General features: G+C 40.0%; 2 protein-coding genes and 1 pseudogene across 3 annotated transcripts; 2 read left to right on the top strand and 1 right to left on the bottom strand.

Moving 5' to 3' along the window:
* Nucleotides 1-29134: 29134 nt before the first annotated feature.
* TPD52 (tumor protein D52) lies at nucleotides 29135-67383 on the top strand. Its single transcript, XM_088022795.1, has 8 exons — nucleotides 29135-29351; nucleotides 43486-43601; nucleotides 48861-49009; nucleotides 50547-50648; nucleotides 51722-51748; nucleotides 60192-60233; nucleotides 61713-61761; nucleotides 65725-67383. Exons 1-8 carry the CDS (start codon nucleotides 29135-29137, stop codon nucleotides 65836-65838), a joined length of 816 nt encoding a protein of 271 aa, XP_087878921.1. The 3' UTR covers nucleotides 65839-67383.
* A 4151-nt stretch (nucleotides 67384-71534) lies between these two features.
* Nucleotides 71535-181338, top strand: MRPS28 (mitochondrial ribosomal protein S28). 2 transcript variants are annotated; one of them, XM_028108705.2, is made up of 4 exons: nucleotides 71554-71792; nucleotides 94592-94773; nucleotides 157640-157695; nucleotides 181041-181124. In XM_028108705.2, exons 1-3 carry the CDS (start codon nucleotides 71577-71579, stop codon nucleotides 157692-157694), a joined length of 453 nt encoding a protein of 150 aa, XP_027964506.1. In that variant the 5' UTR covers nucleotides 71554-71576; the 3' UTR covers nucleotide 157695; nucleotides 181041-181124. The 2 variants fall into 2 exon arrangements, with proteins under 2 accessions (XP_027964497.1, XP_027964506.1); XM_028108696.2 differs by lacking the exon at nucleotides 157640-157695 and having other exon boundaries at nucleotides 71535-71792; nucleotides 181041-181338.
* Nucleotides 181339-229330: 47992 nt separating this feature from the next.
* On the bottom strand, nucleotides 229331-235988 carry LOC114213712 (uncharacterized; annotated as a pseudogene).
* Nucleotides 235989-288358: the final 52370 nt, after the last annotated feature.

The following is a 288358-nucleotide window of genomic DNA, read 5'->3' on the forward strand; positions in this document are numbered from 1 at the left end:
AGAATGCGGAAGTGTCAGGCAGGGATCTTATTTACACATTTTAATTACAAAAAATAAATGAAGGAACATATCAACCAAAATTTACTTGCTAGTTACAGGACACTCAAGGAAGCCTCAAAGGTTTGAAGTTTTATAAAGTGGACACCTGGGTGGTTAAGTTGGTTAAGCGTCTGCCTTTGGCTGAGGTCATGATCCCAGGGTCCTGGGATGGAGTCCCGCATTGGGCTCCTTGCTGAGCGGGGGTTCTGCTGCTGCTTCTCCCTCTGCCCCCTCCCCTCTGCTTTTGTGCTCTCTCTGGCAAATAAATAAAATCTTAAAAAAAAATGAAGTTTTATAAAGGTCCTATAATTTATATTTTTTATAGTTGGACTATAACACTACAAAGGATGAAATCATTCTGGTAGTGTTCTGTCCTCCCTGCCTCCCAAAAATCCAGATGGAAAAATGATCTGGAGAAATTTAGAAAACATTGAAGGATGAAAAGGTGAATGTTTTAAAAATTATTGCAAGTTTTGAGAGAAAAAATAAAACATTCAATAAGTTACTATCTATTCATGTAAAATAGAAGAATCGGAATGTTCTCCTAGTTCAAATATTTTATTTATTGAAAATGGAATTTATCATTTTAAGTCATATGTCTTTTCCTTCTTTGCATAAAGATAAGTATTAGAATATTAAAGGTAAAAATAAAGCTAAATGTAAAAAATTTCATTTTATGAATCTTAAAATTCATAAAAGATTTGCTTAAGCAAATATGTACAAAATGAAGAAATTTCAAGGGAAATAAAGGCTGAAATGTAGGGCGTTATAAATGAGATAACTGTTTCTTCTGTTTTTTTAAATTTTATTTATTTATTTGAGAGAGCATGTGAGCTCGTGTGCACAAGCGGGGGAGTGGCAGAGAGAGAGAGAGAGAATCTCAAGCTGACTCCACAATGCGTGCAGAGCCTGATGTGGGGCTCAGCCTCATGACGCTGAGATCATGACCTGGGCTGAAATCAAGAGTCCTGGAGCCCCTCTTCTGTTGCAACAGGGATATCAGGCAGTCTGTAATATTGTGGACAGGTGGCGTCTGTTTAAGATAACCTTTGACATTTCAACAGCTATCTGGTTTTCATGAACTGTTTTAATCAATGTAAAACAATAACAAAAGTCAAACAGCACAGAGAAGTATAAAGTGAAAAGCAAAAGCACCCTTATCTACTTCCCTGATCTTTAGTCCCACTTCTGAGAGAGAAAAAGTTTTAATATTTATCTTTATATTTTTATACAGTGTATTGGTGTGACCTGTTTGTCAGGTTACAGTTTACAAGCTAACTCCTGTAACAAGCTCAAATTTTAGCGGTTTCACATAATAAAATTTTAATTCTCACTCACAGAATGGTTCAATGTATGGTGTCTTTGGTTGGGTGGTACTCCTTGGCAGCTTTGTATTAAGTTGGAAACTTGGGAAGCCAGGCTTCTTTCATCTGGTATCTTTACTTGCACTGGTGGGGATATGAAAGAGCATCAGAAATCACAAGATCCCAGGACCCTGGGATCATGACCTGAGCTGAAGGCAGACGCTTAACCGACTGAGCCACCCACGTCCCCCCCTCCCCCGCTTTTTTTAAAGATAAAAACAAAAAGAAAAAAAAACTTTCCCTTTGGAAGAGAAGAATAAAACCTGAAATAATAATAAATTTGGCATTTTAGAGTGCTCTTTTCCTTCTGACATACTCACGGGACTGGGGGTGGTGGTTCTGAGAAAGGATTTGTTAACTCAACTCACAGAGCCTAGGGCCAGCAGTGGTTTTATGTAGGACTTTGCTGGATCACCTTAGAGACTGGTGATGTTTAACAGTTTATCTTGAAAAATTTTATACTTTGGTTGCTGATTGTCCTATTTCATATTTAAATTTCAATCATTAAGCAGTCTTTAGGACCTGAAACTCAAATTGCATGTGGTGTTGATGCTATTGGGATGAGGTAGCGGAAGTGAAAACTTAACGGAGCACCTTGGTGGTTTAGTTGGTTAAGCGTCTGCCTTTGGCTCAGGTCTTGATCCAGGGGTCCTGGGATTGATCCCTGCGTTGGGCTCCCTGCTCAGCGGGGAGTCTGCTTCTCCCTCTGCCGGCCGCTCCCCCTGCTCCTGATCTTTCTCTCGCTCACTCTCTCTCTCTCTCAAATAAATAAAATCTTTAAAAAGAAATGAACACTTAAAAAATACTGTATTTTATTGACTCTAAAATTGGAATATGTACCATAGTATCTGAGATTAGATGAAATGCAGTAATTTTTTTTAGACCAAAATTTCATAGAACTCTTGGCCTACTCATTAATAACCACTTGGATGGGGCACCTGGGTGGCTCAGTCGGTAAGAGTCTGCCTTCAACTCAGGTCATCATCTCAGGGTGCTGGGATTGAGCACCACATCGGGCTCCCTGCTCAACGGGAAGCCTGCTTCTCCCTCTCCCACTCCCCCTGCTTGTGTTCCCTCTCGCTGTGTCTCTTTCTGTCAAATAAATAAATAAAATCTTAAAAAAAAAAAAACCACTTGGAAAAAGAAACACTGATATATCTCCCTTCCAATTGTACTAGATTTGCATCTTCATCTCTACCTGGGACTCTGTAGATTCTTTTTCCACTTCAGCTCTTTCTTGAGTCTTTGTTCTTCCATTCTTCATAAACTGTTACCTCTGAGTCCAGTAGTTCTTTTTTTTTTTTTAAGATTTTATTTATCCGAGAGAGAGAATGAGTGCGAGTGGGGGGAGGGGCGGAGGGAGAGAGAGAATCTCATGCAGACTCTGCACAAATGTGGAACCCTACGTGGGTCTTGATCTCACAACCCTGACAGCATGACCTGAGCCGAAACTGAGAGTTGGACGCTCAACTGAATGAGCCCCCCAGGTACTCCATGAGTCCACTGGTTCTTAACACAGTTGCACATTAGGATCACCAGGGGAGCTTTTACAAATGAGTGACATTGAGAACCTTTGCCTTAGCCTGTGAAACACGCCTGTATCCCTTCTTTGCTCATAGGTTCCTCTCTAGGATTGTCTAGATGCCTCCCCATCTCCTGCATGATTGTCCAGAGTGGGCGTGTCTTGTAGTCTTCACTTCCTCACCTTTGGTCGTGTTCAGCCCATGTAATGAGGCTTCCTCCTTTCCCCCCTTCGCTGAAGTGCTGTTGCTGATGTCACCAGTCACCACCTGCCTGCCACTGATTTCTCCTTCCTTATTTTACTGGGTATTTCTGTTGCATTTTGGGTGCTGTTGTCCATTCCTTGTTGTGAAACTCTATTTCCCATTCTTTCCAGGTTTTGAAACTTCCCCATGTTCCTCCTTGTACCTCTTTGGCCAGTGCTTAAAAACTCTAGGTTCTCTGTCCATCTCTTAAAGGTGCCTGTTTCCCCAAAACAAATGAGCAAAGGGAAGAGAGAGGTAGTGGGTGGGGGAATGGGTTAAACAGATGATGGGGACTAAGGAGAGCACTTGTGGTGATTGAGCACTGGGTGATGTGTGGAAGCGTTGCATCACCATATTGTACACCTGAACTAATATTACACTGTACGTTAACTAACTGGAATTTAAATAACTTAAAAAAAATGTAACTGTTTCCCTGTCACTTTGCATATTCTTCCTCAGAGAACTTATGCGTCTTAAATGTTCAGCTTAATGTGCTAATGATTTCTTGGCTATTCCCATCAGTATCAGAATCTTGTTTCTGCCTTCCCAAACAGTATATCTACTTGGATAACCCATGAACTTGACCAAAATGGAATTTATTTTCCTTCAAAGCTGTTTAACCTCCCGTGTTCTCTTGGCGCCAACTATTTTCTCTGTTAGAAATCTGAGAGTCATCTTTTTTTCTTTCCCCCCCTCTTCATGCAGTCATCTAATAAGGGCTGCAAATTTTATGTCTTAATATTTCTCAGCATGTGTCTTTTTCTCTCTCACAGACCACCAGAGTACTCCCTAGCTCAGGGCCTCATCCTCATGCGGATGCTGCAGAGTCATTTCAAAACTATTGGTGCGGTCTCCCTATCTCTCGGCTTGTCCCTCTCAAACTTCTCCTCTGTAGTCACCAGGAGGACTCATCTAAGATGCAGATCTGAATTGTTACCTCTCTACCTGGACATCACCAGCATTGCTCTCCTTTCCCCTCGTCTCCTTTCCCCTCATCTCCTTTCTCCTCCTTTCCCCATCTGTGTCTGGAGTCTCAGCTGGTGCCCTCCTGCCCAGAAGACCTTACTAGTGTTCCCGACCACCCGACGTGCCTGCTTTCCTTTTAATCCTGTCCTCTGTTCTTGCTCTTCACTCGCCTTCGGCAAAAGTCCAAAGGTTCCCTAAACCTTACTTTCTGATCTAGCAAATTCACTTACTGTCCTTAGAGCTGTCATGTCCTTGTTTATTGCCGTTCATTCAGCCCCGACCCTGCTTCCGATTCAGTGCCTTATTCCCCTGTGTGCTCTAGCTTGGCTTAATCTTGTTTTCTGTTTCATTTTGAGATGCAGTGAGTTGCAGTTAGAGAAAGCCCTAGTCATGGTGCCAGACCTGATTCCTAGTTGGATGAGAGAACTCTCGTGAGATTTCAGCGAAGTAATTTATTTGATTTTCCGTTTTCCCATCTGTAAGATGGTAATGATGCTAAAACATCATTGGCTAGGGTTTTTTTTTTTTTTTTTGAAGTCTTACGTGAGATAGTGTATTAAAAGCACAAGGGGAATATGTAAAGTAGAAAATAACAACAATGTTAAACCTAATTCCTTTATTATTAATTACATAATTACTAATAATTTAAAAGAAAATCTTTCACTGTGTCTTATTACCCATAGCTCTGTGAACTCAGCTGGAAGCCAATGAAAATCTTCCAAATGAATAAAAATAAAAAGGATAAAGTCAGACTGGAACCTTGTCTGCAAACCAGGCTGCCTGTCTGAAAGGAGACAAAAAGTGATCAACCAGTGCACCCTTAGTGTCTTTAAGGCAGCGTGGTTAGGTCTGGGCTTGGTGTGTTTTGCAATTAAAATCAGGGATTTATACTGCAGATGTAATCCCTGTAGGAATTCCTTGCAACAAACATACAGAGTTGGGGGAGGGGGAGATTATTACAATTACATTTTTCCCTGTGGTTCCTGAAGTTTCAGGGGATTAGTTTGGCTGGTCTGTTTGGAGTTGGCTACTTATACAGTGTTTTTGTTAGTTTTTGCAGTAAGGTGTTTATGAGGATTAATGACTGCATTAAATAAGAATAAACCTAAGACTTTCTGAGAACTCATTATAAAAACGTTCAGTCAAAACCTCCACTCTGTGTGACTGTAATCTTTGAATTGAATAAGAGGAGAAGCTCTCTCTTGGGACTCCTGTCATGTCTTGCCTTTTCTGGGGCTGTGAAGGGTGGTAGTTTTTCTCTGTTCACTTTAAATAACACTTAGTATTCATTCATTCATTCATTCATTCATTCATTCATTCATTTATGAGAGAGAGAAAGAGAGGGAGAGCAGGAATCTCAAGCAGCCTCCATGCCAGTGTGGAGCCAGACTTGGGGCTCGATTTCACAACCCTGAGATCATGACCTGAGCTGAAACCAAGAGTCCGATGCTTAACCAACTGAACCGCTAAGGCGCCCCAAATAGCACTTGTTTTAAATTGATTATTTGTTTTTAGTGGGAAATAGAAGAGTGTTGATCTTAGTCATCTTGGTAATGATCTTGTACTTAGCTGGATATATTCATAAATTTGTGTGGATAGTGGAGGAGAAAACCAACACAAATTTGAATGTTTATTTTAGTGCAGATTTTTTTGTTTTTAATACCACATGAGAATATCTTTGTATTGTGAGGCATATGATAACTGAAGAAAACCTGCTTACTGAGAAATATTTCTCTTAGATTTTTTTTTAGCTGAAATGATTGTAATAAACATTGTTTTTATATTGCTCACTGAAGAGGGTCAGATGACTGTTGGTAAAAATACAAACCATTTTTAAGATTACAGCTGCACTTGTATACATATATTGTATTTAAGTCTCATCAATAACTTTAACAATGAACCTGTAGTTCAGCCCATCCATTTTGTTAAAATTTTTAATTAATTTTAATTTTATCATGTTAAGGTACCATCAGCTGAATTCTTATTATATGTATGTGCAAAGTATGTAAACTTCCATCTATTGTAAATATTTTCTTGCAGGCTATGACTTGTCTTTTAACTAATATTATCTTTTATCATAACAGAGTTTAAATTTGTATGTAACTAAATTTGAAGTCTTTTAGTAACTTTTGGATTTTGTATCTTAGAGAAGCCATCCCTTACTACTAAAGTAGTCTATAGTTACAGGGTAGAGTGTTCCCCCCCTACAGTTTTTCTAACATTTTTATTGGACATATTTCATCGGGAATTTCTGGCATAAGTTAAGGAACAGTTTATCTTTTTTCTGTTATACTCTTGTCCTATATTAAATTCCTTTGTGTATAGAGATATATTTCTGGACTTCAGTTTGTTTCATTGATCTGTTGATTCTTATGCCCATACTGTGTGGTTTTAAGTACAATACAAAACTCATACTCTTTTAATTTTAAAAAGTTTACATTTTCTTTTATATGGTGTAAAGCAAATTTTAAATGAACAGCAAGGGATAAAATGAAAATTGAAATTCTTCTTTCTTTAGTTCATTCATCATAGTCTCCCTTCCCATTGTTAATTATTGTTATATTTCTTGACTTTTTTCTCCAGAAAACGTCTATCCCTGTTCCAGCACACATACTTATTCATGGGTAAAAATGTATACAAATGGGGTCATACTATATGTACTATATATTATTCTTTATCTTGCTTTTTAAAAATAACAGCGTTGGGCGCCTGGGTGGCTCAGTTGGTTAAGTGACTGCCTTCGGCTCGGGTCACGATCCTGGAGTCCCGGGATTGAGTCCCGCATCGGGCTCCCTGCTCGGCGGGGAGTCTGCTTCTCCCTCTGACCCGCTTCCTTCTCGTGCTTTCTATCTCTCATTCTCTCTCTCTCTCAAATAAATAAATAAAATCTTTAAAAAAAAAAAACAGTAAAAATAACAGCGTTATTGGGATAAAATTCTCATACAACTGACTCATTTAGTATACAGTTCAGTGTTTTTTAGTATATACTTGTGCAGTCTCTAACACAATCAGTTTTAGAACATCAACCCACAATAGATCTCCTACCCAGTAGTAGTCACTCTGCACCCCTCCTGCCCCAGCCATAGGCAGACAGTAACCTACTTCCTACGGATTTGCCTGTTCTGGACATTTCATAAAAATGAATTTATACATATGTGGTCTTTTGTCGCTGGCCTCTTTCTCTTAGCTTGTTTTCAAGATGCATTCGTGGTATAGCATGTATCCGTACTGAATTTCTTTATTGTCAAATAATATTCCATTGTAAGGATATACCACATTTTATTTATCCATTCATCAGTTAATGAGTATTTGGGCTAGTTCCACTTTTGGCTGTTTTGAGTATTCCTGTATATTTATGTGAATGTATGTTTTCATTTCTTTTTGGGATATACCTAGGAGTGCAATTGCTGAGTCATCTGGTAACTCACTGTTTAACATTTGAGAAACTAGACTGTCTTCTTAAGTGACTGCACTATTTTACATTCCTGCCAGCAATGTATGAAGAATCTGGTTCTCCATATCTTCACCAACACTACTTAGTATTGTCTTTTTGATTATAGTCATTCTAGTAGGTTTGAAGTGGTATCTCACTGTGGTTTTAATATCCATTTCACTGATGGCTAATGATGTTGACTGCCTTTTTCTGCACTTATTGGCTATTTGTATATCTTCTTTGGAAAAATGTTTATTCATCTCTGTTGTCCGTTTTTTAAATTGGGTTGTCTTCTCATTGAGTTGTGAGAGATTTTTATATATTCTAGGTACAAATCCTTTATCAGATACATGATTTGCAAATATTTCTTCCCATTCTGTGGGTTGGATTTTCACTTACATAATAGTGTTCTTGAAGCATAAAAGTTTTTATTTTTTATTTGGGTTTATCTTTTCTTTTTTTACTTGCACTTCTGTGTCGTATCTAAGAAACCATTGCCTAATCCAAGGCCCTGTAGATTTATGTCTCTGTTTCTTCTAAGAGTTTTATAGTTTAAGCTCTTATATTTAAGTCTTTTATTCTAAGTGTGTTTTTTGAGGTAAAGCCCATCTTCATTCCTCTATATGTGGATATCTAGTAGTCCCAGTACCATTTGTTGAAAAGACTGTAAGATGCTCCTATCACCCCCATCACTCAGGAAATTACAAGGGTTTTTAGGAGCTCTGTGGCAAGAACTGAGTCTTTTAACTAATATTTCTTAGTATGTCACACAGCCTTAGCAGGCTAATACACTGTCCTTATGTCCATACACACTATCTTGATTACTGTAACTTTGTAGTAAGTTTTGAAATTGGAAAGTGTGAGTTTTCCAACTTATTCTTCTTTTTCAAGATTGTTTTGGCTGTTAAGGTGCCTTGCATTTCTCTATGATTTTGATAGGATTGTATGGAATCCGTAGATTGATTTGGGGGGCATATCACTCCCTTCACAATATTAAGTCTTTTGATCCATGAATATGGGCTATCTTCCCATTTATTTAGACTGGCTTTAATTTCTTTCAATAAATTTTTGTTCTTAGAGTATAAGTTCTTCATTTGTTAAATTTATTATTTCTGCTGATACTATTTTTTAAGTGGCATTCTTTTTTTTTAAGTTTATTTATTTTTGGGGGGTACCTGGGTGGCTCAGTTGGTCAAACGTCTGCCTTTGGATCAAGTCATGATCCCGGAGTCACAGGATCAAGCCCCATGTCATACACTCTGCTCAGCGGGGAGTCTGCTTCTCCCTCTCCTTCTGCCCCTTGCCCCGCTCCTTCTCTCTCTCTCTCTCAGATAAATAAATAAAATCTTTAAAAAATAGTTTTATTTTTTTTTTAGTGATCTCTACACCAACATGGGACTCAAAACTCACAAGCCCGAGAGAAAGAGTTGCATGCTCCTCTGACTGAGCCAGCCAGGTGCCCCTTTGCTGCTATAATTAAATGCAACTTTTTTTCTTAATTTCATTTTCAGATTATTCACTATAATTATATAAATGTGATAATTTTTGTATATTGATCTTGTGTCCTGCAAACTTACTGAACTCATTTAAGCATTTTTTTTGTTAAATATTTTATTTATTTATTTGACAGACACACAGCGAGAGAGGGAACACAAGCAGGGGGAGTGGGAGAGGGAGAAGCAGGCTTCCCGCTGAGCAGGGAGCCCGATGTGGGGCTCAATCCCAGGACCCTGGGACCATGACCTGAGCTGAAGGCAGACACTTAACGACTGAGCCACCCAGGTGCCCCTGAACTCACTTAAGCGTTTTAATAGTTTTATAGGCAGTTGTTTAGTTGAGATCATGTCATCTGTGAGTATAGATAGTTTTACTTCATTTTCAAGATGGATGTCCTTTATTTCATTTTCTTGCTTAAGTATCCTGGCCAGAACTTCCAGTAGAATTTTGAATAGAAGTAGTGAGAGTGGACATCCTATCTGGTTCCTGATCTTAGGGGGAAACCATTCAGTCTTTCACCAGTAAGTAAGATGTTAGCTGTGGTTTTTATTTATTTATTTATTTGTTTTTTTTTTTTTTTTTTAAGATTTTATTTATTCGACAGAGATATAGCGAGAGGGAACACAAGCAAGGGGAGTGGGGGAGGGAGCTGTGTTTTTTTCATAGGTACTCCTCATCAGGTTGACATTCTCTTACGTTCCTAGTGTTTTTTTTTATAAAAGGGTGATGAATCTTATCAAATGCTTTTTCTGTATTTCTTGTGTCTGTTGTGATGAATATATGTTTTTTAGGCTTTTTACTGTTGGCATAATAATATTATATTGATTTTTGGACGTTCAACCAACCTTGCATTCCTGGAATAAACCCCACTTGTTAATGTTAAATAATTCCTTTTGTATGTTGCTAGGTATGGTTGACTAGTATTTTATTGAGGATTTTTGTGTCATATTTATTCTAGAGATATTAATCTGTAATTTTTTTGTGATATCTTGTCTGATTTTGGTATTGGAGTAATACTGTCCTCATAGAATGAATTGGATAGTGTGTCTTCCTCTTCAGGTTTTTTTTTTTTTTAAGAAAAGTTTATAAAGAATTGGTATGAATTCTTTAAATATTTGGTACAATTCACCAGCTAAGCCATCTGGGCCTGGAGTTTTCCTTGGGGGTAGTATTTTATTTACAATTTAATCTCTTTACTTGTTAGAGTTCTTTTTCACATTTCCTATTTATTCTTAAATCAGTTTGAGGATTTGGAGTCTTTCCAGGTATTTGTTCATTTCATCTAAGTTCTCTAATTTGTTGGTATATAATTGTTCATAGTATCCTTTATAATCCTTTTTATTTTTATTGTTGGTAATAATGACCTTTCATTCCTCATTTTAGTTCTGCTTTGCTTTTTAAGCAAGCTTTTTAAAGCTTTATGTGTTAGAAATTTAAAATGATTGAGCTAATTTTTTTAACAACACATAGTATTCCATAATTAATTTATGACCAATAACATTTATAAATAATGCATCAAGTAGTAAATATATTTTTAAATATATTGGTATATTTTTGGTGATACTGTGTGTCTGAGGGGAAATTTTTAGTAGTTGATTTGCTAGGTAAAAAGGATGTCGTGTTTGTTATGATCAATATTAGTAGTTATTAACAAATCTCCCTGAGTTTACACCAGTGTGTATGAGAGTTGTTTTGAATCTTGCCAGCACTGAGAATAATGTAACTCTTTTATATTTGCCCCTATGATTTGTGAACATTTTTGTCTGACTTTGATTTACACTCATTAATGAGATTAAAGGTTTTTTTCATATATTGGCTATTTATATTTATCGAGAACTAATTTTATATCCATTACTCTTTTTTTATTGGGTTATTGATCTTAACAAATGTTTTGTTATATTAAGGAAATTAGACTTTGTCATATGTTTTCTAAATATGTTTTCCCTGTTTATGGTTTCTTTTAACCTCGTTGGATATTTTTGTTTTATAGAAGTTTTATGTTTTTATGTGGTTAGATTTGTCTACCTTTTCCTTTCTGGCTGTGGCTTGTATTGAGTTCATGTTCTTAACTACTGTCCATTGCTGCCTCCTGTGTTATTAGGCTCTGTTAGGCTTAAAGAAACATATATGCTTGGTTTACCTCAGTTGATGGCTTTTATTGTAAAAATCCATAGAGAATAGGAAAAATAGGATCAGCTAGATAATCAGGTTGTGGTGTTGGCACATAGAGTCTGATAATTAGTCCATAGGTCTCTTCTCTGCAGGTAGATTAATAGAATATCCAGAAATTGTCTCCTTGGAGTGGACCTTGTTATACCATGAATTCAGGGAAATATTTGAAAAAGACACCACTTCAGAAGTCTTGGAGAATGGTCGAAATACATGTGATGTTGATGGATGAAGGTGTTGTAGTATAGGGCTAGGCATTCCTGGAGGGAGGGGTATTTGAACAAAGACAACAAAAGAACAAAGACAAATGCTGATTCCCTGGATTTCTGGGTCTGATTTAAGAGGATTAAGGATGGGGAAAGGTCAGTTAGTGTCCAGGATTCTTGAGAGGATGCTTGGACTTTATTTGATAACCAGTGGGGAGCTACTGAAAGGTTTAGAGTTGGACATTCATTTAATAAATATTCATTTGTGTCAGGAACTGTTCTAGGCACTTAGGGATATAACATTATGCAAAATAAACCAAACAAGGAAAAAAAATTATTCCTCCTGTGTAACTTACGTTCTAGTGGAGAAAGATAATCAATAATCATTATGCATAGTACGTATTTTCTATAGTGTGTTAATGTTTGCTATTGAAACATCAAATAGAGCAGAATCAAGGAGAGTTGTTATGTGTGTGTGGGGAGGGGTGGGAAAGATCATAGTTGTGATTTTAAATGGGTAGTCAAGGTAGGCTTCAGTGAGAAGGTGGCACATGATAGAATCTGGTACTACATTAATGAGAACAGTCTAGGAAGTCAGGTTCTTTGGCACTGAATGGAGAGAGGGGGTGGAGAGTCTGGAGGCAGGAAGACCATCTGTATGAACTGATTCGATGCTTCAGTTGGAAGTGGGATTTCTTTTCCACTTGGTTAGCAAAGAAGTCCAGTAGTTAACTAGCCTGATAAGCTGTTATTATTACCAGTAGCCCAGTGTTTCTTTAAGTGTATTCATGAACTATCTATATCAGAATCACTTGGGATACAAGTTAAAAATGTAGATGGCCGGGCCCTGCCCTAGACTGATCTTGGAGGTAGAACGGGCTGGTAGTTAAGAACACAAGCTTGAGGCAGTCTGTTTGGGTTCAAATCTTAAATCTGTTTCTTACTTGGCGAGTGTTCTTGGGCAAGATATATAACCTTTCTGTGCCTCAGTTTCCTCATCTGTAAAATGGGAATAATGATCATGGTAATGATAGTATCTATTTCATAGTGCTGTGAGGATCAAATACATTAATTTATGTGAAGCATTTAGAACACTGTTTGTCACATTGTAAGCATTTAGTTTTAGATGCAATTGTTTTTGTTTTTACCGAATTGTAATCTCTGAAGGTGAGGCCAGTAATCTTCATTTTCAGTAGTCACCTTGTGTGGCTCATTTGCCCATGTTCTACAGGATATAATGTTAATACTTCCAAAGCTATAGTAATAATGTGTGGTGATTTTTGTTAGAATATGAGTCAATTAATGTTTTAATTTTCTAGATAGAGTGGTTTATTAGCAACAAATGCTGTTATTTACTGGGTGCTTATGCTAAGCATGTTCTAGGCTATTTGCAACATCCCTGTGGAGAGAGGTAGATGTTAGCCACTTTTACAAGCGAGAAAAACTGAGGCTTATGCTGATGAAGAAACTTGCCAAAGGTAAGACAGCCAGTGAGCCATGGAATTGTCACTGATGTCCCCACTCTGCCCGATTTCAGAGCACTTGCACATTCCATAACATCATCTTCTAGTTACTCAGCCTTTTTCTTTGCAAATGTATACTTTACACTCAGATGCATTTGTGCGCATACCTCCCTGCTGCCGTACTGGAGATAAACCTCACTGGGCGTGCTGTATTTGTGGTAGGTGAGTTGCATTATTCTACATGATTGAGAATTGAAGAAAATTTTGTCTTTACAAGATGTGCTAGAAGCTTTTCTGTTTGCAAGTTTCGCACGTCACAGCTCATGACTGAGGTGGTAAAACTAGCACGCCCTGTGTGGTAGCCAGCCTCCATGATGGTTCCAGTGAGCCTGGTATTCAATGTTTGTAAAGTCATCTCTCAGATGGTACCAGGTTTAGCATATGGCAGAAATGATGATATGTGATGTCCTTCTAAGATTTGGTTGTAAGAGACTGGCTTCTTTCTCTCTCTCTCTCTCAATCTTTCTCCATCTCTTGCTCTAGGGGCAGCTAGCTGCCATGTTGTGAGTGGCTCTGTAGAGGGGTCCATGTGGGACCCCCAGCAGCTGCGGGAGAGAGCTTGGAAGCATCTCCTCCAGCCCAGTAAGGACCTTGGAGTTTGTAGGCTGGCCGATGCCTTGCCCGCGATATTATGAGACACCCTGAGTTAGAAGCACCCAGCTAAGCTGCACCCTGATACCTGGCCTTCCCAAACTGTGACATAACGAATGGTTGATGTTTTAAGCTCTTGAATTTTGGAATAATTTGTTTAAAAAGCCTTAGATAATTTGTAGTCTGAAGTTCTGAGTTTTGCTCATTCATTCCCAACATCCTGGAGCCCCACAGCTGTCATACATACATTCACACACACATATTTCACTTGGTTGCCTAATTTACTTCTATTTTGTGTTGCTTTGTTATCTAGATCATCTCTGTTTTCTCCCTTTCTCCCCACTAAATATGTTGTTGACCAGCTTTCTGGTGCTAAGATATATAGAATAGAAAGTATATCACTGTGGTACTCAGCACAGCACTCAGTAGACCGCTGGCTAGCCGGCTGGAAGGAGGTGACTCCTACCCATTTTCAAGGTGCCGCATGGTGAACCGTCCTTTACCAAGAGGCCAGAAGGAGCCGTGATGCAGGTAGTTTCTCCATGAAGTGGCTTCTAGTTTCTGTTGTAAAAACTCCATTGGTTTTTAGCTGAAAGTGTTGAAGGCATCACATTGTCTTCTTGCTTTTCTCCTTCTGCTAGTTCTTTTTTTTTTTTTTTTTAAGATTTTATTTATTTTTTTGACAGAGAGAGACACAGCGAGAGAGGGAACACAAGCAGGGGGAGTGGGAGAAGGAAAGAGAGAAGCAGGCTCCCCCCTGAGCAGGGAGCCCGATGCGGGGCTCGATCCCAGGACACTGGGACCATGACCTGAGCCGAAGGCAGATGCTTACGACTGAGCCACGCAGGCGCGCCATCCCTCTGCTAGTTCTTAAGCAGCAGAGTAAACTCTCTAAAGAGAAGTCAGTTGGAACAGTGTTTCTGTTTTTGTTGAAAAGTAAGAGAATGTGGCAGAGAAAAATCGTTAGGGCTCGGATCAGCTTATTTAAAGCAATTATCTTCCTACGAAGACAAGGGTTACCATGGTGTCTGGTCTTTCTGAGCTTGTGTCATCATGCCCCTGTACAGTTCCTGCCTTTGATTTCTACTTCTCAAAATTCAGAGGCCAGATTTCTCCCGAGGATTATCGCTCTGAATCAAATCCTCTTATGGAGGAGAATCTAAATTTGAATTGCTCTCTGTTTTGATCAACATGCTGGTTAAATGTTTAGAACCCTACTTAATGGAGATACTGGGGCCTCGCTTGCCTCCCTGGAAACCCACAGAAAGCAACAAGGGCTGCCAATGTTAATTGTATCATTGGGCTGTGATGGGTCTGCCATCTTGCTAGGCTATTTTCACTGAATTTTGCCAAGAAAAAAAGACTCTGAGGATCAGGTATAGGCCTCAAACTTGGTGCCCTCCTTCTGTATTGAATAGATTGTCAGTTTCTGTTTAGTTTTAGAAAGATGTTAGACCACTAGCCAGTTTGTGAGCCACCTTCACCTGTGGTGGGGGATTCTTTGATGATGATGAAAGTACTCCATAAATTTGTTGCATCTTTGGCTAAGAAGCCGATATTCAAATCACTATGTTTTTGTTGTTGTTGTTTAAATACATGAGAGGAATTTAACTAGACTGCTCAGGTGATTGTTTACTTTGCATTAATAATGGAGCTTGTAAGTCATTTCTTTTATCATGAGCGCAGACTTGCCCTGGAAACTATATGTAAGTGTGCTTTGTGTGGTGGTCCTTCAGAGACTTACGAAGCCTTGATAACAGTCCAAGCAGGTGAGTTTCAGTGCTCTGGGTCTTTTCCCCTGGGCAGAATAACAGAGTAGGTGAAACATGTTTTTTTTAAATTTAAATTAATAGTGATTTTTTAGTGCAGTCGTAGGTTTACAGAAATTGAGCAGATAGTACAGAGAGTTCCCATATCCACCCTCCCTTCCCGTTTCCCTTATTTTTAACGTCTTGCATTTGTGTGGTGCATGTTCTAATTGATTAATCAATATTGGTACATTATAATGAACTAAATTCCCTAGTTTACATTAGGGCTCACTCTTTGTGTCGTACAGTTCAGCGGGTTTGGACAAATGCCTGAAGTCATGTACCCACCGTTACAGTATCGCGCAGAGCAGTTTCAGTGCCCTGCAAATCCTCCGTGCTCTGCCTGTTTACCCATGCCTCCTCCGGAACCCCTGGCAGCCACTGATCTTTTTAGCGCATCCCTAGTTCTGGCTTTTTCAGAACGTGATACAGTTGGAACCATACGGTAGGCAGTCTTCTTCAGACTGGATCTTTTCACTGAGCAATATGCCTTGAAGGTTCTTCCTCCATGTCTTCTCATGACTTAACAGCTCATTTATTTTTATTTTTAATTTTTGTTTAAGATTTTATTTATTTATTTGACAGAGAGAGAGCACAAGTAGGCAGAGGGAGAGGGAGAAGCAGGCTCTCTGCCGAGCAGGGAGCCGGACGTGGGGCTCGATCCCAGGACCCTGGGATCATGACCTGAGCCAAAGGCAGACGCTTAACCGACCGAGCCACCCAGGCGCCCCTCATTTCTTTTTAGTGCTGCGTAATATTCCAGTGTCTAGATGTACCACAGTTTATCCACTCACCTACTGATGGACATCTTGACTGCTTATGGTTTGGGGCCATTATGAGTAAAGCTTCTATAAACATCTGTGTGCAGGTTTTTGTGTGGACCTGTTTTCAACTCATCCAGGTAAATACCAGGGAACATGATTGCAGGGTCTGAAATAGGTCATTGGCCTGGCGGTGGTGCACTCTTGTTCCCTGGGGACTGTTCTCTCGCTGACCATGGCCTCCCTGCTGTGCCAGCCTAACCAGTTCACCTCTGCCAGGGGCTTCTTATTTTTCACTGGAAACATTTTCTGAACAAGTGTGGACACAGAGGTCTTGACTATGTTCTCAGGAAAGAATATTTGAAATGTTTAAGAGCAAATACTCCTCACTTGTGGTTGCTGTGTTCCTATCTCCCCCAGTTGCTCCAATTCAGACTTCTTATTTTAGTCTTTCTGGTAGTAATTTGAAGTGTGAATAACTGTCTCAACCCTTAAAATTATATGATCTTTTTCTTATTGTAAAATCTATGTCTAACACAAAATTTGTGATTTCTGTTAACCATTTTTTAAAAAGTATTTTTATTTATTTTTTCACGAGAGAGAGAGAGAGAATAAGGGGGGAGGGGCAGGGAGAGAAGCAGGCTCCCGCTGAGCAGGGAGCCCAACTCGGGACTCAATCCCAGGACCCTGGGATCATGACCTGAGCTGAAGGCAGATGCTTAACCAACCAAGCTACCCACGTGCCCTCTATTAACCATTTTTAAGTGTACAGTTCTACAGCACTAATTACATTCATATTGCTGTGCAACCATCACACTGTTTTCCAAAACTTTTTCGTCCAGGGATACAGTCATTTTTAAAAAGAGGAACTTCAAAAATCCATCTGAAGCTCTATTTGGCAAAGTATTTCTATCAGTCAGCTTCCTCTAAATTTTGCTGCAGTAAGGACCTCCAAATCTCGGTAGCTATCAACAATTTTATATCCTCCTCATATTAGATAAATACCATTTTTGTTTGGCTGGAGCTGAGTCACACGGCCACATCTAATGGTAGGGGAAGTTGGGAAATGTAGTCTATCTATGTGTGCAGGAATAAGGAAATTTGTTCAGTGATTAGTCAGCGGTCTTACCCGTATTAAGTACAATTATTGAATCAGACACGTAGGTCTTTATTTTGGATCTTTCAGGGACAATAGAACAGAAATTGCATGATTTCATAGTTCTGGATACTTCTCAGGAAAGCATTTTTCTACTCTATGCTCCTTTCCCATTGCACCTTGAATTACCCTATCCTTTTACCACTGAGACAGCTTATTGGAATAAATAAAACTATATGCTGTTTTGATAAATACCTGTTTGGTAATGACTTTTTCTAAAACCGAGAAAAGTCAGTAAGAAGCCTTAACAACAGTAAGTAAAATTGTTATTAAGTGAGATACTTAAAAAAAAAAAAAAAATCCCTGGTTGGCCCCCCAGTCTTGAATCAGAAGACCGGCTTGCTTTTAGAAGCCTTCCAGCTACTGATTTGCTTTTAAGATAATGGGCTCTCCTTGAATTTACTTGTAGCATTGGTATTCTACTGTTGTCTTTAAAAAAGGAAAGTACGTGAAATTTGTAAATAGAGATGGCTTTTCTTAACCAAAGTAGCAGGTTCAGATAGAAATGCTATACATTGGGGCACCTGGGTGGCTCAGTAGTTAAGCGTCTGCCTCCTTCGGCTCAGGCCATGATCCCAGGGTTCTGGGATTGAGCCCCATGTCGGGCTCCCTGCTCAGCGGGAGGCCTGCTTCTCCCTCTCCCACTCCCCCTGCTTGTGTTCCTGCTCTTGCTATCTCTCTGTCAAATAAATAAATAAAATCTTAAAAAAAAAAAGAAATGCTATACATTTTAGCATTAGACTATTTCTTAGTAAAATTTAGGAAAAAAATGGGCAGTATTTGTGCTGTGTGCTTCCCCCCCCCCCACCACCCCGGGTGCTTTTATAATGGTTGATCCATCGGATATACCTAATTAACCTATTATAGTTAGAAGCAAGCTCAGCTGCCTAAATGTCTGGCTTGGCGATAGGGTATTTTGAGCATGTTTGGTATGCCTCAGCTTGTGGATGATTGAAGTTCATACTCAGATATTAATTTTCAGTAAGTGCGTGCTGTTCTGAAGCAACTCTCATTCCCTTAAGGAGAAGTGTTTCATTTGAGCCTCTAGTTGCTGAAAATAGCCGTGTAGGCACTGTGGAAGTTTTTCCAAATTAAAATTTGATCTATCAGTTCATTTATTTCTTTTAGGGTTCTGACCGTCGGTTGTGTTTATAGACCCCTACAGAGCTCTCTTTAAACTCTGTCAGCAAATTGGAAACATTTAGCTTGGGTGCAAAACCTCTTTATCTTCCAATACTCTGACTATGGAGACCACTGTGCTCTTAAATACATCCTTAGTACTTACTCTTAGATGGAATGGCCTTTCCTTCCCTTATTATGGAGCCATTTTTCTAGTCTGGTTATACTATCGTAATTCCAGGCTTAAGAAGTAATTATCCTCTTGAAAAGGCCCGGCAGGTGTACACCCTGTCAGTGACATAGTCAATGCTGTCTTCTGTCTGGACCTGCTTGCTTTGTGCACTGGTAGAAGAGCAGGAAAACAGAAATCAACACCAAAAAGCAAAACTCCTTTGGCGACAAAATCTCTTATATTTCCAAAATGTATATTTGGAAGTGCTAGGGCCATGTAGAGTGACAAGTATTTAGAATTTGTCCAATCTTTTATTCTAAGGCCAACTTAGCAGCTGCTGTCTCAAGCAAGCTTCAGTAAACACCTGAGGTTGTCCTGAGGGCAGAGTCTCAGGCCCCACCCGGAACTCCTAAGTCAGAATCTACAGTTTAACATGCTCCCCAGGTAGTTTGTGAACATATTAAAGTTTGAGAGGCACTGGTTGGAGACCTTTTACCTGAGACCGTAATCAGAGACGCCACTCATCATTGTGAGGGACCATCAAACTTTAACTCAAACTATTTGTAAAGTGAAAAGTCTGCAATTAGAAATGAATTATCTGGGTACATGATGCATGTTGAGCTATTTTGTATTGTTTTCTGGTGTGTGCTAATCATGAAACCTCTTCAGTCTGAGAACAGTAGTGGCAGCGACACGTCCTGAATGGATGAGAGATGACCTCCTTGAAAGAGTGAGACCTTTTTGTACATTTTGGAGTCCAATTTCTGACTCCTTGATGATAGAAAATTCAGGCATTCTTGAGATTTCTCAACAGGTTGTGGTGTTCTCAGTGAAGGGCTCACCCAAAACATGTGTGGGAATAGGTGGAGAGAGGAAATGAAGTCTCACTGTCATTATAAGTGTAAGTCTTGCTCTTTAATATGTCAAAAATTTCTTAGGAACTAAAAAAGGTCCCTGCCTTGTCTGTTGGACATGAACTTCAATTTCAGTTATTTTGAGAGAGCAGAAAAATGTTCATCTAGAATATTAGCTCCTGCCACATGATAATTTCTTTGCAAGTCAGTGGGTCAAGTACATGGATTTGTACTTTATCGGAACTCGTTTATCACTTAGAGTATTTGCATTTAGGTCTCAATAATTTGAATATGTTTGCTAATTTATGCATTTTTATTCTGGAGATGGGATGCCACAGAGGATAGTGTTTTCTTGTACTGTGCTACAATGGACTTTTCTCCTCTTGGGGTAAAAAAGTAAAGTGGGGGGAGAGTAGTGGCATTTCCATAGTGGAGTATTTCCTAAAATTCTTTTGTGGTTTCTAATCTGAGGGCTGACACTGCCCCCCACCCCCCGCCCCGCCACAGGGCTAGCATTTGTAAAAGAAAGCCAGAATGATTCTGTTTAGAATTGAAGGCCCCTCCTTCTCTGGGGATGGGCCCCTGAGCTGCCTCCCATGTCTCCCCATCACAAACGCTACACACACACAGGCCCTCCCTTGTCTTCGCGGAGTTCTACCCTTCTTTTCCCTCCTCTGGCCTCTACTTTCCTTATCTGTCTGGCACCATCATTCTGGCTAAAATTTCCTTGAAAAATCACCAGGACACCAGGTCCAGTGGCTTCTTTGTAAGTTTCTGTAGCATTTGGTCTTGTCCACTTTGTTTCCTCCTGTTGTCTCTGTGATATTGGTCACTTGGGTTTTTCTTCCATGTATTTTGCTTTTACAGAGCATTTGAGCCAGACTACCCAAGTTCGAAACCAACCTTCACCATTGACTCGCTATGTGCCTGGGGGAGTTAATTAACTTCTGTGTGCCTTAGTTTTCTCATCTGTGAAATAGGAGTCAAGATAAAAACCCTGCATCATAGGGTTGGTATGAAGGGCAAAGAAGAATGACTGGCACATAGTAAAAGTTTTCTAGGGATGAGTCATAACTGTCGTTTCTGCCATCGTCATCATCACCATCACCACCATCATCATCATCACCATCATCATCACCATCTCCATCATCACCATCATCATCACCATCTCCATCATTACCATCATCATCACCATCACCACCATCATCATCATCACCATCATCACCATCACCATCACCATCACTATCACCATCACCATCATCAAAGGGCATTTCTTGCCCTTTGCAGCCTCTTTGACCTGCTTTCTACTTGCAGGTGTTCTGGCCTTTTTTTCTTTCTTTCATAGGACTGCTCTTCTCTTTGGGCTTTTCCTTGACAGTCTTGGGAATTCCCACATGGATCTCTTTAGCCCTAACCTTTTTCTGAGCCCCAGAGTCTAATGGTTTACCTTCTGAAATCTGAGCATTATAAACCAAAGCTGCCAAAATGGAACTCATTCTCTGGTCAACTAGAGCCTCCCCACCCTCCTTCCATGGCTCCTCTTTTTTGTCATCCTCTTAATGTAACCCCCAACTTTCACAGCTCCTGCTGGGGAGTCACAGAGTTTGGTCTTGTCCCTTGCACCCCAGGCATCCAGTTGGATTGCAGGATCTGTTGATGATCCGTCTGTGGTGTCTTGCAATATATCTTTCCTTTTCTGTTCCCACTGTTGTTCCCTGGAACATACTCTTTGTATTTGTTCAGGCTGCCCAAGCAGATTACCTCCGACTGGGTGGCCTAAACAACAGAAATTTATTTTCTCACTAGAGACTGGAAGTCCAAGATGAAGGTGCCAGCAAAGTTGATTTCTGGTGAGGTCTCTCTCTTGGCCTCGCAGATGGCTGTCTTCTTGCTGTGGCCTTATATGGCCTTTCCTCTGTGCATATGAGCTTTCCTGGTGCCTTGGCCTCTTCTTATAAGGATACTTACTCTTCCTATTGGATTAGGGCCCTATATCTTCATTTAACCTTAATTAGTTCCTTAAAGCCTCTATATCCAAGATACAGTCACATTGGAGATTAGGGCTTGAACATAATGAAATTCGTGTGGGACACACTTCAGTTCCTAACACCCTTGGTGCTGCTGATGGTCTCAATGATTTCCCTTTTCCCCTCTGTAATCCATCTTCATATGGAGGCAGGAATGATCTTCCAAACTACAGCTCTGACCCTCTCCCTCCCATTGCTAATAACTTGAGATGGTTCCCCATTGCTTTGGTGCAGTATGAGGAGCATTACTGCTGGAGACTTTTGGGCACTGTCTTTCATTTCTCAGTTCCCTGCATTCCCTCATCTGGAAATGGGAGATCACCTACCCCATGTTGCTATAAGGATGAAATAAATGCAAATCGATAGTTTTATTGTTATAAAAAATCACGTTCACATTCCTCAGCCTGCCGTTTAAGGTCCTCCATCACTTTGTTACTCCGAATGTGGTCCTGGGCTCCTTTTGGGTTCTCAGACCCTATTCCAGTGTGTGTGGGTTAGGTTCCCCACACACAGCACCAAGCAGTTCTCAAACACACCAGCAGGGTATCCAAGAGTTCAAGTCAGTTCTGACGCTGTCTACCCAGAGATAGCTGTCACTCCAGTAACCACCCCCCCCCTTTAGATGCCAGTTGCAAGCCCCAGGCTGTTACCTGTGCTTCTGACCTGGCTACACATTGGAGGTTCCGTTTGCCTTCTCCTTAGGTTTGAGTAACGTGCTAGAGCAGCTTACAAAACATAGGGAAACACATTTACCAGTTTATTAAAGGATACAATATTAAAGGATACAATAAAGGATATGAATCACAGCTAGATGATGAGATAAATTAGGGTGAGGTATGTGAGAAGGGCATGGAGCTTCCACGCTGTCTCAGAATGTGGCACTGTCGGGGCGCCTTGGGTGGCTCAGTTGTTAAGCGTTTGCCTTCAGCTCAGGTCATGATCCCAGGGTCCTGGGTTCGAGCCCCATATCGGGGTCCCTGCTTGGTGGGAAGCCTGCTTCTCCCTCTCCCACTCCCCCTGCTTGTGTTCCCTCTCTCGCTGTGTCTCTGTCTGGCAAATAAATAAAATCTTTAAAAAAAAAAAAAATGTGGCACTGTCCTCAAATCCATGTGTTTACCAGCCTGGAAGCTTTCTGGGTTTTTATGGAGGCTTCTTTGCATATCAAGATTGGGTAAGGCTGCCCTATCTGATTCAACCTCCAGCTCCTCCGTACTCCCCAGTGGGCGTGGGTGGGGTGCGGGTGGCACTGAAAGTTCCAACCCTCTAATCCCATGGTTGGTCCTTTTGGCAACTAGCCAGCTCCCCTTGGGTGGCGTCCTAAGTTACCTTCCTTAATAACGAGAGATATCCATTGCACCTTTATGGCTCTGTCTAAAGCATTTTCAGGAACTGTGGCTGAAGACCAAATACACCTACCTGGTCATGTGAGCGACCAAATACATATTTCTCATAGCACATGTGCTAGCAGCCTCCGTCACCTGGAGCTTGTTAGTGACACAGACTTCTGCCTGGTAATTAGATCCTCAGGTCATTTGAATGCGATGTCCTGGCTCATCATCTGGTTCTTAACCAGCTTTCTCCTGCTACAGAAAGGACACAGGCTTTGGAAGCAGATCACCTGTTTCTCAATTCCAGCGACTTCATCAGGTAGTTTTATGTGGGTATGGATGTTTACAAAACTCTCTTTGCATTGTTTCCCATCAGAAAAATGGGCACACTCCATAACACCCACCTCACAGAGGTTTTGAGGCTTACTTGAGAAATTATGTAAATAATGGAACATCTACCCTTGTGATTTTAAATGGAGTTTTACATACAAAACTAAGGACTTTTTTTGTTCTTGGTTCGTGGTACTCTTTGTGAGTGTTTTGGGGTCCAGGTTTGCTTCGGTGGCGCTCGTGGGAGAACGAAGGTGGTGTTGTTCACTGACACTCCTTCCCCTCCCTGTGATCTCCCTCTTCCCAATCCTTACTGTGGAGCAAGGTCCTCCTGGCCTTCCTCAGGAAAGATGTGACCTACAGAGGATGCAACGGTGAGACTTCGTATTTCGTATTGCACGGGAGAGTATCCTTCCAGTTCTCCGAAGTGGCCAGAAACCAGGATGGGCCTGGATATGTAATCTGTGACCATAAGCAAGTCCCGTTATGCCACCTTCCCCTTACATGGTCCTGGGGAGGGTTCCGCTCCTTTCCGCTCCAGCCCCCTCAAGGCTGTTTAATCCTATGCAGAGTTCTTCTCAGTCATTAAAAAAATTTTTGTTTTCAAAGCTGCAGAAAGGTTGCAAGAATAAGAATGGTAAAAACAACACTTGTATGCTCTACCCATATTATTCATTCACTGCCAACATTTTACCCCATCTGCTTTATCATTCTTTTTGGTGTATTTGTGTAAATATGTGTACATACAATAATAGTTTCTAAATCATTTGAGAGGAAGTTTCATACATCATGGCCCCTTACGCCTAAGTCTTTTCGGTTTGTATTTCCTAAGAATAGAGATACTCTCTTACATAGCCCCAGGACAGTTTCAACTTCAGTAAATTTGATATTGATATAATGCTTTGATCTAACCTGCCTTTTTGTATTCCAGTTTTTCTAACTGACCCAGTAATGTCCTTCATAGAATTTCTTTTTTCCTTTTGGGGCAGGCCTTCAACAGACTGGATGAGGCACATCCATATTGGGGAGGGCAATCTGCTTTACTGTTTCTACCATCCACAAACACCCTTGCAAGATACACCTACAACAATGTTTAACCAAATCTCTGGGCATTTTGTGGCCCAGTCTGAATGACACACCAAGTTAAGCATCACATATGGGCTCCTGGATTCCTCTTTTCAGTGATTTATAATCTGCTATCCTTAATTCTATTGGTGATGAAATTGTTGTTTATTTGGCCAGGTGGAGCTCCTTCCACCTGTCTCCTGTGTCACTGTGACACGTCCACAGTGCCCGGTATCAGTGGCCTGCCTCTCCTGCCGGTAATGACATCATCTGTCTGTGTGCCCTTCAAGGCCCCTCCAAGTGAATTGTTGTATGTGTTGTGCAGCCTTTACGTCAGGCTCTCTCTTAACTATCTCTTAAAATTAGGGACAACCTACCCAGACATATTTGAGTGAAGTGTTAATAGGCAGGTAGAAACTTAATATTGTTTATAGTCATTTTTACTTACTCCATTTCTGTTTGCAATAACATGAGTCATCTAATGGGTTATTGTTCTGTAGCATGCATTTTACTGGCTGCACTAAATTAACTTCTGAGCCGCCCATGGGCTCCCTCTGCTGGTACTACAGCGCATAAACACTTTTCTGGGGTCGTAGGATAGGTTTCTTCCACTCATTTTCTTTCGGTTTTTTTTTTGTCTCTCTCCGATTATTACAGTTATGGACCATACAGTACAAACAGTTTTGGAACCTAATTTGTTTACTGAATGTATCAAAAATATCTTTTCTTATAAAATCTATACATTTCTACATCATCATGTTAATGTTTCGATAAGTTCCTATTATATGAATTAAATTTAGCATTTAAATAATTCAGTGTTAGTAGGCATTTGTATTTATTTTTTTCCCATTTTAGAGAGCACTAAAATGAACATTCCTCGTACATATACCACTCACATGTGACTTATAAGTTGAGCTTGATTAGTGGGTAGGAATTTGACAGGTATAAAAATATAGAGAAAAGACATTCTAGTTTGAGAAAATTGCCTAAAACAAGCTTGGGATGTTTTCCAGAAACAGGAAAACCAAATTCGGCTGAAACATGGTGGGGCCATGGTGGGAAATGGTTGGAAAGTAGGTATTGTGGGACTCTTCCCAAATCCAACCATAAGTGAAGCAGAATAGAAATGTGTTGGTTTCATGGGAACCCCAGGGTAACTGGGTCAGGGGGCTCAGATGCTGCTTCTCCATCCCTTGTTTCGTTTCTCCTTTCCTCTCTTCCCAGACTCGGCAGTGTTTCTCTCCCCTGTAGACACGAGGAGAGGAGACCCCGGGCCCCTCCCAACAGGCATCGGATAGCTCAGGTTACAGGAATTGTCACTTTTGTCCATTACTCATCCAGTCAACCTCAGGGAAGACCTGTTGTTGGCACTCTTTGGGTCAAATATCTACCCTTAGGCCAGTCCCTGTAAACAAGGGGCCAGGGTATCTGCCTGGGCCAGATCTGAAGCCCAAGCCCAAGCCTCAACCAGGGAGTAGGTGGGAATTATGGTAGACTGTCCACCATGGAGCAGGCGACATGAAATTCCTCAGGAGAAAGCGCTGCGGACGTCTTCCCCACAATGGTGGCTGGTCTCTACCAGAACACTCCAGGTAGGTCTGAAGAAGGGTGTGGTCGGTGAGAGAAGGAAAGAGGGAAAGCAGGAAAAAGGCAGACGGTGCAAGTTGGATGAATAGCTCCTGGCGGTGCCTCCTTATAGAACGGGAATACTTGGCAGTGATCCTGTGAGGTCAGGCCGAGGGACTTAGGATGGCGCATTTAGAGGTGAGAATGTGGTAAGGAAAACTGGTGAATTCAGTCTTAGGCTTGTTGATTTTGAAGTTCTTCTTGAATACCCAGTGGAAATATCCAGCAGGACAGAACCAAATCTCACCTGGCTTTTCCTTCCTTGGGCTAGTAGCCCCGGCAGGAAATGAAGAGTAGTCCCCGGTACAAAGGCTTCCCTCCTCCTCGTTCCCTCCTGTTCCAGTAGACGCTTTCTGAGTGCTCTCCTTTTCAGCCTCTACCTGCAGTGCGCCCTGTTCACCATTTCCAGAGTCATCTTTGTAAAACTTTTTACCCTGTCTCGACCTTGCTCACACACCCTCAGCGGGTTTTTTTTGCGTGTTCTATTAAGTATAAAAGTTGTCACTCAAGGTCTTTAATGGTTTGTCCTCAAGCTGCATTTCCATCTTTTATGTCTTACAACTTCCTTCTACTTAGTACATGAGTCTTGAGTCAACTGAATTTTTGCCATAGCGTTCACATAGCCCGTGCTTTCCCCCACCTCTCGTCTTCCATTCCCACGTCTCTTACATGCTAGAATGCCGTGACTGGGATCTGACTGGAGAACTCCAGCTGGCTCAGAGAGAAGGATGTACCAAGATTGTACCTAAGCGGGTAGGGTAAATTCACTTAAATTCTAAATCCTCATATTTAAAAATACAGTATGCAGCATCCGCATGAGCCATTATTGACTTTCTTCATTCCACATTGATGAGAGCCCAAACTTCAGCATAGGCATCACAATAGAAAATGCAGTGCCTGCCCTGAAGGGGACGATGTGGAGGCACAGGGGGACTGGCAAAGGGACATGTCACCTTCTGTGTGCTGCTGCTGGAACGAGTGCTGGGGAAGAGGGGCAGAAACTGGGAGGGCTTCTGAGAAAAGGTGGCATTTCTGCCTGAGTCTTGAAGGATGAACGACATTAGGCAGAAAAAAGGCAGCATCTCAGGCAGAGGGTGTAACATGAATGTGATCACTGAAGGTCAAGGACGTGGGGTTTTGGAGGGATAGTGAGAAGTGTGGAGGTGGCTGTGGCTTGCATTGTATGTGTGTCTGTATTAAATTTCTGTCTTAGTTTGGGCTGCAATAATCACTGTAGAGTGGTGGCTTATACCAGCAGACGTTGATTTCTCACAGTTCTGGAGACCGGGAAGTTCAAGATCAAGGTGCCAGTTGATTAGATTCCTAGTGAGAGCCCTTTTCCTGGTTGGCACGTGCTGTCATCTTATGTCCTCACTTGGTGGTTGAGAGAGAGCTGGAGCTAGCTCTCTTCTTACAAGGACACTAATCGCCTCCTGGGGCATCCTCCTCTTGGCCTCATCTGAAGCTAATCACTGCCCAAAGGTCCCACCTCCTACTACCTACCATCACTTGGGGTGAGGGGTTCAGCCCATGAACTTTGAGGAGACGCAAACATTCAGTCCCTAACGCTTTCTAACACTTGTGGCTCCAGGGAGAAGAATAAGCATTGAGAGAGAGAACTGTTTTTTCTACCAGTTACTTAGTGACAAATGCAGAGAGTATTGAGAGGGCCAGAGGCCCCATCACCCACACTCTTAGCCAGAGACGTGATGCCCATCCCATTGAGATAAGAAATACCTTGGATTTCAAGAAGCCAGACAATTCATTTTTTTAAAAATAATAATAAAGAAGCCATTATATTCTATTTCTAACTTAACAGCATTTATAGTTGCTCAAATTTTGGTAAATTTTAGAAGAAAAAGGCAAATTTTTGTTGTTGAAAGTAAACTTTTAAAAACTTAGATAAAGGCTTGCCAAAAATAGAGTATAACTTGAGAAAAAAATAGAAAATGAATCATAAATTGAGATGAATATAGACTATCCTGGTGCAAAGATGTATACACTAGACACAATTGTTTTTTTAATGTCTAAAATATTTTAGGCTTTATATTTGCTTCCAATCCAGGGGGATTATATACATATTTTTTGAAAGATTTTATTTATTTATTGGAGAGAGAGAGAGCGAGCATGTGTGTGAGCAGGGGAGCGTCAGGCAGAGGGAGAAGCACATCCCTTCTGAGCAAGGAGCCCGATGCGGGACTTGATCCCAGGATCCTGGGATCCTGACCTGAGCAGAAGTCGGATGCTTAACTGGCTGAGCCACCCAGGCATCCCAGGGAGAGTATATTTTTATCAGGTCAATTTGCAAAGGTAGAATACTGCCTTTTTTTGTCATGCGGTGGTAGACCATTGCCCACCTAGGAGAGGGGGTTGCCTTTATTTTTACCTCTTTAATAAATGAACCATTCATTCAACAGCAGCAGAACATTCCAGTGCTATCCCTTGAGCAAAGGCCATGGTTAACATAGAAAGGATCTGCTAATAGACTTGTGTCAAAGAAGGCAAATTTGGTGACTTAGAAATTTTGCTTCCGAGATCCCTGAGACCCAGGCACTCAGCAGGGCATGCTCTGCGAAGGGCGGTATGTTGCTCCTGCACGTTTGCAGGTTCCTTGCAGACCTGCAGGGGCATGGCCTTAAACGAGGAAGGGCAGAATCCGTGGGAGCTTTCCCTTCATGGTTGACTCGACTCTTGGCAGTATATGTCACTAAAACACCATCTTTCCAGGAAAGGAAAGGGAAAGAAAGAGAACAGGAGGGAGGGTGGGAGGACAGACTGAAATTTTTGTTACACTAAAGCCAGACCTTACTTTAGATAAAGTAATAATGGAAATACGGCTTTATTTCTATAGGAAGTTGTACTTACAAAGCTGATCGCTAAACCAGGAAGCTTGGCTTTTTAGGACTGTTGTAATCCGGGGTGGAAAAAAGTATCACCCAGATGGCTTTTGTAGGAGATTACTGACTGGTAATCCTTCCTTGTCCTAGAAGATTAAGTCCGCCCTGGTGTAGTTGTGGTCAGCTGACTGGTTTAAAAAAAAAAAATTGTGGTTTCTTGTAATTGTGCCAGCGTCTGACATTTGCTTGAACTGTTTGTACATCTGGGAGATACTGCAGAACCTGGTCCTCCTTTGTTTACCAAAGAGAGCTCCGCTCCCCTGCGTGGGTCGTTCCACTGTTGACGGAAATGGACAGCAGGTGGTGAATAGAGCCCTAGGGTTGCTCCAGATAAGTCATTTATTAAACAGCCTTGCTTGTCCTAAGGGTGTGAAGGCTCTGAGAAAGAAATATCACTCCTGGGCCAGGAAGCCAGGATCTTCAAGCCCTGGGGTTGCATGGGAATAAGACCAGAGCGGCACTCAACTGAAGGATACCAGACGGTTATAAAACGATGTGTCCTCCATTTGTCTGGAATGGACTGTAGAGAGATGGATTTTTATGAAGATTACCAGTCCCCATTTGATTTTGACACAGGAGTGAACAAAAACTATCTTTACTTGTCTCCTAGTGGAAATTCGTCTCCATCCGGATCACCTACTCTTCAGAAATGTGGTAACTATTAATTTTCTAAGGTTAAATTTGCTTTAACAAAACTTGGACACAAACCTGGGGTTTGCTTGGCTTTAAAATTATTAGTGTCACGGTGTTTCTGTGTTGAAACTAGTGAAACAAAGCTGTTGGCAGAATCCAAGCAGAGAGAGATGGCTCGTTCAATATTTAGAATATGTTTATTTATACATAAAACAGGAACTTTGATTTTAAAGGTGGTACTCTTGATATGAACACTAGAGTTCTGATCACTTTGAGTTCATTGAACTGATAAATCACAAAAAAGGGGGAATCTGAAGGTCTTTGCTTGTGGCCTTCTATGTGTAATTTATTAAGGCCCACCCCCCACCCCCCCAATTTTGTCTTTGTTAAAATGAGGCTTAGGCATCTAAAGCCCTGACGACATTTAAGGCCCTGCTAGTGTACGTCCTGGATTTTGTTCTGGAATCCTGAGCGTAGCAGACAGACAGAAATACTTAAGCAAGAGATTTTGTTTTTAAATAGAAGAACTCTATGCCTAGGTGGCTCAGTCGGTTGAGCAACTACCTTCAGCTCCTGTCATGATCCTGGAGTCTCAGGATGGAGTCCTGCATCCGTCTCCCTGCTCAGTGGGGAGTCTGCTTCTCCCTCTGACCCTACCCCCTCTCGTGCTCTCTTTCTCTCTCACTCTCTCTCAAATAAATAAATAGAATAAAAAAAAAAAAACAACAACTCAGTGTTGCTGCACCTTGGGAAGCAGTCATTCCTTCACAGGGCCCAGTATGACCTCCTTCTGAAGGCCGGGTACCGGCAGAGAGCGTCTTAGTTTCTCCGCACAAGGCAATAGGAGGCTGGAAGCAGCCTGAGCACATCGTCCAGGACCGTTCTCTCATTCTACAGCGAAAGCCTGGAGACCCCTAGATGACCTGCTCTGTAACTTGCCAGGAGTAAGCAGATTTTCCTAGAAGTTAACTTTTTCCTTATTAACGAAGAATAGGTCACAGTGTGTTCTTTTTAAGTTTACAAGGTGGGTAATTGAGAAGGAAGCAGTAAAGGATACAGCAGGAAACCTGCGTGTATTTTTGGTTGTATACTTGCTGACAGTAGAGAGTCTGCTGAAGCTACGTTCCTTTAACCTTTGGTTGCAGCCGTGGCAACCTTTGGGGTATAGTTTGGATTTCCAGGCAGGGAAAAATGTTGAAGATACCAGGTTAGAGCTGGTTTCTAGAAGTGGGGACTGGGAGGCAGCCGTTAGAGGTCTGCTGGGAAGGCCTGTCCCCTGCTGCCCTTCTCCTGTCCCCGGGTCCTACCTTGGACCTCTGTAATATAGGGGATCTCCCCTATGTCTGGCCCCTAAAAGGATGACATCATCCATTCTAACTTTTAAATCCTACATATAGAAAATGCCTTAAAAGCAACACACGGGGGGCGCCTGGCTGGCTCAGTCGGTTGAGGGGCTGTCTTTGGCTCAGGTCAGGATCCCAGGGTCCTGGGATCGAGTTCCCCATCGGGCTCCCTGCTCAGAGGGGAGCCTGCTTCTCCCTCTGCCTGCCGCTCCCCCTGCTTGTGTGTGCTCACGCGTTCTCTCTCTCTCTGAAATCAGTCTTAAAAAAAAACACACAGTAGGGAGTTGGAGCTGGATGACAGAGTAAAGCCCAGGTGACAAAGGACCATGGAAGCAGAGGCCGCAGTTCTGTCACTTCAGGTAGATCTTGGTGATCAGTGTGCGTGGGTTTGAGATTCATGGAAGGATTTACCTGCTTGTTCTAGTTCTCTTCTACTCTCCTTGTGTCTCTTTCCACCTCCTTTCACTTTTCCCAGCTGCAATAATTGCTGCCTTTGGATGTTTTCTGTTAAAAATAAAACAGTTGGGAAAGTTGAAGATGTCTCCAGGCAAATTTCAAACAATTGTCTTTCCAATTCCTAGTAGCAGTCTGTAGGAGTCTGGGCTCATGATATTAAAAACAAAATTATATAACAAAAAAAAAGGCAAGTGAATAACAAATACTAAAAACAAACTCATGTACCCACTAGTGCTCAAGTTTAGCAGTTTGCTTTAATTGGAAAAAAGGAGGGGGAGGGAGCATTAAACAGAAACCACTCAAAGCAGTCATTTAGTAAGAACATGGTGATTCTTAAAATAACCAAATAAAAGAGGATCTAGAACAGTAATCAGCAGGCTTTGTGCCCTGGACCCCTCAGGGCACAAGAAACCTGCAAATCTCTTTGAACATCAAGCATTGAGGTGTAGATGGAGGGAATACTATGTCTTGGGTGCATTTGTACTCTTTGTATTTCTAAGTAGGAGCTCTTAGGACAGATACATTATAAATACATTTAAAAGTTCATGTGGCTTTTGGTCACTATGCATTTTCTTTTTTCCTCTTTTTTTTTTTTTTTAAAGATTTATTTTAGAGCTAGCGAGCTGGGGTTGGAGGGAGCAGAGGGAGAGGGAGGGAGAATTCCATGCAGACTCTACACTGAGCGCAGAACTCTTTGCAGGGCTCCATCTCACGACCCTGAGATCATGATCTGAGCTGAAATCAAGAGTCGACTGCTAACGGACTGAGCTATCCAGCCACCCCACTGTTCATTTTCTTAATCAGCCGACAAGTGTTGCACAAAAGGGACTGATGTTAAAAGGAATCCTACTCAGAAGGGTTGGGAACACTGATTTGAAAAACATATTCTTTGATATTTATCCAGGCCATCATGGGGCAGATGAGAAAGTAATGAGATTTAATCTGTGGGCAGGATGTTCCTGCGAAGCAGTCTGAGTGAGAGAGAGGATGAGGGCCGGTGGCTGGGACAAAGAGAGGTCTTTTATTAGGGATTTTAAACTCTTTGATACAACCAACCCACATTCAGAGCCCCTGATACGTCTTGACCCACCCAAAACCCTCAGCAATACAAGTATCAATAACCGAAGCAGAATTCTGTGAGAACAGAACTTACCTTGCCTCTTTGTGATGGACTCTGATATCTTACACTATTCCATTTGTTCTTTTTAAAATGCTCATTTGGTACTGCTAAATGGATTTCACAGCCCGTGGTTTGAAAAACTGACTTAAAATTTTCAGAATCTGGGATATAAGTTCCCTTAGGGATGTTAGTCTTTTTTGATCACGGTTCTTCCCTACCACCGGGAAGAGTGCTTGACATCTGTGGCTCAACAAATACTTGATGAATGAAGGAGTGAGTGAGTGAATGAAATGAAACTGACAAGGACTAATTCACACTCTAGTTCGTTTTCCAGGTGTGAACATTGAGGCCAAGAGAGGTGCGGTGAAGCCCCCACATCACAAAGCTCAGTCAGCCCCCACTGGGTCTCACACTCATCCGTTGGTCCTCAAGCCAGCGTTTTTTTGTTTTTTGGTCACACTCTCTTGGCCTCTTTGGTGACGGGTATTACAGAACAGGTTCATCATTCTAGCTGTAATCTTTCCTCCATCACGGGCTTTACCGTGGGGAGTAGTGTGTGTGTATGGATTCTTAGACGTGTACGTCCATTCCGTCTTTGCACTTGCTGGTCATCACGCACAGATCTCTCAGCTAGTGTCCTTTGTCACGTTTTCTCTTCCCTTCGTGAGCACCTACAAAGATAATTTCCCAAGCCCTATTTATGTAGAACCACTCCTCCTCTTCACATTTTTTTTAATGTACGGAAAGATGCAGCCCTGTTGTATAAAACACCTTTGGTTATTTCTGGTGACTTCAGGAAATAGGAACAGGAGCCATTTAAAAATCTGACATTTTAGTTTTATGCTGTCATATTTGAAACTCTAAAAACACTGAAAAAAATCAAACTGGAGTTCTCTTAGCTCAGAGTCCTGCTTTTCATTCTGTTTTAGTACCCTTTTTGGTTTCTACTCTGTTGTCATTCTGATTTCTTTTTAGGGAGGTCATCATTACTTCTCGAAAGTCATGCGTAATTAATTATGAAGGTCTTAAATAGCAAACGTGTGGTTTACAAAATAAAAATCAGAGCAGAATCCAAGTTATGAAGAACTTCCTTATTCCTGCAGAGGAAATTTAAGAATGGAAGTGACTTCCTCCCTGGGGATCCCCAAATTTCTCCATGGCTGACCTTTGATCTCTCTTTTGTGGAGTGCCCTAGTTACTCATTTTACACTTGATTGGGGTTGGGAGGACAGATGGTTCTGAAGTTATCAACTGAAGGTCCTCCCCCCCGCTTTTTTTTTAAGATGGAAGAGATTTAAGGGTCAGTTTAGGAATTTCTGGAGGAGGTGAGTAAAGCATTTGAAAATACTGATGTGTTCTGCCTTTCCTTCCCCCTCCATTCTTTTTGATGACATTTTGAGAGGGTGACCTTTTTGGGTAGGAGGTTGACCTCTGTTCAGGGCCCTGCTTTCAGAGGTGAGCCTCCAGAGCACTCTAGGCCCATCTGGGTCCCAGTTCTCTTTCCCTTTTGGCCCTAGTGCTGCCCACCTACCCCCCTCAGCCTACTTCCATTCCTCTCCAGTGGCCCTGATGCTGCCCAGATCATCTCCTGGGTTCTGGTTCTTTCCCCAAATGGAGCGGGTCAAGTTTCCTCATCTTTTTGCTCCTTGCTGCCTTGATGGATGACAATTACTTGACTCCTTTTTTCTCTCCTACTGTTGTATTGTTATCACTACGGGTGAATATGGGAAAATTATATCCTTAAGAAATGTAAAGTTTTCATGGCCTGTGCTACTGCATCTCTTTCTTCTGAAGATAATCTGTGTCAAATAGCAGGTGTCAGATACTCCCTTGCCTTAAGTCAGTGGTTTTCAACCTAGGGCAGTTTTGCCCCCTGCAGGCATTCTGGCCACGGGTAGAGCCGAGCCGATTCATAGATGATTCTGGTTGGCACAATTGCAGTTGGCTTTGGGGAGGAAGGGGGGCGTGCTCCCATGCCACGTGGGATGATGCACAGGACAGCCCCCACCACAAAGAATTAACCTGCTCAGAATGCCCCTCATGCTGTGGTTGAGAAGCCCTGTGTTAAGTAGATCCTTTGTTTTTAGAATTTTTTTTTTTTTTAAGATTTTATCTATTTGAGAGAGCAAGAATGAGAGCGAGCGAGCCCATGAGAGGGGAGAGGGTCAGAGGGAGAAGCAGACTCCCTGCCCAGCAGGGAGCCCAATGCGGGACTCCATCCCGGGACTCCAGGATCATGACCTGAGACCTCAGTTGCTTAACCAACTGAGCCACCCAGGCGCCTGTTTTTAGAATGTCTTAAAAGAGAGAAGGGTCTCGCTTGTTTAGGATCTTACTTTGTTGTGGGGACCTCCAAATATTCCCCTGACTCTGCTGGCATTTTATTACATTCAGAAGCGAAGATCCAGAGAGTAGGAGCCCCAACCACAGACTTATACGAGGAAAAATATCTTTGTCTTCTGACCTTTTTGGTCAGTACCACTAAAGACATTTCGAACTATATGTTGTATCTCTTTTTGTGTCTCTAGGTTTAAAAAGGCACACATTTCCTCTTGCTTGTGCTTAAGTAGAACAATCCTTAGAGACTGAAGTTTCTTATTCCTACCCTGGTCCTAAAGCCATTGTTGCCTCTTTAAAGATTGTGTGAGAGAGGTGTATACAGTTTTATTTCCTAGAGAAGCTTCTAGGACTCAATTATACTCTACCAAATTCTCTATTTAAACTCAGTGTTAACTAAATGGTAGGTATCTTAGACTCCTCCTCTGCAACTTCTTCCCTCCTAACTGCATATCTTGGGAGCAGCTGACATCATATTCTTCCCTCTGTAATATCACTACTGCCCCCCCCATAACCCCCCCCATAAAAGAATGGTGCTTTGGGCTGTGAACACACTTTGTAACGTGAAGGTATATGACCTCCAAATGTAACAATCTTTGTGTAGATTATGTATGAGACAGAAGTTGTATTTCTTTAAAAAAAAGGTCATTTCATATATTTTATTTTTTTATTTTATTAAAAAAATTTTTTTTTTAAATTTTATGTTTTAAATAGAAAAACCTGTATAGATGAAAGCAGTGAAGTGAGAGTGAGATATAAAAAGCTCGAGATATAAGGTAGACAGTGAAGGGAGACCAAGTTCTTATCTCTCTAACTCAACTGTGTACCTTCCTGTAATTGATTTATTCGGAGAGTGCTAATGAGCATCTCTGTGTACCAGATACCTCGCTGGGCTGAAGTTGCGGGATCGGAACACAGTGCTAAGGTCAGATGTCACCCAGCCCAGCAGGCTGTGTTCTTTTTTTTTTTTTAAGATTTTATTTATTTATTTGACAGAGAGAGACACAGTGAGAGGGAACACAAGCAGGGGGAGTGGGAGAGGGAGAAGCTGGCTTCCTGTGGAGCAGGGAGCCCGATGTGGGGCTCCATTCCAGGACCCTGGGATCATGACCTGAGCCGAAGGCAGACGCTTAACGACTGAGCCACCCAGGTGCCCCCAGGCTGTGTACTAAGTACAGTAGACATTACAGAGTGTTATACCCAGAGCAGGGCCTGGGCACGGGGTCCAGGGAAAGCCTCCAAGAGCAGGAGACACTTAAAACTGATTTATTGAAATGAATGGGATTTGGAAATAAGCAGGGGGTTTCCGGAAGAGAAAATAACATGTGCAAAGACACTAAAAAAAAAAAACAACAAAAAAAACAAACATGATTTGGAAAGAGATGGTGGAGGTTGTTGTACAACATTGTGAATGTCATTCATACCACGGAATTGTATGCTTAAAAATGGGTTAGGATGGCAACTTTTATTTTTTAAATTTTATTTTAATGTGTTAATCACCATACATTACATCATTAGTTTTTGATGTAGTGTTCCATGATTCAGTGTTTGCATATAACACCCAGTGCTCCACACAGAAAGTGCCCTCTTTAATACCCATCACCAGGCTAACCCATCCCCCCACCCCCTCCCCTCTAGAACCCTCAGTTTGTTTCTCAGAGTCCATAGTCTCTCATGGTTCATCTCCCCCTCCAATTTTGCCCCCTTCATTTTTCCCTTCCTAATATCTTCTTCTTCTTCTTTTTCTTTTCTAACATATAATGTATTATTTGTTTCAGAGGTACAGGTCTGTGATTCATCAGTCTTACACAGCTCACAGCGCTCACCATAGCACATACCCTCCCCAATGTCAGGATGGCAACTTTTATGTTGTGTATTTAACAGAAAATAAAATGGGCAAAAAATGTATGGGGGGCGCTTTATTTTCCTTTTTGAATTAATACCTTACTTAAAAAAAAAACATGTCTTCGTAGGAACTGCAGGTTGGAAGATGTAGTGATTGTGTTGGGTGGGTAAGGGTAGTAGCAGGAGATGGAGTAGGTGGGCTCCAGATTGTCAAGAGCAAGAGCTTTACTGGGAAGTGGGAAGCCCTAGAAGGATTTAAGGCAAGGGAGTGCCGTGGTCAGAGTCATACCTTAGAAGTTCACTCTGGTGGCAGGGTAGTGAATGGATTGGAGGGACAGACACCATTAGGGAGCTTTAGGGGCAAGAATCTGAGCAAGAAATTGTAAGAGCCCGAATCAAGGCAGGAGTGGTGAGTTTGGAGGGGAGGCATGAAGTAGATGCCTGGGAGAGTGAGATGAAGTCGTATCTCAGGGGTAAGAAAAATCCGGGGAGGTATCACAGGAGAGGAGATTCCAGACCAGAGTTCAGTGCTGATGCCTTGGAGACGTCAAATGCCGTCATGATTGACAGCTGTCATGTTGGAGATGCAGAGGAGAGGCGGCTGCCAGGTAACCAGGGGTTGAAGAGAGACGGGAAATGAGGGGACCTGTGAGCCATGCTTCATGGAAGAGGAGACAGGAAGTAACTGGGCAGACTTGTAGCACATGGAAAAGTGGGGCAGTAGCACATCCTTACTGAACATCTGTCTGCCCACTCTCCATGTTCATAATCCTTTACACTGTTCTTACAAAAACCTGGAGAGCCCGGTGGTATTGCGTGGGTGTTGTTTTTTAAATATGTAATGGGTTTTTTTCGGGGGGGGGGCTAGTTTCCTAGGGCTGCCAAGACAAAGCGCTCCAAATTGAGTGACTTAAAACAACAGATATGTGTTCTATCTCTGTTCTGGAGGCTCGAAGTCCAAAATGAAGGTGTCAGCGGTGCTCTTTCTGTAGGGAAATCCTTCCTTGTCTCATCGTAGTTCCTGGTGGTTGCTGGCAATCCTGGCGTTCTGTGCCTTGCAGCTGTGTCCCTCCAGTCTGCGTCCGTTATCACGGGGAGTAGTCCCCGGGCCTCTGTGTGCCTGTATGTTTCTGTGTCTAAATTTCCTTCTCTTGTAAGGACACATTGAATTAGGACCCACCCTAATTTACTATGATTTCATCTTGACTATATTTGCAAAAGCCTGTTTCCAAGTGAAAACACATTTGCAGGTCCTGGGGGTTAGGAAATGAAATGTATCTTTTTAGGGGACACAAGTCAACCTACAGAGCCATCTGATTTCAAAGTTCATGCTTTATCGACTCTTTAAAAAAATCTCCGACCCCAATGTCCTCATCTTATTGAATAAAGTGTTTAAATAACACGATGCAAAATTTTTTCAGATCATTATGTGAAAATGGCTAAAAGGTTTTTAAATGATAGTTGTAGAAAGTCTTGAGGAGAAGCAGTTGGTCTTAATTGGGTACAAGGTCAAAGGTGAACCGAAGGGAAATGTTCGGGTGCCTGCTCCAGGGTGCAGTGGCATGGGCTGCATCCATAGCACCTGAGCAGAAAGGTACTCACTAAACTCAAAATCATGCCTTAATTTAATTTAATTTTTATTTTTTTGTTTTTTTAAGACTTTATTTGCGAGAGAGAGAACGAGAGTCAGAGAGCACGAGAGGGAAGAGGGTCAGAGGGAGAAGCAGACTCCCTGCTGAGCAGGGAGCCCGGTGTGGGACTCGATCCTGGGACTCCAGGATCATGACCTGAGCCGAAGGCAGTCGCTTAACCAACTGAGCTACCCAGGTACCCCAAAATCATGCCTTAATTTTAATCGTAGGTTCAAAATTTGTATTTAAAAAAGGCTTTTTTGCTGCTTTCTCTGCTTGAAATTTTTGGGAGTATATGTCGAATAGGTGGGTATGCGTGGGAAAGTAAAGAGGAACTTCATTTGAATAAATCTTTAACCAGTAAATCAGTTCAAATAAAGCATTAACATTTGCTCTGTTCTTGGCACCATGAGTACCGAGATGAAAAGACAAGGATGTTGACATCAGGACTTTATAGTCTGGACTTAGGGACATATTCAACACTGAAATCTTTTTCCATTCTTCCTTGTTCTTCCCCACCATGCTTGCTCATCACACACATTTCCACTGCAGCCAAAGACCCAAGCACTTCGTTTTCCTCATATTACTAACAAATTCTCAGAAGTGTGGAGTATTATATTTCATCTCTTCCAAGACACTATGGATTTTAGGATGTACCATTATAGTATTTAGGGGGAGAAATTGCTTCAAGTTAAAAGATTAAGAGACACTGCTTTAATTTTACTTAAAATTTTTTATGCTTATTAACATTATTTTCGGTTTACTCAGATGTATATGTTGACCATAACACTCCTGTGCATATTTTTTAGAGTAAACCAACTTACAGTTTTCCTGAAATACCTTCCTGTGCATTCCCTAACTTATTGGAATTGCTTTTCAACTGAGAATAATCCAGGTCTTGCTTTATTTTCCTCCCACACAATGTTGTGATGCAGACTTTCTTGAAAGAGAGGTCTGTGATGTTCTCAGTCCCTGACACCCATTTTGCAAATTTTGGAGCACGTTTACAGGTGACAAACAACTATGCCACAAGGACTGCTTAACCAATTGGCTGTTCAGTGCATCTCGAGTTCAAAGTTGTAAATATAAAGGAAAAAATTGTGTCTTAGGATTGATGGGGCGTGATACCCTGGTCTCTGTTCATCTTCCCTGTCACTCCCCTGGCAGTGGGACTATCATCCCCTGGGCACCTAGCCGTTTGCCTGTCAGTGGGCTCCAGGCTGTCTCTGCTACGTAACTCTTCAAAGGGGAGACAGGCAGACTCTTCGCACAACTACAGGAATTACGGAGGTGGCTAAAATAGGAACAACCAGAAGGAACAAATTATCCCCAATTTTCCGTCACTTGGGCTCTACAGTTGTATCCGTGACTTTCAGCCAGGAATCCACTCGGGTTCTTACACCCTCGGGGGATGTTGGAAGTCCCTGGGGAGAAGGCACCGGTCCTGCTTCCAGCTTGCCCTTTGTCCTCCCTGCTCGCTGGAATTTCTCTAAGAAAAAGTATTTGTGAAGGAGCAAGAGTTTGGAGTCCGAAAAACCTGCATTTTAATCTCACCTGTGATTCTGGGCAGATTACTAACCTCAGAGAGTCCCTCTTTCCTAGTGGAGATAAATTGTACTCCTTTCATCAGGTGTTGGCTGTAAGATGTTTTTTTCAGAATGAGATAAGGTGAATCTCCCTGGTTGGTGTATTAGATCTCAATAAATATTAATCATATGTTGTCCCTCTTTGCCATCTTTTATTTATTTATTTTTTTAAAGATTTTATTTATTTATTTGAGAGAGAGAGAATGAGAGATAGAGAGCACGAGAGGGAAGAGGGTCAGAGGGAGAAGCGGACTCCCCGCTGAGCAGGGAGCCCGATGCGGGACTCGATCCCGGGACTCCAGGATCATGACCTGAGCCGAAGGCAGTCGCTTAACCAACTGAGCCACCCAGGCACCCTTTGCCATCTTTTAAAAACAGTTTTTTATCGGATTCTGAGGAGAACTATTAAAATTAATGATCGAATAAGAATTTTTTTTGGCATATTTATGGTTTAAGTAATTATATGTTAAAATGCTCCTGCTTCCCAACTTGTGAATGAGAAGTTAATATTTTTTTTCCCCAAAGCCAGACTTTGTCTCTACAATAAATATTACACTCTTCCTGAACATAGGGGGAAATTGGATAATATCTAGAAAAACTTGTAGGGCTCCAAGTTTGGAGAAACTGTACATTTGGAAGTGAAGAGATTGCTTTTGACCTACTCTGCCAGTTCTTTTCCTTTGTACAGAGTCTTAATTACTGTTGCTTCTAGGTCTCTTACAAGTCTGAGCTTCAGCCCCTGCTCTTGTCTTCATTTGTCCTTTGGAAATCAATGATTTTAAGCATATACTTTCAGATCTAGCTGTCTGGGTTCAAAATTGTAACCCCACTATGCATTCAGGTGTGTTACTATGGGCAAGTTGCTTAACCTCTGTAAGCTTTGTTTCTTCCTCGAACTGGTAGATCTCTGCATCACAGAAGTGGTGTATGTAAATGATGTCATGTATTTGGACCACTTAGTTCTGATTTAAATATACATAGAATGCACTCTGTGGTGGTGGCTGTGGTTATTAATAATTTTCCTAAGTCGTGACTGTCATGTTTTGCCAGTGATTTTGATATCTGCCTTTCTCTTCTTCCTTTGTGTTCATTTTACATCCCCCACCCCTCCGTTTGATTACCCTTAAACAAACCACACCTTAAAATTTGAATGTTGATAATTTGCTGCCACCTACAGGCTAATATGGGAAAAGCAGAACCTGTAATTACTAAGTTACTAATGATTCTGAATATAAAATCTCAAGGTCATCTTGGAAGTCCTGAAGCCAACTGTGGACAACTACACGATCCCCTTTTCTGAGAAATTTATGTTCCCTGGTAGCCTAACTAAACACTTGAATAGTATCAGAATTCCCCTAGATTCTTTCTGGGATTGAGCAGCTGTGCATAAAGTGTTATTAGTAATTAGATATTATATTTTTCCCCTTAAGCAGATTCGCAAGCTAGTATTTATGAAAAAGCATGAAAGAGCCTTTGTATTTTAAGGCATGGTTTAGCACCAGAGTTTTGTTGGATTTTTTTTTTTTTTTTTTTTGAGTCCTGTTCTGGTTGGAGACTTGAGAAGTCTGAACAAAACTTTAAAAATAAAATAAAGAATGTTTATAATTAACTCTGTTGTGGTTCTTCCTATTATATTGTCTTATATGATTGCTCCCATGTACTCCTCGCCCATCCTCAGTCTCATGCTCTCTCGTCACATGATCTGGCATAGGGGATGCATTTGCAAGCATGCATGGGCCCTTCTCAGTGATTTCTGACAGTACATACCTTATCCACAGTTCGATTTGGCTGGGGTTGGAGTATGAGGGTTCCAGTGACAGATACTAGGGCCCAGTAAGGCCTGTGTGCTAAACGACGAGGTTGAATTTTGTCTGGAAAACAACAGGGAACCCACCACTAAAGGATTGTAAGCTGGAGAGTGACATGATCAGATTTCTGTTCTGTCTCTAAGACAGAAGTCTTACTTGGGGAGCCTGAAGATATTTTAGAGGGGGGCCTACAGAAGCAATTACTCCTGAGCTTTTCCAGCTACCGATTGTACCCGTCACATGCTGTCTGTGCATTAGAAGGCTTAATCATACTTTGTTTCCCACTCCAGTTTGTTTTTGAATTGTCTTATTTGTATTACTTTTATTCCTTTAACAGTTCTGTAAACACCTTTCAGGTAGGCACTGTTTTGGTACTGTTATCCTCATGTTGTTATAATTATCACATGCCATTAGCGGTTAATATGCGATAGACCCCGTAACAGGTGGCTTCGTACCTTTTACACGGTGGGCATATAGGTTGTGTCATTGATTCATATACTTCCTTTAGGTTTGCCGTGGTGCTGGCTGCTTGTTGAACAGCGTGGTTATTCTTCCTCCTGCCTTTCCACCTGCCTGTGAAGTCTGTCATCCGCTGCCTGGCATTTTGATCTGGGTGGGATGCCATGTCTCTGCTATGGCTGAACTAGCACTTCTCAGAAATGGACGTGGGGGTGGTGGGGGTCTGCGATTGCTGTAACGCCCACTGGCAGAAAGAGGCGAAGAGCAGGAAAAGGAGAGACCTTTCTCTGGTTCCTTATGCCAAAAATCTGTTGCCAGAGGAGACTGTGAAAACCCAGACCTCTGTGACAGGAGGATGCCTGGGCAGGACTATGACTAGGAGAAGGCAAGTGAGGCCAGCAGCCACCTGCCCGAGCTGTAAAATTTAAGGGGGCACCCAGATGCTCTGCAGTCAAGACCAATAGTATGTTAATGCAATTTTCAGAAAAATCAGAATGAAAGCATGATGAACAAAATACTAAACTTTTTAAAACAGAAACAAGATCGGGAATGGTACTGTGCAAAGCCATTTTGGAGCCTGAGGCAGAAGGAAAAGTCAGTGATACTGAGCCTATTTAAAATTTTGATATTTTGTTCATTATAGATTCTTTGAATTTGATTTTTTTCAAAAATATTGCATTCAAGTATTAAAATTATTTATATTGAGTTTTTGGTGCCACCTTAAATTTTGCACCCAAGGTTTGGGGGGGGGTGCTTGTTGACTTCACCCTAGCCTTGTACATGGGTGGTTAGGCAGAAGAGAGGAGAGAGTCATTGAGGGTCACATGCCTCCTTGGCCACGCGAGAAGTACCAAGTTCTTCAAGGTGAAGGACTCATAGTGGTTGGCTCTATTCCAGGGGAGTGGCTGTGCCTAGTTGATCTTAAATAATGTGGAAAATTTCTATGTTGCTGTTGGTCATTTCTGTATACATTACAACTTTTCAGGGTTATCCGGATGAGATATATAATTTTTTTTTTTTTTTAAGCTACGGGAGTTTCCTACTTCCACTAACAATGGAAAGAAATGTAATACAATTTCTTTTTTTTTTTTAAATAAGATTTCTGTAGGTATTGAGTTTGTTCAGCTCTTGACTGAGATTAAGTGCTGGATTTGATTAGCAGAGGAAGCTAGAGACATTTACAAACCCCTTTCCTTGTTAGTGTGAATTATTAGTCATGCTGATTTACTAGGGTAGCATTTAAAGCCTTGGCAAGACCCCACTCTTGGCCTCTTAACTCTTCTGCTTTGCAGTAACTATATTGTGACAGAGCAAAAGAACAAGCTACGTGAATGCTCTCTTTTCTAAATTCATATTTTGGCAGAGTATAATTGGGTGGTTTTTAGTGGTAGCTGAGACTTTTCTTTTGTTCTTTGCAGGAAGAGCCAGGTCATTTGAAGGTACAGAAAGTTGATGTGTGGGTCCAACCTGATTGGTTTTTATTCTCGCTGGGGTAGTGGAAGAGCCTAAAGGAGAATTTTACTTAGCTTTCGTACCTTACAGCCTTTTTTTTTTTTAAATCCTCAACAAGGTCTGCTGAGAACAGACCCAGTACCTGAGGAAGGAGAAGATGTTGCTGCCACGATCAGTGCCACAGAGACCCTATCAGAGGAGGAGCAAGAAGAGCTGAGAAGAGAACTTGCAAAGGTAAAGAAGCATTCCTTTTGGAACTTCATGCTTTGCGCGTACAGTGCCATTTGTGTTTCTAAAGCACGTGGTAACATCTCATCCTCTGTTCCAGGGGAGAGAAAGCAACATATATTTACTTGTCCTAGAGGTCTGGAGTGGGGGAGAAGAAATAGAAGAGCATGATAATCAGTTTGTTTTTATATGAAATAAGGTATCTAAGGGGTGAAGTGGGTCGAGAAGTAGGATGTGAAGGAGGAAACGGATGAGAGGAGCCCTAGTGAATATCACCTGAGGGGCTGCACTAGGTCTGATGCACTTGGCTTTTCAGTTGCATCAGTGGTTTGCCTCTCCTCTTTGCTGTGTTGTGCATATAGGTGGGCACTTGGAACCTTCTTTCCCTCTCTCCCTTTCTCTCTTTTTCTTGAGATTAACCATTTAAAAGTGCACAACTCCATGGCAGTGAGCACTTTCACAGTCTTCTGCTGCTGTCACCTCTGTGTAGTTTCCATCGCACCCAAGGGAGACCCACACTCATTAAACTGGCATCCTCATTCGCCCCTCCCTCATCCCCTGGCAGCAATAACCTACTTTATGCCTTGTCTCTTTGGATTTACTTACTCTGGATATTTTATTTAAGAGGAATCGTATATGTTACTTTTTGTACGTGGCCTCTTTCACTTGGTGTAGTGTTTTTGAGGTTCATTCTTATAGCATGATTCTTGTGTGTTGGTACTTTACTATGTTTTTTAAAGATTTTATTTATTTATTTATTTGAGAGGAGCACGTGTGCAAACATGATCTAGGGGGAGGGGCAGAAGGGGAGGGAGAGGGACAAGCAGACTCTGTGCTGCACGTGGAGCCCTACGCAGGACTTGATCCCACGACCCTGAGATCATGACCTGAGCCGAAATCAAAAGCTGGATGGATGCTCAACCGACCGAGCAACCCAGGCGCCCCTGGTACTTTTATTATTTCTTATGGTTGAATGATAGTCCATTATATGTGTCTACCATATTTTGTTTATCTGTTTGTGTGTTGATGGATGTTTGGGTGGTTTATACATTTTTACTATTGAGGATACTGAGCTAGGATCATTTGTATAAAAAAAGTATTTGTTTGAATACCTATTTTTAGTTCCTTTGGGTATATACCTAGAACTGGAATTGCATCAAGTGGTAATTCTGTGTTTAACTTTTCTGGGGAAATACCAAACTATTTCCCAGAGCAAGGACACCATTTTTCATCCCAGTCAGCAATTTCTCTACATATTTGTCAACATTTGTTATTTTCTTTCTGATTATGACCATCCTAGTGAGTGTTAAGTGGTATGTCATTATAGTTTTGATTTGTATTTCCCTAATGACCAGTGATATTTGAACCTTCACCTGCTTATTAGCCGTTTGTCTGTCTTCTTTGGAGAAATGTCTATTCAAATCCTTTGCCCAGTTTTTCTTTTAATTGCTTTTATTTTTTTTAAAGATTTTATTTATTTATTTTGACAGAGAGAGACAGTGAGAGAGGGAACAGAAGCAGGGGGAGTAGGAGAGGGAGAAGCAGCCTTCCCCCTGAGCAGAGAGCCCGGCATGGGCTCAATCCCAGGACCCTGGGATTATGATGTGAGCCGAAGGCAGACGCTTAACAACTGAGCCACCCAGGCACCCCTTCTTTTAATTGTTTTTGTTTCTTTTCTGTTGTTATTGTTCTTGTTGAGATACAAGAGCTCTTTACATATTCTGGATGTTAGACCCTTATCAGATATATGATTAGCAAATATTCTCTCCTATTCTATATGTTGTTTTTTTACTTTCTTCAGTGTCTTATTTCATGTAAGTTTTAAGTTTTGATGAAATCTAATTTTTCTTTAGTTGCTTGTGCTCTTGGTGTTATATCCAAGAATCCCATTTCCAAAGCTCAGAGCGTGAAGATTTACCCCTATGTTTTAATCTAAGATTTTTAGCTCTTATATTTAAGCCTTTGATCTGTTTCAAGTTAATTTTTATTTATGGTTTGTGGTAGAGGTCCACCTTTTTTCTTTTGCATGTAAATATTTAGTTTTCTCAGTGCCCTTTGTTGAAGATACTACCTTCAATGAATGCTCTTGGCATCCTTGTGAAAAATCAATTGCCATTGATGTAAAGGTTTATTTCTGGACCTTCAGTTCTATTACATTCATCTCTGTGTTTATCCTTCTGAGAGTAGCACACCATTTTGACTACTATAGCTTTGTAGTAAGTTTTGAAATTGGGGAGTATGGGTTCTTTACCTTTTTATTCTTTTCCAAAATTGTTATTTAGGGTCCTTTGCAGTTTCTTATGAATTTTGGAATCTACTTTTCTACCCACGAAATGTGCCCTTGGGATTTTGATAAGGCTTTTATTGAATCTGTAGGTTGATGTAGGGGAGTATTGGCATCTTAGCAATATGAGGTCTTCCAATCATTGAACATGGAATATCTTTCCATTTATTTAAGATGTCTTTAATTTTGCTTTTAGCTGTGTTTTGTAGTTTTCAGTGTACAAGTCTTATATTTCCTTACATTTATTCCTAAGTATTTTATCCATATGTTATAGATACTAGATCCTTATCAGATATATTCTTTGTGCTTTAAAGGTCATTCTTTTAATATATATATTTTTCCTATTTTTAAAATATGTGTATTTTGTATATATATAATATGTAATATATATGTTGAATTAAGGAATGATAGCTGTGCTGTGTTGAGCTAGGTATGTTGGCAGCACAATCTAACCAACAAAGGTGGGGAATGCACTGGGTCATGTATTGTCCAGTAAGATTTATAGTGGTCTTTCTCTTCAACTGTCATTAGGGAAAGGAAACTTCAGGGACGTGTCAAGGGGTATTTATCTTTTAAATCTGTTCTTTGGAGTATATGAAAAGTTGGAGTTGGGATAGAGATGGAGATATTGGAAAGCTAATAGTGTGCAAAGAGGATTAGCCAGTAAACTGAGAAGTGGAGCCTGAAGACCTGGGCTTGAAATTCTGGTTCCTACATTATTAGTTTGATGATTTAGGGCAAATCATTTAATTTACTTGATTTTGAACCTCATTCATTCATTGTTGCCTTTTTCTTTTCATATTCCACTTAAATGTGACTTCCAAAACTGGTACAGAATGAGAGGTCCTGGCTGACAAGCACAGAGGATTATTTTTGTTCTGGACCTACCTTCTAATTAATGCCCTCTTAAGAACTGTTTGTTGGGGTGCCTGGGTGGCTCAGTTGGTTAAGTGTCTGCCTTTGGCTCAGGTCATGATCCCAGGGTCCTGGAATCGGGCTCCACATCAGGCCCTGCATCAGGCCCCGCATCATCCAGTTCCCTGCTCAGCTGGGAACCTGCTTCTCCCTCTCCCTCTGCCCCTCCCCTCTGCTTGTGCACGCTCTCTCTCGTGCTCTCAAATAAATAAAAAAAAATCTTAAAAAAACAAACAAACTATGTTTTGCTAGCCACTTCCCATTTGATTTATTCTTCTCTCCTTTGGTTGAGTACTATTTTTCTTCATTTTGTGTAAAGATTTAATTAGCAGTGAAAATAGTTTATTTAACAATGCTATGTGTTTTTATTTATTTTATTTTTTTTAATTATTCGGGGAGGGGAGGAGCAGAGGGAGGGGGACAAGCAAACTCTTGTCAACGTGGGGCTCAATATCAGGACCCTGAGATCATGAATAACCTAAGCTGAAATGAAGAGTTGGACACTTAACCGACTGAGCCAGCCAGGCGGCCCCCACTGTTATTGTTTTCAAAGGCCATGCTGTCTTTGGAATCATAGAAGTGTGAGATCGAGGCTGAGAATATGGCTTTGCAACAAGCCAAGAGAAGCCATCTTTCATTAGGGTCTTGAATATTAATGACCATCCCACTTTTTCAACTTCCTGGGACAGAAGGTCTCTTCCGAGTGAGCTCTCTCTTTCTCCTGGTGGGTCTGCCTCTTGCCCTCTGTTTTTCTGACTCGGGCTTTTCTTCTGCTCTCTAAGTCATTTTCTATTCTTCCTAGCTTCCGCTTAGAGTTTTGGCCTCCTCAAATATTTTTAAGCTTCCATATCTCCTCATCTCACTGTGCCCTACCTGTACTTTAGGGCTTCTTTATCCAAGTCTTTCTAGCTTCTACTCCCAGTGTTATCTCAGTTTCTCAAACTGGATTCCTGAATGAGAGAGACCATGATTAGTGGAGCATCTTTTTACAGCAGGCACATCACTTGGTGGTAGCCACTCAATTAGTTAGCTGCCCTTGGGTCAGGGGCTTACCTCTCTAACCGTCCAGCTAAGGCTGGTTGGTCGGCATCAAGGGGTCCACACGGGACATCTGTGGGGCTCTCTAGGGGAGACAGTTTGATTTATTTATGGCTGTGGCTTTGGCAGGCCCTGGGACAGACATTTCCAGTATAAACTCAAATGAAATGTACAGGAAGGTTGGATTTCGATTTGGCTTGGCTGTGCATGTTTTAGTGGAGAGTGGAGAGTGGTTTGATTTGGTACACAAATAGGAGTTCTGTGGGCATTCAAGTGGAAGTGTCCATCTGGAAATGCAGACCAGGGGTCAGAAGAGTGGATGTTAGAATAATTTGAATATTATCTGTGTGGAGGTTTGAGCCCTAAGCTTCCATGAGATAGCAGAGTAAGGAAGTATAGAGAGAGAGGGAGAAGCCTGAGGACAACTCAAGATAGAAATATAAAGAAGAGAAAAGACTCTTGATTTCAGCTCAGGTAATGATCTCAGGGTCGTGAGATGGAGCCCCATGTCAGGCTCTGCACTGGGTATGGAGCCTGCTTGAGATTCTCTCTCTTCCTCTGCCCCTCTCCCCCTACTTGCATGCTCTCTCTCCAAAAAAATAAAATAAATAAATAAAAAAGACAGAAGAAAAGAGAAGCTCTATAGGAGAGATGGGCATGTAACCAGTTTACTTAACAACATGCTATATGTTGGGTTTTTTTTTTTTAAGATTTTATTTATTCATTTGAGAGACAGAAAGCACAAGTAGGGGGAGAGGGAGAGGGAGAAGCAGACCCTCTGCTGAGCTGGTAGCCTGACATGGGGCTCGATCCCAGGACCTGGAGATCATGACCTGAGCCGAAAGCAGACGCTTAGCCGTCTGAGCCACCCAGGAGCCCCCGCTCTATGTTGTTTTTAAAGAGACAGATAAATGAATCAAAAAATGGTTTTAAACGACTCTAGAAGTTTGAGTACAGTTTGGCATTAATAATCTTCACTTATTGAATGACTCTTGCTGTATTTTTACCCCACCCCCCCTTCCTCATAGGTAGAAGAAGAAATCCAGACTCTGTCTCAAGTGTTAGCAGCAAAAGAGAAGCATCTAGCAGAGATCAAACGGAAACTTGGGATCAATTCACTACAGGAACTAAAACAGAACATTGCTAAAGGCTGGCAGGATGTGACAGCAACATCTGCGTACGTTCCCTTGATCGTTACCTTTTTCTAGAGAATGTAAAGGACACTTCTGCTCCTTTTGTCTGGGCAGGAGAATTGAAAGGGGATGAGGGTGCTTCTGCAACTTTTCTTTGTACGACACAGGGCTCTCCCCGCCCAGTCCTCAAGTGTACCTGACTCTTCTCTAACTCTGGTCTTCCACACTGTTCTAGGGGATAGAAAGAAAACCCAGCCTCGTCTGTGAGTTGAAGTAATAACATTTAAGTGCCAACAGTGTTGTATATTGACTTGCCAAAAATGTGTCACGTAGTCCTCAAAATGACCGAATAGGGTGGGAGGTGAGGTAGCCTGAGATAAGGAAACAGGATCAGGTAAGGTTTGAGGTCACAAAACTCAAAAATGTGGGGGGCAGGATTTGAACTCAGGGTTGACCAAGTACAGAGCCAGGTCTTTCTTCATCTGCTCTATACATAGCATAAGACTCTTGGCTCATCGCCTCTCCTAGGTGCTGGTGGCAGAAGCCCCTTAATCTTCTTGTCTTTTTGATTACACAGATTTTGATATGGCATTATCACGATGCAGCTGTGTTTCCCAGCACCAGGAGGAGCAAGCTTCTAGGAACAGATTCTGATGTGTATTCTTTATCATCTGTGTCTTTAGTCCCTGGTGCTGACTGGTGACCAGCAGCAGTGAGGCTGACGGCATCCTGACAGGACAGCACTAGGGTGTCCATCCCCTTTGAGCCACTTTCTACCCACAGAAGTCCAGGAAACGATTCTTTGACTGTGTATCACCATAAACTTTTTGTTTTTAGTGTTTCACCTTGATGGGATAAGTAAAAATGCCTGAGCATTCCTTTGTATAACGTGAGGATCTTAACCTCTTCGTGGCTACCATATTCGTTTGTTTTTATTTTCCCTTCACTAATCCCTGGGTACATGGGGAGAGGGAGGTGGTAAATGCTAGCTTTATGTCCTAGCAGATGTACACTCAAGTCATTTTGAGTGTCGCACCTTATATGTACTCTGCCAAGAGTCTACAAGTCCTTATTTGGTAGCTCTGCAGACATGCCAAAAAAAAAAAATTCTTTATAGCCCATACAATTTATTTGAATAATAAAGTACACATGAGCCTTACCTTGCTTCTGGTCCCTTTTTAGGAGATAAAGTTATAAAAGGCATGTGAGGAATTTGGTTTCATTTTTGTTTTGTTTGGCTTCAGTGGAAAAGAATAAGAGGTATAATTTCTCTCAGCCTCTGGCTCATTTTCATCTTTTCTCCGTGACTGTTTTTGCCCTGTACCCTGATTTCCTTGGCCCTGCCTTTATAGGCATCTATGTGGCCATCATAGGGCACTGCTGAAGACAGCACCCGAATGAGGGGTGAGGAGCATGCGAGTTGATGATGCCCACCTGGTGATTGTGAAGGAGTTTGGATGTTCAAAAAAAAATTTTGTTTAATTTTTGAGAGCTTTCCAAGAGCTGGTGATTGTGCTTTAAATAACTGCTATTAGAAAAGGTTAGCTTAACTTTTCTTTGTTCTTTTATAATTCAATGTAGATACAAAAAGACATCTGAAACCTTATCTCAGGCTGGACAGAAGGCGTCAGCTGCTTTCTCATCTGTTGGATCAGTCATCACCAAAAAGCTGGAAGATGTAAAGTATGTCCTCATTTCTCCTTGCTCATTAAGTAGCTGAGGCAAATTAAAGTATGTTGTGGTTGCATTTATTTCCCGACTTGGGCTGTGGATAATGCTGGATTCTCCTCTTTTCTAGTGAGGGAGCCCGCTCCTTCAAACCAGACCTGAAATATTGCCTAAATTATTTTAGGTGTAGCCTTCCAACTTTTAGGCATAGCATTCAAAATAATCACCTTACGAATACATTTAAGGTTGTTGGAAAATTCTGGTTGTGTACTTTTGCCCTTTTGGTCCTTCCTGATCATGCAGGGTAAGTATGTCTCTCGTAGTTGCAAGTTTGTGGTTGTGGGCCGAGCCTGTTGTCCTGCTGGGGACGCGTCCAGGAGCACTGACTGCACGCTTGGACTGAGACCTGCCTTCAGTTCTGTGGGACATTGTTATACCGTGGTGTGATTATGACATGCTTATCTGTGTACTGATGTGTACTAATTTGTAAGCTCTCTACATCCACGCTTAGGCCCAGATCTTGTTATTGAGCTTTGCCTTTCATTTTGCATTTATATTGTAGATTAGTCTGCAGAATTTTTGTGGCAATTTCGATAAAACCACTTCACAGTGTTTTTGTGTGTCCCCCCCCCCCGCAGCCCCCCCCCATGTTGATTAGAATAGCTCTGAAAGTGACAAACATGGTTTAAATTTGCTGTGCTTCTGTTGGCATGAAAGTTTTTTTGTTTTACCAACAAAACCCTCAGATTGCATGACTTTGTGTTTTCGTTTGTGGGGAATGATTGGTTGAATAAGTTTGACAATCAATGTATTATTTACTCTGTACCAAAAAACCAAATGACTTGCTTATTATATCTGGACTGTCATCATTTTAAGCATTGTGTAATAAACATAGCTCACGGGGATTTTTTTGACAATTTATATACCTCTCGTTGATGCTCTCATTTCTTTTTATGCCAGCTTGATTGTATAGCACTTTAGAGTCCAAGTTAAAACCTTACACGACTTTTAAAAAAGTAGGTTATTTCATTGTTTTAGATTTACCAGAACTTCCTTTCTTTTTTAATGCTTACTGCGGCTTCTTGCAGATTGCAAGCCTTTTCACATTCCTTTAGGTAAGGAGAGCTTGAACCATTCCTGCAGCTTAGCCGGTGTCTAAGACAACAAGTGTGCTTAATTAGATTATTATGCCACGTTCGATGGTTGTGTTTGTCTACTACATTTTCTTGCATTTGGAATATCTTTTTCTCTAGTGCATACCTGTTTTTAAGGGAGGGTTTCTTGTATCCCATGGGTAACGGATAAATTAAAAGAATAATTTGACACTGTGGTTCAGGGATATGGAAATGATTTTGACATTTCTTACCTTTTTTTTTTTTTGGTAAAAAGAAGCAGCTTAACCATGGCATACAGAATTCCTCCCTTTTAATGTCTGACTTTGTTTGTTTTTGATGCTTTAATTTCTTTGGTGCTTTTGTAAGGATGTTGGAATTCTCCTTCACGTGGGTCCCGTTATGTATCTGTAATAGACTGCGTATGTACTGCCTCGTGATGTTAGTCTCCCGACTTACACAGGTTACTCTGAATATTATTTTTATTGTGGTAAAGTATACATAAGATAAAATACACAACTTTTCAATGCTTGTTTTACTAGCTTACAGTTTTTACTATTTTTTAATTTCTTTACACTAGTTCTATATACGTGTAAGGAAATTTCATGGCTGCAAAAGGAAAAATAATCTAGGCTAAAAAAAAGCCCATTAAAAAGATGTCAGCCCAAACCATGCTTTATAGAAGGAATCTTAGGGATGTTAAACAAAGCTCTTCTCTGTCTCCCATACAGACTGTTTTATCCAATTAATAGAGAAAACGAAGTTGGAGGAAGGACTTCAGGGTGTAAGCAGGAAAGGCAACACAGTAGTCTCCGGCTCTGTCCCCGCAAATGCGAGCTGTCTTCTCAAGCAGTCACTCGCTATAGTCTGTCCTCTTCAGGAAACGTGTACTTAGAACTGAGGTTTTTTCTATCCTAGTGACACTTGGCCCTGGAAGTCAGAGGAAATCAACTCTAAATGCTGAATTATTTAAAGTTAAAACTGTGCTTTAAAAAAATAAAACAAAATCAGCAACAGGAGGGGATTCTGTATCTTTGGTAGTCAATTAAAAATGTCCCATGTGCTCTAGGCAGCTGTTAAGACCATGTTATCTAAGGTTGTTTGAATTGAGTGAATAGGTATTCCGTCACGTAGTCCATCCTGCTCACGTTAGACTGCATTTTGTGGACAGGTGCAAAGAACATAACCATAAATCAGGTATGGTTCTTGTACAGAAAGACCTTAAAATCTTTGAGTGGATGCAGTGGGGAAAGAAAGTGGGGACCTGGAGTGGGTGAAGTTGGAAGAGCCCTGTTAACACTGGATTATGTAAAACAATGTTACATGTGATAGAAACAAAAATAGAAGAATATTTATGTAAGTGCTGTTGAGGAATGATTCATCAGTACGTGTCCCTGTTCTTGCTGTGTATCTTTAAGAAGATTAAGCAAAGGTACATAAGATGGCTCAATATGTGCTGTCTTATTAATTGACCGGAACAGGTTGAGTATTGCCGATCTTTTCTAGCTCCTTAGGCCATCACTTTTTCACTTCATTTAAAAAATAAAATTGAGGGGCACCTGGGCGGGTCAGTTGGTTAAGCGTCAGACTCTTGATTTTGGCTCAGGTCATGGATCCTGGGATTGAGCCCAAAGTTGGCTCCATGCTCAGTGGGGAGTCTGCTAGAGGATTCTCTCTGCCCTCCCCCCTCAAAATAAAGAAATAAATTTTTAAAAATATATATATGTATATATATATATACAGATATGTATAACTGAGATTATACTCTACCATTTTTAGTCCTGTTTCTTTCTCTCTTATTTTTTTAAAAGATTTTTAAAGATTTTATTTATTTATTTGACAGAGAGAGAGAGAAAGAGCATAAGCAGGGGGAGTGGCAGGCTCCTTGCTCCCAAGACCCTGGGATCATGACCTGAGCCGAAGGCAGGTCCTTAATTGACTGAGCCACCCAGGTGTCCCTGTAGTCCTGTTCTAATAATGTTTCAGGATTTCTTTTCCTTCAGTGCCCATGGTTCTTGGTCACGCCGCTTTGAAGAATGAAGAGGTAGACCAGATGAAGAGTGGTGGGCACCAAAGCAAAGTTTATTGAGTGATAGTTAAGTTTACTGAGGGATAGTACAAAGATCCCGAAGAATAGGGAGGGGACCTGAGAGGGTTGCTGTTGGCGTTTCTAAATCTAGGGGTTTTTATGAGATTGTTGGCGGGCTGTTTTAATCTGATTAACCCTCCCTGCACCTGTCACCCAATTAGGTTTTTGTCCATGTGCTCATCTACCTACCAGGGAGTTGTTCACATGGGAAAGGGTGTAGGGTTCCTTGCAGGGTTGTGTAGAATAATCCTCTTAGGACGGGGCCCCTTGCCCCTGCCTGCCTTTCTTCTGGCTATCCTCCATTAATAATATATTATGTATTGATACATGGAGGTTAAAGTAAGGCTTTTGATTAAAACCTGGAAATTCAGAGACATGAGATTATCTTCTGAAAGCTAAATTTTATAATTCTCACAGATTAAAAGTTGGCTAAAGACACTTAAATCATTTCTAGGTCAAGAAGCCCTGATCGTAATTTGATTTAATGTATTCATGTATCATACAAATATGTGAAAGCATAGATAATAGAAATACATAAAAACATACATAATAGAAAACCTATATAAAGAAAGACCACATCTTTTAGATCATTGAGTCAAGGGAGCAAATACTGGCCCCAGAAACAGTCCAAGGAGAGGGAGCTTGGGCAGTAGATTTTGAGGGTTTCAGTCCCAGCAAGGCCTTTGCTCCCATGGAGATGGATGCGAGAGGCTTCTTTTGCCAAGTGCTTGAAATAGTTGGTTAATCCTGTCAAATATCCTTTGTTTTGAGTCCATGCTTACCCAGCAAGCTTGAGGCAATGATTTCACTCTCTGACAGGATTGTGGATGATTTGCTGACGTGAATTACTAGACTCGGCAACAGTTTTTATGCCACCTTGTCAATTAATAAATTGGCACTTGGGATTTAGATATTTGTCTTACACCTCAAGTGGGTGTGTGAGGAGGAGGAAGCAGAGAAAACAAGAGAGACGGAGAGATCTGTTTTGAATGCCCTGAGAGTTAGGTGTCTGGGGGCCAGACATGGGTCAGCGTAATGAGAATATCCTGGGAGGCCCTTTGGGGACAGCCAGCTTCCCCCCCCCCCCCCGCCCCACCAGGTGGTCTGTTCATATCCACCCCTCTCCTGTTTGCTTATTTTCTACACATACATGCTGAGCATTGACTCATGCCTTTAATTTTGCGAGAGAAACTTTGAAAGAGCCTCCTCATTTTCCTTGGTGCCAGTGTTAAACCTCAGTTTTAGTGTTATAATTCAGCAGCCTCGTTAGTCGAGTACCTTTGATTTATTTAGGAGGAAGTGCTTATTAACTTTGCCTTTATTTCCAAAGGAAGTTTCTCCTCTTTATGTGTTTATTTCTTTATATAAACCTCTACATATTTTTTGTTTGTTTTGGGCTCATTAAAGTTACTCCAGACAATTCTGTTTTGCTGAAAATTTCTACCACTTAATGGGAAAAGAAATGACGTCTTCTCTTTCAGAGAGTACTTCTTGATTAGAATTTGGGAAGCTTTATTGAACTTTTCTACCTCTCATGCCCATATTTCCTAATTTTAGTTACCACAGTTGTTCAGTTATTCATTCTTTCATTCAGAAATATTTGTTTGAACGCTAACCACGTGCCAGCCTCTGGTCTGGGCTGTGTGGTTCAAGTTGCCACTGAAATAACAACAATGTGAAATGTGCGATGTGAAAGTTTTAAAGAATATAATCTAATGTGAAATAAATGTTAATGTGTGTTTCCATTAAAGTCATCTGTAGTAGTAGTAATAATGGTGAAAAATTAGGTTCCAGGCGAGGCTCTGTATAGTCCCTCTGAAGTAGGTGCTGTTAGTTTTTTTGATTGTCCCAGATGAAGAAACCGAGCCACAGAGAGATTAAGTGACGTCCCCAAGGTCACACAGCTAAGTGGCTGAAGGCTGAGATTTGAACCCAGGCAACACCCTAGTTCTGGAGCCTGCATTCTTCTTCTCTGTGTTGTTTTGCCTCCCCAAAGCAACGACAGTTGAAGAATATGCCTCTCTAGGCACTGCCCGGCGGTTACTTTGGTTTATCACTTTCAGTCAAGAAATTATTGTGAGGGCAAAACGGAATAATAATACACAGATAGAGCGCCTGGTACACAGTAAGCATGTTACCGTTCACCCTTCCCTTTCTTTCTGTGTGTCCCACCTGCTCCTTCCCTCCTCCTCCCTCCTTTTATGCCTCCTTTATAGCGATTAGGGGTGACGAGATCAAGTAACTGTGTAAGAAACAAGGAAAATGTAAAAAAATCCATTCAGCGTTTAAAAGGAGTAACTTTTCTAAAGTAAGAGGAAGTATAAAGTAGAGAAGCATTCAGTGAGTGGTTTCTTTTTTGGTCAGTGTTTTGAGGAATGCAGATTTACATTCCTACTTTTTTTTTTTAATTTTTTTTTTTAAAGATTTTATTTATTTATTTGAGAGAGAGAATGAGAGATAGAAAGCACGAGAAGGAAGAGGGTCAGAGGGAGAAGCAGACTCCCTGCTGAGCAGGGAGCCCGATGCGGGACTCGATCCCGGGACTCCAGGATCATGACCTGAGCCGAAGGCAGTCGCTTAACCAACTGAGCCACCCAGGCACCCTACATTCCTACTTTTGATACTCTATTTAAGGGTTACCAACCAAGCTGGAAAAATTCTAACAAAATTTGCTGTATGGTTTTAACTAATCCTCACAATATATCTCTTAGAGATGGTTCTGGTCCAACAGCAACATGGCTTTTTGCTTCTGAAGTTTTCTGTATTATATTTAAACTTTGGTGAAATTGGAGAAGTTAGGTAAGTTGAGGCAAGTTGAAGCTTTGTGTAACTTTCCATAGGGAAGCTAGAAGTGCAAGAACAGCCGCCCTATAGTTGAATTACAAACTAGTCACCAAAAAATGGAATTTCATCTACATATGGATTATAGAAAAGTTCACAAATAACTGAATGGACTTGAAATTGCTAGGAACCCCTTGTTCTCCCTACTAAAATGGCTACCTCAAATGCAGGGAGACCTGCACTTTGTATGCATCTGTATTAATTTGATTTCGTTCTCTGTTCAGTGAGTGTATTTTGAATCTTACTCTGAAGTATAAAACACATAGAAAAGTGCTCACAACCAAATTCAACTCAGTGTTTATCCCAAAATAAACAGCTTATTGTTACCACTTCCTTGCTTTTCCTTATGTATTCCCACGTAAACATTAAGTGTGTGTATTCTTCACTTTGTCTTTGCTGCTAATTGAAGTTCAGCACTAGCAAGTAGGACCCTAGAGTCCTTTACAAGAGATGCTACATTGTTTCTTAGACTTCTCAGAGTGATCATTTTTTTTTTTTTTAATTTGTCAGAGAGAGACAACACAAGCAGGGGGAGAGGCAGGCAGAGGGAGAAGCAGGCTCCCCGCTGAGCAAGGACCCCCCCCACCATGTGGGACTCGTTCCCAGGACCCTGGGATCATGACCTGAGCCGAAGGCAGCCACTTAACCGACTGAGCCACCCAGGCATCCCTCAGAGTGATCATTTTTAACATTCTTCTTTAAGTCACGTTGCAGGAATCATTGGGGCCTGTGAGGTGCTTAATGACTTAAGTGCCCCAAATTATCAACTTCTGACTTGGTTTTCTGTAAAATCAAACATCTAAAATATTATCTGTATTTCCAGTATTACTGTTTTCCCCTATTTGCCTTATTTGTCGGTTTCCCCTTTCTTCCTGACGTCTCCTTGCATTGATGTTCCACTACCATCTATCTCTTACCGAATCGGCGGAGACCCCTTGATTAAACTCATGCATAGCTCTCCACTGCCTTCTTGTTTCCATTCTTCATCCCCTGATAATTCCAGGTGATGTTTACAATTCCATTTTTCAACCTTTATGACCCCAGGGCTGATTTCTTCTGTAGGATAATCCTGAAGTAACTTGTGCCCTGGATGTTGAATTTCCTGTGGTCAACCTGATGCATTGAGAATGCATTTTATGATTATTTCTTCCACTTTGCCTTTGACCCGTTCCCTCTTAACTAGCTTGTATGCTGGTTCAGGGGGCACAGAGCTCCCCAAATGGCCATTGGAAGGAATGAGCTTTTACATGGGAGCTTAGGGACAGTGGCTAAAAATTAACCATGGATTTCTGAAATTTGCCCTTTCTCTACCTTTTTCTTCATTTTATTGATACTGTTGAATTCAGTCTGTGAGTCCCATGAAAAAGCAGTTTATCACACATTCAGCCATAACTCTTCTTCTTTTGCCAGAATTTGGTAATTTCTGCCAAAATGAATGTTCTAGAGAAGAGTCTTGGTTATGGGGAACAAAATATTGTGTAAATTAGCTGACCCAAGAAGGGGAATGTGGTGCACAGAAAGAGAGTTCTTTTGGAATCCAAGGAAGGGAAGGAAGCAAGCCCTGGATCCACCCAGACTCGCCCTGCTGATTGGAAAGCTGGTAGAAATCAAGGTTGCTTCCAGAAACCAAGAAAACCACTGTTCCTCTCCCACCCTGCCCCCCCCCCCCACTCCCCATGTGGTCATCTCTTCTTCCTTTCCTCTACCTCTCTCTGTGCTTCTATTTAGTCCTTTCTTTGGGAACTGGCTTCCTCTGCTTCCTTGCAACTTTGCCCTTCCTGGTCCCAAAAAAGGTCTTCCTCAACATTTAAGCCTACATAACTTTTTAAGCTCGTGTACTTAGCCACTAACTGACCAGTGGCTTAGCGTCCTAATTATAAAATCCCAGGATAAGAACCTTAATTGTCCTCTTTTTTTTTTTCTTTTTCTTTTCATTCAGTCCAAACAATTTATAGATGAGCAGGAGGTTAGTTGTGGTGGTTGGAGCTCTACTGATCCAGTTATTATCACTGATGATGATGAAAGCGGCTGTGGAAATGTGATTATGCAGACAGACTCTTTGGAAGGGTCTAAACTCTTGTAAACTACTGTAATTAATACAATTAGAATTGTAAACTAAGAAGGATGATTTTAATTTATCTCTAGCCTTCAAATATGGATCTGGCCCACTGCAGTAGATCAAGCAGGAAAAGAATTAGCAAATTCCTCCTAGAATAGTCTTATACCCAAGGTATCTACCACTCGTATGGTATACAGAGAATGGTGAGCAATATGGATCTTTGCATGTGTCATGCACGACTTTAAGTATGAAGATATCCAAATATTTTACCAGTTATTTTGACTATGTGAACTGCCAGCATATTTTGATTTATATCAAGATCATACTCCCATGTCATTACATATTAGTGCAAAACTAGATGGGGGAGCTTCTCTTGAAACACATTGTCATTTGTAACAACTGATTTTTTTTTTGAGAAAACTAAATCACACACGCAATACTCAAATATAATTGAGAATACCTTGGACTGTCCAGCCTAACCGAAGGAAAGATTTCCTACCAAAAACTCTCTGTCAGTCATCAGAATATTTCAAGGACAGCAACCATTATCATCAATTTACAGTGAAGTGACTTTGTGAGCCCCCAAATTAAAGTGCTTTCATCTTGTGAGGCGGTCTCTATGGGAGATGGCTGAGAGTAGATAGCCTTGAACCTGAATGGTTGGTGAACTGCATTGCCCTAGAGAAAGAAGTTGGTCCCAGTAAAACAAAGGGCCAAATGTTATTTGAATGAGCATTAAGAACATTTAGTTAATTGGGTTGAAGTACAAGTGTCTCTTATTAGAAAACTGATACTACTCCTAAGGTGTGATCTAAGAATCTCACTTGAAGTCGTCAAATAGGTGATTTATTTTGGTCTGATCACAAATCTGTGGGAGAAAGGCAGCTGCTGGAACCCTTCACTGGCCTCACTTGTGCGTGTGTTTGCCTGTGTGTGCTTTGTTTTTTGAGGGGAGGCGGTGAACATTGAATTAAGAGTCCCGAAGACCCAGGTTCCATTCTGGATTCTGCTGTGACCTTGGTTAATCGTTTAACTTCTGAGCCTTGGTGCTAGAAGCCCTATAGACACAGGGGAAAGTACTGTAGAGTTTTCAAAGTGCTATAAAATGCAAGGGTGAATTATTAGTTCTATTAACTATGTGGGTTAAATTGGCTCATGAAGGGGGTGCCTGGCTGGCTCAGTTGGTGGAGCATGTGACTCTTGATCTTGGGGTCACGAGTTCAAGCCCATGTTGGGTGTAGAGATTGTATAAATAAACAAACTAAAAAAAAAATTAAAAAAATTTTAAAATTGGCTCAAAATAAAAATAATGTTGGAATAACTTTGATCCCCTCCACCTCAAAAAGTAGACTAAGTCTTCATGGTACCCAAAGAATAAGCTCCTAGAAAGCAAGGTTTTGTAACATCTAATCACTGTACTAACTTCATGTCTATCTCTTTTTAATGCTGCCTCTTAGTATCCGCTCCATTCAACATTCAATTAGCATGCCTGCTATGAGGTAAAGTATATTTTTACAAAATGTAGTTGATCTTATGCTTTCTTATTCTTTATTTAGATGTTTAACTTGAACTGTTCTGAAGTAGGGACCTGGGGTTCTGCTCTAAGTAAGCTGCACATCCACACTGTGTCAGTATTCAGCCGCTCTTCCTATGATGTTAAGATGGGTGCAAGAGATCCATTAAAGATTTGTGATTAAAAAAAAAGAATTATCTCTATTGCATTTTGTAAACCCATAACATTGTTTCATATCTTTAATCTGCTTCATTGAAAAAGTGAACACGACTCATCTAATAAAGCTGCTTTTCCCCAGGTTGTGTAAAAGGTGTCCCACCACACCTGTCTGCATTAGCTTTAGTTGCTCCACTTTTCTTCCGTTTCTACTTCCCTCATCCCGTTGTGACATTTGGAGCCAACTGTGATTTAATTCCACAGTCCACTTTCATCAGGAAACACGTGCAAGTGGTGTATGTTATTACCGCACTTAACCTCTCTAGAGAGGCAGAGAATTTTTAACAATATATGCTTGGCTTAACCTTCAGTATACATCAGAACTACCTGGAGAGCTTGTTAAACTCCCTGCTCACTGGGCCCCACCTCTGGTTTCTGATTTCTGTAGGCCTGAGTTGGGACCTGAGAACTTGCATTGCCAACAGCTTCCCAGGAGCTACTGATGCATCTGGGGCCCCACCCCTTGTGACTGGCTGCCCATCACCACTGTGGGAGGGAGGAAACCCCTTGTTCCCTTCTTCACCTTTTTCATCTAGGTAATAGGAAGGATATTTGAGGTCAGGTGAATAGTCTAGAAGTTTTGGAAACCCAGATGTGAACAACAAAGGTGCTGTGATCCTCCTTAATTAATATGGATGGTTGTGAAGGCGTGGGAGAGGCTTCGCCTGGGCTCAGAGTGCTCTGTCGGCTGGGGCAGCTTTGTGATGCAGACAAAACCACCTTTCTTCGTGTCTCCCTTCCTTTTGGTGTCTCTTTCCTCAGCTCTAATGCTGCTCCGTGGGAACCAGGATCCCTGTTTATGGAACCTTACGTGGTCTGCTTGTCCTGTTTGGGATATGGGTTTGTGTAGGACTCTTGCCAGGCAACGTGGGAATTTAAACTTGACTTTTAGAGTATAGTACCTTCACCAAAATTAAAGTGGCATGACTAGATGGTTGAAGTGACAGAACTGATATTTTACCTGCCTTTGTTCTCTCTCCTCACACATGTACTTGACATTGTTATCCTGTATGTCTGAGACAGGCTGTTTGTGGAACTGAAAGCATTGTTGTAGAAATCTTAGACCAGAAATTGATCATCTTACTAATCAGATTTGTGTGTATGCCTGCACACATATGTACAGTTAAATATATCTGTCTCTTCATTGAGAATAATGGCGAAGAGGAATACAGTCAACTAATGATGTTTGCAAAACTGGTGAGTTTTTGTTAAGTGTTTGTAACATAACTCTTTTTCTTTCTCTCCATAGAAACTCCCCAACTTTCAAATCATTTGAAGAAAAGGTTGAAAACTTAAAGGCAAGTAGAGATGAATAGTGATGTCTTACTTAGTACCTTAAATTTTGTTGCTGTGGGTAAATTATTCTCATTACTCTTTCTTTCTAAAAGTATTTAAAGAGCTTTAATAACCTTATTCTCCACATTATTATGGGTGATATATTCTCTTTTAATCAATTTTTTGAGTGTATGTTGTAGCATGGCAGATGCTAAATGCTGAAAGGAAATGTATAATTTCAAAAGCAGTATAGTACTTGAGAACTTTGTGCGACTCAAATACTTTTATAACCAGATAAAATTTAATATAAAATTTATTGTCGAAAATTAACAAGAACGTTATAAAAGCACAAAAAATAACACACAGAAACATTGGTCCTACCACCTACAGTCAGTGATATGTATGTAGTAGGACTACACCTTTGTGCTTTAAGAAAGAACCAAATACAACATACACATTTTCCTATGCCATTAAATATTCTTCTTCAAAATTATATTTAATGGTTGCTTGCATGTACCCTATGACAGATATTGTTTGTTCAGTCCTTTAAGATGTTTGTTTAAACATTTAAGATGATGCCATGGTGATCATTATTGATGATTCATGGTTTTATTTTTTGATGGCTTTGATTTCAGTGAAGGTGGGCATTTTTCCATGACTAGCTTTATTAATTTGTACACTGTATTATTTTCAAGATTATACTCAAAATTATAAAATCATCAACTCTTAGGATCACAAGTGACCAGAAAGTTTGTCTAGTTCCCATCCACTGCCCAGCCTTCTCTACAGAGTTTGTGCAAAGCCAGTATTTTTCTTCTTCAACTAAATCTGATAAGTACTATAGATGTTTTTAAGGATTAAAGCATTATTTTAAAAGCTTTATATAAATCTGCTTAAAAACAAATATTCAGATTTAGTCTTTCAGAACTGTAACTGAGTCACTTATTTCTAAATGCATCTTTCTTAAATTGCAGAAGCAGGGGATGCTTATGGAAAGAAAGAAAACCAAACACTGTCCCATGACCTGGAGCTTTTTTCTTGCACAAACACGAATACACACCTTTTGTCTTAATACCTAAATGTATAAACATTTTTTCAGAAAGGAATCATACTGCACGCACAGTCCTATAACTTGTTCATTCAGACCCACTAGCATACGTGCTCAATGATCCCACAGACATGGGGACCCGTTCTTTTTACTCACTGATGCTTCTCAAGGGCCTAGAATAGTCCTTGGCACATTGAAGCTACTTAATACATATTTGATGAGCAAAAAATATATCTTAGTCATTCTTTTAGGTCAGTATGAGACCTGCTTTATTCTTTTTAATGCCTGGTCATGTATTTGAAAACAAACGGTACATTGTAGAAGTCAAGGCTTATTATAATTCAGTTCTCACTGTTTGAGGTCTGTCATAATCCTCTCCTTGAAGTCTGCCTTAAGCATTAGTTTTTGAAATGACTGGTTGGAAAACCAGACAGCTGTATTCTTTTGACACTGAAGATGAGGAGAAACATCCTGGTCATTTACTATATATTCTCCCTCTGAGTATAGAGTCTATAAATTGTGGTGAAACTTGGCTTGTGAAACATGATTAGGTGCCAATCAGATAAAAACTTGTAATTTTTTTTTTAAGATTTTATTTATTTACTTGACAGAGTGAGAGACAGCGAGAGAGGGAACACAAGCAGGGGGAGTGGGAGAGGGAGAAGCAGGCCCGCCGAGCAGGGAGCCCGATGCTGGGCTCGGTCCCAGGACCCTGGGGTCATGACCTGAGCTGAAGGCAGATGCTTAACGACTGAGCCACCCAGGTGCCCCAAAACTTATAATTTTTAAAAGTAAAGTTTATGGAACAGATATCCTCCCAAAGGGCTGTAAAATATAGTTGTGCACTTGGGATATACTTTTGCTAAATTACATTCATATTCAATTAAACATCAGGTCTACGTGTACTTTCAGGTTTAGATTTTGGATTGATTCATTGATCTGGTTATTGAGCATTTGCCATGTGCCAGGGGTAGGCCCTGGAGATACCACAGTGAGCAAGAGACAGAGACCCTTTATGCAAGATGTGTAGACAGTTTAATGGCCAATGAAAATAAAGTGAGGTAAGGTGCCATGACTGGGAAACTCTGGGATGCAGTGGGGAGCAGTACCAGGAATGTATGACCTAGCCTAGGATGGAAGGTAGGAGAGGGCTCCTCACAGGACACAGTAATATAAATGGAGGCCTTTAGGTTGAGGGAAATGTTTGGAGCTTTGGAGCTCTTTTGAGGAATACCAGGAACTTCGCTGTGCTATAGGGTAGTGAGCAGGAGATGAAGCTAGGGCAATGGGTAGGCCACACTAAAGAATTTGGACTTAGGGCAATGGGAAGCCTTTAAAGGATTTTAAACAATGTGGGTGGTTTATCCTGTGCATTTTAGAAAGATCACTGGTGCCCTGCAGATCTGAGGGGAGGAAGATTAAAGTCAGGAAGACTAGTTAGGAGGAAGGAGTTGTAATCCAGGCCAAAGATGGTGGTGGAATGAATTAAAGTAGTGCTGATGTGATGGGTTGAGAGAGATTTAGAATTTAGAAACGACAGCCCAAAAGTCAGTGATTGATTGAATGTGGCACAAGATGGGGAAGGATCAAGGATGACTCCCAGGTATCTGACTGGGCCAACTAGGTAGGTGCTACAGCCATTTAAAGTCTTAAAGAAGGGGTGCCTGGGTGGCTCAGTTGTTAAGCATCTGCCTTCGGCTCAGGTCATGATCCCAGGGTCGTGGGATCGAGCCCCACATCAGGCTCCCTGCTCGGTGGGAAGCCTGCTTCTCCCTCTCCCACTCCCCCTGCTTGTGTTAATGCTCTCGCTATTTTTTTCTGTCAAATAAATAAATAAAATCTTAAAAAAAAATAAAGTCTTAAGAATAGAGAAGGGACCAGTTGTGGGAAGAGTTCAATGTTAGACATGTTGAATTGCAAGACTTAATATTTTCCTCTAATTAAGACATGTGTTTTAATAAATTTAATAAATATACAGTAGACACAAGTCATGCAGATTTTCCAAATAATTCAAAGATTCGGATGGGAAACCAAAAGCGAGTGAGAAAAAATTTCAACTAAATTCCAACTGATAATGTGTCTGTGGCTAGTCAGTTAAGACTGAACTACGAGCAGGGTCAAGTTAAACCTACTGTGAGTTGCATTGTGGGTTACTGACTGGTTTCCTAATGTTAGCTCTCCTGTTGGTCAGTTAGGAGATGTAACAGAGAGAGCATAGGTATATTAAGGATTAAGTGACATAATAAGGGTTTTGAAAAGCATAAAGTATGATACAAATATAAGGCAGACCTATTCATGCAGACACGTTTATTGACAGAATTTCAGGCCAGATTTGGAGTAGTGCTTCACAAACTATACCTTGTCTAGGAAGCCCCGGGAGACCTCGGTAGATGGGCGTGGGGAAGTTGGTCTGATCCTACATGTCTAACAAACCTCCCAGGTGACGCTGAGTCCGTCTGGGGGTCCTTGCACCACACTTTAAGTAGCAGCGGGTTAAGAAATTTACACTGTAACTGGGAAAAACAGGTATCTTTCCTTTGTCGTATTCAATATTTCTTGAATGAGTGTAGCAGTGAACAATCTGATGGAATACAAAGTGTTATCCAAATATAAAGAGACTTCCAATAGATATTTTAGAATAATAGGTCTTAAGAAGTTTTTCGGACGGATTTTTCTGGGAAGAACTATGAGCAGATGGGAAAAAAGAGGAGGGGTAGAATCTACCAATCTGCATATTTCCGCAGAGGAGCCCACACGGTTTTCTATTAAACTGCACCAAACACTGCAACAGTACTGAATTCTGTACATGTATGATTGTCACTGGGCTATTAGGTTCTGGATCGATTTGTTCTTCAAAGTAAAATTTGAGTGACTATTTTGCAGAGTCAGCTGAGTTTATGTTTCATGATGTCTCGTCCTTTTTGAACTTTTTTTAAAGTCTAAAGTAGGGGGAACCAAGCCGGCTGGCGGGGATTTTGGAGAAGTCTTGAATTCAGCTGCAAATGCCAGTGCCCCGGAGCCTCTTCCAGAACAGACGCAGGGGAGCCCATGAGGTTCTTACCTTTGTTCTGCTACCCACTGCCAGATGCTGCAAGCAAGATCCAAGCACATCTTGTCAACAGTTGTTGCCATGAATTTCCACCAGATGTGCTTTTACTTAGCTTTACATATTCATTTGACCAAATAGTTTGTGGGTTGAACAAAATAAAAGTATGTTCACTTCTGTTCCTCGGAAACACCCTTTAATGTGCATTTAAGGGCCCTGATATAGGAAACACCATTATAAAAACACAGGTAATCCCTGGGGTTCCTCATTAGAATGATCTCAGGAGCTTCAGGTTATCATAATTGCTTTCCTCCTTTACAAAATTGCTCTGGATCTGGGATGCCACTTTGATCTTTTGTCTTCAATATGATTTTGTTTCCTTCTTGAACCTCTGTGTATTCGATTACTAACTAAAATTTTAATTTCCTGAATCCTGGTTATTAAAAGTTTTGGCATAATTTTCTTTACCTCTGAGGGAAGAACGACCAGCTACAAAAAATATTTTTGAATAAGCATTGTTCTGATAGAAGGTATATCTTTTGTGTCTGAAGACAGCAGACTAAATAAATCAGCTCTACATCCAATTTGTTACAGTTTGGTAAGTGACAACGTGTGTGGTGGTTCAAAGTCCTAGGTAACTTGAGAGTGGAACCCTCACATCCTCGTCACCATTTGTGACAGTAACCATTTCAGTATATTTATTATGCCACTTCTCTCAACTTACTTTTCATAAGACTGAATTTCTAGTTTCAGAGTAAGTTGCAAAATAACATTTTGAATCAGGCATATTGTAATTACCAGCAGGTTGAAATATGAACACTCTCATCACCTGTTCCATTCAAAAGCCTGAATGTTTTTTAGATCTCAGTAGCTGTAAAAATGCTAAAATCAATCACGTTAGGGGAGACGTTGCTGTCTTCATTTAATTCATTTCGCACCATTTTAAAAGAAGCACACGAAGTATGGCTAATGTAACTTGAAAAGATTTTATATTAAGGGATTGGTGGTAGGTAACTCCTGAGGATTTAATGCATTAATGAAAATCAACTCATTGTTTTCTACTTATTTGTTTTCAATGTGTTAGAAATTATAAAATGATACTGTATACGTTGCCCCCCTACTTTGAAAAAATGGCAGGGCTGAATGAACCAAAGCCTCTAGAAGTATCTGCATGGAGGCCAAGGTACTCTCTTCTAATAGCTACTTATTCATCACTGTTACCTTTTCATTATTCTGTGTATAGTTATGGCCTATAATGTTGTATTTGTTATTTATCAAGTTGTGATTGTTTTAGCATTGTTTATGCCAAATGTTAATTGCCAAGCTTGGAGTGACCTGAGGCATTTTTTTTTTTTTTTTAAAGCATGACTAGATTTAACTTCAGGATAAATTATCTTATGAAAACCAAATTTGAAAAGCCACAAGTGTTGATTGTTATGAGTAACATGCTGCCATTCTTGATTTGCTAGAGCTTTTGTTATAGCACTTTAGATGCAACTGAAAATATGCTCTATTAAATGTGAAAAGCCTAATAAATTCTGTCTATCAGTAGTATAGGTCTCAATATTTATTGTGAGACCAATGGTCTGGAAACAATTATTTAATTGTATTAAATAATCAACTGGTGTCTATGCAAAAAACTTTTTTTTTTTACTATCTGCTTTAAATCACTGCTTAATGGTGTCAGACTAACGTATAAATTATTTCCTTGAAGAGGCTTTAAGGCAGTTGCCCCAGTTGTTGAAGAGCTGTCCTGGAGGACTGGATCTGTAAAAATTTGTCTTTTTATAGAAATACTGTGGTTACTCATCATAACTGTTAAATTATTTTTTCCAACTAGTCTTTCATTTTTTTTTTTTAATCATCTTTTCATCACATTGTTTCTTGGGTGTCCTGCCCTGTTCCTGTCTTTCAACCATAGCTGAGTGAAATGTATTCAGATCTCTACTTTAAAATGAGAAATGATAGAATAAGGAGTGGAAAATGGGATGGGAGTATGTGGGTATTGGTGATGGTCGTGAAAGAAGTTGGGAGAATTGCTTTTCCAGATATCTACCTATACTTAATTTTAAATGATTTAATCTTTTGCAAAGTACTCTGCATCTTAAAAGTAGTAGTAAAAAATAGTGAGAGGTTGAATTTAGAAAAACAAACACATGGACTTAGAAATATTCAAAATAGTCTTTGTGGAAGATTCAATATGAATTCACAGATATTTAAGAAATTTGGAACATAGTAATTATTAAAAATACCAGAGAGTTCCTGGTCACTCTGTTGAATTTTGTGTTTGACACTGTAAGAAAACAGTAACTTGAGAGTGAAATCTCAGATGTTTAAGTGAACAAGAAGTGTGACAGAAGGAAATAATCCCTGAAATTAATCCCTTTTTACAAAGGATTGTCTTCAATTTATGGAGTTTGTGGAAAATAAAGCAAGAATTCTCATGCTTATGAGACCAAAGTAATCATTGGAAGAGAGAATTTACTGGATTATTCTTTTAGTAATTCAAAACTATGAAATAGAGAAGAAAAAAAACACCTTTAATTTGGAATCATGGTTTCTGGATCTGTTTATCATTAAGTGCGCACTGTATTTTTTTTTTTTTTGTATAGTATTTGAAAACAATAAAAATTATGTAATTTGGGTATGGGTTCTTTTGTATGTATTATGTGTCAAGGAAAGAGGTGAGTCCATTATTACAACTTCTCTCCAGACACTTCATATCCTAGATATGGAAAAACCCCCATAAGTAGCAATATGGAATTAGTGTATCAAAACTGAAAAAGTTAAATGTTGACTATAAGTGACTTTTTGCTTTATGTATTCTATATACATAAATATAGATTTATGTATGCTGCATACGGTCCTATGTCAACATTACATGTGTTTCTTTATAGCTCTGAAGACTCAGATGAAAAATCAGATTTTTTTGCCCAGAGCGAAGAAACATTTGGCGATTAATTTGGGACTGTCCCATTGTAATTGGATTAATTATAGAGACTGTTGGGTTAGAGTTAATATAAAGCAGTATCACTTTTAAGTAAACCTGCATACCTTATACAGATAATTTCCATATTATTCAGACTCTGAAATCAAAATGAACCAAAATCAGAATGAGCAGAAAGAACTCTTTGTTTATAAGCCTTCAGAGGGCAGGGCCTGCATGTACCTATCACCAGCCAGGATTTCATACTTATATAAATGCTACTTGGTGACTAAATTTCTTGCCAGCTCTCATAAACAATTTTGATTACGGAATAAGTTTAGTTGGTAGTGTGATTCTTTTAATTTGGTGGTTTTCCTAGCATACAGTAAAAACCTAACACAATTTTGTTGTTGGAATATTTGTTAAGTGGGTATGATCTTTTGCTTTAACACTCTCCATTTCAACATGCTTTGGTCTTCTTGGTTTCTCGGATCAATTCTCTATTCTTATTTTCCAGTTGGACTATTTTCTGATATTCTCTTCTTCCAACTCCTTAAATGTTACTGCCTGTCCCTATTGATCTTCCACACATGATCTCCTTAATGATCTTAGTCCTTTCAGCCATAGAGATGAGTATCTTTAGAGTAATACTATTATCTCCTCAGTGTATCCCTAGTCCTATTCTTTTTTCTAGGTTTTCATGTAAGCTTTAAAATAGGAATTTCTAATCACTTCCTGGTCACCTCCACACAGACATTAATAGCCACTATTTATTAAGCTTTCAGTAAGTGTTGGGCATTTTGACTCATTTCTCTTAAGTCTTTGCTCAAGGTTGTGGCAGTGTAACCATTTCATGAGATTAACAGCCACCAGAGGTGGTGCCAGGACTTGAACTATATTTCGTTCACTTTCCTTGCCATCCACCATTACTAATATTTTTACAAAGTGTACTAACAATTTGCAAGCTACAGGGGAAAAAGGACTGTATTTTTAATAAAACAAGAAGGAAGGTGTAGTGCAAGTAGAGCAGGATCAGAATCCCTAAGGTGCCATCAAGAGCTGATGGTTACAGTTGGTGTTCGTACAGGCTAGGACAAAGTGTAGATATCTCCTTGTTGATTTGCCCAGTCCTTTACAGTTCCTCTCATTTCATACTTCTAATGTTCTACCCAAGGGAAAGAACTAAGCAAACTTGAAATCAGTTGATACAAACTTTTATACATTAAAAACCTCAGGATTTGTCCCAAAATGTCCACTGTCATAATCCTCAAGGAATTTATCATTTGGCTAAGGTACAACATGAATATATCTATTTAATTTTAGAGCTGGGACTTTAGTAATCCCATTTGTTCTGTGGCTTTGATTTAGTTAAATTTACAAAGCACTTAAAATTTAGCAGGGGGGCTAATGGCTTGGCTTTACACGTGAGGAAGCCAAATCAACATTAAATTGGTTTGCATGAGATCAGGATTACAGTCAACTAGAACTAAGGGGTTCATGAAGTCACTGGCTAATGCTCTTTACAAATTTACCACTTTTTCCTGAGGGGAAGTATAAGTAGCCATAGCCACAGATAACAAGGCAAAAATGTCTCAGGTAAGATATCATTAATGGTTAAATGAAATAAACAGCGTAAGTGCCAAGAAAGAACACCCTGGAGTAGAATCTATCTTAAGCCCCCTACTGAATTTGTAACGATTACCCCACAGTTGGCTACTAGTAATAAATTGTATGTGATTCATTCAATTATGCACCATTCCAAGGTTAATGCACTTCTAGTTTTCTGTGTACTAACCATGCAATTGATGAGAACATCAGAAAGACTTAAAATCTGTAGTTAGATACTATTAGGGCTGTGGTCATACATAAAAATTCCTTCCATCAAAGTACTTGCAAATGAACTGTAAAGGGGCTTGCTGGGGAATTAATATAAAACTGATAGAAGATCAATGGACAGCTTAGTTTGTGAACATTTTTAAAGTATGATGTCAGGCTTGGTTTTGAAAGGGTGGGCGAATTCTGGGAATTAACGTTGATGAGGAAAAGGGAGAAAATAATGAGTGAGGGTGGGGGTCTCTGGTGGTGTCTGTTTAGGCACATTCCGAAATGTAATTACTTAGAAGGAACTGTAGCTATCTACAGGTGACAAAAACGTCTCAGAAAGATTAACTTTTGAACATCAGTGGACCGACCTCAGAAGAGGCGAAAAAACAAACTTGGATCCAGGATTTCACACACATTCATTGAACTCCACTGTGTGTCCGGTGTCAGGGATCCAACAGCAAGGAGTTTACAAATTCGGGAGAGCAGACGCAAAACAACATTAAACGTAAACTATATAGCAATATTGAGAATGCTAAATGGTACAAAGGAAACCCGGGGAGTCCGATAGTGTGGGGTTCCAATTCTAAATAAGGTACTCACGGAGAGCCTCATATCTGAGCAGAGACCCGAAAAACAAATCTTCGGGCCATCTGGGGTAAAACCCAGGCGGCGGGGCTAGCAAGTGTCGCATTACTAATATTTGCGGCAGGACAAGGGCCAAGCGATGCTCTGAGGAACGAAATTCCTGCAAGTCAAAAACCTAGCAGGTTTTCCACGAAAAACCTAGCAGATCGCTGCCTGTAGGTGACCCCTAGGCACCAACGATTTAATTCACCGATTTCAGTTTAACCATCCCTCCCTACCCCGTCCCCTGCACCGACTACATCGCACTCCGGGATCGCCAGCGCTCGGCAAGTGGGTGGACCATTCGTTGCTCCGCCCCGTGGCCTGCGCGCTTGCGGAGAGGTCCAAGGTCAGAGGTTGCGGAGCCGTCATGGCGGCGCTGTGCCGGACCCGTGCCGTAACTGTGGAGAGCCATCTCCTGCGAGTGTTTCTCTTCTCTCGGCCCTGTCGAGGCTCAGGCACTGAGAGTAGCTCCGGGAGTGAGAGTTCCGATTCCACAGAGCCTAAAATGCGCCAAGGCGGCTTCGCGAGCGCTTTGGAGCGGCATTCGAAGCTGTCCCGGAAGGCGGAGCTCGGGCTGAAGGCAGTGAGTGGCGGGAGCTCGCCAGGGACGCGATAGACGGGGCTGGGGTTTGAGGGGAGCCCCGGCGTGGTGGGTGGAGGTGGGGCGGAGCCTGGCCTGCGGGTGGGGCTAGGATCAGGGGTGTGTCTTGGCCTTGCAGCGGGCTAGTCCGCAGAGAGCTAGTGGTTGGTGTTTTTCTCCTTGTTGTACTTCTGTGCGGCATTTACGTGCTGGACTTGCTTTGTCCACACTCCTTTGCGCACGTCTTCCTGGGTGAGTGCTGGACGGGAAACCAGCAGGGAGCGCTGCCAGTGAGGCGGTCTAGGGCGACCCCTGGGTCTCAGAGAGGAATTGGACTTCCACCGGGAAAGGCTGGGCTCTCTGCCGTCTACTTCTTCATACACAGAAGTTCCAACGTGGAGCTTGGTGTCTGGCGTGCAGCGCTTTTTATAAATATTTGTTAATAACAGTGAATAGGTGAAAGAGAATTACTGTCTCTATGCACTTGAGCAAGCGTTTAACCTGTCAGTGCTTTGCTTTCCTTTTCTGGAAATGACAGAGTTTCCACATGTCTCAGGCAATACTTTGTAAAATAGGATAAAATTACTAGATAAGTGAAACGGAAGAGATAGACATAAATATGAGTCACATTTTTTTATTAGATTCAGCAGACATGAAATTGGATGTCTGGCAATGTTAAGTTATATAAAAATAAACGCTCTCAATTTCTGTACTTACTTCTTTGGAGACCAGCCCCCAACAGTTCACAGACTGGTAGTGTCCTGGATTATAGAAAACTACCTGGAATTTAATAAGTAATTGTTAATAGTTGTTATTGACAAAATTTTTCTAAAATCCAAGGATTAGAAGAAGCCTGCTGTATTAGGTTTCTGTTTGTTCCCATGATGAGTTACCACAAATTTACTGGTTTAAGACAACACAGATTTATTATATTTAGTGCCGTAGGTGAGAAGTCTGATTGATGTCTCACTGGGCTAAAATCAGGATGTTGGAACGGTTTTGTTCCTCTCTGTATGTTCTGGGTAGGATCTGTTTCTTTGCCTTTCCAGCTTGTAGAGGATGCCTGCATTCCTTGACTTACTGCCCCCCTTCTATCATTTTCAAAGCCCACAACAGTAGATTGAGTCCTTTTCACATCATATCACTCTAACCTCTCTTCAGTTGTAAGCCTCTTTTGATTACTTTGGACTCACCTAGATAATGCAGGGTAATCTCCCTGTTTGAAGGTTAACTGATTAGCAACCTTAATTCCATCTGCAATTTAATTTTCCTTTGCTATGGAAGGTAACATAATAACAAATTCCAGGGATTAGGATGTGGACATATTTGGGGGGGGCATTTTTGTCTACCTTACCTGGAGAAGTCATAAAGTCCTAAAAGGATGCTGGTGACTGACCTGAAACTGACTAATCCATCCTTGGTGGATGGCTTTGAGGATTAAGTGCGGTAAAGTAGGAAAAGTATAAATATAATTCACATTTCCCTTCCCCCAAATATTTTTATAGGTAAGGGATTTCCTTATTTCTCATCTTCCAACATGTCTCACTTATACTCCTTCCTGCATGCCTTATCACCACATTCCAAACACATTCAGAAACTACCAGAAAATAATTCTCATCTGCTGAGTTAATTGTGGCAAGTGTGAAATTATAACATCATAGGTAGAGTGTTTGAAATGCCATATGGTGATCATACTTGGGGGTTTCACGTGGTAAGCAATGTTTGTTTACTGAAGGAAACAACCAAGGTATTTGAGCCTGATCAGGATTCCATTGCCTTCCTTTCTCTTTGGCTTTTCCAAGAGGAGGCTGGAGTGTTTCTTGGAAGTCCCAGCGCATCTATTAAAATTGTTCAGTCCAGCTCACGCTGAATAGAGTCTCTCTGAGCAGTTGTTCTCTGCCTAACACAGTTTAGAAAACATTATTCTACTAGATGGAGGTTAAATGTGTTTGATTATGGGGTGCCTAGGTGGTTCAGTCTGCTGACTCTTGATCTCAGCTCAGGTCATGATCTCATTGTGAGTTTGAGCCCCAAGCTGGGCTCCTCGATGGGCGTGGAGCCTATTTTTAAAAAAATGTGGTTGTGACATGTGGTTCACATATTCAAAATTTTTCAATATTTCGGCTTAGTGGAAAGAAGGAAAATTCCCTGGAGAGGAGAGTATCAGGAGGCTGGGTTATAGTCTCCCTTCTGAGAGCTCTTAGCTTCGGAACATTTCCAGGTATGTGGATCCCTTTACTCATTGATGCCACTGACTCCCTGATCTAGGTCATTATACACAGTGGACAGAGTTATCTTCCTAAAGTTGGGCTCTGTAATCAGACTTAATGAGATGCTCTTTTTGCTTTGCTTGAGAATCTTGTAAGCCCTCCTTCACACTGCCTACAAGATTAAATACACATCTCTCCATCATCAGCCTGCCGCCATTCAGGACCCAGTCCAGTGCAGAGATGATAGAGTTTAGGTTTCGTTTCAGAAGGCCAGGATTCAGAGACTGGTGCAGCGATCTTACTAGTTAACTTTGGGCAAGTTACTTAGCCTATCTTAGTTTGCTTTCTTATCTCAAAGTGGGCATAATACTCTAACTGGGGTTATGGTGGAGTTTACATGAAATAATATATTTGAAATGCTCTCAGTCCGGTGACTGCTGCAGAGTAAGCTTTAACTTAGTACATTTTAGCTTTGTGTGGCCTCAGCCATTTCTCCTCCAACCTCCTGCCTTCTGAGAATAGTTTCACAGAGAGAGATGCTTCCAGGATTGCATAGTTCTTTGAATGAAATCCACTGCTTTCCTAAATAATTAATAATAATTAAACTTTAATTTAAAAAAACATGCACATGCCATTCTGTTTAATCCTAATTTAAGGTCATTTGTGATCATTAGTATGTTAGCTTGTGGTTTCAGAGTAACGTGTGCATACTTCAGAATAAAGCTTTTCCTGGCTTTTTTCCCCGCTAGAATATAAATTTCAGAGGATAGAGACCTTGTTTGTCTTGTTCTGTTATATCCCCAGCACCTAGCACAGTGCTTGATGTAATAAATGGGCACTAATAAATGTTTGCCAAATGGGTGAATGAATGAATAGTACACATAGTGCGTATTTGAACTTCATTATCCTGGGCTTTGTTTGTTTTCCTTCTAAATTTTTATTTAAATTCTAGTTAGCATGTTGCTTTCAGGAGTAGAATTTAGTGATTCATCACTTATAACAAGTGCCCTCTTTAATACCCATCACCCATTTAACCCATTCCCCACTCACCTCCCTCTATCAACCCTCAGTTCTCTATTGTCAAGAGTCTGTTAGGATTTGCCTTCCCCTCTCTCTTTTTTTCTTCCCTTCCCACATGTTCATCTGTTTGTTGCCTAAATTCCACATATGAGTGAAATCATATGGTATTTGTTTTTCTCTGACTGACTTCGCTTAGCGTAATACACTCTAGCTCCATTCATGTCCTTGCAAATGGCAAGATTTCATTGTTTTTGAATGCTGAGTAATATTCCATTGTATACATATACCACATCTTCTTTATCCATTCACCAGTCTGTGGATTTGGGCTCTTTCAGTGGCTTGGTTATAATTGATAATGCTGCTACAAACATGTACCCCTTCCAGTCTGTATTTTTGTATCCTTTGGGTAGACCTAGTAGTGCAATTGCTAGATCATAGGGTAGTTCTATTTTTAAGTTTTTGAGGAACCTCCATTCTGTTTTCCAGAGTGGCTGCACCAGTTTGCATCCCCACTAACAGTGTAAGAGGGTTCCTTTTTCTCCACATCCTCACCAACATTTGTTGTTTCCTGTGTTATTAATTTTGCCTGTGTTGTCTTTGAGTTGAGATCTGTGTGTTACTGCTCAAAAACAGTTGTATAGCTAAGAATAGTACAGGTTCAGGCATATCAGTTAGGTGTGCTTATCCAGAATAATAATTGAGCAAAAACAATTTTAAGGGTAATGAAACTGAAAATACCACATTAGTTTTAATTTTAGTGCTATTGGAAGTTTTTAGTGCTTTTCTGACATATTTATGATGAAGAATATGAGCAGTTGTGAGGTGTTAAAAGAGATTCAACTTTGTGAAGAAACCTCCACTTTTTGAAGTTTCTGGATCTAATTAATTGGAGAGTATCCTTAGTTTGCAAGATGAATCAAGTTCACTGTTGTATGGTCAAAATTTTTGAAAAAGTATAAAAAAAAATTTGCTTACTTTAAAAAGGAAATTCAAATAGCATTGAAGATTATAATGGGAAATGTAAAAGCCCCCCTTTCCTTTTCCTCGCTTTCCAGGCTGGAGAATGTGTATGTTTGATTTGGTTTTGGTTTTGGTTTTGTTTTGTTTTGTTTTGTTTGGAGTTGTTACACAAAAGAAACTTTATTTGCCTCAAATAAAGAGATCATAGGGAATAACTTGAGAGTGTATTTTTTGTTGGTGGTAGTGGTGATGGTTATTTTTTGTTTTTTGAGAGAGAAAGAGAGAGAAAACAGGGGAGGGGTAAAGGGAGAGGGAGAGAGAATTTAAGCAGGCTTTGCCCATTGCGGAGCCCAACATGGGGCAAGATCTCATGACCCAGAGATTATGACCTGAGCCAAAATCAAGAGTTGGACACTTAACTGACTGAGCCACCCAGGTGCCCCTAAAGATTTGATTTATTTTGTTATGATTTTTAAAGATTTTATTTATTTATTTGAGACAGAGAGAGAATGAGCAGAGGGAGGGACAGAGGAAGAGGGAGAAGCAGACTCCCTGCTGAGCAAGGAGCCCAATGCGGGACTCGATCCCAGGACCCTGAGATCATGACCTGAGCCAAAGTCAGACACTTAACCGAATGAGCCACCCAGGCACCCTGAAAGATTTTATTTTTAAGTAATCTCTACACCCAAACACAAATTGGTTGGTACTGTTTTGAATTATATTATTACTGTTCAAGTGTGTAAGCTCTGGATTCAGATAGTCTCAGTTTGAATCCTGGTTCTGTCATTTACTAGCTGTGTTTTCTTGGGAAATTACTTAATATCTGTATATCTTTGTTTCCTTTTTTGTAAAAATTCTTTGTCATGAAGTTATTATGAGATTAAATGAATTTATTATTTAAACACTTAGCACAAGTCCCTGATGCTTAATAAGCACTCAGTATAGTTTAGTTGCTGCTGCTGAAAATTGGTGTTTTCAGGTAAGTATAACTTTGAATATTTTTCCTCATTGCCTATGTATAATGCGTGTATACCTCATTGAAAAAAAATTGCTTGGTATTCCATGGTATGGGTGTAGCATAATTTATTTAACCAGGCCTTCATTAATGAACTTTAGGTTGTTTTCTGTTTTGTTCTTTTTTTTTTTTTTTTTAATACAGACAGTGCTACAGTGATCATTTACATATTTTTTGCATACTTATGGGATATATGCTGGGTCAAAGTGTACAGTTTGAGTTTTGATAGAGAAAACCTGTTTGTACCACACTCCCACTTGGAGTGCATGAGGTGTTTACTCACCTCTATCCATGTGGGATATTATTTTCCCCCCATGTGGGGTATTTCTTGATATTGAGCCCTCAAAACAAAATAGAGAAATTGGGAACTAGGGTTGTTATTCCGAAATTGGGACCTGGGGTTTTTATTCCTCACCGCTGATATCAACTTGTGCTTTTTATCAAAATAACTGCATGTTCACATTTTTTGACTTCATAATAAGTAAATGCTATCAATTTGAACCATAAAATAGACTTATCCTAACAAAATACTACAGTTATGTCATATATATTGGGGTTCTATGTAATTTTCATTTATATATGGTTTCTGCTCAAAAATTTTTCTGTGTGAAAATAAATATTTTGCTATTGCCCAAACAAATCCTTGTTTCTTTGTCTTTGCTTTTCCCCCTGGAATTAGCTTCTCTGCCTCCAAATTCCATTATAAAAATCACCTCTTCCATTGGTGTTTATCATCTCATCAACCAGACGAAACTCCTTTTGAAAGTCATGGAGCTTTGTTTTATATTCCCTTTATGGTACCCACACAACTCTTAAATTATACTGAAGTCATTTAAGAACTTGTTCTAGCCTGTTTTTTAGATTGTAGTTCCTGGAGATCAGGGGTCATTTTTTATTCACCCTTTACGTAAGTTAGGAGTTGAATATATATGTGTTGATTTATATTGGAATTAAACTTATACAGTTATAGTATCTTGGGTGGCTTATTATTAGATTTAACAATATGTATGTATGGTCAACAATATAGGTTGAAGTTTTACCCATTGATTTCATTCTTATCCTTAGAGTGCCAACTTTGTTATGTGTATGGGCACCTCAGAAGTAAGTGATACTCAGTAAGAGCTACGGAAGTTATCCTCAAAAGGAACCTTCCCCTGCAGACAGGAATTTTACCAAGGGCAGTTCATCATGAAATACTTATCCTAAGATTTCACTGAAGCTACTAGCTAAAGGGATCTCAAATTTAAATGACCTGAAATGCCATTGTTCGGTATGGGGGTTTGTAGGTGCCATACTCATCCCATGCTCACTTACCCATTTCGTTTTTCTTTGGTTTATTACCTTTAATACTGGTTTGTGCAGCTATCTCTTCAATTAGTTTTTTATTTGTTTGGTTTTTGAGGGTAGGGACCAATTCCTTTCATTTTAGTAGCCAACATAACATTCTTATGTATAGAGGACCAGGTAAATGTTTGCTAAGTATATTTTTTTAACTTAGATACTTTTTCCTCTTTTTTTTTTTAAAGAAGTACTTTAAAACCTCTGATGCTCTTACGTCTCTTAGACAATAGAGATTTGTAGAATCTGTTAAGCCAATCGGAAGCTCTGCAATAGCAGATGACCTATTTTATAGCCACAAGGTGGCAATAGTTGAGCAAATAATTGTTTTTCTGCTTTGTGACTAATACTGTTTCTTAACGGTAGAGGGTAGCATATGACTTGCAGCTCATTGAAAATTGGTTTGTAAGAGTTTTCGAGACCACACAGTAGAACATTTTATTCTTTTAAGGTAAAGAATAACATTTTACTATTTTAGTTTATGTAGAATACTGATGTTTATAGTTTTATTTTAGCAATATATTACGTTTCATGCAGATTTTTAAAAATGTTATTTTTCACTTTTTCATGAGTATTTCTTATTGATATTTTTTATTTCAAGATGCTGGATATAAATCAGATATTTTGTCCTTTCAGAATACTGGAAAAATCCAAAATATAACTTATTTAAAGGATTTGTCTTAATATCAAGGAAAAAATTCTTATTTTTAGTGTAAGTTTTAAGCCTAGTATATTCATATAGTAGCAATGTTCTGTATTTTATTTAAACTTATGTTTTCTCACTGTTTTATATTGACAACTTTAAGAATTATACCAATGTTTTAAAAATGAATTTTGTAAAGGAATGTTGAAAAATATTTATGGTTTTAGCTGTGGTGCCAGCTGGTTTTTACATTATGAAATTCTAGGTGAGTTATCCCTGAGTTAGTAAGAAAAATCTTTTGAAATGTTTAGTTCACAGTGGAGTCTAACATTTTCAAAGCATATTTAGAGAAAATTACCAGTTAATATAAAAACAATAGAGGAGTGAATTGAGGTAGGTATAAATCTCTAGGGAAAAGTCAACACCTGTAATATAATTAATACTATACATTTCCTAAAAGAAAAGATAAATATATTTTGAATATATCCTATATATAGTTTGTTTCATGGGTGGTCATATGATCTGATCATACCCTATGAGAGTCTTTTATGACTTCCCAAGTCAGCATTAACTTTGTATATCTTTATTAACTCTCACTTTTGCTCAGAAATCTCTATTCTTTTAAGGTGTTTGGGTTTTATTTTTCTTTTAAAGATTATATTAAAATTTGCTCTTTTAATTATATAATAATTTTTAAAAATGTTTTAAAGCATTTTTTTAAGACTTTTTTCTCCTTGGGCGCCTGGGTGGCTCAGTCCTTATTAAGCTTCTGCCTTTGGCTCAGGTCATGATCTCAGGGTCCTGGGATCGAGTCCCACATCGGGCTCCCTGCTCGGCAGGAAGCCTTCTTCTCCCTCTCCTACTCCCCCTGCTTGTGTTCCCTCTCTCGCTGTGTCTCTCTCTGTCAAACAAATAAAATCTTTAAAAAAAAAAAAAGACTTTTTTCCTCCTTTTTTTTTTTTTTTTTTTTTAAAGTAGCTCCACAGCCAGTGTAGAGCCCAATGTGGGGCTTGAACTCAGGACCCCGAGATTGAGACCTGAGCTGGGATCGAGAGTCGGACACTTAACCGACTGGGCCACCCAGTGCCCCAAAGAGTTTTTTTATTTTAAGTAATTTCTACACCCAACATGGGGCTGGAACTCACACCCCCAAGATCAAGTGTCACATGCTCTACCAACTGAGCCAGCCAGGCGCCCCTTTATTAATAATAATTTTTATAACATGATTATGTTCCCTTAAGTTTGTTTTTATCTGTTGGCATTAAATAATAAAAGAAATAAACTATCACAGTTGAGTGGAGCCTGGTTTGTAGGGATTTGGGAATAAAATTTAATAGTTGATTCATTTTGGGTTTTGCCTTGCTTTTTGTTTTTTTATTTTTTTAAGATTTTATTTATTTATTTGAGAGAGAGAGACAGAGATAGTGAAAGAGAGCACAAGCAGAGAGGAGAGGGAGAAGCAGGCTCCCTGCTGAGCAGGGAGCCCAACGCAGGGCTCCGTCCCAGGACCCGGGACCATGACCCAAGCCAAAGGCAGATGCCCAGCCAACTGAGCCACCCAGGTGCCCCTTGCCTTGCTTTTTAAAGCACTCTGCTCTTGGCCACCGGCGGCTGAGTGGTGGACTTCCATTCTTGGAGTCAGCAGTTCAGCAGCTCCTCTCTGGCCAGTTACCCAAATTGAGATGGTTGGGTTCTACCAAAAGAGATATGTGTACACAAGCTCACAGAGTATTTATCCCAGAGAGATGAAAACTCATGTTCATATAAAAACCTGTACATAAATGTCTATAGCAGCTTTATTTGTAATAGCCAAAAACTGGAAGCAGCCCAGATGTTCTTCAGCTATTGAATGATTAAAGCAAACTGTGGTACATCCATACCATGGAATATTACTTAGAAGTAAAAAGAAACAAACGATTGATACACATAACAACTTAAATGACTCTCAGGGGTGTTATGCTGAGTGAAAAAAGCCAGTTCCAAAGGATTATATAGTCTAAGTCTGTTTATGGCATTCTTGAAATGACAAAATTATTGAGATGGAGAAGAGATCAGTGGTTGCTAAGAGTTAGAGATAGGGGTGGTGGTTAGAAGAAAGATGGGGAGGTACAAAAGGGCAACACGAGGGATCCTTGCAGTGACGGAACTGTCCTGTTAACGTGACCATGGTGGTGAATACATGAGTCTTCACATATGATAAAATTATGTAGAACTAAATACACATACAAGTAATTGCATATAAAACTGGTAAAATTTGAATACTGTTGGTGGATTGCATCAGTTGTCAGTTTCTTGGTTGTGGTATCTTACCTGGTCTTAGATGTTAGCCTTGAGAGAACTGGGTAAAGGATGGAAGGGATCTCTGTGTATTATTTCTTTTAATTACATGGGAATTTACAATGATCTCAAATAGAAAGTTTATTTATTTTTAAAAAAGGATTATTTCACTAGTCTGTCAGGCCCAGCACTGGTAAGACCAGTGAATTCCATAAAGATGAGCCCATTATCACACATCATTTCCTGTAAAATGATTTCTTTGGTTAGAAGTGTGGAATACCATGACAATGAATAAGAGATTCTCTTAGTTTATGGTGGTTTTGAAAGAAGTTTTGTGGGTAGAAAGGCAAATCCATATTTAGAGTAAGTGTTTATTCTGGTGATACTGTATCACTTTCCTTTCTATATAGAATGGCCCAGTGTAACCTGCTAGCAGGTAGCCATATGATCATTTCAGGGAATGATACTATATTGGAAGCTTTTTTTTGGTCTCTGCTGTTGGCAGATTGGTCATTTAGCAGTGGCTGTGGCTAGATCAACGTGGGTGAGTAGAAGTCAATGTTTCTGAATCCATGCATAACCTCCATTCCGCAGAAATTCAGGGACCTGCCACCTTGGTGAAATTTTTTATTGGCTAACAGTCTGGGACATGCTGAGATACCCCTCCTACCACTAAGACAGCACATCCCTGCTGCTGTGGCAGCTTTGTTCTTGAACCCAGTTGTGGGGGACAGGAATAGCCGGCGAAAGAGGTTGACGTCCACAGGACTGGTTATCATCCTCTGATTATTAAGATTCCTTCTGCTAGAGAAATCATTTACATGTGACTGACTTATTTTCTCACTCTGCCTATTCAGAGAGGTCTATCCACATATCCCTTTCCCAGACCTTGTCTTGTCATCTGTTTCTCAATCATATGCCTTCAAATCCCTGACCATCCAGCAAAATCATTCGTCACTTTGCACAAATTAATATAGACCTGTACCTTAGGCTGTCTTTCCTTCCAGGCAAAGAGATCACATGCAGTACTCAAAGTTCTGCCCATCGGGAGGCTATTCTTTTACCACTGTCCTTCAGGACCACTCTAGCTCTGCATTATGATTCACCGAGAGAGGTTTGTTGAAGTCTCCATTCTACATTTTTTTCTGCTACAGATACTTGAAATACTACCACATCTGCCAGGTCATAAAGCCCAAGTGGTAGAGTAGCTTGCCTGGTAGTCTGGACCTGTTGCAGAGCTTTGTCTTATTCTGGGCCCTCCTCAAAACAGGCAGCTTTTTGGGTTACTTAAAGAGTTGGAGAAGAATGTCCAAATAAGGTATTTTATTGCCTCCAAAATTCAAAGAGACCCAGTAAGTACTATGCATTGTTCTTAGTGGAAAAAATGCGCATCTCGACATGTCCCAGACCACTGGCCTCCTAGGAATTTCACCAAGGCCCAGCATTTTTGTGAGATTTATTTCCCACCCTCTGGAATACATGTGTCTAGGGTAGTTGCAACTTTCTGCTTCTGGGGCCAATAAGTATGTGTAATAGACCAACATGATATCCTGTGGAATGAAATGGCAAAGTCCTTGTCGACCAGTTTATGACACACAACTGGTAAATTGGTATAACTCTGAGGTATATAGTCTTTACTAGCAGATCTAGAAAAAGAAAGCATTTGTCATATCAGTTAGCACATACCAGGTGCTGGGGGGTATTTGATTTGCTCCAGCCATGAAACCGCATCTGGAACAACAGCTGCAGTGGGACTTACCACCTGATTAAGTTTGTGATAAAAAAATTGTCATTATCTAGGATCCATTTGTTTTCTTTAGGGCCACATAGGCAAGTTAAGTGGGGATGTGGTAGAAATCACCACCCTGCATCTTCCAGGTCCTTGGCACTAATCGTTGCAGTGCCTCCAGGAATGTAGTATTGCCTTCAATTTACTTGTTCTGTAGGCAGGGGAAGTTCTAGTATTTTCCACTTCTCCTTTCCTACCTTAATAGCCCTCACTCCACAGATTAAGGAACTAAGGTGGGCATTCTGCCAGTTGCTAAGTAAATCTATTCCCATTATGCATTCTAGAACTGGAGAGATAACCACAGTGAGTTCAAGGGGTGGGCCTGAGCTAAAACTCCCATTAATCATGTGACCCCCACCATAAGCCTCTATTCTGACTAGAAGCAAATTGAGTCTGAAGAGTTATGTCAGTTCATGTAATCCTTGAAAAGTATCATTATTTCTCCTTCCCCAGTGGACACCCTGGTAAATAGTCATCACTCTCTTTAGGAAAGCTAGTAGGAAGATTGGCAATATAAATTTTTAGCTATGTGTTGTGAATTGTATAAGACTGATGAATCACAGACCTGTACCCGTGAAACAAATAATACATTATATGTTAATAAAAAATTAAAAAATAATTTTTAGCCATGTAGCATGATCCTTCCTCAATGTGACATGATCTTCTCTTCATTCGGAGGACTCAGTGTCTGGGAATTTGTTCAGGTTTGGGAATTTGCTGAGTGGCCCTGACAGTCAATTGTGATGATGTAGGCCAGACTTCTGTTCATTAGAACTATAGAGTTTTCCCATCTATTTCATTTCTGGGACACCTTAATCAATCAGCCAACACCAAAGAGCTCTTCAAGTCAGACTGTTTTGATTACTGTTTAGGCACTCTCGAATTATGATAACCATGCCCATCATATTATTGGCTGTTAAGTCCTGACCTGACTCCTGGAATACCATGATCTCATTATCGCCACTGAATTCAGAGAGCTGTTACTGGAAGCAGTTGCCACCAATCAGTCCTAGTGCGGAGAATAGTCACCACACAGCAATTCAGAAAAGCTGATGCTCCCCTCACCCCTTAGCTTCGGTGAACTGAGTATCTTATAGATCCTGCTAGGGACCACAGTAAGGGCTAGGTGAAAAGGTCATAAATGATAAATCCACTTCAACATTCTATTATTTTCTCCAAGCATTTGGATACCTTCCTCTGTGGTATACTAAGGAAGTTCTGGTATCTCAACTTCATATAGTGTAGTCTTTTTTTGGGTTCAGGTTTGATTTAGCCAACCAAGCAAACTATTAAAATGCCTAGCCTCTGAGGCTAACTTACTGTATCTGAATCTCTGCTGAATAAGCCCATACTAGTAAATTTGGTCCAAGGCAATACTAATACTGTCTTCCCTTCATTCTGACTCAGTACGCTTAGGATCCATTCCCCTACAGATCCTTAGTTTATATTGATATAAATTAACAAAATCATGCAGTTCTTTTGGTATGTACTGTACCTCTTCATGGACTATGCTTTGTATCTCACCCCTTGGGGTCTGCTGAGAGTTGAATTTGGTGATAGATCTAGTGCTATCCAATAGAATTTTCTGTAATGATGGAAATCTCCTATACTGTCTGGGCTGTTTGCATATGCCTTTTGAGCATTTGAAATGTGGCTAGTGCAATTTAGGAACTGAATTTTAAATTTTATTTAATTTTAATTAAATTTGAATAGCTACATGTGTTTAGTGAATACCATATCGAACAGTGCAGGTCTACAAGCAATGAGAAGTGGGAGAGATGGGTGCTTAGGAGGACCAATGAGCCCTTGCAACTACCTCAGGGTAGACCATTGCAGGTAATTCAGGAAAGGGAAGACTAACCTCCTCAGATTGGTATGGAAGGGCTTCTTCTACCAGCAAAGGATACTTGGCAGAGTTTAGGGGCTTAGGGTCTGCAGGTTCTTCAGCATCTGCCCATATTCCCATTCTGATTTTCAGGATTCACCACCACCTTCCTAATCAATGCCCCAATTTTAAAACTAGAGAGTCTGTGAAATTGGGAACTCAGTTTGCTTTGTCATTCAGCCATTGGCAGAATTAGACTTTGTGGGTTTTTTTTTTTTTTAAATCTCAGGCCTGAGGCTAAAGGAGATAAAGATTTCTTTTAGGACAGTTATAGATGCTTTCAGATCCCTTATGTTAACCTTTAGCTGGGAATTTAAAGCCCTGAAGTTATCATTTTCCAGTTCACTTAACAGCAAACTTTATACTTTTGTATTTTACCCTAATTGATATGAGGCAGAAGTTACTTCCCATGACAAAGCCTTGCCTTCTATAGGCACTTGGTTATAGGTGTCTACAGATATTAATATAAGAAACTGCTTTGCCAGTGTACACCATGGACGAACAGTGTCCCTTATTGTGGAAATGGGATCACTAATGCCTTTAGATTGAATCAAGAGAACCAACCCCAGATAGCTCAGAATTAATTTAGACAACTACAGTTGTATTCCTGTGGAACCATTTTGGTAGTCTCATCTCCTTGAGTTCACAGCCTTACCGTAGGGACTTTTTGAGTGCCTATTTATGAGCCAGTTCCTGTCCTGGGCAGTTCTTCTGGACGTTATTTATTTGTTGTCCCTGTGTTTTTGTTGCGCAGAGTTAGAATAAAAAGTGAAAGTAGATAGCAGTGCATTTTATAGCAGATCCCTGAAAACATGTTTTGACTACTGAGTTTGTTAAACATTAGAACTTGTGGAACAGAAAGGGATGGTGCCATGGATAATGAAGATTGATTTCAGAAGGTTCTTTTTAGAATAGTCAGGAAATACATCCATCCTATTTATTTGTCTTCCAGGAACTAAGATAATATACTTATGTAAACTTTTTTTAGTAGTAAACAAGACAGATATCTCCTTTTCCATCTTGAAGTATAGCAAAGAAGACAAACATTTAACTCTGATTTTAAATGTGATGACTGTTACTAAAGAAATTGCATAATACTAGAACTAGAAGATGTAATGCTAAGTGAAATAAGTCAGAGAAAGACAAATACCATATGATTTCACTCATATGGAGTTTAAGAAACAAAACAAATGAACAAAGAAAAAAAGAGACAAAAAACCCCCAAACAAACCCAGACTCTTAAATACAGAGAACAAACTGGTGGTTGCCAAAAGGGAAGTGGGTGGGGGTGGGGGAAATAGATATGTGGTATTAAGAGTGCACTTACCGTGATGAACACTGAGTAATGTATAGAACTGTCGAATCATTACATGGTGCACCTGAAACTAATATAGCACTGTATGTTAATTATACTTCAATTAAAAGAAAGAAACTGTATAATACTGTGTTATATAGGATCTTAGAAGATGGCATTTAATTCAGTTTTAGAAGTATCCCATATCCCAGAATGGTTGGAAGTACAGTTCCATGTGTATACTTGCATGCCTTATCTTTTGGTCAGACAACCTCTGTCTTACTAGAAACCTTTAAGTCATCCTTTGGTCCCAGGTTGTTTCTGTTTCTCCACTTCCCTCCCAGCATCTGTGAGGGTGTGGCTCAAGCTCATCTCAGAGAGAGGGACAGACAGACACTAACTGATTATCCAGCCTCCTCTTGTAATTCTGTTTCTCCCTATCTAGCATAATTATTCTCCTGCTACTATGATATACCTCTATTATAGAGATTTCTAAACTTTTTTTTCCTTATCATGCCCCTTCACTAAGAAATTGTTGAGCATATATGTTCCAATATTTACTAGGAAGTTGTCTTCCATTTATAATGTTTATTTATAAAATCCTTTTCACATTTTAGAATATTTAAGAATTCCTATTACTAAAATTTGTAGGTATCCAATCCAATTTTTTTCTTTTACAAATATGACAAATTTAAGACTTAAATGACTTACTCAAGATTTTTTAGCTATTTAATTGCAGAGTTGGTCATAGAACTGAGGTTTCCTGAGTATTTCTGTTTTTCTGCCATATGTTTCCTTCCTTTAAGTCTTAAAATAATGTTTCTATCTACTTTCCATCTTCTGAAGCAACTTGCATTTAAGAATCACTGTTTAAGTTGAAAATAGAGCTACCATACGATCCAGCAATTGCACTACTGGGTATTTACCACAAAGATACAAATGTAGGGATCCGAAGGGGTACGTGCACCCCAGTGTTTATAGCAGCAATGTCCACAATAGCCAAACTGTGGAAAGAGCCAAGATGTCCATCGACAGATGAATGGATAAAGAAGATGTGGTATATATGCACAATGGAATATTATGCAGCCATAGAAAGGAATGAGATCTTGCCATTTGCAACGACGTGGATGGAACTGGACGGTGTTATGCTGAGTGAAATAAGTCAGTCAGAGAAAGACATGTATCATATGACCTCACTGATATGAGGAATTCTTAATCTCAGGAAACAAACTGAGTGTTGCTGGAGTGGTGGGGGGTGGGAGGGATGGGGTGGCTGGGTGATAGACATTGGGGAGGGTATGTGCTATGGTGAGCGCTGTGAATTGTGCAAGACTGTTGAGTCGCAGATCTGTACTTCTGTGACAAATAATGCAACATATGTTAAGAAAAAAGAAAAAGAAGACAATAGCAGGAGGGGAAGAATGAGGGGGAGTAAGTCAGAGGGGGAGATGAACCGTGAGAGACGATGGACTGAGAAACAAACTGAGGGTTCTAGAGGGGAGGGGGCTGGGGGGATGAGTTAGCCCTGTGATGGGTATTAAAGAGGGCACGTTCTGCATGGAGCACTGGGTGTTATGCACAAACAATGACTCATGGAACACTACATCAAAAACTAATGATGTAATATATGGTGATTAACATAACAATAAAAAATTAAAATTAAAATGTAAAAAAAAAGAATCACTGTTTAGCCATATTATGTAGTTTTGAATAGCAGGTATGGTACTCACATGTAAAGTGAGGCAGTTGGACTAGTAGTTGATATTTCATGTTTCTTTTGGCACTAATAGCCTCTAATTCCAAGCTATATATTAAATGTCCTCATATGCATGAAAGTTATATATATTTAATATACATTGAAACTTTAAAGTAATACATAGACTTTGTTCTAGATTTTCTGTAATAAGTAATATAAAGAAAAATTAGTCCTATATAGAAATTACTGCAGTTAGCATCTGATATATTTATTTTGAAGAACTTGTATCTTTATATAATATCACTATAAACGTGTAAATTTATGTTAGTATGTATATAAATTGTGCAATTATTTCTTTTTTTTTAAGATTTATTTATTTATTTTGGCAGGGGAGGAAGGGCGCAGAAGGTCAGAGGGAGAGGGAGAGAATCTCAGGCAGACTCCCCACTGAGTAAGGAGCTGACACAGGGCTTGGGTCTCATGACCCTGAGATCATGACCTGACTGAAATCAAGAGTTGGACACTTAACCGACTGAGCCACTCAGGCACCCCTTTGCACGATTATTTTTAACTACCTACCAGAGAGCCAGTATTCCCTGAAATGTTATAGGTATCATAACCTATTACTCTCTTACTTTTACTGCACTCCTCTTACACCTCATTCATGGCTGCCCTTCTGCCTTACTTTCTGTAGCCAATTGGAGATCAAGTCTTTGCTGTACTATTTGGTAAATAGCTCTTTAAAAAAAAAAAGACTTTATTTGAGAGAGAGAGCATGAGAGAGGGGAGGGTTAAAGGGAAAAGCAGACTCCCTGCTGAGGAGGGAGCCTAATGCTGGCCTCGATCCTGGGACTCCAGGATCATGACCTGAGCCAACGGCCGTCACTTAATCACCTGAGCCACCCAGGCGCCCCAGTAAATAGCTCTTTATTCCTTCTGCTATATTTCTATGGCAACTGCTTCAGCATAAGCCCTTTATCATCTATGTCCTAGCTAATTGGAGGAGCCTCTCAACAGTTCTCTTTTCATTTTTTCCACTCTCTCTGGTCCATCTTGCATAGTGCTGTCAAAGTTTTGTTTTGTTTTTTTTTAAAAACAAGGAGCAAGTACTGTTACCCCATTAATGACACACCTCTTTTGAGTCTGATGCCATTTAGCCTATGGTACAAGACTCTTTATACCTTTGTGAGGGTAGCAGTTATTTACAGCAACTTTTTGGATTCTAATCTCTGTTGTCATGTTGGTTTAACTCTTTATTTCCCTACCATTTCACATATTTTTATATCAAGGTTCGACTAGAGCCTGGTACATGACAAGCACTCAATACTGAACACATTTGATAAATGAATAAATTAAAGTGATACTGTTCGCTATATATGTAATCCCTTCACCTTCCCGCATTCTACCTGGACAGTCCTGTTCAACTTTTAGGCCTCAAAGGGAAAAAATGGTACAGTAGAATAACAGGAATACTTAGGAAATCTGAGCCCTGTGACTAATTCTTAAAGGAAGCAGTCAACTCTAAGGTACCTGCTTTAGCTATGATAACTCTGTGAATGAGCTTTATAGAAACATTTTCAGTAACCAGGGTTGGACACTAAGCTCCAGCGGGTGACAGGGAGCCCACCGTCTCTGCTGTCTGCATCAGCATAAGAGGAGCTAAGAATGTTGTTGTCAAAGTGGGTTGAGGGAGTTGCTACAGTTATTGTTTTTAGAAGACACTGACAAGTAAATGATGAATTCAGAAATGGTTCTAGATTATGATTTTTGAAGGAGAGCTTTGTCTGATTACTTGACAAAGCTTCCAAACAGAATAGTAAGTGTACAGTTTAAAAGCAAATTCAGGTGTTAATCAGGGGTCTTATGCTTGTGGTAAAATTATTTCACTCACTGAAAATACATTGACTTCCATTGTAAAATGTAACAAAGTGTAGGCAAAAATAATGGAACAAAAAAACAATAGCATTCTATTACTATTTGAATTTAAAATCTCTTTTAAAATATAATTATTCATACCATGAATAGCCAAAGCAATCTTCAAAAAAAAGAACAAACCTGGAGACACCATAATCTCTGATTTCAAACTATATTACAAAGCTGTAGTAATCAAAACAGTATGTTATTGGCATAAAAACAGGCACATAGACCAATGGAACAGAATAGAAAGCTAGAAATAAATCCACACATACATATTCAGTTAATTTATGATAAGGAGCCAAGGATACACAAGGGGAAAGGATAGTCTCTTTAAGAAATGGTGATGGGAAAACTGTATAGCCACATACAAAAGAATGAAACTCGACCACTGTCTTTCAGCATACACAAAAAAGTAATTCAAAATGGATTAAAGACTTGAACATAAGACCTAAACCCATAAATCTCCTGGAAGAAAACATAGGTAGTAGGGACCTTGACATAGGTCTTGGTGATGATTTTTTTAATTTGACATCAAAAGCAAAAACAGCAAAAGCAAAAATAAACAAGGGAGACTACATCAAACTGAAAAGTTTCTTATAGCAAAGGAAGGAAACCATCAGCAAAATGAAAGGCATCCTACTGAATGGGAGAAAATATTTAAAAAGTCATATCTGATAAGAGGCTAATATTCAAAATATATAAAGAACTCATATAACTCAATAGCAAAAAAACCCAAAGATGGACAGCAATTCTAAATAGACATTTTTCTAAAGAAGACATATGGATGAGCCACAAGTATATAAAAGATGCTCAACATCATCAATTATAAGGGAAATACAGAGCAAAACCACAGTGAGATATCGCCTTACCTGTTAAAATAGCTATTATCAAAAAGACAAGAAATAACAAGTATTGGTGAGGATGTAGAGAAAAGGGAACCCGGTACATTGTTTGTGGAAATGTAAATTGCTACAGCCACTGTGGAAAACAGTACAGAGGTTTCGAAAAAAAATTAAGAATAGAACTACCATATGACTCAGCAATTCATTTCTGGTATTTATCTGAAGAAAATAAAAACATTAACTCAAAAAGATATATGCACCCCCATGTTCATAGCATGAACATTGTAATAGCCAAGCTATGGGAACAACCTAGATTTCCATTGATGGATGAATAAAGAAACTGTGATGTGTATATATACATACATATACATACATACATATATATATATATATATATATATATAAAACGGAGTATTGTTCAGTCATGAAAAAGAAGGAAATCTTGCCATTTGCAACAACATTGATGGACCTTGAGGGTATTATGCTAAGTGAAATAAGTCAGACAGAGGAGGACAAATACATGTAATCTCACTTATATGTGGAATCTGAACAAACAAAAAACAAAAACAAAGCTCGTAAGAAAAAAAGCTCACAGATACAGAGAACAGATTAGGGGTTGCCAGAGGTAGGATGGGGGTTGGGGGAGTGTATGTGGTCAGAAGCTACAAATTTACAAAGTAGATCAAGGGAATGCAGCATGGTGACTATAGTTAATAATATTGTGTTGTATATTTTAAAGTTGCTGAGAGACCAGATCTTTTTTTTTTTTTTAAAGATTTTTATTTATTTATTTAACAGACAGAGCATAAGTAGGCAGAGCGGCAGACAGAGGGAGAGGGAGAAGCAGGCTCTCCGCCGAGCAGGGCCAGATCTTAAAAGTTCTCATCACAAGAAAAAAAATTTTTTGTAAGTATATATGGTGATGGATGTTAACCAGGCTTATTGTGGTGATCATTTCACAGTGTATACAAATATCAAATCATTATGTTGTATACCTGAAATTGTTATAATATCATATTATAAGTTGATTGTACTTCAATATAAAAATAATTTCATAATTTTATGAAACTTACAAATATTTTACAACAGATTTACTAAAAAGTCTTAAGAGATCTTATTAAATAATTAGTTGCTAACAATTATTTCCTAAAACTTTGGAGGAAATACCTTTTACTGTCGTACTAATCTTAGCTAAACATCTCTTCACAGTTATAAAGGAGATTATGTTATTTTAGGAACAGGCCCTAGTGATGGCTAAGTTATTTTCAATAAATGTTTAACTATTATATTTACTACTGGATCTTCCTGTCATCTAAGGCTGTTTTAATTAGACCATGGCTTCAACTGAAAGTCTTCCAAATGTGGTGGGGGGAGAAGAGGAGGAGGAGAAGGAAGGAGAGAGAGGTAGGAGGAACTGTCAACCATAGGGGTGGGGTAATGGGAAAGCAGGTCCTAGGAAGAGGCGGGAAGGACCTTCTTTGACTGCAAGCAGGATGAGACCCAGAAGCTGATACTCTGCTTTGCCTTTGAGCGGTGCTCTTTTCAGCTGCTCTGGGGGCAGCTGTTATGAATGGAGTGTCACAGTAGCTGCTCTTGGCACCGCTGGGTTGGTCTGACTCTTTGCGCTACCTCTAGAGGGCAACTCGTATAGCCTGTGTCTGCATAAAGTGTGTTTCATCCTTGGCTCTCTACAAGAATGAACTATTTTTTCGAGGTGCTTGTTTAGGGACCTTTAATATTATACCCTGTGGAGTTATAAAACTAGTAGTATGGCTCAAAGCATAATATTCCTGGCTACCTTTTCAGCTCTATTTGGCATCTAGATCTACTGACTTGTTTTTGGTTTAAATGGACACTTAGGTGCTCAGGATTCCTTCCCAGTGTGTTTCAACTCACTGAAACAAATGCATCGCCATGCCCTCCTTCCTGCATCTAAGGGACTTGGCATCAGCCAAATGTTTTGACTTTCTTTACCTTGAGGCAAAGGTCATAAGCCTTTGGTCTTTGGGCCAAAGTGTATTTTACCAGACTGATAAAATAAAAGGCTTTTTTTTTTTTTAATAAACATGGAAAAATTGGGGATTTTATGTTAATACATGGATTTCTGGCTTTTCTTGGAGAATCAAAAGATGTGGCAACACTGGACTCGATTTGCAGCTGCAGCTGGAGCTGAGTAGTGGCTGTACCTTTTAGACTAGCACATATTCTTCTGCTCACCAATTCCCCACCCAGCCTGAGTTTGTAATCTGAGTTTATTCGGCATTTATTCGGCATATTATTACTCGGCATCTGAGTTTGTAATCCTTGAAGTACTGCATGTATTAAAAATGAGTCATAAATATGGTTTTATAGTTTGTAAAGTAAGCATACTATCAGACTCTTAATAATTCTCCCTGAAATAACAGATGTAAAACTTATTCCAAATACAGGATGTAGGTAGATTAAATTGTTAGTATTCTCCTGTAATTAGCTCTCACAAACAGAAACTTAGTACTTCCCTTAGTTTGACCCAAAGAATGCACATACCACACCAGACAAATTAAAGATGAGTAGAAGGTGCAAGTCTATACTCATGGATTTCTGAAAAAGTGTGTGTTTGGAAAAAAATTTGTAAGTTAAAAAAGAAAAGAAGTAAGGAGCCTGCATTTTATATTAAGTCATACCTCAAGTAAATTCAGTATGTAAAAAGACTCCTAGAAAATGAGCAGCACAAAACAAGAAAAAGAAGAAAATTATGACAAAACTGTTTAAAAATATTATATAACAAGAACTCATGTTCACCCTGGTAATTGAAGGATCCTTAATCACTTTTATTTTAATCTGTATTTAAATTAAAAAAAACCCTCTTATTGGGCTATTTTTTATTAAAGTATAATTAACATATAGTATTATATTAGTTCGGATATGTGATATGATTCAGCAATTCTATACATTAATGCTCATATGGTAAGTGTACTCTTAATCCCCTTTATCAATTTCACTCATTCCCCCTGCCCCCCACTTTTCCCTCTGGCAACCACCAGTTTGTTCTCTTTATTAGAGTCTATTTGTTCATTTGTCTCTTTTTTTATTTGTTCATTTGTTTTATTTCTTAGATTTCACATATGAGTGAAATCACTAAATTCCACATTTGCGTGAAGTCATCTAATAATTGTCTTTCTCCATCTGACTTATTTCATTTAGCATTATATGCTCTAGGTTCCAGCCATGTTGTTGCAAATGACAAGATCTCATTCTTTTTTGTGGCTGAATAATATTCCATTGTGTATTTATACCACATCTTCTTTATCCATTCATCTGTCACTGGACACTTGGGTTGCTTTCACACTTTGGCTCTTGTAAATAATGCTAGAGTAAACTTAGGGGTGCATGTATCTTTGCAAATTAGTTTTCATTTTCTTTGGTCAAATACCCAATAGTGGGATTACTGAATCATATGGTAATTCTATTTTTCATTTTTTGAGGAACCTCCATACTATTTAGTCACTCCCACTAAACTTGAATTTGAAGGCTTTCCCCCCCGCCCCCAGATGATCAGTATTAGGAATAAAGTTAATCACTTTCTTGGATGCCCTACTCACATGCTCAGACTCTGATCTCCCTCTGTCCCCATGGTAGGAGGTTTTGTCTAAGGATGCTCCTTACTTTGCTCACATTCCAGATTCTACTCTGAGCCACCACATCAGCATCACTAAGCACTGTTCTTAGTTTCCTCTTCAAGAAGGAAAGGGAGGAAGAGGAGGTTGAAGAGTATAATTTTTTAAAGCAAAATTCCATTTAAATTTTTTTCATATTGCCACAAAATATAAATATACAGCACATTCACTTTTAAAAATTTCCCCTGTAAAGTTTTATTGTATCTATCATATACCTTTATCTTGAATAATATACATATAAATCTCTCCTCTTTTTTTAGGGCTCTCCAAAAAATGTGGAATCCTTTGCATCTATGCTGAGACATTCTCCTCTTACACAGATGGGACCTGCCAAGGATAAACTCGTCATTGGACAAATCTTTCATATTGTGGAGAATGATCTTTATATAGATTTTGGTGGCAAGTTTCATTGTGTATGTAGAAGACCAGAAGTGGATGGAGAGTAAGTAGAATCATTTCCACATGTTTTAAGAGTGTTGATAAAAGTTGAGATACCTCAAAAGTACTATTGAACTTTAATTGGTGATTTGCTAAAAGACAAAATATGTTTTATTTCTCTTCATTATGCTAGTTAGGGAAGTTAGGTGGGATTCATGTCATGTCATTTTAGTCACATTAGGCTAGATTCATATCTTCTCAAAGCAGTGAGAGCGCTTTTGGGGAAGATTTTGATGTTCATCCTGGTAATAAACTATTCCCCAACATAAAATTAAAACCAGCTTTATAGTAGTGCATGCTGCTCAGGGCATTTTACATATAACCTTTTTTGCCTCTTTCTCTGTTCCACAGTCTTCTGCTTTTCAGAGAAGCCTCCCTTTCTACTTCTTCACGCTCCTGTCTTCTCCTGCTACCAAATTCCGACGCTTTATCATTTTCTTTTCTTATTTTGTATCTACTCTAGGGATTATAATTTTTTCTATTATAGAACAGAATTCATTCTGTTTATAGCTATAAATGAAGCTCTTTGTGACTATAAGTACGCACGGGGAAACCATTAAGGTGGGGGAGCTAGGAGTAGAATATCAAGAGTGAAAGGAGATTTGGAACTAAGATTCTGGGATTGGAAAACAATAGTAAGCAGTATAGAAATGATTTTTCCCCATCAGTTTTTAATGTGCCCATTTTAAAAATTTCAGTATTTCTGGTACCAGGACGTATCTTAGAGTTGATGTTATGTCGATTTAATTGGCCATGTTTTTTATTCTTAACAGTACCTAAAGTAATGGTGAATCTAGTACTCAGTGGCATCTTAGGATGAATTACGGTGATTAAGAAGTTTGTGATGTTTAAGAATGAGTCATATTGTAGAAATGAATAGCGAAAGAATCTGCTCTAGATCTAAGAGAGCAGTTATGAAAATGGGTTGCCTCTGTGCTGAGAGTTCTGGATATCTAAAGGTCCAGTTGATAACTGGACTCAAATGATTGGGAGACATAAACTCATTCTTCCTGAATCTGAATTGGACCCGACAAACTTAATACAAATTTCCTCAGATCAGTGGCATGTGAATATTTAATAACTAGTTCTCCAATAAAAAAGGCCCTGATTTGCCAATTTCTGTGGTCTAAAATACTCCCACCGTGGCCAATCTTAAGTCACCAGTGTAATGTCCCTGAATGCAGAGTTGGGAATATGTGTACACAGTCAGCTCCCTCAAGGTGGTGCAGTCTGGCTCCAGCACACCTCTACCTTGGATAATCACAAGCTAAACAGTGTCTTGCAAGGTAAGTGTCACGAACCAGGTCATACCTGGGGAAGAAAACGGGCTGCTTATGCTACCTGGCATTGAGAGGTAATGGCTCAAGATAGCCTGTCTTGATATATCGAATAACATACACGCTTAGTCAAAAATAGTAAGAACTCAAGAAATTTCTAAGTACAATAAGTCTGTCAATGCAGATATTAACACTGTCTATTGTGTAATGGGTCATTGAAGGGATTAAATCAGATACTGTATGTAAAGTTAAAGATTAGTGACTGGCATATAATAAACATGCTACTATTATTACTATTCTTGAAATCCTAGTGATTGGGATTTTTGTGAACTAATGATGATAGAAATCCTATCATCATAGAATTCCTCAAGAATTCCTATTGAGGAGGGTTTATGCAGGAGGCAAGTATGAAGATTTGTGGTCCTAGTTATCCTTCAAGAGAGGCATCCTAAGCTCTTGGATACTGTCAGTAGTGGCTGTGGCAGAACATTTTTCATTAATAGAAAAATATATAATTTTCTATATTTAAAAATGAAGTACTGTTTTATTTTATGCAAAGAAATCTTCTCATCTCTTCCTTGCAATGGATAAGCTTTTCATCATGCTCCCATGGGTGCTACCCAGGTGCAATGGCCGTCTTTATTTTTACAAGCTGACCTAACTTGCAGCCAGAACATCAGGTATTAACTTTACAAAAAATACATTTTACAGATAATTCTGCTCAATTATGAATGTTTCACCTGCTCAGTCAGATTTATTACAAGTTGCAAATGTAGTATACACGTTTCCTTACGTTTGTGGAAGGAATTTTATGATATTTATTTCATGGGTATTTATTTCTTTGTGGATATTCTTTTATGTATACTGTTCTTTTTTCCCATTTCATTACAATTTTAAAACATTAGTTTTGTCATTATGTTATATTTTTGAGCATAATATTACAGAATGCCTTAGAGACTAGAATGTCTGATTTGATTCTCAGGCCATACTTACTGCGTCACAGAATTTTAAGTACCAGTATTCGTGACTAGATATTTTCGTGACTAGATACTTCTCTAGTAAGTGCCGTAATACGGTTTGAATTTATTTTATGTACAGTATAGCTTTAAATGGTTAAATACTTGAATTTGTTGCAACGTTTATTGTCTTAATTTTTCATTGACAACTAATACCATAGAAGCACATGTTCTGTTACAGAAGTTACTATGTGCTTGAAGCCCTCACCTCCACATGCATTCCTGCCAGCAAAGCGATCTATTTAACAACTGTTTGTTTGGGGTCAGACGGATGGCTCATAATAATTTTGCAAGTAAATTGTCTAGCCTGTGGAGCAGTCACTGTATTAGAGTCTTTTTTTATGTACTTAGCAGAGTTAAATGCTTACATCTCTTTGTTCTGTAGTTACCTGCAACAGTTAACCTTTCCACTGCTGCTTCCCTCTAACTGCCTAGGATCCAATCACTCTCACCAGAGACTCCCACTTCACCTTCCAAATCACTCAGAATCAGTATATTCATGACTGAGGATCATGAAGAGGGGGCAGTCTTATGGTGCAGGAGTTGATTTGTTTGTTTGTTCATCCATTCATTGATTCATTCTGTAAATATTTACTGGACCTCTCAGTTTGGCAGGCACTGTTGTAGGGGCTGGTAAACTAGTCAGACTAGCTCTCTCTGCTCTCATGAAGCTGAGGCAACAACTTCTACTGGAGGGAAGGAGAATATATGGTAAAAAAGTACACAAAACAGTTTAAAAAATTGGTAATTACATGGGTAAAAAGGGATACTGTGGTGACAAAATGGCGGGTAGAAGATAATAGTAGTTAGGAAAGGGCTTTGACTTCTACTTGTATTGTTGAAAGTCTGAAATACCCTCAGAGTGCTTTTCTTTTTCTTTTTAATAATAAACGAGTCAAGGCTTAAGTTCTATTCATCTCTGGTCCTACAAGACTGGTTATGTTATTTCTAATGTGCTGAGGGGAGTAGTTCACTTTAGCCAAGAATTGAACTGAATAGTTTGGTGACTTTCAATCCCTTCTCTATGTGTATACATACCCTAATGGCTATGTAGGTAACAATTATAGCTCTATATCTGCATACATTGTTTTCTGGAGAGAAACTTTCTGTCTGAGCAAATCCTTTGTTGTCCAGTTTTTAATTCATCATGGAAAGGTTTATACTTTTCACAGAGCATTTATTAAATTTCTTGATTTCTATATGTAGAAATGCATAGGTTATTTCCCAAACCCTTCCCTAGGTCTCTTATAGCTACCTGTCACTTATGCTTTGAAAGTATTGAGGCGCCTGGGTGGGTCAGTTGGTTAAGTGTCTGACTTTTGATTTCGGCTCAGGTCATGATCTCAGGGTTGTGAGATTGAGCTCTGCATCGGGCTCCACACTGTGCATGGAGCCTGCTTTAGATTCTCTCTCCCTCTCCTTCTGCCCCTCCCCCTTCTCACTCCTGCCAAAATAAAAAAGGAAAGGATTATAGAAAAGTGTCAGATCAGCATAATTAGTGTTTCAGTTACTTTGCTTTTCTACCTGTATCCAGGACAAATGGTGGGTGGGAAATACTTTTATTTAGATCTTACCTGTTACCTTTCTAGGTGACAGAAAGATGATAATACTGAATGAGAAAGTAATGAGATCCAGCTAGGTCTCTGCTCATCCCCTTTTCATACTTACAAATTTGGATTATATGACTAGATAGAACAGCTTTTTGGGCTGGACACATTGCTCTCTACCTCTTTGATGTCAGGCTGCCTCTGAGTAGATTTTAGGAGGGTAACTGAATAATGGCAGAACTTCTTGCTTTGATACATTTACTTAAGAGACTACAAATAAGATGTAGATATTTACATAATTTGTTCGTCATTCATCAACCTGACCTGCTTTTTAAATCCCTTTTGAGAACCATTTTTTTTCTCTTCAGTTTTACTGTTGTGTCATTGAATCTCTTCTACTTTAGGACAGTTTAATTAAATGCAAAGAAAAATGACTCAAATTTAATAAAATACCCAGGTTAGCAAAATATTTTAATTTTTTCATTATTTTTAAGATTTTTTTATTAAGTTTTTAATTTTAATTCCAGTATAGTTAACATACAGTGTTATATTAGTTTTAGGTGTACAATATAGTGATTCAGTGATTCTCTGCAGTCCTCAGTGCTCATCACGGTAAGTGTAATCTTTAATCCCCATCACCTGTTTCACCCATCCCCCCACCTCCCCTCTGGTAACCATCCGTTTGTTCTCTATGGTGAAGAGTCTGTTTCTTGGTTTGTCTCTTCTCTCTCTTTTTTTCCTTTTGCTCGTTTGTTTCTTAAATTCCACGTGGGTCAAATCACGGTATTTGTCTTTCTCTGAGTGACTTATTTCACTTAACATTATACTCTCTAGCTCTATCCATGTTGTTGCAAATTGCAAGATTTCATTCTTTTTTATGGCTGAATAATACTCCACTGTATATGTATATACCACATCTTTATCCATTCATCTATCTTGGACTACTTCCATAATTTGGCTGTTGCAATACTGCAGTAAACATAGCGCTGCATATATCCCTTTGAATTAGTGTTTTTTGTGTTTGGGGGTAAATACCCAGTAGTGCAATTACTAGATCGTAGGGTAGTTTTATTTTGAACTTTTTGAGGAACCTCCATACTATCTTCCACAATGGCTGTACCAGTTTGCATTCCCTCCAACAGTGCACGAGGGTTCCTTTTTCTCCACATCCTCGCCAACACTTGTTGTTTCTTTCATTATTGCTTTTAATATAGTTGGTGGTATTTCAAACTTAGAGCAGCTGATAAGAATCAGAAATTATTTTGGTTAACTGAATATTCTAATTAGCTAAGTAATATCCTTTTAATAAGTTCTATAACTTTTTTGTTTATTTGTTTTTGATTATAGCTTGCTCTATGCCCAACATGGGGCCTGAACTCATGACCTTCAGATCAAGAGTCACATGCTCTACTGACTGAGCCAGCCAGGCATCCCTGATTATAGTTTAAAGGAACACTTTTCATCCTTTGTTCCAAGAAGCTCTAGAGTTCTGCAGAAAGGCTTCAGAGACTGTTCTGGGGGTAGCTGGGAAGTTAGAAGTTACTTTCAGAGTGGCTCTACCCTCATTATTTTATATAATATAATTCTGGGAACATTTTGTTTAAAGAGTCGGGGGGCACCTGGGTGGCTCAGTCAGTAAATGTCTGACTCTTGATTTTGGCTCAGGTCATGATCTCAGAGTCCTGAGATCTAGCCCCACCTCGGGCGCCATGCTCAGTCTGCTGGAGATTCTCTCTCTCCTTCCTCTCCCCCAGTCCACTCACACACTCGCGTGCTCCCTCTCTCAAAAAATAAATAAATCTTTAAAAATAAAGTGGGGGGGGGGAATGGTCGTATTTCTACCCCCAAAAAATAAAACGTTTGAAAAACACTTTTAAAGGAAAATTAATTCTAGAAAGACATTATATTAATAGTAACATTCAGAGTATAAGCTATGGTATTTAAGCATGAATAGTAGTATTGTGATCTACTTAGACTGAGTTGCAAAATAGAAATAAGTAAATTCAGAGATTTTGGAGGTGTGGGTGGGGCCTAATTCTAACAATACCAACCTTAAAAGTTTTAACCATTATATTGTTTTTCTTTCATGTCAGATTGTGACTTGAAATCAGAAATCAGATTATGACAAATTAGAATGAATGACTCAGGCATTGACTTCTTTGGCAATTATCATTGAATTAACTGACTTGATAAATTAATCAACATTCTGTTCTCTAAAACCCACTGACTGATACCAACATTAACTGGAAAATTAGAAATTGGTGGTCTTCTACTATATCTGGTACTTTTGCTTCTTCCAGTTCAGCTATATCTTTAGTTAAAGCTAGTTAGTTGTGTTTGTTCCAAAGTCTATTTATATTATTGGTAAGTAATTTTTTGATTATTGTATAAATGCATAAAATATGAGTATGGAGAGTGCTTTTGTTCTTAAGAAAGTTAATTTTAATATTTTGGAAAGACCTTCATAAAGAAGAGATTTTTGTTGTTGTTGTTAAAGAAACTACTATTGAATTAGTTTGGGCAAGTAAACCATAAAGATGGGGAGGGGTAATCATAAAAATCTGGAAGGAATTGCTTTCCAAATACCTTTCCGTTCCTGTTTGGCTTTAAAGTAAAGTGACTGATTCTGGTAATCCCAGACATTGTAGTAAGTGTATTGCTTATATAAAGAAATCAGTGCAGAGCTCCAGTGAGTGGACCTCTCCTCAGCGAGAAGGCCTGGACCTCTATCAGAGTATTTGCATTAATTGCTAAACTAATGTCTTCACAGTGTATATGTATGCTTTTTTAATGGGTTCTCACTTTAACCTACTTTTCCATGAGCCAACCTACAAGTCAGAGGCCTTCTACTGTGACTTAAAAATATAAAGCACTTTCCTATCATGTGAAACCTGCCTGCCCTTTCTTTAGACATTTTTCCTTCTGTTATTAACACAGCACATAATTTCACAAAATTTGTCCTAGTGTGAATTAAGATTGTTCCCTTTCCATATTCCCATCTGATAAACATAATAGCTAGTTTTTTGAAAACCTACATTGGCACTCTATACGTATTGTCTGATGACCACTCTGGAAAACAGTATGGAGTTTCCTCAGGAAGTTAAAAATAGAGTTACCCTATGACCCAGCAATTGTGCTAGGTATTTACCCCAAAGATACAAATGTGATCCAGTGCCCTTTAATGTTCATAGCAGCCGTGTCCACAGTAGCTGGATAAAGAAGATGTGGTATACACACACACACACGCACACACACACACACACACACACACACACACACACACACACTAGAATATTACACGGCCATCAAAAAGGATGAAATCTTACCATTTACATTGACATGGATGGAACTGGAGGGTATTATGCTGAGAGAATTAAGTCAATCAGAGAAAGACAATTATCATATGGTTTCACTCATATGTGGAAAATAATAGCGTAGAGGATCATAGGGGAAAGAAGGGAAAACAGAATAGGAAGAAATCAGAGAGGGAGACAAACCATGAGAGACTCTGGACTCCTGGAAACAAACTGAGGGTTGCTGAAGGGGAGGTGGGTGGGGGGATGGGGTAACTGGGTAACAGGCATTAAGGAGGGCACATGATGTGATGAGCACTGGGTGTTATATGCAACTGATAAATTACTGAACTCTGTATCAGAAACTAATGATGTACTGTATGTTGGCTAATTGAATTTAAATTAAAAGAAAAAAGGAGGAGATATTTTCTCCATTTTCTAAATGAAGAAAGTGAGTCTCCAAGCATAATGTGCTGCAGTGACACAACTGGTAATTAATAAGGCAGGGATTCAAACCTTAGGCTGTGTGTATTCGAACACAGCCCTGGAATGTTCTTTTCACTCTACTGTGCTGCCCTCTAGATCCCACAACATATAGTTACTAAGTATCATAGGACCCTCCTAAAATGGTCTCACATATGAGCCAGTTTTTATACCAGGGACCCTGAAGACAGTGTGGTGGGAAGGCTTGATGGAGGTCTGTTAAAGAATGGTAGGTGGCCTGTTATAATATCCTTGGTTGTGGTGTCCATGATCTAGTATGTTTGGATAGTGTCACCACTGATAAGCTAATGACCAGTGGGTCCAGGCTTTGTTTCAGAATGGATGTGTAACGTAATTATGGTGAGACCTGTAGTCACAGGAGCTGGTTAATGTTTGACAGTGATTTATAACTTAGAGTCACCTGGCTTGGGAATGCTTTATTTCAAAAAAGTTTATTCTTCAAATTGTAGAAAGTTGACTCTTTACATGTACTACTCAATTTTTAATTCTTTGATTCTTTTTATAAATACGTCATCTACTTTCCTTGAACCTTGTCAGACTTAAAGTAGTTTAACCTGTTTTTTTGGTCTTTGTTTTTGATGAACCAAGGTCATAATTATAAACATTAATTTCTGTGTTGTATCATAATTCAAATATATAGAATTACTGCTTTTTAGCTACACAACCCTCCAATTTTTGTAGTTTTTGTGTTTCGCCTTTAGATGTCATTATTCTTTCTCTGCTGTTGCACCTGTGTCTCCATTTTTAGCTTTTTTTGAACTTTTTAATTTTCTTCTTCTAATATTCTGATGCCCAGGAAATTGCCCACCAAATTCATTGTGCTTAAAATAAGAGCAGTTAGTATTTGAGTATGACCTCTCAGCCTCTTCTATAAGTAAAGTGTATGTACTTTCAGTACATGGACTTCAACATGTATTTTGGCAGCTCCTAAACTCCTCTGCTTAGTTCTCATTGAGTTCTGTGGAGACTTGATGTCACCAGATAAGTAACTTCCTGATAAATGAAGTGTAACTAGGTTGGGGTCTTGTCTTTGTTGATGGCCTGTTCACTGATGTCTTTGATGGGGATTGTCACATCTTGGGACAGTGTTTGTTGAACTAGTCAACATGCTGAGTGTCTTGGACATGAGTATTTATTGTGGTTGAGACTTTAACACCTCCAGTAGGAACATTAGTGAAAATAAGATGGGATTATTGGACCTCAAATACTGTTTGAGTGGTATCAATTCTTACAGTAAATTTGTAAGTAAATGGGTAAATTCCTTAAGAACATTATTAAACCCAAAGTATTGTTTTATATAGCATTGGTTAGTTTGATTGGCTTGGATTGTACCTGTAGTACATTTTATCAGTCTCAAGAATTAAGCTGTTGATTTTATAATTTTTTTAATTAAGTTTTTATTTTGATTCCAGTATAGTTAACATACAGTGATATGTTAGTTTCAGGTGTACAATATAATGATTCAGCAATTCCATACATCCCCCAGTGCTCATCACAAGTGCCCTCCTTCATCCCCATCACCTATTTCACCCATCTCCCACCCACCTCCCCTCTGGGAACCATCAGTTTGTTCTCTTTGGTTAAGAGTCTTGTTTCTTGGTTTCTTTCTCTCCCTCTCACTCTCTTTTTTTCCTTTGCTCACTTGTTACTTAAATTCCACATACCAGTGAAATCATATAGTGTTTGTCTTTCTCTGACTTATTTTGCTTATCATAATGCCCTTTTGCTCCATCTGTGTTGTTGCAAATGGCAAGATTTCATTCTTTGTTATGGCTGAATCATATTCCATATATCACATCTTCTGTATCAGTTCATTTTATTTTTAAATAAACTAGGTCATGGTGCAGTTTTTCACTGAGTCAGCAAACATTTAACGAGCAGCTATCATGTGTCACCTCTGTGTTTAATGCTGTTGATGTTCAGATTAAAGACAGTGCCTGCTTTCAGGGAGTTGATGATTCAGTCAGGGGGATATAGAAGTAAATCGATATATATTACACTGTGTAAGTTCTGTTTACTGTATCCTACAGGAATGGAGAAGAGGGGATCAATGATTCTGTTAGGTTGTCAGAGAAGGTTTCCCAGAGGAACTAGCAATCGGATTGAGTTGTAAAGGACGAGGGTCGGAGATACAAAGTGCAAAAAATGGCTGCACTTGGAAAAGTTTTAAGTGAGAGAGCCTGGCTTTTCTGGGAACTCAAGTGGATTAGTTGGCTTAAGTTGAGAAGTAATGAGAGAGTGGGGAGATGGGCAGGAGGCAGATCTTCAAGGGATTTATATATCATTTTAAAAAATTGGGGCTTTATTCTGAAAGTGGTAAAGAGCCATTAAAACATGGACTGGGGGGCGCCTGGGTGGCTCAGATGGTTAAGCATCTGCCTTCGGCTCAGGTCGTGATCCCAGAGTCCTGGGATCGAGTCCCGCATCGGGCTCCCTGCTCCTTGGGAGCCTGCTTCTCCCTCTGCTTCTCTCTCTCTCTCTTTCCCTCTGTCTCTCATGAATAAATAAATAAATAAAATCTTTAAAAAAAAAAAAACATGGACTGGGTTTGTGTTTCAATGAGATCATTCTGGCAGTGGTGTGGAACATATATTGGAAGAATGAAATGAGTTAGGCCAATAAAAAAGCTTCTGGAAGGAAGTGATGAGAATGTTAATTAAGTCTGAGGGTCAGAAGAGGAGACTTTCATTAGCAATTTAGGAGATAGAAGAAACAGGTCTTGATGACTAAGTATGGATAGTGAAGTAGAAGTTTTGAATGGTGTTTGATTTAAGTCATGAATGACTAGGTAGATAGTAAGTCTGGCTGTTTGGGGTAAGTAGAAGGGGAATGGATTATATTGATATTTTTGTCTGCTTGAAAAATAAAAATTAAAATGCCCAGATTTAGGTCAGTTTTGATTCTCTCATTCCCACTCATAGTCATACTTCTGATTAGTATCGGTTAAGGAACATTTCTCTTTTTATTGAAATATAAAATCCTTGTGGTTAAGCCATGCTTATATTTTTGGTTAAAGAGCCAAATTCTCTAAATCTTATTTCATTGTTATTTAATTTTGATTTTTGAAGAATTGTATATATTTCTGTAAAATCCTAAAGTCCAGTTTTACAAATGAAGTCTATTTATTTATTAATGTGTTAATGAAGATCACGTCTTTTAAAGCATTATTTCTACACTGGCATCCCTATCAAAACACACATGATTGACAGTTCTGAAAATTGAAGAGTTTCAAAACAAGCATGATTGGCAGTTCTAAGGTAACTAGCACGTGCACTGAATATTATTTGTACTTTTGTTTGACACTAAGGTGGAAAAAACGAGCTAATTTCCCAGTCTTTGTTTCTATTTCAGGTTGTATGATATATAGGGTCAAATAAAGAGTGGGATGGATATTGAATGTTTCAAAGACTGAAGTTTTCAAGATGTGTTGGTGGGGGAAAAGAGAAAATAAGATTTTGAGTTAAGTGGTTCTCTTTATTCCAGCGGACATGGTACACAATTAAAAAGTATGAACATTTTGATTGAAATAGATTTGTGATTGAAAATCATTCTATCATATTTTCTTAACAGAGCTCTGCTTATTTTTTTTTAGGATAAAAGAGCCATCTCTTATATTTAACTTTTTAGTAAGAAGCCTTAAGAATATGTGTAAATTATAAATTATGATCCCAGAAGTGTTCTAAGTTCATGAAACACATGTAGTCAGGCTTTTGAATAGCATTAGACTTAAAAACAACAGCAAAACCAAGCTGACAGATAAAGAGAACAGGTTTGCCAGAGGCAGGGGGTAGGGGGTGGGCAAAATGGGTGATGGGGGGTCAAAAGGTACAAATTTCAGTTATAAATAAGTCATGGGGATGTGATGTATTGCATGGTGACTATAGTTAATACTATTGTATTGCATATTTGAAAGTTGCTAAGAGTAGATCTTAAAAGTTCTCACCAAGGAAAAAAATGTCTTGCGTAACTATGTATGGTGACGACGTTAACTAGACTTACTGTGGTGATCATTTCACAGTATATACGAATATCAAATCATTATGTGTACACCTGAAATTGATATGTTATATATGTCAGTTATACCTCAGTTAAAAAAAAAATGTTTTTAATGAAGAGCATTAGAGGTTCTTTTTACCCCCCTCAGATATATGGCATAGCGGTGTTCTGTTGGATTGATTTGTTCTCTTAGATTCTATTTTGACTGATGTACAAAATTGATTTGCTTCGTATAGCATATTCACATATGAATAGCTGTATTAGTCTAGAGATTGTGTAAATTGAATGTCTAATAAGTTTGCCATATATGCTTCCCCAGGACTGTAAAGGTTAAAAGTGAATCTGGAAACTACTATGGTGGCTGCTTGTTAAGGAATGTAAGCAATTAAGTGTTCCCACAAAAGCTTTGAAGTTAATACTTTAATAGGATGAAGAGGAGAAAAAGTCAAGGCTGCACTCCCTACAATTGGTTCAGGCTGTAGTTCTATTGACTTAAGAATAGACTTTAGAAAAATTAAAAGCTATCTTAAATAGAAAGTGTGAATTCTACTTTAGTTTGTAGAATTTTGTATTAATTTAGATTGCCACTTTATAACATCTAGAAACTCTCAGGGACCCAGGATCTCAGTATGTATTCTGTAATTTGTGGTTAATAATAAGAGCAATAATAGCTAACATTTGTTAAGCACTCTGCTAGCACATTACTGAGTTTTGTATGTATTATTTTCTTTAATCTTTTTATTACTCTATGGTAGATATTATTAGAATCTTCATTTAAAAAACACTGAAGAAACAAAGGCTACAGAGATTTTAAGTCATTCCCCAAGGGTAGCAGCTAGTAAGTAAGCAGACCTGAGACAGTGTGGCTCCATACTGTTAACCACTACTTTATACTGATCAAATACACTTCCCGTGTGTGTGTGTGTGTGTGTGTGTATGATTTGTTAATTTTTTCAGCAAATATTTATCGAGTATCTTAATTACAGTGTGCTGAATGCAGTTTGAATGAACTGTACGATGTCTTTAGGAGGAAGGGTGCATAGAGCACGGTAACACAGAAATACAGGGATAAATGCCTACATGAATGATGTGGTCGAGCACAGAAATCAGAAGAGAAGCTGGAGAAATGAAAGTTGAAATGGTTTCATTAAATAAAGGGCCTCCTCAAAGAGAGGAAACTTTAGCTAGATTCTGAAGGATAGGGGAAGGGGTGTTAGGAGATGGATAGTAAAAGGACATCTGTGGGGGGAAAAGCATGAGTAATGGCATGGAATTGAGAATGAGCTTGGCGAGATCATGTTAGTTATATCTACCTGTGTAACATGTTACTCCAAAACTGAGTGGCTTAAAACAATAAAAATTTATTCCCTCACACAATTGCTGTGCGGTAGGAATCCAGAAGAGTTTTAGCTGAACAGTTGTGGCTCAGAGTTTCTTATGGAGTTCAGACAAGATACTGGCTAGTGCTGCAGTCCTCTGAAGGCTTGACTGAGGCTGGAGGATATGATTCCAAGGCGGCTCCCTCATGTGCCTGGCAAGTTAGTGCTGGCTGTGGGCAGGAGGCCTTAGTTTCTCATCCCATGGACCCCTCCATTGGGCTGCTTGAGTGTCTTCACAACATAGTAGTTAGCTTCCCCCAGAGTGAATAATTTAAGAAAGGTTGAGGTGGTTGTGATACCTCTTATAGCTTAGTCATGCATTGTCACTTCTACCTTATTCTGTTCTATTCTAAACCTAGCCCACACTCAAGGGGAAGGGAATTAGACTCCACCTTTTAGAGGGAATTGTGTACAAGATATGTGTACATATTTTAAAATCACCACAGTGGTCAGGAACCCATGGCTTGGTGAAGTTCTAGGAGGGTAATGAAATACTTGCTCTGCTACACAGGCAAGGATCCTTATAGAAAACTCTGGATTTCAGGCTAAGAATTTAGGACAATGGAAAGATAGCAGGGTGGCATTTGGGAAGTGGTATTTTTGTGTGATGACACCCACAGTGAGGTGCGAGATGGAATGGATGCAGCAAGGACAGTTCTAGACTGTCATGGTAGTCCAGGCAGGTGCTGGCCCAGAGTGAGGAGAGATGGGAAAGGAAAGCTAGGAGGAACTGTTCACAGAAATGACTGGTGCTTGAGGTTTCCAGCCTGCGGGACTAGACAAATAGAGGTCACAGCATAGGAAGTTGGGCAGTTGCTGTTCACAGGGCAGGATATGGAGCTCTGTTTTAAACATGTTGCGGGCTTTCTGTGGATATTTGGCCATGTGGGATTGGATTGATGAAAAACTAGGCTGTAGAGTAACAGTAGACCTGGAATTAGCAAGTTCATACTGGACAGTAAGTTTCTATATCTTCTGTTTTAATCAGCAAAAACGAAACAAAACAAAAAACCCCCAAAACAAAGGCAACAGCATCAGTGCAGATTTGTGTTTGTGCCACATTAAGGAAGAGGGACTGATGTGAAGAAACCTTGCGGTGTTCAGCTTCAGGCATCGTTTTAGAACTGAAACAGTTTTATTTCTGAAAGTGGAATACAGATTTAGCGGTAACAGATGAGTTCCTGGAGAAGTAGCATAACCTTGCCAGGTTAGAAGTTCATATTGTTCAACTTCGACCAGAGTTCTCAGAATTCTTCCACTCACTTTTAGAAGATTTCTCATTACTTCACCTTCTTCGCTCTTGGGCCTCTGGTTCCTCTCCCCTACCTCCCAGGCAGATAACCTTATCTCCTTCTTTATTGAGATCAGGTTCAGACATTAGTTTAATCCATATGAAATTACTGCTTTTTAAGTAAAAAAGTTGAATATCTGATTCAACTTAATATCCCTCGATTTCCTATTCTTTACCTTAAATCATCTTTTCTGGAGAATTTGATAAAATTTGGAACAGTTTTACCTTGTTTCCCCCCTCAGACTGTTGTTCTATTCCTCCCTGTCCCCGAGATGGCCCCTGTTTTCCAGACTTCCATTCATACCTCAGGTCAGCCCACCTGGCCTGCCTTTACCATCCTACTAACTGAAAACACCCTTTTAAATTTGGCAGTACCCCAGGCATCTCTCCAACAGTTTGCTCAAGCTCTCAGTCAACACCAGTGGCTCTTCCCTTTTCTGAAACTGTCATATACCTTCATATTCTTGGTGATCCTTCTGTTTCCCTGTTCTTTTTATACATTCCTCTAAAAGTGCTTCATAAAATTTTAGGGAAGAAAGATGGTAAGGAGGAGATAACAGTAGTTTGGGGCATGTCCAGGGAAGTTGAGCAGGGCAAATACCAGGAAGAACATAGGGATGGAGGGCAAGAGGCCGTGGTTCTAATTCTGTATCATCATTGAAAAACACTTTATATGCCTATGAGTGACCCTTATAAATGTCTCCATTTATGTGTATCCCTTTTTCTTTCATTTTAATTGTGAGTAAATTAGGAATTCAGGTTCAGCATAGACCCATACTTGAAAATACAACGCTTTTGTTTTTAGCTTGTTTTAATTCTTAAGGAAAGATATTTTCATAGATATACTACAGTTAAATTTCTTTTAAAGTTTTAATTCAGAACCTTAATTTTGGACCTAAAATAGAATACTTTGTGTTCTTTTTTAAAATGCAAATTAGTATTAAATAGGTATAATTAAATCCTTAATTAGTACTGATTGAGCACATTATAATGTTCATGTGGATTGTATGCTACTGACTGTGTCATTTTTGAATTTATTAAGCAACGACTCTTTCCTGGATGTATTTATTATCCTTTAAAGCATTTTTCTTTATGTACAGTACTTTTTTTTGAAAATGGAATTATCAGTTACTTGTTATGGCATGTAGTAGAGAGAACTATCCCTCTTTCAGTGTGGCATATAGGATTTGAAGTTATTTGACTTCAGGAATGTATTGCTATGAATGTATATATCTTGAGACTCAGCATTTTTGCTTGAGGTAACCTTACCTCAGAACTTTTGTTTTACTCACTGTCCATTTTGTTTTGGCCTTTACACTACATTTACTTTTTATTTACTGGGATGATACGATGTGCCAAACTGGTTTTGAAAGTTAACAGCTAAACATAAACTCTTTAAATCTCACAATCTAATCCAGAAACTAAATATATTTTCCTAATTGCAGTTGCAAATATTTTAGCCTGCCTGTTTCCTGAATGTAATTTATTTAGAAACTTTAATTTTGAATTTAGCTTGTTTTTCAAGTACTGTACCTCATCATGAATTTTTTAAGTTCTTTGTTTCATTTGTTTCAGTGAAGGAAACATCTGAAGTTTGAAGGAAAATGTTTCAGAATTAAAGCTTAGGATATGCTAATTTGTGATATAAGTTCTATATATGTTAGTAATGGTGATGATGGTGGTTATGGTGATGGCTGATTATAGTAGCAGCCACTTCCTAATTTTTAGAACTGTTACAGAATTCTCTCTCAAAGGAATCTTTAAGTCACTTTAACAAAACAAACATGCTATATCTTCTGGCAAAAATAATTTTTAAGTGTCTGGCAGAGTGCCCTGCAGATTATAAATTTGCCATAAATATTAAGCATTTAGCTAACAGAAGGGTGTTGCAATTATTGGTTGAGATGTACTGTTCTTAGTTTTCCACTGGTGTTACAAAGGAACAAAATTACATTCGTCAAGGAGGTTTAAGTATTCCTGTTTGAGTAAAATAACAAGAACTGTTAGGAAGAAAAATAAAACTAATGTTGAATTCAATGAGCATTTATTATTTTCCAGAATTAGAAATTAGTAGATATCTGTTCTTATCTTCATAGTTGTCTAATATTATCGTGATCATTTTAGCCAGTAATTATCAGCTGTTAGCTCTTGCCATGTTTAGGCACGTCTAAATGTCTTTGTGGTTTAAGCTCATTGGCCTTGAAATAAGAATTCCTGCATTTGAATCCTGGCCATATTACTTACTAATTGTGTGATCTTGGGCAAGTTGCTTAACTTTTGGAGTCTCAATTTTCGTGTCTTTAAAATGGATGAATGAATTGATAGGACGGACTTTCCTCAAATGGTTGGTATGAAAACTAAATGAAGTTGTCATCGTCTTCGTCATCATCATCATCCTCATCAGCAGCTGACATTGAACCTTCTCTACGTATCAGACAGATACTATACATACATAGCATTACACCTACATTACAGATGAGGAAAGTGAGCCTCAGAATTTAAGTGACTTTCCAAATCACTTGGACTTGTGTCAACTGCACATAGCAGAAAACCTGACAACCTGTGGCTTAAACATATAGAGACTTTTCTTGTGTAAGAATTCTGGGTGTTGATGGCTTTGGAGGTTGCCTCAGTGACTTGACCACATCGGCACTGCACGGGCTCCACACTTCCTGAATCACGGGTGCAGTAAGACTGCTGGATAACAGATCTGTATTCCAGAGAAGGAAGAGAATGGGGTGGGCCTGTTAGCTTCTCTTTTTTATCAGGAAAACAAAAGCTTTTTTAGAAATCTCTTCCAGACTTGAGCCAACCTTTCTTTGATCAGACCTGTATAAGTTGGCCCCTCCCTAGCTGCAGGGAAAGCTCTGAAAACAAGCATTTAATCTTTTCTTAGTGCAGTGCTGCCCGGGAGAAGCGGGGAGTAACTCTCCCGTTACCTAAGCCGGTGAGCTGGGCTCCTTTGCCTGAGCTCCAGCTGTTGAGCGGCAGAACTGAGCTACAGAGCTAGCTGTACTGCACTTCAGAGGCCTGTTTCCCCAATTCTGCCCCTCAAAAAAAATCAAGACACCCACATTACAAACATTTTGAATAAACATTATCCAACACCTATATAGGTACGGTTTTTCTTCGTAAACTTTTGTATTTTACAGAATAAAAATTATTTACCTCTTTAGGCTGGCTGAATTTTGAAGTTATAGGTTATGTGTTTCTCCCTATCTTCAGATAAAAATATAAAACAAAACAAAAATTAGTGACCGAATGCTTTGTGTATTAGAAATAACTACTAAGATGTTTGTTTCAGGGGATTTCTGATAACATTTTTCAACTTTTCTACAGTAAAAAGAAAAGCCATAGTACATAATTAAAGTAATAAGTTTTTGCCTCTTTCCGTTCTAATTATTATGTTTTAACTCATGGTAAATGAGTTTGTTCTATGCTCATTTCCTAAGGGGTGGTTATCCACTGATTTCATTTTCTGGAAAATAAAATTATGTCACAATTCTTGGAAACTGCATATTTATTTTTGTTTTGTTTTTTCAGAGATGGGGGAGGGGTAAAGAGTGGGTGAAATTAAGGTCATAATTCAGATTCTCTATTCAGTCCTCAGAGACATAACCATTGCTTACTCTTTTATTTTGTCTTGTTTATATTTGAGGTAAATTACACTGAATTTTGTAGAGGAAAAAGGGATAAGATAGAGTACCATTTTGAGCCAGGCAACATTATCTACATTTTGTAGGCAAGAGGACTGAGGCCTAGAGAGGTATGAAACTTAGGCAGAGTCAATAAGCAGGTACACAGCAGAGTTTGGATTGGAGCCGGACCTGTTCCAGAGCTCACTGTGAGCCTGAAATCTTGAACGGTCTCTACTTAAGACAGATCTTTCTGTTTCTTTTAAAATATTTAAATGACGTGTTTATCAAATGCAGTATACCTCTACGTATCGCTTTTTACATTTCAACAACTTTTTGTTGCAATAATCTTTTGTAAAATAATTAAGAAACATAATTAACTGTAAGTCATAGTTTATCTTAGGCCACAATTTTCTGATTTTTTTTCTACCAATCATCTTACCAGAGATGTTATCAGGTAATATTTATCTAAGTTAAGCTAAATTCAGCCACATCATTGTCGACCATGAACTGTCATTGACTAATAAAACAGATGGACTGTTACTTGTTTGACCTTTCTAGTCTGACTTTCAAATTTTTAACTAATGGCATGGTGATATGTCTGTCTACAATTCAGTGTGTAGAGCTTTATTTTCAGGTTCATTTTTTTAATTGGATAATTAACCAAGCAAAATATTTCTAGTTGCATTTTTATAAGAAAAAGGAAAGTTTAAAGAAGTATTTATACATTTATCATTATAAATATTAAATACAAATACTGTATTCTTTTACATTAAAATTTTATCTTACTGAAAAATCCATTTTAATTTGTGCAAGTTTTTGTTCTAATTTTACTGCATGCTCTTTTGTTTATTACAAAGATATACTATTGACCAAACCAAACCCAATTAATTCTATTGGTTTCTTCATTTTATTTTTAAGCAATCTCTGCACTGAACATGGGGCTTGAACTCACAACCCCGAGATCAAGAGCCTCACACTCCACCAACTGAGCCAGCCAGGCATCCCGTTTCTTAATTTTAGATTGAAACTTTAATTCACTTACTCTATATATTAATCAATACAGTGTCAAAGCTAATATTCTTCAGTGATCAAGCCAAATTGCTAAAATTATATTATGTTGGTATTTCTGTTACTAATTTTTTTTTGCTTCAACTTGTAAAAGTAACACAGTCTCATTAAACACACACACACACACACACACACACACACACACACACACACACACACACAATAAAAAAATCTGTGGGAAATCCCCTAAGTAAGATGATTTTAAAATTTCATAGGCCCAGTTTTTTATGTGTGGTGATGGGTGTTAACTAGACTTACTGTGATGATCATTTTGCAATATATAAATATTGAAACATTATGTTGTGCACCTGAAACGAATATGTTATATTTCAGTTATCTCAATCAAAAAAATACTGAAACTCTAAAACAAAAACCTTCATAGGTCCACCAATCCTTCCAGTCATTCCATGTAGATGTGGATTTTTATTTTGTTTGTATATGGTTTTAATCATACTCTCTCACAGAATTTTGAATCATGAGTTCCTCAATTTTATAGCCTGGCATTTTTCACTGGAAAGGATGCTTTTGTATCTCACTGAATAGAAGACAATTTCTTTAAGTGTTTCTGTTTATTAAATATTTAGGTTGTTTCTTCTCTTTTTATCTCTTATAAGTGACGTAGCTACGGACATCTTCATGGATAAGACTTCTAGGGTTATCTTTTTGTAAAAGATTTAAGTGGAATAACTGTGATTAAAGGTTATTGATATTTTTCAGTCTTATGCAAACAGATTGAACACTTTATATGTTTATTAACAGTATTTTTTTTAAATTGTCAGTTTCTTAGGTTATTTATCTGTTGGGATTATAGTGTCTTCCTGATAAATGTACATGAGCTTGATTTTTTTTTTAAGATTTTATTTATTTCTTTATTTGAGAGAGAGAGCAGAGGGGGAGGGAGAAAGGGAAAGAATCTCAAGCAGACTTCTTGCTGAGCATGGAGCCCACTCAGGACTCAGTCTCACAACTCTGAGATTGTGATCTGAGCCCAAATCAAGAGTCAGCAGCTTAACAGACTGAGCCACCCAGGCACCCCTCATCTTTTTATTTTAAAAATACTGTTTATTATAGAAGTAATTGACACTTCTTGCAAAATACAAATTAAGATAAACTAATGGAAGAAAACAAAGATCACCTTGTAAAAATATTTTAATATCTATGTAAAAAAGTTCATTAAAAAATCTTATTTTTTTAAAAGATTTTTTATTTATTTGAGAGAGAGAGACACAGCGAGAGAGGGAACACAAGCAGGGGGAGTGGGAGAGGGAGAAGCAGGCTTCCCGCAGAGCAGGGAGCCCGATGCGGGGCTCAATCCCAGGACCCTGGGATCATGACCCGAGCCGAAGGCAGATGCTTAATGACTTGAGCCACACAGCCGTCCCGAAAAATCTTAGTTTTGAATACCATTTTTTAACTACTTTCCCCCAATAGATCTGTAAATATGTCATAAAATTGTTAAAGACTACATAGGTTTCCATTACTATAAATTATTTAATTAGTCCCCTATCTATATATATTGATGTTGTTTTCAGTTTTTACTGTTTTCATAAACAATACTTCGGTGACAATTCTGTTCGTAAACCTTGGTATCATTATCTGATTTTTTTAAATTAAATTCTTTGGAATAGAGAACTAGAAAGGAAATACCTTATTTAAAAATCTATGCATATTTCCAGTTTGCCACCAAGTAACTATTTCTCCTTTTAATACTAGGCGTGCTACTTTATTTTTTATGTTTGTCAGTCTAATAGACAAAAATCTTATGTCATTGTTTTAATTTGCATTTTTGAGGCAATGATGAACGTCTTGCCATTTTTTTAGTGAATTGTATATTCTGGTTTCGTTAGCTCGTTCCAGTTGCTCATTAACCTTTTGGAATTATCACTTTATTAATTTATACCCCTTTTCGTAATGATTGAAATTATTTACTTTCAGTTTATTGTTGGTTACTTTTGCCATACAAAGTTTTTCTTTTATTATATAATTAATTTTATGTATTTTTTTTCCTTTTACAGTTTCTAGTTTGGTTGTCATACTTAGATCATTGCCTCCATGGGAATATTGGCATGTTTCCTTCTAGTATTTTATAGTTTTATATTGTAGTTTTAACTTATTTTAAACTATTTGAAATTTATTTTGTAGTAAGTCAATCTACCCCCCAGCCCATCATAATAATTGCAAATATTCACTGAACTCTTATTACCTTCTTTCATTGTTCCTAGGATACACATTTCTTTGCATGTTAATCTCTTGTCTCCTTGAAGTCACTGTTTGGCCAGGTGACACTTGTGACATAGTTGTCATTGCCTGCCGCTATGCAAAGTTAGTCTTGACTATATTACATGTTTCACCCTGCTATCTGAATGCAAATTGTTTCTTTGAAACCTTTTGTAAGCTAAGATGGCATTAAGTGAGGAAGCAATTACCATTTCATAAAACTGAAAATCTTCAGGTTTTTTTTTTTTTTAAGATTTCATTCATTCATTTGAGAGAGAGAGGGAGAGCACGAGCAGGGGGAGGGGCAGAGGGAGAAGCAGACTCCCCGCTGAGCAGGGAGCCCGATGCTGGACTTGATCCCAGGACTCCAGGATCATGACCTGAGCAGAAGGTAGACGCTTAATCGACCAAGCCACCCAGGTGCCCCTAAAATCTTCAGATTTCTTTTAGTTACTGAAAGCAGGTACTAATGTAGGTCTTGGTAAAAGTGAAATGGTGTAAGGCAAATTTTTGCATAGTGTAGTGGGGGGAAACCTTTTATCGTTTTGTTTTGTTTTGGGTTTTTTTTTTTTTTTTGAGATACTGTCCTTGATAAACTATGTATTGGGTCATTCACTGCTTTTTTTTTTTTTAGTAAAATAGATTAGGAAATATTAGAATGCACTATACAGAGCAAAACTATTGCTTTTGGGAAACTTATTTTAGTTGTGTGAATATGTGTGTGGAAAGGGATCTCTGTGAGGGAGCTGGGTTATGATACAAACTGTTTCTTACTTGGGTAGGTGCAGTTGTTCAGAGATTGTAATGGTGAGGCCAGAGGCAATTATGGAAGATTGTAACCACTGCTGACAAGAAAGGACAAAATGGCTGGAGTTGGAATGTGATGAAAGTTCAGATTTCTATGTACCAGCTGCCTGTATCTTCTGAGGATCTTCACCCTCTCTTTCTGCTCTGTCACCCTTCCTCTTCACCATTCATCTGCCTGCTGCCGTTACCAAAGTTCTGGTCTGTGCTTGGCAGAAACACCGATGGGGGTTAATGATGCTTGATCAAAGTATCCTCCAATCTGTGCTTCACACTTAGTACTCCTAGATGCTAACTTGCCCTAGCCTTCCTGAGGCACACCCAGGAGAGAGAAGCAAAGCCCCTTACTGTCCAGAATATATAGTTTACAGCATAGTTTATAAAGTTGTTGTTCCCAAATGGCTTACCACAAATCCATTGGGACAATAACTCTTTATTATCTATACAAAATAGTTGTAGAAGCTAGCTTTCATTTTCTTTTCCAAATCTGCGTATAGCATTTACTTTGCACTGTGGATCACCCATCAATCTTCCTTCTTAAATAGTTTTTTTCTTCTAATGAATGAAAGTATGTAGATATTACCTAATTAGATAAATTCTTATTTAGTTTTGAGAAAATTCAATCTGTTCTTTTTTATTCATGTTTAAGATTTTCCAATATTTTAGAATGTTTGCCATATATCTGTAGCCCATGTATAACATTTTCATATGGCTGAAATAATAAAGGGAATATTTACTACATGGTAACCCTTTTAAAGCTGTCTTTCTGTCTGAACTCTGCATCTGAATTTCATGTACTAATAGTGTGTGGTTTTTAAAAAACATTTATTTTTTTCTTCAGTTGCCTGTTAGCAGAAAACAAGGAGTTTGTATTTATGATCTGATTGTTATGATTTTTTTAAAGATTTTATTTTAAGTGATCTCTAGCCTCAGTGTGAGGCTCGAACTTAACAACCCCTACATGAAGCCTTGCATGCTCTACCAACTGAGCCAGCCAGGAGCCCGTGTTGTGGTTTTAAAACAAGAACCTTTTTTTTTTTTTTAAGATTTTATTTATTTGAGAGAGAGAGAATGAAAGATAGCACGAGAGGGAAGAAGGTCAGAGGGAGAAGCAGACTCCCCGCTGAGCAGGGAGCCCGATGTGGGACTCGATCCCGGGACTCCGGGATCATGACCTGAGCCGAAGGCAGTCGCTTAACCAACTGAGCCACCCAGGCGTGTGAAGTGGTTCAGCCACTATGGAAAATAGATCGGCAATTGCTTAAATACTTAGAGTTACCATATGACCTGGCAATTCCACTCCTAAGTATGTAACAAAAGAAACAAAACAAGGTTATTCGTAAGAGCCAAAAGGTGGAAACGACCCAGATGTCTACCAACTGATGAACTGATATATATGTATGGGTCCATAAAATGGAATAGTATTCAGTCATAAAAAGTAATGAAGTACTGATATATCACGATATAACATGCCTGAACCTTGAAAACATTATGCCAAGTGAAAGAAGCCAGTCACAAAAGATCACATATTGCATGATTCCACGTGTATGAAATGTCCCAGCATAGGCTAATTTTTAGAGGCAGAAAGTAGACCAGTTGGTTTCTTCGGAGTGGGAGGATGGGGAGAGGGACTTGAGGGAGTGCTGACTAAGAGATACCAACTTTTTTTGGAGCAATGAAAATGTTAAAAATTTCATTGTGATAATGGATGCACAGCTCTTTAGTGAGGGTACTTAAAGCCATTGAAGTGCTTACTTTAAGTAGGTGAATTTTATGGTATGTGAATTATATTTTAATTTTTAAAAGACTTTTGGGGGTGCCTGGCTGGCTCAGTTGGTAAAGCATGCAACTGTTGATCTTAGGGTCGTGAGTTCAAGCCCCACTTAGGTGTAGAGATTACTTAAAAAAACAAAACAAAACTGGAAGTAAAAGAAGAACTTTTCCGTGCAAGAATGGCAACATAAGGGAGTCAAAAGATGCAGTTTCTTTGTTCTGCTTTGTGAACTTGAGCAAGTCATGTACCCTCTGTGGTTCTCATCCTGTTGTCTTGTTGATTTTTAGAGGCTTCCCAACTCTAAAAGCTCTGATTTTAATTTGGAGGGAAATGATCTGATTATAGCTGTCAACAAATATGCACTTACACACACTGATTGCTTATTCAATGGTTACCCAAATTGCAGGCATGCTGGTTTAGTAGGACTGATCCTGCTGTCCTCCTCTCCCTTATCATGGCTTCTAAAGGAAAGTCCATTGTTTGTTTATATTAAAGGCAGCGTTTTCCCAACATTACTATACAGTGCAGTTTACCTCATTTTTTAGCCCAAACAATACATGTGGTGCCACTGAGTCTACTGTGTAATAGCTTTAGTTACTTCTTCATAAAACATGCTAAGAGTAGCCCTTGTAGCTGGGAGGTTAGTCAGAGTATCCCAGCAAATAACCAGACTTTATTTATAGCAATGTATGTTTTGGATTTATAACATTTTATCTGTTATAGACATAGTATATTATTTGCTTGGTTACTTTATAATTGTGATAGTTTCATGCCACCCACTATAGGTTGTTCTGCAATGGTTATTCTAACCACAAATTAAGGAGTTATTTTTCTGTGGTGCAGTTATACACAAGGATTATATTGCAAGAGTTGCTGGAGCCCAAGTTCTATAAACAATTTTTTTAGAAGAAGTCTTTGTCTAAGAGACTGACTAGATGGTTGGTACTCAAAACATTAAAGGGCAGGCTTTAGAGGAGCAAACACAACTTGTCAGTGGTAACTTTGTTGAACGTTGTGTGGCAAAATGTCAGAGGAGGAATTTGCCAAGTGTTCTTAGTGTTGGTATATGGCCGCAGCCTTTTCAATAGGACAGATTTTGGGAATTTTCCTACACCGAGAACTTATGTTTTTGCTCTTTTAGGTAATAGGCCCACTTGAGAGTGCACTGAGGCACATTGTCTGTCTAGGAAGATTTATAAATGTATGTCCATGCATACATTTTGCATTTAGTATTAGGGGATTCACAGATTCCCCCAACACACCACCCATTAACTGTTAGGGACCCATGAACCTACGTTAAAACCCATGATCTGAAGGTCTGGGAACAAGGTAGGTTTTCTCTTCTGGAGTCACTAATGGTGACTTATGGTAGTGTATAAGGTATGCAAAATGTTGCTGACCTTGTTGGAAGATAGTGGTTGTTCCCATGATAAGCAGCATAGGAATGCCTCACATGTGCCTGGCCCTTTTGTTTACTGCTGTATCCAAGCATGTGTAATAGTAGGTGCTCTGTAAATATTTATTGAAGGAAGGAATACGTTCTGCTTAAGAGCTAATTTCACTCTATTTTGTTTCTACCCTTTCTTAACTGGTATTTTAGAGGCAGAATAAGAAAAATAGATAGGAATGCATCTAGTAATGATGTAACATTACAGAAGATGCTCATTTTGCATTTGAGTACAAAATTAGCTTTGCTGTTTACTTCTCACCTTGCACAGCTGTAATTTGTTTTTCTTATTTGTAGACAACCAAATTTTTCTCTCATTCTGTTCTTTTCATGTCAAGTATTACTTTGGTAATTAAAGAAAAAGCAAGCTTCATAAATAGTTTTTATACTCTTGTTATTTTGAAAATTACAGGATTTCTTGAAATATGTTTTTGGCTAAAAGTTTGGCTTTTGGAAATTTTGTTCTGTAAGATTTCATTCCAGATTTTTCAGATCTTTTTCTATACATTTGGAAAATAATGGCCAAAAGCTAGTATCAATATTTCCTTTCTTTTTTGAAATTCAAATAGATATCTAAGATTCCCAAGTTGTTTCGGCTTCCCTAGTGAATGACTTCAAAAGATTTCCCATATAAAGGACTTTTTTTTTTCTTAAATAGGTTTAGTACATCATCCTTAGTCACCTTACGAGAAGTAAATGAAAAGAAGTTATATTGAAACTTATATATACATTACTTTTTTTCTTTTAGTTTTGTACCACAACCAAGAAAAAAAATTCTTAAATTGATTGGCTTAATATAAAAGCCTGGTTCATAGTCTTAAGAGATAGGAATAAGTTTTAAACAGGAAGCTAATATTTAATGACCAATGGCTACAATCCAGGCAACTGCTTTACATGAATTAACTCATTAACCCTCACAATTATGTTGGACACACACTGTTTTTATTCCTGTTTTACAGTGAGGGCAATCGAAGGCACACAGAGGTTGAATAACTTGTCTCAGGCCACATGTTTCTCACTTGCTCATTAGTAATTTGCAGAGCCTAGATTCAGACATTTGCAGTCTGGTTGTAGAGCCTGTACCGTTAACCATCACACTAGACTACCGCTTAACCCCAATAATCAAGAATGAGTAAATGTTAGAGGTAGTCAAGGAAGGCTTCGCGGAGGAGGTCACATTTGAGCTGATTCCTGAAAAATGAGTAGAAGTTCCCAAAGGAGAGAAGAGGAGAAGGTGGCAGATATATGGATAGCCAGCAGTGTGAAAGGGTTGTATTTTGAGAGAAAGGCCAGGAAGGGAGAATTGCAGGGGATGAGAAGAGAAGGGGATAGGTTGGAATCAGATTGTGAATTGACTTTTGTTCTATTCAGGGGCTGGACTTTATATTATAGAGCAGTTCCATAACACAAATCCCGAGATTGATGCTGGGCTGGTTCCCTCAGAACCAAGTGGGGAGTTCATTAAAAAGGCAAATTCCTAAGCCCCATTCTAGGAGACTCTGATTCAGAAAGTTTAGGATGAGGACTAGGAATCTGGGTTGCCCTGATGGACAGGCATGCCTAGGAGCTCTGCTATAGGCTGTGAGGAACCAGTAGAGACTTATAAACGGGTGTGACAAGGACAGGGTTTTGCTTTAAAATGGAAATTATCAAAGCTAGTAAAATGCATATTGGAAATTTAGAAGCAGGAAGATCAATTAGGAAGCTATACTAAAAATTCAGAAAAGATAGTAAGATCTTGACTTAAGATTATAGTATTGTTGATAAAATTAAGGGGACTGATTAAGAGGATGTTTCAGAGAAAGAAGTGATAGTGAAGCAGGAAGGAGATAGAAAAGAGATAACGGATAATGTTAGGATTTATAGGCTGAGCAAATGGGTGGATAATCATTCTTTACCTGAGAGATGAGCAAAATCATCTTGCCATACTAACTTTTGCTCATTTAAATCTGCACGGTCATGATATTGTAGATAGTATGTATCCCAAATTAAGTGAATTGAGGCAAAAGCACAATGTTTAGTATGGGAAATGAAAACTCAGGCTATTAGTAAAGGCTGCAGGGAGAAGAGGCTTATTAGCAGTTCTTTCAAAAGAATCTCTCTGTCCTAGCCAAATGTAGAGAAAGTAGAGAGGAAGAATTGGCAGCATCTTGGGGGTATAGCACCTGTTTCTTGCTCATCCTGAGTGCCTTTTGCAGTTTCCAGTATATAACAGCACCTTTAGCTACCTCCCGATCACCGAAGCAGTGGTCTGTGAGCAGCCATGTTGAAAACGATGCGGCCTTTTCCATCTGAATGAGACCAGAGTAGGTATTCCAAGCTGGAACCAATCCAAGTTTCTTCCTCTGGAGTTTGGAATTGGCAACAAGAGAAAGATAATTAGTCTCTTCACATGTGGGGCTTTACCATATAAAATCAAGGGCTTTGAGCAGCCGTACTATATGCCATGCAGACTGGAACACAGAGAAAGCTGGTTCAAAGAAAGAGAGAATTATGCAGACATAAGCCAAGAGAGGTGAGAATCAGGAGAGAGAGTGATCACTGTCCCAGTCTCTCATGGCTTCTCAGTTTCTGGGCCCAGCCCTTGTTGAATCTGCTTTAGGGTTTCTTAAAGCACTCATGTATGAAGGTCAGGCCTTCATATTATTAGTCCAGTTTAAGTGTTTGGATTGAACATTATCAGAATGAGCACTTTAGAGTGGGAAATGCATTGGTATGCATTCCAACACAAATTTTTAAATTCAGGTACATATCTGGTATGTCTCTAAAACTTAATTCAGCGTTCTGAATTTTACTGTTCTTTTCCTTTTTTAAAAATTTAATTTTTTTTTTTTTAATTTTAGGGGGGTGGGCAGAGGGAGAGGGAGAGAGAGAGAGAATCTTAAGCAGTCTCCATGCCCATCACAGAGCCTGACGAGTAGCTCGGTCTCAGGACCCTGAGATGATGACCTGAGCTGAAATCAAGAGTAGGACGCTTAATTGACTGAGCCACCCAGGCGCTCCTGTTCTTTTCCTTCTTATTTTCAAATGATTCTTGCCAAGTATTGTAGCCAGTTTGTGAATATAGAGAAATTGGAACTTACTCAGTATCTTAGTCCATTGGGACTGCTCTAACAAAAATACCACAGACTGTGTGGCTTAAATAAAACATTTATTTCTCACAGTTCTGGAGGCAGGGAAGTCCCGTGATCTAAGTGCTAGCAGATTTGGTATCTAGTGAGGGCCCGCCTCCTGGTTCAGAGACGGCTGTCTTTTGCTGTATATTCTCACATGGCTGAAGGGGCAAGGGAGCTCTTTGGGGTTTCTTTTATAAGGTCAGTAATCTCCTTCTTGAGGTTCTACACTATAACTAATCACCTCCCAAAGGCCCCACCTCCTATTGCCATCACCTTTGGGCGTTAGGATTTAACATATGAATTTTGAAGGGATAACATTCAGTCTGTAGCATTCAGGAATCAAGATTGCTTTTAAATGCATCTGTGTAATTGCTCAGCAATATTTAGAAAAGAGTATGTACATTGGAGTAAAAAAAATCATAAATGCATACCTTCAAGATAGAAAATTTTAAGATGCCAAACTTACACAAATTATACTTTGGGAGAGCCTAGTTGAAGAAGGTTCTTTTTTTAAAAAAAAGATTTTATATATTTATTTATTTGAGAGAGAGAGAGAGCACAAGCTAGGGGAGTGCAGGGGGAGAGGGAGAAGCAGACTCCTTGCTGAGCAGGCAGCCCGTCCAGGCTGGTCCTGGGATCATGACCCGAGCAGAAGGCAGATGCTTAACCGACTGGGCCACCCAGGTGCCCCGAGGAAGTTTCTTAATAAGTAGAAAGTGAGATAGAATAGAACATTGAACATTATATCAAAAACTAATGATGTACTATATGTTGGTGAATTGAATTTAAATTAAAAAAAAGAATAGAATTTATTATAATAAAAAATAATTGGTCACATTTTTATACATAGCATACATGATTATACTGTGCTAACCAAGTATTCTTTTTAGACAATAAGAGAACTAAAGCCAAACTGCAGGCTATTAAATAAGTCACAAGAATTCAAAGTGCTCTGCTAGTGTGTATTAGGCTGTTACATAGTACATTTGAGCTACTTTCCTAAGTTACGTATCTTTCATGTACTTTTTCATGCTATTTTCTAAATTCCATTATTTCTTCTTTGACTCATAGGTTATATAGAAACAGATATAAAATTTCCAAACAAGTGAGGTTTTTTTATTATTAATTTTCAGCATCATTATACTGTGATCACAGGAAGTAACACCGATTTGTGAAATTTGTTAAAAACTTCTTTTTTAAGTTGTGTCTGGTCAATTTCTGTAACTTATTCCATTTATAAAACAGTTTTGATGGTGGGTTTGTCTTGTCTTTCAATTTTTACTGTTTGTAATGAGGCTATCTCACCACTTTCATACAAGTTTAGGATTTCCCTATCTTCTGGGTAATTTTCTCCTTTTTTTGTCATGTAGTGACCCTTTGTACCAAAGAAATGTTGAAAGAATCTCACGTTTTATGAAACCTGACTTCAGTTGTCTGTTTATTCTTTGAGTTCCAGCTCTCTTTTCGTTTTCTGCCTTTCTATAATCAATTCTAAATTACCGACTCAATGATACAATTAAAGAAAATGTTTTTTGGTATTTAAACCACTATGTTTATTTCTTTTTAGCAGCTTTGGTCAGTTTACTTGATGTTACATACTGCTAGATATGGAAGTCTGTTACCTTTATTTGTAATTTAATTGTAATGGGGACCATTCACGAATATTTGTATATGTTTATAGGTTTCGATTTTAAGAATAAATTAAATCAGAGCCACATGGAATGAACTTTATTTAAATAGGCGCAAAATTTTACTTCAGCTTCTAAGTTCTTGCTTGGTATTGATGTTCCATTGACCAGTACCATGAGAGATTTAAACATGGGGAGGCATTCTAAATTTATTGGAACGGGGACTTTTTTTTTTTCCCTTTTAAGTAATCACTTATATGCTTAAAGCATCTACCCTCAAGGTAGTTTTTTTTTTCATTAATTAACTTCTTTGCATTCTCAGAATCACTGCAGATATAATTAACATATAAGATTAAATTCATAAGCATGAAACTAATTATGGTTGTGTGGTGATAAAGAATTATGAAAGCAATTAAACAAAGCATTTTACTTCTGACTCCTATTAGCCTGGCTGTGGTCAGCAACTGCCTGTTGTTCAGAAGTGATAAAAGATATATCTTAAGCATATTTTAATTTACAGCACATTATGAGGCTGTTGTGGATATACGGCTTGACTCTATGCCAGAACCTTCTAAGAAAGTGAGTTCTTTGCTAACTCTAAGAATGATAGTACTACTTAGCAAGTTGTTAGAGCTGGTGTCATAAGAATATTAATGAGACAGTGTAGTGTAGTGTTTATGAACACAAGATCAGAAGTCAAATTGCCTGGGTTTGCGTATTTAACAGTGTAATCTTAAGTGAGTTGCTTAATGCCGTGTCTTTCGGTTTTGTCACTGTAAAAATAATAGTGCCTTACGTAAATCACTTAGAAGAATATCTTGCCCCTGGAATAGCAAGCAGCTGTTTGCTGTTGTTTTCTCCTCTTATAATAATCATTGGGCTGTACACTGATGTAGATTTGGGGGAAAATTCTTATCGTCTACATTTTTAGAAGTTTTAATATTAATAGGTTTGTCCCATATGTGTTACATGTATAGCATCCAGAAAGCTTGAATTTATCTGTTTACTAGAGACAACTAAAAACAACCTCTGGGTAAAGGGGATAATGTCAGGGACTCAAGGATCAGTGATCTCAATCATCTGGTAAGAATTTTCATGTAGAGTTGTGAATGTAGCAGTTACCTCACTACGGGAGTGGTGTTGGTGTTTGCAGTGTTAGTAGTACTTGTAAAATTGTTGTAGTGGTGCTAATAGCAACTGGGGCTTATGCTCACTATAGGCAATATTCATCGAACGTTTACATGGTACCAGGTCCTCTTCTAGGTATCCTGCGTGTATTAACTTATTCTCTCTTCACAGCAACCGGTGAAATGGGTCCTGTTATCATCTCAATAATTATTTTTTGAGTAAAGAAATGGGTGGACATCCCATTTTACAGATGCAGATATTAAGATATCAAGGGGTAATAGAAAGTCACAAAGCAGTAATTGGCAGAACTAGAATTTGAACACACTGTAATTCCAAAGCATGTCCACTTAAATGCAGATGCAGTTCTGCCAACACGTTTTGGCTTAGGGCAATGACATTTCACTCAGCACTGGAGCTTGTCCCTTGCTTTAGCTAGCTAGGTTTTCTTGGCCAGTATCAAGCAGACCAGTCTTAAGCCTATGGAAGCTGTCTGTTCATGGTCTCCACTAAATTGTCTTAGAATTCTGTTTTATCCCTGGGTTTGGTTCTTTGTTGTTATACCCCCATTACCTTGGGAAGTAGGCATAAAGAGAGCTGTGTATCTACTTGGGACAATATGATATTTATATATACAAGGAGTGAAATGCCACTGCCAGTCTTGCTAATGCTGTGGACACCCTGCCTGGATCTCTCGCCTTTTCACCTGCTTTCTCGCCCTGTTCCAGTGGTCTCTGTTGAGTCCTGATCTGTATTACTTGAGTTCCCTACTTTAACCCAGTCCTGATGTCTCCTTGCACTTAATGAAGCCATTGAAAGATAAAAATGACAGAACAGAAAAAGCCAAGCAATAATTCGATCGATAACTATATTAGTATCAGACTAATGATGATTATTCTAGACACTCTAAATAATGCCTTCTTTGTATTTTAACTCAGAAATCACTTTACTCATGGAAGCTGGGATAGGAGGAGTTTTATCTAGTGACTTTCCAGTTCTCACTTGACCTGTCATGTGCATATGGATACAAGTGCTGGCCACAGGGAAGAGTGTGGAGCATTCTTCCGCCTTCACTTCCTCGGCTCTTTAGCCCCCATTGAGCTGTGAACAGTGGCTGAGGACAAAAGCTGTATACACTGTACAAACAGAGCACCAAAGCAGCAGTACACTGAGTCATTCTTCGCTCTGTGTGAGAACTGAGGGGGACTCTATTCATTTCCTTTGTGCTGGTGTCTGTCAACAGCGCTGTTTGAGGCAAGGCCTATTGTGCTGGCCAGTGTTTCTTATTGACCTAAGTCTGTGCTTGCTATGTTCCCAGGGTCGAAGTTGCGAGTGAGAGAATGTTTGAAAAGGGGTAATCATAGGCTAAATGCATTTTGCTGCATTGTCATCTGACCTATTAAATCTAAACTGTGGTCTCCGGTAATGCAAACAGGTAATTAGATAGTCACAGCTGCAGCTACTGACATCTGGTTACCGCCCCATAGGAAAGAAATATGCGTGTTTTTTTTGTCCTGTGCCTAGGTTCTTAGATGCTGGACATTAATGATTTTTAACTGAAAATAGATCATGGATTAGGAGGACTCGAAGATCAACAAGGTGATACTTTAAAATAGCCTCTGCCACAGTTGTTGGCATCTGTTTTCCTTTGATAACACAGTGCCTTCCCATGACTCCAGATTGGGTCATCTTGGTTCAGTTTTAGCTTTTAAGGCGTGTAAGTAAAGAAAATTTTTATGTCTCCATCCTACATGATCTCATCATCATACTAAGTCACCTTGAAAAGTTTCCCTCTCATAACTTCATTTTGCTTGCTCACCTGCCGATTTTACCCATTGTGTTTCATTGCTCTGCTCCCCCAGCCTGGGATGGTATTTGCAAGAGATTCACGGTCCCCAGTCATGACAAGTACACTGGAGTGAGTTGAGCCTTTGGCAATTGATTATGCTAATAAAGCCTATTCTTTCTAGTTTCAGTATTCTAATTTTTTTTAAAGATTTTATTTATTTATTTGACAGAGAGAGACACAGCGAGAGAGGGAACACAAGCAGGGGGAGTGGGAGAGGGAGAAGCAGGCTTCCCGCGGAGTAGGGAGCCCGATGTGGGGCTCGATCCCAGGACCCTGGGATCATGACCTGAGCCGAAGGCAGACACTTAATGACTGAGCCACCCAGGCGCCCCTAGTTTCAGTATTCTAAAGAGCAAAAGTTAGGAATAAATCAGTCCTGGAGAAGCACTACTTTTCTATTAGTAGAAGAACAAAATTCTTAGAAATATGTTCCCATCAGCCATGAAAATCCATTTACCACTAGAGCACGCTATTCATATATTTTCGTTCACCTCCACCCTTTGTTTTAACAAAATTTATTAAAATCCTGGTAGGTGATAGAGTCTGTGCTAGGTATTGGGTGCAGTTAAAAAATAAAGTCTGTTGCCTTATTTTTCTAATTCACTGTTACTAGTAGCATTATGAGGATATCAGGAGTGCATCTGATGCAGGAGATCAAGGAAAACAATTTAAGACCTTGTAACTTGAAGGTTTTTATGTTTTGGCACTTTCTATCTCTTCAGGTTTTGCTGCAGTAGCTCATTAAGTGGATAGTTACAAATCCAACTGGGACCTTGGTGAGCAATCATTCAGGATGCCCGAGTGCCCGGATCATGCCGAGTTTTGAGTCAGAGTCTGGTAAACTGGGCTCAGCTCATGCCTTCTTGCCATGTGCCACTCAGAGTTTGCTAGGGCTGGTTGCGCTGGGCTCTTTGTGAGCTTGTGGTATTATTCAGAGGACGACATGACAGTTCGTCATCACCTCCTGCATCCTAGGTCCTGGAGATACAATGATGAATGATAGAAAACCCTTACCCTCCGGGAACTCAGATTAAATGCCTTCTTTTTTTTACCATCCTCACCATGAGCACAATTTTGGGGGGGAAAAAGGCATAGTGATTAGATTTAAAGGAATAAGTAATATAATAAAAAATCAAATACTAAATATGTTTTACCTCCAATTAAAAAATGTTTTCTTTTAGTTTTCTAAGTAAATTCGGCATCTTCTACATGGAACCTTATGTGGAATTAAAATATTTACTAAAATGCATGCCAGTCATTGTCTTAACCCTTAGAAGTGAAAACTATTTCAAATTCTTTAATGAAATCTTTTTTACAAATAGGTTTTTTTTTCATTTTTTCATGCTGCTGTTTCATACACAGAATTATTTTAACAGATACCAAGTATAATCACTTCAAAAGGCTTTTCATATTTGTGAGAAATAACAAACCATATGCCATCTTGCAGAAGCCTTGATTTGGAAAGAATGTGGCTCTTGGCCAGCAATTAATTAAGCATCTCTTTTGTTTTGGCCATCCTGTGGTGTTGCACAGGTGTGAAATTTTCTGTCTCCATCAGATAGGAATATTCCTATGTATCCACCATAGTTATTGGGGAGAGCAGGCAACTTTGGTGTGGCTTCCTACAAAATAATAGGAATTGCAAGGACACGTAATCGAAGCACAAGAAGGGGGAAAAGCTATTGGGATAAAATGTGAATATGAATTTGGCACAGGATAGCTAAAATTGGTCCATTTAAAATTGTCTCACTGTTGACAGGAAGATGAAAGCAGAACATCTGTAGCAGATGTCTGTTGCTCGAGAATCTAGAATGAGAAAAAACTACTTAACTCTGTGTTGTATATATAGTGGATACCCTGTTGTCAAAGAGAGAAAATAATTAGCCTGACCAATCAGTTTCCTGTGTTTCTCCTAAATCCACTTTATAAATTCTTAAATTATCTTCAAATACAGGTCTTCCCTGATATCAGATCGTATGGGCTTAATTAGCTTACTTAGCGTTCCTCTTCTGTAACTTTACTTGCTTCTCACTAGAGCAAAATTAACTTTTTATTCAGGATATAGTAGTTAAACAGAGTTATGGGCCTTGGGTCTGAAGATTGCAATCAGGGAAGGCTGGCCTCAACAGAGAGCTTCCTTTCACCCATTTTGACCATTGTCACTGCTTCCCCTCATTCATCCTCTTTGCTGTTGATCTTAGCAAGAGACCCAGAGACACTATTGCTTTGCTTACAAATAAGGTTTTATGTTTGATCTTTTCATTTTGTAAAAAAGATAAAGCACCTACATCTTAAAAGGGTGCTTTCTTTTTTTAATGAACAGCAGTGGCTCTGGGAATTTCAAAAGCTCTAGAATGTTTTGTTCATATGGTAAAAAGGATTCACCACAGACATTGGGATCAAATACTTGGTTTCTTTTTCTTAATGGAAAATTATTTCCCTAAGATTAAACATGATTAAAATATAGAATTCTTTTGCACTTTATTCCAAACCCTAATAAATAAAACCAAAGTGCACATATATTTTGGAGCGGTTTTCTGAACGCTAGCTTCAGGTATTGGGTTTCTCATCTTTTACAGTACTGGTAGCAAGTCCTGGACTCTGGGTACCTGCATGCACACTCTCCTCCACATTGTACATTGGTACAGTCTGGTACATACCTTTATCTTTGGAAAAAGTGAAAGCATATCAGAGTGCTTTGCAAATAATTATAGGTGGGTGTAGTGCAGAGAGGGTTAACCATCCGGCATTTTCAGTGGCTTAATTAGGCTCTGGCAAAGAGCCAGGATCAGTAGAAAATGGGACAACCACAGAAACCAGTGGGTTTCAGCATCTTGGCAAGGTCTGGAGCATTCAGCAGCAGTCTGTGCTTGTGCCTACCTGTTGTGGGAAAGTGAGAGGCTGTCCAGACAAGGGACAAAGCAGCCAGGCATTTTCCCATCCAGCTTTCCTATTGTATTTGTCTCTTTAAAAAGGAGGCAGGAGTACCTGTCATCAAGCACTTCTGTAGTGATTCACTGCTCAATGCTTTGCTCCATTCAGGAAGGGCTAGTTTAAACCCACTGAGGAAAGCCCTGTCGTCTCTCTGAGACTGCACCGTGTGGAAAGCAGTGTTCCCTGTAAAGCAGGATGTTGTCAGGATCTGAAGTTTGGGAAGGATCCATGGGGAGATTTGGCAGTGTGGAGAAGTTTCAATCAGTCAACGTTTAGACTCCGTGTTTTTTCATGAAAGGAAAGTACTATGATTTTATTGTTGCTATTATCGATAATATTGGTCATAAGATTAGGAGCCTTTGAAATAAAACATGATAAATATATTCTTTTAAAAACATATATACACTAGTTTTGTGAAGTTTACAAATCCAGAAGGTCAAGGATTGTAATTCAATATTTTCTACGTGTCTTACTAGGTAAAATAAATCGATTTCCTATTTGGATGGCTCATAACTCAGGTTTTTAGGAATAAAGCTTCCATAGTAATCTGTAAACCAAAAACCAAACTGTATGCTGAGGGCTTGAATTTATATCTGCTGAAAAGTTTTTTGGATAAAATTATTTCAGATAGAGGAAACCATTTTGTATTAGAAACCTCCATCTGTCCCATTTATTTAGAGGTGTACTCTTTAATCTTTCAGGATGAAATCCAACTTTAAAGGACTATGTATATGCAACAAAATCTTGTAGTTCTTAGAAAAAGCTTCAGTAGTCTTTTTATTTAGAAAAGCCAATTTTCCCCATAACTCTTAAAAATAGGTGGAATATCTCCCTGAGAATAATAATTTTTTTCATGTTTTATAGCCTTTGTAGAACAAAGATTTCCAGCACTTATCCAGTGACCTGTTTTTTGAAGCATTACTTAATATAGTACTATTTCACTACCATAAGAAAATTAATAACAGTATTTTGGAGCTGATTTACTGCTACAATTAAAGTCAAGTTAACAATAGAATGTTCTTAGTTCAGTAAGCTTTGTTGCATTAAAATAACATGATCCTGTACATTCTGATGTTTTATATGCCTACATGTGAAAATAGAAAAGCATTTCATTTTAAAGTCTGTTTTATAGCTGCAGTTGCTAAGGTGCATACTGCTGTTGTTCATACCATGCATTTATTTTGGTACTCATTTGTAGACAGCCTTGTATTATTTCTTTAACTCACGTAAGTCTCCAAAACTAGATTGTAACCCCATGTTTATGCTGAAGGCAGTGTTGGTATTAAGACTCAGAGTGAACCCTTATTAACTTCGTTGTGTAATTTGCTTGAGTCAAGTGAGCTGAGCAAATCCAAACTAGTTTTGGTAGGCCCTTGGGGGTTAAATGTAACATTTCTTATAAGATCTAAGAAGAATTCACCTGATTCCATATACTAACAGAATCCAGTGTCTGTGGTGTAGAGCACACATGGCATTTGTTATTATGTTAGCTGTGTGGACAGAGTAGATAGAATAACAGGGCACCTGTCATTCTCTAAATCAGTTTGTGTTGATATATGCTCATCAGCAAAGTCTCCAGCCTCCCTTTTCTCATTCAAGAAAAACTCAACTGAATCAATTAGTGACTCTCAGTAAATGTCTTTTAAAAACTGTTTGGTGTAACAAGTAAAATTAGTTAGCAATACAAATTATTTTTATTAAACAATTTTGATTTTTATTGAAGTATTGTTAACATATAATATTGCATTAGTGTCAGATGTACAACAGGATTTGACAGTCATGTACATTACAAAATGCTCATCATGGTAAGTGTAGTCACCATCTGTCACCATACAAAGTTTTTATGGTGTTGACTACATTCTCCATCCTGTACTTTTTATTTCTAAGACTTATTTATTTTGTAACTAGGAGTTTGTACCTCTTAATCTCCTTCACCTATTTCACATATCTCCCTTACCGCCTCTCACAGCAACTACCAGTTTGTTCTCTGTATTTATGAGTCTGTTTCTATTTTGTTATTGTTAGTTTTACTTTTTAGATTCCACATGTAAGTGAAATCATTTGATATTTGCCTTTCTTTGTCTGACTTACTTCGTTTAGCATAATACCCTCTAGGTTTATCCATATTGTTACAAATGGCAAGATCTCATTCTTTTTTGTTGCTGACTAATATTCCATTGTGTATTTATACCACATCTTCTTTATCCATTCATCTATCACTGGACCCTTAGGTGGCTTCCGTATCTTGGCTATTGTAAATAATACTGCAGTAAACATAGGGGCATATATATCTTTTTAAATTAGTGTTTCTGTTGTTTTCAGGTAAACACCTAGAAGTGGAATTACTGGATTGTATGGTACTTCTATTTTTAGTTTTTAAGGAACCTCCATGCTGTTTTCCATAGTAGCTGTACCAATTTACATTTTTACCAACAGTAAAGCTGGTAACTTAACAACAAAATAAGGGTTTCCTTTTCTCCTCATCCTTGTCAACACTTGTTACTTACTGTCTTTGGTACTAGCCACTCTGACTGGTGTGAGGTAGTGTCTCTTTGTGGTTTTGATTTGCATTTCCCCCATGATTATTGATGTTGAACATCTTTTCATGTGTCTGTTGTACACATGTCTTCTGTATGTCTTCTTTGGAGAAATGTTTATTCAGGTCCTCTGCCCAGTTTTAATCAAATTACATGTTTTTTGGTGTTGAGTTGTTTGAGTTCTTTATATATTTTGGATATTAACCCCTTATCAGATAGATCATTTGCAAATATCTTTTCCCTTCATTAGGTTGCCTTTTTGTTTTGTTGATGGTTTCCTTTGCTGTGCAAAAGCCTTTTAGTTTACAGTAGTTCCAATTATTTATTTTTGTTTTTGTTTCCCTTGCCTGGGGAGACATATCCAGAAAAATATTGCTGAGGCTGACATCCATGAGTTTACTGCTTATGTTTTTGTTTAGAAATTTTATGGTTTCAGGTCTTACATTTAGGTCTTTATTTTTGCATTTGTCAAGAAAGTGATCGAGTTTTTTTTTTTTTCTAAGATTTTATTTTTAAGTAATCTCTGCACCCAACATGGGGCTCCTCAAACTCACACCCCTGAGATCAAGAGTTGCACATTCTGCCAACTGAGCCAGCCAGCAAGTCACCCCAAAAGTGGAAGTTTTTAAAAATTATTTTTAAAACAGTTCTTGAGTTCCTCTAAATCTCAAGATTTTCTCCTTCACTCAGGGATCTCTTTTCATATTATGCTAACTGGGGGAGATTTTCAAAAATGAAGATAACCTGTTTCTCTTCTAGCTCTTACTTTTGAAAACATTGCAAAAGATAAAGAAGTTGTAATACAACATGACTGAACCCTGAAAACATTATGCTAAATGAAAGAAGCCAGTCTTCAAGACTGTATATTATATGATTTCATTTTTATGAAATGTCCAGAATAGGCAAATTATAGAGACTGAAAATAGATTTGTCATTGCTAGGGGGCCAGCAAAGAGGGAAATGGGGAGAGACTGTTATGGGTACAGGGCTTCTCTTTGGGATGATGAAAATGTTCTAAAATTAGATTGTGGTAATAATGTTATAACTCTGTGAATATACTAAATCACTGAATTATATGTTTTAAATGGGTAAATTTCATGATATGTGAATTATATCTCAAGAGTTTTAAAAAGTTGTAGTAATGGGAAGAACTTTCAATTAATAATTTTTTAAAAATTATTAATATTCTATGCTTATAAACTTTTGTTTTGAAATTTGATTAGAATCATAGATTTGTAAACTATATGCTTGTTTTTGTTTTAAGCCGCCAAGTTTTGGAGTGGTTTCTTATACAGGTGACTGGCATAGATTTTAGTGCCTGAAAGTAGAATGCTGTTCTAAAAATATCCGCAAAATGTATAACCTCTCCCAAAGTGTACCCTACTTGAGAGTAGTAAATATGTTAAATATGTGAACTAAACCATTAACCTAGCTTGATTTTAATCTCTTATAATAGTACCCACAATATAACAGCATTAATCTGTATAGTCCTGAAAGTTGACTGTTTAATAGCCTTTGTGGCTTCTTGGGCTACATTTTTAAGAGAGTTAAAATGTATTTATTTAGCAAATATTTGTTGGTTTTCTAGTCTATGTCAGATACTATTCTAGATATTGAAGGTACAGAGATGACCAGAGTATAGTTCCTGCCCTCTAGTGTCTCATCATTAATAGAGGGGACAGACAAAAGCAAAAGCATGCCACAAAGTGTGGCAGTATCATACTTGATGTTGTAAAGGTATGGCTCTTCTTTTTATAGCTGACTAGCATTTGGGGGCTGGGGAAAGAAAGTGCTGTGCTCTACCTTAAGGTGTTTTTTTGAGATTCTTTGAGGACTTTGGTCTAAGTTGAAGGGAAAAGAGAATGTGCCAGAGAGAAAAGATCCTCTAGGTAGAGAGATGAATAGATTATGCCAAGACATAGGGGCCAGATGAAAACAAACAAAACAAGCCCAGACCGTTCAAGAATTGCAGGTAGCCCAGGTCACCTCTGAGCTCAGGATTCATGTGACAGGAGCTGTGGCAGGAGGGGAGCTGCCCAGGAAGGCAAGCACAGGCCCCATTACCAAGGGCCTTACAGGCTTTGCTAAATTCATTATGGAACAGCTGTGAGAACTGTTTAATTATTATTTAATCTAATGAATTTATAAGTACCAAATGTAAGCACAGAAATTAGGAATTATTCAGTACAGCATTTTATTTTTTAAATGACGAAACTAAATTTTGTCAAAAGTCAGATAATATGAGGTAAAACCAGGACTGAAATGTAGAACTCTTGAGTCCCATTCCAGCAGCATTGACCCTATGTTGCTTGCTTTTGGAAAACTGGAGGCTGAAAGGCTTAGCAGCACTCAGTAAATGTTAGCTACTCTTAATTTTCAGAAATATATTTTTAATACTGTCCAGTGATAACTAAGAAATACTAAAAAATTGTCATCCTTATTTATGGAATGTCAGCTTTACACATAAAACAAATATTTCAACCAAAACATTTGTTTTGAAATTTGATTGGAATCATAGGTTTATAAACTGTATGATTGTTTTTATTCTAAGCCACTAAGTTTTAGAGTGGTTTTTTATATAGCAATAGAACTGGCACAGATTTGAGTACCTGGAAGTGGAATGCCGCTATAAAAGTAACCTAGAAATATGGCTTTGGCTTTGGAACCAGGCAGTGGACAGAAGCTATAAGGACCTTGGTATGTTAGCAGAAGCCCAAAGGGCATCAGGAAGGCTTAAATGTTAATTGGAAGTTGAAGGGAAGGAGGAATTTGTTATACATAAGAGGAAAGCTTAGCAACATAATTACCTGCAATAATATGGAAAGTAGAAAATATACCTACTGAATCAGATGATCTTGCTAAGGAGATTTCCAGGCAGAGGTGACAAGTGCCACCTGGCTGCTTCTTCTACCCTATCTGTAATAAAATGAGGAGAGAAAAGAGATGAACTAAAAAAAGAAGTTGTTAAATATGAATCAGCTAGGACTTCCTGGGTTCAAATATAAATTTATTTTCTCATTCCAAGCCTCTCTGGATGGTAGATGATTCTAAAATTAAGAAATGGCTATGGGCAAAGATGAAATCCAAGGGTGCTCTCAGGAAAACATGGTCTAAAGATGAAGTTAAAGATGTCACTGTAAAACCCTTTGTCAAGACCTCAAAATGATTTAAGGTGGTGTCTTACAGACTTTTTCAAAAGGGCCATCTTAAAAATCTTAAGGGTGTGCCTCATAGATTGTCTTTCATTAGAGATTAAATAGAGCTTCTAATATTTTCAAGGACATTTTTCCATAGCAGTTGTAAAGGTAGAGAAGGGCTAATCTCAACAAGATTTGTGGGTGTTAACTTTGGTATAATGGAGTGAGCCCCTAAAATGACTCATAGAAAACTCACGGAGTTTTTAAGAGAATTGTACTGAAGAAGGCACTGTCAGTTTTGACTAAAAGGTACAGAAATAGTCTAAAATGAAGATGTATTTGGATCCCTGAATTTCTAAAGAGAGGAAGCATGCCGAGAGAACTGCTCAGCTGTAAATGCAGGCTACACTTTTTGAACAAGGAAGCATCATTCATAGGATGAAACCAAGAACTCCTAGGGCAGAGGAAAGCAGAGGAAAGCCCTAGAGAGTCATTCATTCCCAGACAGTAAGACCAAGTCCTAAGCAAGCAACTGGCAACATTGGCTGGATTTCAGAGTTGTTGTGGACTAGAATCTGCTATGTGCCTCCTGGTTCCCCCTTTGTAGAACAGAGTGTATTTGGCAGTTATCCTATGCCTGTCCCACCATTGCATGTTGGGCGTTTATGTATGCAGGCATATGGTTTTTTAGTTTATAGATCTTCATATCAAGAGGAATAGTAATAAAGGATCTATTCCCATGGAACTATACTCAGGAAGCCTCATCTGCACCTGGACTTGATTTAGATGATAAGGTCTTGGACCTTGAACCATAGTCTGGTGCCATCATTATAAATGAGACTTTGTGAAGATCTTGGAAGAGGGAATGAGTGCATTCTGCTTCTGAGAGGAATGTGAATAATTTGTGAGTGGCGTCAGACTGTGGTGATTTTAAAACATGTCCACAAATTCTCTGATGATCCTCCCATCTACAGGTGGAGTCTAATTTCCTTCCTTTTGAATATAGGCTTGCTTTACTCTTCAGAAACAGAATGCAGTGGAGGTGACTAAGGAAGTGACATGATTTCTGAGGCCAGGTCATAAGGCAGTGCAGCCTTCGCCTAGCTTTTTGTCTTTTGTGATTTAGCCACCATGCTGTGAGGAATCCCAGACCACGTGGAGAGGCCGAACAGAGGTGGGTGACAGCTCCAGCTGAGGGCCCAGCTAATATCCAGTATCACCTGCCATGCCTGTGTCAGAGGAAGCCTTTGAAATGACTTTAGGTCCAGCGACTGACTATTATCACCATGTAAGGAACCTGGAGTGAGAGCTGCTTGCTGGTTTTTCATTGATAAATTGCTTGTTCAGAGTAGTTATTAATTTTGGTTGGCACTTCTTCTTCTTCTTCTTCTTTTTTTCTTTTCTTGAACATTTTAATTGAAGAATATCATATATACAGAAAAGTGTACCAATCCTAAGTATCTAGCTTAACAAATTATCCCATAGTGAACACACATATGTTACCACCACCCGTTTAAAAAAATAGGAAATTACTCACATGACTTGCATGTGCCCCTCTCCCAGTCACTACCTCTTTTCTCCTTTGCAAAAATCTTTCTTATCCTGACATCTAATAACATAGATTAATTTGGCTAGTTTTTAACTTTATTTTTTTTAATTTTTTTATTGTTATGTTAATCACCATACATAGTTTTTAACTTTATTTAAGTGGAATCATATAGTAGGTATATTTTATATCTAGATTATTTTGCTAGCCTGTTGAGATGAGCCGTGTCGCTGTGCATGACAGTAGTATATTCATTTTTGTTACTGGATAATATACTAGTGTATGAATATACCATAACTTATTGATGAACATTTGGGTTATTTCTTATTTTGATTATTATTGCTGTTAAAGTTGTACATGGTCTTCAGTGTATCTGTGCACACACACATAGGAGTAAAATTGCTGCATCATAGGGTATGTATATATTCAACTTTAGAGGATAATGCCGAATGGTTTTTTTAAAAAGGCTATAACAGTTATACTCCTACCAGGAATGAATGTGAGTCCCAGTTACTTCACATAGTTGTTACCAGTCTTTAAAATTTTATCCACTCTGGTGGATGGTAGTGTTTTTTCATTTTAGTTTTAATTTGTATTTCCTCGAGGTTGAGAACTTTCCATATATTTATTGGCCATTTTGAAATTCTTTTTGTGTATATGTGTGTGACACTTAAGTCACTTGCCTATTTTCCTATAGGATTTTCTGTCATTTTGAAAAAATAATTTGTAGGATTTCTTTGTATATTCTGGATATCAGCGCTTTGTTGGTTATATAGGTTGAAAATATCTGTGGCTCTCCTGTTCACTCTTTTAACAGCATCTTGGTAAATAGAGGTAGTAGTTCAATGTATTCATCTTCTTTTTTTTTTTTTTTTTAAGATTTTATTTATTTATTTGACAGAGAGAGAGACAGCGAGAACAGGAACACAAGCAGGGGGAGTGGGAGAGGGAGAAGCAGGCCTCCCGCGGAGCGGGGAGCCCGATGTGGGACTCGATCCCAGGACCCTGGGATCATGACCTGAGCTGAAGACAGACGCTCAATGACTGAGGCACCCAGGCGCCCAATGTATTCATCTTCTGTATGTAGTAATCTTTGTTTTCAGTTTAAGAATCCTTCCTTACTCTGAAAGAGAAGATCCTATTATATAGTCTAGAAGTTTCCTTGTTTAACCATTTACATATAGCTCTAAAATCCACCTGGGATTGATTTTAGTATGGTGTGAGGTAGAAGTCAAATTTTATTTTTTTATATGATTACCCAGTTACCCAGAACCATTTTTTTTAAGTTTTTTTTTTTAAAATGTATTTATTTGACAAGAGAGAGACACAGCAAGAGAGGGAACACAAGCAGGGGGAGTGGGAGAGGGAGAAGCAGGCTTCCCGCTGAGCAGGGAGCCCGATGCGGGGCTCGATCCCAGGATCCGGGAATCATGACCCGAGCTGAAGGCAGGCGCTTAACGACTGAGCCACCCAGGCACCCCACCCCAGAATCATTTTTTTTTTTTAGGATTTTATTTATTTATTTGACAGAGAGAGACACAGCGAGAGAGGGAACACAAGCAGGGGGAGTGGGAGAGGGAGAAGCAGGCTTCCCGCGGAGCAGGGAGCCCGATGTGGGGCTCGATCCCAGGACCCTGGGATCATGACCTGAGCCAAAGGCAGACGCTGTTGACCCTGGGATCATGACCTGAGCCGAAGGCAGACGCTTAACAGCTGAGCCACCCAGGCGCCCCCCCAGAACATTTTTAAAACACTTTCCTTTCTCTAGTTCTGTGCATGTTGCCTTTTTCAGAAATTAAATGCTGTAGGTGAGTGGGTCTGTTTCTGGATTCTCTATTCTGTACTATTGGTCTGTTTATATGTCCTTGCACCATTACCCTAGTATATTAAATATTATAGTTGTATTGATTGAAATTTACTTTGTAGCCTAGCATGTGGTCAGCTTTGGAAAATGTCTCATGTACTTTTGAAAAATAGATGTGTATTCTTAACTCGTTGGGCACAGTGGCTTGCATATGTCAATTGGTAAAATACTGTTTATTGCGGTTAGATCTTCAAATCCTTAAAAAAAATCTTACTTAATTTTAAGTTGCTTGGTATGTTAGGTACTGATAAAATAGCTACTGTTTTTGTATATTTGCCCATTTCTCTTTCTATTTGTGTCATTGATTTACATAGTTTGAGGGTATATTATTAGGTGCCTAAAAATTTAGAACATTTTTACTGGTAGAATTGGTCTACTTGTCATTATGAAATATTTTTTTAATCTCTACGCATGCTTCATACCTTGCAGTCTATTTTGTCTTTTATCATTATGCTACACCAGCTTTATTTTAGTCAACATTCATGTGGTATATCATTTCCCATGCTTTTACTTTCAACCTTTCTGTGTCTTATATTTATTTAAAGTGTTATTCTTTTAGCGGCATTTCCTTGGGCTTTGTTTATCCAGTCTGCCAATCTCTGACTTTTAATTGTACCTTTTACATTTCATGTAATTACTCATATATTTCTGTTTAAATCATTTTACTATTTGCTTTTCCCTCCTCCTCTTCTATTTTTAAATATGCCCAGCAAAGAAAGTAGACCTTTCTAGTAACCCAGGAAATTCAGTTAAATGGGGCCCCATCCTTTAAGTTTTTGATATAATCAAGGTTTTGCTGCATATATCTTCCTGTTGTATTTTCAAGAAAGAAAAGTACCACACTTTGTGTGTGTGTATTTTTAAAAAATTAAAGTATAAAAAATATATACAGTTGACTCTTGAAACAGCCCAGGGGTAGGGGCACCAACCCCTATGCGGCTAAAAATCTGTGTGTAGCTTTTGACTCCCCAAAAACTTTACTAATCTATTGTTGACTGGAAGCCTTGCTGTAACATAAACAGTCAATTAACACATATTTTGCATGTTACATGTATTATATACTGTATTATTACAATAAAGTAAGCTAGAGAAAAACTAAGAAAATCGTAAAGAAGAGAAAAGACATATACAATACTATACTGTATTTATCAAAATAATCCACGTATAAGTGGACCCACACAATTTAAACTGGTGTTGTTCAAGGGGTCAAGTGTATATTATATATAACTATGTATATTTAGTATATAGTTAAAATTAAAAATATATATGATATATATTATATATTATTTTTATATATTTATATATAATTATATATAACATTTTTATTATTTAAATATGATCTATATTTTTATATATGATATATAATATTTATATATGTATATGTACCTATCATATGTATATGATATATACTTTTTAGCTTTAATTAGAATCAGATATAGCAAAGGATATGGAGGAAAAGGGAAAGGAAAGGCCCTTCTTCTCTGCAGTTTTCCAGCCAGGGGGAATCCAGCTGAGATGGCACAGTAAGTAAAGCTGCCGGTCAGGCATGAAAGGTTCCAACCTTCATCAAACCTTAGGATAGTGAACTTAGTCCCCATGAGACCAGAGCCTGTATGCCCCTGAGTCTCTTACAGCACCTGGAATCAGTATCCCAGCCCTGACAGGATACCCATCATAGATTGGAAATTTAGGTTGTCCACTCACAAAATAGAAGTTGGTGTTACCATCTCTATGAGTCAGGCTTCCTCAGAGAAAAAGAACCAATTGGAGATACAGATATAGCTATAGATGATTTATTTTAAGGAATTGGCCCACACAATTGTGGAGACTGGCATGTCTGTAATATGCAGAGCAGGTCAGCAGGCTGAAAACTGATGCAGGAGTTGATGCTGCAAAAGACATCATATATGTCTTTTCCTTATGATTTTCTTAATTACCTTTTTTTCTCTAGCTTACTTTATCTTGATCTTGAGGCAGAATTTCTTCTTCAGAAAACCTCAGGGTTTGCTCTTAAGATCTTCAGCTGATTAGATGAGGCCCACTCACATTTTTGAGGGTAATTATAAACTGGCGGCTAACCCAACCTCTACGCAATACTTTCACAGCAACACCTAGATTAGTGTTTGATTAAATAACTGGGTCCTAGAGCCTGGCCAGATTGACACATAAAACTAACCATCTACTATATGTAACACCAATCAGTGTAGAAGAAGTAAAGCCACAGGTATTTTTATTTTTATTTTTATTTTTTATTTTTTATTTTATTTTTTTTTAAAGAATTTTATTTATTTATTTGACAGAGACAGCAAGAGAGGGACATAAGCAGGGGGGGTGGGAGAGGGAGAAGCAGGCTTCGCGCTGAGCAGGGAGCCCGATGTGGGGCTCCATCCCAGGACCCTGGGATCATGGCCTGAGCTGAAGGCAGACGCTTAACAACTGAGCCACCCAGGCGCCCCTCCACAGGTATTTTTAATAGCATTATTGCCTACAAGACAAGAGAAATGACGACTTTGGGCGGGGGGCGCGGGTAGCAGTGAAACCACCCATGGAGCGGCCATTCTGGGTCAGGCATTGTAAAAGGTTTGTGTAGTTGTATCAAGAAGAATTCACAAGCATGTTAATTCCATTATTCTTCATCATGACTTTCTCACCTTCAACTGGCAGGTATAAAAGGGATGGATCAGAGAGAAACCATTGGAAATGTTGCCACTGGGGAGAATATACTCAACATATAGCACTGTTACACAAATGACCATCACAAAATGAAAAGGACGTATCAGCATGTCTCTGTCATGCTTCTCTAAATTGATGATATCTGTCTCTTTATATGTATCAGTCTGTCTGGCTCTCTATAGTATATGATTGACCTCTCCGTCAACCTTTTTTATTTCATTTCTTTCCTCAGTTGTCCTGAAAGGAATTTTAAAAGTCATTTTTGTTTCAGTTTGTAAGTGAGATCTAACCTGGGAAAGAATAGCTCTCTTACCTCTAACTACTCTATAGCTAGAACTGTATGCATCTGTACAGACAGATGCAGCTCCAAATCCTGAAGAGAGTCTGGTAGACACCCTGCCCTTGGGAGCAGTGTACTAATAGAATTGAAAACTCACTGTCCTCTGCAGCAGCGAGGACTGCGCAAACGCCTTGTATCATGAATCCACAACCAGAGGGACATTGTGTTTTTTACAAGGGAGGGAAATGGCTGCAGCCTGCGAGTGCAAGCAGCTGCTGTTTGTTGTCTTCTACTGTGAGAGCACCTTTCTGACAGGTTCTCAGGCTTGAATCTGAGGTCAGAACAGGCTTACAACAGGAACCCCCTTTGCACCAACAGCTGCTCTGTTAGTGCACTGACTTCAGCTCCGTGGCTTCTGAAGAATGTTTAATAATTTTCTCACTACCAAAAGTTATCTCCTAGAAAGCTGTAATCATGTGTTTTAACTGGTTTTGTTTTTTTGCAAGAGATTATAATGCCCCCTCCCAAATCCGATGAAATTTTTGTCCCTGGCTTGCTCCTGTGTGCTTTACCTAACAAATTTATCAATTTTATCTAATTGTAACTGTTACTATTCAGTCTTCTCTTTATTACTATCTGGGAATAGATAATTTGTCTTCCAGAACTAGTCAGCTCTCAAGAGAGGCCCAATCCTTGTATTGAACAGCTGGTTCTTATAGCAGAGAAACTCCCCATGGAGGAGGTAGGAAGAAATCCACTAGTGAGAACTGGGATGTCTTTGTTGGTGCACTTTCTGTGATGGTTATTTTGCCATGTGGTGATGAGGTTCCAGCCTATTTGGATCTTTTTTATTGTATTTTTTAAGGTTTTATTTATTTATTTTGTGAGAGAGAGATGGAGAACGTAGTTGTGCGAGGGAGGGGGAGAGAGAGAATCTCAAACACTCCTTGTGGAGTGCAGAACCCAACGCGGGGCTGGATCTCACAACCAGAGATTCTGACCTGAGCGGAAATCAAGAGTCAGGCACTCAACCAACTGAGCCATCCAGGTGCTCCCCAGCCCCTTTGAATCTTGACACCAGAATATTCCATAGGAAAAACATTTCTACCTCTACATGAAAACTATTAAATGTCATTCTCTTGCCAAGTAGAGTGTGGTGACATTTCTATTTCCAATGGAAATATGTTTGTTCCTATTCTCCATTTATATGGTATGTAGCTCATTGATGATGAGCTGGATATTAGAAGGCTGGGTAGGAAGAGAAAGAAAGTAGGCTTACTAGAAATGTAGTTTTCTTTCTAATATTCCATGTTAAGTCCATCATGATAATATATCCCAATTTGAATGAATAAAATTTTATCTGTGATCTTAGAAACTGCTGAAAATAATCTTAACACGTTTTGAAAGTGGGTATTTTTAAATGGTTTGATTTTAAAGTATGGGCTATGTAATATATAAAATTCACTTGGGGAAAGGGAGGCTGGGAACATGTCAAAGGGATGGACAGTTATTTTCCAAAGTTGGTAAGCTAGGTTCTTTTGAAATCTGTATTACTATTAAAAGTATATTATCATATGTATCAAGGTGTTTTCAGCATTTAGAATGCTTTCAGCTGCAATTAACAGAAAACCTCACTTTAACTATCTTAAACAATAAGGGAATTTATTAACCAACATAACAAAGAATCCAGAGGTGGGGCAGTAATTTAGTTGTGAAAAGAGCCCTAGGTCCTCCTCTTTGTAACTCTAGTCTAACCAGGCTGTCCTACACAGAGAGGTTATACTCAGGCTTGATCTCTTATGGTTACAAAGTAGCAGTGGATGTCAGGTATCACATCCAGAATTGACAACTTACAGATGCAGAAAAGCAGGCCTGTCTTTCTTGTGTCTTCTTTAAGAGTAAGAAAACTTTCCTAGAACTTCCCCTGCAGATATTTTTTCATATATTATGGCCAAATTTCATCACATGCCTAGGTATAAAACAGTCATGGACTGGGGGAGAGACCACCATGACTGATTCAGACACTATCTTCTAAGGCTCACTGCAAAATTAACAGGGTTCAGTGCAAACTGAAAATGTGGTGCCCAAGCCAGGGGGTAGGGAAATTAATCTACTTTTCCCTTGAGCCCACCACCCCAGTCCACAATGGAGAGCAACCACGAGGGATTGCTGCCTGCCTGCCAGGATGCACAGAGATACCTCTATTGTGCATGGATGGGAGGTGCTAGCCAGTTAACCCATGGGACATGGCACCATCAGCGTGAGGTAGGAATGACCACCTACTTTCCTTGCACCGAGATTCTTAAGAGTAGGTGTCCAATCTACGCATGTGCTCAGGCCCCCATTATGGACCGTGGGTGACAGTGAAACATGGGCTTTCCCCACCCGTCTTGGGATGGAAGAAGGTAGCTGAGGACCACATGTAAGCCAGGGCTCCAGTCCATGCACCATTGTTCCATCATATTTCACTTATAAAACACAAATGCAAAGATAAAGTTCTTAAGAATTTCAGGTCAGCGACCACAGAGCATTAAACCCCAAGCACAGGGCCTTTTGGTATATGAGGCCCTGAGTGACTGCACTGGTCATACTCTTACTAAACCAGTGCTAAGATCTCCTTGGGATTGGGACTATAGCCAGCCACCCTGACAAATACCAGGGTGGCTTCCTGAACAAAATGGGGCTTTGTCAGAAAGGAAGAAATGGAAGTGAGAGAGAAGAGTAGGTGTAAGTTGGGAATCAACAGTGTCTGCTGTAAGATGCCATGACCAGAGAAAATGTAGTGGTTTGGAATATTAGCCCCAAAGTACAACTCACAAGGGCAGATGTCTGAATTCACATTGGATACTCCAGGATGTTGTTTTTTGTTTTTTTTTTAAGATTTTATTTATTTATTTGAGAGAGAGAGAATGAGAGATAGGGGCACGAGAGGGAAGAGGGTCAGAGGGAGAAGCAGACTCCCCACTGAGCAGGGAGCCCGATGCGGGACTCGATCCAGGGACTCCAGGATCATGACCTGAGCCGAAGGCAGTCGCTTAACCAACTGAGCCACCCAGGCGCCCTACCCCAGGATGGTTAGCGGCAAAGATTTATTTATTGAACATTGGTTAACACTTGTCATTTAGTCTGATAAGGAAAAGACCCTACACTCAAAATTTTACTTCAGATAGCACAAGACATTTATTCTAACTATATTAGTAAAGATGCTTTTAGATTTTTGTGAAATTATTCTTATTTTCACTCATATATCTAAGACATTTAATAATTGTTACATATATTACAGTTTACAGATAAATCTTATTACTATATTACCTAGGTCATTTTGAAAGAATTATCAGGTAACTTTTTTCAGTAAAGGTTTTGCTAGAGAATTATGCCCTAATGTCCTAACACATTTTATATAATGAATTAACTTCTTATTCTTATCATCCTTGGGAGAATTGAGAAGAAAGTCATTGAAGTTATTTTCTGTAGGGCTTAATTCTCTGGTGAACCCCAGTTGAGAAAGGCTGCTAGAGAAATACGTTGAAGACCAGGGACTTTGTTTAATTCAAGCTACTTAAAAATAAAGATCACCACCAAAAAATTAAGTAAGCAAATGTTTATTGATAATATAAAAGTATTGTTTGAAAGAATGTATAAGTATGAAAACTTTTATAGTTGTACCCTTGGGGTAGAAGAATGAGATCAAGAAGATGAAATAAGGAAATGCGAATCAAATTTTATGATCATATCCAGTATTTTATTTTTAGTTGGTGATTCCATTAAGTCAGCCTCCCTCCCATCCCAGAGACTTGGTGTTTGTTGACAAATCATTTTCCCGTCAACAAAATGAGGGCCATAAAAAATGATTGTTTTGTCATTTGAGGAGAACAACAATTATGGTGAACTAGCCCTTATGTAAATATATTACGCCAACAACTATAATATACATATTATTATACTATATAATATCTGATCTTAAGAGATACCTGAGAAGGTAGAATTCAAGGATAATATTTCATAAAATATAATTGTGGTGACAGGATCTGTATTAAAATTTAGGGCTTTGTTTTTGCTTCCAGAGTTCAACCAAACTACTACTTTGTACTGATTCGTCGATGTAATTTTTTTACTGTGCTGCGGATTGTCAAGCACAAGCAAGCTTATCCTGTCCTGTCTGATTTCCCACTCTCTACCAGCTCGTAATGATACGAGAAAATAAGTATCGGCTACCAAAATCAGACAAAAGTGTCACCAAAAAAGAGAACTACAGGCTAATATCGCTCATGAACTTGGATGCAAAAACCCTTAACAAAATGCTAGCAATCCAAAAATAATTTTTTTTTAAAAACAAGTTCATTCCAGAGTCTGCTTGTTGGTTTTCATGGAGATCTTGTACGTGTTTTATGTTTATTCCCAGGTATTTTATATTTTTGTTGTTATTTTGCCAGTGGTGTCTTATTCTAATTTTTGTTTGCGTATTTTGAAGACTGCTTGATTTTGTGTTAATTTTGTATCTAATTGCCTTCCTAAATTTATAGTTTGTATTACTTATTGTTTTAATTATTTTGGATTTTCCAGGGCCACCATCATCTGTGAACAAAACATATCTCCCCCCCTTCCTAATTTTTATGCTTTTTGTTTTCTAAATACATTGGCCAGAATGGCACTTCTCATAATTAAAAAGCTTCTCTCTGTTGCTAAATGTGAAAAGAAATATAACAGCATGATTTTCATTACCTCCTCAAGTTACAGTGAAATTTATTTTTGAAATTTTAATTTGGGAAAAAGTATTTAGGAAGCAGTGAAGTTATGATGGAAATACATATGTTTTGGAGCTAGACAGACCTGGGTTCAAACCTGGTTCTGCCACTTACCAAGTTATTTCAGTTCAATTATTTAACTTCTCTGGACTGCTTAGCTCCTCTATAAAGTAGGGTTGATAATTCTTGCTTTTCAAACACATCAACATTTCTTGAGTTTCTTCAATGTGCCAAGCACTCTGTTATATGTGTTAAGTAGCTCTAAGTCTCAAAACAAGCCTGAGAAGTAAGGTAATAGAATATGGTTAAATCCCACTGGTAAGCATTTTATACAGATTACTTAAGTAACAGATCTAGTTGGTAATTTTCAGGTGGAAGAAGAATGAGATGAGCCCAAAAGAGAGGTAACAGATTATTGCCATTGTCAAGGTGTGATATTTGGATGATTTAGCTTTGAGCAGTGACATTGGGATGTAAAGGAAAGAATGAGTTCATGAAATATTTAGAAAATAGTAAGCAATGGAATTGGTGTTTAAAATGGAACAATTAGGGTCAAGGAGGGTTTTTAGATTTCCATCTTAAGAATCTTTAAGTGAAATTTGGTCTTGAAATTGTTAGACCCTTTTGGATTGGTCCCTAACACAAATTAGGTTTAGTAGTTTTAGGAAGATTTCTCATCTCCTGTCTTTCACTCTCATTGTAAAATGGGGCTTTACAGTAATGTACCTTGTGGAGTTGTTTTAAGGACTTAATGAGTTAATATTAAAAATATTGACAATAGCACTTGGCATATATTAAATGTTAGTTGTTTTTCTTCTAGTTTGCACAGGATTACATGCATGGACTTGCTTTTTCTTTTATTCTCTCATAGCTTTTTAGACCATATAGTTTCTTCTATGTTGTTTGGAAAAATGGTTAAGTCACTCATTATTTTAACAATTAATGTGGTTTTTACACTTATTCAAATAAACATGGAAGTAAAGGAGGAAAGCTCTGGAGCTACACATTTGCATTGAGTTGAATCCTTGACATGAAAGTGATATGTACAATCTGGGGGAAACTGGGGTAGCCACAGCAGAGAACGTAACTAACAGGAGTATGCCACCCTGGAAATGTAAACTGCAATAAAAATACAGTGTTCCTATAAAATATTAGAGGAATGGCCAACTCTTTTGAATCTTTCTTAATAAAGTTTCTTTTTAATTGCAGAACTACAGAAAGTAGTGTAACAGCTGCCTGAATGTCCACCACCTAGAATTAACAGACTCTGACCTTTTGGTGATGGTGGTGGTTGTGGTGGTGGTGGTGATTTTACTTCAGACTTCCTTTTAATCAAAGAAACAGATATCAGTAGGTTAAAAAAAATGGAAGTCCCCTTTTATATAGTTGGGTGAAGCTAAACTGAAACAAATCCCAGAATTCTACTGGCTTAACCACTATTTCTCACTCACATAATCACTGCCATGTAACTATTCCTGGTTGGTAGCTGGCATTTCATGTGGGGATATAAAGAGCCAGACTCTTTCCATTTTAGGACTCTACCACCTTCAGCACATGGTTCCCAAGGTCATAGTGCTCATGCGTAATAAGCAGATGGAAAAGTAAAGAGAGATTGTGGAAGGCACTCCCACTGTTTAAGGTCCTTGGTCTTCATGTGACATGCCTCATTTCTGTTCATATTTCATTAGTGAGGAAAAGTCACAGGACCCCATCTAGATGTAAGGGGGCTTGGAAATAAAATCCTTGGCCTCCTGGCAACAGCTTACGAAGAGAGCATACAAATCTTTGATGAACAGCTAGTTTTCTCTGGTATCTTTACTTTGTTCAGCTTCCCTGTACTATTTATATTTACCTTTCTCTCCAGAGGCGACTACCATCTTGAATATGTAGCATATACTTCAGGTTCTTATATTTTTGCTATGTGTATACATAACCATAAAGAATACATATTGCTTTATATGTGTTTTTGTTTGTGTTTAATTTTGTGTCACTTTGTAACATTTTGATCAACACGTCTTTGAACTCTAAGAATCTACATTGAGATCTAGTTCATTCATTTTAACTGCAATATAAATTCCATTCCATAAATATATCCCAGTTATTATTTATACTTTTCCCTATTGATGAACCTTTAGGTGGTTTCTAATCTTTAATTATTTATAAACATTATGAACATTAGCATTCTTTATACATGTCTCCAGGGACAAATGCATTTGTTGCCTATTATTACTTGGAAACTTAAACGTTGGGTTGAAGACTGTGTATACATATTCTATTTTATTAGATACTGCCAAATTGTGCTCTAATCTTTTTACTCCATTTTACACCCAGAGTTTATGGTGGTCCACATTTTCTCACGTACTCACCAAACTTGAGGAAATTTTTAGACTTTATTTTGACAGTCTAATGTGGGATATTTTGATCTGCTTTTTCCTAATCTCTATAAAGTGATATTAAACATCTTTTTCATATGTCTGTTGGCTATTGAGGTCCGTCTCCCATGAATTGACTGTTCATAGTCTTCATGCATTTTTTATTTGTTTACCTTTTTCTCACTGATTTATAGTTCTTTGTGTATTCTGCATATTAATTCTTCCCTACATGTGTTACAAATTCCCTCTTTTCAATTTATCTCATATTTTACCTTTTTCACAGTAACTTGTCATGCAAGGGTTTTAAATTTTGATATAGTCAGCTCTGCTATCTTTTCCTTTATGAGTTGCTGTGTAGTCTTAAAACATGGCCCCCAAACCCTTTGATATTCCTCACTGTGCCAGATGTGGGGGCCCAGGCTTTAAGAAACCGGCCTCTTCCACTTCCTGTCTCTTAGGATAGACTATAGCCATCATACTGTGAGGGAGCCCAAACCCTGCAGAAGGGTACACGTAGGCAATAACCAACAGCCAGTACTAACTTGCCATCTACATGAGTGAGCCACCTTGGAAATGGATCCTCTAGTTCCAGTCAGACCATCCTAGTGACATGGCATGGAGCAGAGGTGAGCTGTCCGTGCTGAGCCTTGCCCATATTTCAGATTCTTGAACAAAATTAATGATTGTTGTTCTTTGAAGTCACTGAGTTTTAGGGTAATTTTGTTATGCAGCTGGAATAATAGTATTTTGTGTCTTATCTGGAAAAGCCTTTCTTACCCTGAGGTCAAACAGATATTTCCCTTGTTTTTATTATATTCAAAGCTTGATTTTTCATTTTGTAATATATCTGCAACTTATTTTTCTTATTGTAATAAAAAATAGAATTTAACATTTTAATCATTGCAAAGTATACAATTTAGTGGCATTTAATATATTTACAGTGTTATGCAACCATTACCACTGTCTAATTCCAAAAGTTTTCATCACCCCAAAGGAAATCCTGTACCCCTTAGGTAACTTATTTTTATGTGTGGTTTGACATAGGGACCTAATTTTTTTTTCCAGATATATAGCCAATTTTCCTAGTATGATTTATTGAATAACCCATTCTTTCTTTCACAAATGTAAAATGCTTTCTCTGTTTTTTTTTTAAGATTTTATTTATTCATTCATTTAGAGAGAAGGGGAGAGTGTGAGTTGGGGGAGGAGCAGAGAGAGAGAGAGAATCTCAAGCAGACTCTGCTCTGAGCACGGAGCCTGACGCGGGGCCCGATCCCATGACCCTGAGCTCATGACCTGAGCTGAAATCAGTCAGATGCCCAACTGATTGAGCCACCCAGGTGCCCCAAAATGCTTTCTCTATTGTATACCAAGTTTCCTACATATAGTTAGGTGTTCTTTTAAGGGCTGTTTATTCTTCTCAGTTCTCTCTAATATTTATAAAATATATTGCTTTATTGGCCAGGCTTTATCATCTCTTTAGTTCTTCTGTGTGTGTGTGTGTGTGTGTGTGTGTGTGTGTGTGTGTGTGTGTGTATTCTTTTCCCTAATAAGCTATAACAGATCTCTGAATGACCTTCCACGTGACCAGGATGCTAGACTTTGCAAAATTATATACTGGCTTCATTGAAACTTACTGTGCTTTATACATTTTGGTGTAAAGTCATATGTTCTTATGCAGATCAATCTAACTATATTATTAATAAATGTGCTTTGATAGTAATAGTCATACGTTTATTTGAAATTTTGTGTTTGGCAAGATCGTGGCTTTAAATAGGGTTATTTTTAAGTGTTTAATACATATCTTACTACTGTTCCACACTGACCTAAGCCAGTGTGGTCATGCCCTGTTTTTAGCAAAATCTCAAGACAAATTCTAAAAGCAAGTATCAGACAAATTTTGTTGCACATACGGACACATATATAGAGATTTATTAGCTAAATATTAACAAGCAGGCACAAGGCAGTTTTTGGAACCTGAGGAAACCCCATCTCTGAGTCCTCAGAGAGGCTTTGACCAACATGGCAGAAAAGGGGTCACATGAGGGAAAATTCTGCCCTCTTCATACCAGCAGCTGGCAAATAGAATCCTCCACATTCATGGCTGGATAGAGAAGTATTTAATTTAAAGGGGGGCATCATCCATAAGGGAAAAGTATCCAGCTCCAGTGGATTCCTATGCTTTTTTTATGAAAGGCTGGGGCAAGTTGTTAAAATACTGTTTAGCCAGTCCATATTTCGCAGATGCTTTTTATTTAAAAAATGGGGCCCTATTTTTAATATTCATGCTAGTTACAGCCCAGTGTTTTCACCAATGAGACATTCTCTGAGATTTAACGTAGTAATTAGCCAGGGTTCAGTTGTCTACATAAATACAGACAACAGAGGCACTTATAGTAGCCACCCCTAGAATATGGATTTTTTATTATGACTACAATTGACCACCCTCTGAAATGTATATGTTTTAATATGTCAAAGTAAGTCGCAGACATCATGATCAAGTATAGTCAGTATTTTTTTAAGTAAAAATATTTCCTAAAAGAGAAGTACAAATATCATCTGCCTACAAACTTTATGTAGGCTTTTAATCCATTCTGAATGTATGGAAAGAGGTCCATTTTAATGAAACAAAACAGTCTTTCTTGGAAATGTTAGTTCCCACCAGATCATTGCCAGCCTCAAATTCTGTTATATCTTGGTATGATTCTCAGATTTTTGAAGCTTTATAACAATACTAATGTTAGAAAAATCAATTGCTGTTAGTAACTTAAAATTTTGGGTACAAATCTTCAAGATGCTTTATTGCTTAGTTTGTTAAAGTGGAAATTAGGACATATATAAGTGTTTATATATGGTAAGGTTTTGCTTCTGTGCATAGAATGCTGAGGAATCTAAAAATAAAATGGTCAAAAATAATGTAATATGCCATAAATAAAATAATTTGGAAATATGTGTTATCCATAAAAATTAGTTGTATTTATTCTTTTCTTCATTTCTTGTATCTGTTGTCACACAGCACACTCTTTAACAGTATGACGGGCACGCAGCTGCCTTCGCAGCCATTGCCAGTACTGGAGATTTTTCTAGGCCTTTAGCACTCTTCTTTCATCTGTAAGGACAGGCAAGGCAGCTGTCTTTATGTACTGGTGTAGTTTTGGCATGGTTTGCTAAGGCAGCTGCTCGTCTGACTTCACAGCTGGGGAAATAGCACTTGGTATTAGCAACAAAATTTAACAGAAGTATGAAAAAGACAATTGGCAGGGGGAAGTCTTTTAATCTTAGATCTTGGCCAGTTCAAATGAAATGGGGCTATTGATTCCTCCTAAAAATATAGATAATTAATGGAAGGATATTGAAGTAGTTTTAATTGAGTTTCCTGGTAGCCTTTTCTTTTTTTTTCTTTTCTTTCTTTCTCTTTCTCTTTCCTTTTCTTCTTTCTCTCTTTCTCTCTTTCTTTCTCTTTTTTTCAGAATCTCCCCTTCCTGACTAATTTAGGACAGGGACATACAACTGTGGGTTTTTTGTTTGTTTTATTCAAAGGTGGGCTACACAGTCAAACCTTTTATCTGTGGACAGCATATGAGGGGTTTTTCATATACTAACCATGGCTATAATAGCTTATTAGAAAACTTAAGAATATTTATTAATTGTTTAATATTTTAAAAGACCAATTTAATTAACTTTAAATGATAAAAGTGCACAAATACTGATCTAGTGTTGTCCGGAGATCAGTTTTGATGAAGCCCGGGAACACACTTGAGAACTGTTGGGTAAATTCACATTGACCTCGTAGCAGCTCTGACTCTAGGACTGGTCCTCTCAGCTTTGTTGACAGAAATTTCATGAGAGAAACTAGTGTTACAGAACCAGATGGATGCAGACATTGTGTGCAGTTGGTCGTTTAGCCAGAAATTTGGGGATAATTCTGGGATTTTGAGACTCGCCCTCATTCTCCAAATCCCAGAGATGTCAGTCACGTCTTTAATTTGAGCATAGGCAGGTCTGGAAACTGAGCTATCCCTGAGGTAAGCATAAAGCACTGTTCCTGCTATTGACAACTTGTGACTCTGGAAAATGGGACTTTATTTCCACCCTTTCCCACCACACTGCCTTGAGTGTGCAGCCTGGATCGGCCAGGGAGTCAGTGTGGACTCTGTTGCTATCTGTTTACCCACTTCCTGTGGAATTAAAATATAGTCCTTGAACCTCCTCAAGCAACTCTAATATGTTCTAGTTTTTACCCTGCAATTTTAAGTTCACTGTGCTCAGATATCTTGTCACCTCAGTAGGAAGCTGTGTGCACTAGTTGAGTCTTGGATCTCCAGGTGATTTATCCGATTTAGCTTACTTATTAACCTCCTTAACAAATTTCCTTGCCAGCTGACCACATTAAAATAAGTTAAATGCACATACTATGCTTTACCTTTTTAAAAATATTTATTTATTTATTTATTTATTTATTTATTTATTTATTTATAGAATGCATGCACACAGGGGAAGGGACAAAGGGAGAGAAAATTTCAAGCAGACTCCGCACTGAGAGCGTGGAGTCCATCCCACTCGGGGCTTGATCTCCCAACCCTGAGATCATGACCTGAGCCAAAACCAAGAGTTGGATGCTTAACCAACTGAGCCACCCAGGCGCCCCATATGCTTTGCCTTCTTCCATAGCAGCTGGTCAAAGTAATTAGCATCAGCATGAACATGAAAAATGTTTTTCATCTTAATCTCTTTCTCTCTATTTTATAATATTCAAGTCATAAATTATGCCGAATAATAAAATGGAAGATATATATATATCTACCTTCTCTTTAGGTCTGATTAAATTGTTGAAACAGTTTTCTCTTTCATTCCAAGTGACTTATCTTTGGTAATGAACTTAACTTTTTTTTTTTTTAAGATTTTATTTATTCACTTAGAGAGACAGAGAGAAAGCACGAGCAGAGGAGAGAGGCAGAGGGAGAAGCAGACTCCCTGCTGAACTGGGAGTCTGACATGGGACTCGATCCCAGAACCTGGGATCATGACCTGAGCTGAAGGCAGATGCTTAACCATCTGAGCCACCCAGGCTCCCCTGAACTTAACTTTTTAGCACTTAAAACCAAACCTTTCAAAATCATGCTAGCTAAATTTGACTTAAAAAGTTGAGTCTAAAATCTTGGAAGAGCTGTGTTTCATTATAAGCAGCATGTTGATTTAGGAGGACTAAGGGCAGGAGGTTTGACTAGGTGACTTATCAGAGAGCCTCAGGAATATAATTTTTATACTACATTTAGTTTGTTTTGTTCCACAGATGTCTTTCTTAACAGTTGTGTAGTGTGGGGAAGTGAATGTTGAAGATCTCTGGCTTTACGTTTATACAAACACAATGTGTTATATACAGAGACAATAGAATAGTAGTTACATCTTTGTACTATTTGAGCATCTTTTTTCAACTGGTGATCTGAAAGAATAGAGGGTGTAATGGATCAAGATGTTATACTGCCTCATTTGGTATTGAGGAAGGACTAGAAGATTTGAGGATTTTCATGTATTACTTTAAGATTTTATTTATTTATTTATTTAGTTAGTTAGTTAGTTTTAGTTAGTGTGTGCAGGGGAGCGGCAGAGGGAGAGAGAATCTCCAGCAATCTCTGTTCTGAGCATGGAGCCTGATATGGGGCTCGATCTCACAGCCCTGAGATCATGACCTGAGCTGAAATCAGTTGTCTGAGGCTCATCCGACTGAGCTACCCAGGCACCCCTTTCATGTATTTCTCTAAATGATTAACTTTATAAATTAACGGGGCACCTGGGTGGCTCAGTTGGTTAAGCGACTGCCTTCGGCTCAGGTCATGATCCTGGAGTCCCTGGGTCGAGTCCCGGCATCAGGCTTCCTGCTCAGCAGGGAGTCTGCTTCTCCCTCTGACCCTCCCCCCCCTCATGTGCTTTCTCTCTCTCATTCTCTCTCAAATAAATAAATAAAATCTTAAGAAAAATTTATAAATTAACAACCAAAGATTATATGTCTCACTTTTTCTCAAAGACATATTTTTTTCTAGCATCTTGGGACTAGCATCTCACTAATCTGATTTAAAATTTAAATTTTATTTTTAAGCATAGGTTTATATCACTGATTATTAGTAGGAAGAAGGGATTATACCTATTTACAAACGATGGCTTCATTTCAGGTATTTCAGTACTAGGTCCAAAAAATCATGAAATATAATCAATGTTGTGAGCTTCATTGCTTTTTCATGTGTGAGAAAACTCTTTTCAACAATTCTTTCTACCCAAGGGTACTGTAGATTGCTTGTACTGTCAATACTTTCCTCCATTTCTTTTGTCCAATACAATGCACCTCCTTGTCCCCTTTTTTTGAGAGTGGTGGTAGAATTTCACCTAGCATTTAAAACGTAGATGATGCATTGTTTGGAAAAGTTGGTTTTGAAAAAAGTAGTTTTAAATCTAAGTGAATTATCACCTAGGTTGTGTGTGTACCTAGACCAGCAATCCGATACTGTGGGAAAACTACACGCACCTTTGGAGATGGTGAAGAAAGAAAGGCTCTGCTGTGTCGTTGCTTTTGCTGTGAAATAAAGGCAGGGCTTCTTAATCACTTGTCTGTTGTTCTTTCAGAATTTTGTAGTATATAACCATCCTGCAAGACTGAGGTCAAAAGCATACTATATAAGAGAAACCTTAGAAGTAGTTTGTCTAGAATAAGACTCCTGTAATGACAGCTCTCCAAAACAGAGGAAAGAATCTGAAAATAATGTGGCGTTCTAAAAACAGTGGCCACAGAGCCTCTGAATTAGAACCTGGTATCTTCTTACCAGACATTTCTGCTTGATATGTAATCCATTAATCTCACTCCAAATGTAAAGAAACAGAGTATCTGCGGATGAGGCCCCAAAATCAGCCTTCAGTACATCCCCCAACTGCTTCAAGTACTTGCTAAAAATGAAGAATTGATGTTTCTGGCCCTTTTTATAAAGAGCTTCATCAACCCTCATTAACATGTATTTCTTAATAAGATTATTTGGTTTCCCAGCAAAGAGGAGTACTTCTAAAAACTATGGGAATCACAGACCTGTACCTCTGAAAAAATAATACATTTTATGTTAAAAAAAAAAGATAGCAGGAAGGGAAAAATGAAGGGGGGGAAATCGGAGGAGGAGACGACGAACCATGAGAGACTATGGACTCTGAGAAACAAACTGAGGGTTCTAGAGGGCAGGGTGTGGGGGGATGGGTTAGTCTGGTGATGGGTATTAAAGAGGGCACTACTGCATGGAGCACTGGGTGTTACATGCAAACAATGAATCACGGAACACTAAAAAAAAAAAAAGCCATATGGGAAATTGAGGCCCGTTCCAGCATGGCAGGAGGAATTGATAACATTGTGGAGAGACCAGAAAACTAAAAGGTGTCCTCCTTAAAAAGAATTTCCTTAAAAGAATACTTAGTAACAGTTTCTTAATGATGATGGAGCCTAAGCTGATTTTTTATTTTTATTACAAAAATAATTTATTGCATGCACAATAAATTTTTGCATGCAGTTATGGTCACAGCGATCTAAAAGGGCAAAAAGTAAGTATGTGTATCTCTGATTAGGTAAACTTTTTGTCTTAAAACCATCATGTAGGCAAAAGGATCAATAAAATAATGGGCTGATTGATGACATATGAAATGTTTGATTGCATGACTGCATCATGATGATACTTAAGTAATCAATATGTCTCTCAGCCAGCAAAAACTTTGTCAAAGGAGTGTGTCTGCTTCCAAATGTGTAAGGATGAGGTGTAACCACAAAAGTTTTTTTTTTTTTCAGTCTGAGCAAAATTTTCTTGAAGGGAAGGATGAAAGTCATTAGTGAAATCAGGTGAGGTAAGTGATCCATTCTTAGGAATTTGTAGAGAAACTCTGCCCTGATCTTTCAGTAAGTGTCTCTGAAACTGTGATTGCTAGTACATGTGGATAGAAACGGAAAGTCAAAGCAATAGTCAACACAGAACACCCCAGCACGCTCCTCCCCACTCTCATAAGCTGGCTCGGCATATCCAAAGAGTCCTCCACTCATAGATTTTATGTTAAATGTTGGCTTCACTTAATATTTGTACATGCATATAAACACTATTTTGTTTCTTTTAATTTATGTGTATGATTGTATCAGAGTTCCCCAAACAGAAAACCCATTTATATCACTGAACTGATAGTCCAGCTTCTCTAGAAATCAATTAGGTCATAACTTGACAGTCCAATTAATGTATCTTTTTGACAGATTTGCAAAAAAAAAAAAAAATTGTCCAGTTTCCTATCAATTCTCATTAAATTTTTATGAAAAAAAATTTTTAAGCTTATATTTAACTTCTACTTGGTTAACATACAGTGTAATACTGGCTTCAGGAGTAGAATTTAGTGATTCATCACTTACATACAATACCCAGTGCTCATCACAACCAGTGCCCTCCTTAATACCCATCACCCATTCAGCCCATCCCCCACTCACCTCCTTTCATCACCCCTCGGTAGAGTTTCTTACGGTTTGCCTCCCTCTCTCCCTCTCTCTCTCTCTCTTCTTTTTTTTCCCCCATTCCCCCCTACCAGTTTTCTTATGTCAAACACTTTAGTTTGGATTTAACTTGTCTGAACAAATGGACTTTACCAGTGTCTTTGGGGAGAAAGGAAACACTGGCATCAAATAGAGTATTTGTAATCTGGTGGCATTCACTGCTAAAACTTCAACCCATAACGTGTCACATAATGTTAGCATTCAATCATTTTACTTCTCTTGACCCAATAACATAGTGAAAAGAACACAGATTGGAATCAGAGAGATCAGGGTTTGAATCTTGAGCTGTACTATTTTTTTATCTGTATGACTTTGGGAAAGTTTTTTCACTTGGAGAATTGTGATAGTAACATCTATCTTTAAAGTTGTTTGTGTGAGATAAGTGAGATAGCATGTAAATAGTAGGAGTTAAATAAAGCTCCATTAAAAAAAAGTTCAATGTTCAGTGAAAGCATATGTATATCTATGGCATATCCCCCACCTGTGTCTTGGTAATATGGCATTACATTTCACTTGATAGACAAGCATTCCCCCACAGTACGTTTATTTAGTAATTAAATCAGAAGGAGTCTATACATTCTTAAAAGTTGTATTATTTGTTGACAGGTCTTCATTTGTCTAGTTTGCCTTCATTTATGAACATGATTTGGTGGTATACTACTGAATACAGAAAACAGATTAATTGGCTTCTATAATAAGAATACTTTAAAAATATAACATGAATAGGGGCACCTGGGTGGCTCAGTTGTTAAGCGTCTGCCTTTGGCTCAGGTCATGATCCCAGGGTCCTGGGATCAAGCCCCGCATCGGGCTCCCTGCTCCACGGGAAGCCTTCTTCTCCTTCTTCACTCCCCCTGCTTGTGTTCCCTCTCTCGTTGTGTCTCTCTCTGTCAAATAAATAAATAAAATCTTTTTAAAAAAATATAACACAAACTCTGCTTGTATACAGTGAGGAAAAATCCGGATCACAAACCAGGTACTTTTTTTTCATTGCTTTTTTGGTGATGGTCTTTAATTTTTTTTTTTTTCCTGAGAGAGAGTGCCAGTGGGGCAAGGGCAGAGGGAGAGGGAGAGAATCTCAAGCAGGCTCCCTGCTGAGCATGGAACCTGACAAGGGCTCTATCTCAGGACCCTGATATCATGAACTGAGCCAAAATCACAAGTCGGATGCTTAACTGACTGAACCACCCAGGCGTCCCTCTGGTGATGGTTTTTAAACACCATGTAGTAAATCAGTATCACTTAATAGAGTACAGCTCTGTCTCTCTCATTTATTTAACAGCTGCTTTGGAAACACTTTTTTTGGCCATTTAAAAAAAATTATTTTTTTCCAAAAGAAATACATGGACAGGTTAGCAGAATCACAAACAGCTATGTGGTTTAATACTAGTTTACAAAATGTGTCATGGAAAAAGAACAATATAAATCAAGTGATCAAGTCCACATTTTACATGGTTTCAGAACGCATTAGATTTTCTCTTTGTAGCTTCCTGGCTCCTATGCAAGATGTCAGAGGAGAGTAAGCATATTAAATGTAAAGTATTAGAGAATAGCTTTAAAAAAAAAAAAAGCGGAAAGTGATTTCCTTTCTAACCCAGTTTTATAGTGTAAGGCACTATCAAACTATGAAAGGCAAAAATACACTCTGTATTGTCTTTGATTTAAGAAATAAAAAATTTCATTATTTTCGACTTATTCCATTTCTATCAGTAATGACACACACAAATTATAGTTATCTGTTGATGTTTCAGTCTACTAAAACTGAGAGATGCACGTCACACAGACTGGTCTTTCAGGCTATGTAAAGGAGTGTGAGTCAGCTCTATCTTCATTAATGAAGAAAGTTTATCTTCATTAAACTTTCTGAACTATAATTGTGTGATTGTCCACTACTACTTAAAATGATAAACTATGAGATTTTTCCATTCCCAGTCCCTTAAGTACTAATTCCCTCTTCCTATTACTTTCATGTGAAGTTTTATATGATTTTCAGTGGAACAGGTTTTGAAAACACATAAGGTATCTTTTTAAAAAAAGATTTTGTTTATTTGAGAGAGAGAGAGTGCGCGCACGCACAAATTGGGGGAGGGGCAGAGGGAAGGGGATAAGCAGACTCCCCGCTGACCAGGGAGCCTGACACAGGGCTCCATCCCAGGACCCTGGGATTATGACCTGAGCTGAAGGCAGATGCTTAACCGACTGAGCCACCACCCCAGCGCCCCAAACATATAATATATCTTTAAGAAGAAATGAGTTACCCTTATTTTCATTATTATTAACGATAATAAATTACATTTTGGCATCATTTAAGAAGGCAGTAATTTAGGGGCTTTTCACTGGTTCTGAAACTAAGAGCATATTTATTACAAAATAGAGAAATTTGTCATATCACCATGGAATAATACTATTAGTAACATTTTAATTTTTTCTGGGCAAGGATATTATTTTTTAAAAGATTTTTTAATTAATTTATTTTTGTGAGTGAGGGGAGGGGCAGGGGAGAGGGAGAGAATCTCAAGCAGACTCCCTGCTGAGCATGGAACCTGATACGGGGCTCTGTCTTACGACCCCTGAGGTCATGACCTGAGCTGAAATTAAGAGTCAGATGCTTAACCGACTGAACCATCCAGGCGCCGTAGCAAGCATATTTTTTAAAAGGTGGGTTGCCATCATATCTCATATTTTATAACCTATTTTCATTTATTAACTATACAGTAAAAATACTTTTATCATATAGTCTCGGAAACTATATTTTTCTTGGTTGTATAGTATTCCTCGTAGAGATGTATCCTAATTTATTTAACAAATCTGCTTTGGTTAGATACTTGGCTTTTTCTAAATTGTTTGTTCTTAAGCTATAGTAAACATCTTGATGCCCATCTCTTCTCACTTGTTTTGGTTAAAATCCTAAAAGTAAAATTTCTGGGCCAACTGGTATAAACACTCATATTGCCAAATTGCTCTCTAGAAAGGTAGTAGTACTGGTTTAAAATCCCAGCTAGCCTGTTCCTTTGCAAACATAGGTATTCCGTTTTCAAATATTAATCATATCAATACAAAAAGTATCTAGATTTAATTTGCATCCATTTGATTATTAATAAAATTGAGCATTTTTTTTCTTTAGGGAGCAGATAGAAGTTGGGGGTCTAACATGTCCTTTATCTCTGGGAAATTCCCAATTATATTCTGTGTTCATTTATGTCTTGGTGTGCCTTAATTTTTTTTTTTTTTTTTACTTCTTTAAACCCAAATGTTGATTTGAGGTAAAGGTAAACATAACAGAAGTCTTTTGTGGTATAAAATACCAAAATGTAATATTCTTATGGAACTAACAGCTTATATTGTAAGTTTTCTATAGGGAATGTGTAGTTTACACGTTTTTTATTCTTGAGACTATATTGCTGTTCTTTCATATTTTATTTCAGTTTATGACTTTCTAAATATAAATAAAGTTCCTAGAATATTCTGAGAATTGAATGGCTTCTTTTTATTAGGGATCTCAGCTTTAAAGTCAGCAATTTTCAGAGGATCACAAGTCTTAAGATCAAATGAAATCAGAAAACAAATTAACTTTACTATGTGTTCAGGATTCGGACTCAAAGTAATAATAGATGGCAGATGTAGTTGTTTGCCTGTCATGTTAAACAAACAAACAAACAAATAAATAAAAGGAAGAGGAAAGGAATGAAAGACAATTTCCTTACCAAGCAATCACAAAGTTTATTGTCTAGGAAATAAAAAAGAAGAAAACAGAGGAAAAAAGAGCCAGCGCTGTGTGTACTGTGGAGCACACAGATGTTCCTCTTGGCAGCCATACAGTACTAGTCAGGACTGGGGTTTTTGCAGACATAGAATGTGAGCCTTCTTTGTTGGAGACAAAGTGTTGCCTGTGGTGGGAATTGCTGCAGTGATGGGAAAGTATCGTCATGTATTGTTGGATTGCTGTGATTTTCAATAGAGACAGTACATTAAAGTAGCTTTGTGGGCAGCGGATTGTTTCACCCAAGCCTGGCTAATAACACACTCCTCTTGGCAAACTCTATTTAAAAGGTAGAACTGGCATCGTTTTGTGGTCATGGAGCCTGTCCCATACTTAGACATCAGAATTACTTGTTGCTAGCACTAGTTTTTAACAACCAATTTATTTAATGTGATCTAACAAAGGAGTTTGCCACTATAAAGTTAGAACTGTAACCACTTTTCAAATGGAACTATTTCTTTTTTTTAATTTCTTTCATTTTTACAATTACTAAACTAGTCTATTTCAGAATTGTTGGAGAAAATACTTTTTAATTGAGTTGCTTCTTCTTAGCCCACTTGTTCGTTTAGGTAAGGTTTTGTTACAAAATAGAAAGTGCAAAACTTAAATGTTTTTACATTAGCGTTAGAGTATTTTTTTGTTTATATATAAATACTGTATTGTGAAATGTTTAAGTTTAAATCTAATCGCTAGAAAGCAAAAGTTAGTATTTTTTAATTTGCTTGCCGGTGTTACCTGTCCTAGTCTCTGTAACTTACTTGAAGTAGGACAATTAGCTGTGCTGTACTAGATGTGAACAAAGATTTTCACCGTACTTTAAGGTTCAAATTTAAACCCTAAGGATTGATCATTGAATTGTTCTTAGTTACCCTTTTATGTTAAATATAATATTGAATGAATTTTTATGGCCTTTTAGTTGTTATATAAAGTCTGAACAAGAAAGGAGACTATCAAAAGTAGTAGAGACTGGAACCTTTACAATCACCCCTAATTAGATGGGGTTGTTGAATAAGAGTTTGAACTAGTATGTTCGTGGAGGTTTAGAGCTTGTAAGAGCCAGGAAAAAGTGAGACCCAGAGAAATTAACCAGTAATATTCTCTTCATTTAGTGAGGAGTCAGAACCTAATTGACTGTGAAGCTCCGATTCTCACATTTAAGCTCTCTTCTGTATCCTTTAGTCTCATCAAATCAAAGCAACTTTTATTATCTAGGCTCCTACTCTGTTGAAGGATTCATCAGATATGATCCTTACCTTGAAGCAACCTACATTCTAGTTAGAAAACAAGGCATGCACTCATTCAAAGTTGTTGGTAATGAAAGATTTAAATATGTAAACAATAATTATTCTTGAAACTCAGTAAAAGGATATATATTTTCAGGCTAGGGAAGTCAGAGGGAGACCTTTTTCATAGAAATTGGGTTTTGAGGGCACTTGGGCGGCTCAGTCGGTTAAGTGACTGCCTTCGGCTCGGGTCATGATCCCAGGGTCCTGGGATGGAGTCCTGCATCAGGCTCCTAGCTTAGCGGGAAGCCTGCTTCTCCCTCTCCCTCTCCCCCTCCCTCCTGCTCATGCTCTCTCTCTCTCTCTCTCTCTCTCAAATAAATAAAAATCTTTGAAAAATAAAAAAGAAATTGGGTTTTGAGGTAGGTCTGGAATTTCTTGTCTGCTTCACTGGTGAATTTCCACTTACTCTATAAACTTTAATATAAATACCAGTTATTCTCCCTAGGCTCCCTGACATGTTTTCCTTAATAGAACTATTTGTATTTATATATACCTCTACTGTAGTATTCCATATTTTGTTGTAGTTGTTTGTCTCTCTTGCTAGTCTCCTAAACTCCTTAAGATCACACTTATTCTTCATATCCTGAGTATCTGTGTGGTACATAATTATAACAAATATATGTTTCAAATTGATATTTGCATGTACTCATACAAATAGGAATTCATATGACAATAACACATTGTTATGGACTGAATTGAGTTCCCCCAAAGTTTATATGTTGAAGCCTTAACCCTTAATGCGACTATATTTGGCAATAGGACCCATAAGGAAGTAATAAAGGGTAAGTGAGATCATTACGGTGAGATCATTACGGTGGGATCCTAATCCAACGGGATTGGTGTCCTTGTAAAAGGGGGAAGAGACTCGTGAGTGCTCTCTTGCTACGTGTGCACTGAGGAAGGGCCATGTGAGGACATAGTGAGAAGGCAGCAGTGTGCAAGCTGGGAGCACAGTCTCTTCCAGAAGCCAAATTAACCAGAACCTTGATCTTGGACTTCTAGCTTCCAGAACTGTGAGAAAATAAATTTCTGATGTTTAATAAGACACCCATCCTGTGGTATTTTCTTATAGCAGCCCAAGCAGACTAAGACACACATATATAAATGAGTAAGTGCAGGAGTAACTACTGCTTTAGAAAATTTTGAAAGTTCTGCATCCCTAGATCCCACTGCACATCTTTGAAAGCTGTCAACTGCTGTCTGTCTTCATAAGGATCCAACTCTATTGCCAAGTCAGTTGGCCTGCCCCCGAGAACCTTACAGCCAGGCCTATGCCAATTATGATAGGAAATAGATGGTTGTGCACCTGCCTAAAATGTTTGTTAAACTAAGAAGAATACAAGCAGTGTATTAAAGAATCAGCTCAGCTCTACCGTGGTCCTGAATGACTTATAGCCAAGACAGGCAGTATTATCAATAGAGCTGGATCTGGTTGTTGTAAGTCTGCAATTCGGTATGCCAGCACAGCCTACATCCCCCTGCAATGCATTTGCCCGTGGATAAGTTCCTGATTAGCCCTTGAGCCCTTCCCACCCAGCGTCTTTCCATCCCTGTCCCCTACAATTCATTTTCCCAAGAGCGGCCAGAGTGGTCTTAAAAAGAAATCTGATCACGCATTTCCCTTCTACTTGGGCTCTTCATGAGCATCTACAATAAACCCCAAACCTTTTACATTGGTATATGAAGCACTGTCTGGCCTCCCTCCTGCCTTCCTCTCTGCCTCTGGCTCCTACCCGTCTCCCTGTCACCCAGGGCTCTCCAGCCACGCTGGTTTTCTCTGCTGCTTCAATCATGCCAGCTTTGTCTTACCTGTGAGCCTTTGAACTAACTGTGCCTCTGCCTTTGCTCTACCCCCCTCTTCACACAGCTGACTTTCTTGTCATTCGGGGATCCATTTACATGTCACTTCTTCAGAGACCCCTTCCTTCACCACCCAGGCTGCTGTCACCCCTCTCGGTCATATCCCCTTGCTTTCATTTTCTGTACAGCACTTACTCCTATCTGGTTTGTTTATTGTCCTTTTCTCCCTACCACAGTGTAAACTCTCTGAGTGCTGGAACCCTGTCTCAAACACTACTCCAGCACCTAGAAGAGTACCTGCCACAGATGGGCTTTTAAGAAATACATGTTGAATGAATAAACCAGTGAAAAATTGACAGGTTGGAGCACCAGATCCAGAGCAAGCAGTCATGCCAGGCCCGTCTCCCTCAGCGCTCGTCCTCTGTTCCCATGTGCTTAGTCACATGGGTCCTGCTCTCAACAGAGAGGCCCTCTAGGGTCTAGAAACACACTTCCTCAAAAGTCCAGCTGCTATTGCCTATCTAGTAGATTAGCTGATTGACATCCATCAAAAGTTAAATCCAATTTCTATGAACAGGGCATCTTTGGAAACTTTTTGTCAACTGCTCTCCATCCCCAACAGGCATCAGCCCCCTGACACATCAGTTTGCCACCAGCCACAGTAAACCTTACAGCCAGGCCTACATTAATTGTGACAGAAAGTAGCTAGTTATACTTGCTCCGTGTGTACTGAGGAAGGGCCATGTGAGGACATATTCTCTTGTACAGTCTCACCAGAAATCCTAGTAGGGTAGGGTACTATGGTGATTCCCATTTCACAAAAGAAATAGCCTTGCCCAAGATTGCATAATGATCATAGAATTGTTCACATAAAATGAGAAAATTGGGAAACAGAATTGTTCTTAAACGCTGTCAGTTTGTTTTCCAAGGTTTTAGTTATCTAGTCAGGAAACCGATAAACTATGGCTTTCTTTAGCTATTAATATGACATGACATTTGTTCTCTGAACAGAATTTAGCCGCTCATTCACGTTTTCTTGGCAAGTTAAAAAGCTCCAGGATCTTGAGATTTTTTTTTTCTCCCATTTTGTAGGCACTGATTTACGAAGTGCATTTACATGGGCAAGGGAATCTAGATGCGGGTAAATAGAGTTTGAGAGGGGAACTGAGTACTTGTCAAAGTTAAGAATTTCTTTCTTTTTTCTTTTTTTTAAGATTTCATTTATTTGACAGAGAGAGAGGGAACACGAGCAGGGGGAGTGGGAGAGCTTGGAGAAGCAGGCTTTCCACCAAGCAGGGAGACTGATGTGGGCTCGATCCCAGGACTCTGGGATCATGACCTGAGCCAAAGGCAGATGCTTAACGACTGAGCCACCCAGACGCCCTGAAGTTAAGAATTTCTTATTAAGGACCACTAATCCCTTTTTATTGTAAAGGGAAAAATTAAGTCACTATTCTGTCTTGCTTTGCTTTACCTTAAAAGCATAAGAATTTATTTAAAGATACTTAATGTTAGTCAAAATGCTAACCTAACACTGTTCTTTTGAAAGTTCAGTATGTTTTGAACGTTGTATTCTGGGTAGTAAGAACTTCAAAATAATATCATTATCTAACCCCAAGGAAATAACCACAGCCTCCTACTAAATAAAAGCAAAAGCAAACAAAAAAGCTTTTATTTATAATTTTAATCATAAATAGGTGCTTTGATTTTGATTCAGAGACTCTGAAGTATGTAATATTTCTTTTTTTTTGCAGAATTCCATTCCAAGATTTTTGACTCGACAATATTTTACTCTGTTAGCATTTAGAGCAGAATCACTCTAGAGATACCAATGTTCTCAGAAACAATTTCTTAAATCAGAAGGAAAAAAATTCCCTGTGATTTCCTCCATTAATACACAAAACAACCGATTCTCTTTCCGGCCAACTCTGTTAGAAGTTCTTCCTCATGGTAAACTGAAGTGTGCTAAGTTGGCCATCCTATAATTTCTACCCATTTTTCTTATTTCTCTTTTTTGGAGGTACACAAAATAGATGCACGAAATAAATATTGTGACCTCTTTAATATTAAAGCTTTTCAGATTCTTCACTCATGTAATTAAGGTTCTCTTTCTATTCTTTTGTTTTCTTTTGTTCAACCTGCTACATGTTTTCCTTCCCTTAATTCATCATTCAACATAACATTATTTTACCTTCTTCTTCGGGATAGACCCCAAATAACAATGACCCTATGACTGTGTTGCCCAGATAGATGACAATTCTCTAGATATGGTCAGAGAAGTGAAAGGAGATTGTGATTATTATGTGGAATATATATTTGTACTAATTCTGCCGAAAATTCCATTAACTTTTGGGGGAAGCAGAGTCACGTTGTTGACTTTTATTGAGCTTGAACTTAATCTAAAACCACCTTATCACTTGAAATGCCTTTAAACTAAAGTTAGTTTTCTTTTTTATTTCCAATTCCAATTCCAAATTGGAATTCCAAATTCCAATTTCCAATTTTTTATTTCCAAGCTTCTGTGACCTCAGTTTTTAATTAAAGGGCACAAACTAGAGTGTTTAATAAATATGCCCAGATTTGGAGGTGTGAAGGGCAAATATCAACCAAGGCTTGTCAGTGTCAAGTCGACTGCAAGCTCTATTCCAAGTCTGAGGGTCTTTTTAAAACCAGCCTAACTTCAGTATTGGTCTGTGATAGGAGTTTTATGTCCCACCCCCTGTACCTTCCATCTTCTCTCCTCATTGACACTGGTTCTTGGCCTGCACTGGAGACTGTTTAAAAATTTAAAACACTCTGGATTGCGTGAAATCTGCAGTATGGGTCCAATTCTTGTATAAAAGATTTTCCTCTCTCACCCTTGCCAGCCCACATAAGCTACTGCAATAATCGTCTTTTAAGTATTTGGCTTTCCAGAAGGCATCTGATAGTCTCATCTCTTGTTGAAAGGGCACAGAAATCAGGACCAACCTGCTAAAGTAGTTCTATGTCCCGCCAAGGTGGAGTATAGCTCTTCACTCTGTTTTTGACTCTGTGGGTTGGGGGGGGAGACAGGATGGTTTCTCTCTCTCTTGTTGGTATCCCCTTACCTCATAAAGATGTTGAGTAGGTATTTGTTGAAAATTCAACAATACTTATTTAATAAGTAATTAATTTAGAGAGATAGAAGATTAAAAGAAAAAAGGAAACTCTGAAAATAGGTTGGAACAATGAATTTAGAAGTCTTCTGTTCTCTTAATGTAGTCAAAAGTGCAGAGAATTAGGAATCTGGAGACAAAGGTTCTACCAGTGGAGGAAATAATCAAAGATGTTTTAGAGCTGAGGTAATGAGGAGATAACATCTGCCATAAGGTAATTTTTGAGCTAAATTTACTCTTGTTGTATATGTTAGTAAGTGTTAGGTTTTCAAGCACTGTGGAAGTGATTTTGAAAATCTTTTGGTCATGAAAATACATCCTTAACTGCAGTAAATCTTATACAGCTAACATAAAATGATTCAGCCTTTGTTTAGATGAAAATACATATTAATCTCTTCAGTATTCATAATGGCAAAACAACTTTGCTCGTCTTATATTTGACATTTAAAAGTGCAGTTCTAATTTTGACCTTCTACATAATATCTGTACTGCATGCACTTGTTAGGAAATTAAAGCTTGAATTGGGCAAGATTCAGCTTGGCCCAGAAACTACCATGAACAATTCATTTGGAATTTGATTGAGACAAAGACTCAGAGAATCTAACTTAGGAACACATTAACCAATGCTTTTTGAACAAGGTCAGGGACCAAACACATTTTGAGGGGCTTTTTCCCAAATGTACATAAATCTCCAGCTCTACCCCATTGATTTTGATGGGGTAGGTCTGGGTTGGACCCCTGGCATAAGTATTTTTAAGAAAAGAAAAGAGAAGAAAAGGGAAAAAATTGTAAAAAGCTTCCAGGAGCAATTCTGTTATGCCTTCCAGTTCTGACTCCCGGTAGAGTCAACAAATCTGTCCCTGTAAATTGTAAAGTAATTTCTGGATTTTATTAGCCCCTTCCCTCAGCTCCAAATTCAAACTCAGAAGAATGCCTTCAATGAGTTTTATGTTCCTTTTGTTTCGTTTATATACATTGAAGATTGCTACTACACTTGTTCATTTGAACAGTGTTCTAGTGTCTTCTGTACATCAATATTTGACGTTACTATCCTTTCAGTTGTCTGAATGTGGTGAATTTCATAATGGCTAGTATTTATTGAGTATGTATTATGTGCCAGGCACATTCCATACCTTATAATGCATGAAGCTTCACATCAATCTTGCCAGGTGGTATATATTAGCCTCCTTTTACAGATAAATTAACAGTCCATTCAAGGTAAGTTTCCTGTACTCAGTCACAGTCAAACCTAGATCTTTCTGTGAAACTATGTGAAGCTCGTACTCCTTCCTCTGTTCTACACAGACAAAACTTTTCTCTGGCAATAAATACATATATTTGCTTAAAAATTATATACCCCAAAATATATCCCTTTTTGCTTCGATGTCATAGTACTTGCTCCAGGTTTGATCCCAGCGTGAGTCATCAGCATATCTCAGGTGTCTCAAATCTTGATACATCTTATTTTGTAGCTCTGAGAAAAGATTATTGATTCTCTATCTAATATATTACATTGTATGCATATTCCACATTAAAAAGTAAAGTTATTATAATTTAAAGATGTTTCATTTTCACATTGCATAAAATAAATCAATGCTTGAATGAGACAAAACTTCTGTTTATGGTGACACAGAATACTAGCTAGCATAGTAAAGGTTAAAAAGAACTTGGTTAAGGGGAAAAACAAAATCATACATTTATATTTGAATTACAGAAAAAAATGAAAATCCTTATGTAGGACGATTGCAACTGGAAGGAATGCAGTTTGGTATTAGGAACACTATCCATTGCTCGTGGCCACAATGGCAAGTAGGTTTCCAGTTGCCAATTGATTTGCATTGTTTATTTTGGCCTAGCAAGTAAGCACATTCGCTCTCTAGTTTTTTTTTTTTTTTTAAAGGGATAATCATTAGTTTTTTTTCAAAGGGCTTTGGCAATAATTCAGGTAGCAGAAGTTCTAGTTACAATAATTTTTGTTTCCCATTTACATCTTCTGATGACCTGGGATAATAAATTAGAACTTAAGATTTGTGCTGCGTTTAAAAAAATTTTTTTTTTTTTGACAGAGAGAGACACAGCAAGAGAGGGAACACAAGCAGGGGGAGTAGGAGAGGGAGAAGCAGGCTTCCCACTGAGCAGGGAGCCCGATGTGGGGCTCGATCTCAGGACCCTGGGATCATGACCTGAACCGAAGGCAGATGCTTAACGACTGAGCCACCAGGCGCTCCTGCATTTTAAATTTTAATGAGTGGAAATATTGGAGAGCTGTAGAACTTTATGAACACTTTCTACCTTCATTTTATTAACCATAGCTACTGTGCTTGATAATAACAGTGTGGATAATATGGTGGTGAGAAAATCATGAAGGACATCTGACAGATTGGACAGAAAGAAGCAATAGACCAGATAGGTCAGAGAAACATGGCAGATGGTACTTTGGAAAAGTGAGACAAATCCAGAATGCACCAAGTAGTTTGCATAGGGTTCACTTGTTAATTGAATATTTAAGGCTATAATAACATTTTATATATTTTACATAGCTAATAAAGATTATTAAAATCTTGCATTTTGTATGTATGTTTTGCACTTAGTCATTTTACACTATTATCAGTTTTCAAATACTTAACATTGTATAAAAGTAGAACAAAATCATAGAACTGCAAAAGATCTTAGATCTTTTCTAACACTGCTTTTCATTTTATTTATTTATTTATTTTAAAGATTTTTTTTTTACTTATTTATTTGATAGAGAGAGAGAGAGAGACGGCCAGAGAGGGAACACAAGCAGGGGGAATGGGAGAGGGAGAAGAGGGCTTCCCGCCAAGCAGGGAGCCTGATGTGGGGCTCGATCCCAGGACCCTCGGATCATGACCTGAGCCGAAGGCAGATGCTTAATGACTGAGCCACCCAGGCGCCCCATAACACTGTGCTTTTTAAAGATAGGAAATTGATGTCCACAAAGTTCATTTGAAGAACAAAGTACACACATTTCCACATGTGCTCTCTTTCTCTCTCTCTCTCTCTCTCTCTCTCTCACACACACACACACACACACACACGCACACGGACAAGTTGCTGGCTTCACATATAGATCAATGTTACTGTGAACATTTGTATAAATTAGAAAAAATCAAATAGGTATTAGTTGAACCAGTAGAAATATTTTAACTTTTTCTCTTCAAAAAGGAAAAGAAAAAATTTACTTCTAAAGTCTTAAAACTTTAAATGAAGAATTATATGAAAATCAGAAAAAGTTCTAAACTATTTTAACTCATTGGAATAAAAACATAGATGTCTAATGATTTCAAAAGAACTATTTTTAAAACCTCTGAGAATTATGATTACAGCAAGACAGCCAAATTGACTAGCAAAGTCAGAATTCCTCACAATATTCTCTTTAGATACTGAGGTTTAATCCAAGCCTTATATTTGTCAGCTTTGTATTATTAGTATATTTATGTCAAAGAACTAGTCACAGGGATCCTCTCTATTTTAAGTCTATGAGAACCATCACTAGCATGCACTGACAGATGTTAAAGAATGTCTATGGAAAGAATGTCAAAAACCTCTCCAAAGGAAAGTCTTTAAAGCATGTCCTTAATAAAGAAATGCAAAACCAGATTTAATTGCCCTTTTCCTAAACAGCTCAGCCATGCAGGCTCATTTACTACAGCATATGGTCTGAGAAAGCACACAGTGGAAGACAGCAGTCCTGGTGAAGGCTGGGATTGAATCCATTTAGGCTGGAGTTCACAAAGATCAGTCAGAGGCAAGCACTTGAAGTTAAAAGAAAGAAACACAACAAGCAGTAGAAAAACACAGGCTATTTTTATTTTGAATGTGCTCATTGGAGACATCCTATTTGCCTTTCAAGACCGCAGTATTATTCAGTGGTTTTATTATGAAATATAAGATTTCTGAAAAATAATATCTGGGATGTTTTTCCTAATTAAAAAAAAGGAAAAAAAAGAGACAAAATTGCATGAAGCCACAGATATTTCTTTCTTTTTTTTTTTTGACATTATTATTTGTTACCACTGAAAGTCATCATTTTTCTAATGGGGGAGAGGTCAAAATAATGAGTCAGATGACAACAGTGTGTTCTATGTTTTATTTAAAAGGGAGGACATTATAAGCTTATATGAAGTGGTAAATTCTTACCACCCCTAAAGGGATTAAGTTTATAGTTCTTGCCAGAAGTCACAGGTAATTGAGAACTTGAGAAAAGGAAGAGGAAAAAAAAAAATCTGTGAATCCTTTCATACCACTTTGTAGCATTAGGCAAGTGATTTTACTTCCATGTATCTTAATTTTATGCCTGTAATATGGGGGAAGCTATCTTTATGGAGAACTTAACTATAACCTCAAAATATCTAATAAGACAATTCAGCTCTCTATGGGTCTAGTACAATGTCACACGTGGAACTGAGGAAGAATACAAAAGGTAACAGAAAGGAGAGAAATGTTTGAGGGGTTAGTAATGGCAAACAGGTATCTGACTTTATTATTGCTGAATCTAATTACTGGTATTTATTATAACAGATTATTTTGGAATGCTATTTTTCCTGCAAAACTAGCCTTTCTGCCACAATGTGTATTTATAAATTGTGGGACAAGTATGCTTACTTGTCCATTTGAAATGGTCTAGAGCAGCACTGTGATGTGGCTTTTTAATTTAAATTTAAATTAATTAAGTATAATTTAAAATTTCAGTTCCTCACTCAACACTAGCATATTTCAAGTGCTCAAGCCTTATCTAAAGTGTTTCTGTTATCACAAAAAGTTATGTTGGGCTGTGGTGTTTGGTATTATTGATATTTTAGTTAAGTTTTTATCAGTCCATTTCAATGAAATATAAGAACATAAATCATGTATCTTAGATGGCAGGTATAGAGGGGACTGATCTACCAATGCAAAGAGTAGGCCAAAGGTTAAACTACAAAGAAGATACACTTACCACATGTAGCAAAAACACAAAAATGAAATGGCGGTGTTGTTTATGGTGATGTGATTTTTCTGAAACAGTGAACATTCTGAACAAAGTCAGTCTTCTCTTCGTTTACACAGTAATCACACTTCTGGAAATTTAGTGTACACTTAAACTTTGATTTAAAAAAAATAACTTGTTATCTTTAGCAGATATAGTTCTAGGCTTAGATAATTAAAAGGTTTTCCACCCACATCAGTGTCTAGCACAGATGCAGGACAGCTCTGTTGTGCAGAGAGTTCTGTATATTACAGAATGTCTGCATTCCACCCACCCTCTGCTAAATGTCAACCTGATCATTGTGACAACCAAAAAGTACCTCTAAGCATTTCCAACACATTTTAGAAAACCTGTGCTTTATGGTGGGCCCAATATTCAAGACAGTGGGTCCATCCAGCCTCTTAAGATAATCATCTTAAACCTGTTTTTTGTTGGATACTTTTTATTGATTTATCTTTCTTCTTCCATATTTTTAATTTGAAAACATAATGCTGTGCATCTAATTCTTCTTTTAACACCTGCCCTTATTCATTCCTAATTAGGGTAGACTTAATTAAGTGACCAAGAATAATAAAAGAAAATTTTTTCTTTACATTTATTATGGATTTTTTTTTAAGATTTTATTTATTTATTTGACAGAGAGAGACACAGCGAGAGAGGGAACACAAGCAGGGCCAGTGGGGGAGGGAGAAGCAGGCTTCCCACGGAGCAGGGAGCCCAATGTGGGGCTCCATCCCAGGACCCTGGGACCGTGACCTGAGCCGAAGGCAGACGCCTAATGACTGAGCCACCCAGGCGCCCCTATTATGGATTTGTATATCCATTAGAAAATAAATCTGTATGGCTTTGTATGGCTTTGAGCATTAGCTCCATGAGCTCATGCAGTAAAGTCCTGGGTTTCCTTACGAAGCACTTTGGAAATAAAACAGAAGTAATTATCACAGGGCCATGATGTGTCAATAAAATGAGAACCCATTTCTTTTCCTTCAAGAAAGATAAACACTTAAAATCTAGAGCGGGGCTGCTTAATCTTACAGGTCCATGGTTGGCCTTCAGGTAATCTGTGAACCCCTTTCACGTTGTAGCAAAATTTTATTATGGGTATCTGTGCAATTTATAGAAGAGTCCATTGATACAATCAAAGGAATGAGGAAGAAGTAGATAAAAGAATAGTAAAACTCCATTATAAAAAGAAGACAGGAGACAGATTCAGGTTTAGAAAAATCATGACAAGGGATGGTTGATTGACTTAGAAGTTAAGGCTACTATTGAATATAAAATGAAGCTAAAGATTGCTTCTTGGAGGAACAAATAATGAATCTATAGAAATTGTTGTCTTCCTCTTCTAAGAAATGGTATGTGCTAAAAATACAAATAGATTCATAAAAGGCTTAAGTCCACCCAAAGTTAATGAAGCAGAGAGATAGCAGAAAGGTAAAATGGGACACCTCTTGCTGCCCCTCCGTCCTCCTGAGCCCCTCCCGAAGGAAAGTACACGGGTAGATAAATCACTGTGACCCTGTTGTGACTGACAGTATATGTGGTTTTCTTGTTTTTAGTTATGTTGTGGTCAGTGCTGGGAAATGCGGACTGTTCAGGCTGTAGTTCTCTGAATTTTACTTGCTTTTGTTCAGAGCTATTTTGCCTCACATCCTTATTGGAAATTCAACATTCATTTCGAAAGAAATGGTTTTCATTTTTGTAGAACATTTTTGTTATATATTTTAAAAAGAAGAGTGCTTGTACCATTAAAATAAGTAAAATTTGAATCAAAGCAAATATGGGAAGAAAACCCACCTCCAAATTTCCCTTCTGTATGAATCTTTTATTGATTTCATTGTAACTGTGAAAGTGCTCTTGTACTCCGCATCACTCCAACATAGAGGATCAGTTTTTACTGGGTTTGTGTTGATGATGATGATGCTGGGAGTGGTGGTGAGTGATGGGGGATAGCTAACATTTATGAGCATTTATAAGGCTCAGCATGTGTTAATTTATTTCATGCTCACAAGAACCTAGGACATGGGTTCCCATTTTACAAATGAGGACACTGAAACAGATAAAGTAGCTCAGAGTTACATATTTATAAGTGATAAAACTGCACATGTCTAGTTCTCTGACTCCAGAGTCCATGTTCTCAGTCACTACATTGCCTTTTCTGGATTTTTATACATAGGCCAAAATCTTTGAATAAAGTGACCATTTAAAGTCTGCATAGGGGCACCTGGTGGCTCAGTCGTTAAGCGTCTGCCTTGGGCTCAGGTCATGATCCCAGGGTCCTGGGATGGAACCCCGAATCAGGCTCCCTGCTCAGCGGGGAGTCTGCTTCTCCCTCTCCCTCTCCCCCTGCTTGTGTTCCCTCTCTCACTGTGTCTCTGTCAAATAAATAAAAAAATTAAATAAAAAAGGCTGCATAAACAATCTGAGAAAAGAGTTTACTGGCATATTCATTTTATTTTTTGTTTATTTTTTAAAAGATTTTATTTATTTGAGAGAGAGAGAGAGAGAGAGAACACGAGCAGGCAGGAGGGGCATATAGGGAGAGGGAGAAGCAGGCTCCCTGACTAGAGGCTCGATCCCAGGACCTGGAGATCATGACCTGAGCCGAAGCCAGACGTTTAACAGACTGAGCCACCCAGGTGTCCCTGGCATATTCATTTTAAATCTTGCAATGTGGAACAATGGAAACCCAAATGGGAAGACTAAGTAATACTAGTGATTATCAAAGACTACAATACTGAAGGTTCACCTCGAATTACACTGGAAGAAATGGGAGTTCTCAGAAATACATTACTTTTTTTTTTTCTTTAAAAAGCGTTTCAAAGTTAAAGCAAGGATAAACTCCATATTAATTGTATGCTGCTATTTCTGTTGGAGAAGTATGCTGACCTTTCCATGTCCTGGATTTTCCAGAACGGACAGTCTTGAGTGCAGGGGTGGCAGCACCACTCCAGGCCGTCAGTGGGCTTCGTTCAGGGAACTCTTTTTAGGTGCATTTCTCCATTATACATTCCTGACTTTCTTTTTTTCTTTCTTTCTTTTCTTTTTTTTTTTTTTTAACCTATCTAAATTACCCTAGAAGACTGTCGCCACTTATGGAAAACATCTGTTACTCTTGAAGCTTGTTAATGGTGGCCACAAAGTTTTGTCACAGGTCCTCATTTTACTGGCCTTTTGTATTTATGTAGACTGTTCTGTTCTCCTGTACTTGACTGTATATAATAAACATCATTCTAGGCCAGATTTTTTTCAAGTGGTGACCAGAGGAGCCTGAGTCAGAATCACCTGAGAAGCTGGCTAAAAAGGTAAATTCCTAAGTTCCACCTCAGATTTGCCACCTCATACTCAGGGTTGCTTCCCTCTATTTGCATTTTTAACCAGTACCCCAGGTGTTCCCGATATACTGGTAAGTGTGAAAACCACTGTTCAGAAGGCTACATTATGTGAAATGTCATGGTACTGTAAGAGACAGATATGAAATCCCCACCCTTAAGGATCTTATCGTCTGATAAAGGAGATAACACATGGAATTAACTGTAAGAATACAGAGTAAAAATGAAGTACCATAAAAGTAGAAACAGCTACTCTAGATAGCATAAGAGAATCTTTTAAAGGTTTTGTTTTGTTCTGTTTTATGTAGTGCACAATGCGTATATTTGGATAATTCTTTCAACACACATAAAGGCCTGCAGTTTGCTTTTCATCTCCCATTTCCATCTCACTGGGTAATTCCCAGAATTTCCATATTTTTTAGAGATGAAGGCAAAGCATTAAAATCATTAAAAGCTACTGCATCTAGGTGGCACAGTTGGTTAAGTGTCGTCTCCTTGGTTTCAGCTCAGGCAGTGATCTCAGGGTCGTGAGATTGACCCCTGTATCGGGCTCTGTCCTCAGTGTGGAGTCTGCTTGAGATTCTCTCTCCCTCTCCCCCTCCCACTCGTTTTCTCTCTCTTTAAAAGAGGTAAACCTTAAAAAAAAAAAAAAAGGCCACCACATCTAAAGATGGGAACAAACTTTTGCCCTCCATAAATTACCAAGCATACTGGGCACTCATGGTGTTTCTGTTTTTATTTTAATTGGAGATTTTTATCATTTACAGACCACTTATACTGCAAACTTCTTCTTTACTATGACTTTGCCCAGAATTTTTTGTCTCTAGTGTTTGTGACATGTTCAGCTGTTTTTATAAAAAGTCACTGTTCATCTCCTCATGATTAGTTTATAATCTACTGATGAGTAATACTCCTAAAACTAAGTAAAAAGAAAGAAGCCAACAATTGAACAATGGAAGAAGAAAACTAACATTTATTAACCACTATATGCTAGGCACAGTGCCAGGCAAATTTCAGAGAGGTTAAGTAAAGGTACCAGTTCACATAGCTGCTAAAGCCAAGAAAATAGAAATTCTAGATCATTGGTGACCTGGTGGCTTTTATCATATTAATTTATTGACAGACATTTGAGTACCTGCTGCATCAGTACTGGAAGGATACAGAGATAAATAACAGTGCCAGATCTTGGGGGAGCATACAGACTAATGAGAAATCAGAGACTTATACAGATAACCAACACAAGTATGTGAGGGGCGCTGACATTTGCAGTCATATGCTAAGTGTTTTCAACATATTATCCCATTTAACCTTCACCTGCAAAGTAGTTGGAATCACTATCATCGTAGATGAGGAAATTGTGGTTCAGAGAAAGCAAGTTACCCAGGATTACCCAACTAGTAAGTAGCAGGGCTCAGATTTACATTAAGTCTATGACTGCAGAACCTCTTTCTTCCATGGGAATTCCAGTGACAGACTCTTCTTACGACAAGGAGAATATCAAGGTTCTCGGGAGCTGCATTTGATGTAACCAGTTCTGCCTAGAACTTAAGAATCAGTGGGATAGATGATAAGTTCAAGCAGTGCTGGCAATAGAAGCAACGGTACAGAGGGACAGAGGAATAGAAGTATGTGGGAGTGGACATTAGGCCAAGATATGGAACCCATCTTGAGAAGTGGGCTAGAAATGTGGGCTCTGAGAAGATCACATCAGACCTCAAGCTTCAGCTAAGGGGTGATGAGACTTGAAGGGTTAAGTTCAAGAAATATCTGTTAAAGAAATAAACTAAACTTGCTAACTGGATGTTGCAGGAAAGGAGGGGAGGAGGGGTCAACATGAATCAAAGCTGATTGGTTGAATTACTCTGAGTCATGCTGTAAGGACTAATGAAAGAATCTGTTAGAACATAGGGTATAGTTCCAAGTAATATAGAAAATAGTGTTCAGTCTTACCTTGTCTAGGCACTAACCTTATTTTCCCAGTGGTTAATTCATATAGAGTATGTCTTATAATTGCTGTTTTTTAAGAATATAAAGCTATGCCTCAATTAATATTCTAGGATATCTCTTCAAATTTTTAAACAAAGATAGAAAGTAAGATCTGTGCTGTCAAATACACACTCATGTATACATACATGTAAATATACATATAGAAGGACTCAAAAATATGACTGACTTCACTATTTTACAGTTTTACAAAAGAACGTTTGCTTCTACAATCAGAAAGAAAAATATGTTTTAAAAAAAACCAAGAAGCCTGGGGCACCTGGGTGGCTCAGTTGGTTAAGCATCTGCCTTTGGCTCACGTCATGATCCCAGGATCCTGGGATCGAGTCCTGCATCGGGCTCCCTGCTCAGTGGGGAGCCTGCTTCTCCCTCTGCCTGCAGATTCCGTTGCTTGGGCTCTCGCTCTCTCTGTCAAATAAATAAATAAAATCTTTAAAAAAAAAACTGAATAGCCTTCATGTTTACTTAATGGACCATTTATAAATTCCTTCAGAACGCCTAATCAAACATCGTGTGGAGACTACTCGTTATATGTTCTACAAAATTCCTTTTCCAGTGACTTTTTTGGAGAACTGTGTTTCTTTACTTTTCATTTATGTAAAATTATTTAATTTTTAAAATTAACTTAGAACAAAAGTGCACAGGCATACCTCAGAGATAATGCAGGCTGGGTTCCAGACCACCACAAGGAAGCAAATATTGCAATAAAGTGAGCCAAATGAATTTTTTCGTTTCCCAGTGCACATAAAAGTTATGTTTACACTATACTTTAGCCTACTAAGTATGCAATAATAGCATTGTGTCTAAAAAAGCAATGTACAATTCGCCCTTGAACGATGAAGTAGTTAGGGGCGCTAGCCCCCATTCAGTAGAAAATCTGTGTATAATTTTTGGACTCCCCAGAGACTTAACTACCAGTAGCCTACTGTTGACTGGAAGTCCTACGTCTTACTGATAATATAGTCAATTAACATGTATTTTGTATGTTATGTGTATTATATATCCTGTATTCTTATAATAAAATAAGCTGGAGAGAAGAAATTGTTATCGGGGGCACCTAGGTGGCTCAGTCAATTAAGTGTCTGTCTCTTGGTTTCAGGTCAGGTCATGATCTCAGGGTCGTGAGATCAAGCCCTGCCTCGGGCTCTGTTCTGGGTGTGGAGCCTGCTTAAGATTCTCTCTCTTCCTCTCCCTCTGCACCTCCCCTGCTTGCACTTACTCTTTCTCTCTAAAAAAAAAAAAAAAACACAAAACAAAATGTTACTGAGAAAAATCATAAGGAATAGAAAATATATTTATAGTACTGTACTGTATTTCTTGGAAAAAATCCACATATAAGTCGACCTGTGCGGTTCAAACCCTACTGAAAGGTTAGCTGCATATAATTTAATTAAAAAAATACTTTATTGCTAAAAACTGCAACTGTCTTCTGAGCTTTCAACCAGTTGTAATCACTGATCACAGATCACCACAACAAATATAATAATAGTGACAAAGTTTGAAATATTGTGCAAATTACCAAAATGCGACAAAGAGACACAAAGTGAGCAAATGCTTTTGAAAAAATGGCAGCAATACATTCACTTACACAGGGTTGCCACAAATCTTTGTAAAAATCGTAGTATCTGCAAAGTGCAAAGGGAAGCACATGAAACAAGGTATACCTGTATATTTAGATCTTTAAAGATTTTTGGATTCCAATCAGTAGCAATATTTTCATTCTCCTGCACCTTTTCGTAATGTTGGTATTATACTCTTAAAATACTTGATCAGGGAAGAAGGCAGATGAGTTTAGGTTTTCATTTGGTATCGTAAAATATGATTTTATTGACCAAAGTGAGCCATCGTGCATGTTATGGCTGTCATTACACTAATTACAGTGTGGTCAAGCCCCAGCGCTAAGCTTCACATTTTGACTTTTTCCCATTTTGCTTTTGTACAATTTCCTTTACTTTAAAAGAAGATTTTTAACTTTAGAAGAAAAAACTGTATCTGAAAATCTTTTTTTTCCCCTTGATTTCACTCTCTGGTTTTAAAAAATGAATGACATATTAAAATAAATGTCAATTTTGAGAATTGACTTGTTTGAATATTGGTTTGGACTGTGTTTTTCTTTTGCTTATAAAATCTTTAAAAGTCACCTTGAGATAAAAATTCTGATACATCTAAATTACTTTTCTGTCAAAAACAACTATTTCTCAGATACTGGTATAAAGTTTAAAAAAAAAAAAGAAAGATGTATTACCTCCTTTATTTTGAGCCACCACATTAAAATTAGAATTTGAGTTTTACCTTAAACTAGTTGTTCATATTGTGTATGCAGAATTCATGGAATTGTTTTTCTTACTATTTAGGAAATACCAGAAGGGAACCAGAGTCCGACTGCGGCTATTAGATCTTGAACTTACATCTAGATTCCTGGGAGCGACTGCAGATACAACTATACTAGAAGCGGATGCAATTCTCTTAGGAGTCCAGGAGAGTAAAGATGCAAAATCAAAAGAGGAACCTCGTGAATAAGAAACAAACTTTGCTTAGTGCATTCACTCCTTTTTTGTTAAACCCAGATACTCATCAAGAATGCAATTAGAAAATTGTGAATAAATGATTGAAAGAAGACATAATAAATGAAAGCTATAATTATAGCTCTTATTCATTAGAATTTTCTTTAGCTCTTTCTCGCCTCCTCCCCTCCCTTTTACACCCATTCTTCCCTTTGATTGGGGTAATATAAACTATTCTAAGAAATTCTGTCATTCAATAAATATGTTTTGAGTGCTTGCTATGTGCACGGCACTATTCAAAACAGCAGTAAACCTATTAGACAAGTTTGCTTGCTTTGTGGAGTTTCCCTTGGACTTTAGGGAAACAGAAAATAAATGGGTAAAATACATAGTGTGTTAGACAGTGATATGTGCTAAGGACAAAATACAGCAGGGAAGGGAGAGGACCTGAATAGACATTCTTCCAAAGAAGACAGTTGGCCAACAGGTACATGAGAAGATGCTCAACATCACTAATCATTAGAGAAATACAAATTAAACCACAGTGAGATCACCTCACACCTATTAAAATGTCTGTTATCATGAAGATAAGAAATAACCAGTGTTGGTGAGGATGTGGAGAAAAGGGAACCTTCTTGCACAATTGGTGGGAATGTAAATTGCTGCCACCACTGCGGAAAACAGTATGGAGTTTCCTCAGAAATTTACGAATGGAAATACCATATGATCTAGCAATTTCACTTTTGGGTATTTACCTGAAGAAAACAAAACACTAACTTGAAAAGATATCTGGACCCACATGTTCTTTGCAACACTATTTACAATAGCCAAGATGTGGAAGCAACATAAGTGTCTATCAATGGATGAATAGATAAAGAAAATGTGTGTGTATATAAAATTCAGCTATAAAAAAAGGAAATTTTGACATTTGTGACAACATGGATGGACCTTGGAGATACTATGCTAAATGAAACAAGAAGAAGAAAGATAAGATAGCATATTATCTCACATGTGGAGTCAGGAAAAAAAAAAAGAGCTCATGGATACAGAGAACAGACTAGTGGTTGCCAGAGGTGGGAGTGGGGTATGCAGAATGAAGGCGGTTAAAAAAATACATACTTCACACTTTCAGCTATAAAATAAATAAGTCATAGGATATAATATACAGCATGGTGACTATAGTTAATATCGTATATTTGAAAGTTGCTAAGAGAGTAGATCTCAAAAGTTTTCATCACAGACAAAAAATTTTGTAGCTATGTATGGTGATGATGTTAACTAGACTTATTGTAGTGATCATTCTGCAGGGAATATCTAATTATGTTATACACTTGAAACTAATACAATGTTATATGTTAATTATATCAATAAAAAAAGTAAAGCAGGGAATGGGGTTGTGAGGTGTCAGAGTGACAGATTGAAATTTAAGTGTAGTGTCAATGGAAATCCTCACAGAAGAATCTGCTTTTTTGTAATGTATAATTTTTATTTTTCCACTGATATTAGTATAATATATAATATAATAATAGTATTTAGAAAAATCTCTCCTTGGGGCGGCTGGGTGGTTCAGTTGGTTGGGCATCTGACTCTCTTGGTTTCAGCTCAGGTCGTGGTCTTGGGGTGCTGGGATCAAGCCCAGGCATTGGGCTCCATGCTCATCGGGAAGTCTGCTTGAGATTCTCTCTGTCTCCCTTTGCCCCACCCCATGCTTGCATGTGCGCTCTCTCTCTCTCTCTCTCTCTCTCTCTCAAATAAATAAGTAAATAAATAAAATCTTAAAAAAAACTCTTCTACGAACTTGTCTTTTTAATTGAGTATAATTAACACATAGCATTGTATCAGTTTCAGATGCACAACATATAATGATTTGATATTTGTGTATGTTGTGACATGATCACCACAATAAATCTAGTTAATATCTGTCACCATAGTTTCCAGGAATTCGCTTTTGAATAATATCTGAAGGAAATGAGGGAGCTAGCACATGAGTCTCTGGGGAAGAGTATTCTGACAGAGGAAATGGCTAGTGCAAAGGCCCTGAGGCAGGACTGTGCCTGCCCAGCTTAAGGAACAGGGAGCAAGCCATTAGTAGCTGAGAGTAAGAGGAGCAGGAGATGAACCTGGAGAGTAGGAGAGGCCTTGTAGGTCCTGGTATGGACTTTGGCCTTTACTCTGAGATGGAGGGTCTTTAAGGATTCTGAGTGGTGGAGGGATATAGTCTGACATTATAGCAGGATCCTTCTGAGTAGATTGAAGACAAACAGCAATAGCAAGACTTATGAGGAGACTTGCAGGTAATCCAGATGAGAGGTGATGGCAGCTTGGATGAGTGTCGTAGCAAGGCAGGCAGTGAAAAGTGGTTGCAATCTATTTTGAAGGTAGAGACAGTGGTATTTCCTAATATTGGATATGGGTTATGTGATAAAGAGAGCAGTGAAAATGCCTTTTCATCTCTTATGACACCAATCTAAAGGCTAGTTTTTAATCACTCAAGTTCCCAGCTATACTGGGTTGAATAGTGCCTCCCCCCAATTCATGTCCACTCAATCTGTGAAGGTGACCTTTTTTGAAAGAGTTTGCAGATGTAATCAAGATGAGGTCATGCTGGATTAAAGTGGGTCCTAAATGTAATATGACTGTTGTCCTTATAAGAAGGGGCAAATTTGGACACAGAGATACAGAAACACAGAAACACAGGGGGAATGTCATGTGACAACTGAGGCAGAGATTGTAGTTAGGCTATCACAAGCTAAGGAATGCCAGGAATTGCTGGCAACCACTAGAAACTGGGAGAAAGTTCTAGAACAGATTCTCCACATCTGCGGTCCCAAAAAGGGAACAACCCAATGACACCTTGATTTCAGACTTCTGGCCTCCCAAACAGTGAGAGAATGATTTTTTGTTGTTTAAAGTTACCCAATTTGTGGCAATGTGTTACGGCAGCCCTAGAAAACGGATACACCAGACATATATGAGAAGTCTGATGTCAGGCACTGATTTATTTCCCAGCCCAACTTAGGCAAAGCTATACATCACTCCTATGCTTTGACCCCACCATCCTACTGGCAGCCTGTATTGTATCTCTAGTTTCCTCTGCGTGTAATATTCTTTCTTGCTTCACTTCTTTATATGGCATGTCTTCCTTTTGCAGCCTTGATGAAAACCTCCATCAGGGTCTTAATCTAGAGAATCAGTCCCCCCAAACATCAGTCACCTAATTAAAATCACCCAGGTTGAGATTTCCAAGAAAATCGGTTTTCAGTGAACAATCTTTATTCCTTTACTATTAAAGTAAGGTAAATATTTGAATCAAGTCAATACTCCTTTTACAAGTCAACTAATCATGCCAAACAAATGAACAGTGATGATCTCAGCGTTTGTGTCCACTCCGGTCCTCTGGGAAGCAAAGGCCAAAAGTAGGAAGTGCAACTGTGGGAGAAGGGTCTGTGAGGGATAAAGGGTAAAGGGGCAAGGTTTTATAGATTTTCAGGCAAGATTTGGTTGTGTAGCTACTTATATATTCCTGAGCAGCTGAAATATGATTAATCAAGAGTTTATGTCTTTGATCAATAAAACGTTAAAAGAATTTTCTCTAGTAAATATCGACCATGGTACAACCTTAGAAAAATAGATTATGTTTTCTGTATGTCCCTGAAATTCTTTCTAAATACTAAACCTGGCCTATACTGGGGAAAGCATTTTGTGTAGAATCTATATAGATGGAGAGGTGCTAGGGAGAAAGGAGACAGCAATAGGAACGGTATGCAGAATATGTGGTGACTTGGACATTCGCAAACGCTAGTATGAACTGACTGCACAGAGATTTTGTGGTGGAAGGGGGAGGCGAGACACCACCGGTGAGGCCACGGGGTTTGGAGAACATAAGATAATGACCCCATGCCTCTATATAATCTCTCTGCAACAGAGGTGAAGATTACTGTTTTCTCCCAAAATGCAAATCCTGCTCAGACCCTAGGACAGGCCCTGTCTTTCATGTGGAGGGAGATGGCATTGGAATAGGAAATCAGCCCTACAAACGGGACCTTACAGAGGGGAGAGAGAACACCCAACTTTCTCTGGACCTTGACTTGGAGCCATTTAGAGATGCTTGAGAGAACACTGATGAAAGCAGAAGCTGATCTCTGTCTTGAGGCAGGAGGGCAGAAACAAAGCCAACACAGAACCTAGGGTCCTATAAGGATGAGCAAGCCTTATCTAATTAGCTACAGCTCTTTGTTAGAGGTGAGCTCTGTGTCTGTAGACACGTGTATCTGTGTCTGTAAGAACCATGGAAACTGTAGAGTCTTCCTTGCCCATTACAGCCTTTTCTCAGGTGGTCTATAAGCATCCATGACAGGTGACTTCCTACCTCCCTGAGGCAGGCTTAGAGAATTATTCATAAGATATCCATTGTAATGTTAATTCACCTCGCGTGAGTAAGTCTTTAATTTCTGGTTTACCAGAGAATTGAACTTTATAATCACTCTCCTTTTTGCTTTTTGTGGAATGTCTTTTCTGGTTTTTCTAGTTCTTGCTCTACACCTATCAAGTAACATTTAAGTTAGATTGTGTGGAGGCTGATTATAATATCCATTTGATAGATTTTCCAGGCCTTTTTTTGGTCCATTAGTCATTTCAAATTTCATTAACACCTGCACCAGAGGGTGAAAGGGAAAGGGAAAGGTGTTAAACAAAGATGGAAGTGACTAATGGACCAGACTTTTTTTTAAAAAAAACAAAATCATAGGCATGGAATTACCCTAAATTGTCATCCATTTTGTGGTTCTGTTTGGAAATTTACTAGTATATTAGGCATCACTAAATATATCTAAAAGATAGCAGGGCAGTAACATAACTCAGACATACCATTATTTCTGAGCAATGATGAGCTTGCAGCATTTACCCACAGTCCTTGTCTCAGCTGCCTGCCTGAGTGGCATTCCCACTCCTTTTGGTATGGTTTTGAGAGTTGGGACATCATCTTTATCTACTGGGTTCTGTGGTATTTACTGCATCTAAAATGAAAGATTTTGCATTTAAATGTTGCCTGGAAAAAACACAATATCTTGCTTTCTTTTATTCATTCATTTGAAGTAATTATTGCTGTCACGGCCTCATGTGCATTGTTTCCAAACCATAATGATTTGAGACTTATAGAGCATGGTAAAAGAGTTGGATTGTTTGTTCAAGCAGGCAATTTTGTGAAGCAAATGGTAGTAATCTGAGCCACTTTTTGGTTTCTAAAGATCCATCTGTCCACAGGATGATTTCAGGAGCCATACAGTTCCTTACCTGGAGGCTAAAATCCCATGTTTAAAATCCCGTTTTTCCATTTCCTACATGTAGAATGCGGGTGTGAGAATGTAAAATAAGTCATGTTCATTCACAGAATTTCCTACATCCCTTGGCTCAGAGCATCTCTGAGTTCTTTGTAACTAGTTTAAAAGACACATGGGGAAAAGTTACAGTCTTTTCAAATAAACTGCATGTTTCCCTTAGGAATTTATACTAAAATATGTATTTATTTTTAAAAACCAAATGATATGAATATAAGAAATGCAATACTGGGTCAGCCCAATGGTCTACCAGCCTGTGGTTTCAAAGTCTCATAGTATTCCATTAATGTTGGCTTCAGAAGTTTGGGGATTTGTTTCAAACTCCCTGGGTTGTTTTTTTTTTTAAATATGCAAATCTGGATTTACCATTCATAGATTAATCTAAACCTTTCCTGAATTTACTTATATCTTCAATGTACATCAACTAAATAAACCACGAGCTCCCCAGTGGCAAGGGTACTACACCTTATTCATCCTGAGATCATAGCAAGGGTTCTACTACAGGGCAGTGAAGAAATGAGTTAATCTCAGAGTTGTCCTATTGGTCATAACTATTTACATCCCTCCTGCATGCAAAACTCACTCACTCCCATCCCACAGCACTGCCTCCCACCCCCTAAAAGTTCATTTAATCATGATATCCGCCAAAAGTCCAGGATCTTGTTATGCTTATCAGTATAGGTCAGGTTATTTAAAAATAATTATAGGGCTATATGGAAAATATAATCTATTTTTCTAATGATATAGCACAGTCAATATTTATCAGAGAAAATTCTTTAAAAATTTTCTTGATCAAAAACATGGCAGGGGCGCCTGGGTGGCTCAGTCGTTAAGCGTCTGCCTTCGGCTCAGGTCATGATCCCAGGGTCCTGGGATTGAGCCCCGCATCGAGCCCCCTGCTCGGCGGGAAGCTTGCTTCTCCCTCTCCCTGCTGCTCCCCCTGCTTGTGTTCCCTCTCTCGCTGTGTGTCTCTCTCTGTCAAATAAATAAATAAAATCTTGAAAAAAAAACATTGCAGACTTGCATAATCAGAGAGATTTCAGCTGCTAAGGAATATGTAAATGTCTACCCAACCAAATCTTGCCTATAAAACTCTAAAACGTATTACTCAGTTGCCTGTCCCCAAAACATTTCCTGCTTTTTAAAATAGAGAATACCGAACAGGATTTAAAGCCTTCCTTGATGACTCAGGGCTACCATTATGGAAAACAATTTCATGATGATGTGATTTCCTAGGGATTTTTAAGGTGGGTAGAGCCACTAGCTCCTACTGAATGGCCCCAGAACTTGGCGCTCTTTGAATTTTTTATAACTTGTTACCTATTACCTCCCTTTTGCTTATCAGCTGATACTTTGTGCTCATGTTGGTATACCTGCTTCTAGTTCTTCCTTTGCGGCTCTTCATCGGTGTTAATCTAATTTGGGGTCATAGAGTAATTGACTCGCAACAACTATTCTTTTTTTAGTTCTTCTGTTGGCTTTAAACATTTTTGCCACCTCTTTTCTCTGCTGTCAGCTGCCACTTTTATTAGTGTCTGTGTGCTTTTCTGTGCCTAACTTAAAAGCTTGCCTTACAGTAGTCTGGAAGAAGATTGGGAGTAATTGTGTAAAATTGTAGATGTGTGCATAAATTTTGTGATATCTATTTTCTATTTAAGATTGGGAGTAATTGTGTAAAATTGTAGATGTGTGCATAAATTTTGTGATATCTATTTTCTATTTCGGAGCCTTTTGTCCATTATTTTCAGAACTATGGCTGTGTTTTAGATGTTAAAAGTTGTTTCAGGGGCACCTGGGTGGCTCAGTCGGTTAAGTGTCTGACTTTGGCGCAGGTCATGATCCTGGGGTCCTGGGATTGGGTCCGGTGTTGGGCTCCCTGCTCAGCGGGGGGCTGCTTCTCCCTCTCCTCCCTGATCTCGCTATCTCTTTCTCTCAAATAAATAAATAAAAAGATTTTTTTTTAAAGTTGTTTTCAGTTTATCACTGAAATGAAAGGCTTTAGGAAGAAAGAGAAAACAAGAAAATAGACTATTTTTAAAATCACTTTTAAGAGTGTCCTAATACAATTTCCTTGACCTTAAGTATATAAATAAAAAAGTAGATGAAAGGATGGTTGGAGTCATTGATTATTTCTACTTTGAAGCCAATTTGTACTCTGTAGATTTATCTGTTAGAGGGTCATTTATACTTTCCTGATCAATTGTAAATATCTCCAAGAAAAGAATTGCTTTTTACTCATTTTTTTAAAAAATCTTCTGTGCCCAACAGTGTCAAATACAGAGAAAATATTCATTAATATTTGTTGAGAGTAATTTGCTTGATCCAGTGGCCTTAATTGTACAAGATTATCTGTCAGTAAGAGGAAGATTAATTGTTTTGCAAATTCTTCTCCCTCAGGTAGGAAGCGGACATCTTTAGCAATGAGATGGCACAAATCTTCTAGATGACCTCCCATTTCTCTCTTCCTTTCTTCCAGTCTTCACACCCACTTCACTCCTCACCTCTGCTGCCACCCCATGATTTCTGAGTAAATGATGTTTCCCCACTTTGTTTTAGAGCTTTGAACAAAAATTAAAAGATGATGCTACATGAACAGATTTCATGCATACAGATTTCAAGTATCCATCTTAGTCCGGTTCATATCTCCTGGTAATTTTATAGCAAAAAGCCAATTGCTGGGCCTGTGTCTCCACGTTTAGCATTTTGCTGACCTACAGGGCAGGAACAGGAGGTGACTGTGTGTGTAACTCAAAAGGAGACCTCATTATTTTATGTTAACTGTGCTCTTTTATCTCTCTGTTCGTACAAACACTGGAGTATTCACTGCAGCCAGGAAAGAATTTCTTGAGTCTAAAGATTGTGGGAAGTTTGAGGAGACCAAAGAAGGGAAGGCATAGAATTCCATTTTCCTTTTTTAGCCTTCTGGTTCTTTCATGAACTGCATGCAGGTCTCACAGACTTTCAATGCCCACTGCTTTCCTGCCTCTGAGCTCTTTTCCTTCCATCACTCATAGATATTGTTTACGCAAGTGTTGACAGGCAGCTTTTTCCTCAAGGATGCTGGAAAGATGGTTACATTGAAGCTAAACATTTGGCTCCCTGTCTAGTACCACAGAAAGTGGACAAGGGGTGCCTCTTAATCAAATTTGTCCTCACAAAGAGATAATCTCTGCTCTTTGGTTTGAGAACCACTCACACACCCCCATTCTCATAGTAAGTGATGGCTTGTTAAACTTTTCTCCATGTATATACACAAAACAGTGTCACTCAAACAGAGTGAATAGTCACATTGTCCACACAGTAAAACTTCCATCACTTCCATCTGTTTCTTCTAGCCCAAGCCCCGCAGATTAAACTGTGACATAACAGGTGAAAGATTTCTATTTACCTAAAGATGAAAACACAAGCAATGGAAACTATGACAAAGGCCCAGCTAGACTCAATCATCTAACATTGGGCGCTAGCCCTCTTGCGTGTACTTTCATGGGAAAGTTCTAGGGATTTGTTCATTTAGTTACTTATTAGGACTTAAGAACAGAGAAGTAGATCTGCTCTCTGCGATGTTCATTCTAAGTTATAGTTAAAACAGCAACAGTGACTTAAAAAACATTTTCAACAGTCATATATACTTTATGAGCACCAGTGTAAGCTCTATGCTGGAAGCTACCCATTTTTCTGACCTCCAGTTCAGCTTTATGAGGCTGATTCCCCAAGGAATAGATAAGTGAAGGCACCAGTACACCTTGTTTTTGTGGACTTGAAAGTGATATTAATTATAAGTCATCACTTCCAGATGGATATTCTGGCCCCAAGATTTTTTTTTCCAGTAGAATAACATTCAAAGATAATATTTCTGTCTCTAGCAAAGTAACACCTTTTTTCTGGCTCTAAACCTACTACCCTTGTTATGGTGATACGGAAGGTACCAAAGTATGTAATTCTCTATCTTAGATTTATTAATTCCATGTTTCTGATATTTTCTAGTCAGTTCTTTTTTTAAAGTTTTTTTTAAAGATCATTTACTTATTTATTTATTTAGAGAGTGAGCATGAGTGGGGGAAGGTCAGAGAGAGAGGGGAGAGCATCTCAGTAACCTGGGGCTCAGCCTCACAACCCTGAGATCATGACTTGAGCCGAAACCAAGAGTCACATGCTTAACTGACTGCACCACCCAGGCGCCCCTGGTGAGTTATGATGGGTTGCCTCTGTGTTAGATAACTTAGTAGTAAACTTTCAAAGATCTTGTGTAGAAGGCATGGAAAAGTATTATGAATTTTAAAAATGACACTTTCTCACAGTACTTTTAGTGTATTGAGGTTATATTAAAAACCAGGAAAAAAAATATATATATGTAATAATTCCCTCCACCCTTAACGTGGATATCTCTCAAATAATGACTAAAGGATTAAGTTCATTTGTATCCTTTCTCAGTCTACTTTTATATTAATTTTATTTAGTAATTTAAAACATTAATTTTTAAGGATTTATATCCTAATTCCAATAGCAAATGAGTAACTTACAAAAACTGTACTTTCAATTAAATCTGCTGAGTCAGAGATATATTTGTGCAATAGAAACCCTTCTACCTGACCACTTTGGGACCTGAGTAATCTGGATATATAGGTACCCAGATATTACAGAACCCTTGTCTCCAGCTGACCTAATGTTACGGAGGCTGCAGAATCCCCCAGTGTAGCCTGTGCTTGGAAATGCCTCCAGCCAACCTTTCTCTAGCTCCCCATCTCTCTTATCCCACTTCCTGCCGCCATGTCATTCAAGCCCCAGACAGTCTGGCTTAACCAGCTTTCTGGGGAGGCAGGACTCACTATAGGCATTTCCACTGAAGCAAGTGCTTAAAGGAAACAAATAGAACAAGCAGCAAACGGTAATATATTTTACAAGCGGGTATTATATTTTCAAGTTTTCTTATGACTTGTTGGATTTCTTTCCAGTTTGTCCTGGTCTTTTCATTTTGGTTCGCGGCTGGTTTAATATTCTCAAAATAGCTTATCTTGAAATCTTGCCTTCCGTTTTGTATAGAACTCAGAAGGAGAATGGCGCCTTTCTGAGAAGCCAAATAACTTTGTGTCATATTGTAACAAACAGAACCTTTACTTGGGAGCAAAGTATCACCATAGTTAAATGCTCTCCAGATGCCTGCTTTGCCACCAGAGTGTAAACAGATATTTTCCAGTCTGTATTTACCTCTTCAAAATGCAGCCCTTAAAAAAAGAAAAAAAAAAAAAGCATTAAGAGTTTCTTGCCTCTAACTGTGGACAATTAGTATTTTCCTCCATTTAGGGCAACTAAGAAGGATTAGAACCTGGCCTATCATTCTGGAAACTCTATTGTTTGGCTTGACAGTGTGAAAGTTCGCCTGGACTGTGAGGGAGGAGGTTGCTATCCCTGGACCCATTCCTGCTCTCTAAAAAATGAGAAACAAGCAGAAAAGCTTAAGTGCTTAAATTAGCATAATCCAGTATGGGGATCATCTCTGATAATGTCTAAAAATTCTATAAGTCCTTAGAGCTCTCCACTATGGATTTTCCAGGGGCTTCTTGAAAGACACTGTGGACATAACATTTCATCTAGCACTATTCTGGGGATGAGGAGTACAAGGGGAACATGGCCCTGGTCTCCCTGAGCTTACACTTGAGTGGGGAAAGAGATAATTGTACACTTAGTCTCAAAAATAAATATATAAGCATAAATTTGGTAAGTTCCAGAAAGAAAAACTCAGTTTACATGGGAACGTAACTTGGTTTAGATTGGAGGAATCAGGGGAAATTGGGGATGGGACAGGGAGAGGGGAAATAGGGAATAGGAAGAGGGGTCAGATATCTAGATAGAAGCACTGCTATATGAGAAGACCCAGAAGCGTGTGATAACTTGTTGCAAGGACTGAAGAAAATGCTAATATGCAGAGGTGTCAGGACCATCATGGCGCTAAGTCAACAATGATGGTTTTACAAAGTTGATGACTTTGAAACTGCTTCTTTGAAGATAATGGAAAATTTGAAAATTTAACAATCAGTACAATAAAATTACCACTTGGTTAGGGATAAACCAAAAATATTTGTGTGAGCTGTATTCACTAGGGATTGAGTTCAACTGCAAGTAAGAGAAAAGCCAACAACAGTGGCTAAAGCCATGGAGTGGCTTCTTTTTCTCACACAAGTACAAAGCTAACCAGTGGCTGGCTATTGGTGGCCCAAGGTCTCCATGATTTTCTAGGCCTTTCCCTCATGACTACAAGGTGGCTACTTGGGCTCCAGTGTCAGTCACTATCTCAACTTTACAGGCAGGGGTAGGAGCAATGTGTGTATCAGGAAAGCAAAATCTTGGAACTCCAACAGACTTCACATGAATTGTATTGGTCAGAAGAGTGTCATATGGCCATTCCAAGTTGCCAGAGAAGAGGAAAAGTGTTTTTTAAGCAGGGCATCAAAATTGGTTTCTGTTAATAAGGAAAAAGAGAAGTATGGATATTGGATGGGCAATTAGTTGTCCTTGCAACTTAAGGTTTTTTTTAGCTTACTCTATGGTTGGAAATGCTTTTTTCTATATCCATGAAAATCATTTTGTTACATGTGTTTTATTTCTTTTTTATTTTTTTAAGATTTTTTTAAAGATTTATTTTAGAGAGACAGAGAGTACACAGGATCAGAAAGAGAGGGAGGAGAGAAACAGACTCCCTGCAGAACAGGGAGCCTGATGGAGGGCTCCATCCCACAGCCCATGAGATCATACCTGCACCAAAATCAAGAGTTGGACACTCAACCAAATGAGCCATCCAAGGGCCCCTTGTCACATGTGTTTTAATAAATCATGACTTTGGGGAATGTGTTCTTCCTCCCTTATAGTCCAAAGAAGTCTGTTGTAATATTAACTGCAATTAAACCAAAATGAATATTCTTGTGATGAATGCATTTGATTGACGTTTGTGTTTAACACAGATTAGTTTCACTTAGGGCTGTATCTTGTCCTGTTCCACAGAACTGGAGCATCTGATCTGTTCTGTTCCCCTGTTAAAAGGCAGACAGTCATGTGTTGGCTTCTGTAGCCTGTCTGTTGTGGCTTGGGGGTGAAAGACAACCAAGAAATAAACTTTTTAAATGATTTAATCAATCCAAGCTGTATACCATCTATTGTACTTGTGTTTTAGAACTCTAGATTAACTTTTCCCATCAGTATTTTCTGAAATCCTCATTTAATTGAACATCCTCCTGGGTTGAACTTGAGGAGCCAAGGGAATGATTGAGTATGAATGGTAAAAAGCATGAAGTAGGCACAGCTCAGCCAGGCATCTGGATTGCCATGACTTACATCTTCATGTATTATTGCAGCTGTTGTTGGGGTGGATGCTTCTGTATGGATTTTGGCACAATTTGTGCTGACAGTGCCCCTTAAGCACTTACCCACATATAGGTATATGATAGCCAGCCTATACGATAGCCCCCAGTTATCTCTACTTTCTTGTATTCCCATTCTCATATAGTCTCTCCCCACATTGTGTCAAGTTTGGTCTGTGTGACCAATAGCATAGATACTGTTGGCTAGGACAGAAAAGACATTGTGGCTTCTGCTTGCTCCCTTGGATCACTCATTCTGGGAGAAGCTGGCTGCCATGCTGTAAAGACACACGGGCACCTCTCCCCTATGGAGAGACCCATGTGATGAGTAAATAAAGCCTACTGGGAACAGCTAGCAAAGAACTGAGATGTTCTGCTATCAGCCATGTGAATGCACCATCTGGGAAGCAGATCCTCCATCCCCAGTCAAGCCATCAGATGACAGAAGCCCAGGTTGACATCTTGACTGAAACATCATGAGTGACCCTGAGCTAGAACTACCCAGCTGCTCCTATATCCCTGATGATTCACAGAAACTGTGAAATAATAATTGTTTGTGGTTTTAAGCCACTAATCTTTGGGGTTATCTATTATGCAGCAATAGATAATATATCACATATTTGTGCTTTCTACCCTGTGGCACCACAGATACTGATGAGTGTTGGCTTGGCCCAAGCATCTGGATAGATCAGGAAGTTAACACTCCTGAGGATGACGTTGACCAATAAGATGGGAGCCGATGGATATATGGACTTGCTTCCTAGGTTTCAAGAAGACAATTCTGGAAGGCATTTAGTGGGCTTCTCAGGTGGTCCTTGGGAGGAATCAAGCCCCTGCTTCCCACAGTAGGGTGTTTTCCACCTTTGCTGTCCTACTCTCCCTGATCTGTCTTCTCCTCCCTAGGATTAGCCAAATGATCTCATCTGCACACAAACCCTCATATCAGCCCTTCCTTCAGGGAAACCCAAGTTAAAACAGTGAGAGTGTGAATAAATACTCCATGCCCCAAGACTGATCCCCCTGCTTGTGTTCCCTCTCTCGCTGTGTCTCTGTCTGTCAAATAAATAAATAAAATCCCAAGACTGTTCCAAATGAGAATATGAACATTTAACTTAATAGATGAGAGCAACAGGCTCAGCCTAGCTCAAGTGGAATGTACAAATAAGAAGTTTGTTTTATTGGAGGACTTATTTAGCAGTATAATGCTAAATTCTTTTTTTCTTTTTCTTCTCTTTTAAAAAAAAATTGTGAGCATTTTAGATGATGTACGCTTTGAAAGTTTCCTAATTAGACGTTTACATGTCAAGGGCCCTTATAAGCCCTTTCTCTTGCCATTAATGAGGAATAAAATAGCTCCTGAAGAAAAAAGGTAAATTGTTCATATTGCATTCCTTGGTCCTCAGAAAAGAAAGTTCATTCACAATAGTCATGATTGCCAAGTTCAGGCACAGTTAAGGAGTTCCTTAGGGCTTTGGTGTTCACAAAGGAGGCACCCCCACCTGCCAGGCTGCATGATTGTCTCCCGAAAGAATGAGGGTTCATTGGAAAAGCATTTTCCTAAGGATGGGGAATTCAAACTTGTTTCACTGTATAGGGGTATCTTTCTTCGTCTCTGTCCACATATAGTCATTTTGTATATGGCATGTTTTGGGGTAGCAGTGGAATGAGTTCTTTGAATTTCACATCAGCCATTGAGCTCCAAGACAGTGAGAGAGAAAGGTAGCTCTTTTAATGGGTCTTTTAGTCCATTCATCTCTTTCTGATGAAAAGAATTGTTATTATGCAGTAGGAGTTCTCATGCATTAATCTGATTTCATCAACCATCTGAAATCTGAAGGAGTACCTTAAAGCCATTTGACTTCAAAAATTTAAGGAAGCAAAAAAATTACTCTGGATTCTTTTGGCCAAGACAGTGTTCTTCACCTGTGTGAGAGATGGTCAGCAAGAAGACAACAGAACTTCAGTCCAAGTCCAAGTCCATTTCCACCTGACTCAAACCCAGGCTTATGTAGCATCCATTTACTTTTCATAAACCCTAACCAACCTTACAAGTTCAAATTCAGAGCTGTATTAAAGCTAAAAGCTATTCTGGCCATGAGCAAAGTTTTGCTATAAATTTGGGTTTCCACATGAAGATGACAGAATGAGAGCCCATCAACTGGGAATGAGACAGAAATAAGGACCACAACAGAGGATAGTGGACTTTGGAATTACAGAAACTGAGACCTTACCGAAGGGCTATTGGTCATTCATTCAACATTTATGGAGTGCCATGAGGTGCCCAATGCTATGCTAACTACGTAAAGATGACAAAGGCACTATCCTCAAAAGCTTAGCCCAGCAAGAAATAGGACTTTGTTTTTTAGAAAAATAAATGATTCTTAGTTGGTATCAGTTTTGAGAATTTTTCAATGGGATATTTGTAGACAAGGATCCTCAGTAGACTTAGAGATTGATACCTTCCTATTCCATACTCCTTTTTCCTAGTAAAATAACTGCATAGGAGAATGTAACTGAAAGCTTTTTGGAAAGTGTCTGACAAATGTTAAGTCTCCACCAAGCTAGGTGCATATAATGGCTCCAGGTCTCCAATTCCAACTCAGTTATTTTCCCTCAAGACACAAAAGCCTAGTTTCCTAGGACTTGCTCTCTTCTTCTTATCATTTCAGTGTTTTTGTCATGACTCCCACCTTTACTTGTTTCTTCTGGCGGCAGGGGAGAGAGGGCTACACTGGAGCTTACCCGGGAACTGAGACCATTGAGAGCTGGATACTTTTGACCAAAGTATCAAAGCAATCCAGCTGCGGATTAAGGAAACAGAAGGCTCCGAAGCTTTGGTTTAAGAGTCAGGTCATTGAACTCTTTGAAGAGCTTGAGCTTTTGGAGAAAAAGTGCGAGGCAAGTTCCAAATGCACATTCATATTTAGATAGAAGACACAGAAATATAAAGTCAAGTGACAGATTCTTTAGCAAATATAACAACATCCATATCTTAATGAGCGGTATATCCTTTGATGCAAGTTTCCATGGTAGACAAATGCTTATTTCAGTTGCTCAAAGCAATTTCCTTTAGGAATTTCCTTGAAGGTTGGCAGAGCATTCTTTTGAATATCCTCAGTAGAAGAAATTTTATCCTTTAAGAGAGGACTTGATTTTTTGTTAAAGAGTCAAAAAGCCATTTAAAGCCAAATATGATGAAACACCCCCTCCCCCAAGTGATCAAGCAGAGTAATATTATTTGTGACTATAAAGTAATGAGGCTGGTTTGGGTGCATGGCCTCAAACTGATGCGGAGGCCATTCCATAAAAACCAAAATGGTTTTTTTTTGTAGCCAGTTGTGTTAGTTTGCTAAGGCTGCCATAACAAAATATCACAGGCTGGGTGGCTTAAACAACAGAAATTTATTTTCCCACACGTCTGGAGGTCAGGAGTCCGAGATCAAGGTGTTGGCAGGGTTGGTTTCTCCTGGAAACCTGTCCCTTGGCCTGCAGTTGGTCACCTTCTTGCTGTGTCCTCACGGGGCCTTTCCCCGGCACTTGCATCCCTGGTCGGAGACATCCCTGGAGTCTCTGTGAGTACAAGTTTTTTTACCCTTATGAGGACAGCAGTCAGATTAGATTAGGGCCCACCCTAACAGCCTCATTTTCACCTAATGAAAAGTTTAACCGCATGAAAAGTTCTAGCTCCAAATGCAGTCCCATTCTGAGGTACTTGGAGTCAGGGCTTCAACATATGAATTTTGAGGAAACACAATTTAGCTCGTAATACAAGTCATCTCTGAGTAAGTGTATAATCTTCCAAGTGCCCTATTCTGAAACGCAGTATCATTTTTACGAGTAAGTACTGGTGTGCTTGTTAGAAGGTAATTTACTTCCACCTATGGATGAATGGATAAACAAAATGTGGTATATAGGTACAATATTATGCAGTCTTAAAACAGGAAGGAAATTCTGACACAGGCTACAACGTGGATGAAACTTGAAGACATTGTGCCAAGTGAAATAAGCCGGACACAAAGAGACAATATTGTATTATTTCCCCTGAGATACCTGAAATAGTAAAATACATAGACACAGAAAGTAAACCAACGGTTACCAGAGGCCTGGGAAGAGGAGAATGAGGAGTTACTGTTTAAGTGGTACGAATTTCAGTTTGGGAGGATGAAGAAGTTCTGGAGGTGAATGGTGGGTGCTTGCTCAACAATATGAATGTGCTTAATGCCACTGAACTGTACACTTTAAAAATGGTTAAAATGCAAATTTTAGGATGTTATGTATATTTCACCACAATAAAAATATTTAAAAAAATTAATCTGTAGTTGCTGGTCAAGAACTAGAGCCTAAACTTCCCAGTAATAAATGTGGCTTGGGGCGCCTGGGTGGCTCAGTCGGTTAAGCGTCTGTCTTCGCCTCAGGTCATGATCCCAGGGGTCCTGGGATGGAGTCTCGCATCGGGCTCCCGGTTCAGCAGGGAGTCTGCTTCTCCCTCTGTTCTCTTTCAAATAAATAAATAAAATCTTTAAAAATAAATAAATAAATGTGGCTTAATAGGGCCTATCTACTGAGACAAAAGATAAATGTATAAACCTAGGGGTATAGATAGCCCAGAGACCCAGGAAGTGGAATTGTTATAATATAGTATGCAGAGTTTTAATTATTCCTGAGCAATATTTTTTCTCAGTCATGCATAGCAATAGCAGTTTAGTGACCTCTATTTCTGACTTGATAGTACTGTGGGCCACATGAACCTTCCTACCAAGAGTCGGCCACATCTCAGGTTTGTTGTATGAGATTGCTGCCCGCACCCAAGACCCAGTCTGGTTAGAGCAAATTAAATCTAGTTTCCAATTCCCTTTTTGTGCTCCTTATCCACCTGCTGAAATCTGATTTCCCCTTCCCACTGGGCACTAAATGCCTTCCAGTCCTGAAGTTTTCAAGCCCTAATCCTCTTGCCATCAATTCCCCACCCCACCCCCATGCTTGCTATCCAGGAAGCCTGGCACAATCAACCAGAATTATCCCTATTTTCACCTCTTGCTCTATCCCATCAAACCTTCCAGTGATCTAATGACCGTTTTCAGAGGGGCCCTGGATCGTGGAAAGAAACCCTCTCTACTATAGAACATATAGTGATTTGTAAATCCATCACTTAAAAGGAAAACAAATTCATACTAAGAAGTAAATGACCAAAGGATTTACTGGCAGAAGGAGGCGATTCCTTAGGCCAGTACTATCGTTGTCATTTCGTCTTGTGCATGACCACTCTGGGTCTAGTGCATCATTTTTCTTTTCAAGGCATGAAGGTCAAGAGAGGAATTTTATTTAAACTTGGCAGTCCTCAGTTCCTAGCTCTTCACCACAATTAACCAAACCCACACAAATGTTACTAGAAAGTGAATAGGAAATCATTGCTCTGTTGTCCTTATGTTTGACCAAGATAAGCCTTCTCAGTAGGATTATTCTTTCATATATGGAGAAAGGTAATCAAGTTCCTGATCAATCTGGACTCCCTGGACTTGTTTTTCAAATAAATGAAAACCATACCAAAACGGCATTCTTCTGATACATTGGCTTAAACAAAAATTGTTTAAAGAAATGATTTAACTTTGTAAAAATATTTGTGTAAGTTGCTTCTAGTTATGAGAGAAACTTTTTCAAATACAGTTCTCTATAAAGTAGATCTTCTTTGACTTTCCTGAAAGAAGTTCTAATTTTTGAAGTGTCCAAGGCATTGCGATACAATTCCATTCTGAAGATGGTCTCATGGTATCAGACCCAGAAGATGGCACCATGCCTCAATTCAGGTATATGCAAAATAATGAATATTGAGTCATGCATTCCAAAATATAAAATTATTCTATGGCAGCAACAAGGGCATGATTTTTGTTCTCTCCTTGTTACTCCTACCCCATTTCCATTAATATCAATGCATTAATCAATATCTAATTGTTTGTTGCTATTGAAGGTACCACAGTTGGGAACTATGCTGAATTTTTAGCCTTTCCAATATTACTAGTGCTATGGACTGAATTGTGTCTCCCCTCCGCCAATTTGTATGTTGAAGCCCTTACCCCCAGTGTGACTGTACCTAGAGATAGGGTCTTTAGAGGGTAATTAAGGTTAAATGAGGTCATAAGGGTGGGGTCCTAATCTGACAAGACTTTATGAGAAGAGGACGGCAGAGTTCTCTTTCTGCCTTTGTAAGGACACGAGGAGAAGAGAGAGATGTCAGTTAAGCCAGGAAGAGAGTTCTCACCAGAACCCAACGGTGCTGGCATACTGATCTGATTCTTCCAGGCTCCGTAGCTGTAAATTTCTGTTGTTTAAGCCACCCGGTCTATGGTATTTTGTTATGGCACTCAAGCTGACTAATACAACTAGTTTCACACTTTTCACCTAGCTTATCTGAGTCTTGGGTGAAAAATGAAAACAGGGATCCTCCCTGTTGAGTATTTAAGAAACAGAAGCGCCTCTGATGCCGGATAAAATCTCAAGTCTTTGAGAGAAATCCTTTAGAGGAAAAAGCTAATGCAGGGTTCTAGTGAGAATGTGAATATTGCTTCTACAAGGCTGCGTTTCTAAACTAATGTCTAACAAAAAATAAAATGTCCTCTCCCCTCTTGCTTCCCCTTCTGTCCTCTCTGCTGCTTTGCCACATCCAAGACTTATTCTACTTTATCCAGCCCAAGTCTGTGGAACCCTTTTGAGCACGGAGACAAACTTGACACCTACTAACTGCAGCTTGGGCAACCTTGTGAACCTCCAGAAGTTCGCTTTACCGTCCATAAAATAGACTGTTGTGAGGAATAAATGAGGTAATAAATGCACGTGGTGGGTACGAAGTAAGAGGTGTCGCCCTGTGCTTGTTATTAGGTGAAGCAGAGTCTGGGGCCTCAATTTGGGATGGGAGCCCCGATTCACTCAGGCCTACCAGCTGTGCCCTGTTGCCGAGGTCATCACCCAGGTTAGCAAGTCCAGATGCCACACAGCAATTAGTCGTGACCCCTTGCGCCCCAAAGAGTGAGTGACGTTGAGAGGTTCAAGGACCTCGTGTCTTTCCCAACAGTTCAAGCTCCCTGTCCTGAAGCGGAATGAGGGCAATGATGAAAGAAGCCATTTTGCTAGCGCGCAGATAGACTGGAAAGTCCTTGGCAATTCACTGATCCCTGAACTGGGAGCCACAGTCGAGGCGGGGCAGGCTTGAAGGTTGACCAGCGTGCTCCTGCTCGGCCAGTTTCCGATGGAATGATTCAGAGGAAGGGATGAGGATCTGAATGAATTGGGTGAACATTCCCCCCTCCAGGTGCACGTTATAAAGGGAAAATCTAATCACCTGCGACAATGAATGTTACTATCTCCCGAAGGCTGACTTAGACGCCTGGGTGGGGATCCCCTCTACGGTTCTCTCTCCGGGGTTCATCTTGGCCTCTGGGTTTCAGACAAGTTGCGCCCGGCCAAGTGACTGCAGGAGTCCGTGGCGTGGGTTGGGCGCCCCCGAGCACTGGGGAGGGGATCCGAGGCGGCGGGGGCGCGCCCCGAGGACGGGCACGGAGGCCCTCAGCGGCCGCGGGGTTCGCAGGCCCCGGGGCTGTGAAAGAGCAGCGGCGGCCGGCCAGCCTCGCGCCCCCGGCTCGGCAGCCGCCGCCGCCCCCCACACGCGGGATCACAGGGGAGCTGACGTTTCATTTACCGACTGAGCGACTCTGAAAAAGGCCCCTGTGCCCAATTACGGCGGCGCGCCGCCCGGGAAGGGTGCACAGGGAGGAGGCCCTTTCGGACGAGCTGCCGGCAACGGGAGCCCCGCGTGAGCCGCGGCCGCCGTGCGGCCGCCGCACAGCCGCGCCGTCACCTCGGCACCCCTGGCGCCGCAGGAAAGCGCCCGCCGCACGTCTCGCTGCGCCCGCGGAAGGGCAGTGTCTCCCTCCGCGCTCCCACGCTCCAGCGCCGGGCGTTTCGCAGGACTTTTGTCTTTTCCTTTTCCTTCCTTCCTTCTTTATTTTTTTTCTTTTTTCTTTCTTTCTTTCTTTCTTTTTCTCTCTCTCTTTCTCTCTCTCTTTCTTTCTTTCTTTCCTTTCTTTCTTTTCTTCCTTTTTTCTTTCTTTTTCTTTTCTTCCTTTTTTCTTCTTTTTCTTTCTTTCTCTTTCTTTTCTTCCTTTTTTCTTTCTTCTCTTTCTTTTCTTCTTTCCTTCCGTCCTTCCTTCCTTCCTTCCTTCCTTCCTTCCTTCCTTCCTTCCTTCCTTCCTTCCTTTCCTCCCTCCCTCTTTCCTTCCTTTTCTCCTTTCCTTTCCTTCCTTCCTTCCTTAAGGAATGTGCCAGGAGCATATGAGAGTACCAAAAATTTTTTTTCTTAACAAATGAGGCTTGGTTTTCTATTTCGGCCGGCGCCGGAGTCCCTGGCCTTGACTACGTCTTCCCCTCCCCAGGAGCTCAGCAGCCTCCCGGCGGGCTACCCACCGCCCCGTCTGCGTTTGGCCGGTTTTCTCCACTTGAAGACGATATCTGAACCCCTAGCTTCGTTGATTTGTACTTGAAAATTTATAAGGAAATGCAGCGTTCCACAGGTCACTGCGCGTAAGCAGAAGGCAGCTTAATCACCGGATCGGTTAACCTGTTTACCGGACACCTGACAGGAAGGTGGCGTGCTTGCGTGGAAGTGACAATGGCCTGTACGTCAAGAGCCCTGGGTTATGTTTCCAGCTTTACCACAGACTTAACCAGCTCTCCTCCCTGGGCCTCACTTTCTCCACTGAGAGAGCCTGGATAAAGCCGCTTTGAGAAAGCTCCGCCGAGGATTAGTGAGATAATATCTGTGTGGAGCTCTGCGGTTCTTGAAGGAAAATGCTGTGTAAATACAACTTGCTCAGCTTGTTGTAATCATCACCATTCTCGCGGCTATTAATCTTGACTTCCCTTCCTTGTCTGTTTCGGCATCATTATATAACCCGGTGTGTACATGCGTGTGCCTGCGGGCATGCGTGTGTGTTTGGGGACGTGCGGGTAGGATTTAGATTCAGAATAAACGTCAACCCCTTCCAAACTAGAAAAGCCAGGTAAATTCCAAGCTGGGAAACCCCTAAAGTTTGACAGATTAAAGTCTCAGTTTCAACTCGGCTGCCCCATATTTCACATTTGTTTCTATCTGTGCTACATTAATTTTAAGAAGACATGACTGAACAATCAAGAGCATCAGAGTGAAGATTAAGGGTGTTTTTTTTTTTTTCTTTGTCTTTGTGCTTGCTTGCCCATATCCAAATAAAGAGAGAAATAATTGCACTGAGCGAAGCTAACAGTTCACTGGACACCATTCCTAAAAGTTCACCGATTCTCTCTGTCCAATACTAAAAAGTTTTAGGGTGGGGCTGAGGACAATGAGGTCCTCTTATCCAGATAGCATTCCACTCAGCCTGGGAGAATCTCTGACAGGGCTCTCAGTCACCTTGCTTTCAGCTCCTTTTCTACTCCTGGAACCTAACGCTCCCAGTTCAGAGTGGTGAAGGGCAAGGAAGAAACTTCTGGGCTGATAATGTCTTTAGTGTATATTCCTGTTGTGGGCTATGTGGTTGGTGCTTGCATTAAAATACACACACACACACACACACACACACACACCCTGATAAATTTGTAATAATCTTACATTAATACTGCTTCATTTCTAATAAAAACTGTGTTCTAAAGATTTGGGCTGAAAGGGCTGTTGGAGGTGGAGGGATGGGGTAACTGGGTGATGGACATTGGGGAGGGTATGGGTTGTAATGAGCACTGGGTATTATATAAGACTGATGAATCACAGACCTGCACCCATGAAACAATACATTATATGTTAATTAATTGGATTTAAGTAAATAAATAAATAAAAGGGCTACTGGGGGTGCTTGGGCAGCTCAGTTGGTTAAGCCTCTGCTTTCAGCTCAGGTTATGATCTCGGGGTCCGGGGATCAAGCTCCCCGCTTCTCCTTCTCCCTCTGCCCCTCCCTCCCACCTTGTGCTCTCTCTTGCACTCACGTGTGCTCTCTGTCTCTCTCTCAAATGAATAAATAAAATCTCCTTGAAGATTTTATTAAAGTGAGAGAGAGAACATGAGCAGGGTGAGGGGCAGAGGGAGAAGCATAACCCCCGCCGAGCAGGGAGCCCGATGTGGGGCTCTATTCCTGGACTCCGGGATCGTGACCTGAGCCGAAGGCACACTCTTAACCTACTCGACTGAGCCACCCAGGAGCCCCTGAATAAATAAAATCTTTAAAAACAGTTTTTAAAAATAATAGGATTGTTGATTTTTGTGATGATTTTATCCTCCTAAAAATCAAATAAATCAACCTAATGCCTTCTATGTATCAGGTGAAGTTATAGGCAGCTGACAAGAAACATACCTCCTTTTACTTTATTACATATTCTTGAAGGCCACATGATTAGCAGTTAACTCTCACTTTTAAAAAAGTCTAAACTGGGTTCCGATCCCTAAATCCCAAGTGGCAGAAGCAGGCACCATGAGGCGTCCAGTCCATCGACTCGCCTGATAAAGCTCTACCCTCTCTTTTTTTGTAAAGCTTCCTTTAGCCTTTCCATTTATGAAAAGTAAACATTTAGGGAAATCACTAAATATAGCATTGTTATGACCAGGTACCATTCTATCCACAACATTTGACATACCAAAAATACTCAATTGAAATTTGAGGTGAGTCATATCAATTATTTTCAGTTTACTGAATTGATCAGAAAAGTTAAAAGATAAAATTTCTGTATCTAGCTCTGTCCCTAGTGTTTCCGGCCTTGTACAGATTTCTTCACTGGTCTGTTCCCAAAAATAAATGCAAGAAAGCAGGGCTTGTCAAAAAACTGGCTGGAGGTGATGAGGACTAAATACCTTGCATTCTTTTATAAGGAAATGCTCTGGTGCAGTAACACCTCATTCAAACAATGATGCCAACCTTAACTCTCAGACGCACAACTATCAAACTAGGAAGCATTAAAAAAAGAAGAAAAGCTCAAGAAGGCTATGCACTAAAGGTTACATACCTTATTATTAGGAGATTCACATAGGCTTCCACTCAGAGCCTATTTGCTTTTTCTTGAAGCACGATTCTAATGGTCTTGGTTTTTTGATTATCCACCACACAGTAAACAGAATGGGGATGATGGGGTACTGACTGTAACTGAATCCTGAAAGGAAGTTTCAGACCCAAAAAAGAAGTGATAAATAATTTAAAACACAAATACTCATCTGGATCCTTTGTGAGTGTGAGCAAACCTTTCAGCACAAAAGATCTGGAGTTCATATGTATCAATATAAATAACAACAATTATGAACTTTAATAAGATAAGGTGAAATGATGCCTATTGCACTCTATTTAGAAAGGCAGGGAAGTAGATCGTAATTTTCATGAAGATTTTGATATAAAATACAAAGTTTTAGCACTTAAAGGAATAAGCTTCAGTTGTTTGTGAAATACATTAGTAGAATTCCTCATTTTTCAAGAATGTTAGACAACAGAAGCATTGCAATATGAAAAACTAATAGTTACCTTAGGTTTACATGTTATTCCAGTGGATGCTCTCCAGATAAACTTCAGACTACATGGGGTGATTGGTTCAATGACGATTGTAGGGAATATTATCATCTACTAAATAATTCAGCTCACATCATTTTTCCTTCTGGTTCTCTATCCAAGAAGCATCAAAGCCCTGTTTTGCTTAGTTTGTGAGATCTCAATCCAGAGGAGGTTGGCTAAAGACCATGAGTTCTGGGCATGTTAAATGTGGGTCACCAAGTTGTCTGTGCAAGCCATTAAGGGTTGGGGAGGCAGTTCGATGAAACTACAGAATGCATCTGGGAAATGCAAATTAAGAACTAGCCACAAGAATTACCTGGAAAGTTACACGGGAGGGGCATAGAGCAGCACATCAGACCATGGTTGGTCGTGTTCCAACAAATATGAAAAAAGCATATCTGGGTTTCTCTAGAGAACACAACAATAAGGAGACAAGATCAGAAGAACTTGGTTATTCCTGAGCAATACAAAGAGGAAAAGATTTTCTGTGAATGGAAATATGGCTTCAGAAGTGAAATTTGAGATTAAGATTTCATTTGGATGAGTTCAGTTGCAAGGATAGCTGATGGATGTTTCTAAAATCGATTCTAATATTTGAATTTGGAAATACTGTTTTTGTTTTGTTTTGTTTTTACCTGATGTCTAATTTAGAAGGGAAAGAAAGCTCATAAGCTTGCCCTGGAGCGATAATCACAAAGCTATGTTAATAGATTTGCTAATGTCAAAGGTTTCCTTACTTTAAGAAAAGATAGATGCGAACCACAATATGTAGTCACTTGAAAAATTATTTTGTGCTTTCCCTTTAGCATGTGATGTCTATTTCAAAACACACTCAAAATATCTCCTTTCTCCAGCAACTATGGCTGAGTCTATTTCTCTGCCTTGCTAATGTAGTAAGGGTTGAACACCAGCCCTGTTATAGGTGCTCACCTGAGTTATCTTGGTTAATATTCATAATAATCCAGTGAGAAAGGTATTTATTATCTTTTTCTTTCTTTTTTTTTTTTTTAGACGAGAAAGCTAAAGCTTAAAGAGATAAGGTAACTTGCCCTCATTCACTTGGGTAGTGAAGTGTTGGAGTTAGTCTTCAAACTTAGGTCTGTGTTTTCCAAAGCCAGTGTTCCACCATCTACCTTACCATAAGAATGAGATTCCATTTGCTTGTACTGGCTTATTCATTCCAAGGTCTGGATGCATACCAGTCTTTAAGCATCTAAAATTTATGGAATATGTTTTGAGACTCTGAATTTCAGTGAAGTGTCAGAAATGTGGAATTCTTTTTTTCCTCCTTTTTCAGCGAAGATTCAAACTTTTCAAAGTAAAGATCAATCCAGAAATTAAGTCAGGTGTCTGCTTCTCATTTATTATTGCTAAGTTGCTTAAAATGCAGTTAGATTTGCCTGATGAACGTAAGTGCAAGTAAAGAAACGTGATTGTGTTCTTTCTGCAACTCCAAGAGGAATAGTCCCATGTAATTAGACTAGTGGTTGGTATTGTATTCTGACATAGAAAAAGGATTTGGAGTCTTTTGTAGTTGTGTACTTTCTACTCCTTTGTTTAGAGGTTTGAGAAATTCTGAGAGGTACAATAAGGTAATAACAAAGTTTAGGTTTGTGAAAAAGAAAATTAGGAAGCCCTTAACACATAGTATCAAATTTCCTTTTTTAAAAAACAAACAAAAAAAACCCCCTACATTCCCTCATGATTTCTTTCCAGATAATAGTGTTTGTTCTTCAGTGAGCTAACATTTTAACTATTCATACCTCAAAAATAAATAGGGCTCCTTTTCTTTCCACCTTTCTCTCCTTCCAGGGTGTGGTGGGAGAAAATAACTTACAAATTTTATTTAATATAATTTTTATATTTAAAAAAATGTCTCATGGTTAAAACTGCAAGAGTGAGGCATAAAACACTCATGAACAAATACATTTTAAAAGGCCTCCTTTGAAATAGAATTTCTTGTTTGGTTGGGAGCTTACTTTTGAGTAGGATTATCAATATCTATAATACTACATGAGGGAGATAAATACTAAAAAAACAAAAGTCATGACAATACATATAGCTCTTAGGGTAGAGTGGATAGAGAAAATATTTCCCATAACAATGGCCAAGAAAAGCTTTATGTGAGAACAGACATTTGAGATGAGCCTTGAAATATAGTGAGGATTTGACAGGTAGAGACAGATATTGGGATACAGAAAAGCTATTAGCTGAATTTGTGAAAGTCTATCATCCTTAGAAAGTTTTTCTTTGGTGGTGGTGGGGGGGCAGGAGTAGTTTTGTTATGTTTTAGCCATCTTTGCTTTATCCTAAGTTCAATTTGGCCACAAAGGGTTAGCTCTCCTGAAGAGGAAGCTTTTTAGTAAGAGAAGTAGGGTTATTTTCAATAACATTAAGTATAAAATAATTCTTGGGCAATCAAAAATTCAATTGCACAAATGCTTATGCAGTGCCTAATCTGTACAGGGCTCTGAACAGGGAAGTGAGAAGAGAAGGGTAAGTCCTCCAGGAGCCAGAAGATTACAGTTTGTTCTGAGAAAAGGAAGTCACCTTTTGTTGAGCAGCAAGGGTGCAAGACAAAGCAGTTAAGGTGCAAGGGAATGGTGTGGAGGGAGAGAAAGGCAGACTGGTTTTCCCAAGACCTATGTTGGTAAGGGGAGAAAATTGGTTTAAGACAAAGTAGTAGCCGGAGGAGTTAGCTGGCTTTATTGGGAGCATTTTCCTAGAAGCATTCTATCATCTATCTATTATCTATCTATCTATCTATCTATCTATCTATCTATCTATCTATCTATCTATCTATCTATCCATCCATCTGTCAAGATAGGAGAGGAAGGGAGAGTGAAGATGGGGGAATGGAAAATGCAATATCAGAGTATCTGGTCTTAGAGATTTTCTACATTCCCCTGAGGCTAATACAAGTCACTGCCAAGACCAGAGAGCAGACTGGAGAAGTGATAACATATGTCAGAAGCTACAGCTATGTAAGAATAGTTTTCATCCCTTCCCTGTGGAATCATCATCAGAACATGTTAAGACTAGAAGAGGTATTAGAGAACATCCATCTACTCCAGTCTCCTCCCCATAAATAGAGGAAATGGAGGGCGGAAGTAAAGCCAAATAGCCGACTTGCTGGAGTGGACTTGGGTCTCTGGCTTTAGTCTGCTGCTATTTCCCCTGCACTGTTCAACAAAAGCTGTAAGTCTCACTTCATATTTTTCAGTCATGATAGTTTTGCATTCTGTTTCATAACATATACATTTTTGTTCTAATATCAAAATATCCAGTAAAACTGATGTTCATAAAGATCCTGTGGTTTCACATGTTGCTGCTGCTTTGGACCCCAGTTTGAGAAGCCTAGCTCTACACCAAGACACTCCTTCCTGTTCTGCAACTGGAGTTGTTACTCAGACTCTTGTGCCATCCATGAAAATAAAGAATTTTCTTCTTGGTGAAATTTCAGTTTTCAGGAAGGCCTAACCTTGCCTCTGATGAGAGAAGGAAAGCCTCCTGTTCTCTCTGTATGGCGTTTGTTCCCAAACATTCACTCTTCCAGTCAACAAATGTTTATTGAGAAACTACTATGTGACAGGCACTGTGGAGTGGTGAACAAGACAGTCAGCGTCCCTGCTCTTGGGGAGTCTTCATCTTTGTCAAGAGAGAAATAATAAACTACAAGCAGACATCCCTGCCTTCTCATCTCATTCTGCATGAGCTCTGCATCATGAAAATTTTATGAATCCTTCTGTCTATGCAATTTGTTTGGAAAGCAAGAAGTGATCATAAAATGAAACCCTCAAAAGTAACACATTGATCTGGATGTAATTTTGACTGCCAAGACCATTAAAGCTTTGCGAACTTTGAGATAAACTTTGAGAGGAGACAGTACGCTCCATTTCATCCCATGTTTGGAAAGATGAGACAACCATGGCCAGCAACTTGTTCAAGGTCACTTGGCTTACCAGAACCAGGACTAGAACATGGGCAGAGTCTTCTCACTATATCTCCCCTTGGAATTCTATGGCCAACATTAGGTTTGGGGCACTTTAAGGACACAGCATTATCTGCATCTCAGGCTCGCAGTTGAGGCTATGCTGATTCTGTAGGTGGGGGCTGGCGAAGAGTTTGCCATTTGCCCTGACTTCTTCAAGTAACAGGAAGACTTCCTCCTTACGACTAGAATCTGAGCTGCTCCTCCTTTGAATCTTGAATCCCTGCCTTTTCCTTTTAACACTGTGTTAGGTGTCAAACCCATCGCCAAGAGTAAACAGCTACAGTAGGTGAAGAGGGATTAAGATAACCCAGGCAAATCCTGAAGCCAGCACTTTTCATGGCTGAACAGAAAAGTAGAAGGGAAAACACATTGCCTAATGCTGCGGGAGCTGCCTAATGCATTATCTATAGACTAGATGCTTATCTTTTCATCGAAGTGTGGACAGTAAGTGTCTCCAAGCCCAGAGTACAGCCTGTGCCTAGGCACTCAAAGGCTGGTTATTGTTGAGGATTATGTAAAATGGCTGTTGGGAGCTCAAAAAAAAAAAAAAAAATCAAATCACAGAGTCCTGTTTGTTCCTGTTGTCAGACTGAGATATGAGCCAGGGAAAGAAGGAAGGAAAAAAAGACTAACACCCTGCCAGGTAGCCCTTGAGTACACATATGAGCCAAACCGCTTGACCTTTTAATTACCGCAAACCCAGCTACTGTCAGTGTTCGTACCCGAGGAAGCAGGGTTCTCACTGTGCTGCGCAGGGCTGGGCTGGGGAACTGGGATACGATTTTCGGATTCATGCTTAGCTACTCCGTGGCTGGAGAAAGAGGCCCTCCCCCCGTGTTCCTGTGTGAGTTAATGGCCTGCTGTACACTCACTTGCCTCTTGATGACCGCTTCTCCCTCCTCTCCCCGTCGTGCCCATTATCTGATCCTGCCAGTCCCCCTGCCAAACCTCTCCCGAGCCCATCTGCTTCTCTCCATGTCCAGGGCCACAACCAGTCCAAGCCACCCTCATTGCTCATGCCCAGTTTCTACAACAGCCTCCCAACTGGTCTCCCGGCGTCGGATCCTGACTGCGTCTCAAATCCATTCTCCACTCTGCAGGCAGAGTTCCTTTTTCAAAGTGCAGTGTGATCTGTTCAAAGCCATCAGTGACTTTTCGCTGCTCTTAAGACAAAATCCAAACTCCTTAACGTGACTCACGGAGCCCCCATCAGGCCAGTCCTCGTCCTGCTGTCCTTGTCCTTGTTGTGGGGACGCCAGCTGCTCTGGTATCCGCTCGTTTTCTCAAATGCCCCGTTCTTTACTGCTTCGGAGCCTTCAGCATGCACTTCTCTCTGCCTGGGAGGTCTCTCTCACTATCTATCTGGCTTCAATAATTCCTTTATGGCCTTGAATTCCCGAGAAAGAATCTCTCTGACTGCCTCGCTAGGTCTGTTACATGCTTTCCTAGCACTCAACTTTTTCTTTCTGCATTTATGAGTTTATAATTAAATAACTGATCAGTATTTGCTTAATATATGTTTCATCTAAGAGATACACACTCACGGTGAGGGCACATACTATCTCTGTCTACAGCATCAAGGACCACATGCTTGGCATATCGTAGCATGCAGATTTTGTTGAATGAATAGAAAGAGATGTCTTCCAGTATGCCACCGGTAGTCTCTATAACTCAGGAACTATAGAGACTACCTTCTATCCTAGGCCACCACAGGACCTAGTGTATCAGAAGTGCTCGATAAATTTTCCTCAATGGATTTTAGGTCAGCAGGTTACTGATTGGGAAGAACGACTTCTAAAAGTTTCCCCGGGAGAGCTGCTTATATTTTAGAAATCTAACTTAGTAAGTGAAACTTCATAGTGACTTTTTCATAGTTACTGGTTCAACCTGAATCTATGGTTCTGGGTCTTAAAGTTGTCTCTTTGGCTAGTTTTGTTCTTTATTTGTGATTGCTTCGTTAATATGTCCTGGGGGAGTCCAGCTGAGAAAGGGCACAGGCAGGACCTCACAAGGTAACTTAACCTCTGCACGATCCTTCTCCGCTCCGCTGGCTGCTCCAAACCTCTCTCCCCCCTTAAGCCTTCTAGGACTCCCCTTGACTTTTCTACTTCCAGCAGAGACTGCTTATTAAGAAAGTATGCTAAGGTGAAGTTCTGATTTCCACTCAGTTGTATTTTCACTAATATTCTTTCTTCCTCTTCATTTCTTCATCTTCTCCTTCCTCCTACTATCTCAGAACAAGTGGCATTTTATTCTTTTCCAGAATTTACCCTCCAGCCATACCCTTAATCCCAGCTCCTCCTGTCTGGGTTAAGACTTTGATCTCTTCATTGTGACCTCTCTCTTTTATCTTCAGTCTCTCTCTCTCTGCTGGTCCCCCTTCATAGCCTACACACGTGCTCAGTCCTCAAAAATCCCTCAAGTCTTTACTTTTATCCAAATTCCATCCTCCACCTCTCTCTTCCACCTCCATTTTTTTTAAATGAGACTTTTTTTTAAAAGATTTTATTTATTTATTCGAGAGAGAGAGAATGAGAGATAGAGAGCACGAGAGGGAAGAGGGTCAGAGGGAGAAGCAGACTCCCCGCCGAGCAGGGAACCCGATGCCGGACTCGATCCCGGGACTCCAGGATCATGACCTGAGCCGAAGGCAGTCGCTTAACCAACTGAGCCACCCAGGCGCCCCCACCTCCATTTTTTTACAATCAAATTCCTCCAAAGAGGTGTCCTCCCCTTACCACTGCTACTTTCTTTACACCCGCTACTCTTCTACTCCTTTGGTTTATGCCTTATTATACCCACTAAATATTGTTTCTGACTTCTCTACTTTAATGAAAAGCAAAACAAAACAGAATATCCATGACGACCTCCAAAAAGATAAATTGAATGAATGGGTGTGTGTGTGTGTGGTTATCTATCGTAAACGCCATGTAAGGGATTGTATCGGGTATGCAATGGGGCAGAGACATCATTCCTGCTCTCCCGGAGCCCAGAGACAGAGGAGCAAATAAGCACCTACAATATAAGAAAACAATTGCTTTATGGAAGTACCCATGAAGTATGATGAAATCATGGGGAGTCTACCTAGAAGAGGTGATGTATGCTTCACTGAGAAGTCACTCCTTCAACTGAGAGTTGTGGGAAGAAAAGGTGATCGGTAAGGTTGAACATGCGAAGTGCTCTAAGAGAGTAGAGCACAAATGCAATGATAGAGGAAAGCCAGAGAACTTGCAAAAAGGTGGAGACAAAAGGGGCAGTCAAAGAATTCTTGAGCAAGGTGATACTGGATCAGGAATCCTGGCGCATGGATGGCATGTGGACATTTTGGAAGTCAGATGGCTAAAAATCTTGAAGGATTCCATCTCTAAAAGACTGAAATACGGAAGGCAAGAAGAGCACTGATCTCCCAGTGGGAAGGCCCCATTGGTTTTAAGGAATCAGGGTGGATGGTGTAACAGCACCCGCACAAATGGTGTTTCTAGGGGATTATCAATTAGGTTGTTGTCTACCTTTAATCACATGTGGTAAGTGTTTTTACTGAATAGGGAGCACGCACCAAAGGTTAGAGGGGAGATCTAAGTGTTGGCTCTTCCCCTGCAGACTCTCTCCATCGCTCCACGCGATTTAATCTGCCCTAAATGAGGGAGGAACAATGTAACCGAACAGGTCTTTTTCCCCCTCTCTCGTTTCTATGTATTTTATGCATAAAATGAACCATTTTATAAACCCTTTCCCTGCTCCATTTCTTAAGCTCTCCCTCTCCTCTCCCCTCTGGGTCTGTTGGCAGACAGAAAGGGAACAATATTCCATTTGTGAGTGAAAAGAGGACACCGATAGAATGGTTTAGAAATGGAAACAATGCCCCAAATAAAGGACTTGTTCTTGGCTTCTCCCTTTCTGCACCCCACAGAGTAGTTTTTGAACTATGTCAGGACACTTCCCTTCATCCACTGACCCAGGGAGCAGGAATGGTTTCTGTTGAGTGGTTTTTAAGTTTTGGCCAATGTCACTATGAATTAGAACATCACAAATTAAAAAGCAGGATCGCCCTAAGATACAAATACAGAAAGCTAACGTAAGACTGAAATTGAGAGAAGAGAAAAACTATTTGGATTTTTGCTTTCTGGCCCCAGGACGAAGAGTGTGGAGTGTTGGGGAGGGTTGCTGTTTTTATTAGCCATATTGTGACCACACTCGGATCAGTAGTGAAAACATTACCAAGTGTTGAGTGAGGGCTAATCCCCGTGGGGAGTACACAGAGGACAAGGGCCTGCCTTGGGCTGGCAGCCACAGATAAACAAGACAAAACAATAAACAGTAGAGGTGAACAAGGCCGGAGGAGGAAGAATTTAATAACCTAGGGCTCTTTTGCCCAGATAATGGCCCCCTTCACAGGCACCTGCCAAGTCCTTTTCAGTAAACCACAAGAACTAGTGGGAACGAAGGCCAAAAGAGGTTCTTTATGCATTAAAGCCTCATCCAGATCACACAGTTTCCTGGCTTCACAGGAAACATTTTGTTGTGTGTCATGCAACATGCTGTTTGAATGAACTAGGCTTCACAAATACGTTATAAATGTAATTTAATTTCTTTAATAATCTGAATGGGGCAATACCTTTTGTCCTCAGCACAGGTGCAAACTCTGTGAGGTCAGCGACTATCGCTTGGCCTTCTGTGTGAATGTATGTTTAGATGAGGTATGATTTAGCAGATATCAACACAGAGAGATCTTCAGTGATCGATCCTTTGAGTTTTGAACGTTGCGTACACTCATGTGACCACCACTCAAAACCAGACATAGAGCATTTCCATTATTCCAGAAGCTCCCCCTGTCTCTTTTCAGCCTTTCCCTATGCCCCCATTCCCAACAAAACCACCACTTTCTGACTTTTGCCACTACAGATCAATGTTGCCTGTTCATATAAATGGAATCAGATGGCATGCAGCCTTTGTATCTGGCTTCTTTCCCTTCATAGGATGTTTTTGAGATTCATCCACACTGTGTGTGTATCGGTAGTTTGTTCTTTTGTGAGTGGTGTTCCACTGTATGAATAAATCACAATTTATCCATTGTCCTGCCGATGGACGTTTGGGTTGATATGCCCATGATGAATAAAGCTCTTTTTTGTGGATATATGTTTTCATTTCTCTTGGGTAAATACCTAAGAGTGAAATTGCTAGTACATAAGGTAGATGTAACTTTAAAGTCATAAACTTCTAAACAGCTCTTCAAAGTGGCTGTAACATTTTGATTCCCACTAGCAATGCATGAGAGTTTCCAGTATTCTACCTCCTCAACTGCATGAATTGTCAGCCTGTTTTGTTTTGGCCTTTACTGGGTGTGAAATTTGCATTTCCCTGATGACTACTGACATGCACTTTTACTTGTGCTTATTGGACAATCATATCTCTTATTTTGTGACGTGTCTGTTCAAGTCTTTTACCCCTTTTCAGAGTAGATTGCTAATTTATAGGAGCTCATTATATATTCTAGATATGTCTTTTATCAGATATATGTGTACAGTTACTTTTGCTATTCTGTGGCTTGTCTTAATTTTCCTAATGGTGCAGAAAATTTTAATTTCAATGTAGCCTGATTTATCATTTTTTATAGTCAATGCTTTTTATATGCAGTCTAAGAAATCTTTGCCTACCTCGGAGTTGTAAAGAAAGTCCATGTTTTCTTCTAGATGCTTTATGTTTCTAGGTTTTATGGTTAGGTCTATTAAATTAATTTTTGTTTATGGAATGAAACAGATATTATTATTTTCCCTATGGATATTCAGCTATTCCAGCAACACTTATTAAAAAGACTTTCCCCATTGGATTAACTTGGCACCTTAATTTGGAAATCAATTGTCCATATCTATGTGGATCTATTTCAGGACTCTCTATTCAGGTGCCTTGATCTCTCTACCTATCCCTATGCTATTACCTGTATGTTTCTAAATTCAGAATTGCATTGCCTACACGCCAGACCCAAGCATATGATTATCAATAGTATTTTACATTTGTCTAGGGCTTGAGACTTTTCAAGGCCTTTAGTATACTTGCAATAGTATATTAGTAGCGGTAATAGTTATTAAATGCCTATTATGTGCTAGCATTGCTATCTGCTCCTTCTATACATTTTTTTTCCATTTAATCCCTACGAACCCTTTTACATAGGTATTATCTCTATTTTATTGATGAAGAAACTGAGGCATGGAGTAAACTGCTCTAACTTACCTAAGATCACATAGCCAGTAAATCTTAGAGCTGGATTTCAAACCAATGTTTCCATCTGTACTTTGGTAGAACCTTTGAATTAATGAGTAAAGACTATTAGGCATGAAGTCTAATTGCTTACTATGTAGCAAAGAAAAAACAGAGCAGCAAATGGGAATTGGTGAAAAAGCAGGAACTGTCCACATTTCTCACGAATCTCGCTGACGATGGAGAGCTTGAATAGTTTCTTAGGGGTGTCCTTGCTCAGCCTGGTTCAGGCCCTCTTTCCACTGCCCCACACTACCAGTATGTGTTTAGTGTGCCCAATAAAATGAGTAAATGCTTTGAGCTCCCCCTTGCTTTCTTGGGTTTACAAATGACTCTAGTAAGGTGGAAGGTGGGGCTCTTAATCATCTCTGCTTGGAGCCACCAACTCTCAAGTTTTAAAAAAATGAAATACAAATAGAGCACCAAAGGCACTTTCAAGAGAAGCCTTCCGTAGGTATGGAGTGTATTGTAATGAAGAGTTTGCCTCCTTGTGTTCTTTGTGAGTTTGGTTGCCTAGAGAAAGAGTGACCACCTTGGGGCTCATCGCTGGGAACAAACAGCAGCTAGGGTGGGATGGTGGGATTGCTCACACCTCTTAATCAGGTCCAGCAGCCAAGAAGGGCAGGGGTCAAGTGCACAGGAAGAGAAAAACCAACCTGGTCGAACTAGTTTGACTTTTTAAAGGAATCTGAATCATATGTTTCTTTTCACTTTGAAAATCATTTCTGGACTGTCATTTAAATGCCACCTTAGAGTGAGGAAAGTCTTCTGAGCTACCAGATTTAAAAAAAAAAAGGCTAGATACTGGTTGAGAATTTTTTTAGCAACAATCACAACAGTTGGATTTTCATTCATTCATTCATCCATTTATAATTCAACAGGATCTAATGAATAGTTTTGTGCTAAATGCTGTCCAGTAAGTAGTTATAAACTCTGTATTATTGTCCAAGTTATTTTCTTCTATTCTTAGGGAAATAACATTATCACCCTGAATGAAATTCAGTTGGGGGATGGAGGAAGGACAGATTGGTCGGGATGTTTTAACTGTAAAATATATCTAGAAAGCATAATACAATTCTTATGGTTCTATTTCAATGTTGAGCTACCTTAGAATAGTATCCCATAGACTTTGATGATATATTTGCTTTTATAACTCATCAACATTTTTTCATTAAATAGATTGTTACAGTACCTTTTGGCTATGTCTGAGTACATTATAATAATTTACTTCTCATGATATGGTGAGTAGCTGGGGTACTGCAAGGCCAATATTTACAGACACTTCATTTTTTTTTTTTTTAGTTTAAATATTAACAGTATTCCCGGGGCGACAGGGTGGCTCAGTCGGTTGAGCGTCCAACTCTTGATTTCAGCTCAGGTCATGATCTCAGGGTCGCGGCATCGAGCCACACCTTGGGCTCCCTGCTCAGCGGGGAGTCTGCTTCTCTTCTTCTCCCTCTACCCCCCTCCCCCTGCTTACACGCATGTGCTCTCTCTCTCTAAAATATTTATAAAATAAATATTTTAAAAAATAGTAACAATATTCTCAATTTTACAAGCTGGTCAACTGTGTGTGTGTGTGTGTGTATATATATATATATATATATATATATGACTATAAACCTGACTGGTAAACATCCCTGACTTCTTCTTGGTGGAGGTGGGGGGTGGGTGGGCAGGAGCAGTCTTAAAAAACTTCTGCCAAGTTTTCTCCTACGTTTCATCAAATAACAGGATGCCAGGTCTGTGGGTCAGCACTGCTGGTTTGTGGAACTGGCTCTACTCTTTCATATCAGCTCACAGTCATTTTCAAAAATACTTTTAGGTTTCTAGTTAAAGTACGGCTGCCATGCCAGGACCCTGAATTGTGGCAGATACCAGAGGCCGGGACCAAGGGACTGCCAAGGCTAGGCTGGGAATGGAATAAGGGAGAGCCAGACCCAGGAGCTGGCAAGACGTGGGAGTGCTTAGAAACTAGCGGTTACAGATGGAGCCTGGGGAACAGGGAAGAGTCGGTGAACACACAAATGTTAGAGGGGCCCCAGCCTGCGCCAATGGTCTGGAGAACAGTCTCAGAACTGGCTTGCCAGGAGCCGATGTCTTCCTCTGCCAGAAAGCGTTCCTGTGCTTCTCCCTGGGTCTGAGGCTATTCCCAGGTGCGCAGCTGGGGGGTGGGGGGGTGGTGGCCAGCCCGTGAACCCCTGGCAAAGGGACATGTATGAACCTGCCCGGGGCCACCAGGGCAGGCGTCAGGTGGACAGCAGCTTAAGTCCTTTTACTCCTGATTCTGGCTTCTTTCAATATGCCACGCTGCTGCATCTGACCTGGAAAGTAGTTCTGGTACAATGGTGCCCCTCATCTTCGTCCAACTCTAAGTAGATTAGTTAGTTACAAGGCAGGAAGTTGAATAGCTTCAGGCTTTAATCTCCTGGTTATTCTGGGGCTGTTTGATGTTAGCCCTTCCTTCAGACCGAGCTTTGAAAAGGGCTTATTCTTCTTCTGTGACAGAGAAGTGACCAAGACACCACCATATTTTAAGTTCCAAGGGCTCTCACGTCTGTTTGCTTCGCGCATTCTCTATACAAATATGCATGACGGTTTTTAAAGAACATGTCTCTCTTTATTCTCTCTCTCTTTAATGTATTTTTGTTTCTTACTCCTGTTCCCTCTGAGCTCATTTTTATTCCATTAGGATGTAAGTGGGCTGATACTTCAAGTGTGCTTACTCAGCCCGAGGGGTGAATATAGGATGAAGAACACAGGCAGAGCCTGACAGTCACATTCATTGTTTACTTATTTACTACTTAACACCCAGTATCAGTCTGCTTACTATACTCAGTAGCAACTGGCGTGATACCCTCTAGCCGCACTGTAAGACCTGACTGCCTCAGCCTACCTTGGGCAAATCCAGTCGCAATTGTAGAATCTTAAAAAAAAAAAAGTGCAAATTTAATGCTTTGAAGAGTATCCAACTAGAGTAATAAAATACTGTTTAGGACAAGTTCTTAGGGGATCTATTTTACTAAAAGGAGAACAAACTTCATAATCAGCATATCGATGGTACTTAAATGGCACATCAAAGAAGTTCACAGCATTGAGGATTTCATGCTTTTACTTGTCTTACAAATTCTCTGATCAGTTTTATATCATTCATTTGCTTAGTAAATTCTTTTTTCATCCGTAATACAAAAGTAAAATTCATTTCTATTTCTATGCACATCACACATAACTAGATTATAAACGTAATTGTGTCTTTAGTTCCTGTATGTGTGCTATACCCATCATCAATCAAGGTTTTCTTTACTAACATGATCTGTTTGTTTGTTTTTTTCCTAACATGATCTTTTTTGTGGACGGTCATACTCTTCCTAAATAATCAATTGAATCTTTGTATCATCCAACAAAGACAAATGCAGTTTTAGGACTTTAGCTTGGCTGAGTAGAAGTAATAGAATGTTTTGCTCATGGGCTTCTAAGTTTCAATTTGATACTAATTTTAAAAGAGATGACGGGTATATGGTTCTGGGCTTAATCGCCTCTATCTTGCAACATTTCCCTTAGATTGTCAGAGAGCTCCAATCTTTTTACAATGGGGGACCCAAAGGAATTTCAGCCTGTCAGTCTGGGGCTCAAATCTGAATAAGGTATTATAGAAGGAGAAGAAAGAAAAGTCGTACAAGGATGCAGATTCGGAAGAGGAGAAGTGACGTGTGAGTTGGGGGCATCATGCCTGCGTCAGTGTGTTTTAGGGCAACCCTGACAGTCCCACCTCAAAAGCATGCTTCCCCAAAGCCTCCAATTAAACCTCAAAGCACAATCAATTTCCCTCTTATCCAGAGAGAATATTATGTCTTTCTAAGGAGGCGGCATATGGGAGCTACTGGGAAGGCCGTCCAGTCCAATTAAAAGGCAGATAGATCAGAGAGCACAGGACTCCTGAAGCTGTCTGATCTTTTGCCTATGATTTGTCTCAAGTGCCATTGACAGCCCCAACTTGCAATTACAATGCAGAGGCTGGTATAGCTGGGGACTGGTCCAACAGGGAGGGAGGGTTTGACCATTTACATGCAGTTAATTATTAAGGGCTGTCAGATGTCAGAATGGGAATTGGTAATATTGTGGTTAAACGCCCACCACATGTCTAATTTGAGTTGTGACCACTACCTCCAGCACCAGTTCAAATTAAGTCCACATTAATGTCTGATGACTCACAGCTGTGCAGCACACAACTCTGTGCACTGTGGCGGGGGGGGCAGTGCAAGGGGGGATTTGCATATCAGTTAGTGCCAGATAACCATTATGAAAGACGTGCATTTCTCTTTGTTGGAATAGGCATCATATAAGCTAGAACCACAGTTCTTCTTACTATCTTTTAAAACCATCATCATGCCAAAGAAAATCTTGATCTAAGTTAGCTTCTTGGTGCACTTAATCCAGTTTTAAAAAGGCAGATCCTGGTGAAACAATATGCATGTTGTCCATGGGTCCTAAATAGGCCCTAAAGAGATCAGAATATGGCCAAATGAAAATTGAAGTAAAGCCTGTCTCTATAATCATTCTCTATTAAACTTGATGAGAGTTTGTATATTGGGCTGCCAAAATACTTTTTTTTTTTTAGGATTATGATTTTGAATATAGCGCTCCAAGTCAGCCCCTGGAGCGATGGCCTTGGTGCCCACCTGCCTACCATTTGGTTAAGGGAGTTCTCCGGGGGTCTTCCACTGTGCCAGTGATCTCGCAGCAGGCTTTTACCCGTCCAGACAGGCAGAGAGCAGGTGTCACTCGGCTTGGAGGGGCACGCTATGGTGTCCAGGGACTTCGGAAGCTTTGAGAGTGATGGCCGATTTCCAGCAATCCAGAGGGCTGTGCAGGGAACCCCTCATGCAGAAATATTTTGGGGTCTTGGGCGTACATATGGTTTTGGGATATGTGGTAAGCGGTAAGCAGAAGGAAATGGAAATTGGTGGTTGTGGTAGGGAGCCAGGTGGGCATATTGGCATTCTTGCCCGTGGCCATTCCATGGGCTGGCTTGTAAGAAACACCTCATTAAGAGCGAAGCTAGTGTTAGGCACTCTTTTTTAAGTTCTGAGAAGAACCAAAACATGAATCCTTTATTTGTAAAACGGATGGCATAGACTCTTTAATCAGAAATCATACAATCCCACCATTTATAAGCAAATTGTCATGACGTCATTCCATAGCAACAAAGCAAAGCTTTAAAAAAAAAATTCATGCTTGCTCTTGGCACTAGAGGTGTTTCATTTTACTGAAAGGAAAAAAAAAGATACTGTGAAAGAGAGACAGATGAAGGAAAAACAGGACTTTGATAAGATGTAAACATTTTTAACACTGACCGGAGAAGCATTTAGGAAACACAAGTGGATGTGAGTGTGTCACACACTTGGGTTTCTTGCTAACCAGATAGCAGGAGCAGTGGAATGGAGATCTCGCTTGGGGCCAAGAGACTATCAGACTGTTTCCATCAGCGTGCCTAAAAAAAGCCTACGTGGGGAGGCGGCCTCCAGCCAGGAGCAGGGGGCCAAGTGCAGGCCACAGCCTGGTCACTCTGGTTAGTGTTCTCTTTCTGTCCCCCAAGTGGGCGATTTGGAAGCCCAAACATAATGATCTGTTAAGGACAGAGATCACAGCTTCTGCGGTTTCCAGAAGCTGCTGCTGACATCACTTTGACAAGAGCCCCAGCTCAGGGGTCACTTGAGTTGGAGCTGTGGGCTTTGTGTCCTGAGAAAACTTCAGAGCCAGGGACCGTGAGGCAAAATGCAGAGTGTGAGGTTGCTTGCTTTCATCAGGTTTTTTGTGTCTGAGCTGGACTGGTGCTTCTCTATTCATCACTTATTGAAAGCAAAGTTATTTTGTGCCGGAGCCCAGAGACTCAGCCGTGAATGTGCAAACTGCAGTGCTCTCTAACTAATAACCAGGCGTAATGCCTGTACAGTAATCATTCGGCCATTGGGGGCTCGTCTGAAATCCACCATGTGTGGGATGACTAACACTCGGATGATGGTACATCTGTTGGCAAGGTCTTTTTTCTTTTCCGTCTATTCCTCTGATTTCCTGTTTCAGAAACATTGAATAGCTCTGCCTTTCTGCTTGGATAGCAATTTCTCTGCCTTTGGAAACCATAAGTTTGATGAGCTTTTCCTATATTCAATATCACATTTCTTAAAAGGCCTGGTAGTAAATGCGGTGGAAAGATTAAGAAAGAAATTACATTTGTGTTACAACGTCTACCAGGTCTTAGGAAAAGAGTCTCATGCCTGGGAAAGTGTACCTATTCTTCCAAAAATGAGACGAGCCAATAACTTTTACTAAGTGAGAAGGTAGTCCGCAGGAGCCTCAGAATGTTCCGGTCAGGTTGGCTCCGGTCCTATGCCCGGTGGGAACCAGTTCCCCAGTCCTGGAGAATGAAGTCCAAGGGTTTGCTGATGGGGTTGCCTTCCTGGCGGGTAGAGATGGAGGGATGGTGTCACATTCAGCCCAGGCCTTACCATTCCCCTCTAAAGAGGGCCGAGTCTCTGGGCTCTGGCCCAAAGTAAGTCTGAGTTATTTTTAACTCTCTAGCATCTCAGTAACTTCTTTGGCAAAATAGGGGAGATAGTGACACCCTCATAAGTTCGTTATGAGAAACCATTGACAGGGTACATGTAACACACTAGCCCAGTACGCCCAGTACCAGACATGCAGTGAGAACTCAACCCATGTGCCCTTCTTCCCTGTCTTTTCTCCATGACTTCATGTCAGAGATCTCTTAAGGCAATATCTTTCATTTCAGTTATTATGTATAGTTTCCAAACAGTTTCACTGCAGATGATTTTTGATACTGTACTTCCTAATTTTTTAGCACTTACTGCCCAGGACATTAATTGATTTGTTTTTTTTATATAACAATCTGTTTCACATCGGTCTTCTTAGAATATACTAGCTCTTCAAAGACAGGGGGCATGCCTGCCTTGTTCACTTCAGTATGCCTGGTGGCCCCCATCACCAGGCACAGAGGACACACTCAACATTTCTTGTATAAATAAGTTAGTCCTTATGAAAACCCGGACTCACATGTGATGGGGGAGAGGGAGTCCCCTTGGAGAGACAGGTAGTCGGTGGGCATATAACCAACTGTCCTTGTCTACTGTCCTGAGTCTTCCGATTGCTGCTCTCATACCTAATAACCATATTGCCTTCCCTGGCAGTTTCCCTGACATGGCCTTGTCCAGTACTTAGGTACCTATAGTAAAGCCCCACTGGATGAAAGAGATAGCAAGGATGAATAGTGAAATGTCCATTAAGCTAGATGCCTTACACTTTTTACTTGGAAAACCTTGGGATGAATTAACCATCAGCCTTAAATATCAGCCTACTCTAGGCTTCAACCCTGCTAAATTCTGTCCCACATCAGGTTTGCGGTACATGACATTTCCTTTATCTTTCCGATCACCTACCACCACACACTCCCTTCTGTGCCTTTCTACATCCTGGTTATTCAGATCTCAGCCTGGAGGTCACTTTCCATGCCACACAAATGTAGATTAGGTCCTCCTTCAGGTGAGATCTTGTATTTCGCCATACCTAACGTGGAGCGTGCTACACTGTAATTTCCTTACACTTTCTAAGAGCTTTCTGAGATCAAGAAATGTCTCTGTCTCATATGTCCAGAACTCAGCACAGTGCCTATCATTAAAAAAGGGTGCTCAAGGGGTGCCTGGGTGGCTCAGTCGGTTAAGTGTTGACTCTTGATATTGGCTCAGGTCATGATCTCAGGGTCTTAAGATAGAGTCCTGCATCAGGCTCTGTGCTGGGTATGGAACCCGCTTAAGATTCTCTCTCCCTCCCTCTGCCTCTGCCCCTGGCCCCACCTCCCACTCATGAGCATGTGCACATGCTCGCATGAACTCTAAGGAAAAAAAAGGTGCTCAAAACATGTTTGTTGACTGAAAGTAGAAAGTAGAAAGGGAAAGTGCTATATAAACCCCTCTCCCCTATTAGTAACCACTTTTATTATTGGCAAGGCAGATCCAGTCACCAACTTAAAGACAATATACCTGTGTGGGTCACTTACTATAGAGATATATGAATATTAGAGAAAATATTTTAAAACAATTTAAGGCAGCAGGCTTTTGAGTCCATGTTCTGACCTTCCCCACTGTGGACTGGCTTTTTGAAAGTGAGATGAATGAAGCCGGTTTGCCCTTCTTGAATCCCTTCTTGCACCTACCTTGGTTGTTTGGATTTCGCTTGACTCCGTCATTTTGGCTACATTTATGCAAGGCGGTAAGCCCCAGCCTCTGCGATTTCTTTGTCTTTCTCTGGTCTGTAGCACACAATACCGGCACTGGGTCTTAGAAAGTGTATTTAGGAACCTTTTGAGGTATGAGAACTTTCACAGTTTCTGGGATCTAAGCAACCAGGAACAATTCCCCACTGTTTTCAGCTAAGACAAACAGGAAAAAAAAAAAAAAAGAATCAGAGGGAGGAGAAGAAAACCCTGGTCTCTGATAAATAACCTTTCCATATGAAGTGCACATCAGTCTGACATAAGTAATTAGCTGTCAGGTGCAGGGCTTTGCTGTCAGAGGCCAATTTTCAGATTAGTGTTAATTGCAGGGGGGCCTGATAACCTTGGCTCCCACCCCCTCACCCCTTCAGTGGGTTCCCTTCCCCAGCTTGCTGCCAGTTTGACTGGAGCGCGGAGTAATGGAGCCGGCAGGGTGGAATCAATTACTGGCCAGTGAAGATTTTCCCACAGGTCTGCGCTTGGGAAAGGAGGGCTCTTCCTGCTGCCTAGACAGCTGGCCTGGCTGTCCACCGGGTTGGGAGCCTGCAGAAGCCGAGGGTGGGGCTGTGCTTGGTGACCCACTGCGGACAGCCCGTACATCACTGACAGGATTTGGCAGGGGCGCCCTTGCTGCTTCTTCTTGTCCTCTCTCCCCGTTTTCCGCCTGTACTGACTCCTGGTTTCTCCCTACATCGTGTTGTCCAAATGAAAGCACAGACAGACAAAATCCAAATCCAATTTGTTTGTGGGTCTCAATTTGAGAGGAAAAAGAGACATGAAGATGGCGTGGCACCATTATAGCCTAACACTTGGACGTACGTGCTCCTTGTTTGATTTTTTTTTAATTTGAAATTTTTATTTATTAGGGTTGTGCTCTGTATGATTTTGGTTCAGTTGTGATCACCACATATAATTCATGATGGCACCTGGATTTTATTGTCACTTCTGAAGTTTCACCCCATTTCAGGCTTTAGTCAACAGACACATTTTGAAAATCCATTCCCCACCTCCGCCCCTGAGGTTTTCTGCTCGGCAATAATAATAAAGTCTACATAAAGATGTTTTGCTCTCAATTACCTACTATGGTTTATACCTTTGTCTGAAATTTTGAGCAAGAATAACCATTTGAATGCTGGCAAACTATGCCTTATCTTTTTCCTTCTACTTATGGTTTTTTATTATGCGGGTTAATCAACCAAATAATCCAACACTGTTTTATCAGTACTATTGACTTTTTGAAAGCAAAGAATTCATATTAGATAATGTGCCAAAAATCCACTTGCCAATGATGTAAACATTCCAAAGAAGTTTTGGTGTTTGAAAGATGCGTTTAACAATTCAACTTTCCATAAAAAGGCATTAAAACAAGACAAGTGCCCTGGAAGAGGGATGTAGAAACGTGCCAAATTATACAAAATCAAAATATTTACACATGAAAATATTTTCTTAATAACCTCCTACTTATTTTTCGTTTTGTTGTTTTTCTTTTCCTTTTACGAAACTAACGTCCAGGCTTAATTCTTTCTGTGTGTGTGTGTGTGTGTGTGTGTGTGTGTTATGTAAAACTTATGTGGATTTTAGAGGGAGTTTAGCTGTATAATTAAAATAGTCTTGGGACTCCTGTGTGGCTCAGTCAGTTAAGCGTCTGCCTTCAGCTCAGGTCATGATCCCTGGGTCCTGGGATCGAGTCCCGCATTGGGCTCCTTGCTCAGCGGGGAGCCTGCTTCTCCCTCTGCTTGTGCTCTCTCTCTCTCTCTCTCTCTCTGACAAATAAATGAAATCTTAAAAAAAAAATAGTCTTTGGTGACTATGACTCAGTTTAAAATTTAAAAAGACGTGGACATTACAGTTCAAACAGGTCCATACCCACTGCGTGACAAGTTTCAGATACTAGGCCTCAAAGGTCTCTTGGAAACATAACATTTGGAGTGAGAAATACAAATCTGAGATCCACCTGGCCATACTTTGTGTAATCATGGGAGGACTCTCCTTTTTCCCCTCCTCTCTGCCCTAGAGGAAGGCTAGAGGCAGGGGCATAGGAGGTAGAGACAGGAATCACAAATCCTCTCTCCTATTCTCTACTTGGGGCTGGGGGGCAGCATGTGATTTCTTTCAAACCACACCTGTGACAATGTTAAAGGATTCTAAATTCCACAATGACTGGTTTGCGACCCAAGTCCTATTGTGAGTGTCATGGTTATCCTCTATGGAATCTTGAATCCCTGGTCACTGAAATTTAAAATAGTGTCAATACTCACTTTTTAAGGCCACTACCAAATTATTCTGCCAATATTTCTAGCATGGAGCAGTCTTGTATTAATTAGGGCACAGTAGTTCTCTGATGCGATTCACTAATCTAATTTCTGCGTCTAGAGCATTCACCAAGTTTGTCTTACGATTTTGTTGGCTGGAAAAATATTACTGTCTTTATTTTGAAGAATGGAGATAAAAGGCTGGGCTAAGGGGCTGCTCCGCTGTGCTGTTGTGGTGTCCTGACCCATCTACAAGAGCATTTATCACATTCTAAGTTCTTTTTCTTCTATGCCTCTGGTCTGTAAGGTCCTCAAGACCAGGGATTTCCTATTTTATTTTTACTTTCAAAATCTAGTACATAGAAGGCAATCAGTAAATGTTTGGCAAATTTTAAAAACAGAGGGAGGGAAGAATGGAGAGTGAAGACAAAATGACATTGAAAGGCAGAACTCACCTGCTCAACAATTATGGCATGTTACAATGCGTAGACCAAGTCATCACAAAGATTGAGTTTATTAATGGTCTTTGTACTCCTAGCATTGCCATTAGACATAGAATTTAAGCTTAGCTCAGAGAGATCCATCACAGATGCAGTGATTAAAAAAAAAAAAAACAATAAAGATGGGGCAGCTGGGTGGCTCAGTTGGTTGAGCTTCTGACTCTTGGTTTCGGCTCAGGTCATGATCTTGTGGGTCATAGAATCGAGCCCTGTGTCAGGCTCTGTGCTCACAGGGAGTCCACTTGAGATTCTCTTCCTCTGTCCCTCCCCCTGGCTGCACGCTCTCTCTCTTTTTCTAAAAATAAATAAATAAATCTTTAAGAAGACAACAATAACAACAAAACAATGAAGTTAACCATCAATTATATAATTAATTATGATTTGTTTCTATGACTTTGCAAGACTTCTCCTATAAATGTAATGGATAAAAACTGTTGCATGAACCTGAGAATCAAGAAATGTCACATTTATTTTTATAAATACATTAAATGACGTTTAGCCCTCAACAATCTAGTTGGACATACCTCCAGTTTCAGTTATTGTTTCAGGGTTCTCAATTCCTCTCTCCTGAGATCATACAAGTTTCTTAGAGCTTATACAAGCCAGGGAAGAAACAGGGAAGAGACTCCAGTCTGTAGCTTAACATGTTTGCTGAAGAAAAGTTCATTACTGAAGCCCCTTCATCTTCTCAAAGGAAGGTGACTCCTCTAGTGTGGGGCCAACTAAGAGTCTCAGATATTAACCACAGCCCCCAAAGCCAGGGAGCTCAGTGTTGGGTTCCCAGACATTCATCCACTCTATCAGAGGTGCTGCCCCTCCTGGGGGCACTGTTTGAGGTGGGCCCAGAGTCCATCAAACTATCCATTGGACAACTTTTCCTCTAAATTTCGAATGATGGTGTGATATTGGGGGACATTTCCCTTCCCTCCATTCCTGGGATGGGGATCAAGAGCTATTACCTCCAGGGCTCTTCTTTCAATAAGGAAGAAGGAGAAATTAACTTTCATTCACACATTAAAAAAAAAAATCCTTTGACATGCCAAGTACTTCAAACTTTGATTCAGATGATATGGTCCTGCACAGAGAGAAGCTAAGTGAAGGAAAGAGCTGATCTCCAGAAATACTGAGTAATTTTGATAACTTGGAAGCATTTTGAAGCAGAAACTGTTTCCAGTGGAGATTTATGTGGGTCATTTACAGTGTGGCCATTCAGCGCTGTGAACTCATCTACCTACAAGGGAAATATTTTTACAAATATTAAATTGACGCATCTCGATTTCCCTCTTTGCATTTCCCACTATCTGATAGCTTCCCAACCCTTTAGAAACCAAGCCAGGAAGGTAGATTAGGTGAATCCTCAACCCACACACTTTACAACCAAGAGGAAAGGAGGATTGTTCTAGGTTCTTCTATTAGGTTATCCAGAGAAACAAAAATGATCTGTTATAATCTATCTATTATCTATCTATCTATCTATCTATCTATCTATCTATCTATCTATCTATCTATCTATCATAAGGAATCGGCTCACACAATTATGGAGGCTTTAAGCCCCAGAATCTGCAAGGTGAGGCAGCAAGTGGGAGACCCAGGAGAGACAGTGGTTTAGTTCTAGTCCAAATCTGAAGGACCGAGAACCAGGAGAGCAGATGGTGTAGTCCCAGTTTGAAAGCCAGCAGCCTCAAGACCCAGGAAGAGTCAATGTTACAGTTCAAGTTCAAGCAGGAATACACCTGGGGTTCCAGTCCAAAAGCTGTAAGGCAGGAAGAATTCACTCTTACTTGGGAGAATTGGCCTTTTTGTTCTATGCAGGCCTTCAATGGATTAGATGAGGCCACCCGCTTTAAGTGCGGTTCTTGGCACCCATGTGCATCTTTTCAAACCATACTTAGTCTCCAAGTAAAGACAATACCATCATAACTCTGCCTAACATGACACAACTATCCTACGTACAACTGAAAATGTACCAACTTCTTCCTCAAAAGAGGTGGTAAAGTCCTTGAGTGATGTTTATTCTTCTCTTTAATATCCCATAACTTAAATACTATGACATAAAGTTGACGATACTTAAATACTATAATATAAAGTTAATACATCTTATGTTACATGGTAGGGGATAAAAGAGAGAGAAAAACCCCCAAAGATATTATTCATAACAACACAAGAAGGAAATACCCATGCAACCCAGTCCTCAATTTTGTAACTGGCCACAAAGCTGTAGCTGGTATTTACAACTATCTTCTTCTACTACCCATTCTATATTCTCTGCCTTCAGTAAGCACCTCAGTTAATCATAATTCTTTACGTGGTAGAATGACTCAAACCTTTATTCCTAAAGGCTCTAGGCCATTAGTAGTCCTGTGTGGATTGGATTATTATAGTTTTCCATTGACCTTAATCACAGGGCATGACAATACTAAGAGATTTCCCAGGAGATCTCTTGTATTCTAGACACATACTCTTCCTTTCCTCCAGTGTGTGGAATAGTGCTCCAATTTCCCCTTGGTGGTCAGGATCAATCACCCCAGCAGCACAGTGACTCCCTTCTTTGCCTGTTGTTCAGAGGCATGCAGAGTGCAAAGTGGTAGACAGCAGTCTTCACTTCCAGTTCAATAAAATCATTGCTCTGTTTCCTGGTGAAAGCCTTCTTCTCTTAGAACTAAAACTCTTAGGCCAGCAGAGCATAAGATTGTGGGAACAGGTAGCAAACATTTTGCTGGTGGGTCACTAGGGTAAGAGTAAGTGATACAACTGCCATTTCCACCCCTTTGTTCTTGGACACATGAACCCTGGCAATGGGACAGAACAGTATATTGGATGCTAATTCTGAGCATACCCTGCTGGGGAACCTTGCCCCAGGCCTGGAAGTTATTACCACCTAACAGGTGCTATGACTGAGACTTCAGAAGGCTGGTCCATTGTTCTGTCGGGTTAGATGCTGACAGGTGGGGAACATGATAAGAACAATGAATTCCATGAGCTTGGGCCATTGCCTCAATTCATTTCCTATGAAGTGGGTTCCTTGATCAGAAGTGATACTGGGTGGAATACCATAATGGTTGGTAAAGCATTTTGTAGGTCTACAGATGGTAGTTTTGGCAGAAGCATTGTGTGCAGGGAAGACAAATCCATATCTGGAATGTCTATTCCAGAAGGAACAAAATATTACCCTTCCATGACAGAGGTGGTCCAGTATAATCAACCTGCCACCAGCTAGCTGGCTGATCACCCCAGGGAATGGTGTCACATCAAGGACTTGGTGTTGGTCTCTGCTGCTAGCAAATTGGGCAGTCAGCAGTAGCTACAGCCAGACCAGCCTTGATGACAGAAGTCCATGCAGCGGAGCCATTGTATAACTTCCATCCCTTTCACCACGGCCACTTTGTTCATGAGCCCACTGGGCAATGACAGGAAGGTTGGGGAAAGAGGCTAACTGATATACACAGAATGTGTCATCCTGTCCACTTTATTATTGAAATTCTCCTCTACTGAGGTCACCATTAATGAAAATTCACATGGGACACAAACATCTTCATGTTTTGTTTGTTTTTTTCTTCATCCCGAGAGGTCTGTCCACATACCTCTTCCTCAAATTTCCTTGTCACAGATTTTCCACTCATGCTCCTTCCAAGTCTCTGACCATCCCCAGCCAAAGCATTGGCCACAGCCCACCAATCAGTATGTAACATCTGGTCATTTCTCCTTCCAAGCAAAGTGAACACCCGGGTGCACTGCTTGAAGTTCTGCCCACTGGGAGAATTTACTTTCACCACTGTCCTTCAAGGACGTCCCAGCAAAGGGCTGTGGCGCTATGGCAATCCACTTTTGGGTGGTGCCTACATATTACGCAGAATCATCTGTAAATTGGGCTGAGTCTTTTCTTCTGTCACTTCCCTGTGAACTGAATCCCCTATGAAACCACAGGTATAGGCTGGGAGAGAGAAGATAGTGTAACAGGAGTGGGGACTTAGGTATTTGAGCCACTTCATGTAACTTACTTGTGCTTTGCGGGCCTGCCCAGGCCATATATATATATATATCACTTCCATTTGATGATCAAGTGCTGCTGTGCGTGCCCAACTTTATGGCTTAATGGGTTAGATAACACCCACTTCATGATGAGCCGCTCAGGTTGCCTGGTAACCTTGCAGCCCATGGTTAAGTGTTCAGTCTCTATGTAGGCCCAGTAGCAGGCCAAGACCTGTTTCTCAAAAGAAGACTAATTATCTGTAGATGATGGCGGGGCTTTGCTGCAAAATCCTAAGGGCCTGCACCGAATTTCCTATGGGGGCCACCAAAGGCCCTACACAGCATCCCTATCTGCCACGGCCACTTGGTTCGGCTGGATCCTATGGCCCATGTAGCAGAGCAGCTGGTGCCGCAGTGCAGACCTTTTAGTGCCTTCCCTTGTTCTGGGCCCCACTCAAAACTAGCAGCCTTTTGGGTCACCCAGTAGATGGGCTGGAGTAAAACAACCAAATGAGGAAGATGGCCTACTAGGTGATTGTAAGATGGGCTCCATACAACAACTTATCCTTCATCTTAGAAGGGGTATCTTGACATGCCCCACACCACTGGACCCCTAGGAATTTCACCGAGGTAGAAGGCATCTGAACTTTTGTCTAATTTAATTCCCACCCTTTGACATGCAAATGTCTCTCCAAGAAGTCTAGCGTAGTTGTTACTACTTGCTCACTAGGTCCAATCAGCATAATTTCATCCATGTAGTGAACCAGTGTGGTATCCTGTGGAAAGGCAAGGCAATCAAGATCCCTGTGAACTAAATTATGGTATAGGGCTGGAGAGTTGATATACTCCTGAGGTAGGACGGTGAAGGTGTATTGCTGGCCTCGCCAGCTGAAAGCAAACTGCTTCTTGTGGGCCTTACAGACAGGTATGGAGAAAAAGACAATTGCCACCTCCATAGCTGCATACTAGAAAGTTTTTTAATGCGTTGATTTGCTCAAGTAGCTAAACCACATCCATTATAGCAGCTGCAGTTGGAGTCATCACCTGGTTAAGCTTATGATAATCAGTTGTTACTGTCCATGATCCATCCATCTTCTGCATAGGTCAGTGGGTGAGTTGAATGGGGATGTGGTGGGAGTCACTGCCTCTGTGTCTTTCAGATCCTTGCTGGCGGCACTAATCTCTATAATCCTTCCAGGAGTGTGGTGGTAGCTTTTGGTTTACTGTTTTCTTAGGTAGAGGCAGTTCTAACGGCTTCTGCTTGGCATTTCCCACAGTCCTCTTCACAGGTCAGGGGGCCAGTGTGGGGATTCTGCTAGCTGCCAAGTAAGTCTATTCCAGTTATATATTCCAGAACTCAGGAAATGACCCAGGATGGCTTCGGGGACCCACCGGGTCCACTGTGAGACAGACTCCATTGATCGTCTGACCTCCCTAAGCTTTTATTCTGACCAATAGACCATAGCAACATTTTGGGTCTCCTGGAACACTGTAAAGTTCAGAGCCAGCGTTCAGTAGTTTCTGGAAGTTCTGATTATTTCCTTTCCCTCAATGCACAGTAACCCTGGTAAAAGGCCATAGATCCCTTTGGGGAAGGCTGGGAGAAACATTAACGGTGTACATTTTTAGCAGTAGATTGGGGTCCTTTTTTAAGGGACCCTGACCTCTCCTTCATTCAAGGGACTTTGCATCTACATACTGGCTGCAAGTCTGGGGATTGATTGAGGGGCTGTGACTCTCTGTTTTTTTGATTCAGGTTAGACTTTTGTTTACTTGACCTAGAACTTTTCTGCTTTTCCAGATCAAGTTAAGATTTAGTAGGCTTCTGTGTGAGTCAAGGTTCTCCAGAGAAACAGAACTGATCAGGCAGTGTGGTTAGAATGTGCAGTACACCCTGGAGCTGCCCTTGGCTCGCACAGGACATGGATGTTGAGAGTCAGTGAGGCTACACCAGGCCTGCTATGAGAGGGTGAGGTGGCCTTGCAGCAAAGACTGGGTGGGGCTAGCGGCTGCAGGGCTCGAAGACCAGATGGAGGATGGGGCAGAAACTCAGAGGGGTCAATCACCAGTGAAAGCCAAGGGGAGGCCAAGTCAGCAGGGAGGGGGCCCCACACTCTGACTGAGCTGACAAAGAATAGACTGCAAGTTTATCAGCTGCAGGATGTTAGCAACAGACACCAGCTGAATGCTCAGGAACCACTCAAGCCAAAGATTCCCCGGCGGAGTTCAGAAGAGCCACTCTGCAGCTGGTCCAGAGAACAGCAGGCCAGTCCTAAGACCCAGTCATCCTGCTTCTGTGAGGTCATTGGGCCACTCGGAACACCGAGCTTGCCCTTCTGGAGAGGAGCGAGGGAGGAGAAATAGAAAGGGAGAGACTGAACATCTCCTGAAGACCTGTTTAAGTGCATGGCGTGGGATTAAAAGTTTAAAACAGAGATTTACTTACTGTCTCTCACTTCTTGGCTGATAGATCAGGCCAAATTAAATCAAATGCAGAGCAAAAAATGAACTAATTTTCTCTGCATAACTGAGTTGAGTGTGAGTACATCTGTGGTCCCTCTACGCCTATGATCGTTTTCTCTCAGTCCCTTCCATCCTCTAAGCTGGGATCAGGCACAGATACTGTGGTTGGAGAACGCAGAATCACTGCTGTGGGGATAAGGCCTCTGTTTGCTCATTTGTAAATGACAGCGGGGGTTGAGATGTTCTCTGTTTGTGCCAAGCCCCCCAAATTCCATAACTAAATAAGAAAAGGAAAACATGCTCATGGTACCCTATGGACTACGCTAGCACTTTTCAAATCTTTCCACCACAGTTTTCTAGTGGCAGAGAAGAGAAAGTTTGCACCTCCCAGGGTGGTGGTGGGTATGGCTTAAAGCATCCCACTGCAGGTGGGACAGTTCCGTATAGTCCTGGGCTTTATCTTTAAAAAATGCCCATAAATTTCATAATATGTTTCAGAATATATCTATGTTTGTTTTAATATAAAAACAATGCTTTAACTTACTTACCGTTGACTAAAACTGATGGACTGGAAGAGATTCTATGTTTCTTTTATGGCTTGAAGTACTCCCTACAATGCGGCTCCTACCCTGAGAAGCCCAGGATGGGCTTTACTTAGGCTGGCATCCTTTCCAGTAGAGAAGTTCAAATCCTAGACTTAGTAACCAGAAAGAAAATCCCACCTGCCTGCCCAATGAGGGCTTCAGCTTCCTCACATGAAATAGAGTGTCCTAATCAAAACCACAGAGATATCACCTCACACCCATCAGCATGACCACTATCAAAAAACCCCTCCAAAACAGAAAATTGGGGTGCCTGGGTAGCTCAGTCAGTTAAGCGTCCGACTCTTAATCTCAGCTCAGGTCTTGATCTCAGGGTCGTGAGTTCACGCCGAGTTGGGTGCCACGCTGGGCATGGAACCTGCTTAAAAAAAAAAAAAGAACAAGAAATAACAAGTGTTGATGAGGATGTGGAAAAGTTGGAATCCTCGTGCACTATTAGTGAGAGTATAAGATGCTGCAAACACTGTGGAAAATAGTATGGAGGTTCCACAAAAAAAATTAAAAATAGAATTACCATAAGATCCAGCAATCCCATTTCTGGCTATATATCCAGAAGAACTCAAAGCAGGATCTCAAAGAGATATTTACACACCTATGTTTATCACGGCATTATTCACAATAGCCAAGAGGTAGAAATAACCCAAATGCCCATTGATATATGATTGGATAAAGAATATGTAGTGTGTGTGTGTGTGTGTATATATATGTATATGTATATATATATATGTGTATATATATATATATAAAACAATGGAATGTTATATAGCCTTAAAAAAGATGGCCATCCTGTCACATGCTACAACATGGTTGGACATTATGCTAAGTGAAATAAGTCAGTCACAAAAGGGCAAATACTAAATGATTCCAATTACATGAGGTATCTAAAATAGTCAAAATCATAGAAAGAGAAGGAAGAAAGGCAGTTACCAAGGGCTATTTGGGGGGTCGGGGTGGGGATTAGTGTTTAGTGGGTTTTGGTGTCACAAATGATGAAATATTCTGGAAACCTGTTGCACTACAATGTGAATACACTTAACACTACTGAACTGTATACTTAAAAATAGTTAAGAGGGTAAATTTAAGTTATGTGTTTTTTACCACAGGGGAGGGAAAAGTGTCTTTCTTTAAGTGGTAGGGTTACCTTTGAAAAAGAACAAGCATGAGCAGAAGTCCTGGCCTACCAAATGACAAGGTGGAGTTTTCTCACGCCCAAACCTGTTTTCCTTCCCGGCAAACTGCCCCCCCCCCCCGCATCCTCATGAAGCCAGAGGACATGGTCTTCATCCCTTCGAATACTGTTAGCTCTCCAAAGGTTAGAAAGTATGTGTGTGTTGGCAAGGGAGGCTGGGTTAATGACTTGTGGAAATTTGCTGCCAATTTTGCTCTTGCATTTCACATTTTCCAATTCCTTATTTTTGTTGATCAAATTCCCATCACTTTAAAAGGTACTGAGGATGAATAAGAATGTATATAATTTTTCAGAATGATTTTAGGTAGTGTCAGTGCCTTTACTAAGGACGTTAGGGAATAAATGGGTGTATGCATCTGTGCGTGCGCGTGCACACACACACACACACACACCCTGACCCTCATATGCACTCTCATATGCCCTTACACCGCCCCAGTTGCACCCCACAGCAAACATGATGAATTCACATCCTGGGGGGGGGGGTTGTGTACCACCAACAAACTCCCACCGGAGGAAACAATTTCAATTCAATCAGAGGCCTCCTGCGGTTGGAGTTTACAAGGAGTGCTGCCAAATCCCACTCTCTTGGCGGACAAACTGTGCAGACTTCAAGCCTGTTGGGAGGGTGAGGCGAGTTTCTTACTTTCAAAAGAGGGTCGATCCAAGATGTTTGTATTATTTCAACAATGTTTTTCCTATGGAGCCAGGGGTTGGTGGGGTGGGGGTGGGAAGTTCTTTCCTTGTTCCTGATATTTTCCAGAGATCAAAATTAAAACACAATGCGCTAAGATTAATCAGCAAGGCTTCAGAAGAATTGCATGTACTTTTGATTTCTCTAACAACCCACACAACACGTCTTTAACCTTTAATTATGTGCAGAGGTACACAACGGAGCAGGGGGGTTTAGACCTCAGCACAGAGATCAGCTTCCTAATCCTCCCGCGTTTTTAGCAGATATTTTGTAGGCTCCTCCATACCAGTAAATGTTTTTCCTTCAGCCATTTGCCTCTGGTTCTCTACCAGACACAGTCCTGGGGAGTTAACAAAAGTCATTGCGTACTCTTTGAGAAGTTCTATGGGAGATTCACAACATGGACCCACACACACTTATGAGACATTTAAGTAGTCATGCATCCTTTTACTTAACTCAAGCAGCAAGTATTAGGCTCTGCTCTGGCCCGGGCACCGAGCCTCGGGCGAGGCACAGTGGATTACACCAGCAAATGGCGCCAGCAGCGAGCTTCCAGGCTGGAGGGGGAGAAGTAGGAGCGCGAAGGGCCGATGCGCGGCGGCAGGAGCTGGTTGTGCCTGTTAGGCTTTCTTCGGTAGCCAGGAACAGAGTGCCCCTCCAGTGTCTCATGTCAGGACCATAGGAATCCCACAGAGCAGGGCCAGCTTTCCCTGCCAGCCTCTGGGAAGTGGAGACACTGTGTAAATGTGGGGAAGAGGGCAGGATCCCCGAGAGCTTGCATAACCTCTCCACGCAGCTACAGCTGTTGGGGTGACTCAGTTCCTGTGTGCTTCTCCCACGTCTGCTCCGTAATCTCACGCTCCTCGTGTATCTTTTCTCTACCTCATGGCTCCTACTTACTCATCAAGGCCTCTTACCAATGACTTCCCAACTGCCTCAGGAGATCTAAATACTGTCTTCTCTCTTGTCTTCCAGCTTCTTCCCCTCATACCAAGTACCCAATCCGATGTTTCAATTGAGAGGATGCCATAGTCTAGTAAAGTTATTTTATTTCTATCACCTTATCAATCTCTACACTCGTATAGACCACCTAGAGATTGAATCTCCTTGGTCTGATGCTTCTGTGGTCTTGTTCGCTATGGCCAATGGGCAGGGCATCTGGCATGTCAAGCTTTGTGTGAGAGGCACCCAGGGAAACTCCCTCTAGGGGGCTCCCGGGCAGACAATCAGACGGGACTATTGTCAAGGCAATCACTGTGGACAAGGGATAAACACACAGGGTTCTGAGAACACAGAGGAGGACAACCAACTGAGCCAGCAGGCTCTAAAAAGACTTTACAGAGGAGGTTACCTTTAAGCAGAGCTTGAGGGAAGAGAGGAAGGTTCTCCAGAGGAGGCTCCTGGGGTGATGGGGATAGAGGTAGAATAACAGGATCCCAGACAGAGGAAACTTCAGTGTAAAGGTCACCAAGAGGGCTGTGTGTGTGTGGGGGGGGGGGGGGGGGTATGGTGTTATTATAGTTGTTGGATTATTTTGATTCAGTTTTAACTCAAGCTGGGAATCTCTTGTGAAATTAGTAACCTTGATTTATTATGGTACTGACACCTTTGGATTTATTCCTACCTATTATTCTGTAATTTCCATTTTAAGTCAATTTGGACATTTTCAGATATAATGGGGGAAAAAATCTGACTGTACTTTGTCTTTGTCCTTACCCTCATTTTGAAATGTGCCATCTTTTACTAGAAAACACCCTGGAACAAAACAAAGGTTATGACAAGCCATGATATAACTGGGGGAAATGCTGGGGTTAGTGTCCCTGGATATGTATGGCATTAAGAAATTAACTTGTAGGAGCGCCTGGGTGGCTCAGTCAGTTAAGCGGGTGACTCAGTCGGTTAAGCGTCTGCCTTCGGCTCAGGTCATGATCCCAGGGTCCTGGGGTCGAGCCCCACATTATCCCTGAGTTGAGCCCCACACTCAGCAGGGAGTCTGCTTGTCCCTCTGCCCCTTCCCATGCTTGTGCTCTCTCTCTCAAATAAATAAAATCTTAAAAAGAAATTACCTTGTAGTGTAGAAGTGAAAGACTTGGATGTTTGGTTTTGAAAGCGCGAACATTAAGCTTTTATTTTTATCAAAGTTATACATATGCATAGTTGAAAAGTCACCTAGATCTGCAAGGTTTGTTAAGTGAACACCAGCCCTCCCCCCCTCCCCCCTGCCCCTTCCACAAAGGCAGCCACTGCTCTCTTCCAGCCTCGACTTTCCGTGCTTGTCCCCCCATGTCCAAGTCACGTGACGGCAGAGCTACACCTCGATTCTCCCTTCAGTCTGAGGTATTATATGTGAACTTCCTATTACAGAAGATGAGAATTTAGTTCCCTTTTCTCCTCTCTACCCCATCCCACCCAGAAACACGTCCTATTGCCCTGGGGCACACCTCTTGAAATGGATATATTGCAATACAGTGACCCTGTATACCGTTCATAGTGCGAGCCTTTGAGATGAACTGTGATTACTTTTCAATAGAATTTCCTGTTTTCCCGGGTTGACAAATAGCTCATTTTTCTCCTTTGCTTCGTTTTTAATTTGCGGGGAATGGCTTTAGGAGTGCAACCCCAGAATCTCCATCATTTGTCTAGTTGCCTCCTAAAAATGTTCATTCACATTAGGTATTCTATGGAGTTCAGCTTCTCAAAGAAGTTTCTCCTGGACCTGATCTGTTCCCATCTGGACAGTGCCCTCTGTGTTTGGTACACAGTGATCACCTAGATCTCCTTCCTTCCAGAATCTTCGTTGCCTCTCTACACTGGGGCTCCTATTTCCTGACTGCTGTTTCTTCCTCTTCCTCATGTCTGCTCTCTTGCTTTGCTACAGCACATTTTCTAGTAGCTTCCAGAGAAAGGATGAGTGGGAGGTAAATTTTAGTGTTGTATTAGTCAGCTCGGGCTGCCCCAACAAAATACCACAGCCTGGCAGGCTTAAACAATAAAAATTTATTTCTCACAGTTTTGGAGGCTGCAAGTCTCATATCAAGGTGCCAGTCAATTCTGTTCCCGCTGAGAGTTCTCTTCCTGGTGTGTAGATAGCTGCCTTCTTGCTGTGTCCTCATATGCCTTTCCTCCTTGGGTGTGCAGAGTGCAAAGGAACTCTCCGGTGTCTCTTCTCATAAGGACACTAATCCTATCAGATAAGCGCCCCACCCTTTGACCTCATTTTGTCTTAATTACTTCCTTAGCGACCCCCTCTTCAAATATAGCTACTTTGGGAGTTAGGGCTTCAACATATAAATTTAAGTGTGGGAGGTATGATGGGTATATTTTTAAAAATCTGTATTCTATGTTCACATTTGGTTATTTGACGAGGTGGGAAGTAATTTAGAAGCCATCAATGTTTGAGGTTGCTCACGTGGTTGCTGTTGAGATGTCTGAAGTCATTCTGATTTGTGATCATTAGTACATGAACTATTCTTTCTCTTTTCTCTCTCTCACTCTCTTTCCCATTTGTAATATCCTTGTCTTCAGGCTAAATTTAAGTATGATATGCCTGTATGTGGGTTTCTTTTCATTCATTGTGCTGGACCCTTAGCAGAGCCTTTCTATCTAGAAACACGGGTAAAATTTTTTTTAATTCCTTTTTTTTTTAAAGATTTTAGTTATTTATTAGAGAGAGCACAAGCAGGGGGAGTAGCAGGCAGAGGGAGAGGGAAGGGAGAAGCAGACTCCGTGCTGAGCAGGCAGCCAGATGCGGGGCTCCATCCCAGGACCCTGGGATCATGCATGACCTGAGCTGAAGGCAGACGCTTAACCAACCGAGCCACCCAGGCGCCCCTCTTTGATAGTTTTCTATTTTCTATTTTTGGTGTTCTAGTCTAGAACTTCTGTTTTTCACATTATACCTCCTGAGTTGATCTTCTAATTGTCTACTTTTTTTCCTCTATTTTCCATTTCTTGATATTTTTGCACTACTGTCTGGGAGATTTGCACACTTTATCTCTTAAACTTTCTGTGGGGTTTTTCATTTTGCATTAAAAATTTTTTTAAAGCACACTTTTTAAAGCTTCTTTTTTATCATTCCCTTCCTGTTTCACAAATGTGATACCTTATTTTTTAATTCTTAGATTTATTTCATTGAAATGTAGTTGACATACAATATTATATTAGTTTCACGTCTACAACATTCTGATTCGACATTTATATACATTATGAAATGATCACCACGATAAGTCGTTATCATCTGTCACCATACAAAGTTATTAAAATATTATTGCTTATATTCCCTATGCTGTACTTTACATCCCATGACTTACTTGTTTTTCAGAAGATTTTCAGGATAATTTTTAAAGGTTGTTTCTGGTTTGTTTCCCTCTCTCCTTTTTTACTTTTCCCCCTTCCCATATGTTCATCTGTTTCCTTTCTTACATTCCACATATGATAGAGAACAAACTGAGGGTTGATGGAGGGAGGCGGGTGGGGGATGGGCTAGAAGGGGGATGGGTCTTAAGGAGGCACTTGTGATGAGCACTGGGTGTTGTATGGAAGTGATGAGTCACTGAATTCCACTCCTGCAACCAATATTGATTGCACTGGATGTTAAGTAACAAAATTTAAATACACAAGTAAAAGTTGTTTCTGAAACTTTTCTATAATCTTGAATTGCTTTATTATTATTACGAAATTTTTTAACTATAGTCTTGAATTGCTTTAAGTAATTGTTTTTCTGTTTGCAGACTCTCTGAAAGGATCTAGCCCTGGGTCCCCTTCCCTGCTTCCTTCTAGGGTTTGCAGACCACACTTTTAAACAGCTGACCTCATCACTGGTGATTTTAAGGAGGGAAATTTTAGTAGGATGAGGGGGCAGAAGGAAGCAAGGGGGCAGGGGAATGAGGACGAAATGGGAAGATGAAGGAGCGAAGGAAAGCAAGGCAGGTCTTTTAGGACACTTGTCTACAGCTGACAGAAATTGGCAACTAACATTATATAATTTCTAATTACAAATTATAACTGTTTATGAGCAAATAGCTCCATTTAGAACAGAGTATAAAGAAGAAGATACAATCTGCTATCTGCATGAAATCCAGCTATGAGTTAACCTTGCCTGCTCTAACTCTACCTTCATCTCAGACACAGAGTAAACAACCTTCCTGTGCCTTACAGGCATTCAGATATGCTGTGTGCGTTCTTGGCTCACTCTGAGTACTTTCCTTTTCTTTTTCATAAAGGAGCCTCTGTGTTTGGCTATATGATCTATGTCATGAAAAATTAGAAAGGAAAACTGCTCTGTGCTTGCTCTTTACATGCGATCTCACTTAGTCCTTATACAACTCTATGGGGTAAGTCTTATTACGTTTTCTTTTCTTTTTTTAAAAAACAAGGGAACTGAAACTCAGAGAGGTCAAATTAATTAAGATCATACAGCGAGTTGGTGCCATAACCAAGTGCGAAGCAGATCTGTTAGTCACAGGCACTTAATGCTCCTCCAGCGCATCTTCCTCCACACAGCTGGAAGGGATAAACTAGAACCGTCCCTATATGTTTATGTCCCTAATCCTTTTACCTCTTAGTTTTCCCCAGTCTCTTCTAAACTCTTCTGCTTTGAAACTTGATTTTATCTAGAAACTAAAGTTAAGTTGCTTAACCATAACCTTTAACCGTGTCAGGTAGGTTTTTAATATAGTGTTTTTCAAGCTGACGGTCATAACCCATTGGAGGGTAGTGACATAAATATAAAGGGTTGAAACTACATTTCAAAAACGACAAAATAGGGGCGTCTGGGTGGCTCAGTTGGTTAAGCGACTGCCTTTGGCTCAGGTCATGATCCTGGAGTCCCAGGATCGAGTCCCGCATCAGGCTCCCTGCTCAACAGGGAGTCTGCGTCTCCCTCTGACCCTCCCCTATCTCATGCTCTCTCTCTCTCAAATAAATGAATAAAATCTTTAAAAAAATCAAAAAGGATAAAGTAGGTAAATATTCTTACTCCTATAAATGTTTATATGCATATTCATTGCATGTAGAAAGGAATAAGCACTGTTATATGTGTATTTGTATAGTGGGTCATGAGGTAGAACGTTCTTCCTATTCTGGGTCATGGTCAGAAAAGGATTCCTGATTTATTACATGTTGTCTTTGATAAATAGTCTGAGCCATTTTTTAGCATATAACATTTTAAAACATATTTTAAACAAAATATAAAATTTGCGTGGGATGAAAAAACATCATGACCCACCCCCTGCCACCCTATATAGCCTTTTTTGTTGCCCATTCTGTCCATAAACATTTTATATTTAGCCATACCAAATTAACTTTACCAATCAACTTATTCACTTATATCGTATATCTAATAGAATGCACTCATTCTAAGTGCATAGCTTGATGTGTTTTTTATAGATTTTTTAACCACTCTCATAAATCAGTACATACAGCACTTCCATCATCCTAAGAAGTTCCCTTTTTCCCCCTACCCCTCAATCCCAGCTCCCGCAACCACTGAACTGCTTTCTATAACAATGAGGTAGTCTCGCTCTTTCTAACATTTCACATATATAACATACATAATCTTTGTGTCTGATTTTGTTCACTTAGCAAAATGCCTTTGAGACAATGTTCTTTTTTTAAAAAAGATTTATTTATTTATTATTTTAGAGAGAAAGAGACAGCGTGGTGGGGGAGGAACAGGGGGAAGGGAGGGAGAGAATCTCAAGCAGACTGCATGCCCAGCAGGGAGGCCGATGTGGGGCTCAATCTCAGGATGCTGAGATCATGACCTGAGCCGAAATCAAAAGTCCAACGCTTAACTGACTGAGACACCCAGGTATCCTGAGATGACAGGGTTCTTATATATATCTGTAGGCCATTCTTTTCATTGATGAGTAGTATTCTGTTGCATGAATATAGCACAACTTGTTTGTTTCTCCATCAGAAGGTCAGTGTTTGGTTTGTCTCCAGTTTTTGGTTATTATTAATGAACTGCTATGAACATTTGGGTAACTGTGTGATCATTTGCTGGAGGGGTGGTTAAATACCTCAGGGTGTAATTGCTACAGCGTATGATACATTCACATTTAACTATATAAGAAATTGGCAATCTGTTTTTCAAAGTGGTTATACTATCACAACGCTGAGCATTCTAGCTGCTCCATATCCTTGGTTGTGTCAAAATTCTAAATTTTAGCTATTCTAATAGCTGTATAGTGGTTGCTCATTGTGGTTTTAATTTGCATTTCTCTGACTACTAAGAATGTTGAGCATCTTTTCATGTACTTATTGGCCATTTGTTTATTTCGTTTTGTGAAGTGTCTGTTCAAATCTTTTGCCCTTCTTTTGTCTAGGGTATTTTGCCTTTTTGTTATTGAGTTGAGTTTTTATATTCTGAACAGAAATTCTTTGTTAGATACATGCATTGCAAATATTTCCTTATGGTCTTTGGTTGTCGATTCATTTTCTTGATGGCACATTTTGAAGAAATAACGTTTTGAACTTTAATGAAGACAATTGTGTGAATTTTTATGGTTAGTGTCTTTTGTATCCTCAGAAATCTTTTTTTTTAAATTGAGATATAGTTGACACACAATGTTACATTAGTTTCAGGTGTACAACACAGTGATTGGACAACTCTACAGTATACTATGCTCACCACAAGCTTAGCTACCACCTGTCGCCATATGAACACTATTCAAATACCATTGACTATATTCCCAAAGCTGTACCTTTTATCTCCGTATGTATTCTCAGAAATCTTGCCTATCCCAAGATCATGAAGGTTTTCTTGTATGCTTTTTTTTCTTTGACATTTTATAATTTTAGATACTACATTTAGGTCTCTGACCCATTTCAAGTTAATTTTTATATTTGACAAGGGTTATGAATTGATATACTTGCCCCCCGCCAATAAAGATATGTTCCAGAAAAATTCACTGCAAAGACTGTCTCTATCTCCATTGAATTACTTGTGCACCTTTGTCAAAAATCAATTGACCATATATATGTGGATCTATTTCTGGACTTTCTTTTCTATTTCAGGGATCTATATGTCTATCCTTACACTAATACCACACTATCCTGATTATTGTAGATTTAGAGTAAGGTTTCAAATCAGGTAGTATAAATTCCTAATTTTGTTGTTCTTTTTAAAATTTGTTTTGAACATTCTAGGTAGGATCTTTCCATTTCTATATAAATTTTACAATCTATTTGTCAATTTCTACTAAAAACTTGCTAGGATTCTAGTTAGGATAATTGACCTCAAGTCAATTAAGGGAAAATTGATATTTTATCCATATCGATTATTCAGTTCATGAACAGGGTATATCTCTTGATTAGTTTAGTACTCTCTCGTAGAAATATTTTCTGGTTTTCTGAATACAAATATTGTACAATACAAATATAGTGTACAGTAAAAATATTGTACTCACAAATGTACTAGATTTATCCCTAAATATCTCATTTTTTTCTTTACACTATTTTAGATAGTAACTTTAAAATTTTTCACTTCCTATTTTCAAAATAGACTTTATATTTTAGGGAACTTTTAAGTTTACAGCAAAATTGAGGGGAAGGTATGGAGATTTCCCATACATCTCATACCCCTACATTTGCTCAGCTTCCCTCACTATCAAAATCCAGTACCAGAGTGATAGTGTTGTTACAACAATAAACCTACACCATCATTACATCATTATCACCTCCCCCCCAGGCAATAGTTTACCTTATGTTTCACTCTTGGTGCTATACATTCTATAGGTTTTGACAAGTGTACAGTGATATATATTCACCATCATTGTATCATACAGAATAGCTAAAAATCCTTTGACCTTTCCTTATTTATTCCTGCCTCACTCCCTGGCAACCACAGATCTTTTTACTGTCTCCATAGTTTTGCCTTTTCCAAAAGGTCATGTAGTTGGAATCATATCAGCCATGTAGCCTTTCCTTTGTTTGGATATATGAAGTTAGGTTTCCTCCATATCTCTTCATGGCCTGATATTTCATTTCTTTTTAGTGTTGGATAATATTCCATTGTTTGAATGTGCCACAGTTTATCTACCTATTCATCTACTGAAGAACCTCTAAGTTGCTTCCATGTTTTCACAATTATCAATAAGGCTGCTATAAATATCCATGTGCAGGTTTTTGCGTAGGGATAAGTTTTCAACTTATTTAGGTAATACCAAGGTGTGTAATAGCTGGATCTTATGAGTATATTTAGTTCTGTAAGAAACAGCCCAGTTGTCTTCCGAAGTGGCTGTACCATTCCACATTCTACCAGCAGTGAATGAGAGTTCCAGTTGTTCCTCATTCTCATGAGCATTTGGTATTATTGGTGTTTTGGATTTTGGCCATTTTAATAGGTATGTAGTGGTAACTCATTGTTATTTTATTTTGCAATTCCCTAATGACATAGGATATTGAATATCTTTTTATATGCTTATTTGTCATCTATAGATCTTCTTTGGTGAGGTGTCCAGGTTTTGCCCATTTAAAAAAAAATCTCATTGTTCATTTTCTTATTATTGAGTTTTAAGTGTTCTTTACTCTTTTTGATAACAGTCTTCTATCATATATGTGCTCTGTAAATATTTTCTCCTAGTTTGTGGTTTGTTTTCTCATTCTCTTTAGAGTGCTTTTTTAATAGCAAAAGTTTTAAATTTTGATGAAGTCCAGCTTATCAGTTTTTCCTCAATGGATCATGCAATTGTTTTGTTTTGTTTTGTTTTTCTGCTAGTAAATAAAAATGCAATTGATTTAATATTGACTTTGTATCTTGTTATACTCATTTTTTAGTTCTTCTAAAATTTCTTTTATTAGTGATTTTTAAATAAACTCAGGGTTCTATACAACCACAATCATGTTATATAAAAATAGAGACAGTTTTCATTCTTCCTTTACAACTTGTATGCCTTTGATTTTTTTTTTCTTACCTTGTTGCACTGGCTAAAACCTATATTACAATATTGAGTGGAAATGGTGAAAGCAGCTATCTTTGCATTGTTCTGAATCTAAAAGAAAGGCATTCAGTCTTTCACTATAAAATATGATATTAGCTCTAGATTTTTGATAGACACCTGTATCAGGCTAAGGAAGTTCCCTTCTCTTCTAATTTTTTTGCGATTTTCTTTTTTATCATGAATGGGTATTGAATTTTTTCAAGTGATTATATTGTTTATCTCTCTTAGTTTGTTAATACAGTGGATCATACAGACTGATTTCCAAATGTCAAAGTATCCTGGAATTCCTAAAAAAAAAAAAAATCCCACTTGGTCATGATGTATTATCCTTTTTCTATGTTGCTAGATTCAATTTGCTAATATTTTGCTAAGGATTGTTTTGTCTATATTCATGAGAATATTGGTCTATAACTTTCTGTGTGTGATATCAGTCTAGTTTTGGTGTCAGGGTAATTGTGAACTCATAAAATGAGCTGTACAATGTTGCTTTCTCTATTATTTTCTGAAAGAGTTTGTACACAATGGGTATTATTTCTTTCTTAGATGTTTGGTAGAATTCACTGGTGGAGCCATCTGGACCTGGAGATTTATTTTTAAGGAAATTCTGAGATATTAATCTAATTTATTTAATAGATAAAGAGCTTTCAGATTACCTATTTCTTCTTCAAGAAGCTGTGGTAGTTTGTGTCCTTCAAGGACTTTGTCTATTTCTTTTCTTTTCTTTTCTTTTTTTAAAGATTTTATTTAGTTTTTGACAGAGAGAGAGACAGCGAGAGAAGGAACACAGCAGGGGGAGTGGGAGAGGGAGAAGCAGGCTTCCCGCAGAGCAGGGAGCCCGATGCGGGACTCGATCCCAGGACCCTGGGATCATGACCCAAGCGGGAGGCAGACGTTTAACGACTGAGCCACCCAGGTGCCCCAAGACTTTGTCTATTTCATCTAAATTGTGAAATTTATGGATCTGACATTATTCATAATTTCTGATATTATTCTTTTAACGTCTACAGGATCTATTCACACTTCCATTCCTGACGTTGGTAATTTGTGTTATCACCCTTCTTTCCTTGTTTTCAATTTTATTGGTCATTTCAAATAATTTGCTTTTGATTTGATTGATTTTCTCTATTGCTTTTGTATTTTATATTTCATCTAATTAATAGATCCAGCTATTATGCTCCTTGGTATTATCTAAATAAGTTGAAAACTTATCTCTACACAAAAACCTGCACATGGATATTTATAGCAGCCTTATTGATAATTGTGAAAACATGGAAGCAACTTAGAGGTTCTTCAGTAGATGAATAGGTAGATAAACTGTGGTACATTCAAACAATGGAATATTATATTTACCTTTACTATTTCCATCCCCTACATGATTTGGATTTATTTGCTGTTTTTCAAATTTCTTACAGTGGAAATTTCAGTCATTGACTTGAAACTTTTCTCTTTTTCTAATGGAAGCATTTAATGCTATAAATTTTCTTCTTGGCACTGCTTTAGCTACATTCTGCACTTTTGATATGTTATATGGTCATTTTCGTCCATTTACAAAATATTTTAAAATTTTGCTTATGATTTTTTTTTCCTTTGACCCAGGAGTTATCTTGAAGTATGCTGCTTAATTTCTAAATATTTGGTAGCTTTTATATAGCTTTTTATTACTGATTTCTAACTTAATTCCATTTTGGTTGGAAAAATATTTTTTAACTTATTTATCACTGCTTTATTTCTCTTTTAAAATAATTTTGCTTGAGGGGCGCCTGGGTGGCTCAGTTGGTTAGGTGTCTTGACTCTTGATTTTGGCTCAGGTCATGATTTCAGGGTTGTGGGACTGAGTCCAGCATGGGGCTCTGCCCTCAGCAGGGAGTCTGCTTGAGATTCTCTCTCTCTCTCTCTCCCTCTCCCCTTCACCCTGCTTGTGCTGTCTCTCTAAAATAAATAAATATTTTAAAAAATGATTTTGCTTAATTCTTCTCTTTTTCTCTCTTAACCGGCTTGCTCTACTTCAGAATGTTTATGGCATAAAAAGACTGCCCCAGCCCTGGCTCTGTATGACCCCCCACGCCAGGACCCACCACCAGGTAATTGCTGGGACCCAGTTCTAAATTCCTGGGAGAGCATCTGATTGGATCAGCCTGGGTCAGGTCCAGCTCGCGGTGGCAGAGCAGTTGCTGGCACATGGAATGAACAGGGCAGGCTAGTCGATCTCTTTAGCAGGACTATGGATGAAAACAGCATAGAAAAGATGGCCCACGGTCTGGATAGCACTCCAAAAGTTCTAGTATATATATTCAACAGAAACATTCCTCAGATTTGAGAGTTGATGGGGGGAAAAAGTTTAGAATAAGATTGGAAACCAAACCTTCAAAGAGCATAACTCTCTCAATGGTTCCCTTAATGGTTAAGTTTGATTTCTCTTACTGGAGTACGCAGTGGTGTTACAGGGTCTGTTAAGAATAAGAATCATAGAATAAACATGGTGCATCTTCTTGAAGTGTCAGTTTTCTTAGAAGTTGTAGGAGGATTTTATATTTTTTTAAAAACATGAATGTATGATGGAGTAGACGGAAAACTGTCAAGATTTTTTTCAAAAGATTTTTTTTTTTAATTTTATTTATTTGACAGAGAGAGACACAGCGAGAGAGGGAACACAAGCAGAGGGGGAGTGGGAGAGGGAGAAGCAGGCTTCCCGCCGAGCAGGGAGCCCGGGATCATGGGATCATGACCTGAACCGAAGGCAGACACTTAACAACTGAGCCACCCAGGCGCCCCTCCAGGGTTTCTTGAGTCATAGGCACAGAAGAAAGGATTAACCTCAGCATACTTATTGCATACCTATGACATGGTGGGTTAAATATGTATTCTGAATATACTTTCTTTTTCTTTTACCTTGCTAAGATAAATGGGAAGGAAGTGAGGAAAACAGGGATAAATAGAGGTAAATAGAAATGGCAAAACTATTTCCAATTCTTAAAGAAGAAAGGATGCGGATGTGAGGAGAGAGTGAGATCGTGTTCAAGAAACAGTGCTTACTACTAGGCATGCTGGGTCTCTTGCAATCTGATTAGGCTGCCCATGGGAAATGGCTTGACAGCAAGGTGAGTAAACACAGACATCTCCTGGGTCCAGCTCATGTCCATGACTTCACCCATACTGTTAGTCCCTCCTCCTGCTCAAACTTGTAGCTGAGCAATCATTAAATTGGCAACAAAATACGAAGAGCAACTGGAAAATGAAATACGATTTTCTTTTTTTTTCAAATAATGTAAATATTTATCAGTTGCCTACTACTTTGTCATAGTGGTTTTTTACTGCTTACTTTTGTGACACAACTGTGACCATAAAATGGTTGACCAATATCACTTGGAACTTGTACATCATTAAATATTATGCCTTGTCACCATCCATCATATCATCCATGAATCATCCATATAGGAATCAAGTTGAAATAAGAATTTCTTATTAGCCTCAATTTTCTCTGGGGGGGAATAATGTAGATTAGTGCACAGATAAGAAGAAGGCCCAGATTACATGATGAATTTCGTTATGACATGTAGACTGCACAGTAGTATGGTGTAGTTGCTTTAGGTGTTTTCCTCTCCAGCTCTGAAGGCATCAATAGTTCCTGGAGTTTAAGAGACAATGAAGCTCTGTATAAAGGTGAGACCTCTGTGATACTGAAAGAGATGCATTCTAGACTATGGATCCTCATGAATAGCTAGCCTGTAAACACATGCTCTGCTTTGTCATTGATTCCTGATACTCTACCCTTAGGGCTGGGTTAACTTGATTCCTTGAATGCTGTTGAAGTGTAACCATCTCTGGAAGGGATATCAATTTTTCTTCATCACTGTGTGGTTGTGAAAACAGGAAGGAATGTGAAGCACCCCAGATGATCTTGGTTCTAGCACAGCTCTGCCATTGGATTTCTGTGACCGAGGGCACAGCACCTCTTTGTATTTCCATGACCTCATCTGTATATAAAGGGGCTGGCCTACGAGATCTCCAATGTTCCTTTCAGGTTCCACTTTCTATGAGTCTATATGGAAAGACTCTGTGGGCAAGAACATTTTTAGAATAGGGATCTGAGTGAGCAGGTTTCTGCCTTTAGGGTGAAAGGCCCAGAATGAAGAGGCAGGCGATCAATGCCAAATTTCCCTTGTATCATGTTTTTGTCAAGGAAAAACCGCTGGGGCTGTATGCCTGAATGGCCGTAACGGTAATAAAAACTATTGTTAGTCCCTATTCTGTACTCCTGCTATCTTGTTATCTTTTATCTCAAGTACGGTTGACCTTTGGACAAAAAAGGGTTAAGGATGCCAACCCCCTGTGTAACTGAAAATCTATGTGCAGCTTTGACTCCCCCCAAACTTATCTGCCTACTATTGACCGGAAGCTTTACTGATAACATAAGCAGTCAATTGACACATATTTTATACGTTATATGTATTACACACTGTATTCTTACAATAAAGTAAGCTAGAAAAAAGACAGTTTTGTTAAGAAAATCATAAGGAAGAGAAAATACATTTACAGCACTGTACTATATTTATTGAAAAAAATCCACTTACTATAAGTGGACCTGTGCAGTTCGAACCTACGTTGTTCAAGGGTCCACTGTACTTCTGACTCAGGAGAGCTGTTGAAGTGGGACCATGGCACACACATCTCTGAGTCGGTCTGCACTGCTACCAGAGTGCTAAGAGAATCAGCCAAGGCCCATCTGGCTCCATAGTGTGGTGGGACAGATGTGTTTATGATTATCCAGCCTCCTGGTCTTACCCCATCTCAAGAACTTACCGGGAAGAAAAGGTGACAACAGACCTTCATTGGGAGGAAAGCAAATTCAAGTACAAAGAGTTGAGATATTATGGGGTACCAAGGTGGAGATGTCCAGTAGGCAGTTGGAAATATGGGGCCAGGGCTGAAGAGAGATCTGGGTTTAGGAGCTATTTATGTACAGGGGGTGGTTGATGGCCATGACCTCCCAGCTTGCTTTTAAAAAACTTAATAATTATGCATTTGTATTTCCTATAATCTATAGCATAAATCAGATAATGTGATACAGAACTAGAAAAAAAATTTTTTAAGGATTTCTGTGTTTCAGAGCTCTAACGTGACTACTTCTTGTCAAGCGGTTAAGGATACGGTAAGGGCTGAAATTGGGGTTAGTGTTCTGGTGAGAGTAGGTTTGATCCTGTGTTCCTTGTATACTTCTCCACCTCTAAAATAGGGACAGTTTGGTCTCATTCTCCTTTCAATTGAGACAGTCAGTAGGAGGTTTGGGGGGGTCAGTTTTCAGGGTCTATGGCACGCAGGCGCAGGGGTGGGAGGCAAGCAGGATGTGGGGATGCAGGGACCTGATGCCAATTTCTCTCCTTTCCCCAGGAAGGTTAGTGTTGGGAATCCTCCATATTCCTGGCCTTTCCCAGCCGGCACCAGTGAGCTCCAGGGTCTCCCTGCAAAAAGGCTGGAGCTCTCTGACTAGAGGCATCCTGCTGACTTAGAGACACGCGGAGCTAATTAACTGGTAGTTTCTGCCACGACCTGCTGACCCCTTATAGGAACCACTCGCTGTAAAGATAAAATGACTTACTGGCTTTTTTTCCTTAGTGTCTCTGGTGCCTGTAACTTTTATAGTAATCATGACATTGTGTGTTTATCATTCATATTCCAGCTGAAAGCATCCTCTTTTCTCCCCTCTTGTACCTGGCATGACTCATCTGCAGTTCAGTTATCACCTTTCTCAGAAAATGCTCTGTCAAGCCCCAACGTTGGCAAGTTTGACTGGGCCCCTTTCAGCACCCAGAGCATGTGCGCCGTGGCCTACTTCCGATTCCAGCTGTGGACTGAAGCCTCGGGGAGGATGGTTTTATGCCACAAATACCTCATTCGTCAGCACTGTCTTCTGATTCTCCCCCCTCATGTCCATTATCACAGACCTTGAATAATTGTTTTCATTCGACCATTAAGTACATGACTTTTTTGACCAGCAGGCTAAACCTGAGTATCTTCCTGACTCCTGTGCAGTCATTAGCATGCTTCTTGTCTAACTCAAAACAGCTGTTCCTCCTCCTGCCCCCTCAGTCCCTAATCGTTTCTCCTTAGGCAAACCCTGCTTATCCAGAAATTTGGGGAAAGAAGTATTTTTGAATAAGTGAAAGGATAAGGTTTTCCCACTTTCAGTACAGAAACTTCTTTCATTTTAACCATTTTCATGGAAATCTTTCCAAAATACATTGTTTAGTACTTTCTTAAACAGAGAAGATAGAATATAATTTAATTTTTTCTTGAGGTGTTGGGATCATTGCAGTGAACAAAGGTTTTGTACTCTGCTGCAACACACTGGAGCCCAGGGTGGGTGGTGTCTGGCGGGGGGCGGGCAAGGTATGAAGGGTCCTCGGTTTCTGTGATTCTGAAGTTATTTTGTAAACTTTTAAATAGAGAATATTCCTGCTTTTTATCAGGCTATTACCTACCACTTCTGGTTATCAATGGACCTATCTTCGAAAATTCTTCTACCCTAATTTTCTAATTCTCAGTGTTGACTGTGGGCGTCGAAAACCAATATGCACACACACACACACACACGTGCTCCTGTGTATATAAAGATGAAGTCGGACCTGAGGGTTTGCCTATGAGTAGACCGAATAGATTGAGAGGTTTTTGTGGGTTGTTTTTTGTTTTTGTTTTTTTGTGGGTTTTTTTTTTTTTTTTTTTGCTGATTTTAGAAATGGAAAGTTGCTAGACAAATGAGTTTAATATTGGTGAACAGTTACTCTCAGAGGGGCAGCTGGGTGACTCAGTTGATTAAGCATCTGGCTCTTGATTTCGGCTCAGGTCGTGATCTCAGTGTCCCGGGATCGATCCCCACGGCCGGGTCCACGCTCAGCGGGGAGTCTGCTTCTGCTTCTCCCTCTCCCTCTGCCTCTTCCCCCACTCTCAAATAAATAAATAATCTTAAAAAAAAAAAGACTTACCCTTAGATTTCTAGGAGCCACCTCTAGAAACTTCTTCCTCAGTTTCATTCTTTGTTTTCACTTAATTCTAGAGTAGGCACTGGTTCCTGAAAAGGGATTCTTTTTAGGAGAGGTCCTTCATTTCATTATCCCAACTTCACACGTGAGCTATGTCACTGATGATCTTTAGAAATATTATTATGATGTTCTCAAACTGTTATCATTAAAAAAAAAAAACCACAGGTGCAAAAACAAACTGCAAGCACAAGAGCTAAATCTCTCTCTCTCTCTCATTGTCCTCTTTTGTCACAGTTCTGTGGAAAGCTGAGTACATGAACAGGCCATTTGACAGAGTGTAACCCATACCAGCCCCATTGTGCAATGCCTTGAATGTAAGTCCTTTTCAACTAAACGGAGGTATATTTTCTTTTATATTGTTGACTTTGACCCTGCAGCTTAGCAAAGAACACTTGTGCAACATTTTCTGGATCAATTTATCATCTGCTCAGAGCAGACATGCATTTTTCTCATCATTAAAGGGAAACCAAACCCATCTACATAATCCCCCATTCTGCTTTGTTTTCTTCCCGTCCTTCATGTCGTAGATTCTGAAATATTAATGAAGGGATATGAAAGTAACATGCTCTCTTCTCACACCCAGGCCCAGTGGGAGCATGGGCCTGGTCAGAGAGTGGGAGAATGAGAAATGTCCCCATTTTGCAAAACGAAGTGCTTCTCAAAGTCGGGTTGCTGATCTGCCTTCCACTCTCCCAGGGGCTTTATTTAGAATGTAGATTCCTGGGCAGACTCTACACCCTCTGAATCAAAGTTTCTGGAGGATGGGGCTTTGTAATTTGCATTTTTAAATCAACTAGATTTAAGTTTTTTTTGCTTACTTACCAAATTCTACGTATCTGACTCTTATGTGAATACTAGTAATAGTTAAACTTAGTTAGATAACTTATAGAGTACTGATCATAGTTAAACCTTATTGTAAGAATAATACCTTTCATTTGTATAGCAGCATTTTTGCCCTTTCAGAGTGTTTTCCTAAATGTAACCCTCTGAGATGGGCAGGGGAGGGACAGGCATACCTCACTGTATTGTGCTTTGCTTTATTGCATTTCACAGATATTGTTTTTGTTTTTTACAAACGGAAGGTTTGTGGCGACCCTACATCAAACCAGTCTATTGATGACATTTTCCCAACAGCACTTCTTCACTTCATGTCTCTGTGTCACATTTTGGTAATTCTTGCAATATTTCAAGCTCTTTCATCATCATATTTGTTTTAGAGTTCTGTGGTCAGTGATTATGACTCACTGAAATCTCAAGTGATGTTAGCATTTTTTTTAGCAATGAAGTATTTTTAAATTAAGATATATATATATATATATATATATATATATATATAATTGTTTTGGACATAATGCTCTTGCACACTTAATAAATTTTGGTATAGTGTAAACATAACTTTTCCAGACACTGGGAAACCAAAAACTTCATTTGACGCACTTCATTATGATATTCGCTTTATAGAGGTGGTCTGAAACTGAACCCGCAATATCTCAGAGGTGTGCCTGTGTTATTACCTCCATTCCGGAGGTGTCATCGGGACCCTGCAGCTGACTGACTTGGACAAACTACCCTGTAACTTAGTAGCCAGAGTCAGGAGTGGCGGGCAGATCTTCTAGCCTCATTGGACGGCATGCTGGTTTCTAGGACCTGAGACACAAGAGCAAGCTTTATCAAAGTGGCCCTTAAAAACAGACCTGAGCTGAAATCAGTACCTTCCAAGCTACTCCACATGCTGTTGAGTGTGCTATGCATTTGCTCCCAAAAGATGAAAGCATAGATGGAGTCCTGGGCGTGGGGTGGGGGGTGGGGGGGTGGAAAGGGGAATCTTCAAAACAAAGGAAATCTCATTCCTCTTCTGCTCATCCCCTTCAATTTTCTGATCTTTTTCCTCCACTCCCTTTTTCTTGTAAAGACTCAAACTCTGAAATAATTATATGAAATTAAGTCGGTAAAAGCCAGGCTTGTTTCCTTAAGATTGATGTGTTAACATTTTGGGCAGTTTTCTCAGGACTCAGGGAGACTATTATTTCTGAGCTCGGCTGTAGGAATCTTCCTCTTCCCCAGGCAGGGGAGAATCTCCTCCCCCAACAGCACGTTTCTTGACTTCATGACACCTCCCTTCATGATACAGCCTGTGAGCAGAATAAGTTAAAAAAAAAATTGTTAATGCTCAAGATTTCTCTTACTCTGGTCATCTCTACCTACTTTCCCAAAAAAAGGATCAGGGAGAAATAGAGACCCTGGAGCCTCTAACCTCGCTCTGAAAGACTGAATTCCAATAGAGGGTTTCTCTTCCTAAGTTGGACATTCAGTTTTGATGTTCCAGCATAGCATGACCCTGACTCTAGGAGTCTGGAGGAGGTGAGGGAAACACTTTCCAGCTCCACCTGCTTGTTCTTATCAATATATAAAGATAAGCAAGCCGGTATGTGAATACCCAAAAGAAATATTTTCATGTAAATTGTATTGCTCTTTAAAAAATAGTACTAGTAAAATAAAGGTGTGACTTTGCCCGTCACTTTCCCTCCGTGTGCAGTAAGATGAATGAAAGATTGAATGGTCACTGGGCTTCTCTGTGTTGGAAAATGGCTTGGTTCCCCGGGGCTGAAGCCACGCTGAGTTTCCACTGTTCCCGAGGCAGCACATGAAGAGACGAGCAGGGTCAGGTTCAGGAGGTGCTTGCTTGCCTTGACACATCATTCCTAATTACAACGCCTTTATAAACCCCTTCTCTTTAGCTTCATAAGGCTTGTAAAAGGCGCCCACAAACTTCTGCCTTCCTGTGCCTCCCTGCCCTGCGGTAGAAATCCTCTTCTTGCAGGAAGTGCAAAGCAAAGTTCAAAGCCCTCTCCATCAAAAGAAAGTGCTCCTGATCCAGTATAATGTGATTACGTGACAACTAAGGGGGAAAAAAAATGCCAGGTCCACTGCATCACTGGCCAGTGCTGGTCCCTTGCAATCTCCACCTTTCTAAAAGATATTTATAATTTCCTTGCTCAGTATAAAGACGCACACGGAAACTGAACACCGTTTAGGGTCCAAGCCACTGGCAGCTTTGGGCTACCTGGGGATGGCATGTTATAAAGAAGTTGTAATGGAATGTCCCCACGAAATGCAGAGGCTAAGGGATCAGGCTTCAGGGAGAGAGGATAAAGAAAGGAAGGGACGGGTCCACAGACCCCAGGGCAGGCCCTGTCGCCCTGGTGATTTTCTGTATGACTGCCAGGCTTGTTTCCTTGCTATAAAACAAGCCCAGTTCAACCTATGGTAAAAGAGGGTTAAAAGGGCTCATAAATCTTTCTGGGCATTGAAGATCCACGGAAAACTCAGCCTGATGTCTTTCACATCTGTTTCGGGTTCTCAGCCTCATCGGGCTCAGCTGCCTTCTCTCCAGCGATAACTCACAAGCCCCGTTCAGGCCGCTGAGTGTCAGGTATAGGGTGTCTCCCCCCGGAGCACAGGGGATGAAGGGTGAGCGGCCGGGCAGCAGGCAAGTCACCAAGGCCGGCCCACTGACACCGCGAGTGTAGACGCAGGAGCTGGCGGAGGGGAGGTGGTGGGCCAGGCGGGGTCACCGGGCAGCACATCCCGCCTGCAGAGGGGAGCCCAGCGGCGGGTGGGAGAGCGCTGGCTGAGGTTGGTCACACGGAGATTGAATTTCAGCTGAATTAGATCAGAGCTGTGGGAAACAGCACCTCCTTCACACACGCGCAGCCGGTCTCCTAGGAAGATGTGGGAGGGCGGCCGGGGGGGACGGAGGCAGGCAGCTGCCACGAAATACCCAAGTCAGCTCCCAGCGGCCAAGGGCCAACTGAATGTCTACGCAGCGCGCCGCGGGGCTCGGCCGACTCCGGGCACTGGGTGGGGTGAGGGGGGCGGGCTGGCTCCCCGGGGGGTCAGGGCGAGATGGGGGCGGTCAGCATTGAAAACACACCCTGGCTGGCGAGTGAGTCTGCGCGTGTCCTTCAAGCAGGACAAGCATGCTTGTGAATAAAAGTATCGGAAAGGCACGGAACTTTGAGGTCCACAGCTGCAGAGCCATTTTGGTGGCTTTCGCTGCTACCTTTAGGGTTTGATGTTTTACAGCATGTCATTAACATGCAACGTGAGCTCTCGCGGCGCAGTGTCTGCCGTTAGGAACCGTTCCTCTCCTCTCCTTCCTGCCGCCATGGCAGTGACCCAGGATACCCGCTTTTCTTGGGGAGGCCCCGGAGGACTGGAGAACTGGGGGAGAGTTTTAGAAGCGAAACGGGAACACTTGCAGCCTATTAAAAAGGGCAAGAAGTCAGCTGCTTTGAAATCCAGCCCCTCAGCAGGGCTGGGGGAAGCCTTTCCAGGAGACAGTGGGAACACATTTGTTCCTAAGCTGGCACCAGAGGGGCTCTTCTCCGCGGCGGCGAGGGCCTGGCATTCTGTGCACGCCGTTTGAATCGGGGAGCCTTCAAATGATCCTTTTTTCTCTTCCTGTCACTCAGCAAGAGGCTGGAGGCAAAAATTCCTCCAGCCGCTTCCCTTGAACCAGACAGAAAACAACCCCGAAGCTGCCCAAGCGCGCCCTGATCTTTGGGTTTGCACATCCATTTTGAGAGGAGCGGGGACTGCTGTGACCAGAAAATGGCCTCAGGCAACTGCTCACGAAAGGTCCGCCTTGACCAAGAGGCAGTGTGCTTTCTGCACAACGCGCCATTTCTTGGATCCAGAAGCTTCTGGAGTTGGCACAATGGCTGGCCTGAGGAAACCAGCCAGGACGTCCCCAGTAGGATGAATTATCACCCCTCTGTAGAAGAGAGAGAGAGACACCCAGAACAGAGACTGTCTACCCCACAGGAGCCTACTCCCTGTTTGAATTCTTAGAGGCTCACCACTTTGGTGGATCTCTTGGAATTCACAAAAAAGAGACAGTTGGAACCCTGAGACCTCAGGTGCTATTTGGGATTCTCCTAGATGAGGCGGATACCCAAAAGGGGCTGTGGAAGGACTGCAGGGAGTCTGTGAAGCATCTCAAATGGTATTAAAAATTTCTATGTAAAAATGTTACATATTTTCCACAGCCCCAGGAAGAGAGTTCTAGGTATTCCACAGATTTTTGAGGGTCCAAGACTCCCCAAGATTTAAGAATTACTGTTTTAAAGATTTTCCAAAGGTGGTTTTATTGGGGGTTGAGGTGGGGAGGTACTTGGCTTCCCTCAACCACAGGCCCTGCAAAGTCTAATGCCATGTTTTCTGTCTACTGTGATGATAATGCACCCTGGGTGTTTGATTCATGCAGCTGAGTGCAAACAGGAACGCAGAGAGGACACACGGAAGCGGGGCGGGGGGTGCCCACACAGAGGTGCTTGCCTCGAGTACCGCAGTGCAGTAGGGATCTCCCTGGGGTGGGTCTAGCCGGTCCACACCCTGGTCCCAGAAGATATACTCCCAAGGCCCTGTTCTAGGAGAACGTATTAACAAAGAGAGAATGCATAAATGAGAACCTGAAGGAGCGGACAACCTAGTGCAGACTTCACAAACCACTTGGATAAGGAAGTTAGAAAGAGCAGGATTTGGATCCGTCACTTGGGAAGAGGGTGCACTGGCCTGCCACACTCCTTTCTGTAGGGCAGGGAAGGACTCTTGGGGGAGAGGGGGTTGTCTTAATACATCTTGAAAAATGACCACGTTGCCAGAATTAAACAGTCCTCCACTCTGGATTTGATGTTTCTTGCAAATTATAGGCATGTTTTGCCTTAAGAAAATTCCATTTTTTATAAATAAGCTGATTCCTCCAAAGCAGGTAATTTGGGTCTGGTGATTATCGACATTAAATAATAGATACTGTTGATGTCAGGCTCTTGTGCAAAACGCTTTACATACATCATCTCAAGTAATCTTACATCTCAGTGGGAGATGTACCATTTCTCCCATTTTCCGGATGAGGAACTTAAAGCTGAGAAAGCTTGAGCAGCTTTCTTGCCGTTACTGCTTTACGGAGTGGCAGAGAGAACTGGTGCGGAAAGCCAGATGAGGCTATTGCCAAAGAGCATGGTTTTATATTCTCCGTGAGACAGCTTCTCAGTGCAGTAAGATTCGATGCTTTGCCAGAAATGTCAACACCCCAAATTCATCTTAAACAGGACTTGAATTTCAAAGGTAGGGGAAAAAAAAAAAAGGATGTTTACAGAGTACCTACTATATTCTAGATACAATGCCACTGGATGCAAGTTTCTCATTTTGTCAAGAATTCAATTTTATAAAAAAAGTTCAATTCTTGTGAAATATTTTCAAAAGTACATTTTTCATTTAAAGTTAGGTACATACATGCAAATCATCTCCCACCAGGAAATCATCAACCAGTCAAAACGTTCCCAGGGCACAGGGCAGATTGTGCTTAGTGTTTTATCCCCTTTGCCTAGTTGAATGTCTGCCCTAGGCCAATAAATAATTACTGCATGAGTAAGTGAATATGAGAATGAACCTATTTTAAGGACAGTGATCAGAAAGTCTTATTCCTGAAAATGGAAACAGATCGCCTTGGGCAGCAGACATCAGGATATGGGTATAGCTCATTATATGCCCCAAGCGAGTTCACATGAGGGAGGAAAGGTGAGAGAGGAAAATAAGATATGGAGAGCTCCGTTTTGGAACTTGAAAAACTATACTTTGTTTTTCTAACATTTAATTGTTTCTATTCAGATTGGGGAAATTAAGAGCTCTTGCTAGTTGAAATTTCGACACCAATGAACACAATGCTTGCCCTTTTCAGAGATCTCAATGAGCGAGTCCTCGGTGCTTTTTGTTTTATTATAGATCTCCAGTCTATAGGATATTCAAACATAATATTTCCCCTCTGCCGTCTTGGCGTGTGAGTGTTTGGAAAATGTCGACGTGCCCGGGGTCTTTGGCATTGGAAAGTTATTTCATTTTTTGATTGGGAGTGCGAATAGTTAATCAAAATGTTGTGCTGTTGGTGAACCAGAGATTGAAAAGTGAACTAATTTTGAGGACAGCAATCATGGGCTTAAATTGCAGCTTAAGAAAGGTCATTTCTGTTGAGAAGTATCCTGAAGCAAGTGCTACCAAGGGGAACGGTGCACTTTCCAGACCTGAAAAAATCTATGGGTAACCATCCCTCTTGAGAAATGCAGGGATTCTTTGCTTAAAGACAGAGGCTTGGTGCAGATGCTATCTTAAGACTGCTTATAGGTCTCTGGTGTGGTCAGAGTTCATGGAGGGTAAAGTCATATAAAAAGTTAGTTGCTCCCTATGTTTTTAGCTCTATCTCTGGTTGCCCTTGTATCTTCACGCCAATGGCTGAACACTGTAGAGTCTGGAGGAGGCAATAATCATCAGGCTCAGGCCTTTTCAGTTTGCTTATCTCACCGCCTGCTCCACATGTTACAATTAAGTGTCCCAATTAGGTTGTTCTAGGCAGCCTCGCTCCCTCCCTTCCTTCCTTCGTTCCTTCGTTCGTTCCTTCATTCCTTCCTTCCTTTTCTCCATCAACTTACTCACTAATTCATGTGTTCATTTTACAAACATCGATCGAGTCTCTCCTATGGCTTCATAGCAGCCTCCATCTGGCGGGATGGAACACACAAGCACTTCAAGTCCGGTGTGCTTTGGAGAAGTAGAATTATGCACAGCTGTCTGTCGAGCAGAGCGGACGGGGGGCACCCAACTGCTGGTGGTCAGGGGTAAGGAGATTTTTCCCAGAGGAACTGAGCTTTAGTTGAGCCTTGAAGGATACAGGAAAATTTGCTGGGAACGAAAGACACACCAGGGTTACCAAGCCTGGTGGAATACCACATGTGCAAGCATGGAGGGGTTGTAGGGAGAGGGCAGGCAAGGGACATTGTGGCAGATGTCAAGAACGGAAGTCATCCTGCCTGAAGCCCAGGCTGCATGTGGAGCCCTGATGGGGGATGAGATCAGATAGGAATAACAATTGCCAGCATTTATTGAGCACCTGCTCTTTTCCAGGCACTGTTCTAACCGCTTTATGTGTTTTGACTTGATCATTACAGTTGCCCTATGAGGTGGGTATTGATACGGCTCTTATTTAACAGATTTACAGGGAGATCAAGTATCTTGCCAAAGAGCATACAACTAGACAGTGGAGGCCAATATTCAACCCAGACAGTTTGACTCCAGAGCTGGTGCTCTTAATGGTTATGGCAGGCTGCTTTGACAGCCTTCGATTGGCTTTGACAAGCGACAGCGTAGCATCTTTCCTACCTATGGGTCCAGTGGAAGGTGGAAGGTACCACGAGTGTGAAGATAGTTTTCTCATACCAGTGTCTCCTTCCTTAGACCAAAGGGAGTGAAGCTGCACATGCTGTTCTCATATCGGAACGCCAATGCTGAGGGTAGGGACCAAGTCTGTCCGACTCATTCACGCATGTTCAGTACAAGCACAGTGCATGGCGTACTGTAAGTGCTCACCAAATACTTACGGAATGAAGGATAAATGAATTTATTGATTTTTACTAGTTAATCTTATGAGAAAGCACACTCAGGCTTCTTCAGGGTTATGCATGTTTTCTCATTTGAGATGTAAATGAACTTAACACAAGCAGTACATTCCACTAAAACCTTGTCGCATATCTTATATATATTTGGAAATCTGAACCCTTCAACCCCAAGTCAAAATTTACAGAGATTAACTTCTTTTAAAATGGTTAATCATGGGTTGTGGAGTGTGAGTGGAAATCCATTTATATCATATATATTTGTTTTATCGACTATGGATATTCTTTAATTCACAGTTTGTTCAGACTTCTGTTTGTTAAATCGAAAGGAAGGCCCTGTGTGCCTATGATTTTCATAAAAATCTATGCTATTTCCTTTGAAGATGATGAAAAGTTGACTGTGTTAGACTTTGCAGCCCCTAAGAATTGCGTAAGCAATAAAATTAGGGTAGTGAGGTCCAGGGATGGAATTTGCCCCTTGACATTAATGCATTGATTGCTTCCTACTTCAGTGTCATAAATGACATTGCTCTTTCCTTGGCAAGAAGAGTAGAGCCCGGTAGAAATCCCGAGAAGTGTGTTTTCTGTTTGGTCAGCAAGGCAGGCAGGGCCTTATGTATTCTGTCCGTCAACACTGATAAGCTGTGGCACCAGGGGGCTGGGAGGGTCTCCAGCTGTTCCACCTACGCTGGGCCCCAGAGCACCATGGTCTCTTTCCCGAAGCCAAGGGAGCCCAAACAGAGAAAGATGAGTGCCATGAACACAAATAATCTTCTACTCAAAGGGAGTTTCATAAATTATTTGGGCATCCGTATATTTTGAACTGCAGGAAACCTTCATGTTCTGGATTTCCTCCTTGTTGCTCAAGAGCACGTGCGCTGGTGATCTCAGTTGGCGCAACTTCTCTAGAAAAGCTTTCCTCAAAAGGAGTAAGGCTTCTAACAAAACCAGTCAAAACTAGAACAAGATAACAATACTTGCTTTCTAAGAAATATTTTTCTTTGATCTCTTCAGGGTATTTGTGGTTTCAGTAGTATTCAATGTATTGTATTCAATTGTGAAGAAATTAATTATTATAATTAACAAGATTTATGTGCTTTACAGTTTATAAATATACAAATGTCTATTACAAGATTTATATTGTTCCTTAGGCTCTCATCAGCCCTCTCTGAAATGAGGAGAGATGTCATTATCCTCTTTTTATAGATGAGGAGACTGAAATTCAGGGAAGATGCCAGGCTAAGGGATTTGTCATTGAAAAGTAAAGCAGTCAGGACTTGAACCCAGTTCAGATTCTCTAGCCTGTCCGCCTCCTCTCTGTTCTGTGGCTGAGTCAGGTAGAGCAGGGAACTTGTTGCGACGTGTCCAGCGTGGGCTAGGTCATTTCGCACATACTATTTTTCGTTTACAAACTGCAGGGTAGGGAACTAGTATTAAAGATAAAGAAATTCAGGTTTGAAGAGGACCACTAACTTATTAGATGCCTAGTAAAGGGCTGAGCCCTGTCAGTGAGAAAGAATTAGATCACTCTGGGAAGAGACGTGTTGTCAGGTTACTGAGACTTCTTGAGGGTGCAAAACCAGGCAGAGTATCTCACAAAAGGAAGCTCATTTGTAAAAGGAGAGTTTGGGAGGCTTGTTTGCTATTCTGAGGAATATTTTCTTTTCCTTTTCAGCAAATCTTTATCACGAACCGAATCTTTGCCCTGCCACCTGCAAACAGACTTTAGAACAATGAAAACCACCCTCTGCAGGATATTGATTCTGATGGAGCAAATGTTGATTAAGCAGAATGGTGGCTTTTTTTAACTGGAGGAATTCCAGATCTTTCCTTAGGCCTGTCTCTCCAGGGAAATGAGCTCTATCCTCAAAAATCTACAAAAAACCTGAGTAAGAATGCAGATTTACGATGGGAGACGCTGGGCGGAAGGCGGCTATCTGGTAAGCTATCTAGAAGCTCATCTTTGTGTTATTGGAGAAACACTCTCTCTCTTGACAGGATATAGTCTGGTTATCACATAATCTTCTCAGGTTTCATTCCCATTCTGCTTACAAATGCCCCAAATATAAAGAGATGCATTTCATTAAGACAGCCTTTTAAGAGGCAGTTTATCCCAGCTGTTGCAGTCTGTCTTAAACACCTACCTTTTCACCCTAGTGTGGAGTTTACATGTCGATAAGGGATGTAAAAAAGGGAACTTTAGAAATCTCGGCACAGGAAAAACACCAAGGCTGCCTGTGGGAACTGGAGTCCGCGAAAGAGCCCCCAGGAAGCCTTAAGTTCCAGAACACCCCTCCTCCTCAGAGAGGAGACCTGGTATAATGCTTGCCTGCCTTGGGCTTTGGGCTGACCCTAAACACCAGGGACTGTAAACACTTTTGCCGTCACAGAAACGGAAGGATTCTGTGTCTGCTAGTTTGGCATTTTCCCAGCAGCAAAACAAGTGAAACGCACAGGTAGGAACATGACAAACAGACCCCTATGGTTTCTGCTGCCTCCGGGATTCTCTCTGCTGGCACTGCCCATTCCCATCAAGGATGAATTCTCCATACCTGATCTCACTACGGACATCTGCAGACCCCGTTGCCCTCCCGCCGGCTGCTGGCCCAGTGGGATTTGCTGGCAAGTGACCTGTGAATGTTCTCTCACTCCTGGGTCTGCAAACAGAGGCTCTTGGAGGCTACTGACAGGAGTCTGGAAGACTTTCCTGGAGGGAGGGGGCGAGGTTAGAATGAAGTGTGAAATGGGGAAAACAGGAGGGGTGGTCCCAAAGCCCAGCCGGGGTGGGGGGGGGCGGACGGAGCCCATTTTTCGGGATGCGCCCTGGGGCCGCGAGCAGGGAGGTACTCTTGTTGGAGAGGAAAGAAACCTGGGACTCCAGCCTGCCTCGTCCCGCAGGATGGGCTGCCTGTGTTTGAAGTCAAGACTGGCAGGGTTCCGGAAGCCGGCTGCATCAGGTTCCCATTAGCTCAGGCAGCGACACGGTGGGTTCGCACCACGACATGGTAACAATTAAGCCTTCTGCTACTGGTCCTTACCCGGGGTGAGGCTCTTTTCTTCCTTACCGATGTGACTTCAAGCCGCCCTGGTTTCCTTATGGCTCGATTTCCTGCGGATTCCCATTACTTCATGTCTAATCTTCTGAGACCGCTTATTAGACCACACAAATTGTGACAATTGTCTCCAGCGCACAGACCCCGGTCCAGACCCTCAGTAGACCCCGGTCCAGACCCCCAGTGTGCCTAGGAGAAATATAGTATCTGTATCTCTCTGAAATGTGAGAGCTACTTCCTATGTAAATCGTCGGATTACCAATAATCAGAGTCATAAATATTGGGGGAACATAAACTAATTATACATGTCTAGCCTGAGGCATGCTAAATTACTTTCTTTATTTAAAAAGGGTGGTTTAGAATAATTATCTCCAACTTCAATGCTGAGAGAGATAAGACACAAATGAATGGCTGTAATATGAAGCAGAAAACAAAAAAAGATAGAAAGTTACGGTTTTTCCAAGGAAGGAAAAATACTTACATACAGAGAAGGTTATCGAAAATGCCATTTAAACTGAATCATGAAAAATAGGTAGAATTTGGATACATGGAAGTTGGTGGGAAGAAGAAACGGGCATAAGCACAGACAGGTGCTAAAATAAATAAAATACGTAAAATAAGACATAGTTCCTCCCTTCAAGAGGCTTTCAGTTCAGTTGAAATGATAAAACTGATATGGGTCAGAAAAGATTTAGAAAACAATATAAGACACAGCATGCTCAAATCACATCGGATACAGCTAATACTTAATTGTGGTATGGAAACGTTAAATGCTATTTCAGGTAAGGAAGTTGCCAAAGTTTGATGAGATAGCTGGGCCAGACTTGAGGACTGGGATTTAAAGCACTAGCAGGAAGGAAAAATGAGTGGAGTGAACATCAGGTGGGCCTTGTGCTGAAGACGAGTGGTTCTCAAACTTCAGAGAGCATCAGAACCGTCCAGGGGACTTGTCACAATACATGTCCCTGGGTGCCTCGCCAGCATTTCTGATTTAGTAGGTCTAGTGTGAGGTGTGGCAAGCTGTATTTCTAGCAAGTTCCCTAGTGATGATGCTGATGCTCCTGGTCCGGGAAATCGCACTTTGAGAACTACGGCTGCAGTTCCATCAGCATGCCCAGAGCACTAGCATTTACTTGGGGAAACACTGGGAAGTCAGACTGGCCAGGGAAGGCTGCCGAGAAGTATTATAAATGAGCATACTGTTAACTGTCTTTGTTTTCCTCACCGAGGCGTCTCCATCTGAGTAGAACAATGAACATTCTTGGATTTGTTTTTTTTTTCTTCTATTCTCAAATGGCTTCCTGGTTTAGAATACATTATTGTGAAAGAAGAAAACAATGCTTTTATGACTCCAGTAGAAACTGCTATGGTTAAAGCTGGATATCATTTCAAGAGATAGGTTCTGTCGATCCCTTCTACAAGCACATTTCTTAATAGCTTTGCCCCTGCCATGTCTATGATGGGATTCATGTTATGGACTTTTGTGTAGTGGATGGCCACCATCACAGCCAACCCTCCTCAGAATCCACGTATTTAAAAACATTGACCAAAACTATTTTGCAAAATAATGTACTTTCTGATTGCTTTGATTCTCAAAGATCCACATCATTTATTGTCTCAAATGCTGTATCAACAGAAGTTATAATCTGATCTTTTTGCTTTTGCATAATGAAATGAAAACTTACCACCATGGGTTCCCTTCATTTTCACAGAAAATAATTAAATCCAGTTAATGTGAAAAAAGACCTCTACATTTAAAAATGTTTTAAAAATATCCTCATTCTGTCTGAAATGAAACAAATTGACAATGTTCTTTCTATTGCATGAGGTTATTTATGAGTTTCTCCTGGAGTTTGTAGTCTTGACTGAGGTGGGAATGGTTAGAAAGTAGAAAGTCTCTCCTACATATGTTCAAGATCAAGTTACATATGTTTAAAGATCAGGCTGTAGTGTGCTGGACTCTGCAGACAGAAACATGCAGTGTACTTTCCAAAATTCCTTTTAATCTTTTGACTTATTTAAGAGTGGTGTAGTATGCAAATGACAGTAATTAAACAACATTACAATACACAGAGTTAATAGCATGATTCATATTTATGAAGTACTAATTTTATATGAATACCAAAAACATAAACTGATTATACTTGTTCAAATTTTGAATTGAGCAGATAGACAAAAGAGCTAGGATGGGAGTTTATTTTATAACAGTGAACCACATTTATTATCATTTCTCATGATTTAATACATGAAGGATAACTAAGGTATGGAACTTTTAAGGTATTTCTTTATGTAGAAAGAAATGCCATACTTTCGTGTAATTAGGGGCTAAAGGTGCTCATTTCTTCCTAACGCTTAGGAAAGGGAATTTTGTAACACAGATAAGAGAGAGGCAAGCAGGGGCACCTGACTGGCTCAGTTGATGGAGCATGTGACTTGATCTGATCTGAGGGTTGTAAGTTCGAGCCCCACGTTGGGTATAGAGATTACTTAAAATATAAAATTAAAAAAAAGAGAGAGAGAGAGAGGTAAGGAAGTATTATGTGTATTAAGAGCTGAAGAGGGTCTTTGAGGGACCTGCCTAGGAATACACAATTCCTTCGTGAAAGGGAAAGACCAAAAATCTGGATTTGTCAAAATTCCTGACTCCTTGACCAGGACTCTCATCATACTGTGATAAGAAGGAGCTCCTTTTTAGTGGAGAAATATATATATATATATATATATTTTTTTTTACCTTAGACTCATTCCCTAAGCATTTATTTTCCTCTCCCCTGTACTCTAAGCAATTTAGTAAAAGAGTATCTTGAATGAAAATGAGTTGAATATAAGAAAGAACAGTTTATTTCTCAAATATTCAAGATGGAATTTTAAAGATTTCTTTTTCGTGGTCAGATGTACTTTTCTGTGAAGAATATTTGTTAAATTGAGATCATGTTTCATTCATTGCTGACATCTGGTACATATTCTCATTTGTGTATTACTGTGAGTGCATTTGTCCATTGTGTTTGTCGGCCATAGACACGGGCTTCTCCAGTGTAATACATGAAGTTGTCAATGCAACATGTCAGGTGTCCCTTTGAAGAAAAGAGACAAGATTTTTAAACAAGTCCATCAGTTAGTCTATTTAAATGAATGTTGTCTCTTCCTATACTCACCCGGGGAGAAGAGACTCCTATTTCATGTTGTCCTGCTCAGAACTGCTTCAGAATTCCTCCAGTAGTTGTCCTCAAATAGTTGGTGAGTCCTCACCGAGAATTTGGTCTCATTATTTTATTGTCGTTTTTGACCAAAAATACAATACTCCATTTGGTCGACTACCTCATCAAGCAAACAATGCTTAAAAGATTTTTGATAATTTCTAAAAAAGGAAAAGCACCCAAGTCAAATCTACATAGAATGATGGCAATGATGGCATGATACAGCTGAGGAGAGAGGACAGTGCAGAGAGAAGGAACCAGTACTGTGGGTAGCTGCAGCATCTAGCGCCAAGAGTGGCCCGCCAAGGAGACTCTTGACCGTATGAGTTCCCATGTCTTTGGAAAAACCGTGCACCCCCATCACACCTTGTACGGTCGGTGCCTGCACGTATTCTCAGCATGATCCAAGCACTGCAAAAGACCAAAATCCTGCCTGCGCTTCATTTGCCTGGAAGTCTCACTTTTAAGTATCTGTGTAAAACAATACAAGAGAAGTATGCCGTGAGTAATTGACAGGAGCTATTGGAATGGGATGTTTCTTAGTCCTAGAAACTCTCCTGTTTTTCTTATGCCATCACTTGCTTCCTTACTCTCCTCACTTCCCTAGCCTGGGTCCCTTGCTCCATCCCTTCCTTACTCAGTTCCCTGGTCCCCTTGACTTTGCCATCCCACCGGCCCCCACCCTCCCATGCTCTCCAGCCCTGCACCTCAGCTGGGAGCCCTCAGCACAGAGTCGTACTTCCTGTGGGTGGTTGACTGCTGTGCACCCTTTTTCTTGTCCTCAGCCTCTCTCCAATTCCCCTCGGCCCCCTTCCCCAAACTTCACAACTCCTCTTAGGTCTTTCCCTTCCAACCCCACCCCCCGCCACCTCCCCATACCTTGTGCCTCACAGAAAAAAAATAAAATAAAATACGTAATGAAAGAAATTTTTAAAAAAGGAAAGAAGGGCAGGAAGAAAGAAAAAGAAAAAAAGGCAGGCAGCAGGAAGGCAGGAAGGAAGGAAGGCAAACAGGCAGGAAGGCAGGCAGGCAGGAAGGCAGGCAGGCAGGAAGGCAGGCAAGCAGGCAGGCGGGCAGGAAGGCAGGCAAGCAGGCAGGCAGGCGGGCAGGCGGGCAGGCAACACCAGGGCCAGGGGCCATCAATCCTTTGCACTCCCATCTTCTAATCTCCTTCCTTTAGCTCTTTTTCACTTTCACTTCAGAGGAAACTGTGTCCCCTTTTTCTTTCCAAGGCTGGCCTCACTACCCCCGAACATCCCCACCCTGCACATGCACTTTATCTGAGGTTTCTGCTCTCCTTTCAGAACTTTCTTTGTTAACTACCTCCCTCCTATCTTCAGTATCTCCCTTCTGTCTTTTACTTACAGTTTCTAATCTTTCCTCTTCTCAAAAATAACAACTTCCTTCCGCTCTCTTTCTTTCTCAACCTTCTGCATTGCTCTGTCCTTTGGATTTCACATACATATCTCCAAAGAGAAATCTCCTTTTTCCCCCTGTGCATTCTCCACAGACTCCTTCTGCACTGACCCTGCTCCTTTAATGAACTTGGTCTCATTTACATGACCAACAAAGGGGGAGGACTGCTGGGTGTGCATTCGGCTCCCATTTCTGCTGGGTGTGCATTCGGCTCCCGTTTCCTACGTGTGTGGCCTTGGACAGGTTACTTCACCTCCCTGTGTCTCAGCTTCCTCCCTTGTAGAATGGGGGAAATAATACTTTGGCTCCTTCATGAACATAATAATACAGTAATGATAGGATGCTAATTTGAACCAAAACTGGTAAGAATAGCACATAAGGGGGACAGAGAGAGTGACCTAATGATAGAAGAAAACGATTCGTGCTGGACCATTTCCCTAGGATGCTTTGGAGTCCCCCATGATACCCACTCAATCCCTGTGAATCATTCTAATTCCATTTCCTAGTCTACCTCTTCTTCTGATCTTTATCTAACTGTCCACCCTGCTGATGGACATGGCCTCTTTGTCTTTGGTGCCCAGGAATTTAACCTTAGTGCTTCTAACTAGGTCCAGTCTTGCCCTGCGTTGCATGGTAGTTAGTGTGAACTTGCCCACCTCCAAAATGCTGCCAAGTCTTCCACACTAGCGGTATGTTTTACTTATTGTATCAGTGTGTGCTAGGGCTGCTATAATGAATACCACAGACCGGGTGGCTTTGACAACAGAAATTTATTTTCTCACAATTCTAGAGGCCAGACATCTGAGAGCAAGCTGCTGGTGGGGGCTGGTTTTTTCAGAGGCCTCTCTCCTTGGCTTGCAGATGGCCACCTTCTTGGTGTGTCTTCACATGGTCTCCCCTCTGTACCTGTCTGTGTCCTAATCTCTTCTTTTTTTGAAGATTTTATTTATTTTGAGAGAGAGAGAGTGAGAGAGCATGAGCCACCCCGGGGCGGGGGGGTGCAGAGGGAGAGGGAATCTCAAGCAGACTCCACACTGAGTATGGAGCCCAAAGTGGGGCTTGCTCTCACAACCCTGAGATCATGACCTGAACCGAAACCAAGAGTCAGACCATCAACTGAGCCACCTGGGCACCCCCCTAATCTCCTCTTCTAATAAGGACACCAGACATATTAGAGTTGGGCCATCCTAAAGACCTCATTTTAATTTAATTACCTCCTTAAAGTCCCTATCTCCAAATGCAATCATTTTCTGAGATACCGGGGTTTAGGACTTCAACCATATGAATTTTGAGGGGGCCACAATTCATCCCATAACGCTTATCTTTGATACCCTCAAAGGAGCTAACATGGAGCCTGTCACATTTGTGTCGTTGGTTAAACAACTTGGGAAGAAACCAGGGAAGGGGACACAAGGCAGGACGCAGAGAAAAACAATCCTCAGAACCTGTTTCTGATAGCATCTTGGGGAAATGGTGGAGAAAGCAAGGAAGGTTAGTCATCGCCTCTAATGTTTTCCTTTCAATAGCATGTCCTCACACCCCAGGATTATGTCACTAGAGTTGGGTTTCATTCTCCTTGCAAAATGATACCCCTGGGAAGGATGACATAATAGAACTACAAATTGGAGCAAGATAGATTCTACTTTTGTTACTCATGACTATGAAGCCTCTGGGGCCTGGCACATAGTAAGAACATGTTGGCTATTGTTGGTTTTATTTTTCTTCTTCTTCTTATTACTATAATCATCATCGACTCTAAGCTCTATGAAGACAGGGGCACTGTGTATCCTGTCCATAGCTATACTCCCTGGTCTCAGGTTGTGCTTAGCAAAAAGTAGAATCTCAACATATTTGTTCAATAAATAAAGATAGTTAACCTCAGAGGCTCTCTTTTTCTCATCTCTGGAAAGAACTATTTACTGAGGACTCACTATGTTTCACATGGATAATGACATTTTCCGCCTCACACCAATCATTTGAGGCAAGTACTGTTTTTATATGATGGGAGGCATAGAGAGCTCAGTAACTGGTCAAGATCACACAGCTAACCAACAGCAGAGCTCAGATTCTGTTGGACTGAACCTGAAGTACCAATCAATGTGCTCTTGTGCCTCCCTTGTGTCCATAAAGGGTGGGGGGGGGACAGCAACTTGACACGCTCATTGGGAGGATTAACTGGAATTTGTAAAGTGCCTAGTATGTAGTAGGTGCTCAATAAATAACACACCCGGCCACCTCACTCCATTTACCTAGCTGTCCAGACAGAATCTGTCTTCTAACCAACAACTCCTCCCAGATCCTCCATTGGCCCAAAGACCCTGTAGCCACTGCCCCCTTTCTCCACTTCCCTTCATGGCAGAACTACTCTGGACACAAGAGAGGTCTGTACCTTGTGTTCTCACCACCCATGTCATCTTGAATCCACTCAAGTCAGGCAGGAGTCTCTCCTCTCTTCTGAAACTATTAGCAAGATGACCAAATACATCTGATGAACGAGTCCAACAACCTCTTCTCTGTGTCACTTTCCCAGCCTCTTAACATCATTCAACAGAGCTAATGACTCTCCTTAAAACACCCTTTTCTCAGAGCTTCCTGGCTTTTGTTTCAGTCCCCTGGATGCTCCTTCTGGGTCCCCTTTGCTGGCTTACTCACCTCTATTCTGCATCTCAATGTGGACATATCCCAGGCTGAAACTTCCTTCTTTATCTGCCTTTTCTGGCCAGGAAATCACGTCCAGAGACATGACTTAAATGCCATCTGTATGTGGATGGTTCCAAATTTCTGACTCCAGCATTGACTTCTCCCTGGAGTTTCAGATCGTGGATCCAGCTTCCCATACAACATCACCACTTGCAATTCTAATGGGCATCTCTAACTGTCCTCCATACTGCATTCCCTTCCCTTTCTCCACCCAGACCTTTCACATTCTTCCCCACATAAGTGATGGTCCCACCTGATGTTCAGGATAAAAATCTAGGAGTCATCCTTAATTCCTTATTTTCTCTTATCCTACTTTGAATCTGTCTTCAAGTTCCGTGGAAGGCTTTACCTCCAAAATGTATATCAAACCCATCTATCTCAAATCCCTTTGGAATTAAAATAGAATTTTGACATGACTTACGAGGCTCTTTGTGGTCTAGCTCCTGCCCTCCTCTAAGACCTCCAGTATGGCCACAACCCCCCCTTGTTGTGGTGCTTTGGACACACTGAAATCTAGTCCTTGAACACAACAGACTCATTTCTGTCTCAGGACTTTTGCACTTGCTATTCCTTCTGAATGGATTTCTTTCTCTCAGATCTTCACATGACTGTCTCCTTCTTATCATTCAGGTCTCAACTAACATATCATCTTCGCAGAGATTTCCAGGAGCACCTTGCTTAAAAATATCTTCTCACCCACAATTCATGTCCCTCTGTTAGTTAGGAAAGTGGCTATGAATAAGAATAAACCCGGTAAAGGCCTGAACCAATAGATCTTTGTCTCACATATTAAGATATCCAGGGTAGTTAGGTCAAGGCTGTTTAAAGCTCAATGATGCCTTCAGGAACTCTGGGTCTTTCTCACTTTCTACTCTGCCAGCCTTAACATCTTTACTTTCTTCCTTGTAATTTCACTTCAAGGTCACAAGACAGCTGCTGCACCTCTGGGCATTATGTCTGTGTCCCAAACAAGGAGAAGGGAGAGTCCAAAGGATCAAAGTCTTTTCTTACGTGGCTCTGCATTTTATTGGACAGGCAAGGCCTCCTCAGGGTGTTCAACCTGGCGTCATGGACTTGGGTCACACAATTCCCAGGAGTAAGGGATGTTGGAGACACAAGCATTTTATCTTCCCAGCATGCATACTAGAGAATGCAGGGCAGAAGGGGGATGTAAATGATTTGGGGCAGCTAATCCCAATCACCTTTTATGCCATATTGTCCTGTTTACTTTCTTAATAGAACTTATGATTATTTGAGGTTCCCTTGTTATTTTTCTGTTTCCTTACTTACGGTGTGCTCTTATTTAGAGTAAGCGACTGGTGACATTTTATCTTTTGTTTAGGACCGTGACTAGAAGTGACTCTAGTCACAGTAGGCCGTCAATAACTAGTGGTTGATTATTGAATATGCCATCAAAAAATAGCTAAAATTTGCCTCTGTTACAAATAGATTTCTATAATGCATAAAACACAAAGCACTAGGTAATTAAAGTTTAATTTTAAGTGTCCTGTGCAAATTGACTGGCATGCTGTTGGGACACTGCTGAGTGAACAGTCCTGCTCTGAGGAGTAACAGTGGGTCTGTTCACAGCAGTTGCATGGATAGGATTGACGGTATCTTCCATTAGGTCCACACTTGCTCTCAAAGCTGTCTTTGTGATAGCTTAACTGGCAGAATGTCCACGGGTTAGAGAGAAGCTAAGTGTCCTCCCACAGGATCCAGCCACTGGTCATGTCATGTGGATTTGTGATGAGTCACCGAGCTTCCTGGCCACACACAAGCTCCAAATATTATATAAAGTATGAATGACATATACACAGGCCTGGTCAGGCTCAAGGTAAGTTTCTATGCCTGCCCAAGTTTCTATTTAAAAGAAGAGATTTAGTGGTGGCTCTCAATTTCAAGGTTGAACATGGTCACTGGAGTCTAGGTGTGCCTGGTAATGGCTGATGGGCTAACCAAGTGGTCCCTTTTGTAGGGGGCACTGAATAGCCTCCTGGGAATCCCTCACCCTAAAGAAGAGTTGGGCTTACAAGTTCAGCCCAATACCAAAGTCTCAAAGCTCTGCAGAGAGAAGAGATACTGAATACTGCCCCTTGCCTTCAGGTGAGCTCTTCACGGAGTCATGTCTGAATCCAGGGGAAATAAGGAGCTGTAGGAAGATATGGGAAGAAGAATTTTTTTTCTACAAATTCTCCAACTATACGGTACAAAACTACATTTCTTTGGTGTGTATCTAAAAGAGGTTACACAGGGGAAGAAGAGGTGTTCCTTCCCTTTCTTCATGGCTCACAGCCAGGCCCTGATGCATGGAAGGCACCAGAGAACACAGACCCCCTCCCCTCAGCTTGTTGAGGTCTTTAATGTGGTGGCCACACCTACAGCGACTTATTCCTGAGCACACTAAAGACAACTTCAGGAATGCTCAGAAACAAGCAGGAGAGAGTTGGTGGGGATAGAGATTTTGCAATGGTGGGTAGGAGTGAGCTGTCTGTTTCATTATTCGTAAGAAGAACTCATTTTATTTTATTTTATTGTGTATTTTATTTTATTTTGTTTCAGAAACTCACTTTAAACGTTAGTCCCAGCACCCACTTCAGCCTAAGGAAGCCCTGGGAAAATGGGCCTCATACATTTATTGAACCAATATTGACTGCCAGGTACCGTACTAGACGTTGAAGCGCAAGGGAACAAAATAGATCAAGTCCCTGCTTTCATAGAGCTTATTTCCTTGTAGAGGGAGAGATGGAGATGGAATTGATGGAAGGGCTAAATGTTGGATATAAAAAGAAAGATTAATTTAGAATATTGAACCAGACTCAAAAGAGAAATTTAGGGAAAATTACTCTTAGGGGGAAGACACCAACTACTCTCCATCTCCACCTCCAGCAGGTCATAAAACCAGCATCACCACGAGCCAAAACAGACCTCCGGGGGTCAACCCTTTTTGTCCCTTTCCTGTGCACCAAAAGTCCCATTGCCTTCCTTACACAAGTGACAGCCTGGCCTTGGGATTTATGAGCGTGACATCTCTGTGGCAGGGCTGTAAGCACCTGCGCCCCGGCTTCCGGAAAGCCTCATGCAAGGGTGAGCTCATTGCGGGGGCTTGAAAACTGTCTGTTGACCGTGTGACAGAGTGAATGAATGAAGGGGAGTCACGTTGCAACAGGTGAGCTTTAGGTCAGACATAAATGCTTCTTGTCAGGCTCATGAAATGCTCAAACAGCTGTGAGGGGGAGCGTGTGGTTTGCACCATGTCAGGCTTCAGCTCAGGGAGGATTAACCCATTGGCTGCAGCAAAGTTACTGCAAGTGGATCTGTTTCAGCCACAGCACATGCCGGAGGCCGGAGGGTCAGTCTGGCTATGGCCACAGAAGGCCTTTGCAAATATGCAGAGTTCTAGAAGTCTAAAAACAGTGGGAGCCACACTGCATGGGACTCATGAATCTCAGGCCAAATCCTAAAAACATTCTACTATTTGCTGCCTTGACCAGAAAAAGAAAAAAATGTGTGCGTGTGTGTGCGTGTGTATGTGTGTGTAATAAGTTTGTTAAGTTCTGCAAAATGTCTTGGAATCACCTCTTTAGGGCAGGGAAAATCCTGGCCAGGCAGGCAGAGATTGTTCGACAGTTTTGGGGAATATGAATGCAAGAGAATGAGAAGTGAAGCACACTGTTTATTCAGCGACACTGAAAAAACATTTAAAAATAGCAAAGTGGAGGGATGCCTGGGTGGCTCAGTCGGCTAAGCGTCTGCCTTTGGCTCAGGTCATGATGCCAGGGTCTTGGGAACGAGTCCCCGCATCAGGCTCAGCGGGGAGCCTGCTTCTCCCTCTGCCACTCCCCCTCTTTGCGCTTTCTCTGACAAGTAAATAAATAAAATCTTAAAAAAAAAAAATAGCGAAGTGGAAAAAGGGAGGACTAAATAGTGAAGAGATATGGATCCGGAGAACAGATTGGTGGTTTCCAGAGATGAGAGGTTAGGGGAGAGTGAACAAAAGGGGTTAAGAAGTACAAACTTCCAGTAATAAAATAAATAAGTCCTGGGGGGTATGATGCACGATAAGGGGACTATAGTTAATAATACTCTACTGTATATTCAAGAACTGCTAAGAGAGTAGATCTTGAAAGTTCTCATCATAAGCAAAAACCTTTATGTGTGGTGATGGATGTTAGCTATACTTATTGTGGTGATCATTATGCAATGCATGCAAATACTGAACCATTATGTTGTAGACCTGAAACTAAGATGATGTTCTCTGCCAATTATATCTTAATTCAAAAATCGTAACAGGCAACACCTTGCCCATCCTCTGTCCACTTTGACCAGGATTCTCAGTAGAAATGCATTCTACATTATGACCCAGCCCACAATAACAATGAATCACCTACCTACCTACCTATGTACCTATCTACCTACCTGAAACAAAAGTTTCACAAAACAATACTTAGCTTACTATGTGCAATGCACTATGGTATCACCCACTATATTCTTTTTCTTTTTTTAAAAAAATGCTGGTGAACCTCTGAAGTCCTGTGGCTTTGGCCATTAGTTTTGAAACCATGGCCCCAGGTAGCTTTGGACTGAGGGAGTTCTACGGTGGACTGGGGTGGAAACCGCCTCATGCTGTGCAGGCTGCCGGAACACGGCAGGGCCTAGGTCTTGCCGAGAATGTGGATGCCTGTCTCTGTGCTGCTCCAGGCCGGGTCAGCCTGCTAACCCTGTGCTCCCAAACCACGCGGAGTGAGGCGTCAGGAGATGGGGTGAGTGGTCACCCTCTGCAAGTCTCTCAGCCGTATGAGCCTCTGGCGTCCCCACCTACGAAACAAATTCGGCAAAGCTCATTGATTCAGACCCTGTGACAGAATGGAATTTGTTATAATTTAGTTAGGGGTGACTACAATTGCTGATCTGAGAAATGTGAATTTAATCAAGTGATGTTTTTTTGAGTCCTGCCCAGAAAATGTCAGTATCTTTCCATTATATGTTAAAATGCTGACAGAAGTCACCCCACCCCAACTGCCTACTCTTAGCCCCCTTTTGTCAGACAGATAATCTGAATCAAAAGGATTTCATTGGAGTGCCATTCTCTTGGTTATTTAGAGAGGTGACACTTGGCCTCAGGCTCACAGGAAGGAGCTTCTTGCACCTCCTTGTGTGGAAGGGCGAGCCTGGAGTCCTGCTAAATGGAAAAATACTGTACTGTCAGCATGTTATTAGAGAGTGTTATGCTGAGAAAAATGAATGCTTTTACTGTTGGATGTTAGTGTTCTTGAGTGGGAGATGGCCTTAAGGTTCACAAATGAGGAAAGGGGAGTTCTGGACCCCTCACTGGTGAGGCAGCTTAACCTCGAGTGGGAGGGGTCCTCTCACTGAGGCTCTGAGACGGGGCCAGACATGAGGTCTTTGTAATCACCGGTATCTGTCTAGAGCCCACAAGGGCCTGGCACATGGTAGAGGCTTAAAACGTAGTTGTGGGACAAGCAAATGACAAGGGACATGCTGGAGGGGACCTCTTCCTGGGAGGCCTGTGTGCCTTGAAGTTTTTTCTGCATTTGGCTGCAGGGCAGTTGACAAGAGCCAGCAAGCCCACTGCCCTCTTGTACTGTGATTCTCCTCAGACATGGTGTCAGCTCCTCGGTCATCAGCTTGGTGTGTGCACTGCTATGCCGTGTGGCAGGCGGGGGGCCCCGCTGGGACTGGTGGCCAGGCAAAGGGGTGGCTGTGTGCTCTGCCCCTTTCTTTCAGGCTCTCATGAGGATCCTGGCATGGAATCCCCTGGAGACCTCCTACTAGAGGCACAGAAGACAGGAGAGAAAGACTCAGCCCCTTGATGGCACAGCATCCAGCAAAGGCACCCCTTGGGAAGGAAAGCGGGGTGCATAGCACCTAGGTTGTGATAATGATGAGGTTTTGGAGAAATCCCAAAGAGATCGGCTCTCGGCTGTACGGTTATTTGGTTGGTTTTTACTTCTGGTCGGGTCTAAGAACCTTCAGGCACCCATTCATCGATTGCCTTAAAGGTAGAATAACTGCTGGAATTTCTTTTATAGCATTTCCATTCCTGCTGGCGTTCTTTTTCCCCCTCAAATGTGGGCTATGTTTTCAGAAAATTAGACTTTATTTAAAACCTCAACATGGTTAGTTGTTATGTTGGTGGAGACGCGATGTTTGCCACATATCTAGGAGATTGGCTGAGATTGCTGTGTCCTTATTTCATAAGATCAGTGGCAGCCGCCTGAAGTAAAAGCTCCTGGGGGTCAGGGCCATGCTTCTCCTTGTGAACTACATGAGGGTTAGCAAGTATACTCAACAAAACAGATGTGAACAGCAGGATAGACTGAGTCATCTTGCTAAAGGGGTAGGGTCACTATGATGCAGAAGAGCCTCATTTACTGCTAGAAATGATGTAATTACAAGGAATCTGAAATGAAACAGTTGTATGATGTTAGGGTAAAACAATTATATTGTCTCAATGGGAGAACACACCAAATGAGTTTTCCTGTTTTCTGCAGATTTAGAAAATCAGTAATAAGGCATCAGACCTAGACGAGTTTTAACAGTGTATTAACTCTATAAAGGATTTCAGTGCCGAACTGTTAACTATAAAGTTAAAGTGAAGTTTTCCCCTGGCTACGGTTATGGTTTGCCATTTTTCATCTCAATGCCACCCATTTTTCATCTCGCCATCCCTCAAAGCTTCATGAGTAGCTTTAAACATTTAGCAAATGAGCAAACTAGAATAGGAAGAGTTTAGAATTCAAGATGACTACCTTACATTTTTGGGCAGTTCAAAACATTTCCTCTTGTGCCATCTCATTTAATCATCACCACAATCCTAGAAGATGGTGCTCTTATTAACTATGGGTAGTTCTGCTGAGGTAGCAAAAGGTTGAGAGAAGGTAGAACCTCAACACTGTCCTGCCTCTGTTCCTAGAGATATATGTATGCTGAAGCCGAGTGAGGGCTAATTCAAAGCCTTTGTTCGTGCAAGGCTTTTGCCCCCAGTGCCAGTGCGCCCCCCAGGGAGCCAGGCTGGACTGCTTGGCGGGCTCCTTGTGACCAGGCCAAAGCAGCCATGTGACAAGTGCTTGACAAACAAGCTGCACTTAATTCTCAGCTCTCTGTTTTCCTGCTCTGAGTCTGAGGAGAGAATGGTCCACGAAAATGGGAGACAAGCGAAGGAGAGGATAAAGGAGACTCCTTTAAAGCCTAGAGCAGGCCTGGCCTATTTCACCTCATCAGAGCAGAACAGCTCCCAGTAGCTTCCGTGGCCTGGGACCTGTCCTGAGTCTCTGGCCCTGAGGGATTTGCAATTTAAAGACCGGTACTCTTTAGGAGTGGGACCTTGCCACTTAACACTCAGCCCAGGGACGAAACCTTGCTTCGCCCATATCTGCCCTCTTCTTCCTTGGAGAATAGGCGGGAAGGGATAAAGGAAGAGAATATGGTAGCCAAGAGCCTCCTTACGGGATGATAATCCTTCCTGTACTCTAGCTGACCATACTCAGACTCAGAAGGTTCAGTAGCTTGTCCTACATCATGCAGTGGGGCAGAGCTAGAACCAGGGCGAGAACTGCATCCCTCCACGCCTCCTGTTGGACACACATCCCCCCAGGCCCCACTCCCTGCTGAGACCGCACACATCAGCAGACTATACACAACAGCCGCTCATGAGCTGTGAAAGGCAATGGAGGGAACTGTGAGTCTGGCTCCTTCTAGGCAGAGGAGTTAAAAGTACTGAAATACGAAGGAAGATTTACAGGAACTAAATACATGGAACTGGGCTACTTGATGATTACGAAGGATGTGATATCAGGCTGCACATTTTTGAAGGATGGAAATGCCTGACATGATGAGCTAGTTAGCACAGACTATGATGAAGGAATGAACAGTATGAAGTCAAAACCTAAGTTGGATAATGGAACAATAACTAAGAACTCTCTTTTCCTTTGTCTTCTTTCTGTAGAGAGGAGAGGAATACACAGACTTTGGCACCCTGACGAACTTAAAAGTTATTTTTCCAGCACAGGCATCCACTGATTGCTGTAGAATGAAATAGAACAAATGAAGATTTCAATCCCAGAAGAATTTCCTAGCCTCTTTTAAGTAAACTTTGCATAAATGCCTCTTCTTTCACATCTTTCCCTATGTCCACTGTCAGTGCTGTAATTCTTGCTCCATTAAGGCTCACTGGGCCGCTAGCCATCTCTCTTCCTCGAGGTTCTCTAACCACTGTACCCTCCACATGGCCACAACGTGACCTTTCTAAACCACTTCCCAGAATAATACTGTAAAACCACATGACCTAACATGAAGACTTTATGAGTTAACCCTCTTTCTATTGCAAATAATAAAAAACCTGACTCAAGCTGCTTAGATAAAAAAATTTACCTTTTAGGTTCCTGTCATGGGAAGGTCCAGAGATGGCAGGACTGGCTATGGGATGGCTTAATCCTGAGGCTCAGCGATGTGATTCAAGACCGAGTATCTTTGTGTCTCCCTGCTGGCCTCCCATGGTGGTGCCGGCTTCATTCTGTACTGGCGTGGGCTGGCCCCGGCCTTGCAAGAAGAAGCCGACAGCTTGTAGGACTGCAAACTTCCCTGACTACTTTCAAAGAGAGAGTGCTGTCTCAGGATGCCGGGCAAGAATCCTGAGATTCGCTCGATTGGATAGGCTTAGGTCACCAGCCCAACCTGAACCCATCTTTGTGGCCAGAGGAATGGAAAGTGTTGGTTGGCTCAAGTAAATTAGGGACTACCCTGCACATGGGTATTGGGTAAACCTCACCTGAAGTACTTGGGTTGAATAGGGATGGGAGATTCCAGAATAAATGAGGAACTGAAACAGGAAGGACCAAATGCTGGGTGCACCACTAGAGACCCTCCACAACTGAGTTACCAACCATCTAATCCATCTCAGTTCTCACCATAGCAACCTCCTTTGCACCCCCTATACTCAGCCATGTGGGACTATTTGTTGTTCTTGGAATAGCCCCTGCAATCTCCACCTCCAAGTCTTTACTCATGCTGTTCTGTAATCTAGAATATACACCCCCCCCCCCACCACCAGTATGTTGAAGACCTACTCATCCCTGAAGAGCTAGCTCAAAAGCCATTTTTCCATGGGTGCTTTTTCAGAGTCCCAGCACAATTAATATTTCCCTTCTCTCTTCTCCAATTCGTCTTCTTCATGTTACCAGCTGTGTGATTCTGGGCAACTTTCCTGACCTGTGTGAGCTTCCGTTTCTTCCTGTGTAAAGTGTGGATAACACAAATGTCTGTGTCAAGAGTTGCTGTACGGATTAAATAAGTGAATACATGTCAGCTCTTAGAACATTGCCTGAGTCTTGCTGGACTCATCAGCATGGGTTATTATTTTCATTTTTGCATTTTATTTTTTTAAAGATTTTTATTTTATTTTATTTGAGAGAGAGAGAGAGAATGAGAGAGAGAGAAAGCACATGAGATGGGGGGTGGGTCAGAGGGAGAAGCAGACTCCCCGCCGAGCAGGGAGCCCAATGCGGGACTCCATCCAGGGACTCCAGGATCATGACCTGAGCCGAAGGCAGTCGCCCAACCAACGGAGCCACCCAGGCACCCCATTTTTGCATTTTATATACCAGTGAGCCTTGTGGTAGCCTGACTTTGGGTTTATCTCTCCAGTCAATTGTGAGCTGCTGGAGCGCAGACTAAAACATAGTCACCATTTTATCTTTCTTTGATTCACTTAAATATTTTTGAACACCACTCTGTGTCAAATAGTAGGATACAAAAAGCAGGACATGCTCCATCTCTGCCCTTTTAAGACCTAGCATGTGCCCAGCATGGAGATGGCACTCAAGAAGTGTTTGTAGAGTTGAACTGAAATTAGGACGGACAGAAATAAGTACGTTTCCTGGCTTGGTGGCCCCGGTGTTTACAAGTGAATATCCAAGTGAAGCCTGACCATAACAGCTGGTCCAGGTCCAAAGGCGGGCAAGAACCATAGCTTGGACTAGCTAAGGTTGTGACATTTGGAGTTATTGCCAAGGCAGCAGACAAACCACGGACAGAATATACCACAGATAAGGATATTAGTGAAGTGACAGGACCACAGGTAGGTGGTCTCGACATCCACTCAGCACAAGGCCCACAAGGTCAGAGGACCCCAGAATGGAGGGTTGCTTCCTTTTGTGCCTTTTGGGTTGGGCTGAGGCATGGCAGCCTTCAAAGATCCCCCTATGACCAGATGGGGAAATTCTTGCTGTGCCTGACATAGCTCAACCTTTCACATTCTTTTTCTTACTTTGCCTTTTGGCCTATTCAGATGAACCAAGGAATTTTGGTAAGAGGAGGCTTTGCAGTAATTCAGATGAGACGCCAGCGGTGGCCTGAACAGGATCATTATTAGAAATGGGGATGGGGGGGAGGTATGTGGGTTTTGAAATATTAAGGAAGGGGAACAGACTGGACTTGATGATTGTTTGGATGTGCAAAACAGATCAGTGGGTATGATTCCATCACAAGTAATTGACACCCTTTCTCATGCTGGGAAAAACAAAGGAAATGTATTCTCTCAACAGAAGACTTAAGGTTAGGACCCACTGTAGGGTGAGTTCAGCAGCCCAACATTCCTTGCCTTTCCACTCTGCCATTCACAGCATTGGCTTCCTATCACATCAACAGATGGCCACGCCTAGTGACAGGTTTTTGTTCATATGGGATGGGAGAAAAAAATTGGCTTCTCTTTCTGAGAAGTCTGAAACAAGCCTCTTCTGTTTCTTTGGTCTAGATTGACTTAGACCTGCCCACCCACAAACCAATCAGTCACTAGCATGGGGGGTAAGAGTTCCACAGTGGACTTGAGGGTGGGGTGGGTGAGATCAGGTGGAATGGATGCTGGTGGGGGGGCCAACCATGAGGTTGCTGAGGCCACTAGGTAATGGTAGTGCCATCTACTGATTAATGGGAGGAAGAATTGGTTTGGCAAGAAGATGATGAACTTATTTTTAGACTTGCATCCTCATGTTTGTTTTCATGTCATAGAGGAGTCCAAAGGATGCTTAGGTCACTGGAGAATTTCTGAGGACACATCCTTAATCAAGAAGAGTATGGGCCCAAGAAGCTATACCCTCTTTAAGGAGCCTTCTTCCATTGCCAGCTCAGACTCCATCCTAGCTCTGGTAGAGGTGGTCTTACCACACAGTGGCCAAACCACGTGTGAACATTTTTCTGCTTCCAAAGGGGAGCTCACTTCATTGCTCCTCACTAACTCATCTCTGTCATGTTCAAAGCTCAGATGAGATGGTGCATGAGTAGAGTGTTTGTGACATTTGTTGTCACCTGGTAATTTTAGGTTTGCTGATTAATCTTTAATGGGCTTTTTCACTTCCCAAGTGCTGCTTCTGCAAGTATTATGCTACCATGAGGAAGTAGGGATGTACTGCAGACAGTTGCTCCAAATGCAAGGACTAGCCTATGGTGTGTTTGGAATTCACAAGTAACTAGTAAAGCATAACTCGAACGAGATCTTGAGAAGTAGCATAGTATAGTGGTTGGGAATATAGATGATGAAGTCAGACTGTCTGGGTTCAAGTCCCAGCTGCACCACTACAAGATGTGTGACCCAAACATTCTTACTCTGTGCTTCAGTTTCCTCATCTACAAACTGAGGATGATTATGATGATACTAACAGAATCTACCCCAAAGGCTTGTTAATAAGTCAATATGTGAAATGGATAGAGAAGCCCTTGGCATATAGGAAATGCTCTTTATTTGCTTGGTTGTTGATTATATTTTTTAAATAAATTCTTTAAAAATTTTTAATTGTATACTTTTCTTCCTTTTATGAATAAATTCTAAACCAAATCGTACACTCAGATTTTGATTGAATGTTTCTTTGTGGCATAGTCTGAGTAACTTGATATGGAATCAAAAGCCCATCCCAGCTGACCTTAGGGCAGCTCAATGCCAAAGCTGTGGTCTCAGGGGCTCCTCAAGACTTGGCTCCATCGCAGCCACAGGTGGTCTATTACCTTGTTTAACCGATTACAGCCAATTAGAGGGAAGGTCTTAATTTGCCTTTCTAGCACTTATAATCAGCTAAAATATTCGACATCACTTCCTGATGCTAAGATCTCCTGCTTCCTCTTTCCCACACAAGAGCAGCAAAAAGAAAAGGATAGTCAAATGGAGGAGTTTTCCAAGTCTTTCTAAATTTTTACTGGATGATTATTTCTCCTTCCCTTTGGCTTTTGACACATTTATAAACCAGTTATGTAATAATCTATTGCAGCTTTGAACTAAATGCAAATCACTTCTTTTAAAGTTGAAGGAATCAGAAAATTTGGCAGAAAAATTAAGGAGATGGAATTTATATAGGTTAGTTTTAGTTTCCCATTATAAAAGAATATATGCTTAATATGGACATTTGGAAAATATAGAAAAGTATAAGGGAAAAAATCACCAATGGTTCCAATCAGAAATAGCTACTATAAACATTTTAGTATATTTTCCTCCAGGCTTTTATTCTGTGTATAGATTGTGTTTGACATAGTTGTGATCAAAGCACAAATATAATTTTGTGTCCCAAATTTTGTTTTATAAATATTTCCCATGTGGCTCTAAATTCTTAGTAAAAATGTATAACAGTTGTATGGTATTTTGCTGTGTTTGTTTTTCTATTACTAAACACTTCATTTAAAAATTACATCCAATATTTTCATATTTTCTTCCAGTATTGTTGGTTTCTTATTTATAACCGATTTCAGGCAGTAGAATATGTAGGTCATAGGGCATAAGCATTTTTAAGGCTCTTCATTCATATTGTCTATTCTAAAATGTCTATATTCCAACTTAACCTTCTCACCAACAATGGGAGAGAGTGCACTAGCAGAAGGTAAAAGGATTTTATCCTAGTGCTGTCCAAAGGAAGCTGGTAGGGTTGCTATCTCCTTTCCTCCTGAGTCCCTTTTTAAAAATTATTGTGATTTAAAAACACAATAAAATTTATCACCTTAGTCATTTTTAAGTGTACAGCTCAGTCGTGGTGAGTATATTCATAACGTTATGAAACAGATCTCTAGAACTTTTCATCTTGCAAATCTGAAACTCTATACTCACTAAAGGACAACTCCACTTTTCTCCCTCTGTCTCACCCCCCTACTAACCTCCAGCAACCACTGCCTACTTTCTATTTCTATGAATTTGATACTTTAGATACCTCATGTAAGTGGGATCATACAGTCCTCCAAAGTCCCTTTTGGAACAGTGTATCTAGAAACTACTTGCAGAGAAACTGTCAGTGAGTGAGAGGTAGACCGTGCTACCTTCCTCTCCCTTATCGCTACATTGTCCACCCCAGCCCCAGCCTATCCCCTTGGAGCTCCATAGTCTTATAACCATCTGCCTCTCAGATGTCACTACTTGGATACACCAGTCACTTCTCACACAACATGGCCAAGACCAAACTCATCACCTCATTCCATTTCAAGCCTGCTCTTTGTCCTCCGCGTTGCCTGTCCTGGGGGAATCCTGCCATCATTCACCCAGGCGTAAAAGACAGAAACTCAGAGCTGTCCTGACTCTTCCTAATTGCTTATGGCAAAGTAACACAGGTCTCCAGCTCTTCTGCCAATTCCACCTTCTAAATATCTCTTGAACCTGACCCATCTCCTCTTGCCTGTTCTTCATTTCAGTCTCTTACTGGGTTAGTCCCCAACCTCTTCTCCCTGCTTCTAGCCTGACTCCCTTCAGTCCATACTCCAAACTACTGCCCAAGTTATCTTCTTAAAGGACAAATCTGATGATCTTACTTTCTTGCTTAAAATCTTTCATGGTGTTTAGGGTAAAAGTCCAAAGTCCTCAAGGAGACTTTTCATGATCCACCCCCCGCCCCGGCTCATCCATGCCTACCCCTCCAGCCCGGTGCTGCAGCAGTGCACACCTGTTTGCAGAGCACCTCATACTCTGTCAAGACCCCTAGGCCTTTTGCACATGCTGTTACCTCTTTTTGGAATGCCTTTTTCTGTCTTCCTCTCTTGGCCATGTGTTATTCAGCCATTTAAGTGTCAGATGAGTCATCCCTTCTCCAGGAAGCCCTCCCAAATTCCCCAGCCTGGATCTGGTGCCCCTCCTCTGGCGCCCCTCCTCTGGCCCTCACAGTCCCTAATACAGACTTCCACTTTTGAGTCATCCTTAATTACTGGCTTACATACTTATCTGTCTCCTCAACTAGATTTGTAAGCTACTTAAAGACAGGTTCTGGATGTTTCATCTTTCCATCTCCAGCCCTAGCCCAATGCCTGGCACATATGAGATGCTAAAAAAGTATCCTTACTGAATGCATATTGAATGAAGTCACCCTTGATCTTATTCCTCCACCACACTGCTGCTTTCCAAGGAAAGGGCAGAACCTTCTCCCTGTTGCTACAGCATATATAAGGTTATACAATGGGTCCTTATAAAAGCCAGCCTTCCTCTCATTTATAGGGAAGAAATATGGATAATACTGTATTTTCAAAGTGGAGACTTCCATGTGAGAATCAAAGCATTACTAAATCTTGTGACCCCATGAAAAGCCAAGAAACATAGAAAGTACTTTTCTTTTAATAGAGCCCTTGTATTTTGTCCAGCGTACTACTGTCCTCTGTCAGTGGTGTCTAATACCTCCCTGCACCCCTTCTAAATGCTTAGTACCAAAGTGCAAAAAGCCCAGAAGTATGAGTCCAAGGACAGGTCACGGAGTCCAAAGTCACGACTCAATTGTATTTCACCCTTCTTTCCTATTGTACACTGATGCATGTGCTGGTTTTATTCAGTGTGGAAACTTTTTTTTTAAATGGATACACTGAAATACCTTTCGTCTATTACCCCATTCTGGAAAAGACTCGCTGAACAAAACTGCAAAAGTAATTTTGTAAAGCATTTCTTTTTTTTTTTAAAGATTTTATTTATTTATTTATTTATTTATTTATTTATTTATTTATTTATTTATTTATTTATTTGACGGGGGGGGGGTGGGAGAGGGAGAAGCAGGCCTCCCACTGAGCAGGGAGCCCGATGTGGGGCTCCATCCCAGGACCCTGGGATCATGACCTGAGCTGAAGGCAGACGCCCAACGACTGAGCCACCCAGGCGCCCCTGTAAAAGCATTTCTTAATCAGGTTAGAAGTCTAACGAGAATTTCTCCTTTAATCCTGCTTCACCCTCTACCCCCGCCCTTAGCTCCTCGCCGGCCGACCCTTTTGGTTGCTCTTGCAATTCAGTGGCATTTGCTCCACAATCAGCATTTCTTCCCCTTGCCTTCCCACTCCCACCGCCCTGGGAGGCAGGGAAGGAGGCCCATAGGAGAAGGAGAGAGAAAGAACCCCAGTACTATTCAGCCTGCCCGGCTCCCTACAGGAAGTGATCTTTCTGCTCTTAGGCCAGCCACACGCCTCCCAGCCAGCCAGCGGCTCTTACTAATTAGCACACGTGATGGGAATTGGAAACAAAGTCGCCAACAATAGGAGCGTGGGAACCAGGACTGCGGCGCAATTACAGCTCCCCTCCTCCACTACCCGCCGTCCCCCGCCCCGCCCAGAGCGGCGGGCGACGCGCTGGCCGCCCGGGGAGAGAGCCGGCGGGATCCCGGCGCCCGGGGCCTCCGTGTCCCCAGCGTCCCTCCAGTGGGTCCCGCCGCTCCTCCGCTCTGGGAGCGTACGCACACAATAGGGGGAAAGCGTGTTTAGGGAATCTCAGCTCTTGCCAGGTCACGGGGCAGGTCAGTTACCCTTTGTTGGGGAAGAGAGAGGGAAGAAAGACGGTCATCAGATAGCCTCCTTGCTTAGGGACCCTCCAGTTTAGGAGCGCAGGCCGCGCCCTGAGGGCCGGTCACCCCACTGACATCTGCGGGGCGGGGAGCTGCAGGCTCGGGGAGGAATGCACTTGGGTTATATTCTGTGCGCCACACGTGGCCCTGGCCTTTACCGCGTGCTGTTGCAAAAGGGCTGTGCCAGGGACCTGGGTGCACCGACAGCAAGGGCGCCAGGAGGGAGAGAGCCCGCACCTCCAAACCCGGCTTACCGGCTCACCGTAACTAGCGGTCAGCAGCTCTGCCTGCTTGCGCCCAGAGGTCTTGGTCCAAGTGATTTCAGAGATGGGTTGTTGGAAATATGCTTCTGACCTTACTCAGTACGTTGCATTCCATGTATTTTAGCTTTATTGAGATATAATTCACATACCATACAATTCACTCATTTAAAGTGGACAATTCAATGGTTTTTAGTATATTCACCAGAGTCCGTTTGAAAACATTTTCAGGGCACCTGGGTGCCTCAGTTGGCTAAACGTCTGTCCTGGCTCACGTCATGATCTCAGGGTCCTGGGGTTAAGCCCCGCCTCGGGCTTCCTGCTCAGCGGGGAGTCTGCTCTCCCCCCCTGCTAGTGTTCTCTCTCTCTTTCTCTCTTTAGAAAAAAAAAAAAAAAAAGGAGAGAACATTTTCATCCTCTTAAAAACAAAACCCCTGGGTCCTTTAGCTTTCACTCCGTCTGTATCTCTCCCTCCCCTACTCCCCAGTTCTAAGCAACCACTAATGTACTTTCTGTCTTCTATAGATTTCCCTATTCTAGAGATTTCATCTAAATGGAATCATATATCATCTTTTGTGACTGGTTTCTTTCACTTAGCATGTTTTTAAGGTTCATCCATGCTGTAATATATATCAAGACTTCCTTTTTATTGCTGAGTAATATCGCATGGGCTATAATCACATTTTGTTTATCCATTCATTTGGTTAATGCACATGAGTTGTTTCCACCTTTTGGCCATTATGAATAATGCTGCTATAAACATTCACATGCAAGTTTTTGTGTGAACATGCTTTCATTTCTCTTGGGTGAATACCTAGGAGCAGAATTGCTCAGTTGTGTGGTCAATTTTTGTTTAACTTTTTTTAAAAAAAGATTTCATTTAT

Source organism: Eumetopias jubatus, unplaced genomic scaffold (genome assembly GCF_037043125.1).
Source record: "Eumetopias jubatus isolate StellerSeaLion01/CBP00866 unplaced genomic scaffold, mEumJub1_p1.0 scaffold_4, whole genome shotgun sequence".
NCBI classification, from domain to species: domain Eukaryota; kingdom Metazoa; phylum Chordata; class Mammalia; order Carnivora; family Otariidae; genus Eumetopias; species Eumetopias jubatus.

Excerpts from the sequence above, each read along its gene's own strand:
- TPD52 (XM_088022795.1), top strand. The coding sequence starts at position 29,135 with ATGGGAATAAGACCAGAGCGGCACTCAACTGAAGGATACCAGACGGTT. Across the intron at positions 49,010-50,546 it reads GATGTGACAGCAACATCTGC|ATACAAAAAGACATCTGAAA; the intron begins GTACGTTCCCTT and ends AATTCAATGTAG. Across the intron at positions 60,234-61,712 it reads ATTAGCATGCCTGCTATGAG|AAACTCCCCAACTTTCAAAT; the intron begins GTAAAGTATATT and ends TTCTCTCCATAG.
- MRPS28 (XM_028108696.2), top strand. The coding sequence starts at position 71,577 with ATGGCGGCGCTGTGCCGGACCCGTGCCGTAACTGTGGAGAGCCATCTC. Across the intron at positions 71,793-94,591 it reads CGGAGCTCGGGCTGAAGGCA|GGCTCTCCAAAAAATGTGGA; the intron begins GTGAGTGGCGGG and ends CTCTTTTTTTAG. Across the intron at positions 94,774-181,040 it reads AGACCAGAAGTGGATGGAGA|GAAATACCAGAAGGGAACCA; the intron begins GTAAGTAGAATC and ends CTTACTATTTAG.